Source organism: Oncorhynchus gorbuscha, linkage group LG07, assembly GCF_021184085.1.
Source record: "Oncorhynchus gorbuscha isolate QuinsamMale2020 ecotype Even-year linkage group LG07, OgorEven_v1.0, whole genome shotgun sequence".
Lineage (NCBI taxonomy): Eukaryota > Metazoa > Chordata > Actinopteri > Salmoniformes > Salmonidae > Oncorhynchus > Oncorhynchus gorbuscha.
The window spans coordinates 58,950,164-59,193,557 of record NC_060179.1 but is presented as its reverse complement, the minus strand read 5'-3'; the positions used below and the strand labels follow the sequence as shown (position 1 = coordinate 59,193,557).

At 44.6% G+C, this 243,394-nt stretch overlaps 4 protein-coding genes across 18 annotated transcripts in view; 3 read left to right on the top strand and 1 right to left on the bottom strand.

Annotated features, from left to right (window-relative positions):
• Positions 1–47,114, bottom strand: part of myocd (myocardin) — a 162,879-nt gene extending 115,765 nt beyond the window's left edge. For 5 of the 6 annotated variants that reach the window (XM_046356972.1, XM_046356969.1, XM_046356971.1 and 2 more), the window contains exons 1-2: positions 31,928–32,252; positions 21,250–21,660 (exon numbers count right to left, since the gene is read on the bottom strand). Coding sequence is in view for 5 of the 6 variants with exons in the window: in XM_046356969.1 (XP_046212925.1) it covers positions 21,250–21,292 (43 nt within the window). In the remaining variant the exon portion in view is untranslated. Of the gene's footprint in view, positions 1–21,249; positions 21,661–31,927; positions 32,253–46,984 lie in introns of those variants that run through there. The other variant, XM_046356970.1, reaches the window with a different exon arrangement.
• A 26,251-nt stretch (positions 47,115–73,365) lies between these two features.
• Positions 73,366–76,813, top strand: LOC124039289 (urokinase plasminogen activator surface receptor-like). Of its 9 annotated transcripts, XM_046355222.1 has the most exons (7): positions 73,366–73,429; positions 73,516–73,652; positions 73,886–73,962; positions 74,150–74,266; positions 74,371–74,585; positions 75,374–75,490; positions 75,577–76,813. In XM_046355222.1, exons 3-7 carry the CDS (start codon positions 73,914–73,916, stop codon positions 75,721–75,723), a joined length of 645 nt encoding a protein of 214 aa, XP_046211178.1. In that variant the 5' UTR covers positions 73,366–73,429; positions 73,516–73,652; positions 73,886–73,913; the 3' UTR covers positions 75,724–76,813. The 9 variants fall into 9 exon arrangements, with proteins under 9 accessions (XP_046211178.1, XP_046211185.1, XP_046211183.1 ...); XM_046355229.1 differs by having other exon boundaries at positions 73,402–73,652; positions 73,905–73,962; positions 74,153–74,266; XM_046355227.1 differs by having other exon boundaries at positions 73,402–73,652; positions 74,153–74,266.
• A 5,873-nt stretch (positions 76,814–82,686) lies between these two features.
• Positions 82,687–84,761, top strand: LOC124039288 (urokinase plasminogen activator surface receptor-like). Its single transcript, XM_046355221.1, has 5 exons — positions 82,687–82,797; positions 82,994–83,110; positions 83,302–83,457; positions 83,598–83,702; positions 83,842–84,761. The coding sequence occupies exons 1-5, from the start codon at positions 82,749–82,751 to the stop codon at positions 84,030–84,032; spliced, it is 618 nt and encodes a 205-aa protein (XP_046211177.1). The 5' UTR covers positions 82,687–82,748; the 3' UTR covers positions 84,033–84,761.
• A 1,842-nt stretch (positions 84,762–86,603) lies between these two features.
• On the top strand, positions 86,604–237,913 carry dnah9 (dynein, axonemal, heavy chain 9). Of its 2 annotated transcripts, XM_046356967.1 has the most exons (77): positions 86,604–87,004; positions 87,833–88,029; positions 89,859–90,017; positions 90,201–90,331; positions 90,567–90,778; positions 91,129–91,362; positions 92,002–92,169; positions 92,781–92,897; positions 92,964–93,114; positions 93,330–93,444; positions 93,560–93,628; positions 99,527–99,653; positions 99,852–100,107; positions 101,471–101,712; positions 103,006–103,141; positions 103,302–103,498; positions 103,928–104,190; positions 104,433–104,594; positions 105,117–105,339; positions 105,636–105,802; positions 106,576–106,719; positions 106,921–107,080; positions 107,320–107,608; positions 109,013–109,290; positions 109,703–109,833; positions 110,043–110,169; positions 110,523–110,675; positions 110,922–111,047; positions 111,252–111,491; positions 111,837–111,997; positions 113,760–113,916; positions 116,925–117,029; positions 120,528–120,685; positions 121,049–121,187; positions 122,849–123,136; positions 125,390–125,600; positions 125,714–125,841; positions 125,916–126,024; positions 126,227–126,374; positions 126,631–126,805; positions 128,079–128,252; positions 128,610–128,817; positions 129,482–129,647; positions 134,636–134,738; positions 134,912–135,151; positions 142,093–142,254; positions 143,624–143,820; positions 144,040–144,202; positions 144,467–144,590; positions 149,198–149,340; positions 150,135–150,296; positions 150,493–150,726; positions 153,320–153,322; positions 157,006–157,110; positions 157,321–157,476; positions 158,256–158,486; positions 158,835–159,029; positions 160,107–160,226; positions 160,974–161,162; positions 161,435–161,670; positions 162,034–162,156; positions 162,403–162,607; positions 170,080–170,244; positions 172,902–173,042; positions 174,511–174,681; positions 174,889–175,011; positions 182,607–182,800; positions 184,709–184,857; positions 199,093–199,220; positions 212,363–212,590; positions 216,076–216,267; positions 216,530–216,721; positions 218,702–218,872; positions 221,382–221,564; positions 222,995–223,248; positions 223,784–223,919; positions 237,233–237,913. In XM_046356967.1, the coding sequence occupies exons 1-77, from the start codon at positions 86,654–86,656 to the stop codon at positions 237,458–237,460; spliced, it is 13,398 nt and encodes a 4,465-aa protein (XP_046212923.1). In that variant the 5' UTR covers positions 86,604–86,653; the 3' UTR covers positions 237,461–237,913. The 2 variants fall into 2 exon arrangements, with proteins under 2 accessions (XP_046212923.1, XP_046212924.1); XM_046356968.1 differs by lacking the exon at positions 153,320–153,322.
• The last annotated feature ends 5,481 nt before the right edge of the window (positions 237,914–243,394 follow it).

Below are 243,394 nucleotides of genomic sequence, written 5' to 3'. Positions count from 1 at the left end.
TGGTTGGTGTTGGCGCCCAGTGAGGCAGCCACGGTGTTTGGTTACTGCTCGTGTGTTTACTGTATTTGTTAGTTAACTTGTAGAATGCGGCAAAACATTTCATCAATTTTGTACATTATATGATGTATGTAAACTTTGTGTAAATTCCTCTGTTTCTACATGTCTATTGCAAGCGGCACCATATCAGTAAGTCAAATTCTGAGTATTTGTAAATGTACTTGGTGATTCTGATCAACATTCTGCATCACTCGAATGTTTATTTTCTGATGAATTTTCTATTTTCTGACAAACACACACACACACTGAAAAATTCCCATGACATTGTCTATTGGGGTACAGAGATAAGTCAGACATCAGTTAGTAGGTGGTGGCCACCAATTTCACTGTAAATTCACGCAACACATCTTGAAAGGCTGTATCATATAATTTGACCACATCAGTGCATTTGTTATTCTAATAATCCATATAAGGTGCCGTAATTTGTTAAATTGGAGGCACGTGTGAAATACTATATAAGATACTGGAAAATCAAACGAGAGATGGCTGATCTTGCTCTGTTGAATGATTTGGCATGAGCTGCATTTTGCAGAGAACATGTTTTTAGAGACAGGTGGGACTGTTTTGCAGAAAGTAGATTGCCTCATCAGATATCGTTTTACAAAACCAATCGCGTAGGATTTAATACCTACTTTAGAAAGGCAAACACATGCTATTCCGGTACACATCCAAGTGCTATCCACCCTCTTGTTTTTGGCAACGGGTACTTTTCAGTGGGCATCTCACAGGCCTCGATGAGTCAATGTTTTAGATGTAATCATTAGCAAAGTGACCAGTAACATACAATTTCCATCACACAAAAGGTTGAAGTCTGTCGAGGTTTCTTTGGCATCAGGGTTCAAAATACGAATGGAGCAACAGACATCGCCATAAAAGGACCATCCCAAAACTAGTTCAACTATGTGAACAGAAAACGCTTCCATTCACTTAAAGTTGCAATATATAAGATTGCTCCACCATTTCCTGGTTGATAAAATTACACTGCTCAAAAAAATTAACGGAACACTAGAATAACACATCCTAGATCTGAATGAATGAAATTTTCTTATGGAATACTTTTTTCTTTACGTAGTTGAATGTGCTGACAACATAATCACACAAAAATGATCAATGCAAATCAAATTTATCAACCCATGGAGGTCTGGATTTGGAGTGACACTCAAAATTAATGTGGAAAACCACACTACAGGCTGATCCAACTTTGATGTAATGTCCTTAAAACAAGTCAAAATGAGGCTCAGTAGTGTGTGTGGCCTCCACGTGCCTGTATGACCTCCCTACAATGCCTGGGCATGCTCCTGATGAGGTGGCGGATGGTCTCCTGAGGGATCTCCTCCCGGCCTTGGACTAAAGCATCCGCCAACTCCTGGACAGTCTGTGGTGCAACGTGGCGTTGGTGGATGGAGCGAGACATGATGTCCCAGATGTGCTCAATTGGATTCAGGTCTGGGGAACGGGCAGGCCAGTCCATAGCATCAATGCCTTCCTCTTGCAGGAACTGCTGATACACTCCAGCCACATGAGGTCTAGCATTGTCTTGCATTAGGAGGAACCCAGGGCCAACCGCACCAGCATATGGTCTCACAAGGGGTCTGAGGATCTCATCTCGGTATCTAATGGCAGTCGAGCTACCTCCTGCGAGCTCATGGAGGGCTGTGCGGCCCCCCAAAGAAATGCCACCCCACACCATGACTGACCCACCGCCAAACTGGTCATGCTGGAGGATGTTGCAGGCAGCAGAACGTTCTCCATGGCGTCTCCAGACTCTGTCACGTCTGTCACATGTGCTCAGTGTGAACCTGCTTTCATCTGTGAAGAGCACAGGGCGCCAGTGATGAATTTGCCAATCTTGGTGTTCTCTGGCAAATGCCAAACGTCCTGCACGGTGTTGGGCTGTGAGCACAACCCCCACCTGTGGATGTCGGGCCCTCATATCACCCTCATGGAGTCTGTTTTTGACCGTTTGAGCAGACACATGCACATTTGTGGCCTGCTGGAGGTAATTCTGCAGGGCTCTGGCAGTGCTCCTCCTGCTCCTCCTTGCACAAAGGCGGAGGTAGCGGTCCTGCTGCTGGGTTGTTGCCCTCCTACGGCCTCCTCCACGTCTCCTGATGTACTAGCCTGTCTCCTGGTAGCGCCTCCATGCACTGGAAACTACGCACGCTGACAGACACAGCAAACCTTCTTGCCACAGCTCGCATTGATGTGCCATCCTGGATGAGCTGCACTACCTGAGCCACTTGTGTGGGTTGTAGACTCCGTCTCACGCTACCACTAGAGTGAAAGCACCAAGAGCGTCTGCTAAATGACTTAAATGTAATGTAAATGTAAAAGTGACCAAAACATCAGCCAGGAAGCTGAGAAGTGGTCTGTGGTCACCACCTGCAGAACCACTTCTTTATTGGGGTCTTGCTAATTGCCTATAATTTCCACCTGTTGTCTATTCCATTTGCACAACAGCATGTGAAATTTATTGTCAATCAGTGTTGCTTCCTAAGTGGACAGTTTGATTTCACAGAAGTGTGATTGACTTGGAGTTACATTGTGTTGTTTAAGTGTTCCCTTTATTTTTTTGAGCAGTGTATAATACTTCGCCTAATTTCAGGTTATGTGACAAAACAAGGACTCGGTGTGTAGAGATTTGATTCTGATGATTCTGTGCTTCCAAATTTGTAGCAACAGTTTGGGGAAGGACCTTTCCTGTTTCAGCATGACAATGGTCCATACAGAAATGGTTTGTCAAGATTGGTGCAGAAAAGATTGACTGGCCTGCACAGAGCCCTGAACTCAACCCAATCAACCCCACCTTTGGGATGAATTGGAAGGCCGACTGCGAGTCGGGCCTAATCACCCAACATCGGTGCCCAAAATCACTAATGCTCTTGTGGGTGAATGGAAGCAAGTCTCCTCAGCAATGTTGAAACATCTAGTAGAACACCTTCCCAGAGGAGTGGAGGCTGTTAAAGCAGCAATGGGGGGACCAACTCCATATTTATGGAATGAGATGTTCGACGAGCAGGTGTCGCGAGCACTGAGGCTAAGAACAATTGGTATTTATCCATGGTTTTCTACTACCAGTGTGTGTTTGACGCTCATAAGATTGTTTGATATATCACACTTTTCTATGCGTGCAAACATTTAAATTTCCGTTCCTAAGTATTATTTTAGAATAGTTTCTACGGAATATTGATAAATTGTTGGCCTGCTATCATCTGGTATAAACATACTATTTCCCATGTGATAAGAACTCCACTAAATAGTTCAGTGGGAAATTACGGCAAATTAGAGCAATGGCATTTTTCTCAACCATTCTGATGACAGCATGTATTTGGATAGGGAAACCTGCCAATGAAAACAGGGACAGCCTTGGACATTTACTATCTCATAACACTCAGTCTTACAGAATATTATACTGTTCAAATTAATGAGAGCGCAGGGACTGAACATCAGGCAATAACAAAACCTCCATTTGCATCTAATATTATAGCTAATAAACATCAGACAGATAGACTTCCCCCTGAAGATTACAGGAACTGAGAAAAGACATGAGATGAACTAGGTACTGAAAAGTGTCCATCTCAAGTGCTCCTTAAAATGGTCCTAAATTCATGGCATTATCCATATCCCCTCATCCATCTCACAGTCTTAGAAAAAAATGTGCTACCTACAACCTAAAAGGGTTATTCAGCTGTCTCTATAGGAGAACTGTTTGAGGAACCTTTTTTGTTCCAGGTAGAACCCTTTTGGTTTCAGGTAGAACCATTTTCGTTCCATAGAGGGATCTACATGGAACCCAAAAGAGTTCTACATGGAACCAAAAAGGGTTCTTCTATGGGGACATCCGCAGAACCCTTTTTGAACCATTTTTTCGAAACTCCTCTCACTGTCAACTGCGTTTATTTTCAGCAAACTTAACGTGTAAATATTTGTATGAACATAACAAGACTCAACAACTGGGACATAAACTGAACAAGTTCCACAGACATGTGACTAACAGAAATGGAATAATGTGTCCCTGAACAAAGGGGGGGTCAAAATCAAAAGTAACTGTCAGTATCTGGTGTGGCCACCAGCTGCATTAAGTACTGCAGTGCATCTCCTCCTCATGGACTGCACCAGATTTGCCCATTCTTTCTGTGAGCTGTTACCCCACTAATCCACCAAGGCACCTGCAAGTTCCCGGATATTTCTGGGGGGAATGGCCCTAGACCTCACTCTCCGATCCAAACGGTCCCAGACGTGCTCAATAGGATTGAGATCCGGACTCTTCGCTGGCCATGGCAGAACACTGATATTCCTGTCTTGCAGGAAATCACGTACAGAATTAGTAGTAAGGCTGGTGGAATTGTCATGCTTGAGGGTCATGTCAGGATGAGCCTGCAGGAAGGGTACCTTGTAAGTCGCTCTGGATAAGAGCGTCTGCTAAATGACTTAAATGTAAATGTAAATGTAAATGAGGCTGTCTTCCCTGTAACGCACAGCATTGAGATTAACTGCAATGACAACATACTAAGTCCGATGGCACACCGCCCCAGACCATGACGGACCCTCCAACTCCGGACCCATTACATCGAGTACAGGCCTCGGTGTAACGCTCAATCCTTCGACAATAAACTAGAATCCGACCCTCACCCCTGTTGCGACAAAAGCGCGACTCGTCAGTGAAGAACACTTTTTGTTTGTGCCCATAGGCGACACTGATGCCGGTGATGTCTGGTGAGGTCTACGGGCCTACAAGCCCTCAGTCCAGCCTCTCTCAGCCTATTGCTGAAAGTCTGAGCACTGATGGAGGGATTGTGCATTCCTGGTGTAACTTGGGCAGTTGTTGTTGCCATCCTGTACCTGTCCCGCAGGTGTGATGTTCGGATGTACCAATCCTGTGCAGGTGTTGTTACACGTGTTCTGCCACTGCGAGGACGATCAGCTCTCCATCCTGTCTCCCTGTAGCGCCGTCTTAGGCGTCACACAGTACGGACATTGCAATTTATTGCCCTGGCCACAACTGCAGTCCTCATGCCTCCTTGCAGCATGCCTAAGGCACGTTCACGCAGATGAGCAGGGACTCTGGGCATCTTTCATTTGGTGTTTTTCAGAGTCAGTAGAAAGGCCTCTTTAGTGTCCTATATTTTCATAACTCTGACCTTAATTGCCTACCGTCTGTAAGCTGTTAGTGTCTTAACGACCGTTCCACAGGTGCATGTTCATTCATTGTTTATGGTTCATTGAACAAGCATGGGAAACAGTGTTTAAACCCTTTACAATGAAAATCTGTGAAGTTATTTGGATTTTTGCAAATGATCTTTGAAAGACAGGGACGTTTCTTTTTTTTGCTGAGTTTATGAGTGCACTACCCATTCCTGGCAGCTTTCCTTTGGTCTTTTACAGGCTGCTTGTTCTGATATTTGCAAGTGTGTTGACCAGCCAGGGTGAGGTATTGTTACCCGCACAGGAATACTGTCAGGGAACCCATAAGCTCCTCTATTAAACATGATTACAGTAGGAACACTCTGTACCTAAACACACCAGACATGGGTTTCTAACAGAACACTAACTGGATCTATAGGTTATGTTCATTTTCCCCCTGCTGGTCTTTTTAGGTTCGTTCCCCTTTTTTCTCTCTCCCTTCCTCTCTCTCTTCTCTCTATCGTTCCGTTCCTGCTCCCAGCTGTTCCTATTCCCCTAATCAATCATTTAGTCTTCCCACACCTGTTCCCAATCCTTTTCCCTGATTAGAGTCCCTATTTCTCTCCTTGTTTTCCGTTCCTGCCCTGTCGGATCCTTGTCTATTGTTCACCGTGCTGTGTCTATGTATCGCCCTGTCGTGTCGTGTTTCCCTCAGATGCTGCGTGGTGAGCAGGTGTCTGAGTCTGCTACGTTCAAGTGCCTTCCCGAGGCAACCTGCAGTTCTTGATCAAGTCTCCAGTTTGTTCTCATCATTACGAGTAGAATTATGCCTTTTGATTGTAAAGTTACTTTACTGGATTAAAAACTCTGTTTTCGCCAAGTCGCTTTTGGGTCCTCATTCACCTGCATAACAGAAGGATCCGACCAAAGAATGGACCCAGCGACTACAGATGCTCGTAACACTGCCGTCGAGATCCAAGGAGCCATGCTCGGCAGACACGAGCAGGAATTGTCTGCTGCTCGCCATGCCGTGGAGAACCTGGCCGCTCAGGTTTCCGACCTCTCTGGACAGTTCCAGAGTCTTCGTCTCGTGCCACCTGTTACTTCCTGGCCTGCCGAGCCTCCGGAACCTAGGGTTAATAACCCACCTTGCTACTCCGGGCAGCCCACGGAGTGCCGCTCCTTTCTCACCCAGTGTGATATTGTGTTCTCTCTCCAACCCAACACATACTCTAGCGAGAGAGCTCGGGTTGCTTACGTCATTTCACTCCTTACTGGCTTCCTTCGTCTGCTACCGGGTTATCTCCGTTTCAGAGTAGTCTGGGTTACCAGCCTCCTCTGTTCTCATCCCAGCTTGCCGAGTCCAGCGTTCCCTCCGCTCAAGCGTTTGTCCAACGTTGTGAGCGCACCTGGAGGAGGGGGAGGTCTGCACTTTGCCGTTACAGGGCACAGACTGTGAGAGCCGCCAATAAACGCAGGATTAAGAGTCCTAGGTATTGTTGCGGCCAGAGAGTGTGGCTTTCCACTCGCAACCTTCCTCTTACGACAGCTTCTCGTAAGTTGACTCCGCGGTTCATTGGTCCGTTCCGTGTCTCCCAGGTCGCCAATCCTGTCGCTGTGCGACTGCTTCTTCCGCGACATCTTCGTCGCGTCCATCCTGTCTTCCATGTCTCCTGTGTCAAGCCCTTTCTTCGCACCCCCGTTCGTCTTCCCTCCCCCTCCCGTCCTTGTCGAGAGCGCACCTATTTACAAGGTACGTAGGATCATGGACATGCGTTCTCGGGGACGGGGTCACCAATACTTAGTGGATTGGGAGGGTTACGGTCCTGAGGAGAGGAGTTGGGTTCCGTCTCGGGACGTGCTGGACCGTTCACTTATTGATGATTTCCTCCGTTGCCGCCAGGATTCCTCCTCGAGTGCGCCAGGAGGCGCTCGGTGAGTGGGGGTACTGTCATGTTTTGTCTTAGATTGTCTTGTCATTTTGCTTTTCCCTCTGTTCATTTTCCCCTGCTGGTCTTTTTAGGTTCGTTCCCCTTTTTCTCTCTCCCTTCCTCTCTCTCTTCTCTCTATCGTTCCGTTCCTGCTCCCAGCTGTTCCTATTCCCCTAATCAATCATTTAGTCTTCCCACACCTGTTCCCGATCCTTTTCCCTGATTAGAGTCCCTATTTCTCTCCTTGTTTTCCGTTCCTGCCCTGTCGGATCCTTGTCTATTGTTCACCGTGCTGTGTCTATGTATCGCCCTGTCGTGTCGTGTTTCCCTCAGATGCTGCGTGGTGAGCAGGTGTCTGAGTCTGCTACGTTCAAGTGCCTTCCCGAGGCAACCTGCAGTTCTTGATCAAGTCTCCAGTCTGTTCTCGTCATTACGAGTAGAATTATGCCTTTTGATTGTAAAGTTACTTTACTGGATTAAAAACTCTGTTTTCGCCAAGTCGCTTTTGGGTCCTCATTCACCTGCATAACAACAACAACCTCTTCCTCAACAAGACAAAGGAGCTAGACTACAGGAAACAGAGGGCCGAGCATGCCCCCATTCACATCAACGGGCTCAAGTTCAAATTCCTCGGCGTACAAATCACTAGGCATCTATCATGGTCCAAACATACCAACACAGTCGTGAAAAGGGCACAACAATGCCTCATCCCTCTAAAGGCTGAAAATATTTGTCATGGTCCTCAACAAGTACTACAGCTGCACCATTGAGAGCATCTTGACTGGCTGCATCACCGCTTGGTATGGCAACTGCTCAGCATCCGAATGCAAGGCTCTACAGAGGGTAGTGAGTAAGGCCCAGTAACAGGCGGTGTCAGAGTAAAGCCCTAAAATTGTCAAAAGACTTCAGCCACCCGAGTCATAGACCATTCTCTCTGCTACCGCACGGCAAGTGGCAACGATACACCGAGTATGGAACCAACAGGAACCTGAACAGCTTCTACCCTCAAGCCATAAGACTGCTAAATAGTTAAGCAAATAGTTACCCGGACTATCTGCATTGACCGATTTTGCAGTAACTTTGACTCATCACATACGCTGCTGCTACTGTTAACTATCTGTCACTCTCTTCCTACGTATATGTACACATCTACCTGAATTACCTCATAGTCCTGCACCTCGACAAGGTACTGGTACCCCATGTACAGTGGGGCAAAAAAAGTATTTAGTCAACCACCAATTGTGCAAGTTCTCCCACTTAAAAAGATGAGAGAGGCCTGTAATTTTCATCATAGGTACACTTCAACTATGACAGACAAAATGAGGGAAAAAAATCACATTGTAGGATTTTTAATGAATTTATTTGCAAATTATGGTGGAAAATAAGTATTTGGTCAATGACAAAAGTTTATCTCAATACTTTGTTATATACCCTTTGTTGGCAATGACAGAGGTCAAACGTTTTCTGTAAGTCTTCACAAGGTTTTCACACACTGTTGCTGGTATTTTGGCCCATTCCTCCATGCAGATCTCCTCTAGAGCAGTGATGTTTTGGGGCTGTTGCTGGGCAACACGGACTTTCACCTCCCTCCAAAGATTTTCTATGGGGTTGAGATCTGGAGACTGGCTAGGCCACTCCAGGACCTTGAAATGCTTCTTACGAAGCCACTCCTTCGTTGCCCGTGCGGTGTGTTTGGGATCATTGTCATGCTGAAAGACCCAGCCACGTCTCATCTTCAATGCCGTTGCTGATGGAAGAAGATTTTCACTCAAAATCTCACGATACATGGCCCCATTCATTCTTTCCTTTACACGGATCAGTCGTCCTGGTCCCTTTGCAGAAAAACAGCCCCAAAGCATGATATTTCCACCCCCATGCTTCACAGTAGGTATGGTGTTCTTTGGATGCAACTCAGCATTCTTTGTCCTCCAAACACGACGAGTTGAGTTTTTACCAAAAAGTTATATTTTGGTTTCATCTGACCATATGACTGTCACGCCTTGTTCTTAGTATTTTGTGTTTTCGTTATTTATTTGGTCAGGCCAGGGTGTAACATGGGTTTATTTTGTTGTGTTTCATATTGGGGTTTTAGTAGGCATTGGGATTGCGGCTGAGTAGGGGTGTCTAGCATAGGCTTGGCTGCCTGAGGCGGTTCTCAATCAGAGTCAGGTGATTCTCGTTGTCTCTGATTGGGAACCATATTTAGGTAGCCTAGGTTTCACTGTGTGTTTTGTGGGTGATTGTTCCTGTCTCTGTGTTTGTTGTCACAAGATAGGCTGTATAGGTTTTCACGTTTCATTTGTTGTTTTGTTTATTTAGTTATTTCATGTGTCGTTCAATTTGATTAAAGAACATGAGTAACCACCACGCAGCATTTTGGTCCGACTCTCTTCCAACAGACGAACGCCGTTACAATGACATTCTCCCAATCTTCTTCTGGATCATCCAAATGCTCTTTAGCAAACTTCAGACGGGCCTGGACATGTACTGGCTTAAGCAGGGGGACACGTCTGTCACTGCAGAATTTGAGTCCCTGGCGGCGTAGTATGTTACTGATGGTTGGCTTTGTTACTTTGGTCCCAGCTCTCTGCAGGTCATTCACTAGGTTCCCCCGTGTGGTTCTGGGATTTTTGCTCACCGTTCCAGTGATCATTTTGACCCCACGGGGTGAGATCTTGCGTGGAGCCCCAGATCGAGGGAGATTATCAGTGGTCTTGTATGTCTTCTATTTCCTAATAATTGCTCCCACAGTTGATTCCTTCAAACCAAGCTACTTACCTATTGCAGATTCAGTCTTCCCAGCCTGGTGCAGGTCTACAATTTTGTTTCTGGTGTCCTTTGACAGCTCTTTGGTCTTGGCCATAGTGGAGTTTGGAGTGTGACTGTTTGAGGTTGTGGACAGGTGTCTTTTATACTGATAACAAGTTCAAACAGGTGCCATTAATACAGGTAACGAGTGGAGGACAGAGGAGCCTCTTAAAGTAGAAGTTACAGGTCTGTGAGAGCCAGAAATCTTGCTTGTTTTGTAGGTGACCAAATACTTATTTTCCACCATAATTTGCAAATAAATTAATTAATAATCCTACAATGTGATTTTCTGGACATCTTTTTCTCATTTTGTCTGTCATAGTTGAAGTGTACCTATGATGAGAATTACAGGCCTCTCTCATCTTTTTAAGTGGGAGAACTTGCACAATTGGTGGCTGACTAAATACTTTTTTGCCCCACTGCAAGTTACTTGTTTTTTAACTTTTCTGTTATTTCGCTTTTTTTTCTCTGCATTGTTGGGAATGGCCCGTTAAGTAAGCATCTCACTGTTACTCCCCACCTGTTGTTTACGAAGCATGTGACTAATAACGTTTGATTTGATCTCAGGGTAAACGGTGCGTCAAGCTGTAACACTTCACGGCTGCCAAGGAAATCCTTTCACCTACCACAAACAGGCTTCTGGGAATACTGTATGCAGAGCTCTACGCCCCTTACTGTAGAAACGTACAAGTAAACCCTGATCTGGTCAATTCAGTTTCTTTAACTTTTTCAAGAAAGGATTATGCACTTCCAACACTAAAAAGATGTAATTTCATTATCTTCCATTATCATTTTATCCAAATGACAGGCTGAGGTTCTTCCTCTAACTTCCCCACCACTGCACGGTTAAACGACTGCTCAATTACCAGCCTGAGCCTCGGCTGGAAGCGGCCAGCCATGACGCCGGCCACAATGGAACCAGGTAGCATTCAGCAGGAAACATCAGCTCAGCCAATTAGCCATGAGCTCATTTGTTGCCAAAACAGCCATTAATCCGAGTGGTCGGTGTTGGGATGGGGTACTAAAGCCCTCCAGGCTCCTACAGGGGTGAGATGGCTCAGAGGGAGAGAGGGAGGATGGTGTGAGAGAGAGAGAGAGAGAGAGAGAGAGAGAGAGAGAGAGAGAGAGAGAGAGAGAGAGAGAGAGAGAGAGAGAGAGAGAGAGAGAGAGAGAGAGAGAGAGAGAGAGAGAGAGAGAGAGAGAGAGAGAGAGGACAATTAAATCGATCTTGGTTCAACAACATTTGTTTTTTGCCTGAATCCTTGAGTCGGTCTTGAGATCGCCTGATCTGATCCAAGACAGGGATGATTCAGGTGTGAATGAAGGTTGTCTAGAAGAATGTCTGAAATGACAGTTTGAAGGTATTTTTTAAGAGCTGCTCCCCAAGACTTGGCATTGAAATCAGCTTCTCCAGTTTTTCGAGGGGATAAATGAAGGATTTTATCATTTTCTATCAGTTTTCACTCATAAAAATGACACAACCAGACAACCAACTTATTGTAGAGAACAACTATTGCTTTATAATATCTTTGTTATTACATTGTTTCCAAACAGTTGTTTTGATTTGATAGGTACACTGTGAGACTTGTTCTGTGGCCATATGACCCATTCCATCCCTCTCTCTGTCCTGAGCAGATGGAGCATGTTCACCTTTCCTGGCTGACAGGGGCCTGGACCATGTCGAACTCTCAATCCCCCCCCCCCGCAACTCCCCAACTCCTCTCTCTCTGTTTCTCTTGAAACTTCCACCACTCTCTCTCCCTCATCTACTTTCTCTTCACTCTCTCTCTTTTTGACTCTCCTCACTCTTTGTCTAAATCCATTTATATGAGGTGTTTTCATACCTGCAGATAACAGTATACAAGTGGATATCGATAATGTAAAACGTTTACTGTAAAAATGTGCAGTAACTTACTGACAGAAATTGGCCAGAAAGTTACTCTAATTTATTGTACAGTACAGCTACTGTAATCCATTTTTACTGTAATCAAATGTACAGAATATTAATGGAATTAAACATGCAGCGACATATTACCCAGTGCTCTTTGCAAGTTTACATTTTTATATTACATTTAGCAGGTGCTTTTGTCCTTAACAACTTAGTCTGTGCATTCAACCAAGGTTGACAGAAAACACATATCAGTCATAGCAAGTAAAACTTTTTGAAACCGTTACTTAAAATGTTGTTCTAGTTCAGGTCTTCAAAATATTTGTAATTACAACAAGATTATGATATATGTCTGACGGTCTCTGGATAGTGCCAATACAAGATATTCACGGTAACTCCATGCCAGAGCAATGAAACACAGTGCAATACAGTAAAAGTAACTATAAGCCGTAAGAATATTGTTTCTACAGTATTTTACTGTAATTACACGGGTTTAGAGCAAGCAGGTATCTGTAGATATTTGAAAATGACAGCATATTAAAAAATAATAGGTGTTTTATATCACTTGCACTTCTAGAGGCCTAAACAAAGGCTTCCAAACACACAATACCCCTCTGATCTGTCCCTATATACAGTTGTCGGACGTTTATATACACATTAGCCAAATACATTTAAACTCAGTTTTTCACAATTCCTGACATTTATTCCTCGTAAAGATTCCCTATCTTAGGTCAGTTAGGATCACCACCTTATTTTAAGAATGTGAAATGAAAGAATAATAGCAGAGAGAATGATTTATTTCAGCTTTTATTTCTTTCATCACACTCCCAGTGGGTCTGTTAGGGCTCTCGTTTGTGGAATGACCGGACCAATGTGCAGCGTGGTAGGCGTACATCAATCTTTTTATTGATGACAACAAAAACAAAATAACAATGACAAAAATAAAAGTGCACAGTTCTGTAAGGTAAAATAAACTATACAGAAAACAAGATCCCACAAAACCCAAAAGAAAATGACAACGTATACGATAGACAGCTGTCTCTGATTGGGAACCATACTCAGCCAAAAACACAAAGAAATAGAAAATCTTCCCACCCGAGTCACACCCTAACCTAACCAAACATGGAGAATAATAAGGATCTCTAAGGTCAGGGTGTGACAGGGTAAGAAGTTTACATACACTCAATTAGTATTTGGTAGCATTGGCTTAAAATAGTTTAACTTGGGTCAAACATTTTGGGTAGCATTCCACAAGCTTCACACAATAAGTTGGGTGAATTTTGGCCCATTCCTCCTGACACAGCTGGTGTGACTGAGTCAGGTTTGTAGGCCTCCTTGCTCGCAAACGCTTTTTCAGTTCTGCCCACACATTTTCTATGGGATTGAGGTCAGGGCTTTGTGATGGCCACTCCAATACCTTGACTTTGTTGTCCATAAGCCATTTTATCACAACTTTGGAAGTATGCTTGGGGTCATTGTCCATTTGGAAGACCCATTTGGAAGACCAAGCTTTAACTTCCTGACTGATGTTGTTGCTTCAATATATCCACATAATTTTCCCTGCCTCATGATGCCATCTCTTTTGTGAAGTGCACCAGTCCCTCCTGCTGCAAAGCACCCCCACAACATGATGCAGCCACCCCCATGCTTCACGGTTGGGATGGAGTTCCCTGGCTTGCAAGCCTCCCCCTTTTTCCTCCAAACATAACGATGGTCATTATGGCCAAACAGTTCTATTTTTGTTTCATCAGACCAGAGGACATTTCTCCATAAAGTACAATATTTGTCCCCATGTGCAGTTGCAACCCATAGTCAGGCTTTTTTTATGGCAGTTTTGGAGCAGTGGCTTCTTCCTTGCGGAGCTGCCTTTCAGGTTATGTCGATATAGGACTCGTTTTACTGTGGATATAGATACTTTTGTACCGGTTTCCTCCAGCATCTTCACAAGGTCCTTTGCTGTTGTCCTTTGCTGTTGTTCTGGGAATGATATGCACCAAAGTATGTTCATCTCTAGGAGACAATGCGTCTCCTTCCTGAGTGACGGCTGCATGGTTACATGGTGTTTATACTTGCATACTATTGTTTGTACAGATGAACGTGGTACCTTCAGGCATTTGGAAATTGCACCCAAGGACAAACAGGACTTGTGGAGGTCTACAGAAAAATATCTGAGGTCTTGGCTGATTTCTTTTGATTTTGATGTCAAGCAAAGAGGCACTGAGTTTGAAGGTAGGCCTTGAAATACATCCACAGGTACACCTCAATTGACTCAAAGTATGTCAATTAGCCTATCAGAAGCTTCTAAAGCCATTACATAATTTTCTGGAATTGTCCAAGCTGTTTAAAGGCACAGTCAACTTAGTGCATGTAAACTTCTGTCCCACTGAAATAATCTGTCTGTCAACAATTGTTGGAAAAATTACTTGTGTCATGCACAAAGTAGATATCCTAACTGACTTGCCAAAACTATAGTTTGTTAACAAGAAATTTGTGGAGTGGCTGAAAAATGAGTTTTAATGGCTCCAACCTAAGTGTATGTAAACTACTGACTTCAACTGTACAGTACCAGTCAAAAGTTTGGACACACTTACTCATTCAAGGGTTTTTAGTGAAGACATCAAAACTATTCAATAAAACATGTGTAATCCTGCAATAACCAAAAAAGTGTTAAACAAATCAAAATATATTTTATATTTGAGATCCTTTAAAGTAGCCACCCTTTGCCTTGATGACAAGTTTGCACACTCTTGGCATTCTCTCAACCAGCTTCATGAGGGTGCAATAAATATAGCCACTTAAAATATGTTAATGAGCCAGCGATTCTTTCTCCTCCCACAATATTTCACCAAAATGCGCCATAATTTACAATATGTTGCAGTAAATACAGTATATAACAAAACAGCAATATAGTACTTTACTGTTAAATTGTATTGAAAATAAAATCTGCAATTGCTAATAGGGAATATTTAATTACATATTACAGCATACCAAATTATATTTGATGTTTTTTCACTTGCACTTTAGACCTTAATAAAGGCGCCTAAACAGACAATGACTACAGGGCAAAACAGATCAAAGAACATGGCTAACCATTCAACCATTAAAGGTTTGAGACTTGCTGCCACTCTGATCTGTCAACCAATATAAATGTCATTGTTTGGGAATTGCTACCACATATCATTTAAATTGGTACAGCACTCTAACTAACTGATGCAACAAATATAGCTTCTTACAAGATATGCCTCAAAATATGTTAATGAATGAGAAATAACAATACCATGTGCCCAATAGTGTTCAAAGGGTTTTTGGAATGGTACTGTATTCTGAATTACAGTAAATTACTGGTAGCAATTGGCCAGTTTGTTACTGTAGAGCTGGGATCATCAACTAGATTCAGCCGCAGGCCAATTCTTTCTTGAGCGGATGGTTGGGGGTCCGGAACATAATTAAACGTCATTTGTAGATGTCAAATTGACCGCGAGATGCTTAAACAGATATAATATTTGACTAAAACGTAATAATGCTTACATTTGTATACAATCACGTCTCTTAATTATGCGTGGGAATACTTGTTAACAGATTTCCAACATTAAAATCTTTTGGAGCTGGTTTTGTGGGCCAAATTCAGTTGGGGAACCCTGTTGTAGAGTTTCAGGACAAGGTTTGTAGAATTCCTAAAATACAGTATCTTCACGTACTATGCGGGGGTATAGCATTCTCACTAGCAGGTGCAACAAATATAGCCTCTTATAAGGCGCACCTTAAAATAGGTTAATGAGACAGAGACTCTTTCCCCACCCACAACACTTTCCCATAATGCATCATAACATGCTGTAAAACACATTTACGGTATTTTCCTGTGCATTCTATGGCAATCTACTGTATTCAGTTTATACAGTATCATACTGTCGATTAATATAGCAAGTTACTGATGAAATTACAAAAACGGCTAACTCTATTATTTAAAAAAAGACAACTGGGAGACTTCAATCTATCTACAGCAGCACTGTCTGCCCCACGGCCGTTGTTATTGTAGTTTTGTTGACAAGCACAGGTGGGGTGCATCACGCATCCAGGTAAAAATGGTTTTGCTATGCTTCTGTTCTATAGCACGTGCAATGAAGCCAGAGGGGGGAAAAAACTGTGTTCGTTGTTTGCAGTAACTTCTTTGTTGTTGTAATAGCGCAAACGGACGCGGCAGTTTCACCATTAAGGATTCCAGCTTTAAGCTGCTGTAATCCATGGAAACCAGTGTTTTTAATTACATAACATGGGGAGCTTTGTTACGAGTTCTTGTAAGGGAGCTAAATTGACTTCTGAGCAGAAAAACTGCTTGCCATAAAACTGCCAAGCATTTGTCAAGCAAGCCTTTATTGATCTCTGTCAAGTAATTACACACTAACGCTGAAGTAAATAGCCAAGACACTAGTATTTCCTCCATGTAAACTGTTAGGAGGTTCAGCGCTGGAAGGAGTAAACATGGGAAGCCCCCCATTCTGACATTGGAAATTTGTTCACATTCACTAGGCCAGTTGTATTGTTTGTTTACATGGGGCTGGGGTGTCCAACAAACAGATGATCCCCTTTCACCACAACTCGTACAGACAGACCAGATAGACTGTTTGTTTACTTTTGTTGAGCGCAAGTCATTGGTGGGGAATGCAGGCTGTTTAGGGCGGGATGCCGTTGATGTTTTCTGTGTGCGGCTGGTACTTAGGCCCCATAGTACTTATGTTCTACACATGTTTGTACTTCCAGGGCCACTGTATGTAAACTCGGTACGAAAACCAATTTAGAAAACATGCAAGGTAAATAAGAAAATCGCAAAATGTTTATGCAAATGTGATCAGTAAACTAATGGTGCTTTGTGTCAACAAATATTGATTGAAAACATCTGTGTGATGTGTGAGCTCACTGCATTCTTACAGAGGGAGAATGTTGCATTACAACACTCGTCCAATCAGTCAGAATCCATAACCTACTGCCAACGTGGAGAAAAAATAAAACAGATTTATCAGTTAGATTACAACATATGCCAATTCTGTAGTAGTTCATTACAACAAGCATAATAATTTTAAAAAGTAGTTCTAAAATATCTATCAGAGAATGTTAGAGTAGGTTGTGCGGACAGTGTATGTCTTATCTTCACATAAACTAACTATCATATTTACAAGTCCGCTATAAACATGGAGTAATGTTGTTTTTAGAGCATTCTTTGATTAAAATATTTACAGCATATCTGATAGTGGTGATGTTGTCCATTTAACTGGGACCAGATGTTTAGGTACATTCCTCGGCCAATGATTTTAGAACACCCGGGCAGAACACTCACAACTCACACCTACAACTATGAGTGCGTCAGACTGAAAAGAAAACTACGTTCAACGGACAGTGCACATTAATCAACATTTCAGGTTCAACCTCAATGTAAACGTGCCGGAGTTAGCAACAAGGCTCATTTTCATCTGTAGATATCACATCCCTCTACTCAATCTTACATTGTGACATATTTTTAGACAAGAGCTATTTAATCATAACGCCAAGTATGCTTTTAGTCACCAGTTCAAATTGTCTGTTTAATTCTAAGGCATTAGAAAAGGCAAACATTAATTTTTATAAAGGAAACACTGTTTGATCAAAGAGATAAACCCATTTCAAATATTAATTCTTAAGGGGTGCCATAAACATTTAACAGCTTAATAGTACCTTGTTGCTAATGTCAGTTGTTCATAAGTGTAACACACAGGTAACTGGCAAAATAAAGGGAACACCAACATAAAGTGTGTTAGGGTGTTGAGCCACCACGAGCTGCCAGAGCTGCCAGAACCACTTCAATGCACCCTGGCATAGACTCTACAAGTGTCTGGAACTCTATTGGAGGGATGTGGCACCATTCTTCCAAGAGAAATTCCATCATTTGGTGTTTTGTTGATGTTGGTGTCACTCCAGAATCTCACATAAGCGTTCAAGTGAGTTGAGATCTGGTGTCTGACTGACAGACACACACACACATGCACACGCACACGCACACACACACACACACACACACACACACACACACACACACACACACACACACACACACACACACACACACACACACACACACACACACACACACACACACACACACGCACACGCACACGCACACGCACACGCACACACACATGCACACGCACGCACACCCTGTAAACGCCCAATGCTCATTTGACACCCCTCTTTCAACGTCACTGATATCTGTTCTTTTAGCCATGGTAGCCAAAAAATGGGCAACTGGACATTTTTATCATTTAGCGGAAACTCTTAAACATGACAATAAGCATGATGGGATGTTTTAATTGCTTAATTAACTCAAGGAACGACACCTGTGTGGAAGCATTTGCTTTCATTATACTTTGTATCCCTCATTTACTAAAATCTGTCTTTTATTTTGGGATTTACCTGTTGCATTTCACTTAAACACTTCTCTTGTGATTTGAAAGAGATATCAAGCATGAGTTTACTGTCCAATAATTGTCTGCAAGAGTAAAGGACAACATTCACCCAAAAGAGGAACTACCAAAACCATTAGCGCTTGGCTGAATGCACTTTCACAATAAGGCCACATTAAGGATGAAATCAAACAAATATTAAGAATCTCAATCTTCATACAGTTGAAGTTAGAAGTTTACATACACCTCAGCCAAATAGATTTAAACTCAGTTTTTCACAATTCCTAACATTTAATCCCAGTAAAAATTCCCTGTTTTAGGTCAGTTAGGATCACCACTTTATTTTAAGAATGTGACATGTCAGAATAATAGTAGAGAGAAGGATTTATTTCAGATTTGATTTCTTTCATCACATTCCCAGTGGGTCAGAAGTTTACATACACTCAATTAGTATTTGGTAGCATTGCCTTTAAATTGTTTAACTTGGGCCAAACTTTTGGGTAGCCTTCCACAAGCTTCCCACAATAAGTTGGGTGAATTTTGGCCCATTCCTCCTGACAGAGCTGGTGTAACTGAGTCAGGTTTGTAGGCCTCCTTGTTCGCACACGCTTTTTCAGTTCTGCCCACATATTTTCTATAGGACTGAGGTCAGGGCTTTGTGATGGCCACTCCAATACCTTGTCTTTGTTGACCTTAAGGCATTTTGCCACAACTTTGGAAGTATGCTTGGGGTCATTGTCCATTTGGAAGACCCATTTGCCACCAAGCTTTACCTTCCTGACTGATGTCTTGAGATGTTGCTTCAATATATCCACATAATTTTCCTGCCTCATGATGCCATCTCTTTTGTGAAGTCCACCAGTCCCTCCTGCAGGAAAGCACCCCCACAACATGATGCAGCCACCCCCGTGCTTCACGGTTGGGATGGTGTTCCCCGGCTTGCAAGCCTCCCCTTTTCCTCCAAACATAATGATGGTCATTATGACAAAACAGTTCTATTTTCTTTCATTAGACCAGAGGACATTTCTCCAAAGAGTACAATCGTTGTCCCCATGTGCAGTTGCAAACTGTAGTCTAGCTGTTTCGTGGATGTTTTCTGGCTTCTTCCTTGCTATTTGATCTTTCATGATATGTCGATATAGGATTCGTTTTACTGTGGATATAGATACTTTTGTATCGGTTTCCTCCAGCATCTTCACAAGGTCTTTTGATGTTGTTCTGGGATTGATTTGCACTTTTCACACCAAAGTAGGAGACAGAACGCGTCTCCTTCCTGAGAGGCATGACGGCTTCATGGTCCCCTGGTGCTTATACTTGTGTACTATTGTCTGTGCAGATTAATGTGGTACCATCCGGCGTTTGGAAATTGCTTCCAAGGATGAACCAGACTTGTGGAGGTCTACAATTTTTTTCTGATGTCTTGGCTGATTTCTTTTGATTTTCCCATGATGTCAAGCAAAGAGACACTGAGTTTGAAGGCAGGCCTTGAAATACATCCACAGGTACACCTCCAATTGACTCAGATGATGACAATTAGCCTATCAGAAGCGTCTAATGCCATGACATAATTTTCTGGAATTGTCCAAGCTGTTTAAAGGCACAGTCAACTTAGTGCATGTAAACTTCTGACCCACTGGAATTGTGATACAATGAATTATAAGTGAAATAATCTGTCTGTCAACAATTGTTGGAAAAATGACTTGTGTCATGCACAAAGTAGATGTCATAACTGACTTGCCAAAACTATAGTGTGTTAACAAGAAATTTGTGGAGTGGTTAAAAAATGAGTTTTAATGTACTGTGTATGTACTGTACACTTCCGACATCAACTGTATGTGCTTTACAAAACCAGGTGCATGATCTACTGTAGATGGCCCCATATATCTGGCTTTATGGCCCCTCTCCCTTTCCTGTCTTGTTCTAGGTCTTGATGATCAGTGGCTAGATCTCGATAAGGCCAATAAAGCTGTATTTATTGCCACAGTTTCTTTATCAGGTTTTTACTCCAGAGACCTTATCAGTGTTTGCCACTTTGTAGTTTAGTGGACGATTTTTACTGATGCTGAACATGAACTTATCAGCATTGGTGTCAAACAGCTTCGGTGAAACGTGACATCACATTGACATGAATGGCAGAATAATTCTAAATCAAGAGCCGACGAGGTCAATGTGCCATTGAGCAAGGCACTTAACCCTAATTATTCCTGTAAGTCGCTCTGGATAACAGCATCTACTAAATGACTATAATGTAATCATGTAAATACAGCTAAAGTCATTATGAAGCAAAATATCATGTCATCATGTCACACCTGACATTAGATCATATGTGCCGTGGCTGCTTGGGATTACTATAGTTCAGCCAGAGGTGGTTGATCCACTATCTAAGAAAAAAGTACACATAGACAAAGAGACTCACGGCACAAGTAGAAGCCTTTGATGTCTTCGAAAACCCAGTAGCAAATATTTAGTGCAGGTATCAATGAGTAGGTCAAGAAACCTGGAATTAACCAAGGGAAGGGTAAAATACTCTTAAGCATCTCAGTCCGAATGTGGATTACTTCTCATGAACTCAATCCCTTTAAGCCTTGTCACAAACCCGCCAAAGTCTTAACCAGATTCAGCTGCAACAATCCATAATGACAACTTAAACCATGTTGCGCACAGTAGCAGAATAAACGTATTAAAGTTTGTAAAGGTGTTGCTGAACTTGGCAGGAGCCTATATCTCCACTTCGGGGGCTTTTGAAGCTTATTTCCAATGTTTTATCCCCCCTATCAAAATACCACCTTTTCAATGAATGTCAATGTCCATATTAGGTACTAAACGTCTGCTGTAAATACTTTAATATTAAAAATGTTTATATGAAAAGTGTTAATTACATACCAAATAACTTTGCTGAACTTGCCTAGAGAATTATGAAAGACAAATACAGACACTAGACAATCTTCTTTGGTGTGTATTATGACTGGAAATAAACAGATCATAACCCTAAAACATAATTAAGACATACCTGTAACATTGCAGCAGTGTCTCGCTCTACCCGGGGTCTCCATCGGAGGACAGCAGGGGCAGGCTCACTGTGTATGGGTGTCTTACCGCCAGACCAGAGTCTGGCTTCAATAGTGTCTTTGATGCTTATTCCTCACTCTCTTTCTCAGATGATTGCAGTCTGTTATTTGTAAAGATATTTGAAGTTGAATTGAGTTTGAAAGCCAAAGGGCTGGTTCAGGCTGTAGTCTTCTGGTCGCTCTCTCTGTTTTAGCAAAGACTCCTGGAGTGCAGGGGCTCCATTCATGGGGAAGTCTCCCTCTGCCTGAGGTGTCCAGTGAGGTTTGTTCTGGACCGGAGCAATGGCAGTCTCGTTCACAACTCCTTAGTACAAGAGAGACTTGCACACTTCAGTTGACCTCAGAGGTGGTTGCTGCGAGAAGGAGAGTATAAATATTTGAAGCTCTTTGAAACAGACAGTGAATTGTTTCATTGTATCAGTTCCTGTCTTGATCTACACTCAGTAATACAATTGAGCTGTTTTATATGGCCACGGTACTGTCCTGCTACTGTAAATGTGCATAACATAGGCTAAGTGAACAAGTATACTAAGCAATTTACGTATTACTCTGGATAAGGGGAATACTCCTATGAGAGTTTATATCATGCTAATAAAAACACAAATATTCAACTGCACCCAGCCAACCTGACTAAAGTACTCTTAGGTGACAATATACCTAAGTTCCCTTTGCTACATGTTCTAGAGAAAGAGCAGTTCTATCATGTTGTAAATGTGCTGTATGTACTGCAGGTCCAGTATGTGCGCGTGAGATAGTGAATCAAATTGACAGTACCTCACACGATACAGATTAAAACTAAGCACAGATCACCAGTCAAAAACAGATGTTTTACATTTGGCCCTGCTTCTGCATAACTGAAATACACACTTCTGTATTAATCATAGTATTTAACCAATGATTACACCATGATTACACATCATATGACAAACATGATCACGGGAAAATGTATAGCTTAATCAATCGCCTTAACTTTGAAATCATAATTGGATACATGTGTCAATTATATCTATGATCTAATTGACCCGCACATTACACAAAATTGCTCGATTTTGATGTATGCTATGTTGTGTTAAACAAGTTGTGAACTCAAATATTCTATATATAATATTTGTATCATTCTACTAATTGAAGAATTATTAGTATTTTCATCTTGATCGGCAGACGTTATTTCTATGCTCCCCATGATATAACCTATTGCTAGCGAGTTAGCCACCCACAGTTGTGTGCATTGGATGGAGAGGAGGAAACATCAACACTTGAGGGTATTAAATGAATGAGTGTCAAAGATCTAATCGACACGTACATTACACAAAATTGCTAGTATGTGATGTACGCTACGTAGTGTTAAACAAGTTGTGAACTAAAATATTATATATATTTGATCATATTTGTATATATTGACCCTAAGCATGATGGGATGTTTTAATTGCTTAATTAACTCAGGAGTGACACCTCTGTGGAAGCACCTGCTTTCGATATCAAATCAAATTTTATTTGTCACATGTGAATACAACAGGTGTAGGAGCTTACAGTGAAATGCTTACTTACAAGCCCTTAACCAACAATGCAGTTTTAAGAAAATACCCCAAAAAGTAAGAGATAAAAGTAACAAATAATTAAAAAGCAGCAGTAAAATAACAATAGCGAGGCTATATACAGGGGGTACCGGTACAGAGTCAATGTGCGGGGGCACCGGTGTCAATGTAATATGTACATGTAGGTAGAGTTATTAAAGTGACTATGCACAGATAATAACAGAGAGTAGCAGCAGCGTAGAAGGGGGGGGGGGGCAATGCAAATAGTCTGGGTAGCCATTTGATTAGGTGTTCAGGAGTCTTATGGCTTGGGGGTAGAAGCTGTTTAGAAGCCTCTTGGACCTAGACTTGGCCCTCCGGTACCGCTTGCCATGCGGTAGCAGAGGGAACAGTTTATAACAAGGGTGACTGGAGTCCTTGACATGTAATATACTTTGTATCCCTTATTTACTCAAGTCTTTCCTTTATTTTGGCAGTTACCTGTAGCATTTCCTTAAAACACTTATCTTATTATTTGAAAGAGATATCAAGCCTGAGTTTACTGGACAACATTCACCCAAAAGAGGAACTACCAAAACCATTAGCGCTTGGCTGAACACACTTTCACAATGAGACCTCTAAAGTGATCGTAATCACACAAATATTAAGAATCTCAATCTTCATATGTGCTTTATAAAACCAGCTGCATGATCTACTGTAGATGGGTCCATCTACATGTATCTGGCTTTATGGCCTCCCTTTTCTGTGTTTTTCTGACAATATACCTACGTTCCCTTTAAATGTGCTACATGTTCTAGAACAGTTCTATCATGTTTTAAATGTGCTGTATGTACTGCAGGTCCAGTATGTGCACGTGAGATAGTGAATCAAATTGACAGTACCTCACACGATACAGATTAAAACTAAGCACAGATCACCAGTCAAAAACAGATGTTTTACATTTGGCCCTGCTCCTGCATAACTGAAATACACACTTCTGTGTTAATCATAGTATTTAACCAACAATTACAACGTGATTACACGTCATATGACAAACATTATCTCAGAAAAAATGGAATTAAAATGAATGAGAGTGTCTCTGACAGAAGCCAAAGACAGACAGTTATCAGAGGTTGATAAAAACGGGCCGGTGCTTCTTTCATTGGAGGCATGGTAACCAGAGGGAAAACAGGCTTCCTCAGGAAAATAGCAACTTTTTGACTGACCAATAGTAACAGCCAAAGCCCTGCCTAGTGACTATGGTCACTTAAATGGATACATGTAACTATTATCTACCAGGTAAGTTAGGCCTGTTGACAAATGAGTACATAGATGGGATGTAGAGTGAACATGCAAGGTGTGTTACTACTCATAGCAGGTCACTGTGTGCATAACTTTGCCTGCCAGTCACATTGCTGTTAAAACACACTTCTGTGCATTGTTCAGATCTTAGCTCATCGTCCACTAACAGAGACCTCCTGCAGGTTTGAATAAAATAGACTGCTACTGTCAGAGTCATTCTGGCAGGGTGGTTCTTGTTTAATAGTTTCTACCCAATAGTCAGCTATGTCTCCAATATGATGATAAACTGTGTGTGACAAGAAAGAGCCCTATGAAACATTAGTGAAGCACTCAGCCTAAGCCCCGAAGACTGAAATGGCATTCACTCCATTTAAATGATCTGTCTGCTAATAAAACTTCTGTGATGTGACTTCTCCTCCGTCCAAAGCTGCTTTTATCTGGGCCAGAGATAGGGAACATTGAAGTTAACAAAGCCATCTCCCGCTCCCAAATATATCCAATATAAAAACGACTCCAGGCCCTAATGGCTTACAGTACCTCTCAGTGATATTCAGCCTAAATCAAGCCTCTCTATGGCCTCTGCTGGATTTCAGAGGGGGAAACGTGAAGCGCAACAATATTGTTACTTCAACTGAGAGGAATTTGTGGGCACTAAATCAAAAACACAAACCCCAGGAGGGGGATTGGGCCACTGGAGACTGTCGAAATCAGACAGAGCAACAAACAAGCATGCACACAACACACAAACACCAACCTCTCCACTACAGCTCGGTTGTTACCGGCTGTCATCCGCGAAAGACAGAACCACCACTTGCCAGAGACCCGCCTCAATCTTTACACCCTGCTTTCTGTCTACATACAGAAGCCATGGACCATGGCTTTATCTGAAACACAACACATTGTCATGTCCGCTCATTTCCTCAATGTACCACAGGGCCTCTTCAGTTATCACCCTGGCCAATGCTCCTCTGGACCATTTCCCCCTTTCCTCATCGTCAATGGCAACTCCTGTCAAGTTACAGTAATGTGCATGAGCTGCTGTTGAATGGGACTGAATGGACTGAGTGTGTCCAAAAGGCAAGTTACTCTGACAGTCTGAACGTTATTTTGTGATCAGGGCCCATTGTTGTTATAGACTGAAACGTGTTTTGATACATAACAGCCCCATATCAAGGAATCATTGTCACAAGCTCCAACTAGTCAGCTTTTTAAGGCCTACTACGTCCTACGTCTCTTCATTGACAACATGTAATCCCAAAACTGGATCTGTATTTGATTACAGAACAATACCCAGAAGGCAGTTTGAACCAGGACACTTTGGAAGCAAAAACAAACAAAAACTGTGTCATTGTTCTAAATCGTGTTTTGCCCATAATAGTAAGTCAACTAATTCTTAAGCTATGAAAATATCTGAATGCGCAGCGTTAGTTCATATTGCATGGTGCAATCACTTTATTAATAGGCAAAAGCAGTTTGTTTGGATATCATATCCCCATGATAATTGAATCCAAATGTTTTGAAAGGAAAGTTTATCCAGGACATGACTGTTAGCTATATTACAGATGAATTGATTTGGTCTATTCAGAGTCAATAAACAGGGGATAAGGGGTGGGGGGGGGTGTTGGAAATGCCTATAAACACTGACCTTGGTCTCTGTGAACCTACAGAGGCAAGATATCCTATATATTTCTGACATCACAGTACTTTCGTGGATCATGAGTCAACAAAAGAAAAATGCATTATGTTCTCTATGGCTACAGAACTAGTAATTATTTCCCAAATAGGCATCTTCTCTCTCTGTGTGTGTGTGTGTGTGTGTGTGTGTGTGTGTGTGTGTGTGTGTGTGTGTGTGTGTGTGTGTGTGTGTGTGTGTGTGTGTGTGTGTGTGTGTGTGTGTGTGTGTGTGTGTGTGTGTGTGTGTGTGTGTGTGTGTGTGTGTGTGTGTGTGTGTGTGTGTGTGTGTGTGTTGGTTCTTCTATCCTTGTGGGGACCTAAAATCCACAAAAGATCCCCACAAGGATAGTACAACTAGGAAAATTCTCCCTCGTGGGGACATTTCCCATATCCCCATAAGGACAAAGGCTATTTTAAGCTTAAGAGTTAGTTTTAGGGTTAGGGTTACAATTAGTGTTCGGGTAAGGGATTAGTGGTTAAGGTTAGGAGTTAGCTTTAGGGTTTGGGTTAGGGTTATATGTTAACGTTTAGGGAAAATAGGATTTTGAATGGCAATGAATTAGGTCCGCATGAGGATAGTTTATGTGTCCGCGTGTGTGTACATTTGTAATTATCGTTAACATCTAACATATACAATTCACACATTGACAGACGAATAGATTACACATACTAGGCCTACATAACACAAATGCACAGTACGACACACAAACATGTATACAATTATACATAAACATACCTATACCATATACAGACTATAAAGTAGGCTTGTGCAAACAAATATACAGACAAAACAAACATCTAGACCTCTCAGTGTCCACTAGCTTCTAGCTCTGTCCTGGTCTGCATGTGGGGAATCATGCAGCTGCTTTTGATTATCAGTAACCGGATTCACTTGTTTTAATTTAACTCACTACTGTAGCCTTGTTCCATAACACACATCAGAAACATGATTATCCACCAGCTTTATGTCCAATTTCCTTTTCAGTAAGGGCCTAAAGGGGAGAGATGAAAGCCTTCACACCCATTTGCCTACTTTAATAACTCACTACTATAAACCATGCAAACCACACGCACTGCCATCTCATCTCTTTGCATACTGTATATGAAGAGACGTGACTTCAGTCCTCTGTTCGTATCATTTCCATGTGTTTGATGCCATTGCATTAGCTCCATTCCAGATATTATTATGAGCCACCCTCCCCTCAGCAGACTCCTGTTGTAACCTGACCTGGTTATTTCACCGTCAACTCAGCTAACAATCCAATGTACTCTCTCATATCATCTGTTCTCCATGGATACTTTCAAAGGCATTTTCTACCATAATATTATTACCTCACACTACAACAACACAGGTCAGGCCCTAGGGGAGAATTGAGCCAATGGGTTAGTTGGGCCACTTCTTGTTTCTAGGAAACCATACACAAAATGAATCACGTGACCAAATAAAATAAGTCCTCATTTCATGGAGTCTGTTAAGGAAGAAACAACATGGAAAAAGCAAGTTAGGTGCCCAAAAATTATTTTCACAAAGTAAAATTAATTTATTGTGTTATTGATTAAAACACACTGTTTTGCAATGAAGGTCTAGTTTCTGTACTCCTCTAAGTTCATTAAATTCTACACAAAACCTAGGAGGCTCTTGGTTCTCACCCCCTTCCATAGACTTACATAGTAATTATGACCACTTCCGGAGGATGTCCTCCAACCTATCAGAGCTCTTGCTGTCACGATCGCCGTCCTCGTGGAAATAACCGGACCAGGGTGCAGCGTTGTGAGCGTACATATTCCTTTATTATAAATGTCGCCAACAAAACAAGAAACAACAAAAACGAACGTGAAGCTTACTAGGGCTATACAGGCCACTAACAAAGACAACTACTCACAAAATACAAAAGGAAAAAAAGCTGCCTAAGTATGATTCCCAATCAGAGACAACGATAGACAGAAGTCCCTAATTGAGAACAATACCCGGCCAAAACATAGAAAAACAGAACAGAGTTTCCTACCCGAGTCACACCCTGACCAACCAAACATAGAGAATAAAAAGATCTCTATGGTCAGGGCGTGACATTTGCAGCATGAACTGACATGTTGTCCACCCAATCAAAGGATGACAGAATGAATCTAGTGCATAAAGCATACACTACAGATAGCTAGCACTGCAGTGCATACAATGTGGTGAGAAGTTTACTCAAAGAGAGAGAGAGAGAGACAATAGTTTAACAGTTTTGAACAAATTCATTTCTTTAAAAATGAAGGAGCAGATAGAGGGATTTTGTTGTATTTTTTTCACTTTCACTTACTTAGCTAGCAAATGCAGCTAGCTAGTTTAGCCTACTCAAACACCCGGCTCAAACAGAGAGGGATGCTATGTTAGCTAGCTGGCTTTGGCTTTCCAACACTGGTACTCTTCCAAGCCAAGGTAGGCTTTTGTTTTAATTAACTTACTGTTGACTTTGAAGTTAATATGGTGACAACAATGTAGGCTGTGTGCAGCAGTTAGCGTTCATGATATGAAGGTTTGGAATGGAAAAGTTTTTTCGTCTGGTCGGAGAAAGCTGATATCTTGTGCACAAGGAAGGGAAAAGGTGAAAGGAGGAGAGGGCATAGATGCGAGAAGGAATACAATGATCAAAGGGATCATGCTGTTTGTATGTGGCAGCTATGAATGTGAACTGTGTTTGCATGTGATCAGGGGTGTATTCATTCTGCCGATTCAGTAGAAAAACATTTCTTAAACGGAAGCAAACAGAACGAAACGGGGATAAACAAACCTGAATTTGTCTAATAGAAACTCTTGTTTGCAACTGTTGGACTAATGATTACACCCTAGATCAGCTAGATTAAGGAAAGAGTGTGCAAGGCAGTATTAAATGTGTCAATGCCCGTCAACAAAAAAAGTACACTTAAGTTGTAAGCTTTCCTCATGATGGGTATAGAGAAAATGAAAGTATCATGTACTAGCCTAAACCTATTGATGTTACATTGAGGTGGGTGAATTTAATATGAATGACAGTCATCCAATATGCTGTAATAGAAATAAAGCCATGCCCATAAAAAATGATAAATCTCCCTCATCTTAAATGGCATCGAGACCATCACTGTTTTATATATCAGTTGGAGTCTTCAATATGAGGTCCTAAACCTAGCATGAAAGTGTGCAGCTGTGTGGACTAATATAGTCCAAATGTTTGCTAAGGGTAAGTTGAGCCAATGGCAACCATACCAATTATATTTGATATTTTGACCGTTTTATGCATAATATAGTATTTTTGCAATGTATGTCATGCATATGAACTCAAGAGAGGGCTGGGCGATATGGTCAAAATATCAGTATTTTATTTTTCGAATAATAAAAGTTGTACATCTGCTTTATGAGTAAGTAATGTGTGATCCTAGTGGCAACACATACATTCTAAGTGGTTTCAATGGGTTTTTCTCCATTCTGATTGTTCTATACTGTTCAATTCAACATCAACCTAAAATAATTTCCTGCATTTCCATCAATGTCTTCATTTCCTGCACTCATTTGAGATCATTTCCACACTGCCACAATGAGGGCAAAAAAACTAGGGCTTATTTTTAATCAAATGTTGCAATTGTGATTTGACTTGCGATTTAGATCAAAACACTTGGGTGAGATTGTTGGAATCATGGAAATAGAATGTGTATTCTAATTCTATAGTGGACACTTTGTTGTTTGACAAGACAATGAATGTAAATGCCAGGGAGGAGTTATTGTGACAGGCTAGGAACGAAGTGTTTCCTAAGGGAGGAATAATCTTAGGCTACATTAAATGTTTCTTCATGTAGCCAACATATTCATGCATCACCTATTCCTCTTTGATTTAGAAGATACTGTTGCACTAACAACGTGCTGATTTAGGCCTACACCAGCACTGGTATCAGGCTGTTTTAGCTAGCTATGCTTGCACTAACACAGTACATTTATTAGCTAGCTTGCTAGCCAGCTAACTAGTGATTAGCATTAGCGGCTAATGCGATGTAGCTAAAACTTGATAAGAAAACACAAACCAGCTGTTTGCAATGTAAGAAAATAACTAATAGTGCAGTTATACACCACTTGTGGACTTATATGAAGAAGCAAAGTGGAAACATCGTTGTCATCGACATTGTTGCATGTGCTGAATTGAGCATGCAGACTGAAAGCATTGTCTCGTGGTCAAGCAACAACAAATGTGCTCCTTGAGTGACAGGTGGCAGGTCAAGATCTATGTGGGAAGCGGCGTGGAGCGAGAGAGAACGGAGAGGGATGGCTCAAGTACTGGTGTAAACTTAAAAAATTGACATTACACACAGAATATCACAACTATCAAACCAAACATTCAAATACTATTATAGAAGGTAAAGTAATAACCCAAAAACGGTGCACCAATACCAGTATATAGTCAAATATGGTATCCCGCCCAGCCCTAACTCAAGATAGTGCATTTTTATTGTTACAGGGCAGATATCATCATGCCCCGTGTATACAAACAAAACAAGCAGGGGTCTAGGCCCCTTTGAGGTTCTTCCAGCCAAGGAAGTGAGAGAAGGGAAGAAGTCCATTTGAGCAGAAGCAAGGGATGAACAAATTGACTGAATGACACTGACATTAACAAATAAGAAAATTAACATGTACCTGTGTGGAAGAGAGGCTATGATAGAGTAGCAGAGTAACGCAAGGTCTTTTCTGATGACAAGGAGTCGGAGCTTGATAAACATATCAGAAATCTAACGGAACAGTTTACAGAACATCTCACGGAACAGTAGCCTCAAATGCAGAGAACTTGCCTATGAATTGGCACATCGAAACAACATCCCTGTCCCAAACAACTGGTCAAGAAATGGAAGGGTAATTTTTTATTTAATTTAACCTTTATTTTACTAGGCAAGTCATTTAAGAACAAATTCTTATTTTCAATGACGGCCGAGGAACAGTAGGAACAGTGGGTTAACTGCCTGTTCAGGGGCAGAACGACAGATTTGTACCTTGTCAGCTCGGGAATTTGAACTTGCAACCTTCCGGTTACTAGTCCAACGCTCTAACCACTAGGCTACATCACTCCAGAATTCTCCATTAAGTGCTTAATTGGGTTGAGATCTGGTGACTGACTCTCTCTCTCACACACACACACACACACACACACACACACACACACACACACACACACACACACACACACACACACACACACACACACACACACACACACACACACACACACACACACACACACACACACACACACACACACACACACACACACACACTTTGAACCCCCTACGCTCTTTTGAGTCCCCTCTTTCAAAGTCACTGAGATCTGTTCTTCTAGCCATGGTAGCAAAAATAATGCACAACTGGGCATTTGTATACATGACCCTAAGCATGATGGGATGTTAAATGCCTAATTAACTCAGCAACCACACCTGTGTGGAAGCACCTGCTTTCTATATATGTTATATCCCTCAATTACTCAAGTGTTTCCGTTATTTTGGCAGTTACTTGTCCAGTATACCACACCCCCATTCCATGAATTAAACTTTGACCTACCAGCACCATCACAGAACACCTTCAACCACCCAAGGTGGCTCAATTTACACTGTCCCTTAACTCAAATTACCCTGTAAATGGTGCCTAGAGACCACTTTTTTTGGACAAGGTTTTCAAAACTGTCATGTTTACATGACTTCTGATTATTTCCAGGGATACACACCATCCTGAAATATATGTAGATATCTTTGTTAGAAAGAATACCATTTTTCCCTTAACCTAATGATGATGAAAGTAAAACAAAAAAGAGTAAGTGTCATCATCCCCCACTCTCCCCTCTCTATGGGTCAGACACACTAACATAAAAATCGAATAGTCCTGCGCATATGATTTGATGTATTTCTAAATTGATGCGTGACGTCAGAATTGCGCACCCTTTTACTGTCATATTTAATATTCTAAAAGTGAAATAAAACGTTACACTAATAACTGAAATCCTAAACTGGATCCCATTTCACTGATAATTTACTCCCAAAACACTGCTCATCACGCGCACAGATAGACGTTTGTTTCATTACGCATTCCATTGAATATTTATTATATAGCAGTAACTTTTGTATAAAAACAAAGAAATACCTGTGGGAACCTGATGGTAAGGGGGTACCTCTTTGTTGCATTCTAGTGGAGCTGTCGGGAGTGAAGCGACTAAGCGAGACTGCCATTTGCACTTAATTCAAAAGTCCATGAAGATGTTTCGAAGCAGTTCAACAGAGTGCTATTCTGAATCCTTGGGACGTCCCTACCCTAGAACCTTAACCCTTACCCTAAACATAACCTTAACCCTTACCTAACCGTAACCATTACCTTAACAATTTTAAATGTCAACTTCAATGGGAGGTATGGACGTCCCAAGGATCCCAAAAAGCACGAACAGATCAACTAAGCGGCGCTCGAAGCTCACGGAAACAGCTGTGCCAAATGTCCGAGTCACTCAATCTTCAGACAGCGTTGAAAATAGGTTTGTGGCGGTAGCCAGCAGGGCAATCGTGAGAAATAGAGACGTCATTACTCTGTTTGGTATGTAGGCTTGGGGAGTGACGTCTTCTCTTTTAACATTAGGATGACCAATATGTGATGGAATGCAAAGAAGAAAGTGATGTGATTTGAGAATTAGAAATACCAATGTGAAATCAAACCAATTACTTAAATAGATCTGGACTACAGGTGCTACATACAGTATGCATTACTTAAAGATGTTTGTCAAGACATTGCATGTGAAGTAGGCATAGGGTCTATAATGTATTTTTATTCCATTTGAAATATATTTTAATACGTGACATATATTTCTAGATGTATTTGTAATACATAGATTTGTATGGAAATATATTATTTGGCCATTTCTTTACATTTAACTTTTTCTTTGGTATGGGCCAAGTCAAAAATAAAGAATAAACGTCCATAATGACATGAAAAGGTATAGACTTATACATAGGCCTATTTAGTAAGGCTACATTACACATGATAAACATCACCAAATCAATATCTGGTTGAATCATTATTTAGGCATAAATAACACTTAGACTACAACATGTCCTACCCCCTGAAATTAGTTAATTAGCTTTACCTACAACCCATTATAAACCTTGTGCTCCTCAATTTACCTCTGTGTTTGCCTCTCAAACTCGGTCATGTTTAGACCAGATACAGATTTTGTCAAATTAACTTCAGAAGTAGAAAATGTTTGCAGTTTAGCTAACCCTAACCATTTTCCTAACCTAATAATCTTTACCTGCTACGTTAAATGATCCTAATATGCTGCGTAGGTTAAGTTCTCCGAACCTGCTATGAAAAGTCAAATCTGGCAAAAGCTATATTTCTTCTAGCCAAAACCCTCAAACTCTGACCAGGAGCTATTTACATTTCTTTAGCTTAACCTTGGTGTTTCTATTGTAGGCCTATAACATAATCACATTTTACCCCAGACATTGACTCGGTACTGGTGTAACAGTATAATTTTAAACCGTCCCCTCGCCCATACCCGGGTGCGAACCAGGGACCTTCTGCACACATCAACAACAGTCACCCACGAAGCATCGTTACCCATCACTCCACAAAAGCCGCGGCCCTTGCAGAGCAAGGGGAACTACTACTTCAAGGTCTCAGAGCAAGTGACGTAACCGATTGAAATGCTATTTAGCGCACACCGCTAACTAAGCTAGCCGTTTCACATCCGTTACACTGGTACCCCCTGTATATAGCCTCGTTATTATTATTTATGACATGTTTTACTTTAGTTTATTTAGTAAATAGTTTCATTACTCTATTTCTTGAACTGCGTTGTTGGTTAAGGGCTTGTAAGTAAGCAATCAACCAATCAAATGTACTTATAAAGCCTTTTACATCAGCTGATGTCACAAAGTCCTGTACAGAAACCCAGCCTAAAACCCCAAACAGCATGCAATGCAGGTGTAGAAGCACGGTGGCTAGGAAAAACTCCTGAGAAAGGCCGAAACGCATTGTTGTATTAGGCGCAAGTGACAAATACAATTTGATTTCATTTGATTTGTAACTTTTAATCCACAAAACAGAGTAGTGTCACACCCTGATCTGTTTCACCTGTCTTTGTGCTTGTCTCCACCCCCCTCTAGGTGTCGCCCATCTTCTCCATTATCCCACGTGTATTTATACCTGTGTTCTTTGTTTGTCTGTTGCCAGTTTGTCTTGTCAAGCCTACCTGCGTCGTTTTCAGTGTCTCTGTTTTCTAGCCTTCCTGGTTCCGACCTGTTCTGCCTGCCCTGACTCTGAGCCTGCCTGCCTGACCATTCAGCCTGCCCTGACCTCGAGCCTGCTTGCCCCTCTGTACCTTTTGGACTCTGATCTGGTTAAAGAACTTCTGCCTGTCCTCAACCTGCGTATTGCCTGCCCCTTATATTTTAATAAATATCTGTGACTCGAACCATCTGCATCTGGGTCTTGCCCTGTGCCGTTATAGTACGAACTGGCCATGACTGACCCAGCAGACTCAGATCGGTTCCGCAACGCTGACTCCCTGCAGGGAGCCACCATTGTAAAAAAAAATGGGGAGCTACTTTAGAGCCTTATGGAAGGTCTCCATATGCTGCCGGGATGCCATAACCAGGGTTTCAAGACATTACTAGAGCAATTCTGTGGACTATCTATAAGGCAGCATGCCACAACGGAGACCTCCCTGACACTCAGTAATTCCCCTGTCAGTGATGATTTTGTACAGTCTACCCTGGCTTCCCGAGAACCCGGGTTACCTCCTCCTGAGGGCTATGTTGGAGAGCCTGGGACTTGCCACCCGTTTCTTTCCCAGTACTCCCTCATCTTTGAGCTGCAGCCCTCTTCGTTCCCTTCCGACTGTTCGAGAATAACGTATCTTATAAAGCTTACATCTGGTAGGGCGGTCTCCTGGGCTATGAGGGTTTGGGAGCAACAATCCACCATTTGCCTTCGCTTGAAAGATGTCATGACGGAGGTATTCGATTCTCCGGCGTCCGGGAGAGAGGCAGCCGGGCAGCTAATTCGATTACGACAAGAACCCCGTAGTGTGGAAGACTATGCAGTAGACTTTTGCACGTTGGCCGGCGAGAGTGCCTGGAACCCGCAGTCTCTGTTTGATACCTTTCTTCATGGACTATCTGAGGAGATTAAAGATGCGCTTGCAGCTCAGGAGTTACCCCTGGACCTCGAATCCCTCATAACCTTAACAATAAGGATCAATGGATGTCTATAGGAGCGAAAGTCACCGGAGTCCCCTTGGGAATCATTGGGAACGAGCGACTCGTTTTCTACTGTGCCTAAGCAACAGGGCAGAGCTAGGTTGTCGTCTCAGGAATGATTGCAGAGGTTTAACTCCAACAGTTGCCTGTATTGTGGTGCTACAGTGCACAACAAATCCACCTGTCCGGTAAAAGACCAGACTCATCAGCTAGGTAAGAGTACTATAGTGGGCCATACTGGGAGTTTTCTAACTCCCATACCTTGTACTCTCTTCCATGTTATCCTGCTGTGTGGTGGCCGGTCTAAATCTCTCCGAGTGCTCATTGACTGGAGCTGGTGAGAGTTTTATGGGCGCTACTCTGGTATCGGAGCTGGGAATCTCCACACAACTCCTCTTCATTCCCATGGACACCAGAGCACTGGACGGACCCACCATAGGCAGGGTCACTAATAGTACAGTTCCCATTAAACTGCGTGTGTCGGGCAATCACAGTGAGTCCATACAGCTTCTTCTTGTTGAATCTCCCCATGTTCCTGTTTTGGGATTCTCATGGCTCCAGAGGAACAAGCCCATTATTGACTGGACCACTGCTTCTATCCTGGGTTGGAGCTTGTTCTGCCACTCACCTTCCCTTAAGGCGGGGCAGCCTGCCCCGGAACGTCCTACTACGGGCTCTGGTAAAGTTTCTGATTTATCTGCCGATCCTACAGTATACCAGGAACTCCTGGGGGTGCTCAACAAGGCTCGCACCACCTCCCTCTGCATCGTCCCTAAGATGGCTCCTGAAAAGGTGAGAGTGGTGGTGGATTGCCCCCAACTTACATCCAGAGTGCAGCTGCAACGTTTCGTGGGATTTCCTAACTTCTACCGCCGCTTCATTCGGGGCTACAGCACCCCGGGGGCTCTCCTCTCTGCACTCACTTCTCCCAAGGTGCTGTTCACATGGTCTCCAGCTGTTGACAGGATGCTTTTGGACCTCAAGCATCTGTTTACTACAGCTCCCATCCGAATCCGTCCCGTCAGTTAGTGGTTGAGGTTGAGGTTTCTTACATTGGAGTGGGGTCCGTCCTGTCCCAGCGGTCTGCCCAGAACCAAAAGCAGCATCCCTGTCCAATCAACTCAACCCCGCTGAGAGAAACTACAACGTAGGGAATTGTGAACTTCTGGCAGTCAAGATTGCGTTGGAGGAGTGGGGGCACTGGCTGGAAAGGGCGGAATATCCATTTCTGGTGTGGACCAATCATATGAATTTAGAATATCTCCGCACCGCCAAGCACCTTAATTCTAGGCAGGCCCGTTGGGTCCTGTTATTCACCAGGTTCAACTTTATCATCTCCTACTCCCAGGGTCCAAGAATGTGAAGCCGGATGCTCTCTCTCGCCTGTATAGTTCTGCTGCCACACTGTCTGACTCTGAGACCATCCTCCCTACCTCATGTCTGGCAGCTACAGTTGTCTGGGGTATCAAGAGCCTAGTCCGCAAGGCACAATGTTCCCAGCCCGGACCCTGCATTCTTCACCCTCATTGGGTCGTCGTCCAGCCTGTCCTCCAAGTTTCATGCCCAGTCCAACAGCCAGTCAGAGTGTGCCAGTCAAGACCTGGAGACTGCGCTTAGGTGCCTCGTCTCGACCAACCCCACCACCTGGAGCCGGCAAGTTGTGTGGGTGGAGTACACCCGGAACACTCTTCACTGCTCGGCCACTGGGCTCTCGCCCTTGAGTCCTCCATGGGTCATCAGACCCCGCTCTTCCCAGAGCAAGAAGAGGTCAGCATACCCTCGGCCCAGATGTTTGTCCGCCACTGTCAGCGTACCTGGAAGAGAGTTCGGTCTGCTCTTCCCAAGGCCACCTCCAGGTATTGTCGACAAGCGGACCGCCTCCGTACTCCGGCTCCCCGCTATCTTCTCGGGCAGAGGGTATGGCTGTTTACGTGGGACCTGCCCCTCTGGGTGGAGTCCCATAAACGTTCTCCCTGTTTTATTGGTCCTTTCCTCATCTTTAAAGTCCTTAGTCCCACTGCTGTTTGTCTTCTGTTGCCCCATACCCTTCGTATACATCCCACTTTCCATGTGCCCAGGATTAAGCTCTTCCCCTGCCAGCACCCCGGTCAAGCAGGTATGTGCCCAGGTAGGACGGCGAGTGTGTGTGTGTGGGGGGGGTCTGTTTCACCTGTCTTTGTGCTTATTTACACCCCCCTCCAAGTGTCGCCCATTATCCCCAATGTATTTATACCTGTGTTTTCTGTTTGTCTGTTGTCAAGCCTACCAGCGTGTTTCCATGTTGATGTTTTTCCTAGTCTCTGTTTTCTAGCCCTCCTGGTTACAACCTGTTCTGCCTGCCCTGACCTCGAGCCTGCCCGCCCCCCTGTACCTTTCGGAGTCTGACCTGGTGAACCTTTGCCTGTCCTCGACCTACCTATTGCCTGCCCCTTGTATTTAAATAAGTATCAGACTCAAACCATCTTCCTCCTGTGTGTGCATCTGGGCCTCGCCCTGTGCCGTTATAAGTAGGCAGAGGCTAGGCCTAACTAGACTAATTATTGTGGAATGTTCTGTTTTGTAAAGTTGAGCTGAGTGGGCTATTTATATAATCATAGAGTTTTATGGAAACTCATTATAGCAGGTCATGATCACACCTCTCTCTGAAGTATTTGGCCAACAGCAACTGATCTATGAAACATATTGAACTCATCCTTTTCCATATTCCCACTGCCCGCATCCGCAAGTCTCTCCAGAGGGTGGTGCGGTCTGCCAAACACATTACCAGGGGCAAACTACACGCCCTCCAGGACATCTACAGCACCCGATGTCACAGGAAGGCCAAAAAGATCATCAAGTACATCAACCAACCGAGCCACTGCCTGTTCACCCCGCTATCATCCAAAAGGCGAGGTCAGTACAGGTGCATCAAAGCTGGGACCGAGAGACTGAAATCAGCTTCTATCTCAAGGCCATAACACTGTTAAACAGCGATCACTAACACAGAGGCTGCTGGCTATAGGCATAGACTGGAAATCACTGGTCACTTTAAGGAATGGAACAATAGTCACATTAATCATGTTTACATATCTGGCATTACTCATCTCATATGTATATACTCTATACTATTCTACTGTATCTTTGTCTGTTCCGCTCATCCATATGTATATAGTCTTATTTCATACCTACTTAGATGTGTGTACTGGGTATATAGTGTGTAATTTGTTAGATATTACTTGTTAGATATTACTGCACTGTTGGAGCTAGAAGCACAAGCAATTCGCTACACCCAAAATAACCTCTGCTTATCACGTGTATATGACCCATACAATTTCATTTGTATGATTGTTGCAGTTTGCTTTCTTATTAATAACTGACCAGAGAGCAGTTTTGGCGTGTTGGGGAGAGCAATTCCCAAATGTATCCATGTTGGCAGTTAGAAAAAGTAGGATCACAGCCACCTCACCTTACAGTGTGTTTTTCCATGAATGATTACCTGATGAACTGGTAGTCATGTAAGCATGTCTGTGTGTGAATGATCTGGGGAGAGAGAGTTTCTGGACCTTCTTGTGCCAGAAGATAAAGCTTTGAAGCTCATAGTTTGCATGTGTGTTATTGGCTATCCTCAGTCTTGCATAGCATCACCACTATTACCTTGGTCGGTCTTGCGTGGCATTAAAAGGTTTGGACACACCCACTCATTCAAGGGTTTTTCTTTATTTTTACTATATTCTACATTGTATAATAATAGTGAAGACATCAAAACAATGAAATATTACATATGGAATCATTTAGTAACAAAAAAAGTGTTAAACAAATCTAAATATATTTTATATTTGAGATTCTTCAAATACCCACCCTTTGCCTTGATGACAGCTTTGCAAACTCTTGGCATTCTCTCAACCAGCTTTAGGAGGTAGTTTCCTGGAATGCATTTCAATTAACAGGTGTGCCTTCAGTTAATTTGTGGAATTTCTTTCCTCCTTAATGCTTTTGAGCCAATCAGTTGTGCTATGACAAGGTATGGGTGGTATACAGAAGATAGCCCTATTTGGTAAAAGACCAAGTGCATATTATGTCAAGAACAGCTCAAATAAGCAAAGAGAAATGACAGTCCATCATTACTTTAAGACATGAAGGTCACTCAATCTGGAAAATTTCAAGAACTTTGAAAGTTTATTCAAGTGCAGTCGCAAAACCCATCAAGCGCAATGAAGAAATTGGCTATCTTGAAGTCCGCCACAGGAAAGGGCCAGAGTTACCTCTACTGCAGAGGAAAAGTTCATTAAAGTTAATTGCATCTCAGATTGCAGCCCAAATAAATGCTTCACAGAGTTCAAGTACCAGACACATCTCAACATCAACTGGTCAGAGGAGACTGCGTGAATCAGGCCTTCATGGTTGAATTGCTGCAAAGAAACCACTACTAAAGGACACCAATAAGAAGAGACTTCCTTAGGGCAAGAAACACGAGCAATGGACATTAGACCTGCGGAAATCTGATGAGTCCAAATTTGAGATGTTCGGTTCCAAATGCTGTGTCTATGTGAGACGCGGAGTAGGTGAACAGATGATCTCCACACGTGTGATTCCCACCGTGAAGCATGGAGGATATGGTATGGGGGTGGTTTGCTGGTGACATTTATTTAGAATTGAAGGCACACTTAACCAGCATGGCTATCACAGTATTCTGCAGCGATACACCATCCCATCTGGTCTGCACTTAGTGGGACTATCATTTGTTTTTCAACCGGACAATGACCCAAAACACACCTCCAGGCTGTGTAAGGGCTATTTTTACCAAGAAGGCGAGTGATGAAATGCTGCACCAGATCAAATCAAATCAAATCAAATCAAATTTTATTTGTCACATACACATGGTTAGCAGATGTTAATGCGAGTGTAGCGAAATGCTTGTGCTTCTAGTTCCGACAATGCAGTGATAACCAACAAGTAATCTAACTAACAATTCCAAAACTACTGTCTTATACACAGTGTAAGGGGATAAGGAACATGTACATAAGGATATATGAATGAGTGATGGTACAGAGCAGCATACAGTAGATGGTATCGAGTACAGTATATACATATGAGATGAGTATGTAGACAAAGTAAACAAAGTGGCATAGTTAAAGTGGCTAGTGATACATGTGTTACATAAGGATGCAGTCGATGTTGTAGAGTACAGTATATACATATGTATATGAGATGAATAATGTAGGGTAAGTAACATTATATAAGGTAGCATTGTTTAAAGTGGCTAGTGATATATTTACATCATTTCCCATCAATTCCCATTATTAAAATGGCTGGAGTTGGGTCAGTGTCAATGACAGTGTGTTGGCAGCAGCCACTCAATGTTAGTGGTGGCTATTTAACAGTCTGATGGCCTTGAGATAGAAGCTGTTTTTCAGTCTCTCGGTCCCAGCTTTGATGCACCTGTACTGACCTCGCCTTCTGGATGATAGCGGGGTGAACAGGCAGTGGTTCGGTGGTTGATGTCCTTGATGATCTTTATGGCCTTCCTGTAACAACGGGTGGTGTAGGTGTCCTGGAGGGCAGGTAGTTTGCCCCCGGTGATGCGTTGTGCAGTCCTCACTACCCTCTGGAGAGCCTTACGGTTGAGGGCGGAGCAGTTGCCGTACCAGGCGGTGATACAGCCCGCCAGGATGCTCTCGATTGTGCATCTGTAGAAGTTTGTGAGTGCTTTTGGTGACAAGCCAAATTTCTTCAGCCTCCTGAGGTTGAATAGGCGCTGCTGCGCCTTCTTCACGACGCTGTCAGTGTGAGTGGACCAATTCAGTTTGTCTGTGATGTGTATGCCGAGGAACTTAAAACTAGCTACCCTCTCCACTACTGTTCCATCGATGTGGATAGGGGGTGTTCCCTCTGCTGTTTCCTGAAGTCCACAATCATCTCCTTAGTTTTGTTGACGTTGAGTGTGAGGTTATTTTCCTGATACCACACTCCAAGGGCCCTCACCTCCTCCCTGTAGGCCGTCTCGTCCGTTGTTGGTAATCAAGCCTACCACTGTTGTGTCGTCCGCAAACTTGATGATTGAGTTGGAGGCGTGCGTGGCCACGCAGTCGTGGGTGAACAGGGAGTACAGGAGAGGGCTCAGAACGCACCCTTGTGGGGCCCCGTGTTGAGGATCAGCGGGGAGGAGATGTTGTTGCCTACCCTCACCACCTGGGGGCGGCCCGTCAGGAAGTCCAGTACCCAGTTGCACAGGGCGGGGTCGAGACCCAGGGTCTCGAGCTTGATGACGAGCTTGGAGGGTACTATGGTGTTGAATGCCGAGCTGTAGTCGATGAACAGCATTCTCACATAGGTATTCCTCTTGTCCAGGTGGGTTAGGGCAGTGTGCAGTGTGGTTGAGATTGCATCGTCTGTGGACCTATTTGGGCGGTAAGCAAATTGGAGTGGGTCTAGGGTGTCAGGTAGGGTGGAGGTGATATGGTCCTTGACTAGTCTCTCAAAGCACTTCATGATGACGGAAGTGAGTGCTACGGGGCGGTAGTCGTTTAGCTCAGTTACCTTAGCTTTCTTGGGAACAGGAACAATGGTGGCCCTCTTGAAGCATGTGGGAACAGCAGACTGGTATAGGGATTGATTGAATATGTCCGTAAACACACCGGCCAGCTGGTCTGCGCATGCTCGGAGGGCGCGGCTGGGGATGCCGTCTGGGCCTGCAGCCTTGCGAGGGTTAACACGTTTAAATGTCTTAATCACCTCGGCTGCAGTGAAGGAGAGACTGCATGTTTCCGTTGCAGGCCGTGTCAGTGGCACTGTATTGTCCTCAAAGCGGGCAAAAAAGTTATTTAGTCTGCCTGGGAGCAAGACATCCTGGTCCGTGACTGGGCTGGATTTCATCTTGTAGTCCGTGATTGACTGTAGACCCTGCCACATGCCTCTTGTGTCTGAGCCATTGAATTGAGATTCCACTTTGTCTCTGTACTGACGCTTAGCTTGCTTAGCTGGCCTCCACAATCACCCGACCTCAACCCACATGAGATGGTTTGGGATGAGTTGGACCGCAGAGTGAAGGAAAAGCAGCCAACAAGTTGTCACGCCCTGATCTGTTTCACCAGTTCTTGTGAGGCTCTCCACCTCCTCTAGGTGTCACTTATTTTCCCCAGTGTCATTTATTTATCCCTGTGTTTCCTGTCTCTCTGTGCCAGTTCGTCTTGTATGTTTTCAAGTCAACCAGCGTGTTTTTCCCATGCTCCGGTTTTCTATTCTCTTTTTCTAGTCTTCCCGGTTTTGACCCTTGCCTGTTTTTTGTGGACTCCGTTCCAGCCTGCCTGACCCTTCTGCCTGCCCTGACATTGAGTCAGTCTGCCACTCTGTACCTCTTGGACTCAGAATCTGATTTTGACCTTTTGCCTTGTGCCTTACTCTTGCCTACTCCTTTTGGATATAAATCAACAACTAAGACTCTAACCATCTGCCTCCTTTGTCTGCATCTGGGTCTCGCCTTGTGCCATTATACAAGAGCTCAGCATATGGGGGAACTCCTTCAAGGACTGTTGGAAAAGCATTTCTCATGAAGCTGTTTGAGAGAATGCCAAGAGTGTGCAAAGCTGTCATCAAGGCAAAGAGTGGCTACTTTGAAGAATATAAAATATATTTGCTTAGCACATTTTGGTTACTACATGATTCCATAAGTGTTATTTCATAGTGTTGATGGCTTCACTATTATTTTACAATGTAGAAAATAGTAAAAATAAAGAAAACCCTTGTTCGAGTAGGTATGTCCAAATTTGACTGGTACTGTATACAAATGTTATGATCCGTTTGAGCAAATACAACCAATGTTCTGACTGATGCTGGTCCATCAAAGCTTTTTAACTCTAATCTTGCCTGAATGGACAACAGAAAACAGGTGTTACCAAACTAAACTTATTAACTGTAATTCTCATTTTAAGATAATCGCTGTAGAGAATTACCTGTGGGACCGATATAATATATCAAACCATCTGTTCAAACCAGAAACAGGTTGGTATGTAGTCTAAGTGATGGTAAGTGAGTTACCCTCTTGATTGAATCAGGTCAATGAATGAGCTAGTAGAATATCAATGCTTCACCGGTACTAGAGGGGAGTAGTATGGGCTGGCCTGGCGTCACTGCATACATCCCATGAGTCATAGGCTGGAGGGTTGAAGGCAGAAATAAGAGTTCAGAAAGACCTTATGATGTTATAATTTAACGTAGGGCATGCCACTTTTTATTTTATTTTTATAAATAACAGCAGAGCCAGACAGAAATAGAGGCTTCTATTTTAGTTCGCTGTGTTTCTGTTGGATGCTTTCGTCTGGGGTGTGCATGCGAGCAGGCGAGAGAGTGGAGAATGTGTTTTGTTTCTCATTCTTTTCCTTGAAAAAGGAAAGAAAGAAGAGAGGAGCGAGCAGCCGGAACCCTTCTAAATAATTTTCAATCTGTAGAAAACTACCCACAATTGTCGAAATGATTAAACGTTTAGCAAACGATTGGAGAGAAGCTCTCCTCCAACCAACAGTCCAGAGTAAAGAAATGCTCATTTTGGTGTGATTGGCAATTGGTTGTTTTTTGTAGGTCTTGGTTCCTTGCCCTTCTCTCTGTCATTCCAGATATGAGTATCTCTTCAATAACAGAGAGTAAATTGATTTAGTCTCATTTTCAAAGCTCCCCACAATCCCTCAGACTGTAACAGTGGGTTTGGAGTTACTTCTAAGCCCTACTCTCATAGTTTGTGTTACGTGATCGTGACAAAGGTCAGAAGTTATGTCGTTTTTCATAGTGAATCTTAATTATACACTCCAATAGCAGTTACAGTACAATGAATCACCATTATGTGAAGACATTATGATGTGAAGACATTAGTCGTTCCTCTCAAAGTGGACTGGTTCCCTCCTCTTTTTCTTTCTTTCTTTCTTTCTTTCTTTCTTTCTTTCTTTCTTTCTTTCTTTCTTTCTTTCTTTCTTTCTTTCTTTCTTTCTTTCTTTCTCTCTCTCTCTCTCTCTCTCTCTCTCTCTCTCTTCTCTCTCTCTCTCTCTCTCGCTCTATCGCTCTCTCTCTCTCTCTCTCTCTCTCTCTCTCTCTCTCTCTCTCTCTCTCTCTCTCTCTCTCTCTCTCTCTCTCTCTCTCTCTCTCTCTCTCTCTTTCTCTCTTTGTCTCTCTTTCTAAATCCCTCTCTGACTTTCTTTCTGTATTTCTCTCTCTCTCAAACTCTTTCTCTGGTTGAAGCTATATGGAGTCCAATTACACACACACACACACACACACACACACACACACACACACACACACACACACACACACACACACACACACACACACACACACACACACACACACACACACACACACACACACACACACACACACACACACACACACACACACACACACACACACACACACACACACAAATCACCCCAGAACAGTGTCTCACAGTGATATGTGATATGGGATCCCTCAGATCAACATATTTCCTTGTATTCAAATGTCTCTCTGGTTTTATGGAATACATAAGAGTCCAAACCTGTTCAGTAATAATAAATAATGATTTAATCTGCATTATGAGAAACCTCATCACCTGGTTCAAATATTACAACCTTGTGCCCCGGCCAGCAGACGTTCAGAGAAGTCCTGATGCCAAGTCAATGAAGAGCTCTTCCATGAGATGATTTGATGACAGAATTAGAGATTGACTTGAAAGGTTGAATATTTTATGTCTGGGTCCCAATGCCAAGAAGTTCTATTGCCTAACGGATGCAATCACTGTGTATCTGAGGCATGGTTAGAGGGATATACTGCCATGTTCAGATCAACTTCGCCTGTAGTGTAAAGCTCTAATGGCGTGGCAGTTTCAGCTCGTGTTTGCTTAGGAAAAAAGATTGATCATAATAACAACATTAGTAAATGATAAGTGACTCAACCGGAGTTGAGAGTAGAAACCAATAGGCACCTACAGTTCTGCCTGAACAGACTCCCATATGATGTAATGTTTCTCGGAGGCAATAGCGCAAGCACTAACACATGAAAGACGTTGGAAATTGGAAACAGATTTACAGATTTGACCTGACAAGTGTGTTTGTATGTATCCTGTTGGGTGTGTGTGTGTGTGTGTGTGTGTGTGTGTGTGTGTGTGTGTGTGTGTGTGTGTGTGTGTGTGTGTGTGTGTGTGTGTGTGTGTGTGTGTGTGTGTGTGTGTGTGTGTGTGTGTGTGTGTGTGTGTGTGTGTGTGTGTGTGTGTGTCTGTGACTGTGTGTGTGTGTGTGCATCCCTGTGTGTGCTCCAACTAGTCAGGTGGCCCTCCTGAATTACAATTCTGTTCTTGCCATCTGTGAAACACACACTAACACAGACAGGGCCAGGAAAGTCTTAATGCACAGACATGAGCCCCGAGGTGCATTCTGCCTGCCTGCCTGCCTCTGTCAGCCAGCCGAGCCACCAGCCAAGCTCTATAAGACTCAGATCTCTCTCAATCTGCAGCCACTGAAGTGAATTCTGCCCAGTTGTTTCTAATTAGGGCCCAGCTTCTGGGATCAGCCCAACAGATACCTTCGTTCTGAACAGACACTGTGGACCTCCTTCTATAAACAACCAAACCGTCTGCTTTCTGATCTGACTGGGCCTCATCAGACCCACACACACACACACACACACACACACACACACACACACACACACACACACACACACACACACACACACACACACACACACACACACACACACACACACACACACACACACACACACACACACACACACACACACACACACACACACACACACACACACACACACACACACACACACACACACACAGCTCGCCCCAGCCAAAATGTCTACAACGGCTTCGCCGCTCGCTACACTTTTGACTTATAATCTTATTTTGAATATTGGTTGACGTCACAGAGCAAGCATCCCTGAAGTTAACTGTGTGTGCCAGGATAAATCTAAACACAATGTCTCATAGCAAGATCCCTGAAACGCAACAATGTCAGAACTAGTGCTATCAAACCATCTTTCTGGAGCAGCTCTCAAGTGCTTCCATTTCGATATTTACTCAACATGCCTGTAGTCTGTCTCGCTCTCTCGCCTTCTCTCTTGCTCTCCTCTCCTTCTTTCTCACTCTCCTCTCCTGTGCACATTCTCTCTCCCTCTCCCTCTCTCTCTATCAGTTACTCAGTTGCTCCCCGAGTAAGTAAAAAAAAAAAACATTCCACACCTACCTGCAATATTCACAAACAGTTCCAAGCTATTTTCCCTATCCGTCTCTCTTTTTCTAAATCTGATAATCCGAGAGGGAGAATAATGTGATTCACCTTTGCATTATCACCCTAGCTTCTATGACGGCTATTATCATCTTCTTAGGTTACCCATCCAAAGCCTACAGTTATGAATCTTAATAGATCTGTCTTTGAAGCCTGTATCACACAGCATACTTTAGTGAAATATCTTCATCCTCTGTTGTCACACTTTGATTACTAAAGTAGGAGTGAATCGAGAAACTGTTACAAGCCCTTAATATTGAGCAAGTCAAGTAAAGGACAGCTAGGTTACGAGTCTTTCATCAATGACATGCGGTATTATTTCATGATGTTTATGTTATAAACTGGGTTATTTCTATGCCAGTACTAATAACCTTTAGAAGCTCTACCTGATTTGTGCAATAGATACATCCTTATCAACCAGGTGAAAAGAGGTTTAGCATTCTCTCCATACCAGGGCTGCCTGGAGTCAATCCCATCTCAATTCAGGAGAACTAAATGTACTGAAACTCTCATTCAAGAACTGAAAAAAAGTGGCATGTTGGATTGTTCAACTCAATCCATCAATTGATTTGAACAATATACTGAATTGAATTGTGTTTCATTTTCAATTCGTAAACGTAAATGTATTTAAATTCACGACTTGACAAATTGACCCACACCCTGCTCCCTAGAAGCAGGGCTAGAAGAAAAGACAGCACAATACTCACTCTGATCATTCAACAGAAGACCTGTTGCTGTAGAGAAGAGGAATCCGGATCCACCTTAGGGATGTCCTCACCCGACCTCCCCCAGGTTCAGATAGTACTGCAGAGACTGAGGTGTGAGTTCTCATTAAGTATTCTCCCCTCCCTGTCGCCTTGCTAGAGCCCAGATCTGGTACTAACTCTAAGTCTATTTCTAATCAGCACTGCGTTGTTTGCCGACCGTGTCCGGGTTGTTACCAGTCTAGGGTCTTATCACAGAGCTCTATTTGAGAGCGTGGTGAGGTCATCGGACAAAGAGTGATTTCTAGAAAATCATCTGAGACGATGGGTAATCAAGAGTTTCGGTGGTCACCTTGGTAACGATACAAGGCAGATGCGATACAACACAAAGACAAACTATTCAGATGTTCTGGATTTCATTCACACACAGTTATTGCTTAATCATCACTACTTTTTTCATACTCGGGTACAAATATCAAACACGTAAAAGAATCACGGATGTACTGTATACTGTGCTGAGCATTGATGAAAATTATAATTTCGGTTCAGACTGGGTCTCTCTGGGTCATATAATATTGACTACAGATGTAGGATCTTAATTTGATCAACCTGTTGCTGGACAACTTTACTGCAACTCAAGAAATATAACACTTGTAGTATATTTGAGGTTTAAATAGACTTCTGAAATGTGTCATTTTCACTTTGACATATTTCATTTGATTTTCCCTTACAAATAATGTATCAAACCCTACAAAAGACAATGAAATTAGTAGACAACAGTGTAAACTCTCCAGTGGGTGTGTAGCAAATTATTATTTAATAACTGCCAATAATGTAACAGCTGCTAATAATATAACAACGTTTGCCTTTATAATGTAATAAATTCTGAATGCATAACATAATACAGTTTTTGCGCATAATATAATAATTGGATTATTATTATCACACTATGTGTTGATTATTATTATTATTATTATTATTATTATTATTAGTCATTAGGCCAAACAGTTCTATAATAATAATAATAATATATGCCATTTAGCAGACGCTTTTATTCTATTTTTGTTTCATCAGACTAGAGAACATTTCTCCAACTAGTACAATCTTTGTCCCCATGTGCAGTTGCAAACCGTAGTCTGGCTTTTTTTTATGGCGGTTTGGAGCAGTGGCTTCTTCCTTGCTGAGCGGCCTTTCAGGTTATATCAATATTGGGCTTGTTTTACTGTGGATATAGATACTTTTGTACCTGTTTCCTCCAGCATCTTCACAAGGTCCTTTGCTGTTGATCTGGGATTGATTTGCACTTTTCGCACCACGTTCATCTCTAGGAGACAGAACACGTCTCCTTCCTGAGTAGTATGACGGCTGCGTGGCCCCATGGTGTTTATACTTGCGTACTATTGTTTGTACAGATTAACGTGGTACCTTCAGGTGTTTGGAAATTGCTCCCAAGGATGAACCAGACTACAGTTTATTTTCTGAGGTTGATTTCTTTTGATTTTCCCATGATGTCAAGCAAAGATGCACTGAGTCTGAAGGTAGGCCTTGAAATACATCCACAGGTACACCTCCAATTGACTCAAATTATGTCAATTAGCCTATCAGAAGCTTCTAAAGCATAACATAATTTTCTGGAATTTTCCAAGCTGTTTAAAGGCACAGTGAACTTTAGTGTATGTAAACTTCTGACCCACTGCAATTGTGAGTGAAATAATCTGTTTGTAAACAATTGTTGGGAAAATTACTTGTGTCATGCACAAAGTAGATGTCCTAACCGACTTGCCAAAACTATAGTTTGTTAACAATAAATTAGTGGAGTGGTTGAAAAACGAGTTTTAATGACTCCGACCTGAGTGTATGTGAACTTCCGACTTCAACCGTATATACTGTAACCCCTATTTTTGTTGGCACAAAACTACCTCCATACTTACATAAAATGTGTTAAAACTGGTACCATTAACCATGTACGGAGAATGCCATTGTGTTCGTGAGAGTCTCCTCTTTCTATAGAGTGATCATATTAGTTTGTTTGGACGCTACTGATGTTTTCGTGAGAAGACTGAGTTTTGGGACGTCTCATGGTCTGACAAGCACCGCTGTAGCTCTGCCACGTTTCACCGCAGATGCGGAAGGGTGACATTGGCGGATGCAGTGGAGTGCGACCCAGATGCAATGCAAAAAAACAGACATCTCTAGTTCTAAGTCTATGTAAATGCAGCTGATAGACCCAAGTGGACCCGATTGGACCCGAAAACTACTCTGCATAGACTATAGCATATTTATTTTAATCTAATAAGGTGAATATATTGACTTATAGAAGGCCTAGCCAACGTATAAATACCTATTCGTTAACCAGAAGAGCAACTTGGCTGAAACATTTTTTTAATCAGTTGAGATTTTTGTAGTAGATTTCAACAAAAAAAGCACGCACAAGCACGCACACACACACACACACACGCACACGCACACGCACACACACACACACACACACACACACACACACACACACACACACACACACACACACACACACACACACACACACACACACACACACACACACACACACACACACACACACACACACACACACACACACACACACACACACACAGCACACACACACGCACACACACGCACACACACACATGCACACACACACACAAGCACACACACACACAAGCACACACACACACACACAAGCACACATACACACACACACACACACACACACACACACACACACACACACACACACACACACACACACACACACACACACACACACACACACACACACACACACACACACACACACACACACACACACACACACACACACACACACACACACACACACACACACAGACTCACTGATTCACTGACTGACTAGGGTTATGGGTGTTTATTGGAGGGTCAATCGTGTAATTTGAAAGTCTTGATGTACTGCTTCAGGAATGTGGTTTGGTTTTTAGTAAGCTATTACTGAAGCATGACACTTGATATGCATAAAAAAAGAGAGTGAATATTGCTTTATTGGTTAAAGTTATTATACTATTTATGGAAAAACATATACCATCTTCATAATGTAATAATCAACAGATAATGTAATAATTATTGTGTTTGTGTTCAGCATATATATTACATTATTGGAAATGTATTTCATTATTAGCATTTATTACCTTGTAAATGCAAACATTATTACATTATTGGAAGATATTACATTATTGGCATTTTATTACATTATCAGTTGCTACAGGGTGGTTTATTTTTGACAGAGGCTGGTCTCTGGGAAAAGTGGAGCTGGTTAGAATGATGGCAAGTTGGCAGGCATTAGGAGCTCTGTGGGATACTCACAGGCTAGCTCATCTGATATGCTGTAGAGGAGAGGAGTAATATATTCAAGTCTGTCTGGTATACATAGGAAGCTAGAGCAGCTAGCTCAACACTAAAGCTTCAAAACAGTCTGGGGATCAGAGATGTAAAGTAACTAACTACAGCTACTATACTTACTGTAATTGAGTAGCTTTTACAACTATAACTTTATTTTTTATTTTTTGTCACTAATTTTTCTTCTACTTAAGTGTAACGGCGTTCTTCGTTTGTCGAAAGAGAGTCGGACCGAAATGCAGCGTGGTGGTTACTCATGTCTTTAATGAAGGAAAAAAGCGATACATGAAATAACTATACACATACGAAAACAACAAACGGAACGTGAAACCTAATTACAGGCTATCTGGTGAAACTACACAGAGACAGGAACAATCACCCACAAAATAAAAAGCGAAACCAGGCTACCTAAATACGGTTCCCAATCAGAGACAATGAGAATCACCAAATAATATAACGAAAACACAAAATACAATGACCAAGGCGTGACAGAACCCCCCCAAGGTGCGGACTCCCGGACGCACCTCAAAACCATAGGGAGGGTCCGGGTGGGCGTCTGTCCATGGTGGCGGTTCCGGCTAGGGACGTGGACCCCACTCCATTAATGTCCTAATTCCTCCCCTTCGCGTCCTGGGATAATCCACCCTCGCCACCGACCATGGCCTAATAGTCCTCACCCAGAACCCCACAGAACTGAGGAGCAGCTCGTGACTGAGGGACGGCTCGGGACTGAGGGGCAGCTCGGGACTGAGGGGCAGCTCGGGACTGAGGGGCAGCCCGGAACTGAGGGGCAGCCCGGAACTGAGGGGCAGCCCGGATCTGAGGGGAAGCCCAGTACTGAGAAGAAGCCCAGTACTGAGAGGAAGCCCAGTACTGAGAGGAAGCCCAGTACTGAGATGAAGCTCAGGCAGGTAGTAGGCTCCTGTAGATCCTGGCTGGCTGGCGGATCTGGAAGATTCAGGTTGACTAGCAGATCTGGAAGATTCTGGTTGACTGGCAGATCTGGAAGAGACTGGTTGACTGGCAGATCTGTAAGAGACTGGTTGACTGGCAGATCTGGAAGAGACTGGGTGACTGGCAGATCTGGAAGAATCTGGTTGACTGGCAGATCTAGAAGATCATGGCTGACTGGCGGATCTAGCTGCTCTATGCAGACTGACAGCTCCTTGCAGACTGACAGCTCTGACTGCTCCATGCAGGCTGGCCGCACCTTGCAGACTAGCAGCTCCTTGCAGACTGGCAGCTCTGGCTGCTTCATGCAGACTGACAGTTCTGGCTGCTTCATACAGACTGACAGCTCTGACTGCTCCATGCAGGCTGACAGCTCTGACTGCTCCATGCAGGCTGACAGCTCTGACTGCTCCATGCAGGCTGGCAGCACCTTGCAGACTGGCAGCTCCTTGCAGACTGGAGGATCCAGGCTGACTGGTGGATCTAACTGATCCTGACAGACTGGCGACGCTGGCAGACTGGCGGCGCTGGGCAGACTGGCGGCGCTGGGCAGACTGGCGGTGCTGGGCAGACTGGGAGCACTGGCGGCGCTGGGCAGACTGGCGGCACTGGCGGCGCTGGGCAGGCGGGAGACTCCGGCAGCGCAGTAGAGGAGAAAGGCTCTGGCTGCGCTAAACAGGCGGGAGACTCCAGCAGCGCAGGAGAGGAGAAAAGCGCTGGCTGCGCTGAACAGGCGAGGCGCACTGAAGGCCTGGTGCGTGGTGCTGGAACTGGTGGTACTGGATCGAGGACACACACAGGCAGCCTGGTGCGTGGAGCTGCTACCGGAGGACTGGAGTGTGGAGGTGGCACAGGATGGGCTAGACCGTGAAGGCGTACTGGAGATCTTGAGAGCAGTGTTGGCACAGGACGTGCAAAGCTAGGGATGTGCACAGGAGGCTTAGTGCGTGAGGCTGGCACATTTTTCACCAGCCAACTAACACGCACCTCAGGACGAGTATGGAGCGCTGACCCAGGTGCCATTAAATCCCAACACGATCCATCGGAGGAATATCGTATCTATAGCACCATACTAGCAACTCCCTCATTACTCTCTCCTCCACTTTCCCCATTAACTCCTTCACAGTCTCTGCTTCGCTCACCTCTAACACCTGCTCCGGTTCTGGTCTCCTCCTTGGCTCCTCACGATAAACAAGGAGAGTTGGCTCAGGTCTATCTCCTGACTCAGCCATACTCTCCCTGAGCCCCTTCCCCAATAAATTTTTGGGGCTGGTTCTCAGGCTTCCATTCGCTACGCCGTGCTGCTTCCTCATATCTGCGCCTCTCAGCTTTTTCCGCCTCTATTTCCTCCTTGGGGCGGCAATATACACCAGGCTGAGCCCAGGGTCCTTTTCCGTCCAGTTCTTCCTCCCATGTCCAATTCTCCAAGTGGTGCAGCCTCTCCCACTGCAACTGCTCTTCACGATTAACAGGGAGAGTTGGCTCAGGTCTGAAACCTGACTCAGCCACTCTCTCTCTGTGCCCTCCCCCAATAAATATTTGGGGGTTACTTTCGGTTTTCGCTCTGCGCCGACGTGTCTTTCTTTTTGACTCCATTCGCCTATAGCCCTCTTCGCATTGATCCAGCGAATCCCAGGCGGGCTCCTGCACTCTCTCTGGGTCGGCCGCCCACCTGTCTATTTCTTCCCACGTCGTATACTCCATGCCTTTGCTGTCCATAACGTCCTCTTTTTTCTGCTCCAGCTGTCGCTGCCTGTTAACACGCTGCTCGGTCCGAGTGTGGTGGGTGATTCTGTAGCGGCGTTCTTCGTTTGTCGAAAGAGAGTCGGACCGAAAGGCAGCGTGGTGGTTACTCATGTCTTTAATGAAGGAAAAAAGCGATACATGAAATAACTATACACATACGAAAACAACAAACGGAACATGAAACCTAATTACAGCCTATCTGGTGAAACTACACAGAGACAGGAACAATCACCCACAAAATAAAAAGCGAAACCAGGCTACTTAAATACGGTTCCCAATCAGAGACAACGAGAATCACCTGACTCTGATTGAGAACCGCCTCAGGCAGCTAAGCCTATACAACACCCCTAATCAGCCGCGATCCCAAATACTAAAAACCCCAATACGAACATACAATGTAACATAAACCCATGTCACACCCTGGCCTGACCAAATAATATAACGAAAACACAAAATACAATGACCAAGGCGTGACATTAAGTAAAATGTCATTGAAGTAACAGTACTTCTACTTGAGTAGGATATTTCAGTACTCTTTCCACCCCTGTTGAATGAGCGAAAGAGGGAATTTGTGAGTGAGTGAGTGAGGGAAAGATTATGAATAGGTGAGTGAGTGAATGTCAGCTGAATGTCACCCCTCTGTAAGTAACAGAGGGGTTAATGAGGGATTTTTTGGGTTATAGACATGTTTATCTGTAGAGTCTGAAGTACAGTATATTGGCATCTGGCAACTTTATTATTTAAAAAAAATCTAATGTTAATAGTATAAATTTCACAAATCGTTTAGTTTTGAAACTTTGTTTTTCTTTTTTTTTGCAACTCGTAAATGAATTTAGCTCCTACTGTACATTAATTTCCTCTCTTCCTTTCAATTTAATGCAAGGAAAAGAGTACCTTAGCAAAATTTGCTAACTATCCAGGTCAGTGTTTTTATTTTAAAAGTAACAAAACTTTTACTCACTTTTTAAATGAGCTACTTTTAACTTTTACTTGAGTAGCCATTTGACACCAGTAAATGTAATAAAAAATAGTATTAAAGTAACAGTACTTCTACTTGAGTAGGATATTTCAGTACTCTTTCCACCCCTGCTGAGGATGAACTGAGCTGAAGATTTTAAACTGCAATTGCAACGATTTAGGATCCACAACAAATTTATGCGACGTCTTGCTCCGACCAAGACGTTGTTGGTCGCATAATGTGAGCGGTTGAAAGACGTGTGATTATGGGTCTTGCGCTCAACCCAATTTACATTTTAGGCCTGAATTGGCAAACATTTTTGGTTGTATCTTGTGTAGTGTGGGGGATGCTAGGATTAGACTTTTGCAACTTGTCGGCTACATTGCATTGCTACAGCCACAGAGAAGAAAGCCACGGGTGCCACAACACATCGCTGGGCGGGGGGGTCTATAATGGTGAAGACATCAAAACTATGAAATAACACAAAAAAGTGTTAAGCAAATCAAAACTATTTTATATTTGAGATTCTTCAAATAGCCATCTTTTGCCTTGATGACAGCTTTGCACACTCTTGGCATTCTCTCAACCAGCTTCACCTGGAATGCTTTTCCAACAGTCTTGAAGGAGTTCCCACATATGCTGAGCACTTGTTGGCTGCTTTTCCTTCACTCTGCGGTCCGACTCATCCCAAACCATCTCAATTTGGTTCAGGTCGGGGGATTGTGGGGGCCAGGTCAACACACCATCACTCTCCTTCTTGGTAAAATAACCCTTACACAGCCTGGTGGTATGTTGTGTCATTATCCTGTTGAAAACCAAATGACAGTCCCACTAAGCCCAAACCAGACGGAATGGCGTATCGATGAGATGACCTGTATGCCTGACTGTTCCTCCTGCGTTCATAAATGATAGCTGGCTACACCGATGCCCTGAAGATCGAGGTGATGACAAAGGAGTTGTGTAAAGCCAAAGCAGGAACAGACTGGTATTCCAAGCTACCTCACGTCATTGCTCCACTCTAATGATTCAGCTGTTACGAAGACAAATGCGTGACTCAGTGGTTTTTCTACCTCAATTATAACCATGAACTATATTCTCATTTATGAAAAAAAGGTTCTAAAATGTAAAAATGCTCTCTTGAAATGTGTGGAGAAGTCGGCACCACCACTGATTGATGGAACTGTTACAGGGTCTACCTAACAATCTAACAATTGTCTAAATTTAGATCTGATTCCGTATTGCTGTTCTCCCCCCTGTCGGTCTATGTGGCCCAGGACCCAGTTATTACATCAGTTTTAGCTGTTTTGAGTGAGTGCGCTCAAGGACTGGGCTGAGAACACAATGTCATCCAACCGTAACAGAAACTGTTGGTATGTTGAACCTGACCCAGCATGGGGTGTAATGACAAAACAAGCACGATTATTCACTTCCAGATATATTATACTCTACCCAGTGCAAACTGAAAACATGCTCATATTAGTGCCTGTCTCTTCACACATGGTGGTATGGAAGGACTGAGAGCCCAGAGATCTGGGTTGCCTCAAAGCCCCATTTAAAGTCCTAAAATCTTTATTAACAAATGATTATGTACATTCCTATCACTCTGGATGAAAATCATTTTTTTGTGTACAGGTGGTATAGGTTGATTTCAGTAAAAAGATGAAAGCGTAAAATAATGGCATCCACTGACAAACTTCTTTACAAAGTCTTTGGCTTGCTAAATGATCCATGGGGAATTGTCACGTTCTGACCTTAGTTCTTTTGTTATGTCTTTGTTTTAGTATGGTCAGGACGTGAGTTGGGTGGGTAGTATATGTTCTTTTTTCTATGTTGTAGTTTTGTCTTTGGCCTGGTATGGTTCTCAATCAGAGGCAGGTGTCGTTAGTTGTCTCTGATTGAGAATCATACTTAGGTAGCCTTTTCCCACCTGTGTGGTGTGTTTTGCGTCACCGTTCAGGACTGTTCATTTTGTCGTTTTATTGTTTTTGTTCAGTGTTCAGTATTCTTATTAAAACAATATGGACACTTACCACGCTACGCATTGGTCCTCCTCTCCTTCTCACGGCGAATATCACTACAGGAATCAAATTGTCAAACGTTTGAAAGTACCGTACTTCAGAAACAATTTCCATCTAAACACATAGTTACATTTATCTGTAATCTGATATACTTGATTAAATAAGGCTTTCAACAGCAACCAGCGATGGTGGCCAAATGTCTGTTTTCTCCAAGCCTGGATGCTTAGGTGAAAGCCCTTAGATGTGCATTGATCATACATGTCTTGGTGGGCTACAAGTAGGTAAGCTGAACTATAGACAATTTGAGGAAAGGGAAAAGAGGTTATTGCAAAGCATGCTATTCAATATATTATTAGAACCATTCAGAGGGACTCTGTGGGTTTGGAACCCTGTAAGTATCACTTTCCTCCAACTGTGACTGGACCACACTGCCTCCCACAGACTACAGGCCCGGTAACTACATACAGATGCTAGGATGTTGCTTCACTGAGTGGTGATACCTATCAGAGGGCTAAGACTATTCTAGAAATATTGGCACAAACAGTTTAGAAGATGCCAGAGAAGTCCCGTTCATTCCATATCAGCATGATAGACATCAAAGAATTTGAAGGGGGACGAGCTAAATGATCTGTCCTCTTTGGTGCAGTCTTGTTTTCCTGTGTCTGTCTCCCATTGAAATGCAATTGAACTTGTTCCCCCCTTAAGGAACAAGGCAATGGATCCAAAATGCTGCCATGATAGTCGTTACTGAAGCTATATTAGGCCTGTATTGGATTACCCCGGTTCGAAACCACCTGACTCCCCCACAATGTGCATGTTTATAATGTGATGAAGGCACATAACAACTATCTTATGTCAGGGAGTAATGCATTCAAACTGTTCAATAGCAAATGCCTTTCATGCACACTGGATTTATGACTTGGTCGCACAGGCGGTTTATTTAATATATCAAAAGTGTGTATCAATGGTTTGGAAAGTGTTCACACGCCAAGCCAGGAAATTAGATTTATGAACTTCATAATCAACATCCTTTCAACGTCTCTCGTTGTTTAACATGTAAGCCGTTGGTTCTGCTACACGTTACTGTTGTCCCCCCCCACCCCCACAGTTCGTCAGTGCGGTGATTACCAGATTTCACACTGCAAATCGCATGTAGGAATACAACATTAACATTTTTGCTGACATCATATTTATATATTGAACATATTTTTGTTCTATAATGTGTGTATGTTAGCTTTATTAAGGTGCATTGGTTTGGGGAGGCAGATGAAAACAGATGGTTTAAGAGCAGAAGGGAATCATTTGAGAACTGTTGAACGATACATTTTATAACAAACAGTTTTTCATAACTTTTAAACTTTTGCCGCAACTAACTTTGAAAGCCTTGATGGAGTGAGTCTAAGGCCATAACTTAACAGGCGTGTGTATACATGTATTTAAAAGCTTATGACAAACAGTGACAAATAAAATGGACATTTTTCTCTCTGCTTTCTCCCGGGGTGTCTAAACATCATGTAGCCAGTGACTTTAATATGTCAAAGGGGTATGAAACATATCCTTTCCTAGCCAACATCAACACACCACTGTTGTTTCTAAACCTACTGGGACATCTCCACACAGTCGAGCTCGGTTGCACAGCTTACAGAAGAATCCATTTATGATTTGTCTTCAGTCCGCTACAAAGGTCTTCACTTCAGTAGTTTCATAGCTGTTGGACCATGGAAACAATGTGGCGGGAATAATGGATGTCTCTCGAACACGATCCAGGGTTATAGGAGTTGTAACGTAGCGAAGGCTTTTGACATTTGACATTGTGCTTGTTGGTGGAGTACGCATATAGAAGTTTACATTTTTTAAATTCACATTTGTCACACTTCTTTGAATAACGTGTCTATTTTCTCAGACTTTGATGATACAATTGTACGATTAAGAGGAATACAATGTATTAGTCATACTAACAATACATTAATATTAGACTAAAATGTATTCTCGGTCACTTAACATGTTTAAATGATATAACATAACTATTATCGAGCTATTTCTTCTCCATTTTAGATCATACAGACTTTATGACTGACTAAATATGTTTGATTGAGGGACTATTTGAGTCGATAGCCATAATGCGCATATACAGTACCTGCTGTATGTTAAAGGCCCAGTGTGGTCAAAATTCAGTTGATCTGTATTTTGTGTCATATTTGTACAACAGCTTATAAAACGAACATTGTAAAAGTGTGAACAAATGTGATCAGTGTTCTTTCCTGATAGTTGCTGGTTGAAAATACAATCGACACAGGAACTTCTAATCAGCAGGTTTTGCATAGCTGGAGTTATGGCCTGCCTAGTGACATCACCAGGCGATATGTTAATAGACCAATAACAATGGGCGTTCCAAACCTCTCTGCCAATAACCGCTAGTCTTCAGGTTACATATCCCTCCCCTTAGGCCCCTCTAATTATGTCCCTCACTCTGGGTGCTCCCAGACAGTCCTACAATGGTTCCTCCTTTAAAAGTTGCGATCTTGCTCTGCGGGACTTAGAGGTACCAAGCGTCACAGCTTCATTGCTCCAGACCACCACAAGGGGGAGTTAGAGCACTCGTTATGCATTTGGGTCCCACGGTTTTTATATGACCAATCATATCGAGTGGTTCCAATAACGCGAGCCACCCTTGCCTTGTGGAGTTCTTCAACAAAGATTGCTGACAAAACATTACGGTGGAACCAGATGTATGTTGTTATAACGTCATAACGAGTCAAGCAAAACATGTACAATTGAGAGCAATATGTTTGTTATTGTAGAGACAAAAGTTTGTGTATATTTTTTGGTCATAAAGTTAATTTACAAAAATCGCTATTTAGCAAGTTATCTGACTAGCTAACATTAGCCAGCTAGCTAGTGTCAGGAGAATGAATTTGTAATTTGTGTTGTTTAATGTTTTAGGGACTCCTGAGAAAACAAACAAATGAGGCTGTCGTCTTGGGAAAGAATGGATGTAAAGAATTGTCTTTAAAAGTTATGTCATACTGCGTCACACCCTGCGTGCTGCTGCAGCATTCTGTGACACGTCATTTAATTCTCAACCATTTCTTCTGTTACTGCAAGTTATTGCTAGTTTGACCACCAGAGGGCATCTTTGAGAAGCATTTGATAGTATTCTGTATTGGCATTACCAGAGAATTTAAAACCTTTTTTGAAATAACATAGTATATGGGATTGATTTTAGAATTCTTTCTTTGGAAATTTTTGTTTCTTTTTTAAGATTATATTGATGCCCCAGTGAATCAATCTAAGCAACGTAAAAATAAAAAAAATATCAAAAGCGAGAGATTTCTGTGAAACCATCGCATCCGCGTATGTCGGCCTTCAACGTCAGCGGTAGAAGGTAGCACGAGCTTCAACCATGGTTGTCAAACCACAAAGACGTCTGTAGCGTCCGAATGGTTTGGCCTACCAACTATTATGACCACTCAATGGAAAGATGAGACTCTCACAAACATGATGGTGTTCTCTTCAGACGAGCCCCATGCAACTCGTCTGCCAACTTCTGTCTGTAGTGTCCTGAACAGTTTGGGCTACAAATCAAATCAAATTTTAACTGTCACATGTTTTGTAAACAACAGGTGTAGACTAACAGTGAAATGGTTACATACGGGCCTTTCCTAACAATGCAGAATACAATAAAAAAATGTAATAATAATAATATATATTTTTAAATTGTAACACGAGGAATAAATACATAATGAGCAATGATAGCTTGGCTATATACATATGGTATCAGTACCTAGTCGTTGTGCAAGGGTAAAAGGAAATTGTGGTAGATATGTACATATAGGTACTGTAGGGGTAAAGTGACGAGGCAACAGGATAGCTCATAGACAGTAGCAGCAGTGTATGTGATGAGTGTGGAAATGTGTGTTTGTGGCAAATGTGTGCCTGTGTGTACATGTTATGTGAGTGAGTGTGTGTACAGTATGTGTTGAAATGTCAGTGTAAGCATGTGTGAGTGTGTGGGTAGAATCCAGTGTGTGTGTGCATACAGTCAAAAAGAGTCAATGCAGATTGCCCGAGTAGCTCTTTAGCAGTCTTATGACTTGGGGGTACAAGCTGTTCAGGAGCCTTTTGGTCCCAGACTTAGGGCTCCGATACCATTTGCCGTGCGGTAGCAGAGAGAACAGTGTATGACTTGGGTGGCTAGAGTCTTTGACCATTTTTAGAGCCTTCATCTGATATGGAGTTCCTGGATGGCAAGGAGTTCAACCCCACGCACTACCCTCTGTAGCGCCTTGCGGATGCTGAGCAGTTGCCATACCAAGCGGTGATGCAGCCAGTCAAGATGCTCTCAATGGTGCAGCTGTAGACCTTTTTGAGGATCTGAGGGCCCATCCCAACTCTTTTCACCCTCCTCAGGGGGAAGAGGCATTGTTGTGCCCTCTTCACGACTGTGTTGGTGTGTTTGGACCACGATAGGTCCTTAGCGATGTGGATACTTGAAGCTTTCGACCCATTCAACTACAGCCCCGTCGATGTGAATGGTGGCCCTCCATTTCCTGTGGTCCATAAGCTCCTTTGTATTGCCCACGTTAAGGGAGAGGTTGTTGTCCTGGCCTTCTCCCTATAGGCTGTCTCAGGAGGGGACAAAGTACGCATCCCCAAGGACCCCCGTGTTGAAGGTCAGCATAGCGGTTGTGATGTTGCCCACCCTCACCACCTGGGGGTAGCCCGTCAGGAAGTCCAGGATTCAGTTGCTTAGGGAGGTGTTCAGTCCCAGCGACCTTAGCGTAGTGATGAGCTTGGAGGGCACTATGGTGTTGAATGCTGAGCTGCAGTCAATGAACAGCATTCTCAGGTAGGCAGTGTGGAGTGCAATAAAGGTGGTGTCATCTGTGGATCTGTTTGGGTGGTATGCAAATTGGAGTGGGTCCAGGGTTTCTGCGATCATGGTGTTGATATGAGCCATGACCAGCCTTTTTGTGGAATTTCATTGCTAAAGAAGTGAGTGCTTCGGCATGGTAGTCATTTGGACAGGCTACCTTGGCTTTCTTGAGCACAGGGACAATGGTGGTCTGCTTGAAACATATAGGTATTACAGACTGGGTCAGTGAGAGTTTGTAAAGTGAAGCCACTTGCCAGCAGGTCACCGCATGCTCTGAGTACGCATCCTGGTAATTCGTCTGGCCCTACGTCCTTGTGAATGATAACATGTATAACAGTCTTACTTACATTACAAACGGAGAGCGTGATTTACATTTACATTTACATTTAAGTCATCTAGCAGACACTCTTATCCAGAGCGACTTACAAATTGGATCACACAGTTGTCCGGAACAGCTGGTGCTCTCACGCATGGTTCAGTGTTGCTTGCCTTGAAGCGAGTAAAAAGGCATTTAGCATCATTGGGTAGCTCTCAGCTGGGTTTCCCTTTGTAATCCGTGATAGTTTGCAAGCCATGCCACATCCGTTGATGTCACAACCGGTGTAGTAGGATTCAATCTTAGTCCTGTATTGACACTTTGCCTGTTTGTTGGTTTGTCGGAGGGCGTAAGGGGATTTCTTATAAGCATCCAAATTACTGTCCCGCTCCCTGAAAGCGGCAGCTCTAGCCTTTAGCTCAGTGCAGATGGCTTCTGGTTGGGATATGTATGCACTGTCACTGTGGGCACGTCGTCAGTAATGCACTTATTAATTAAGCCGGTGACTGATTTGTTAAACTCCATAATGCCATCGGATGAATCCCGAAACATATTCCAGTCTGTGCTACTGAAACAGTCCTGTGTTTTAGCATCCACTTCATCAGACAACTTCAGTATTGACCGCATCACTGGTACTTCCTATTTGAATTTTTGCTTGTAAGCACAAATGATGAGGACAGTAATGGACAGATTTGCCAAATGGAGGGCAAGGAAGAGCTTTATATGTGTCTCTGCGTGTGGAGTAAAAGTGATCTAGAATTTTTTCCCTCTAGTTGCTCAGGTGACATGCTGGTAAAAATAAGGCAAAACGGATTTCAGTTTTCCTGCATTAAAATCACCTGCCACTAGGAGTGCTTCCTTTGGATGAGTATTCTCATATTTGCTTATGGCCCTATACAGCTCATTGAGTGTGGTCTTAGTATGGTCATCATTTTGTGGTGCTAAATCCAGTAGACAGCTATATAGATGAAAACTCTCATGGTAAATAATATAGACGCTGCTGTTCTGTCCTGCCAATGCACAGAAAACCCAGCTTACTGTATATTATCCATGTCCTTGTTTAGACATGACTCTGAAAACAATAGTATATTACAGTTGTTAATGTCCCGTTGAGAAGATCGTCTCGAACGGAGCTCGTCCAGTCTGTTCTCCAGCGATTGCACTTTCGTCAACAGAACAGAGGGTAGGGGCAGTTCCGAATGTCAGGGATTAGGGCCTGGTCCGAAGTGAGTAGTATGTCCTGTGGCGAAAACTCATTGAAGTCTTCTACGTCAATCGGCTGAATTGGGACTTTAAACATAACAGACATGTTTGAATCTGACATGTCTTTAAAATTCCACACACACCCCACACATGTTTTCAGTGAGCAGTGCGAGAGAGAGAGAGAGAGAGAGAGAGAGAGAGAGAGAGAGAGAGAGAGAGAGAGAGAGAGAGAGAGAGAGAGAGAGAGATAGATAGATAGATAGATAGATAGATAGATAGATAGATAGATAGATAGATAGATAGATAGATAGATAGATAGATAGATAGATAGAGATGGAGAGAGATGGAGATTGGGAGAGAGGAAGATGGAGATGGAGAGAGGGGGACATGGAGAGAGAGGGAGATGGAGAGAGGGGGACATGGAGAGAGAGGGAGAGGGATATGGAGAGAGATAGAGATAGAGAGAGAAGGGGTGAAGGAAATGATCCATCACCCGAGATAAACTGTAAACAGCCTAATGACACGTGGCAATATAAAATGGAAAATTCAAATAAACACCAGTGGGCCTGTTTGGAGGCTGCCCTGGTACAATAGCCCAAACAATTGGGCATTTGAGTAATCATTACCAACCATAACTCAGAGCAGTGACCATGTTAAATAAACAGTACACTTCTGGAAGGCATATACAACTAGGCCCACATTTACTTTAGGCGGATTACAGGAATCTGTGTGGTATGGGACACTGGACAGCCCTGGGGTCCTTGGCATCCCTGAAATGTCATATCAGTATCTTATGAGTTTTAACCAAAGGAAGACCCACTACCGTTACAAAATAGGCAAGAGAAACTTACGGCTAGTTGAAGACCGTCTACTGCATGCTAACTTGGTCCAGCTCTGTACGTGCTTTAGCCAACTCTGACTACCATTATAGTGTAAGAATACACATACTGTATTTCATACACAATTTATACACACAAAAGTGGATACACACACCACGTTTGCATAGAACAGCACTCGTACTTCCCATACGAACACCGCTGCATAAGTATAAGTCTGTTTCACCTTAAATCTGGACTTTGTTGTAGGCTAACTTATGAGATGGTAAAAAGAGAGAACGCACCTCTCCCTCCCCCTTTCTCTCTCCTTTCTCTCCCTCTAACCCTCCCTTGCCTTTGCCTCCGCCTTTCAAGTCTGAAAGACTTTGTTATAGATCCAGAATTGATTTATAAAAGCGTAAACTGGTGTGTGTCCAGGAACATTCTCCACGCTGACCTCATGGGTGAATTCCTGAGCTCTAATTGACTCCTAATTGGGGCCTGATTACATGGCCATTAGACCGAGTTCAGCAGAAACAACATGGCCGACCCCTCGGCGGGCTTAACTCTAGCTCTCACTGCTGCCAATTACCTTTATACAGCCCAGGTAAGGTGTCATTGTGGGGCTAAAGCCCGCTGCTATCTCTAATGGTCAGTGGAGAGGAGGAATAACGGCACATACCGTACTGGAGTATGGATGGAGAACATGTTGAAAGGTGTTGGTTGCTTTTAGAGGACTCCAATAATATCTCAGTTTGATGTTGGCCATGTGTTGCTGTTGGGCGAGTTTTGTGTAATGTAGTGTTTTTGTGACTGGCTGAACTTGAAAGATTGGGAAGTCATACATTGAATTTAAGACTTAATTCACTTTTTAGTCAACTCATTACCTCAACTATGTGTTTCAGTCTTCAGTAGCTGAACAACATGACAGATTTTTGAAAGGTGTTCTGTAGTCCATGGCCCTGGTTGTCAAACGAACTCTAACCCTCCCTAACTGGTTCCTCTTTCATACTTCACAACATTTGAAATGAAAGCCATCACGGCCATCAGTGATTTTTCCCTAGGTTTGAGTTGTCGGCCACATGTCCATTCAAACAGCAGGTCAAAGCCAAGTCGTTGTCTGAAGATCATAGGCCTGTCTATTTAACAGCAGGGTCTAACACGCATAACAACTGGACTGGCCTCTATGAAGTTTCTGTGTACAACGTGTGAAAAAAGTTTCATATTGATGTTATTCTGCAGGTCCCCGGGCGGCCATTACTAACCCAATATTCTGTTGCAGAGTGAGAGAGCCTCCAGTCTGTTGCTCTTGGCCACTTACCAAAACATGAAAGCATGAAAATGATCCATCCAGTCATGGAGCCCCACAGCACCATCAGTGTTCCCTACTTACACAGACGTGTGTGTGTGTGTGTGTGTGTGTGTGTGTGTGTGTGTGTGTGTGTGTGTGTGTGTGTGTGTGTGTGTGTGTGTGTGTGTGTGTGTGTGTGTGTGTGTGTGTGTGTGTGTGTGTGTGTGTGTGTGTGTGTGTGTGTGTGTGTGTGGACATGGTTGAAACTAGCCCCCTCCCACACCCACCACCTCTACCATATTTCCCCAGAAAAGTGTAACAGGGCTATTTGCAGCTATTTGTAATGCCACATATTTGAATGACCACAAGGTCCAGCGTTTATAGCTGTGCGGAGAGCATAGATAAACAGTGTTGACTTCCTCTAGGCTTGTTATCAGCTTTCTCATACACTCACTGCCCTGCTCTGTAACCCTGCGGCTCTCAATGTGTCATATCCCACTGGAGCACTGGAGGATGGGGCCCAGAAATAGCCTGTGTGTGTGTGTGTGTGTGTGTGTGTGTGTGTGTGTGTGTGTGTGTGTGTGTGTGTGTGTGTGTGTGTGTGTGTGTGTGTGTGTGTGTGTGTGTGTGTGTGTGTGTGTGTGTGTGTGTGTGTGTGTGTGTGTGTGTGTGTGTGTGTGTGTGTGTGTGTGTGTGTGTGTGTGACAGCCATGGGAGAAGCCTTCACACTTCTCTGATGACATGTTGACCTTAGCATTGTTGTCAATAAAACTACGTTGAAACCTTAACTTCCAAATGGTGTATCAAAGATGGCTGCCAATCCACCCACCAGGGAATTTAGGCTTGAATGGGAATGTGATGAGGAATTGAGATGGTATGTGAGGGGAATAAGGTTTGGGTTGAGGGCTGGGTTTAGGAGTGTAAGGGAACAAGGCTTGGATGAGAGCTGGGATGAAGAGTTGAAATCAAGCTTGAGTTGACCCTGCACTGTGGGGTCTGTGTGGTCTGTGGGTTTGTGTTGCATGTATGCTTCACAGAAACAGATGTTTGTGCTGATGGAGAGTGGCATGTCTTCAGCAACGCTAGACTTTGCGTCATGTTGCTCGATTACACAACTTTGCCAAGAATGGCTTGGAACTATACAAATGTGAATCACTATTTCGCTCACATATGTGTGCACATTTTAGATGTGCCAGTGTAGCACAGCCAGTGAATTGAAGGAAAATTAATTCTAGCAGAAAATAAATCAAATGGAGAGAGAGAGAGGAGAGAAAGAGAGAGAGAGAGAGAGAGAGAGAGAGAGAGAGAGAGAGAGAGAGAGAGAGAGAGAGAGAGAGAGAGAGAGAGAGAGAGCGAGAGAGCGAGAAAGAGCAAAGAGCGAGAGAGAGAGGGAGAGAGAGAGAGAGAGAGAGAGAGAGAGAGAGAGAGAGAGAGAGAGAGAGAGAGAGAGAGAGAGAGAGAGAGGGAGAGAGAGAGAGCTAAAGTTCTCAGTGAGTTATACTTGAACCCCCTCCTATGGTTACTCATAGTACTGATTGGGCAGGAAACTGTCTCTGTGTGTACCACTTCTGTGTTCAGCCAACCATGGAAGAAGGAAAAAAATCATGCCAGAAACCTGTTGTGATGTGTATGTATGTTTGGTGATGTTGCTAACATTAAACATGACAGGCTTTTAGACAAATATTAAAGATGTAATTTACCTGTTGAGAAGCAGCAGACTGGGATGATTTATGTGAATATGGTCTCTACTGATTGATCTATTTAGAAACAAAAACCATTACACTATAAAAACACACTGTGGTTTCCTCAAAATGGTACCTGAATAAGGAAGCATGTCATGAGAAGGCTTGCCAGGTCACCTGATAAACAAACCTACATCCTTGGGGAAGGCCCTTTCCTGTTTCAGCATGACAATGCCCCCGTGCACAAAGCGAGCCAGGCCTAATCGCCCAACATCCGTGCCCTCACTAAATACTCTTGTGGATGAATGGAAGCAAGTCCCTGCAGCAATATTCCAACATCTAGTGGAAAGCGTTCCCAGAAGAGTGGAGGCTGTTATTGTCACGTTCTGACCATAGTTATTTTGTGTTTTCTTTGTTTTAGTGTTGGTTAGGACGTGAGCTGAGTGGGAATTCTATGTTTTGTGTTTCTATGTTGGGTTTGATGTTTGGCCTGATATGGTTCTCAATCAGAGGCAGGTGTTTGTCATTGTCTCTGATTGGGAACCATATTTAGGTAGCCTGTTTTGTGTTGGGTTTTGTGGATGGTTGTCTTCTGTCTATGCACCAGATAGGACTGTTTCGGGTTTCACATTTGTTGTTTTGTATTTTGTAGTGTTCTCATTTATCGTCTATATTAACCATGTTGAACACGGAAGAAAACCGTTATAGTAGCAAACGGGGGACCGAGTTCATATTAATGGCTTTGGAATGAGATGTTCAACGAGCAGGTCATGTAGTGTACAGTACAACTGTTTCCGCGGGGAACCAGGGCTATCGCTCAATGCAAGCCATTTAGATCTATGTTGTTTATCTGGTGTTATTCCAGGCTGATTACATGGACACTATAAACAGGGTCCAGAGTTTTCCTGATCAGGCCATGCGGTCAGGAAAACCTCAAGGACCTTTCACCCAAAAGTCACTGTGAAGTCTTCAAGGACTGCACACCGATGGCTGACAATGGTGTAGTCATGAATATAACAATAAATACACTGGAGATTATACTACTGATGAAGAACAGTGATATGACACACACAAAGGTTACACAAATGATCGACAGCACAAGCACATACACATCCAACTGATTGTAATCAAACACTGTGCATAAAGAAAAACAATGTGCTTGTCATTTGGTCGTTTTGTTTCTGTAGGTTTAATGAAAGATTGGTGTTACAGGATACTGTTATTGTTTTCTATAAACACAACATGTAAAGTGTTGGTCAAATGTTTCATAAACTGAAATAAAAGATCGTAGAAATGTTCCATTTGGACAAAAAGCGTATTTCTCAAAAATGCTTGGCACAAATTTGCCAAGATAATCCATCCACCTGACAGGTGTGGCCTATCAAGATGCTGATTAAACAGCATGATCATTACACAGATGCACCTTGTGCGGAGGACAATAAAAGGCCCCTCTAAAATGTGCAGTTTTGTCACAACACAATGCCACAGATCTCTCAAGTTTTGAGGGAGCGTGCAAATGGCATGCTGACTGCAGGAAAGTCCACCAAAGCGGTTGCCAGATAATTTAATGTTAATTTCTCGACCATAAGCCACCTCCAACGTCGTTTTAGAGAATTTGGCAGTGCGTCCAACCAGCCTCACAACCGACTACCATGTGTATGGCATCATGTGGGTGAGTGATATGCTGATATCAATGCTTTGAACAGAGATGGTGGCATGGTGGCACTCTGGCGCCGACAGAGATGGCCGCCTCGCTTCGCGTTCCTAGGAAACTATGCAGTTTTTTGTTTTTTTTTACATGTTATTTCTTACATTAGTACCCCAGGTCCTCTTAGGTTTCATTACATACAGTCGAGAAGAACTACTGAATATAAGATCAGCGTCAACTCACCATCAGTACGACCAAGAATATGTTTTTCGCGACGCGGATCCTGTGTTCTGCCTTACAAACAGGACAACTGAATGGATCCCATGCAGCGACCCCAAAAAAAACGACTCCGGAAAAGAGGGAAACGAGGTGGTTTTCTGGTCAGACTCCAGAGACGGGCACACCGTGCACCACTCCCTAGCATTCTTCTTGCCAATGTCCAGTCTCTTGACAACAAGGTTGATGAAATCCGAGCAAGGGTAGCATTCCAGAGGGACATCAGAGACTGTAACGTTATTTGCTTCACGGAAACATGGCTCACTGGAGAGACGCCATCCGAGGCGGTGCAGCCAACGGGTTTCTCCACGCATCGCGCCGACAGAAACAAACAACTTTCTGGTAAGAAGAGGGGCGGGGGCGTATGCTTTATGACTAATGAGACATGGTGTGATGAAAGAAACATACAGGAACTCAAATCCTTCTGTTCACCTGATTTAGAATTCCTCACAATCAAATTTAGACCGCATTATCTACCAAGAGAATTCTCTTCGATTATAATCATAGCCGTATATATCCCCCCCCCCCAAGCAGACACATCGATGGCTCTGAACAAACTTTATTTAACTCTTTGCAAACTGGAAACCATTTATTCGGAGGCTGCATTCATTGTAGCTGGGGATTTTAACAAGGCTAATCTGAAAACAAGACTCCCTAAATTTTATCAGCATATCGATTGCGCAACCAGGGGTGGAAAAACCTTGGATCATTGTTACTCTAACTTCCGCGACGCATATAAGGCCCTGCCCTGCCCCCCTTTCGGAAAAGCTGACCACGGCTCCATTTTGTTGATCCCTGCCTACAGACAGAAACTAAAACAACAGGCTCCCACGCTGAGGTCTGTCCAACGCTGGTCCGACCAAGCTGACTCCACACTCCAAGACTGCTTCCATCACGTGGACTGGGATATGTTTCGTATTGCGTCAGATAACAATATTGACGAATATGCTGATTCGGTGTGCGAGTTCATTAGAACGTGCGTTGAAGATGTCGTTCCCATAGCAACGATTAAAACATTCCCAAACCAGAAACCGTGGATTGATGGCAGCATTCGCGTGAAACTGAAAGCGCGAACCACTGCTTTTAATCAGGGCAAGGTGTCTGGTAACATGACCGAATACAAACAGTGCAGCTATTCCCTCCGCAAGGCTATCAAACAAGCTAAGCGTCAGTACAGAGACAAAGTAGAATCTCAATTCAACGGCTCAGACACAAGAGGCATGTGGCAGGGTCTACAGTCAATCACGGACTACAGGAAGAAATCCAGCCCAGTCACGGACCAGGATGTCTTGCTCCCAGGCAGACTAAATAACTTTTTTGCCCGCTTTGAGGACAATACAGTGCCACTGACACGGCCTGCAACGAAAACATACGGTCTCTCCTTCACTGCAGCCGAGGTGAGTAAGACATTTAAACGTGTTAACCCTCGCAAGGCTGCAGGCGCAGACGGCATCCCCAGCCGCGCCCTCAGAGCATGCGCAGACCAGCTGGTCGGTGTGTTTACGGACATATTCAATCAATCCCTATACCAGTCTGCTGTTCCCACATGCTTCAAGAGGGCCACCATTGTTCCTGAGCTAAGGTAACTGAGCTAAACGACTACCGCCCCGTAGCACTCACTTCCGTCATCATGAAGTGCTTTGAGAGACTAGTCAAGGACCATATCACCTCCACCCTACCGGACACCCTAGACCCTCTCCAATTTGCTTACCGCCCAAATAGGTCCACAGACGATGCAATCTCAACCACACTGCACACTGCCCTAACCCATCTGGACAAGAGGAATACCTATGTGAGAATGCTGTTCATCGACTACAGCTCGGCATTCAACACCATAGTACCCTCCAAGCTCGTCATCAAGCTCGAGACCCTGGGTCTCGACCCCGCCCTGTGCAACTGGGTACTGGACTTCCTGACGGGCCGCCACCAGGTGGTGAGGGTAGGCAACAACATCTCCTCCCTGCTGATCCTCAACACTGGGGCCTCACAAGGGTGCGTTCTGAGCCCTCTCCTGTACTCCCTGTTCACCAACGACTGCGTGGCCACGTATGCCTCCAACTCAATCATCAAGTTTCCGGACGACACAACAGTGGTAGGCTTGATTACCAACAACGACGAGACGGCCTACAGGGAGGAGGTGAGGGCCCTCGGAGTGTGGTGTCAGGAAAATAACCTCGCACTCAACGTCAACAAAACTAAGGAGATGATTGTGGACTTCAGGAAACAGCAGAGGGAACACCCCCCTATCCACATCGATCTCACACAAATCATCAAGGAACCCACCAGGTACAACCCTAACTCTGTAAGCAAGGGCACCCTCATAGACGTCATCCTGACCAACTGGCCCTCCAAATACACCTCCGCTGTCTTCAACCAGGATCTCAGCGACCACTGCCTCATTGCCTGTATCCGCTACGGTGCCGCAGTCAAACAACCACCCCTCATCACTGTCAAACGCTCCCTAAAACACTTCTGTGAGCAGGCCTTTCTAATCGACCTGGCCCGGGTATCCTGGAAGGACATTGACCTCATCCCGTCAGTTGAGGATGCCTGGTCATTCTTTAAGAGTAACTTCCTCACCATATTAGATTAGCATGCTCTGTTCAAAAAATGCAGAACTAAGAACAGATACAGCCCTTGGTTCACTCCAGACCTGACTGCCCTCGACCAGCACAAAAACATCCTGTGGCGGACTGCAATAGCATCGAACAGTCCCCGCGATATGCAACTGTTCAGGGAAGTCAGGAACCAATACACGTAGTCAGTCAGGAAAGCTAAAGCCAGCTTCTTCAGGCAGAAGTTTGCATCCTGTAGCTCCAACTCCAAAAAGTTCTGGGACACTGTGAAGTCCATGGAGAACAAGAGCACCACCTCCCAGCTGCCCACTGCACTGAGGCTAGGGAACACGGTCACCACCGACAAATCCATGATTATCGAAAACTTCAACAAGCATTTCTCAACGGCTGGCCATGCCTTCCGCCTGGCTACTCCTACCTCGGCCAACAGCTCCGGCCCCCCCGCAGCTCCTCACCCAAGCCCCTCCAGGTTCTCCTTCACCCAAATCCAGATAGCAGATGTTCTGAAAGAGCTGCAAAACCGGAACCCGTATAAATCAGCTGGGCTTGACAATCTGGACCCTCTATTTCTGAAACTATCCGCCGCCATTGTCGCAAACCCTATTACCAGCCTGTTCAACCTCTCTTTCATATCGGGGAGACCCCTCTTCAAAGGGGGAGACACCCTGGACCCAAACTGTTACAGACCTATATCCATTCTGCCCTGCCTATCTAAGGTCTTCGAAAGCCAAGTCAACAAACAGGTCACTGACCATCTCGAATCCCACCGTACCTTCTCCGCTATGCAATCTGGTTTCCGAGCCGGTCACGGGTGCACCTCAGCCACACTCAAGGTACTAAACGACATCCTAACCGCCATCGATAAAAGACAGTACTGTGCAGCCGTCTTCATCGACCTTGCCAAGGCTTTCGACTCTGTCAATCATCATATCGGATGACTGCCTTGCCTGGTTCACCAATTACTTTGCAGACAGAGTTCAGTGTGTCAAATCGGAGGGCATGTTGTCCGGTCCTCTGGCAGTCTCTATGGGGGTGCCACAGGGTTCAATTCTCGGGCCGACTCTTTTCTCTGTGTATATCAATGATGTTGCTCTTGCTGCGGGCGATTCCCTGATCCACCTCTACGCAGACGACACCATTCTATACACTTTCGGCCCGTCATAGAACACTGTGCTGTCTAACCTCCAATCGAGCTTCAATGCCATACAACACTCCTTCCGTGGCCTCCAACTGCTCTTAAACGCTAGTAAAACCAAATGCATGCTTTTCAACTGATCGCTGCCTGCACCCGCTTGCCCGACTAGCATCACCACACTGGATGGTTACGACCTTGAATATGTGGACACCTATAAGTACCTAGGTGTCTGGCTAGACTGCAAACTCTCCTTTCAGACCCATATCAAACATCTCCAATCGAAAATCAAATCAAGAGTCGGCTTTCTATTCCGCAACAAAGCCTCCTTCACTCACGCTGCCAAGCTTACCCTAGTAAAACTGACTATCCTACCGATCCTCGACTTCGGCGATGTCATCTACAAAATTGCTTCCAACACTCTTCTCAGCAAACTGGATGCAGTTTATCACAGTGCCATCCGTTTTGTCACTAAAGCACCTTATACTACCCACCACTGCGACTTGTATGCTCTAGTCGGCTGGCCCTCGTTACATATTCATCGCCAGACCCACTGGCTCCAGGTCATCTACAAGGCCATGCTAGGCAAAGCTCCGCCTTATCTCAGCTCACTGGTCACGATGGCAACACCCATCCGTAGCACGCGCTCCAGCAGGTGTATCTCATTGATCATCCCTAAAGCCAACACCTCATTCGGCCGCCTTTCGTTCCAGTACTCTGCTGCCTGTGACTGGAACAAATTGCAAAAATCGCTGAAGTTGGAGAGTTTTATCTCCCTCACCAACTTCAAACATCAGCGATCTGAGCAGCTAACCGATCGCTGCAGCTGTTGGCTAATCTATTGGTAAATAGCCCACCCATTTTCACCTACCTCATCCCCACAGTTTTTATTTATTTACTTGTCTGCTCTTTTGCACACCAATATCTCTACCTGTACATGATCATCTGATCAGTGTTAATCTGCAATATTGTAATTATTCGCCTACCTCCTCATGCCTTTTGCACACATTGTATATAGACTCCCCTTTTTTCTCTACTGTGTTACTGACTTGTTAATTGTTTACTCCATGTGTAACTCTGTGTTGTCTGTTCACACTGCTATGCTTTATCTTGGCCAGGTCGCAGTTGCAAATGAGAACCTGTTCTCAACTAGCCTACCTGGTTAAATAAAGGTGAAGTAAAAAAAAATATTTAAAAAATCAACTGAATGTGCTTTTCTTTAAAGACAACTTGTCGTCTATCCAAATTCTGAGATATTTATGAGCAGGGGCACGATCAATGTGGCCACCATCCAAGCTATAAGATGCCGAAACATTTGAGTCATTATGGTGCGCTCTCGAAAACAAATGAGGAAGCATGTTATGAGAGGGCTTGCCTGGTCGCACAAGTAACCTATCAGCACCCTTTAAAACTTTAAGTCACAATACTTGCCAACTATCTGATATGAGATTAAATGAAAAGATCATCAAATCTCATCAAATAGTTGAACACTGGCTTAATTACATGAGTTTTACTTGAAACTCAGGAATGGGAGTGCATTGCATAGGAAGATAGATGTAGGAATTGTACTGTATGTTCTTTATTTTATGATACATGTATTTTGACTTTGTAACCTTTACTGTGTATGACCTTTGAGTGTTGTTTAAAAACTGCTAGGAGGAGGGTGCAGAGATCGAGCTGCAAGATTTCATGCCCAAGGAAGTCACATTTCCTTTCTCTTGCTTGTTTAACAATAAGTGGACCTTTATCTCGAGAGGCCTGGAGTTTACATCAATGAGAGCAGTTTCACAAGGGTAAGCCTATAGTATTATAATGATTTGTAGTAGTTCGACTGATCAACAGCCTTTTGTCCAAATAAGGTTACAAAAATATATATATATTAACATGGACGTAGGGTCTAAGGACTGTAAGATAGATGGTAGAAAGTGAGTACATTTTTGTTTGAATTTCATACAGTACTCTGCGTGTTTGTCACTCACTTCTACTCGCAATTGAGTTCTTGAACAGAACCACTTCCATCTTCCAGTTATTTTTTTACTGCATAGCTATCCAAGATGAAGCTAATCCTGAAAATCTCCTTCACCTTCACACTGTTCTACACAGGTAACCTTTCAAATGGTGTTGTTTGGTTCCAATCTGTTATTGGAGCCAAAATGTCCATATGTTCACCTTATTTCCACATACGGTAGCAGTTGGTATACATGTTTAGTCTGTTAATTATTAGTTAGTGCGTTTGATCAATATTTAGATGTTTTGTGACTTTATTCCTGTGATCTGGTGTATTCTTCAGTAGCAGACACACTACAGTGCTACACTTGCGAGTCTGATGAGTGCAGCGAAGCAACGTTGGAGTTGTGTTCTAGGGGAGAGGTGTGTTCCACTAGGACAACAGTATTTGGTGATTTAGGTAAGTCTGGTTTGGAGTTGACTGTGTTCTTGTAATGAATGGTTGCAATAAATTCCAGGCTGATTACATAAATATGGTCCCGATCTCTCCCCCCCCCTGGACAGAAGAAACTCGGGAGCCCTTTCACTTTAAAGTCACTGTAAAGTCACTTTTACCCCCCCGTCAGGCACCAGAGTCTCTAAGGATTGCACCACGAGAGAGGAAACCTGTGTATTCATGGATGCAACAACAAGAACCTCAATCAGTGGTGGATACACACACACCTCCAACGCCGCGTACTGCTGCAGCACGGACGGCTGCAACAAGAATACTCTCCCAGGTAAGCTCATACATCGTTTCTCATTTCTTCAATTCTCTCAGAATCACACTGGTGACGTGGTTTCAGTATTTCATAGAAACACTACGGGCAACATTTTCTTAGTTTAACATTGTGCATAGTGAAAAACGTACCATGAACCTCATTATAACCTGGCAGCGTGATTTAATTGGATAATTTTCTTCAACAATGTGCATTATAAAGAGATCACTAAACTCACCTCCTTATAACACACATTGAAGAAAGAAAAGTGTTCAGCAAGATCACACTGTGAGTTTACAGTGTGGTTTATGGCTCTTTTGCATGAGGAAAACGTTTCCCCTATGTATTGTCAGTGCCTGATAAGTAGAGACTACTACTGATATAGGGCTGCAGGTAACCTAGGAGTGTTGGCAGGAAGTGGGCTGGCAACCGGAGGGTTGCTGGTATCAAATCCAAGCTCCACCACTGTGGCAGCCCCCCGCACCTCTCCAAAACATGTGTATTTTCACTATGTCTTTCGGAGGGGTTTGTTTATAAGTGGATGTCACATGTCGGTTGGACCACTCGATTTGACCAATAAAGTCATCTTATTTTAATAAAGGACAGAACAGTGACATGACATCTGAAGCATGTATAAGGCTACACATCTGAGAGACAACACAAGCACAGCCATTATGTCAAACACTCCAACCGATTGAAATCAAATAATTGATCAATCAAGTTCTTGATATTTAGTTTAAAATCTGTAGGTTTAATTAAGGACTTGTTTTACAGGATACTGACATTTGTATTTTTCACCTGTGGTACAGTGCTCAGTGACAAGCCCAATAAACTACAATGTTACACCTGCAAGACTAAAGGGGATCAAGTCTGCAACACAGTTGTACAATGTGTTGGAGTTGAAGACCACTGCTTCAAATATACAGGTAGTTCATTTTCAGTGGCATGAAATCCCTGGGAAAGTATTGAACATTTGCTTTCATGATTTTTGTTTTGTTTTTCATGTTGCCAGTGCCCGTTGGTGATGGAAGTAATGATGGACGACACCTGGGCTGTGCCTCTGCTGATGTATGCCGCTGGTCTGAGACATCCCCCTCTACGCCTAACTTCAACTGTTGTGAAGGGAGTCTCTGTAACAAAGCCACGGGGATTGGACTGAGTGCTCTCCCTCTTCTGCTGGGACTCCTCATCTCACTGGCCTAGTTAGTGGGAGGATTCATGGTAATCCCAACCGTTAAGAGTGATGTGTGTCCACAAGATCAGGAAATGTTGGAGATTAATTTGTTCGTAGAAATTAGGAAGGATGATGATTTGTATAAGGCTTTTAATTCAAATAAATAGTAAAAAGTAGGCCGTTTTAATATCTTTAATTTGGCACTCTACTCTGTAATGGGATATGATTTTAACATCACTGTATTTTATAAATGCTTATTATCACTATACCACTGCAGTGTATGTTACATAATGTATAGTACAAAGCTCAAGGTTGCACCCTTCCTCTCTCATAGGGCCCGATCAGGCCTTTCCTACGCACTTCTCAGTAGTTGGTATTCAGACTTACCTTATGAAGGTGCATAACGGGCCTTGCAGGTGTGGTTTCCTTGCGCACACTGAGTAAACAAATGTAATTCAGCTGCTGAAAACCCTCCCACTTGCTGGCCAATATATTTTCTCACAGAGTTTTCATTCAGTAGGTTTTTCAGTACATTTATCTTCAGCAATTCCGTTAAAACCATAACTTTTTGGGTGACTCGACCAAATTCACATAGACATGTGAGTTATAGATCTTTCATTCCCATTGAAAGCAAGTCTAAGAAGCAGTAGATCTGTTCTAGGTGTACTATTTCTATGCTTCCCGTTCTGAAGTTCCATTTTTGCATCATTTATTTTTGGTTTTGTATACCACTTTCATACAGCTGAATATGCAATATCTTTGGTTATGGAAAATATATTTCACAGTGGTTTAGATTGTACAATGATTATCTACACAATGACTGCTTGTTATGTCACATTAACTGAAATTCCGAGAACTATTTGATTTTTTGCAAACAGCAAATGGCGGAGTGATCTTTGCACAGGGTGTCTTTACGGTGTGCCTTTAAGTATAATTTTGTGGACAGACTAGAGTGTCACGCCTTGGTCTTAGTATTTTGTGTTTTCTTTAATTATTTGTTCAGGCCAGGGTGTGACACGGGGTTATTGTATTGTCGTATTGGGGATTTTGTAGGCATTGGGATTGTGGTTGATTAGGGGTGTGTCTAGTATAGGCTTGGCTGCCTGAGGCAGTTCTCAATCAGAGTCAGGTGATTCTTGTTGTCTCTGATGGGGAACCGTATTTAGGTAGCCTGGGTTTCACTTTGTATTTCATGGGTGATTGTTCCTGTCTCTGTGTAGTTTCACCAGATAGGCTGTAATTAGGTTTCATGTTCCGTTTTGTTGTTTTGTATTTGTATCAGTTATTTCATGTACCGCGATTCATTCATTAAAGACATGAGTAACCACCACGCTGCATTTCGGTCCGACTCTCTTTTGACAAACGAAGAACGCCGTTACATAGAGTACATTGAGAGATTGGGTTCAGAAAATAGGAATCAATGAGGGAAAACCATGTAAATATATGCATATTCATTACCATTTCAACACCAACTGGTAAATGTAAAAATACTCTGATCTTGTAGATTATGAATCATAACAAAACAGGTTTGGAGAGCCTTTATGCACAAAAGACACTGAATGTATAAAACATTAGGAACACCTGCTCTTTCCATGACATAGACTGACCAGGTGAATCCAGGGGAATGCTAGGATCCCTTATTGATGTCACCTGTTAAATCAATCCACTTCTATCAGTGTAGATGAAGGGGAAGAGACAGGTTACAGAAGGATTTTAAAAACTTGAGCCAATTGAGACATCGATTGCGTATGTTGTGTCATTCAGAGGGTGAATGGGAAGATAAAATATTTCAGTGCCTTTGAATGAGGTATGGTAGTAGGTGCCAGGAGCACTGATTTGAGTGTGTCATGAACTGCAACATTGCTGGATTTTTTTATGCTCAACAGTGTGTATTCTTATTTTATTGAATCTTCATTTAACTAGGCAAGTCAGTTTAGAACAAATTCTTATTTTCAATGACAGCCTAGGAACAGTGGGTTAACTGCCTTGTTCAGAGGCAGAACGACAATTTTTACCTTGTCAGCTAAGGGGATTTGATCTTTCAACCTTTCGGTTACAAGTCCAACACTCTAACCACTAGGCTACCTGCCACCCCTCACGGCCTACCCCGACCAAACCCTAACCCGAATGACGCTGGGCCATTGTGCACCGCCCTATGGGACTCCCAATCACAGCCGGTTGTGATACAGCCTGGAATCGAACCAAGGTCTGTAGTGATGCCTTTACGACTGAGATGCAGTGACTTAGACTGCTGCACCACTTGGGAGCCCAATAATGATCCACCACTCAAAGGACATCCAGGCAACTTGACACAACTGTGGGAAACATTGGAGTCAACATGGGCCAGCATCCTTATGGATTGCTTTCGACACCTTGTAGAATCCATGCCCAGACAAATTGAGACTGTTCTGAGGCCAAAGGGGGTGCAACTCAATATTAGGAAGGTGTTCCTATTGTTTTGTACACTCAGGGTATGTTGATGAATCAAAAATACAGTGGTTTGATTCATTTTGAAAATTGCCACATTCAAGTCTTTAACCCATGGTAATGTTGGAAGATTAGTGTATATGCAATGATAGTAGGGAGAATAGTGTACAATAGCAGGCTATTGACTCGTCTATTGCCTGCACTAACCATGGAACTGTGTGACAACACAAACTGTTATGGCTTGGTCTGCACTCGGCTCCATAGCGATTTAATTAGCCTACATGTCCTTTTGGTAACACTTTACTTGACACCCAGTGTCATAACACGGTCATAACCATGTCATAATATGTCATACCAGCTGACATTACGTGTCATAACCTGTCATAATATGGTTAGAACCCTGTCATGACACATATGTTTTGACTTGTTGTGACAAATTGCATTATTTTATGGCTGGTTAGGACACCTGCTTAAGAGTGTCAAAACCTATAAAACCTCCCACACAAGGCGAAACATTCCATGATACCGTAGCCTACGTGTCAACAGTGTGTTTATGTTATAGAACATTTTCTGAAATGTATCATATTAAATTATCATTGTAATTGCGTACACATTGATGTCAGACATGCACCTACCCCAATGCTCTGTTGCTGATGACTGGGATGAATGCAGGAGAAGATTTCAGGATCAGGATAAAGATGCCCTCTTTTTGACTGATGGCTGACTTAAGGGCATGTACGTGATAGGCCTATCGGGTGTATATGATTATGATAGTCATAATGCTTCATGGCAGTGTCATTAAGGGCATGTACGTGATAGGCCTATCGGGCGTATATGATTATGATAGTCATAATGCTTCATGGCAGTGTCATTAAGGGCATGTACGTGATAGGCCTATCGGGCGTATATGATTATGATAGTCATAATGCTTCATGGCAGTGTCATTAAGGGCATGTACGTGATAGGCCTATCGGGCGTATATGATTATGATAGTCATAATGCTTCATGGCAGTGTCATTAAGGGCATGTACGTGATAGGCCTATCGGGCGTATATGATTATGATAGTCATAATGCTTCATGGCAGTGTCATTAAGGGCATTTTCCACATGATTTAAAATATGATGAAAAAAAACGACTGTAAAGATTTTATTACAACAACAACAAAGGATTTTAGAAACAAACTTTCAAACGAAAGGAAACTGAACAAATGTGGGTTTTGACACGCTTATAACCAGCCACAAAATAACACACATCACAACAGGTGTAAACATATGGGTCATGAGAGTGTTATGACCATATTATGGCAGGTTATGACACGTTACATCAGCTGTTATGACATATTATGACATGGTTATGACTGTATCATAAGATGTTATGACTCTGGGTGTCAAGTATAGGGTTACATGTCTTTTTTTACATTATCAACTGTTACTAATGATCCTCAGCAACAACCACATGTCCGTGACGAGGTTTACAGAGGAAGCTAATGAAGGTAAACGAAACAATCCAATGAAATGAAATGATAACGTAGACTAACTGAAGGGAACCAACAGTAAATTGTCAGTTGAATATATGTGGTTATTAGGCCTACTGATGGTCGATACTGATAGTGGTATTTAAAATGATAGAAATAGGGAACATCGAAAGTCGGGGATAGCCTATAATTGCCCATCCTTGCAAGTTAAAAGGCCGTACAATTTAAATTCTGCATAATGGGTCCACATTTCATAAACTACTGTGGGATATGTTGATATGCTTCAGTTTGGTGCCATATGGCTGGTTTCAGCGATTATAAGGTCAAATACATCTATATCTAAAACACGTGTCATTTATATTTACAATTCCCTTATCCAAACTGATTACTCATTTAACTAGTTCTTATCAATAGCTCTTATCAAGTTGCAAATCACTGTGCATAGAGAAAGGTATTACTTCTTTCGGAGAAAAATTAAGTAGATGTTTTTTTCTCACTTGGAACCGGCAGGATCGCTACACCTTATTCATGGTTTCCTTGTGCATAAAAGTGGTGGAAATATTGGGAAATGAAGTCTATTCTCATGCTTAAGTTCAAGGTCAGAATACATACTGTATATAGAGACGTGCATACAAAGGGAATAGAGTTCCATTTACGCGCTTAACTCAGGTCGGAACTGGGACCATAGTGATGGGGGTAATCCACGGTATGTACATTTAATAACAATGTGGGATTACAAAATATGTGTTTATGTTTGTTTGACATTTTCTGTACGATTTCTACTTTTTAAAGTACTCTCGGAAGACTAGCCATTGGTGGGCTAAGAGAGGTCCTAATAATAAATAAACTATAAAAATAAAAAATTAAACGTGTTTTATTCGTACCTGAATGAGGGAGTGTGTCCTGAAAGGGCTTGACTCCACAGGTGTGTCTGTCTGGAGTCTGGAGCAGCGTCCTGGGCAAACTGTACACTGAGTCTACAAAACATTACAAACCCCTTCTCTTTCCGTGACATAGACTGACCAGGTGAATCCAGGGAAAGTTGTGCTCCTTTACTGATGTCACTTTGATGAAGAGGAGGAGACAGGTTTAAAGACAGGTTTAAAGGGAGGATTTTTAAGCATTGAGAAAATTGAGACATCGATTGTGTATGTGTGTCATTCAGCGGGTGGATGGGCAAGGCAAAATATTGAAGTGCTCTTGAACCGGGGTATGGTAGTAGTCACGTTCAACAGTTTTCCGTGTTTATCAAGAATGGTCCACCACCCAAAGGACATCCAGCCAACTTGACACAACTGTGGGAAGAATTGGAGTCAACATGGGCCGGCATCCCTGTAGAATGCTTTCGACACCTTGTAGAGTCCATATCCGATGAATTTAGGCTTTTCTGGGGGAAAAAAGGGGTGCAACTCAATATTAGGAAGGTGTTCCTAATGTTTTGTACACTTAGTACACTCAGTGTAGATCAAGTAATTGACCATTGTGAAAATAGACTCTATATGAATGATGAAAAAACATGATTTGTTCCAGTTTGACCTTACTGCGAGCATGATTTGTTCCAGTTTGACCTTACTGTGAGCATGATTTGTTCCAGTTTGACCTTACTGTGAGCATGATTTGTTCCAGTTCGATCTTACTGTGAGCAATGATTTGTTCCAGTTCAACCTTACTGTGAGCATGATTTGTTCCAGTTTGACCTTACTGTGTGCAATGATTTGTTCCAGTTTGACCTTACTGTGAGCATGATTTGCTCCAGTTCGACCTTACTGTGAGCATGATTTGCTCCAGTTTGACCTTACTGTGAGCATGATTTGTTCCAGTTCGACCTTACTGTGAGCATGATTTGTTCCAGTTTGACCTTACTGTGAGCAATGATTTGTTCCAGTTTGACCTTACTGTGAGCATGATTTGTTCCAGTTTGACCTTACTGTGAGCATGATTTGTTCCAGTTTGACCTTACTGTGAGCAATGATTTGTTCCAGTTTGACCTTACTGTGAGCATGATTTGTTCCAGTTTGACCTTACTGTGAGCATGATTTGTTCCAGTTCGATCTTACTGTGAGCATGATTTGCTCCAGTTTGACCTTACTGTGAGCATGATTTGTTCCAGTTTGACCTTACTGTGAGCATGATTTGTTCCAGTTTGACCTTACTGTGAGCATGATTTGTTCCAGTTTGACCTTACTTTGAGCATGATTTGTTCCAGTTTGACCTTACTGTGAGCATGATTTGTTCCAGTTTGACCTTACTGTGAGCATGATTTGTTCCAGTTTGACCTTACTGTGAGCATGATTTGTTCCAGTTTGACCTTAATGTGAGCATGATTTGTTCCAGTTTGACCTTACTGTGAGCATGATTTGTTCCAGTTTGACCTTACTTTGAGCATGATTTGCTCCAGTTTGACCTTACTGTGAGCATGATTTGTTCCAGTTTGACCTTACTTTGAGCATGATTTGTTCCAGTTTGACCTTACTGTGAGCATGATTTGTTCCAGTTCGATCTTACTGTGAGCATGATTTGCTCCAGTTTGACCTTACTGTGAGCATGATTTGTTCCAGTTCGACCTTACTGTGAGCATGATTTGTTCCAGTTTGACCTTACTGTGAGCAATGATTTGTTCCAGTTTGACCTTACTGTGAGCATGATTTGTTCCAGTTTGACCTTACTGTGAGCATGATTTGTTCCAGTTTGACCTTACTTTGAGCATGATTTGCTCCAGTTTGACCTTACTGTGAGCATGATTTGTTCCAGTTTGACCTTACTGTGAGCACATAAAGGAATGCAAAGGTGACATTCATACAAAAAGGACGCAGTGTCAGCAGCAAATGTGTTGAGCAAATGTTGTATATTTTGTTTGGCAGACCTTTGTGTCTGCTATGATAAACCAACCACTCTACAGCCCTTGGAAATATAGAGATAAATGTCACATTATAACAATACTGTACCTGATACATTTGGGGGATTTGGGAAATTAATGATTAACTTATGTGGATAAGAAACAGTTTGAATAGGCTGAACGATCAGTAAATGATGTGAAACGGTTGAAAGACAGCTGTATTTGTAAGGAGCTCAGTTCATTTGTACCTCATAGCGGTCTATCTATCCACGATGAAGCTCATCCTGACAATCTCCTGCGCCTTCACACTGTTCTACACAGGTAGCTGACTGAATCCAAGTAGATTGGTTCTTACATACACCTTATTTTGACATACAGCCGTTATGTTTAATTTGATGTATAATAACACGATGACGATCGCAATTGATGAGTTTAGTTAATTGTTTGTTTAACGATCGACCACTATTGATATATACATGTTTCTTTTTTTCATAATCTTGGATGCTTTGGTTTCTAGCTGACATGCTCAATTGCTACACCTGTGAGCCTGAGGATGAAAAATGTCGGACAAAAGTATTAAAGAACTGTGTGAAAGCAGTATGTTCCACCTTAACACGCATCGAATATCCTTCAGGTAAGTATGGAGTTGAGTCTGTTCTTGTAATAATGGGTTTTAATACATTTCAGACTCATTACACATTGAAGTATTTTTCCCCCAATATGTTTCTATTTTATATTTCAAATGTACAATTACACCATTGTTACAGTTTGCATTGTGAATGATTTTGAACCTCTCCTCTCCTCTCCTCTCTCCATCAAATTCAGATTCCATCAGAGTATCTAAGGGTTGTACGTATGTAGCCGAAACCTGTTATTTTATGGATAAAGTAACAGAACTGTCAATAAACAACGGATACAGACAAGCCTCCCAATCCTCGTTTTGCTGCAACACAACAGGCTGCAACATAGACACCCTCCCTGGTAAGAACACCCATCTTGTCAAATTTACAAGCTCTCAGCTCTGCATTGATGGTCTAGTTTGAGAAAAGCAACGCTTGATATTTATTAGTTTGCGTAGGTTGTTATTTAATGACATGGTTGTTAATCTGTGGTCCGGGCAGCTCTCAGTGACAAGCCCAATAAACTACGATGTCACACCTGGGTGAATGGTACTTATGAAGTTTTGCAATGCGTTGGAATTGAAGACCACTGCTTCAAATATAAACGTGAGTTCATTTTCACTGGCATGAAACCCCATGAGACGTGACACGTTTGAATTATTTTAATACTTCATTTCTAGAGTTCCAAAGAGACATTGACAACAGAGATGTTTTAGAGTCTTTCTTTTGTTTTGCATGTTGCCAGAGCTCACTACTGATGGGGGAAAAGTCACCATTTATGGAGGCTGTGCCTCCAGTGACTCATGCCTCTGGTCTGAGATGCCCAACCAGACGAACCTCAACTGCTGCAAGGGGAGTCTGTGTAACAAAGCCATGGGGATGAGTCTGAGTTCTCTCCCTCTTCTGCTGGGTCTCCTCCTCATCTCACTGGTCTAGTTAGTGGGAGGATTCATGGTAATCCCAACCGTTGGTGTGATATCCACAATAAATCAATGTGTCAATATTTTGGTACATCTAAGAAATTTGAAACATAAGTAACATTATTGTGTTTGAATGTTAATTTATTCGCAAAAGAAATGGAAATTGTAGAATTGTTTTAAAATCTGTAGTCACTCATGTCACTCTTTACTCTTTACTTGTACGTTACGTTACTGTATATTATAAACTGTCCTTAATGCTGATTGGCTGACAGCCGTGGTATGTCAGACCGTATACCACGTGTATGACAAAACATGTATTTTTACTGCTCTAATTACTTTGGTAACTTTGGTTACTTTGGTATATTATTAAGCAATAAGGCCCAAGGGGTTTGTGGTATATGACCAATATACCACGGATAAGGCCTGTAATCCAGGCACTCTGTGTTGCATCGTGATTAAGAACAGCCATTAGCCAATTTATATTGGCCATATACTATACCCCCTTGGGCCTTATTGCTTAATTATATAATGGCATAATATCACCACAAAACTATGCTACATACGGTACAGTGTAAAGATCAAGGTTGTTCCCTCTCTCTCATCAACTTCAATTGTACTCTCTTCCTAAACAAAGGTCTTACACACATCTGAAAGCAGGAAAGGAAAAGGAAATAGAGAGAAGGACCACCAAACATCTGATGCTAAACCAAAGAATGTTAACGAGGCCATAAATATATTTTTATACCTTTCTACTATAATAATAATAATATATGCCATTTAACAGATTTTATCCAAAGCGACTTACAGTCATATTCTACGTACTATGTTTGATACGATGCCATTATCGGGTGAACGTAGCAGGGTAAAGTGAGGTCTGATGGGGCAGAGTAAACAGATTTAGGAGATAGGTTTATTCTCAGGTATAGGATCATACCTATATTTTCACTTCTCTTAGTTTTTTCTGTACTGCTTTTCAGTTGAGGCTTGTAAACTAGCTGAGGGTTGTAACATGGCAGTGTGTACCCATTTATATCAACAGTTATTATCAATCAGTTATTATATGCTTAATGTGCTTTGGGACTAATAAAATAAAAGTAAATAATCCTATATGTGGATGCCTGTCATCTTTATTTGTTTATTTTGTGAAGATTAATAATCCCACAGTGGCTCAGACACAAAGGCATCTGTGGTAGTGTACATAACCATGCGAACAGATAGCCACCCGGCTAGCTGTTAACAACAGCCCTCTTGTATCAGTGACGAAGACCCTCTTTGATTGTGGAATGGAAAGCCGGACCCTGGGTTGGTCTGGTTGTTGCCTTTGGTCTGTCATGCTAATCTTCAAAGAGGGAGACAAACTGAGACTCCTTGGTCGATGGGTTCCGGGCACACACATACACTGGGTTCCCGGCACACAAACACATACACACACTCGCTCAGACACACTCACCCACACTTACGCAGACACACACACACACAGACACACAGACACTCTCTCTCCCTCCCCCTTTCTCTCCTATGGAGGTCTACGCTGTTTACTCAGAGTTCACTTATCCCTTTGAAAGTGGACAAAAGAGGACAAAGACAAATATTTTATATTATGCTGCTGATAATGCCTTTATTTCATCCCCACATCAGAACCCTGAATGATAATAAACACTTTCTGTTTTCCTTTGCCAGATTTGACATATGTATCATCATGATGTTAGGATTGCTGATATTTACTGTACGTGACAGAAAGATGGAAAAACACAAACTGTTCATTGGTGGTTGGATCTTTTTAATCAGGAACAGAGAAAGTACATCTCAGATACTGTATAATGAATGAAGTAGTAGTGCAATATTTAGTGTTTATGGCCAATGCTTTTATGTCCCATTTGCTTTTAGATTTATCAGTCTTTCAAGCTTCAAAATGTTATGTTCATACTATTTTCACAAGGAGATAGGATTGCTTGATGTGCTTTATACGTCAAAGTAAATAGAAACGTAAAACCTCAATAAAGTTCCCAAAAAAGGTCATGCTTTATTAGGGTCAGCTATTGGTTAGGACCAGCCCTTACCCTTAAATAGAGGTCACTGGAGTGGTTGGATGAGGTTGACTAGGGTAGCTGTTTGTACTGCACTGGTGCCACTTTGTGGCAGCTATTGGCAATTGCATGTTTCTGTATTTGGGATAAGATAAATGGTCCGTCTATGGCGTCTTGCTCAACATTATACGCAAAAATGTGGGATAGCCTAATAGAAGGCCTACGATTTGAGACTGAAATTATTTCCCTTGAAATGGTGTGGTGGTAGGCTACCCTGCATGTTTCCTTTTGCGCACAACGTTTTACAAAAGTGTATCACCTGTTGCAGTGCTTCTCATGTAGACTAAAGTTCATATTCTCCTCTGTCTTGAGAAGTCGGCACACAAACAGAAAGCGCGACTAGTTACCTAGTTAACCTATCTGGAAGAATGACATGGGTCAGAGCAAGGGGGTAGCTTTTGTTCCCCAAGCAACGGATGGTTCATTAATGCAAACACAGCGTTACTATGGAGGCCAGGACACAATCACTTTATACACAAACCCTCTCACGCCACCGGGTCACTGTGGCAGTGGGCTGAAAAGCCGAGGAGGATAGTAGAACAGGGCAAGAATGGAAGATTCTCCGGCGGAGGATAGGAGATTCGAATTCATAGAGAAATACGTGTTAAAAACTCTAAAACTGAAGCAAGACCGGTGGCAAAAATGTATTTCCACCGATGACAATAAGCAAGTTATTCAAGAGTTCTTGGACAAACCCGACCAAATGACACTGGTCGTGTCTCTGAATTCAGCTGGTCACTTGCTGCTCACTGTCGGGTTTCCAGCGACCGTTAAAAACAAGGGTGTTTACTTCGTCAAAAGAAGCAAAACAGCTCTAACCCCTGACTCGATGAAAAGTCATTTGGTATATGGAGACTTGTCCTACGCGCCGCTTGACCAGTTTTCTGCACTAGTGGAGGAGGTAAGAATTAAAGCAATGCTCACTGCGCAGGACAGCTCACCCATAACAGGTGTGTGTGTATGTTACAAACACTTGAACCAAAATCAACGACAATACTTTACCTCGGCATCTCATATTATTTTTAGGTAATGAAATGAGCAGTGGTGGAATAAGTACCCAATTATCATACTTGAGTAAAGGTAAAGATACCTTCATAGAACTTATCTCAAGTAAAAATGAAAGTCACCCAGAAAAATACTTACGTATGAAAGGTAAATGTAATTGCCAAAATATACTTATGTATCAAAAGTAAAAGTATAAATCATTTCAAATGGCTTATAATAATCAAATCGTACAGCACAATTAACTTGTTTTTTAAAAATGATTATTTACCAGCGGATAGCCAGGGCACACTACAACACTCAGACATAATTTACAAACGAATAATTTATGTTTAGTGAGTCCTCCAGGTCAGAGGCAGTAGGGATGACCAGGGATGTTCTCTGAGTGAACTGGACCATTTTCTTGTCCTACTAAGCATTCAGAATGTAACGAGTACTTGGGTAACGAGTACTTGGGTGTCAGGGAAAATGTATGGAGTAAAAATTACATTATTTTCTTTAGGAATGTAGTGAAGTAAAAGTAAAAGTAGTCCAACATATAAATAGTCAAGTAAAGTACAGATACCTAAAAAAACGACTTAAGTAGTACTTTAAAGTATTTTTACTGAAGTACTTTACACAACTGGAAATGAGTGAATAATAGCTATTATTATTATACATTATTTTGTAATACTCTTTACTGTGATAAAGTTGATGTTATACTTATTCTCCCCCTTATGCCTTTCAGGTTGTGGTCCCATTGCTGTCCAACGGCAGGAACCACAGTGAATGGCCTCAGGTGGTATCCCAGGACATTCAGCGCCATGTTCATTCCCTGAAGACCAATGTGTTTGTGGTGTCTGGCCAAGTGAAAGGCAAGACTCTGCTGCCTTTACCACCTGGGGCAGAGAGAGTAGAGCAGGCTGCCTTGGAGAGGGACAAGAGGTAACCTAAATGACCGGCTGTCTCATATTATAACAGGACATTACAACACAGTAGGGTTATGCATTATAACATGTAATAACATTAGTGTTCAAATACACTGCTCAAAAAAATAAAGAGAACACTTAAACAACACAATGTAACTCCATGTCAATCACACTTCTGTGAAATCAAACTGTCCACTTAGGAAGCAACACTGATTGACAATACATTTCACATGCTGTTGTGCAAATGGAATAGACAACAGGTGGAAATTATAGGCAATTAGCAAGACACCCCAATAAAGGAGTGGTTCTACCGGTGGTAACCACAGACCACTTCTCAGTCCCTATGCTTCCTGGTTGATGTTTTGGTCACTTTTGTATGCTGGCGGTGCTTTCACTCTAGTGGTAGTATGAGACGGAGTCTACAACCCACACAAGTGGCTCAGGTAGTGCAGCTCATCCAGGATGGCACATCAATGCGAGCTGTAGCAAGAAGGTTTGCTGTGTCTGTCAGCGTAGTGTCCAGAGCATGGAGGCGCTACCAGGAGACAGGCCAGTACATCGGGAGACGTGGAGGAGGCCGTAGGAGGGCAACAACCCAGCAGCAGGACCGCTACCTCCGCCTTTGTGCAAGGAGGAGCACTACCAGTGCCCTGCAAAATGACCTCCAGCAGGCCACAAATGTGCATGTGTCTACTCAAACGGTCAGAAACAGACTCCATGAGGGTGGTATGAGGGCCCGACGTCTACAGGTGGGGGTTGTGCTTACAGCCCAACACCGTGCAGGATGTTTGGCATTTGCCAGAGAACACCAAGATTGGCAAATTCGCCACTGGCGCCCTGTGCTCTTCACAGATGAAATCAGGTTCACACTGAGCATGTGATAGACGTGACAGTCTGGAGACGCCGTGGAGAACGTTCTGCTGCCTGCAACATCCTCCAGCATGACCGGTTTGGCGGTGGGTCAGTCATGGTGTGGGGTGGCATTTCTTTGGGGGGCCGCACAGCCCTCCATGTGCTCGCCAGAGGTAGCCTGACTGCTATTAGGTACCGAGATGAGATCCTCAGACCCCTTGTGAGACCATATGCTGGTGCGGTTGGCCTGGGTTCCTCCTAATGCAAGACAATGCTAGACCTCATGTGGCTGGAGTGTGTCAGCAGTTCCTGCAAGAGGAAGGCATTGATGCTATGGACTGGCCCGCCTGTTCCCCAGACCTGAATCCAATTGAGCACATCTGGGACATCATGTCTCGCTCCATCCACCAACGCCACATTGCACCACAGACTGTCCAGGAGTTGGCAGATGCTTTAGTCCAGGTCTGGGTGGAGATCCCTCAGGAGACCATCCGCCACCTCATCAGGAGCATGCCCAGGCATTATAGGGAGGTCATACAGGCACGTGGAGGCCACACACACTACTGAGCCTCATTTTGACTTGTTTTAAGGACATTACATCAAAGTTGGATCGGCCTGTAGTGTGGTTTTCCACTTTAATTTTGAGTGTGACTCCAAATCCAGATCTCCATGGGTTGATAAATTTGATTTCCATTGATAATTCTTGTGTGATTTTGTTGTCAGCACATTCAGCTATGTAAAGAAAAAAGTATTTAATAAGAATATTTCATTCATTCAGATCTAGGATGTGTTATTTTACTTTATTTTTTTGAGCAGTGTATGTAGGCGTGTTATAACATATAAACCTGTATTTCCCCAGACTTGATAGATATCAACATGTTTTATGATTCAGCTGGAGTCACCAGATCTTTAGGCTACCCTAGCCCTAACCAAGACCTAACCCCTAACCCCAGTCTCAAACCCCTATCTAACCCATGTTATCGCCACCTACAGGGGAGATGTAGTGGACAAGAGCATCATCCATGCCATTGAGTCAGTGGTGATAGAATGGAGCCACCAGATTCGTGGGGTCCTGAAGAAGGACTCATCTGAGCCTCTGCTGGAGGGAAAGAGTCCCACACCACACACTGAGATCAACTTCTGGAGGAGCAGGTCAGTACTGTAGTGGGCCTACACTATATGCCAGGGCCCTGCGTTGTGCTCAGTAGGCAGGAAACAGTAGCATGTTTTTTTTAAACAGTGACCCATATATAAAGAAATGTTTGTTTTTTCTCGATATGTATGCATATAAAAACGAATGCATATGGCACTACTCAAATTAACTTCTCTGTATAGATATGCAGACCTGGAGTGCATCCACTCTCAGTTCAAGTCCTCCAAGGTGACCAAGATGGCAGAGCTGCTGGATGCCATGGAGAGCAGCTACTACCCTGCCTTTAAAGACATGCTACAGGACGTTCTAGCAGGTAAACTAAAGCCCCATTTTAACACATTGGCGATAAAGTAAAACCGCACTGTGGGTTCAACTAATGTTAATGCTGTATCGGAGGTGTTCATTAGGTGCTACTAAAACTAAGACACCATGCAAGCTTTCTACTATCTTTGTGTCCGAAGGGACTGGGGACCCCGAATTGTCCTATTGTATTAGAATGTAGTGAACTTGTGTGTGTCTGATTCTGTATCTGCCTGTGTGTGCCCCAGCCCTAGAGGAAGCTAAGGACATTTGTACGTACCTTCGTCCGCTGCAGCGTCTCTTTGAGGACCTGGAGAATGTGGAGTTCCCTGAGGTCAAGGGTCAGATCGGTCCTCTGATGCACATTGTGTGTCTGGTGTGGTCCAACTCACGCTACTACAACACTCCAGCACGCCTTATCGTCCTGCTACAGGAGACATGCAATCTACTCATACAACAAGTACACAAATATACAGTCAATCATGTAATACTGGTGGTAGTAATAACTCTATGAAGTACTTTTCCTCCATTTTGCAGTAATGCGACATATTCTCCAGTTGCATTGAAAAACAATGTTTATTTTTGTTTTTAAATGACGTTCATGTTTTGATGTGTGCTTTACTTACACGACTTACGGGACTGTGACCATGACCACATTCATACAGTCTCATGAATATACATGAATGTTGTGGATTTGACTGCTAACTGCTGTTTTGATTGTTGTATATGTATAGGAAGGTGAATATATGTGTATCTATGGATATGGGTCTTCATTTGACCTCACAAACTCTGATTTGTCCTCCACCTCAGGCGCGGGTGTATCTGAGCCCAGAGGAGGTGCTAAAGGGAGACGTGTCTGAGAGCCTGCGGAAGGTCCAGACCTCACTGGACATCCTAAACACCTTCAGACTGACCTATGAGGAGAAGAGGGCCAGCCTGGGCCAGTACCAGAGGAAGGGCAGGGAAGTCCGACCGTGGGACTTCCACCCACTCATGGTCTTCTCTGGCCTCGACCGCTTCATGGACCGTGTCAAAACCATTGAGGTGAGGATCAATTCATTAAAAACAGGGTTGACTTTAAAAAATTAAAAAATATTTTAAAATTTCCTTTAGAAACATTTATGGAATATTGAAACACATTAACTTATTGAACACATCAAAGTAGTGAAAATACACCCTACAGACATCAATATTGTACAGATATCAGGATTCATATCTATTCAGTCCAAACACACACTAATAAGCCAAACATACTGTGTACTAGGGTTGGGCTGTATTAAGATTTTCATACCATCATACAGTTCCTGTACCATACCAGGATATACGGTATTACCGGCAGTGTACACAAGGGGCACTATTTCTTTCCAAACCCCCCAAAAATAGCAACGAAAAGTATTGATCCAAGCTAGCCACTTAACTAGCAAGTTAGCAAACCAAATGCATAGCTGGAGCCCTGAGCTGGAGATAATGTATTAATCACATATTAATTCCCCCCCCCCCCCCCCGGATTTTGAAAATCATACAGTCGTCATTTCAAAATACCCTGTTATACGGTATATACTGTATACTGCCCCAGCCTACTGTTTACCATAAACACCATAACCGCAGCCAATACACTACATTAAATGCTTGATGTTTAACAGGGTCTCCTCTGTGTTTGTCCCTCTCTGTCCCTGTCTGTAGGATGTCCTCCTGACAACAGTGGACCTGTTAAAGCTGGAGAAAGTGGAGTTTGGAGGCATCCGAGGCAGAGCTCTAAGCCAGCAGGTCCTGTGGCTCCACCAGGAGTTCCTGGACACATATAAAGTCCTCACTGAGAAGCCCTACGACTGCCTCGACGTCAACAATACGGTACAGCAGGGTTCCCCAACTGGCAGCCCGCGGACCGAACTACGGCGCATGGGTGATTTTATTTGGCCCCCAAAGTTTTCTGAGCAACAAAAAAAATAATACATATATAAAATATATATTATATATGTCTTTTTTTGTGAATTGTTGGACATAAAAGACTGTAAAAATACATTTGTTCCAATTGATTGTTCCAAAGTATTCCCACGCAGAGATATATGTGATTGTATACAAGTCTAAGCAAGGTTTGAAATGATTATGTTTTAGTCAAATATTATATCTGTTTGGGCTTCTTGCTGTCAATTTGCAAATGATGTGTTTTTATGTTCCGCCCCCCGACCATCCACTGAGGAAGAAATCGGCCCGTGGCTGAATCTAGTTAATGATCCCTGTGTTACTCTATAATGAAGAAGGAATATGGGAACAAGGGGCAGTTGTATGGACCCAGTTTAAGTTAATAATAATCTACTGTAACAGCAAATATGGTTAATATTGGCCAAACACATTTGAAGTGAAGCAATTTATTTGTGGGCTGTCTAAAAGCGCTGTCAAAAAGGGCTTGAAAGGGCTGTCTAACTATCTACCTGACTGTGTGTGTGTGTGTCTCCATGTAGGAGTTTGAGGCAGACGTGTGTGAGTTCAGATGTAAGGTGGAGGATACAGACCGTCGTCTGGGAGCAGTTTTCTGTCAGGCCTTCGATGATGCCTCTGGACTGGAGCACGCATTCAAGGTGAGGAGAGGCACACCACACACACACACACACACACACACTGATACCCTACTGTCCTCCCTGCAGGTGCTGGATATGTTTGGCAGCCTGTTAGAGCGCCCCCTCGTGGCAGCGGATGCTCTGGACAGATATCCTCTCCTTATCAGCCTGTTTGACAGAGAGCTAGACTGCTGCAAACTGCTCTTCAACAAACACACACACACACAGGAGGAACTAGGTAAAACGCCTTGCTTTTAACTCACGCCATTTTATATCATAATTTCATACCAAAGTAATACATGTAAAGAAATCATCAACACTCTTGCTATGATGAACGTTTGACCGTTTACTAGTTTGCCTGCCACTGTTATCACTGCTGCCACATGATACTGTTTCTCCAGAACCTTTACCTCTCTAGTTCGTTCTTCAATCTGTGCGTTTCTATCACTCCAGGTTATACTCCTGTGAATAGGAACATGCCAGCTGTAGCAGGAGGTATGAGGTGGGCTCAGCAACTACAGGAGAGAATCCAGACCCCGTTCTCCATGTTCAGATACATCACCCACCCGTGAGTCTCCTCTCACCCCGCATCGCTACTTTACCCCTTAGATTCTGCTGCTGGTGGTTGTACCAGTATTAGCTTAGCAGAAGTTCAGCCTTTGGGTGTGGTGGTTTCTTCTCAGGTGTCTGGAGTCTACAGCAGGAGAAAGAGCCGTACAGAAGTATGAGGAGATGATGCAGTTACTGGATAGGTATTTTAACTCAATTTTATCTCTGTAACCCCCCCCCCCCGAGATCTTTTCTGCTACCACTTTCTGAACAACTCTATTGAAATGCGTTTAAAAATAAAATCCTGTAAGCTTTATAGAAATGCAGCATTTCTTTCTAGTGTAAATCAGTGTAGTGGATTACGTGTATGGAAGGCACGGCCACAGCGGAATATAGCATGGAGACATGGAGCTCCAGTCGTGATTTAGGTTTCCATTGTGGCAGTGTGGTTCACGGAGCTCTCATAATCTCATATGCTCTGTCATCATACTAATACCCTGTGTACAATGGCACTACACAACACGTCCAACATAGGAACCTGCAAGACAAAGCATTCTATTGTGTTTCAATGATGTTCTCTCTCTGTGTGTGTGTGTGTGTGTGTGTGTGTGTGTGTGTGTGTGTGTGTGTGTGTGTGTGTGTGTGTGTGTGCGTGCGTGCGTGCGTGCGTGCGTGCGTGCGTGCGTGCGTGCGTGCGTGCGTGTGTGCGTATTATTGTTATTTTATTGTGTTGCTATTTTCTTTTTGTATCTATTTGTTAATTTCCTTACTTTTTAACGGCATTGTCGGGAAAGGGCTCGTAAGTACGCGTTTCACTGTAAAGTCAACACTTTTTGTATTCGCCGCATGTGACAAATACCATTTGATTTGATATACGCACGTACACACATAACCACTCACATTACCACTCACATAACCACTCACATTACCAATCACATAACCACTCACATTACCACTCACATAACCAATCACATAACCACTCACATTACCACTCACATAACCAATCACATTACCACTCACATAACCACTCACATTACCACTCACATATCCACTCACATTACCACTCACATTACATTACACTCACATAACCACTCACATTACCACTCACATAACCACTCACATTACCACTCACATAACCACTCACATAACCACTCACATTACCACTCACATAACCACTCACATTACCACTCACATAACCACTCACATTACCACTCACATAACCAATCACATTACCACTCACATAACCACTCACATTACCAATCACATAACCACTCACATTACCACTCACATAACCAATCACATTACCACTCACATAACCACTCACATTACCAATCACATAATCACTCACATTACCAATCACAAACCACTCACATTACCACTCACATAACCACTCACATTACCAATAACATAACCACTCACATTACCAATCACATAACCACTCACATTACCACTCACATAACCACCCACATTACCAATCACATAACCACTCACATTACCACTCACATAACCACTCACATTACCACTCACATAACCACTCACATTACCAATCACATAACCACTCACATTACCAATCACATAACCACTCATTACCACTCACATAACCACTCACATTACCACTCACATAACCACTCACATTACCACTCACATAACCACTCACATTACCACTCACATAACCACTCACATTACCAATCACATAACCACTCACATTACCACTCACATAACCACTCACATTACCAATCACATAACCACTCACATTACCAATCATCACATACCACCACATCACATTACCAATCACCACTCACATTACCACTAAACCACTCACATTACCAATCACATAACCACTCACATAACCAATCACATTACCACTCACATTACCAATCATAACCACTCACATTACCAATCACAACCACTAACCACTCACATTACCACTCATTACAATCACATAACCACTCACATTACCACTCACATAACCAATTACCACACATAACCACTCACATTACCAATCACATAACCACTAACCACATTACTAATCACATAACCACTAACATTACCAATCACATAACCACTCACATAACCAATCACATAACCACTCACATAACCACTCACATTACCAATCACATAACCACTCACATTACCAATCACATAACCACTCACATTACCACTCACATTACCAATCACATAACCACTCACATTACCAATCACATTTCCACTCACATAACCACTCACATTACCAATCACATAACCACTCACATTACCAATCACATAACCACTCACATTACTAATCATATAACCACTCACATTACCACTCACATTACCACTCACATAACCACACACATAGCCACTCACATTAACACTCACATTACCAATCACATAACCACTCACATTACCACTCACATAACCTACTCACATAACCATTCACATTACCAATCACATAACCACTCACATTACCACTCACATTACCACTCACATAACCACTCACATTACCAATCACATAACCACTCACATTACCACTCACATAACCACTCACATTACCACTCACATAACCACTCACATTACCAATCACATAACCACTCACATTACCACTCACATAACCACTCACATTACCAATCACATAACCACTCACATTACCAATCACATAACCACTCACATTACCACTCACATAACCACTCACATTACCACTCACATAACCACTCACATTACCAATCACATAACCACCCACATTACCACTCACATAACCACACGCATTACCACGCACATAACCACTCACATTACCAATCACATAACCACTCACATTACCACTCACATAACCACTCACATTACCAATCACATAACCACTCACATTACCACTCACATAACCACTCACATTACCACTCACATAACCACTCACATTGCCAATCACATAACCACTCACATTACCACTCACATAACCACTCACATTACCAATCACATAACCACTCACATTACCACTCACATAACCACTCACATTACCACTCACATTACCAATCACATAACCACTCACATTACCAATCACATAACCACTCACATTACCACTCACATAACCACTCACATTACCAATCACATAACCACTCACATTACCACTCGCATAACCACTCACATTACCACTCACATAACCACTCACATTACCAATCACATAACCACTCACATTACCACTCACATTACCAATCACATAACCACTCACATAACCACTCACATTACCAATCACATAACCACTCATATTACCAATCACATAACCACTCACATTACCACTCACATTACCAATCACATAACCACTCACATTACCAATCACATTTCCACTCACATAACCACTCACATTACCACTCACATAACCACTCACATTACCAATCACATAACCACTCACATTACCAATCACATAACCACTCATATTACCAATCACATAACCACTCACATTACCACTCACATTACCAATCACATAACCACTCACATAACCACACACATAACCACTCACATTACCACTCACATAACCACTCACATAACCACTCACATTACCACTCACATAACCACTCACATAACCACTCACATTACCTCTCACATAACCACTCACATAACCACTGACATTACCCATAACATAACCACTCACATTACCACTCACATTACCACTCACATAACCACACACATAACCACTCACATTACCACTCACATAACCACTCACATAACCACTCACATTCTGTTGCATCAAATGTACAATATCACCCGTTCCATTGTTGTCCCTGCACCCAATCTAAAATACCACGATGAACAACATGTGTCCCCTGCACCCTGCTCAATCCAGTCAGACTTTAGGGACCTTGTTATACAGTTGTAATCAGCAGTGCTGCTTACGTATTCCAATCAGCTATTAAAGGCATTCAAACACACACACACACACACACACACACACACACACACGCATGCACACACACGTGTACACACACACACCCACACACACACACACACACACACACACACAGGTCATTATGCTAACACTAAACACTGTGATTTATAGTTTTAGCCCAGGCGTTTGATTGCCTCAGCGTCTGCTGTGCCTAACTCGGGAGATGAACCATCAGCAGGAATCCAATAAGGACCTCAGTGCTCTGAAGCCCTCACCATAAACAGTATCTTTACAGATTGGTACAGCCGTCCAGGAGCATGACATATTGTCTGTTCACTGAAGTGAATGAATCCGTTTAGTCGTCCCCTACTGTATGTTCCTCCTCCTTTACTAGACTCCCTGTGTATGTGAGAGATTCAATAAATGAAATCAGCCACCCGAACCTGTTCACCCCGCTATGATCTACAAGGTGGAGACAGTACAGGTGCATCAAAGCCGGGACCGACAGACTGAGATACAGCTTTTTCCTCCAGGCCATCAGACTGTTAAACAGTCACCTCTAGCCTCATTCACTGTTCTCTCTACCCTGCACCTTAGAGACTGCTGTCCGATGTATATAGAGAACACTGGTCACTTTAATAGTGTTTACATACTTTTTTACTCACTTTATACTGTAGTCAAGTCATTGGACACTGGTCACTATAATACTGTTTACATACAAAACACACCATTATATGTCTAAATATATGCAGTACCAGTCAAAAGTTTGGACACACCTACTCATTCAGGGGTTTTTCTTTATTTTTTACTATGTTCTACATTGTAGAATAATAGTGAAGACATCAAAACTATGAAATAACACATATGTAATCATGTAGTAACCATAAAAGGCTTAAACAAATCAAAATATATTTTAGATTTTAGATTCTTCAAAGTATCCACCCTTTGCCTTGGTGACAGCTTTGCACACTCTTGTCATTCTCTCAACCAGCTTCATGAGGTAGTCACCTGGAATGCATTTTAATTAACAGGTGTGCCTTGTTAAAAGGTCATTTGTGGAATGGGTGGCTACTTTGAAGAATCTCAAATATAAAATAAATGTTGATTTGTTTAACACTTTTTTGGTAACTACATGTGTCATTTCATAGTTTTGATTTCTTCACTACTATTCTACAATGTAAATGTAGTTAAAAAATAGTTAAAAAATAAAGAAAAACTCTTGAATGAGTAGGTGTGTCCAAACATTTGACTGGTACTGTATATTTAAGCAATAAGGCCCGAGTAGGTGTGTTATATTGTCCATATACCACAAACCCCAGAGGTCCCTTATTGCTATTATAAACTGGGTACCAGCAGTAAAAATACATGTTTTGTCAAACCCATGGTATATGGTCTGATATACCACAGCTGTCAGCCAATCAGTATTCAGGGCTTGAACCACCCAGTTTTTAAATATATATATTCCGGTCTCTGACAATGCTCGTTCTGATATTTCTTTTTTTTTTCTGGATAATGTGTGTATTGTTTATTTTACTTTAAAAAAAAATGTTAGGTATTACTGTGCTGTTGGAGCTAAAAACACAAGCATTTCGCTGCACCTGCGATAACATCTGCAAATTCATGTACGTGACCAATACATTTAGATTTGATATGTCTGTGTTGTTCTCAAACCTCATTTTGGTTTAGTCGCTTTCGCTGCACGTTTCTGTTTGTTACTGAAGAGCATTCTTTTTTTTAATACAGTGGCTCATTAGAGAAACAAATGTCTGTTATTACAGTTCATTGAAATCTGCAGTAGCTTGTTTAGCATTAACAGTGTAATAGGAATGTGTTACTTGTTTTGTTAATTGATCAACTAACTTACTCTCTAAACCAGTGTTTCCCAACTCCGGTCCTCGAGTACTCCCAACAGTACACATTTTTTATTGTGGACAAGCACACCTGATTCTACTTGCCAACTAATCATCAAGCCCTTGACAAGTTGAATCAGGTGTTTTTGTCCAGGGCTACAATAAAATGTATGCTGTTTGGGGTAGTCGAGGACCGGAGTTGGGAAACACTCTCAACCAACTAATTCTCTAAACCAGTTTTCTGGTCTACTTGATAATTTGTTGCCTTCACCCAGTGTCCCAGGTCTAAATCAGTCCCTGATTAGATGAGGAACAATGAAAAAAAAGCAGTGGAACTGGTTTCGAGGTCCAGAGTTGAGTTAAACTAACTAGCTTTGATAACCAACCACCTCCCCCAGTTACTCCTGTCAGCTGTTTGATGTATGGACTGAGACGGTGGGAGAGAAGTCCCAGTACAATCTCAACCTCCCCCTCATCAGCCGAGACCCAGCTACCCGCCTCATCTCTGTCAATTTCAACCCACAGGTACTATAAACGTAACTCTGTCAGTTTCAACCCACAGGTACTGCTAGGGGGTAATGATCTGGTATTCAACATTACTGTAAATTACATTGTTGCTACAGTGAACTTGTTATTTTTCCTCTCCCCCTCCACCTCTCTCTCTTTCCCTTCCTCCTATCTCCTCCCCCTGAAACCCCACCTCGCCCCCCCCCCCCCCCCCAGTTGGTCTCAGTCCTGAGAGAGGTGAAGTACCTGAAGGCCAGGCAGACAGAGTCCATCCCGGACACTGCAGAGCAGGTGTACACTAGCAGGGGTCAGCTGTGGCAGTACATAGCCAACCTGGAGCTCACTGTGAGGCGATACAACAAGGTGGTGAGCACGGTTCTGGAGGTGGAGCACCCACTGGTACAGGGTCAGCTCAGAGACATCGACACGCATCTCAGAGAGGCAGAGGAGGACATCAACTGGAACAGCCAAGGTCAGAGGTCAAAACTACAGGGGGAAGTGGGGCATTACGGGTGCCCTAATGTTTCAACTTGGGCAAAAAACGTCCACAATTTCCTTCTCACTTGGGCTTGGCTACATTACTCTACTGTTCTACTGTAACTACTGTATATTCTCCTCACATGCAGATGACTAAGCCACAGTGCTTCAATCATTGATTGATACAGTGTGATTCAAACCGTGTTGTTTGGGAGAGTTGCCATGCTCTACCTACTGTAGGACCGACATCTCAACGTCAACAGTGAAGAGGCGACTCAGGGATGCTGGCCTTCTAGGCAGAGTTGCAATAAAATATTAAGATTGGCAAAAGAACACAGACACTAGACAGAGGAACTCTGCCTAGAAGGCCAGCATCCCAGAGTTGCCTCTTTACAGTTGATGTTAAGACTGGTGTTTTGCGGGTACTATTTAATAAAGCTGCCAGTTGAGGACTTGTGAGGCATCTGTTTCTCAGACTATACACTCTAATGTACTTGTCCTCATGCTCAGTTGTGCACCAGAGCCTCCCACTCCTCTTTCTATTCTGGTTAGAGCCAGTTTGCGCTGTTCTGTGAAGGGAGTAGTACCCAGCATTGTGCGAGATCTTCAGTTTCTTGCCAATTTCTCGACTGACGAGTTTCAGAAGAAAGTTATTTGTTTCTGGCTAGGAGAGATCTAGGAGAGATAAAAAAGACCTTATAGTTGAAGACTTTTTTGTCCCATTAAAGTACATTGCAATGACTTAGGAAGTGTTCACACTTTGGAGAGGTGTGTGGCCAGATGGAGACAAAAACAATATGTTACTTCTGGTGCTGCTTGCTGTGCTGGATGCACTTGGGATAGTTATGGAGAATAATTAAAGGGGACAAGGTGTTATACAGAGCCTGCTTTATGGTAGATGTATGTGGAGCCAGTTCCCTATCATTTCACTTTGAGGTTTTAGTAGAAGATGAAGGAGTTGGATAGCCTGGGTGCAAGTCTATTTAGCTAACTTTCCACTCCGTTTCATATGGTGAAGATTGTTTAGCATGGCAGGAGTGGAATGACAGCTAAACAGGCTGGTAACCAGACTAAGGGTTGGGTTGGCAGCACCGGATGCCTCAGTGCCCTGCTTAAGAATAGATCAGTGGAAACACTGTAACAACCTTGACCAGCTTTCCTTAGAGGGACATTACACTTCAACATTTGTCAGACGTTTTTTCAGGGATTGTGGTGAGTAGCTGGATCTACACAAGTTGTGGGACATGGTTTCATCTTCACTTTACTTTCAAGGTCTGAAAACTTTCTGACAGACATAGATTTGAAACTGTGATGGCCCTTTTAACGTGTGTCCATTTCCTCCCCCTGTTTGTGACCAGGTATCTGGGAGTACATCCAGGAAGTGCGTGAGTGTGTGTGTGACCTGGAGAAGAGGCTCCAGAGAACCAAGGACCACGTGGAGGAGATCCAGGGCTGTATGAGGGCCTTGGCCAGCCCCCTCTATGACCGAAGGGAGGGTAAGAGAGACACCCTTCTCAGCCTGGACGACCGGGCTGACAGGCTGGAGAGGTGTTACGCCCAAATACGCTCTTCCGGAGAGAAGATACACTTCCTGCTGAAGGTGACTATACCAAATAACATGAAGGTCATAAACACTTCTGGCTTTGCAGGGAACTTTATTGACCATATTAGGAGTTATGTGTTAGTCATCATTGCAAAAGTTGCGAATTTGGCAACTTTTGCAAATGTTTTGTTGTCTGAGTGAGGGAAATGCTGTGAATTAAGAGGACTCAATTTATGTTGAAAGATGAGACGTTGTGGATTATAATAAATACGGCTTTGACGTCAGACAAGCAATCCAAACCCCCGCGAGTCCAAATGTGCAACTCACATTTCCATATCATAAAACATGGCATATGCAGTGTCACCTTTTATGGTCATTGTGTTTGATGTACAGCTATAAGATGACATGGAGTCATACCCTGGGTTGTTCTGAACAGAGTGAGCCTACGTCTGCCCATTGTGAAGAAAGATCCCAGCGGAACACGCACATGTGTGCACCCTTGGCACCTTTCTCTGCTCACCAAAATTACCATCTGTTTCTCTGAATTGCCTTGTGAAAGCAGAACACTGTAAGATCGTATTTTATAACTTAACCAGTCATATTGGCAATAGAACAGGCTTTCAAATGATGCCCACCTGACCCAGATAGTGATATACAATGGTCCGTTTCTGCGTAAACAACAACAGGGATGCAGAGTTGTGTTCCTAACAAAACAACCACAAGTGTGCTTGCTGTAGTTTCTCATCGGCACAGCTAGGAGAGCACAAAAAAGCACTTTATAGTTGAAGACAATTTTCTTGACCCATAGAAGTGCATTGAAATTGCTTAGGAACTGTGCACAATATGGAGAGGTGTGTGTCCACTTGGAGACTTGCAGTCAGTCACCTCACGCAAACCCTTGTTATTTTGTTGTCTTATGTTGCACCTTCCCCACATCTTCCAGGAATATTCTCATCGTGTTACTGAATGTATCCAGATTATTTTCAGATGTTGTTATCTGTGAAAATACTGTGAAAAGTACAGTAAATGTAAAACACACAGAAAATCAAGTGTAATGTTTGGATTTAGTCTTGAGTCTGGTGAAATGTTTTTTTGTTCTCAACTTTGATCTAAAGATATTCCCATAAACTCCACTCTATTCCCTTTCAATTGGTACTATGATTATGCTTTACATACATATCTCTTATGTCAGAAACATTTCAATGTAACCGTATCCGTATAGGCCAATCCCCACGAATGTAAAGGGTTAAAAGGTGTGCATTATTCATTTCTTTATACAAATAAAAGGAGCATGTTCCGTGTACATGTTACTCTTTGATTTTGAGTGTGGGTGTCTTCGTTCTGTGACAGAGTAATCTGGAGTTGTTCAGAGCAGACCCAGGTTCTGAGGAGTGGAAAGCCTATGTGGAGCACATAGACGACATGGTCATAGACGGCTTCTTCAACGGCATCGAATGCTCCCTCAAGTTCTTCCTCGACAACACCGGTGAGCAATGATCCGTTCCACTTGAATGGTCAGTACATTTGTTTGTGTATCCACCTCAGGTGGGACTAACATGCTGGCGAGCCCTCCTGAGTGTAAGACGAGCACTTTGTACGAGACTCATACATTTTTCGTGAAACAGCGCCCTTCTTCCCTCCCTCAGACCAGCGTGCTGGTGTGGCCCCTCTGTTTGAGGCCCAGCTCGACCTGAGGGTTCCTGACATGGTGTTTAACCCTTCGCTGGAGTACGGAGTTGCCGATGGCTTCTATGACCTGGTGGAGAGCCTGGTCAATGACATCTACAGGACCTCTTCTCTGGTGGCACGCCTGGCCGCGCACAGCAGCGTCCCACACTACCAGGTACTACAACACTACCATGGTTGCAGAATGCAGATAACTTTCCTTCAAATTCTTCGGTTTTCCAGAAATCCCTGTTGGAAGGTTCCCGGAATCAGGATGACGTAACCAGGATTTCTGGAAAACCTGGGAATTTGGGGGGGAAGTTGTTATATATCAAGTTTGCTTGATTCTGTGAGATTCTGGCATTTTTTACCATGTTTATGTCTCTGCCTGCCGTATCAAGGAAGTTAGCGGTAGCTTCGCAAGCCAATGCTTACTATAGCATTAGCGCAATTACTGTTAGTCTACAGGTATGCACACAGAGTCATAAAATTGGTATGCACGAATCTCCCAGTATCCCTTTAACCCATCATCTAGAATGTGTATTGTATCTATAATCTGTCATCTATAAAATCATCTATAAAATAATTCTAATCTGCCGACTATCAGGCTGTTATGGAAGACATGGCTGATTTGGCGGACATGCGCCAGCTGCTGATGGAACGTGTGCAGGGCGTCATGGCGACGTGTTGTGAGTTCCGTAACTCTTTGGAGCGCTATGCATACCTGTACGTTGACGACAGGAAGGAGTTTATGCGCCAGTTCCTGCTGTACGGCCACGTGCTGACCAGTCAGGAGATAGAGGCTCATGCAGAGGATGGAGTCCCAGAGAACCCACCTACACTGGAGCAGTTTAGAGAGCAGGTGGATGGGTAAGGGAAATAAATAGTGCATTTTTGAGTGTGTGTGTGCAAGTGTGTATGTAATGATGACTCTGTGTGTGTGTGTGTGTGTGTGTGTGTGTGTGTGTGTGTGTGTGTGTGTGTGTGTGTGTGTGTGTGTGTGTGTGTGTGTGTGTGTGTGTGTGTGTGTGTGTGTGCGTGTGTGTGTGCGTGTGTGTGTGTGTGTGTGCGTGCGTGCGTGCGTGCGTGCGTGCGTGTGTGTGTGAACCCAGATACGAGCGTATCCATGAAGAGGTGCAGGGTCTGGAGCCAGTGTGTGTGTTCCAGGGGTGGATGAGGGTCGACGGACGGGCCTTTAAGAGTGCCCTGCTCAACATCGTCAGGAAGTGGAGTCTCATGTTCAAACAACACCTAATAGACCACGTCACAAACAGGTCGGCAGACAAAGTACCCTTCTACTTCATGTTGTCTCTCTTGTTTTTAAACGTTTAAACATTCTCTCTCTCTCTCTCTCTCTCTCTCTCTCTCTCTCTCTCTCTCTCTCTCTCTCTCTCTCTCTCTCTCTCTCTCTCTCTCTCTCTCTCTCTCTCTCTCTCTCTCTCTCTCTCTCTCTCTCTCTCTCTCTCTCTCTCTCTCTCTCTCTCTCTCTCTCTCTCCCTCTCTAGCCTGTTAGACCTGTTTTTAAACGTTTAAACATTCTCTCTCTCTCTCTCTCTCTCTCTCTCTCTCTCTCTCTCTCTCTCTCTCTCTCTCTCTCTCTCTCTCTCTCTCTCTCTCCTCTCTAGCCTGTTAGACCTGTTTTTAAACGTTTAAACATTCTCTCTCTCTCTCTCTCTCTCTCTCTCTCTCTCTCTCTCTCTCTCTCTCTCTCTCTCTCTCTCTCTCTCTCTCTCTCTCTCTCTCTCTCTCTCTCTCTCTCTCTCTCTCTCTCTCTCCCTCTCCCTCTCCCTCTCTAGCCTGTTAGACCTGGAGGAGTTTATCAGTCTAGCAGAGCAGGGGCTGGGTCACAGGGTGGAGCAGGGCGACTATGGTGGCCTGGTGGGGGTCATGGGTCACCTGCTGGCCGTGAAAGAGAGGCAGGGTGTGACGGACGCCATGTTTGAGCCGCTCCAACACACCATTACCCTGCTCAAGACATATGAACAGGAGCTGCCTGACGTGGTCTACAAACAGCTAGAGGTGACCCTTGTCCAAAGTCAATCGATCAATCTCCTACCTCTCTCCTTCCTCCTCCTCTCATTCCTTCTGTGCTTCCTTTTGGCACTCATCCCTCTGTTTTGTCCCACTCCCTCTTTGCTCCTTCTGGTGGTACTCCTCCTCCTCCCGGTACTCATCCCTCTCTTCCTCCTTTGTCTCTGTCCAGGAGCTATCAGAAAAATTACTAATGTCTCTGTCCCTCCTTCCTCCTTAACACACATTGTCCCCCTCTCCCTCCTTCCTCTGCCTTACACTCGTCTATTTCTCCCTCCCCCTAGGAGCTTCCAGAGAAGTGGACCAACGTGAAGAAGCAGGCGGTGGTGGTGAAACAGCAGGTGGCTCCTCTCCAGGCCAGCGAGGTGGCCGGACTACGCAGGAAGTGTGCCTCCTTCGACGTGGAGCAACACGCCTTCAGAGAGAGCTTCAGGAAGAATGGGCCCTTCAGGTGACGCGCGCTCCCACACACAGGCTGAATTACGTTGACGGAAAGTTGTCCTCTCCCTTGTGAACTCATTCAATCCTCAGTCCTAAACAGTCCCTTAGCTCCTACCCCAGGACATGTGTCCTATTTGATCTAAGAGGGCTGGATACTGTAGGTGTGAGCAATGTGGTTATGGCTCCACATCCCCAACCAGAGGGCTAGGTAAAAAACATTGCTTACACCCTTCTGCAAGCAAGACAGGCTTCTCTCCGTCATGGGCCACCATTGTTGTTCCCTCCTGTCACACCTCTACATCCACCAGTCTATAATTGTGCAGTGAACAGTTAACGACACAACGCTTACACATTAGGCAAGCATAATTGAATCTTTACATATGCTAATTACCCACACAGGTAGTGGTGCTCCATCATGCTGTCTAATTACTTAATTAATTATGTGCATAATTTTTCCTCTGTAGTGACATGCTTTTCTCATTAATGTCATGGATGTCCGGGTTGATAATTGACTATGTGCCTATGTGCCTATGGGCCTGGGTAGCCAACCTCCATTCAAACATGACTTGACAAAGTAGTCAGCTGAAAAGGTGACAGACTGGTGCTCAGGCTGGTGTGATGTAGGTATGTCAGTAAGACCCTTTACACGAGGGGCTTTCAAATCTATTTGCTCCCTGGTAGTTAATACATTTATAATGTCAGGTTAACTTTGTATCAATGTGAAACCATATCAGATGCTGAGAGAGTAACCTTGCTGTGTGGTTCCTCTGTGTGTTATTGTAGGTTTGACAGTGAGAACCCGTATGCCATGCTGAATGCATCCCACAAACAGATCCAGGAGAAGGAGGCTGTGATGGCTGGGCTGGTGGAGTCTGCCGGCCTGTTTGAGGTGACTGTCTCTGACTACAGACAACTACGACAGTGCAGGTGAGACAGGACCTTCCCCACAAGGTTTCTTCCTTCCAGAGAGTTTGTCCATCTACGATTCTCCCTTAGAAGATCCAGGCCGGGTTACTGTAAAGCACTCGGTGTCAAATGTTCTTTGTGAAAAGTACTATATTAACACAATTGTTTGATTGATGTACTGTCTGACTGACTGACTTATTGTTATATCCTGTGGTTCCCCAGGCGTGAGGTGGGGCTGCTGAAGGAGCTGTGGGACATGATAGCTGTAGTAGACAGTACTATGGTTACCTGGAGGACCACACCATGGAGAGACATCAACGTCGAGGACATGGAACTGGAGTGTAAACGCTTCAATAAAGACATCCGAGCATTGGATAAAGAGGTGAGAGGGAGAGATGAGGAGGTGGAGGAGAAGGAGGTGCAGAGTGGAGAAGAGGAGAGGGAGAGAAAGTGAGATATTACATTGGCCACATTCAAAAAGAAAAAACCCATTGTAAAAGAACATGTACATTTCCAAATACATTTCTCACACCTTGCCTCTCCCTTACTTTCTCTTGACACTCACCAGTGTTTTTGGTGGTTAATGCTGAATTGTATCATAAAAACCCTTCTTCCCCCTAGGTGCGATCGTGGGAGGCGTTCTCGGGTCTGGACAGCAGGGTAAAGAACCTCCTGACCTCCCTCAGGGCCGTAGCAGAGCTCCAGAACCCTGCCATACGGGCCAGACACTGGCACCAGCTAATGGCTGCCACCGGGGTGCGCTTCACCATGGACCAGGAGACAACACTGGCGGATCTGCTGCAGCTCAACCTGCACAACTTTGAGGAGGAGGTGAGGGGCATCGTGGACAAGGCTGTCAAAGAGATGGGAATGGAGAAGGTGCTCTCTGAACTCAACTCTACATGGACCGGTACAGTACAGAATATCCTTAAACTGAACTCAATTAGGACTTTTGTCAGATGCCTGTACTTTTCATGTTTAATCTGTGATTGGTTTGGTTGATTGACTGACTGATTGGTTTGGTTGATTGACTGACTGATTGTTTCGGGTTGATTGACTGACTGATTGGTTTTGTTGATTGATTGACTGACTGATTGGTTTGGTTGATTGACTGACTGATTGGTTTGGTTGATTGACTGACTGATTGTTTCGGGTTGATTGACTGACTGATTGGTTTTGTTGATTGATTGACTGACTGATTGGTTTGGTTGATTGACAGACTGATTGGTTTGGTTGATTGACTGACTGATTGTTTCGGGTTGATTGACTGACTGATTGGTTCGGGTTGATTGACTGACTGACTGATTGGTTCGGTTGATTGACTGACTGACTGATTGGTTCGGTTGATTGACTGACTGACTGACTGGTTTGGTTGATTGACTGACTGACTGATTGGTTCGGGTTGATTGACTGACTGATTGGTTTGGTTGATTGACTGACTTATTGGTTCGGGTTGATTGACTGACTGATTGTTTTGGTTGATTGACTGACTGATTGTTTCGGGTTGATTGACTGACTGATTGGTTCGGGTTGATTGACTGACTGATTGGCTTGGTTGATTGACTGACTGATTGGTTCGGTTGACTGACTGATTGGTTCGGTTGATTGACTGACTGACTGATTGGTTCGGTTGATTGACTGACTGATTGGTTCGGTTGATTGACTGACTGACTGATTGGTTCGGTTGATTGACTGACTGACTGATTGGTTTGGTTGATTGACTGACTGACTGATTGGTTCAGGTTGATTGACTGACTGACTGATTGGTTTGGTTGATTGACTGACTGATTGGTTTGGTTGATTGACTGACTTATTGGTTTGGTTGATTGACTGACTTATTGGTTTGGTTGACTGACTGACTGATTGGTTTGGTTGATTGACTGACTGATTGGTTTGGTTGATTGACTGACTGATTGGTTTGGTTGATTGACTGACTGATTGGTTTGGTTGATTGACTGACTGATTGGTTTGGTTGATTGACTGACTGATTGGTTTGGTTGATTGACTGACTGATTGGTCTGGTTGATTGACTGACTGACTGATTGGTTCGGTTGATTGACTGACTGACTGATTGGTTTGGTTGATTGACTGACTGACTGATTGGTTCAGGTTGATTGACTGACTGACTGATTGGTTTGGTTGATTGACTGACTGATTGGTTTGGTTGATTGACTAACTGATTGGTTTGGTTGATTGACTGACTGATTGGTTTGGTTGATTGACTGACTGATTGGTTTGGTTGATTGACTGACTGATTGGTTTGGTTGATTGACTGACTGATTGGTCTGGTTGATTGACTGACTGATTGCTCCAGGTATGCAGTTCCAGTACGAGCCTCACCACCGTACCCAGGTGCCCTTGCTGCGCTCAGACGAGGACCTGATTGAAACCCTGGAGGACAATCAGGTCCAGCTGCAGAACCTCATGTCCTCCAAGTACATCGCCCACTTCCTGGAGGAGGTGTCACTGTGGCAACGGAAGTTATCAGTGGCAGACGGAGTGATATCCATCTGGTTCGAGGTGCAGCGTACCTGGACCCATCTGGAGAGCATCTTCATTGGCTCTGAGGACATCCGCTCACAGCTGCCCGAGGTCAGACACACACACACACACACATGCACACACATCCTCACACATGCTCAAAGACACACACACACACACAAAAATGCACACACATGCTCAAAGACACACACACACAAATGCACACACACTCGCATGCACACATGCACTCCCATTTCACAAGTTTGTTTTTTTATCCTACATAAGGGCTCTGCCTGTACCACTTTCATGCATGTTAATTAATAAATCGCTCGTTGTCTAAACACCAGCCTACTTTTGTAAATCAGAATTACACATTTCCTTAATTACCTTGATGGCGATGCTGTTCCTCCGGTTCCAGTGGTAGTCTTAAAGCCAGATGTTTGTAGTTAATATCTCTCTGTGTGATTGTCCTCCTGGGAACTCCTATCCCCTGGCCGGGCTCCCACAATGCAACTCTCCCCAGGACTCCAAACGCTTTGAAGGGATTGATGCCGATTTCAAAGAGCTGGCGAACGCAGCCCATAAAACGCCCAACGTGGTGGAGGCCACCAATAAAGCAGGCCTGTTCAGCAAACTGGAGGACATTCAGAGCAGGTGGGGGAAGGAGAGGGAGTCTGTGGTGGTGTGATGGGATTCTCTGTCTCACGGTGCACTGAAATTTGTGTTCGAGGAAAAGAGAATGATTGTGTTATCGATAGAAAAAGGCAACACATACAAATGTAAGAACTGACCCATGGATGTATTTATACACTTGCACATATTCACACAATTCACTGATAATGGGTGTGTGTAACCTTGTGTAGACTGTCTCTGTGTGAGAAGGCCTTGGCTGAGTATCTGGACACCAAGCGTCTGGCCTTCCCCAGATTCTACTTCATCTCCTCTGCTGACATGCTGGACATACTGTCCAATGGAACCAACCCACTCCAGGTAGGAACCTATACCCATTAGGTGTATCCACAAAGCCTCTCAGATTAGGCGTGCTTATTTAGGATCAGTTTAGCCTTTTAGATCATATTGAATACAATTATATTGACAGATTGAGACCTGATCCTAGATCAGTTTTTTTGCTCATACCTGTAGGACTCTGAGTCTCCACAAGGGAGCAGTGTTGGTCATAGTTTGCCAGAGTCTTTACACCTCATCCTGGGTATAAAAAGTGCTAAATTATTCTCTTCAATATTGAAGGATAGTTGAACAATGACTTTTGTTGAAACCTGTCAATAACGCGTGGTCCTGACTTTTCCTGACATTAGTCCCTACTCTTCCCGCTCTGTCCCTAGGTCCAGCGACATCTATCCAAGCTGTTTGACAACACAGCCAAGATGCAGTTTGAGACTGACACGGAGGGGAATCCTACTAAGACAGCTCTGGGCATGTTCAGTAGGGAGGAGGAGTATGTCCCCTTTAATCAGCCCTGCGACTGCACCGGACAGGTAACACTATGGTGGGGGACAGGGTTTGAAAGATGTTATAGCATTTGTCAGATGTTCTCTGTCCAATCTGTGAAATCTCAAAGCCTGTAAATCACATGTATTAGTTCCCTATTAGACACCTTTCGTTTGAATGAAAAGCCAGTGGTGTTTATCCATGTTGTCTGATGCCCCTCGGTTCTAAAATGACAAACACATTCATAGAATGGCTGTGTAGTATGTCATCATTATCTGTGTGGTTGTCTTCAGGTGGAGATGTGGTTGAATCGGGTTCTGGAAACCATGCGGTCAACAGTGCGTCATGAGATGACAGAGGCAGTGATGGCGTATGAGGACAAACCCAGAGAGCAGTGGCTGTTTGACTACCCCGCTCAGGTACATTAGAATTAGAAGGTGTGTTAGAGCAGGGCTGTCACAAAAGCCTGCACACCAAATAGCTCTCCACGAGGAGGGTTGACCGCTCCTGCCATGACCTGTGTCTTTTTATCGATCTGTGTAGTGCTCTCAGCTCTGTAACTCGAACCTCTGTCTTCCTCTGACCTTTGACCTCTAACTTCTGATGTGTATATCACCCTCTAGGTGGCCCTGACGTGTACTCAGATCTGGTGGACGTCAGACGTGGGCATGGCCTTCTCCCGTCTGGAGGAGGGATATGAGAACGCCATGAAGGAATATAACAGGAAGCAGGTCGCCCAGCTCAATACACTAATCTCCATGCTGATTGGACAGCTGTCGCCGGGCGACCGCCAGAAGGTCATGACCATCTGCACCATAGACGTCCATGCGAGGGACGTGGTCGCTAAGATCATCGCTCAGAAGGTATCAGTTTCAGTTTGTTTTCAACCTTCTCAATTATGAAATTAACATAATGATAAAGGGTTTTGCAACTTTAACGAAGACAGAAAGTGTTTTGGATGTTTTTGTTTTACTTATTCCTGTTTTTCTTCTTCTTCCAATTCTCTCTCTCTCTCTCTCTCTCTCTCTCTCTCTCTCTCTCTCTCTCTCTCTCTCTCTCTCTCTCTCTCTCTCTCTCTCTCTCTCTCTCTCTCTCTCTCTCTCTCTCTCTCTCTCTCTCTCTCTCTCTCTCTCTCTCTCTCTCTCTCTCTCTCTCTCTCTCTCTCTCTCTCTCTCTCTCTCTCCATTCCCTGATTCCCCCATCGCCAGGTGGAGAACTCTCAGGCGTTCCTATGGTTGTCTCAGCTACGTCATCGCTGGGACGAGAAGGAGAGACACTGCTTCGCCAACATCTGTGACGCCCAGTTCCTCTATTCATACGAGTACCTGGGCAACACACCACGACTTGTCATAACCCCTCTGACTGACAGGTACACTGACCAATAAAAACAATGTTTTCATCTCACTCACAGGTAAGTACTACTATGGTAGTTTACTTTTTTGATAGACAAGTTAGGGCGAGCCTAATCTCTCGTGGACAGATTCTGAGCGAAAACCAAATAATCTGTCAGGGCGTGATGGAATTGGTAGGATAACGAGCAGCACTAGTTCTGGTGTTTGGATTTTCGTCACTGATTTATTGGATGTATCAGGATTGGGCGAAGGCAGTGCTTAAACTTTGACTGCTTTGCACATGTGGTGAAATTAGCCCTTAACTCGGCACATGGAATGGGGCGGAGCGGTTGTGGGTCAGGTCGGCTGTGGGCAGGGTGGCTACTTTGATGAATCTAAAATATGTTTTGATTTTGTTTAACACTTTTTTGGTTACTACATGATTCCATACGTGTTATTTCATAGTTTTGATGTCTTCACTATTATTCTACAATGTAGAAAATAGTCAAAATAAAAACTCTTGAATGAGTACAGTTGTGTCCAAACTTTTGACTGGTACTGTACATGTAAGAGATTAGCTAGCTGGCTAACATTATAGGTTTAGAGTCACGACTTGGGTTCATCATTTCTGTAAACACTTTTTATGCATGCTTATTTTTATTTTATCTTTATTTAACTAGGCAAGTCAGTTAAGAACAAATTCTTATTTTCAATGATTCTAAGGAATCATGTCAGTTCTATTCATGCCATTTCTATCTGCAACGTATTCTCTTGGATTAATAAAACAAATCATAAGGAACATGTTTTGTTGTTTAGCACCTTTCATACAAGCAATTGCAGTTTGAACCAGGTTCCTACATTATTGTGGGGAATTATCACAGATAAAGTCTGAATATAAAAAGTGGATTTATGACCTGTTTCTGTAGTCCTCTGGCAAACTGTGCTGTGGCTGTGGAACTGACCATTAGCCCATTCCCTTTGAAGCCAGAACAAAGCACCACAAAGACAATGGTGTTTGAAGGCTGAATCACTGATCAGCGGCCATGTGCTCGTAGAGGCAGCATATGGCCAGAGACTGTGCTCTATCTCGTTATCTCTGCCTGTCAAACTTTTGACCACTGACCCTCTGTCATTCAGCCATACTGGAGTCAGGCAAAGTTTGATATAAAGTTGTCATTCACTCACAAATGGCTACTGGCCAACTTAAACAGTTTGATTTCAGGTTTCAGATGTGTTTGGATTTCTATCACATAATTCTGGAAGCTGTGTTTTTAAGGATTGTGATGGCATCCCCCTGGTAGGAAAACAATGATGTAATCATACATACACAATACTTCTCAGTTAAAGTGTTTCAGCCCCTTCTGAGAACTGTGTTTAGGCATTCAGAACAAGCAGGTTTGTAGCCACCCAGACAGTTGATTGTGAGATATATGGCCATATTTCCAAAATGACTATTAAAAACGTTGGCAACAGTCTCTGGATGACACAAATTGGATCGTTTTGTCTTCCGGTAGCTTGCATATCTCTTTAACACACACTCTCTCTCTCTCACAATATATTATCTATTTACCCTCTGCTTGCTGAAACGATTACCACATTGATTTCAGAGGCGAAACAACGCATTTATATTGATGATGAATTTCAGATTTGATCGTCTCCATCAGTCCTCCTCAACACCTTAGTTTGCTATTGAAACATGCAGATTGTTGTTGCATTTCAATGCCTGCTTGTTATTTGACTTCAGTTAATCAGCCTATGAAGTGAAGTTGTTATTACTAAGAATGTGTGTGTGTTTCCCAGGTGCTACATCACTCTTACCCAGTCCCTCCACCTGACTATGAGTGGTGCTCCAGCAGGCCCAGCAGGCACTGGCAAGACAGAGACCACCAAGGATCTGGGCCGAGCCCTTGGCATCATGGTCTATGTATTCAACTGCTCCGAGCAGATGGACTACAAGGTGGGCTCCCACTCCTTCTGCAGACAGGCTATGAATCATCTAAGTCAGGGTTGGGCAACTTTTGATGGGGGTGGGGGACACAACAAAACAACTCATCATGAGGGCCCGCAGTTGCTCACGAGTCTGCGTACCCACATCGTACCTCCCACGTTGTGGGCAAAACATCTTAGTGGCCCCACTCTTGACAGCAGAGAACATTTAAAACACTTTTTTAGAATTAATTTTGTGCAATTCTACACATTTTGCCACGGAGTGTAGAGCAAATGTTGCCATTTAAAGTAAGTTTGCTGCAATTCTACACACAGTTTCCCATGAGGTGGTGAGGAAAACTGGCTGTCTTACAGCTAGTTTCCTGCAATTCTACACATCTTGCAATAGGGTGGAGAGAAATGTTTGCAGTTTAATACACTGCTCAAAAAAAAAAAAAACACATCCTAGATCTGAATGAATGAAATATTCTTATTAAATACTTTTTCTTTGCATAGTTGAATGTCCTGACAACAAAATCACACAAAAATGATCAATGGAAATCAAATTTATCAACCCTTGGAAGTCTGGATTTGGAGTCACACTCAAAATTAAAGTGGAAAACCACACTACAGGCTGATCCAACTTTGATGTAATGTCCTTAAAACAAGTCAAAATGAGGCTCAGTAGTGTGTGTGGCCTCCACGTGCCTGTATGACCTCCCTACAACGCCTGGGCATGCTCCTGATGAGGTGGGGGATGGTCTCCTGAGGGATCTCCTCCCAGACCTGGACTAAAGCATCCGCCAACTCCTGGACAGTCTGTGGTGCAACGTGGCATTGGTGGATGGAGCAAGACATGATGTCCCAGATGTGCTCAATTGGATTCAGGTCTGGGGAACGGGCGGGCCAGTCCATAGCATCAATGGCTTCCACTTGCAGGAACTGCTGACACACTCCAGCCACATGAGGTCTAGCATTGTCTTGCATTAGGAGGAACCTAGGGCCAACCGCACCAGCATATGGTCTCACAAGGGGTCTGAGGATCTCATCTCGGTACCTAATGGCAGTCAGGCTACCTCTGGCGAGCACATGGAGGGCTGTGCGGCCCCCCAAAGAAATGCCACCCCGCACCATGACTGACCCACCGTCAAACCGGTCATGCTGGAGGATGTTCTCCATGGCGTCTCCAGACTCTGTCACGTCTGTCACGTGCTCAGTGTGAACCTGCTTTCAATCGTGAAGAGCACAGGGCGCCAGTGGCAAATTTGCCAATCTTGGTGTTCTCTGGCAAATGCAAACGTCCTGCACGGTGTTGGGCTGTAAGCACAACCCCCACCTGTGGACGTCGGGCCCTCATACCACCCTCATGGAGTCTGTTTCTGACCGTTTGAGCAGACACATGCACATTTGTGGCCTGCTGGAGGTTATTTTGCAGGGCTCTGGCAGTGCTCCTCCTTGCACAAAGGCGGAGGTAGCGGTCCTTCTGCTGGGTTGTTGCCCTCCTATGGCCTCCTCCACATCTCCTGGTGTACTGACCTGTCTCCTGGTAGTACCTCCATGCTCTGGACACTACGCTGACAGACACAGCAAACCTTCTTGCCACAGCTCGCATTGATGTTCCATCCTGGATGAGCTGCACTAACTGAGCCACTTGTGTGGGTTGTAGACTCCGTCTCATGCTACCACTAGAGTGAAAGCACTGACAGCATTCAAAAGTGACCAAAACATCAGCCAGGAAGCATAGAAACTGAGAAGTGGTCTGTGGTTACCACCTGCAGAACCACTCCTTTATTGGGGGTGTCTTGCTAATTTCCTATAATTTCCACCTGTTGTCTATTCCATTTGCACAACAGCATGTAAAATGTATTGTCAATCAGTGTTGCTTCCTAAATGGACAGTTTGATTTCACAGAAGTGTGATTGACTTGGAGTTACATTGTGTTGTTTAAGTGTTCCCTTTATTTTTTTGAGCAGTGTATATCTGAGTGAGACTAAATTACAAAATCAATGGGTGCCCCCCGGATAATTCGATAACAAGTTTGGATAGCTGGCCACTGAACTAATTTAGCAATCTAAAAAAAGTTAACTGACACGGTCTAATTGACTGACTATCAGTGACTGACATAACAAGAGTAAAACATCTGATGCACAACCAAATTTCGAAATTGTACCTTGTGTAGTCTACTATTCTAATACGCAACTGTAAGTTGAGACCCAGACTGAGTTTCTTTGGGAGGGGGGGGGGGGGGGGGCAGGGGTGGATGGGAGGGGGGTTAATCCGTTGGCCTTCAAAAGGGGGTGCGGGCCGCCATTTACCCTGATCTAAGTCCTGCTTCTCCAACTCTACTCGGTGTGGATATCTGACACAGAGATGGAGGGGAGAGGAGGGTAAAGAGAGCTCCCTGTCGGTCTTCTCCTCTCTCTCCCTCTGTCCTTGAAGGAAGAACATAACAGTTCAACCTGATGGATGCTTTTATTTTGCTGTTAAGTGGTGTCAGACGCCCTTCTCAGTGTTCCTGCTTCAACACACACACACACACTGCATATAGAGTGGTCAATAGAGACGCAGGCACAATATCTTCATACAGCTTGTTGCTGCCTGCCTAGACAGGATAATTATTATTGCCCTTCTCACTCTACACACACACCACACTGTGTCAGAGAGAAGCGCTAATATGCACCAGGAGATACAGCGATGGTGTAAAGTCATACAACCAAGCGGCACACACAGTCAGGCTTGGTTAGTATCAGGGCTCTGCCCCATAATAGAGAGGAGAGACGTGGATCCTACCTCTCTCCTGTCTAGTGAATCTCAGGAGGCTGTTTCTGTGTCTGTGGAGAAAGCTGATGGTGTGAGTTGGCATTTAACCTTTTTCATATTGGAGTAGACAGACGGCAACAAAATGTCACCCGTTTAGGCAAGAAAGTTTAGGCCCTTGCTTTTGTGGTAAATCTCAAACGTCTGTCATTCTTACTTTCAATTTTACTCTGTATAGAACTCATCTCCCTCTCTCTTCTCTCTCTCTGACCCTTCCTGCAGTCGTGTGGCAACATCTATAAAGGCCTGGCCCAGACAGGAGCGTGGGGCTGCTTTGATGAATTTAACAGGATCTCTGTGGAGGTGCTGTCTGTGGTCGCTGTGCAGGTAAGCATGTCCCTGGGCTAATCATACAGTGCGCTCCAGAGGTATTGGCACAGTGACACTTTTTATTTAGTCTCTGTACTGTAAAGAAGAATATCATATGTTACTATTAAACACTTCTATTGCAGACAGTCCTGAATGAATCGTGAATAAGGATGAGCGAGAAGGTTAGATGCAAAAATATCATACCCCCATCCAAAATGCTAACCTCCCCTTTTCTTGTAATTGTGCGAGGTTAGCATGTCTTGGGGGTATGATATTTGTGTGACTATAATTCCCACTCATTATTCACGATTCATTCAGGACTATCCATAATCATAGTAGCATCCACATGAATGTAGATGTGTTTAGAAACATTTTACTCTTCCTTAAAAGTGACTCCTAAATTACACAATACATTATTTACCATTCATTTCTATTGGGCACAATACTTTTGGAACTCACTGTATACAGTACTAATAAGCAATGATTGCATTGAGTTAGCACAGTACCCATTCATATTTTGTCATCATTGTAATGTGTATTGTTGCAAAACTCATAACTAGCCTACGGATATTGTTGTACTCACTTTGTCTAGGTGTCCTAGGCCTAGTTACATGATCTGTAACCTAAATGAATGTATGCATTTATCTGACAAATCAGCATTTGAGGACGTGATGGATACATTCTTCCAGGGAGAGTAAACCTCTTAAAACCAACAAACCCCCAGTAGCATCACTGCAAACTGGGACACTCACCGACAATCACCTTAATTGGTAGCACCTGATGTGCTTATCATCCAGACTCAGCATTTGGACAAGGTTGCTGCTGCCCCCTGGGGGATGGAGTATGAAAGTGTATCCCAGATGGTGCGTTTGTCTATGTCCTTACCTTAACCCATATCATAACATTATGTGCAGTAGATGATGCGGATAGGGTTTCATCATCAGACTGGTAGTATAGCACAGCACAGCCAGTTTCTCTGCCCTCTCCTCGGCAGCTAGCTATGAAAGGAAACATTCTCAATAAGTCAGTGAGAGAGAGAACTTTGAAATTGTAAAGTGGCAGAACGGAGCAATAGCTGGGCGTTAGCAGGCGTATTGAATAATAAATCAAGCTTTGCTTGGAAAGGATGAAAGGAAGAAGACCTTGGATAAGACCGGGCAGAAAACAATCAAATGGTTCTGAAGGGCACTCTCCTACCCGCTCCAGTACCCTCTGTCACGCTCGTGAAAAAGGTCGGACCAAGGCGCAGCGTGTGTCAGGTTCCACATATTTTATTCGGGTGAAACTTCTACACCAAAAAAAAACCCAAGCACCACCACATAAGTGGTGCAACTTGCACACACAAACAATATCCCACAAAGCAGGTGGGGGAAAAGGGCTTCCTAAATATGATCCCCAATTAGAGGCAACGATTACCAGCTGCCTCTAATTGGGAACCATACAAAACCAGCAACATAGAAATACACATTCTAGAACACCCCCCACCTAAACCACTATAGAGAATCCAAGGGGTCTCAATGGTCAGGGCGTGACACTCTTCTCCTTCCTCTGCGCTTCACCCAGGTTGTGTTCATAACAGCACGCTACAGAAAACATTTTAAACTGTTTTTCAACGGAACAACAAAATGAGCGTTTCTCATTGGACAAGTCCTGGTAGTGCCTCCCACCCTCTTTCTCAGTCTGTTTTTCTTCTGTTCTTTGCTTAATGAATACGACCCACCCGTCTTCTCCATAAGCGAATGTCAGAGGAAGGTGTACGATAATCCATTCTGTTTAAGGGGAGAGCAGGCGCCATAACGTAGCTGCAGTTTGTTAGTGCGTTCGCAGGTGGCAGGATCAATTCTCCATTAGGTAAAGGGCAGAGAAACAGAAGGCAGCACAGACACAGCTGAATGGAGACAAATTAGCTAAAGTCAGCCCCTCTCTTATCCTCAACACAACTGTCTGTTGGTGAAATTGTCTGCAAAATACCAGACTGGATGATGAATAATGACTAATGGGTGTATAATTATGAGAGCGCTGTTTCATATGCACAGACTAAACACATCATTTTCTAACTAATCTATTTTACCACACCCTGTACAGTCGAGATCTTGGGTTCAGCCAAGGACACGGAAAAGTTAATCTCATTCTTACTGTACACATCCTAGACACACACACAGATTTTCCAGTCCTTGCTGTGAGATTTTATCCCACTCTTCCACCAAGGCACCTGCGAGTTCCCAGAGATTTCTGGGGGGAATGGCCCTAGCCCTCACCCTCCGATCCAATAGGTCGCAGACATGCTCAATGGGATTGAGATCCAGAGTCTTCGCTGCCCTTGGCAGAACACTGACATTCCTGTCTTGCAGGAAATCATGCACAGAACGAGCAGTATGGCTGGTGGCATTGTCATGCTGCAGGATCATGTCAGGATGAGCCTGCAGGAAGGGTACCACATGTGGGAGAAGGATGTCTTCCCTGTAACGCACAGCATTGAGATTGCCTGCAATGACAACAAGCTCAGTCCGATGATGCTGTGACACACCTCCACCTCCTAATCGATCCCGCTCCAGAATACAGGCCTCGGTGTAACGGTCATTCCTTCGACGATGAACGCGAATCAGATGATCACCCCTGGTGAGACAAAACCGTGACTCGTCAGTGAAGAGCACTATTTGCCAGTCCTGTCTGGTTCAGCGACGGTGGGTTTGTGCCCATAGGCGACGTTGTTTCCAGTGATGTCTGGTGAGGACCTGCCTTACAACAGGCCTACAGGCCCTCAGTCTAGCCTCTCTCAGCCTATTGCGGACAGTCTGAGCAATGATGGAGGGATTGTGCATTCCTGGTGTAACTCGGGCAGTTGCTGTTGTCATCCTGTACCTGTCCCGTAGGTGTGATAGTTGTTTGTACCGATCCTGTGCAGATGTTGTTACACGTGGTCTGCCACTGCGAGGACGATCAGCTGTCCGTCCTGTCTCCCTGTAGCGCTGTCTTAGGCATCTCACAGTATGGACATTGCAATTTATTGCCCTGGCTACATCTGTAGTCCTCATGCCTCCTTGCAGCATGCCTAAGGCATGTTCACGCAGATGAGCAGGGACCCCAGGCATCTTTCTTTTGGTGTTTTTCAGAGTCAGTAGAAAGGCCTCTTTAGTGTCCTAAGTTTTCATAACTCTGACCTTAATTGCCTACCATCTGTAAGCTGTTAGTGTTACATTACATTACATTTAAGTCATTTAGCAGACGCTCTTATCCAGAGCGACTTACAAATTGGTGCATTCACCTTATGACATCCAGTGGAACAGTCACTTTACCGTTCCACAGGTGCATGTTCATTAATTGTTTATGGTTCATTGAACAAGCATGGGAAACAGTGTTTAAACCCTTTACAATGTGAAGTTATTTGGATTTTTATGAATTATCTTTGAAAGACAGGGTCCTGAAAAAGGGACGTTTCTTTTTTTGCTGAGTTTAGTCCCTGACTGTCTTATATCTCTATATATCTCTGTATATCTATATATCGGTCCTGTCCAGGTGAAGAGCATCCAGGACGCCATCCGAGACAAGAAGCAGAGGTTTAACTTCATGGGCGAGGAGGTGAATCTTTTCCCCTCTGTAGGTATCTTCATCACCATGAACCCAGGCTACGCTGGCAGGACAGAACTACCTGAGAATCTCAAGGCCCTGTTTAGGTAACACATGGAACACGCACAAAAGTGTTTCCTTGTTTTTTAAATGCTGTAATGTCATTTTTTTAACAGTGAAATGATGAGTGAGACTGATGGAAAAACAAAGATGAGTTACCTCTTTCAAGGCATTCACCGTGGGATGTTTATGATAATGTTGACGGAAGAAAAGCTGACAAATGACAATGAATATATTCCAGTCCCACAGTTACATGTAGTACTCTTGGTGAACTAAATGTCCCCGACGGGATTTGTACCAGGATTGACTAGAAGCCACATGACTGTGTCAGCCCTCTGAACTAAATCTTACTCTCTATTTCTCCCTCCTTCCTTCTCTCTTTCCCTCTCTACCTCCCTCCCTCTCTGTAGGCCTTGTGCCATGGTAGTACCAGACTTTGAATTGATCTGTGAGATCATGTTGGTGGCTGAAGGTTTCCTCGATGCCAGAGTCCTGGCAAGGAAGTTCATCACCCTCTACACACTCTGCAAAGAGCTGCTTTCCAAACAGGTACAGTATGCTTCAGATCCCTGATCTTATGCACTAGCTCCATTATAGCCTGGTCCCTTGTCTGTTTGCGCTGGCTTGGCAACTCACATGGTCATTGTGGCAAGACAATGACCATACAGTAGGATTTGGCAAGACAGCACAAACAGATCTGGGACTAGGCTAGGCTCCATTATGTCCATATTGGTTATTACACAAAAATGGCTCGATATAGAGAAGAACTGAGTCATGACCGCAGTAAAATTCCATGTGACTGCTGAGTCATGGTAATCTCCTGTTATGCACTCTGGACATGCATTAGTAGTACGATCATCAGGTAACTAATGGCCTGGTACTCGGGGCTCTATTTAAGCAATAAGGCATGGGGGGTGTGGTATATGGCCAATATACCATGGCTAAAGGATGTTATTTTGCATGACGCAACGGGTACCTGGATACAGCCCTTAGCTATGGCATATTAGTCATATACCGCAAACCCCCGAGGTGCCTTATTGCTATTTTAAACTGGTTATCAATGTAATTGGAGCAGCACAAATACATGTTTTGTCATACCCGTGGTATACGGCTGTCAGCCAATCAGCATTCAGGAGTTAAACTGTCCAGAAAAAACCCACAAAATGGGAAAACACAAAACCCATAGACGTGCACACAAGTACACCAAACAGACGGTCACAATAATTAATCCCGCACAAGGAACCAGGCGGGCCGGCTGACTAATAAAGCCTTACGACTAACTACCTAACTCAAAACAGATGCACTCAATAAACACATAAGGAGGGGGAGGAAATAATCAGTGGCAGCTAGTAGGCCGGCGACGACGACCGCCGAGCGCCACCCGAACGGGAAGGGGAGTGTCGTTCGGTCGGAGTCGTGACACCACCCAGTTTATAAAATGAAATAACTTGCTTTGTGCAAACTTGTGTGTAAAAAGATATATGTATAGATTAACGTGTTAGAATATCTTGTTTGGGCCTCCCGAGAGGCGCAGCGGTCTAAGGCATCACTACAGACCCTGGTTCGTTCCCAGGCTGGGTCGCAACCGGCCGTGACTGGGAGACCCATGAGGGGATGCACAATTGGCCCAACGTCGTTTCGGGTTAGGGGACAGTCTGGCCGGCCTGGACGTCCTTGTTCCATTGCGCTCTAGCGACTCCTTGTGGCGGGCTGGGCGCATGCACACTGTATGGTGTTTCCTCCGACACATTGGTGCAGCTGGCTTCTGGGTTAAGCTAGCAGTGTGTCAAGAAGCAGTGCGGCTTGGCAGGGTCGTGTTTCGGAGGATTCATGGCTCTTGACCTTCACCTCTCCTGAGTCCGTACGAAAATTGCAGCAATGGGACAAGATTGTAACTACCAATTGTATATCACGAAAAAGGGGTAAAAAATTTCAAATATATTTAAAATATGTTTGACCATTTGTCCTTGTCTTACTTTCAAAATATGTTCAGCTGAAACCAGAAAAAAGGACACAATCATGTTTGGCATTTCAAAACAACAAAGACTATGCTTTGTCTGTCTAGCAAACAAGCACTTTCGGGAACTTTTGGTACATCCATTTCTATCCCTTCCATTACATTTCTATCCCTTCCATTACACATCTTTGTCATTCTTGGAAAAGGAAAATGTGCCTTAAATATTAATGTTCCGTCTCTCCCTGGTCTCCAGGACCACTATGACTGGGGGTTGAGGGCCATCAAGTCTGTCCTGGTGGTGGCTGGCTCCCTGAAGCGGGGTGACCCAGATCGGCCTGAGGACCAGGTCCTCATGCGGGCTCTGAGAGACTTCAACATCCCTAAGATCGTGACAGATGACATGCCAGTGTTCATGGGGCTTATCGGAGACCTGTTCCCTGCTCTGGACGTCCCCAGGAAGAGAGACCTGGAGTTTGAGAAGCATGTCAAGCAGTCTGTGCTGGACCTCAAATTACAGGCTGAGGATAACTTTGTACTGAAGGTGAGTTGACCAGGGTGGGCTGTTTCAGCCTTTAGAGAGTGTTGGTTAAAAGTTATGTTTTCATGTTGATGAATGACTTAATGAATGAAACAATTCATATATAACAAGTGACCCAGGCCTAGAATCATCAAAAAATACAGGAAAAGACACCGTTTTTTGACGGTAGATGATAGCCCTGTAAGAGCCCAGCCCATAATACTGTAATGTCCCTGACCTTCAATAACACTGCCAGGGAAAAGAAACCACACTTCAATCTTGGTAATTAACAATAAAACAACAAATTCAGCTTTTGCGTTCCTCTGCTACTAGTTCCCTTTTATCCAAAAGCCATGTACCTGGTGTTGCACTGTACTGTATCAGTGGTAAGTACACATTAGTGTCAGAGCAGTCTGGGTTGTGGATGAATCGGCCAAATATACCCAACCCAAACCCTCCGGTTATACTGTAATAACGTCCCAGGTGGAAAGGTCCACCGTCCTTATTCTAGCCATTATGCTGCGTTCACACACACACACACGCACACACATACAATGTCAGAGACAGAGGAAAGCGGAGCCAGGGGAAATGAGTGCAATCTGCAGCAGGTCAAAGCGATATGGTAGCAACGTAATGACACTCCATCACGCCGCTGTACCGCAAGAGCAGCTCTTAACCCTGCCACTGTCACAGACACCACACATGGATATAAACAGGGAGGGAACAGGCTGATGAGACAACGGCAGGTCAATAATGATCCATTTGTATCGTCTGAACCTTACACTCTCCGTCTCTGTTGGACACCCTATTCCCTGAAGCCATGTTAAACTATATTATAGTGCACGACTTTTGGCCACATTCTGTTGGTCAGTAAGATTAGAGTGAAAGGAGGAAGTCCAGAGGGGAATGGGTTTATTTGACTTTAGTGTTAGCCTCTCATAATGTTAGCCTGTTGTAGTGTTAGCCTGTCATAATGTTAGCCTGTTGTAGTGTTAGCCTCTCATAATGTTAGCCTGTTGTAGTGTTAGCCTCTCATAATGTTAGCCTGTTGTAGTGTTAGCCTGCCATAATGTTAGCCTGTTGTAGTGTTAGCCTCTCATAATGTTAGCCTGTTGTAGTGTTAGCCTGTCATAATGTTAGCCTGTTGTAGTGTTAGCCTCTCATAATGTTAGCCTGTTGTAGTGTTAGCCTCTCATAATGTTAGCCTGTTGTAGTGTTAGCCTCTCATAATGTTAGCCTGTTGTAGTGTTAGCCTGTCATAATGTTAGCCTGTTGTAGTGTTAGCCTGTCATAATGTTAGCCAGTTGTAGTGTTAGCCTGTCATAATGTTAGCCTGTTGTAGTGTTAGCCTGTCATAATGTTAGCCTGTTGTAGTGTTTGCCTCTCATAATGTTAGCCTGTTGTAGTGTTAGCCTCTCATAATGTTAGCCTGTTGTAGTGTTAGCCTCTCATAATTTTTGCCTGTTGTGGTGTTAGCCTCTCACAATGTAAGCCTGTTGTAGTGTTAGCCTCTCATAATTTTTGCCTGTTGTAGTGTTAGCCTCTCATAATATTAGCCTGTTGTAGTGTTAGCCTCTCATAATGTTAGCCTGTTGTGGTGTTAGCCTCTCATAATTTTAGCCTGTTGTAGTGTTAGCCTCTCACAATGTTAGCCTGTTGTACTGTTAGCCTCTCATAATGTTAGCCTGTTGTATTGTTAGCCGCTTGTAGCGCTAGCATTAGCACCTGTCAGCTGCCCACATCTCAAATCTAATATCAATGTGGGTCTTTCGGATGCTAACACTATGGTGAGGGTGAATAGCTTGAGTCAATTGCATTGATTGAGAATGCCATCAGTGAGTTTCACTGTGAAAGGAAATATGATTTTCTCTCGCACTCTCGCTCTCTCTCGTTTTCTTACCGTTACAGAGACTTTGATATTTGCCACAATGTACTTTAATCTGTTATTTTCTCATGTTCCTGTCACATCCACAATTCAAGTTGTTAATATTTTGTGCATCAAAGTGTTGCTGATATTAATGAGGTGAATTTGATACTTTACATAACAAAGATGAGGCCGTTTTAGAGGTAGTATAATTTGTTCTTTCCACACTGTTTGCTGTTTGCTTTATGCAGTAAATACTGCTCTTTCACAGAGCTGTAACGTGAGTGACACACTGTATGGTACTGATCTACTCTGCTGCATTGCAGTGTACCATACCATTCTGTATAGCAAAACCATACTATTTGTCTCTCCATTTCTCTCCCTGGCTCTCGCTCTCTCCTTCCTTCCCCCAGGTGGTACAGTTGGAAGAGTTGCTGGCGGTGCGCCACTCTGTGTTTGTGGTGGGTAATGCAGGCACAGGGAAGAGCCAGGTGATGAGGTCTCTCCAACGGACTTACCAGAACATGAAGCGGAGGCCCGTGTGGGCGGACCTCAACCCCAAAGCTGTGACCAATGATGAGCTGTTTGGCATCATCAACCCTGCAACCAGGGAGTGGAGGGATGGTGAGGGGAGGGCATGATGATGACGGTCGTGATGGTGATGGTGATGATGATTGTCATGATGGTGATGATGATATGACCAACATATAGACCTTTGATACATGTCTGTTTTCCAGGTCTGTTCTCTAACATCATGCGTGAGCTGGCTAACCTCAGCCACACTGGGCCTAAATGGATCGTACTGGATGGAGACATAGACCCCATGTGGATTGAGTCTCTCAACACTGTCATGGACGACAACAAGGTGTGTGTCTGTCTTCCTGTCTGTGTTTCTCTGTCCGTCTGTGTAATAACTCTCTGTACCTTTCCCTGTATTAGGTGTTAACCCTGGCGAGTAATGAACGTATCCCGCTCAACCCGACCATGAGATTGGTGTTTGAGATCAGCCACCTCCGGACTGCTACTCCTGCTACTGTATCTAGAGCTGGTATGCTAGTCATTCGCATCCTCCATCACCTCTCCTCCTCATGTCCTTATCCTATCCCTGTCCCCCTGCTCTCCTCTTCTTTTGTTGTTATCCTAGACCACATATTTCACAGTTAGATCACATTTGACATGTATTTGTACGTACTGTGTAGTTACCTGTTTACATGTGACTACAGAGTAACAAGCTCTGCTTGTCCCTCCAGGCATTCTGTATATCAACCCAGCAGATCTGGGCTGGAACCCACCTGTATCCAGTTGGATTGACAGGAGGGAAGTCCAATCGGAAAAGGCCAACCTGACAATCCTGTTTGACAAGTACCTCCCCTCATGTCTAGACACCCTCAGGTCCAGGTAACACATCAGCTGTCAGTATGGAATGGTTCATAGTGATCTAGATGGTTCCTCTGGACTGAGGGGAGAGAGACTGTAGACATGGAAGAGGGTGAGAGGGTGAGAGGGAGTAAGAAAGGTTAGAGAGAGAGAAGACAGAGAGGGCGAGTGACAGAGAACAATAGGCCTAAATAGTGTAAGACATAAAACAAATATATATACTGTATATTTATTTCACTGATAGTCTTACCCCTATGTCTGTAATGTGTGTGGTCAGGTTTAAGAAGATCATCCCAGTCCCGGAACAGAGTATGGTCCAGATGCTGTGCCATCTGTTGGAGTGTCTGTTAACCCCAGAACACACCCCTCCAGACTGCCCTAAGGAACTCTATGAACTCTACTTTGTCTTCGGTGCTGTCTGGGCCTTCGGAGGTGCCATGTTCCAGGACCAGGTAGGATGGTTGAATGATTCCTATGATTGTGGTTGGTCCTCTGTAGCTTAGTGGGGCTTGCAACACCAGGATAGTGGGTTAGATTCCTAGGACCACCCATACTTAAAATGTAAGTTGCTTTGGATAAAAGTGTCTCCTAAATTGCATGTATTATTATGAAGTATTTTTGTGAGACACATTCCTACGTAGTGGATAAGTGCCTTCCCTCAGAGTCAAAGAATAAAATAGATTGCTTCAGAAAAAGTGGTATACTTTTATCACGGGTGCAAACGCTTTAGTAAATCGTCATCTAATTCGCTCTCCAACTCCCCTCAAAGCTTCAGATGATGAGAATTGCTTCACATATATTTCAGTAAAGTATGGTGGCTTTCAATGCGAGGACTCCGTACTGTATTGCAGCTTCATCTTCAAAACTAAGTGTATTCCACTCACAGTCCTAAACACTATAGCCGGCTGAATTTTTAACCAGAGGCGAACAAAGTGACGAGCGGTTGCTAAGCAACTCAGACAGCTCCGTACAGTAACCATGTCCATCTACGTTATGGGATAAAACAGTCTCTCCTAGCATACCAATGTACTCCACTATATTTCCTTATCTACACTGCATTTATATGCTAAGTGGGTTTATTGACTGTAGAGCAGGGCCTGAACACAGTAGACAGCCTGGAGAGAGGGAAAGGAGAGAGGAGAGAGAGGAAATAACAGCTCAGGGATTTTTATTTTTTACTGATGGGTACCCACTGGCCACAGACGTCATTTCAACATCAAGTTCAACATCAACTCAACATTAAGGTTGAGTTGTTAGCTAATGTGAATTCAACGTGAAATCAACAAAAATTTAGGTTCAAATTTACATTGACTTTTTTTAAATTCCAATCGCTTTTCCACGTTGAATCATCGTCATCACATTGACTTTTCTTGTTGAAATGACATGGAAACAATGTTAACCAGTTTCCTCCAGTGGGTAGTTGTTCCACCAGTGGGTAGTTGGATAGGAGTGTCTGTTTCATTTGATTGTTTTTTAATGTAGACCGAAAGTGTGATCGCAACGCAATAAACCATGGCTTCCTCTCCCAGAAGTATCTCAAGACTATTGAGATTGACCCAATGTTTGTCTCTCCGTGTGTGTGTGTGTGTGTGTGTGTGTGTGTGTGTGTGTGTGTGTGTGTGTGTGTGTGTGTGTGTGTGTGTGTGTGTGTGTGTGTGTGTGTGTGTGTGTGTGTGTGTGTGTGTGTGTGTGTGTGTGTGTGTGTGTGTGTGTGTGTGTGTGTAGTTGGTGGACTACCGTGTGGAGTTCAGTAAGTGGTGGGTGACAGAGTTTAAGACCATCAAGTTCCCCTCCCAGGGGACCGTGTTTGACTACTACATTGACCCCGACACCAAGAAGTTTGAACCCTGGTCCAAGATGGTGCCCAGGTTCGAGATGGATGCTGATATTCCTCTACAGGTACGGTAAAGTCTTGTGTTACTGGTGTCACTTCATGTCACTTCTATGGTGACAATATACCATGCATTAGCTGCTTCAAAGCTGCTTCTATGTAGTCATCGACGGTCTACAGTAAAATATCTTCTCATTACATATTCTTTACAATTTATCAGATGCTCTTTTCTCCAGAGCAATTTACAATAAGTGAACATCAGTGGCGTAAATATTGCACAACATCCGGCTTGAAGGACCACAATAAGTAATGGTTTAGGTTGTAATTGGAGTTGAGTAATCTGATCCTAGATCTGTGGGGAAACACCAACCTGTAGAGTATCTACAGTCTATCTGAACTCTGTCCCCTATCTCCCCTCTCCCAAGGCATGTCTGGTCCACACCACAGAGACTATCCGCGTCCGTTACTTCATGGACCGCCTCTTGGAACGCCGCCGGCCCGTCATGCTGGTCGGGAATGCCGGTACTGGGAAGTCTGTTCTGGTCGGAGACAAACTGGGAACACTGGACCAGGAGAAATACATGATCAAAAACGTCCCCTTCAATTATTACACCACCTCTGCCATGCTACAGGGTATGCAATGGTCTGCTACTACTAGTGTACAACTGCAAATAAATATACTGTAGCCTAGCTGGTTCTCTCCATTCCCTCTTTCTACACTCATCCTCCATCCATCTTTCTACACTCATCCTCCATCCATCTTTCTACACTCATCCTCCATTCATCTTTCTACACTCATCCTCCATCCATCTTTCTACACTCATCCTCCATCCATCTTTCTACACTCATCCTCCATCCATCTTTCTACACTCATCCTCCATCCATCTTTCATCCTCCATCCATCTTTCTACATCCTCCATCCATCTTTCTACACTCATCCTCCATCCATCTTTCTACACTCATCCTCCATCCATCTTTCTACACTCATCCTCCATCCATCTTTCTACACTCATCCTCCATCCATCTTTCTACACTCATCCTCCATCCATCTTTCTACACTCATCCTCCATCCATCTTTCTACACTCATCCTCCATTCATCTTTCTACACTCATCCTCCATTCATCTTTCTACACTCATCCTCCATCCATCTCTTTCTGCACTCATCCTCCATCCATCTCTTTCTGCACTCATCCTCCATCCATCTCTTTCTGCACTCATCCTCCATTCATCTCTTTTTACATTCCCATTCCTCTCTCTTTCCACTCTCATCCTCTCCCTCTTCCCTCTCTCCTGCAGCGGTGTTGGAGAAGCCCCTGGAGAAGAAGGCAGGCCGTAACTATGGTCCTCCAGGCAGCAGGAGGCTGGTCTACTTCATAGACGATATGAACATGCCAGAAGTGGACGCCTACGGCACCGTGCAGCCACACACACTCATACGCCAACACCTGGACTACAACCACTGGTGAGAGGACGTGCACACACAGACCCTGCAGTCACACACACTCATACGCCAATGTAACAGTGCTCTTGCGTCTGTTCTTGCGTTGTGTACAACCATCGACACAGACTCCAACTTGTAGCACCAATCATGGAGATTTATTCTGATAGATACAGCACAAAATTGCACATAATGCAATGCACGGCTCACCATCCAACAATGCACTCACGCACTGTACAAAATATTTGAAACCCCCCCACTAGACACAGTAAGTTGCTAGCTAGTATTGGCGGGAATTCTTTACAACAAAATGCACAACAAATATGCACCGAAAACACTGCATCTTATGCGTGATGTTCTAATAATATTTACAAACAAATTGATTGAATTTTAATTTTTGCTGAACTGATGGTCTGCATCTGATGGTCAGTCTGAGGGGATGGAGAGTGCAGTGGTGAGGCTGCCTCTCACACGACTCACCATCCCTCTCTCCCTCCCTCCACTGAGAAAAGTAGACAGTCTTCAAGCTGATGGCGAAACTCAAGTCGCAGTGCATTGTTTCCGCCGCATGCACCAATTAATGTTGTTAATTTGATGTCCAGATAAAGTGAAATATTACTTGATATAAAAAAAAGAGTCAAGCCACTAATAATAACAACGCAGGTTTACGGAAACACTTTGCTGTAGTCATTCATTACAGCTGCAGTGCTGGTTGTAGCGTGAGTGGAAGTAGGGAAAACGTGCATTTTATGGCTTATTAAAGTTTTGAACAAAGTGTTGACATTGCTGAATAACTTAAACATGGATTTACTCATAAAAACAGCAGCGCTTTGCTGTATTCGTTGAATCTCTCACTAGTCATGCTTTTAAACGTTTTGAAATCTCAGTTTCAGCTTTGCTGTATTCGTTGAATCTCTCACTAGTCATGCTTTTAAACGTTTTGAAATCTCAGTTTCAGCTTTGCTGTATTCGTTGAATCTCTCACTAGTCATGCTTTTAAACGTTTTGAAATCTCAGTTTCAGCTTTGCTGTATTCGTTGAATCTCTCACTAGTCATGCTTTTAAACGTTTTGAAATCTCAGTTTCAGCTTTGCTGTATTCGTTGAATCTCTCACTAGTCATGCTTTTAAACGTTTTGAAATCTCAGTTTCAGCTTTGCTGTATTCGTTGAATCTCTCACTAGTCATGCTTTTAAACGTTTTGAAATCTCAGTTTCAGCTTTGCTGTGTGCTCAAGGCTTCTTTTTACAGTCTATGGCTCAAGGAGACTGCAGACGCTGTGATCTAAGCTATCTGATTTGCCAGCAGTAGGCCTATAGGTGCACTTGATTTGCTTTCTGGGTTCTACCTTCAGACACATGAAATGGTTTAAAATGGGAAACTTTGCCTTCCCGGCGCTAGGGCTTCTGAATCAAGTGCACCTACTGCCAACAGCATGAAACAAATAACAAACATAGGAACGCAAGGCTTTATCATAGTTTTTTGAACAGAAATGTTTGGTGAACGACTAGGAATGCTTTGGAGATCAACCAATTGATCAACCGGTTGGTGACCACTGCAGTAGATGTATACTTTTTGTCCTATGTATTGTTATCACAGATGACAGTGATGCGTTATGGAAAAGAACTATGTTCCACTTCATAATTTAAGAACCCTATAAATGTTGGACAATTACAGTAAAGGCACATTAATTCAGAGTTACTGTACCACAGCTCTTTTAAAGAGGGTACTGGCTGGCTAACCCTGCTATAGCAAACCTACTGCAGTGGGTTAGTCCAATAATTGATCTGTTATTCAGCTTACTACAGCAGAGCATGTCTTCAGTTTACTATTCAAAGGGACACTCACTGCAGTTGCTGTTACTAAAATATGCTACAACTTAAATGATGTCCGATGTGAGAGCTTGGGCATGTGATTTTCCTTAAAAGGATTGTGTAGTTGGGGCATCAGGCATAGTAAGCATATTGTAGACACAGCCGCAGTGTGTGTGTGTGTGTGTGTGTGTGTGTGTGTGTGTGTGTGTGTGTGTGTGTGTGTGTGTGTGTGTGTGTGTGTGTGTGTGTGTGTGTGTGTGTGTGTGTGTGTGTGTGTGTGTGTGTGTGTGTGTGTGTGTGTGTGTGTGTGTGTGTGTGTGTGTGTGTGTTTTACACACGGTCAGCCAGTAGAGTTATGGAGAGTATCTCAGGTATGAAATTGAGAGGGAAAAGGGTGTTACTAAACTATGCTGGCTTAAGGCAGAATTGAGGCGTGCATATTGACAGGAGCACATGAAGAGTGTGTTTCTGTATTTCATTGCAATGTGTATGTGCCTGTGCTTTTGTGTGCCTGTGGACGTGTTTAACTATACTTATGGGGACCAGATGTCCCCACAAAAATAGTAAACGAACAAGACATTGACATTTTGTTAGTCCCCATACGGTCAAATGCTATATTGAACAAAAATATAGACGCAACATGTAAAGTGTTTCTTGAGCTGAAATAAAAGATCGTAGAAATGTTTCATACACACAAAAAAACGTATTGTGTACAAATGTATTTACATTGCTGTTAGTGAGCATTTCTCATTTGCCAAGATAATCCATCCACCTGACAGGTGTGGAATATCAAGAAGCTGATTAAACAGTGTCACGTTCTTTAAGGATCGTAGACAGGTGCAGGAATGCGTAATAGGGGGTTTTATGACTCCACCCAAAATACTTGAACATGACATGGGGACGAAGCCCAAAACAAACAAGTATATAAAATACACACGGATGTAACCCAAACAAAAGAGTGAGGTTTAAACCTCTAAAGATTACACGGGGCGAGACCCGTAATAACACTACACAGGACGAGACCCGAAATAACAAGTGCACCAGCAGCGGGACGTAAACGGCCTTGGGGACGACCACAGGGGCACGGTGTGGGTCGGGCAGTGCGCCAACAGTGAAAATCACTGCGGTGGCGGTCGGCCTGTTCCTTGTGCCGACGCACGGCCCGCCAGTTCCTTGCGCCGACGCACGGCCTGCTGGTGACGAGTGTGCACAGCTTTCCAGGTCTCCTCAGCCCACCCAAACCACTCATCCACCGCAGGGGCCTCGGTCTGGCTCGAATGCCAAGGTGCCAAGGCCGGCTGATACCCCAACACACACTGGAAAGGAGTGAGGTTAGTGGAGGAGTTGCAGAGGGAATTCTGCACGTACTCAGCCCAAGGTAGAAAATCCGTCCACTCCCCCGGCCGGTCCAGACAGTAACACCTTAGGAAACTGCCCAGTTCTTGATTGACCCTCTCCACCTGCCCATGAGCTTGAGGATGGTACCTGGAGGTGAGACTGACCATAACCCCAAGGCATTCCATGAAAGCTTTCCATATGCGTGAGGTGAACTAAGGACAATGATCTGACACAATGTCCTCTGGGATCCCGTAGTGCCGGAAGACGTGTGTAAAAAGAGCCTCCACGGTTTGCATGGCCGACGGGAGCCCACACCGAGGAATGAGGCGACAAGCTTTGGAAAACCAGTCCACAACGACAAGATCAGTGGTGTTCCCCTGGGAGGGGGGAAGGTCGATGACAAAGTCCACCGAGAGGTGAGACCAGGGAACCGGCAGGGGAAGGAGCTTTCCATAAGGGAGGTGTCTGAGTGTCTTTGACTGAGCCCAGATGGAGCAGGAAGAGACGTCCTAGCCAAGGTGGGCCACCAGTACTTCTCAGACAGACAGGCGATGGTACGGCTTTTCCCAGGATGACCCGATACAGGCACCATGTGTGCCAGTTAAGGAGGCATTCCTGTACACCTGTGGGCATGTAGCCGCGGTTTTCTGGGCACTGTGCAGGTGCGGGTTCCGTGCGCAGGGCCTGCCGTATGTCACAGGTGTGGAATATCAAGAAGCTGATTAAACAGTATCACGTTCTTTAAGGATCATAGACAGGTGCAGGAATGCGTAATAGGGGGTTTTATGACTCCACCCAAAATACATGAACATGACACGGGGACGAAGTATATAAAATACACACGGATGTAACCCAAACAAAAGAGTGAGGTTTAAACCTCTAAAGGTTGGGATGTGCCAGCACGGGAGCAATGGTGAAGCGTGCCTTCAGTGTCTCCGCCTCTGCCATCCAACGAAGCCGCTGGGAACCTACTCTCAGCAGGGAGGTAAGAGGCGCGACCACCATGCTGAAGACCCGGAAGCCCCGGATGAACCTCCGGAAATAGTTGGCGAACCCCAGGAATCGCTGGACTGCTTTTACAGAGTTGGGGATGGGCCATGGTCTTGCTCCTCCATTTCCACTCCCTCCGTGGACGTGAGGTAGCACAAAAAGGACAACGACCGCTTCCCAGCACAGACCTAACTAAGGAGACATGCTGGGCGCGGTCAGCAGAATAGATCAAATTGTTGTCTATATAAACCACTACGCCCCAAAACACTTTGTCCTGGAAGACTGAAGGAGTATTAGACAGACCAAAAGGCATTCTGAGATACTTGTAATGGCCCGTAGTCATGGAAAAGGCCGTCGCCTGCATGAATGCGCACCAGATTGTAGGCGCTCCTCAAGTCCAGTTTTGTGAAGTACTGCGCCCTGTGCATTTGTTCGATGATGGTTGGGATAAGGGGTAAAGAGTAGCTGAGCTTTACGGTGCCTTTATCCAGAGATAATCAATGCAGGGGCGCCGTCCCCCATCTTTCTTTTTAACAAAAAATAAGCTTGAGGAGGCTGGTGACGTAGAGGGGTGGATAAAACCCTGCTGGAGGCTCTCCTGCCCAGTCATGTGAAATCAATAGATTAGGGATTCATTTCATTGACTGATTTTCTTTTATGAACTATAACTCAGTAAAATCATTGACATTTTTGTTCAGTATATTTCTTGGGGGTTTAGGGATAAGGTATAATTAGTGTTATGGTTAGAATTAGGTTTGGGGTTAGGAGTTAGGTTTAGGGTTTGGGGTTAGGTTAAGTTAGGGATTTTGAATGGTTATACATTGTGTCCCCCCACAAGGTTAGTTAAACAAGTGTGTGTGTGTGTGTCCAGGTATGACAGGAGTAAGCTGCTGCTGAAAGAGGTCCACAGTGTGCAATACGTGTCCTGCATGAACCCTACGGCAGGCAGCTTCACCATTAACCCACGACTACAGGTACACACACAGACACGCTTACAAACAAGCACAGACAAACACGCATGCACTCACACACATGCATGCATATCTGATGATGTTCCGTTGTCTCTATTGCAACGTTTCATTAGCATAATTATGAACCCCTATACATATACACATCATTTTTACATTTTCTCCGTTTCTCTTTGTAGCGTCACTTCTCAGTGTTTGCCTTGTCCTTCCCTGGAGCGGAGGCTCTTAGCACCATCTACAGTTCCATCCTCTCTCAGCACCTCAGGGGAGAGGGCTTCAGTGCTGCCCTGCAGAAGAGCTGTCCTGCCCTGATCCAGCTTGCTCTGGCCCTCCATCAGAGTCTCACCTCCACCTTCCTGCCCACCGCTGTCAAGTTCCACTACATCTTTAACCTCCGAGACCTCTCCAACATATTCCAGGTGATGAATGCAAATGAATGAATGGATTGACGGGTGCACACACACACACACACACATTTACAATTTACTATCCCTGGTGACATTTTTTACATTGATGCAAATGTTCAGTTACTGAAGCTGGTACTGTACACTCAAAACTAAGACCTAGGGCATTTTCTCCTTCATTCATGAATTGTTCCATTAAAACAGCACTAGTTAAATGATTTGGCATGTGCACTCAAAACCCATCTCTTTTACTTTTTTAATATATTGTATCAAAGTTTGGATTGGTAGAGTTTTATTGCACCCCAGGCGGTAAAAGTTTAAGTACTGTAACTAATTTCTCATCTAAATTATTATTGATTTAGTAAGGTGTGCCTAGTGTAGAGAAATAAGGCTGAAATTTGCAGAAAAAGAGAGAAGAATGGATTTGCTCTCAGGGGTGTTTGTAACGATTTAATGTATTTAAATGAATATTATATTATACTGTAACCTCTAAAGCTGTCATGAGAGAGAAGCTTATGCGCAATATTTTTCTGTCACGATCATCAGCGATTCCATGGGGGGGGGCAAAGACTCTCATTTAATACAAGCACCAATACATAATTAATACTCTAAGCCGTTCAAGCATAGTACTTTAGTTTTCCTAATTCCTTCCCTGAGACCTCCAAGCCTCGGAACTGTTTCGAGTCACACCCTTATCCTCTTCTAAAATGTGCATACAGAACGTCGGAATGTACAGTAAGTCATACTTCAAAAGAACAGGTTCTCAGTTATTCATCATTATTAGCCTTAAATCTAAGAGTTCAGGTTTAGCAATTATAATGAGTTGAGGTTGAGCTATTATAATTATTCTAACCTCACCTTTAACGACGAGGGACCATAGATTCAACACTAGAGAGTTTATTATCTATAATTACAGACCATGGACTCCAGCCCTGCTGACCCCTTTATGTTACCTTTTTAGACCTTAAATCAACGTTGACGACAGTACAGCATTGATTTCAATAGCAGTGGCCTGATGGGGGTAGAGCTCATTAAACTTAGCTTTTGAACTTCGAAGAGTCTCTGTGCGGTGCGTTTTGGTGAAGCCTGCATTCTAAAGGGTCTGTGTAGTGTCACTGGTGTCAAGCGGGTAGAGGGTGTGGGAGAAAGGTGGGAGAAAGAGAGAGAGCGAGAGCGCAGGATGAATCCTTGTTGTTTTTTCAGCTGGGGTAATAAGGAGAAAGTGAGATGGGGCTCAGACACAGCCCATAGTTCTCTTTTGAACTTGTCTCTCCATATGTCTTCACTATTCAGCTGCTAACTAGCTCCAGGGCCTGAGGATAGCTAGCTGCACAGGATTGAAGAGACACAGCCTGCTCACACACTCTAGTCCACATTCCACCGTGTCTGCTTGTCCTCACTGTTTTTAAGAATGGAAAGTTCTTTCATTTACAAATAAAGCTCCTGAAAAGTTTACAAATCATCTTAGTGTCTTCAGACATTGTCTGTGCCCCAAACTTGTTCTTTGAAATAGCTAGTCAGACGAAGTGAGGACTAGTAAGTATTTTGGCGCAATAGCCACGCAGGTCCTATTGTGTTGGTGCTTACCATTACGTCATAGTATTTCTTCTATCGCAATTTTGCTGTCCTCTTGTGTTCATTAAAGTTAGCGAAATGTGGATTATTTCTGAAGAGCTTTACCTAAGGAACATTAGTTTGGTGACTTTTAATGAAGCAGCAGTTAGTTTAGTTTCTTTGTAAACACTGGAACACTGGTACAATCAGCCCAAGGCGACTACTGCCTCATTATCATCAGCTCTAATGAGGGAAACCAAGCTGAGGAACCTAACGGGGGGAAAACACTTTGTTACAGCATTTCCAAGAGAAGTGTTCAGACAACATTCAAGGTAGTGTCTAAGCCTTTCTTCTCTTCAGCAGAAATCCTCATATTTTCCAATAGTTACACTCCTCAAGGTGGTTGTCACAAGGTTGTATTGATGTCACAAGAAGTGATCAGTTCTTATCTCCGGTATTCCTCTCTCCTCTTTCTGTCACTCTTTGGTTTTCCTCCGTCCCTTATTGATTGAACTACAACCACAAGGCTATCACTAAACACTTTTGTAGTGTTTGTCAAGTTTTCATAGTTACTTCACTGACAACAACTCAAAGCCAGAGATCCAGCTTAATATGATGACAGAAACACACCATCGTCCTATGGGGACATGTTGATGTTTGATAGTTAACTAGATGCCAGTAGCCAAATCCCTGCTAATAGGACAAGAAAAACACTCTATGTTCCTATAGGGATGTGTTGTGAGAGAACTGTATTCCACAGCACCAGACCGTCAGGAACGCTGTCTATCGTTTGTTTTTCTGCCGTACACGGCCAGCGGGCATAACAGGGATCTGTCTGGCGAACATCACCCTAAATGAGCTCTGGTAGAACAGAAGGAGAGTGGGAATGAGGGAAAGTGAGAACAAGGGAGAAGAAGAGCGATGGGTAGGAGAGGGGGAGGAGGGAAGGAGAAATGGAGAGAAGAGAGCAGGAGAGATGAGAGAAAGTTATGTCAGCATGGTTAGTAGAGAGAACTCCATCTACTGTATTATATTATACTTAGGGTTGCAAAGGGTCACAAACTTTCCAGGATATTTCCAGAATTTTTCCATGGGAGGTTAAGCCTGGCAATTTGGGGAATGTTGCTTAAATTCATCAAAAAAGTTAGCTTATAACAGTGAACCGTTTTTGTGGGATACACATAAGGCAATTCTAGGTCTTGGGGCATATTTTGGTTAAATTGCAACCCTCTGAATACACAGTGCATTCTTCCATCACATGTGCAAAGCACTCTTCCATCACATCATTCTCAAGAGCTGATTCTCAAGATCTTGCACACTACTGAGATGCTATTGAGCCAACACTACTACAATGTCTGAGCCAAGGACTACATGCTTTCTGGTAAGTTTTGATTGCAATACTGGGTGGGGTGAATAGATTTTATACGGCAGACATTATTTTTTGTTAACTAGTAAATAGTAACCTACAGCAAAGTGTGTTTAAATCATGTTAACAATTTCTGCTAGTTAGTTTTTGCTGCCATGTGGGTTTTAGCTTGCTTGAGCCTCCTAACTGAGGAGTGTTAATTCACCTGTTTCCGTACATTTAATTTTATAATGTTTATCTTACAAAAGAGTTTAATCTAACTTTTCTAACCTTTACAGGAAAATGCCACTAAAAAATCTGATGTGTGGAGACATTTCACTGCAGCTAATGTAGAAGGAAAAGCTGTGTACATTTACGAATACTATGCTAAATCATATGTGAAGAATTCAAGAAAGATGCAGAATCATCTGGCATAGTGCAAAAAGTTCCCTCAAGCTCACGACAAGCAACCTCTGACAAAAGACCCTCTACTTCTATTCGAGGTGAAAATGTTGAATCAGACACCTTATCGATGGCACCAGCTCATGGTCCTCCTGGAATCAGACACCTTATCGATAGCAACAGCTCATGGTCCTCCTGGAATCATACGTTTGACTCAATGGAGGAACGTAGTCAGATAAATGCTGATGAATGTCTTGCTCGAGCTGTGCATGCAACTGGTTCACCTCTGATGCTCACAGGCAATGCATATTGGAAGAGATTTCAGAATGTTCTTCTCCCAGCATACACCCCTCCAACCAGACATGCTTTATCTACTCATTTTCTGGATGCAGAGTTCAACAGAGTTCAAGTGAAGGTCAAGCAAATCATAGAGAAAGAAGACTGTATTGCAATCATCTCTCATGGGTGGGCGAATATTCGTGGGCAAGGAATAATTAACTACATAATCTCCACCCCTCAACCAGTATTCTACAAGAGCACAGACACAAGGGACAACAGACACACCGGTCTCTACATTGCAGATGAGCTGAAGGCAGTCATCAATGACCTTAGACCACAGATGCTGTGAAACATGAAGGCTGCTTGGTCTAAAGTGGAGGGGTCCTACCCATCACATCACACCCATTGGCTGTGCTACTCATGCATTGAATCTGCTCCTCAAGGGCATCATGGTACTGAAAACCATGGATACACTCTAAAAAGGAGCTGAGGAAATGGTTAGGTATGTGAAGGGTCTTCATATAGCAGCAATCTACCTCACCAAGCAAAGTGAGAAGAATAAGAGCACCACACTGAAGCTGCCCAGCAGCACTCGTTGGGGTGGTGTCGTCATCATGTTTGACAGTTTCCTGGAGTGGAAGGAGTCTCTTCAAGAAATGGCCATATCACATTCAGCCGTATGAACAGCCCCATCAAGAGGATCCTCCTGAATTATGTATTGTGGGAGAGAGTGGTAAGCAGCCTTGAAACCTGTTGCAGTAGCCATTGCGCGGATTGACGGAGACAATGCCATCCTGTGTGATGTTCAGACTCTGCTTGCAGATGTAAGAGAAGAAATCCGTACTGCCCTGCCCACTTCACTGTTGCGCCAAGCAGAGGAAACTGCAGCTCTGAAATACATCAAAAAGTGTGAAGACTTAAGCCTGAAGTCCCTACACGCCGCAGCATACATGTTGGACTCCAAGTATCCTGGCAAGAGCATCCTGTCTGGTGCAGATGCATATGGTGTCATCACTACTGTGTCTCGCCACCTTGGCCTGGATGAGTGCAAGGTTCATGTCAGTCTGGTGAAGTACACTTCCATGCAAGGGCTTTGGGATGGAGATGCAATATGGCAGTCGTGCCAACATACTGTATCTCATCAGCCACCTGTTGGAAGGGATTTTGTGGATCTGAGGCTCTTTCCCCTGTAGCCTCCATCATCCTCTAAATCCCACCAACATCAGCCAACATCAGCCACCTCAGTGCGCAACTGGTCCTTGTTTGGGAACACACACACCAAAGCATGCAACAAAATTGGTGGCCATCCGGGCAAATTTGAGGCTTTTTGAGCCTGACAACCTCAACAAGGTTGGAAAGTGACAGTGAAGATGAGGCCTCAGAGTCTGATGTTCAAGAGGTGGACATTGAGGAGGTCCAGGGCGAAGACATGGAAGCCTGAGAGGAAGACAACCAAAGCTTTAGTTTCTAGACTATCATTTTACAGATAATATGTTGAAAACGTTTTTGGGAGATGTAATGGATGGGTGGCAGGGTAGCCTAGTGGTTAGAGCGTTGGACTAGTAACCGGAAGGTTGCAAGTTCAAACCCCTGAGCTGACAAGGTACACATCTGTCATTCTGCCCCTGAACAGGCAGTTAACTCACTGTTCCTAGGCCATCATTGAAAATAAGAATTTGTTTTTAACTGACTTGCCTAGTTAAATAAAGGGCAAATGAAAAAAAAAAAAAAATGGGGATCATTCAATATTCCCTTGCTTTTGCTGTTCAGTGAAATCATCCCATGTGAAGAGTCAACTCATTTAAATAGTTTTTAAAAATGTATATTGTCAGGATTTAATCATTTGCAATTATGTCTGCTGATGGTAAATATATCCAATGCAAAAAACATCTACATTTAAATGCTATGAATATAAATGTACATATATTTCCGTTAATTCCTATATATTCCCGTTAATTCCCACGAAAGTTTCACCTCTGAATATTCCCCAATGTGCAACCTTAATTGTACTGTCAGTCTAACATAGAAAGCCCAGTCCGCTGAGCTGGGGATAGCTGTAGTAGTTAACCAGGGAGGAGGAGAGGTGTTGTTCGGAACCCAGAGCGACTGGTCGGCAGAGAGGAGTGGAAACAAGCCTCAGACGAAATCAAATCAAATTGTATTTGTCACATGCTTTGTAAACAACAGTTGTAGACTAGCAGTGAAATGCTTACTTACGGGCCCTTCCCAATAATGCCGAGAGAAAATAATATATATATATATATATATATATATATATATATATATATATAGAAAAAGTATAACACAAGGAATAAATACACATTCCTTGGCTATATACACGGGGTACCAAGTCGATGTGTAGGGGTACAAGGTAATTGAGGTTGACTTGTACATATGTAGGTAGGAAAAAAGTGACGAGGCAACAGGATAGATAATAAACAGTAACATCGGCGCATTTGATGAATCAAAAGAGTGCAAGAAGGGTAGTCCAGGTAGCTATTGGTTAACTATTTAACTAACTGTTTAGTTAAAGACTTGGTGCATCGGTAGCAGAGAGAACAATCAATGCTCTGACTCATACCCATCCCTCTCTTCTGTGGACAATGATAGAGGGGGAAGAGGGGTGGGGTGGGGAGGCTGCCAAAGAATGACTGAAGGAAAAGAAGAGGAAGATATTACACAGATACCTCCAACGCACTCCGTTACGACAGTCATCATCAGATCGGATTCAGTTGGCTGTAACACGCGAGGTGATGATGACGACGTTGATTTGCATACGTTCTGCTGCCTGGAGCACACAGCATCTGTTAGTTTGTGTTTTTTTCCCTCGGTGACGGGCCGCAGAAAGGGACAAACAGTGCCGGGGCTTCACCGGGCCTATTCCTCATGCTAGGACAGCTGCTGGGAGAGGAGATGGGATTACACTGAGACATGGATGAGTTCTAGTCTTTCCCTGTGGGACAATGTTAGTGTTTAGCTCATCCAGAGCAAAGCATATCATCTTAGATTAGTTAGACATTCATCTGTTGGAAGGTATTATTTGATTGATCTGAAGTTTGCCATGCAATTCATTTGGGAGCGTGTTGGAGATGCCAGGGTTTAGCTTGTGAAGAGAAAAGTATGATAAATGGTCTTACTTTTATGAAATATGTGTCTCTTAAATAAACAGTGATTGCTCAGAATATATACATGAAATCAAACCAAGAAGTCCCATTGATTTATTTTCTTACTTACATAAACTCCTGGTCTTACTTTCTCTCACTCCTTTTCTACCAGAATTTAGACCCAACAGTGATCGACTTACCCACATTTATCTTTCAGAATCTGATCCTTTTTATGGTATAACTTGACTTTATCTGCCTCCTGTCCTGACCAGGGTATTCTGTTCTGTACCTGTGAGTGTCTGAGGGGTCCTGTGGATCTGGTGAAGATCTACCTCCATGAGTCCAACCGTGTCTACAGAGACAAGATGGTGGAGGACAGAGACACACAGGCCTTTGATAAGCTGCAGGCAGACACTGTGAAAAAGTTCTATGAGGTAAGGAGAGAGTTTTACCAAGTTCCACCCAAAGAAATGGAGACACACACGCAGGCGAGCACGTGGACATACTCCCCTACACACACACACACACACAGGCACACACACGCAGGCGAGCACGTGGACGTACTCCCCTACACACACGCAGGCGAGCACGTGGGCGTACTCCCATACACACACGCACAGGCACCCACACGCAGGCACATACACGCAGGCACACACCCACAGGCACACAGACACGCAGGAACGCACATGGACGTACACCCACAGACAAAAGAACGGGCACACACATTTCACACACACATTTCACACACACACTTCACACACAGGCATGCAAACACACGCTGACTCACACACACACACACACACACACACACACACACACACACACACACACACACACACACACACACACACACACACACACACACACACACACACACACACACACACACACACACACACACACACACACACACACACACACACACACACACACACACTGTTGAGGAGAGAGTTTTACCAAGTTCAGCAGAGGAAGACGGAGCAAGAGGTGGAGGGGGGGAAATCATTAGACAGCCTGCTCAGAGTTGGAGGCCGGACATCAGTGACCAGCGCAGCGAGGAGAGGGAAGAGGAGGGGAATGGAGAGAATAGTAATCAGGAGACTGACTGTCAGGGCCTGGGCCACCAGCCCAGCAAATTGGAAAACATTTTAATGGTTTTCTGACCGCTGTGCCCTGACTCCCTACCCTCCTGACTTTATCACAAACACACTGTTCATGCTTACAGCCAGGGAACTGACACCTACACACACAGGGGAATACACGCAGACACACACACACACCCACAAGTTGATCACACACACACTTTTTTTGCAGCGAGGGAACACACACACACACACCACCAAAATATAAAGCTCCGGTTCCGGCATGTCAGCTCGGCGTTTTCAAGTGTTCTCTAATGAGAAAGAGACAGGAGAAAGGAGAACGTTATCACAGTTCCCCTCAGATGAGCTGCAGTCTTAGGGAATACACTGTAGGAATGTACATTTCCTCAAACAGAGGCCTGCGTTTAGAAACATCCCGCTATCATAAATATTTGAAGTGTTAAACATAACTAGTAAAAGTGAACACAGAGTAGCCTACTCCAGGAAATGTTTTGTTTGCTGAATGCTGAGTTCCTCCCTGTCCAGACTGATTCCATTTAACCGTTCCACTGTAGCTAACTGAGGCTCTGTCCTAAATGGCGTACTATTCCTGATATAGTGCACTGCTTTTGAACCAGAGCCCAGGCCCTGGTCAAAAGTAGTGCGCTAAATAGGGAATAAGGGGCCATTTGGGATGCATACAGAATGTGTCTCCCCTCAGGATATGGAGGAGATGCTGGAGCAGGCCAGGGAGATGAACATGTTCTGTCACTTCGCCTCGGGGTTGGGGGAGCCCCGGTACATGGCTGTCCAGTCCTGGAGCTCCCTCAACAAGACACTACTGGAGGTCCTGGACAGCTATAACGAAGTCAACGCTGTCCTCAACCTGGTTCTGTTTGAAGACGCTATGGCTCACATGTAGGAAGGAGAAACCTCTATTTGGCTTTTTAATGTACTTATTATAGGTCCCTCTTTTGCTATGTTACTAATAAAAAAGTAATGAACTGAGAAACACTTTTAATGACGTATCATCAGTAAATAATGGCGATTGCCTCTTAAAACCTCTGCTTTTGTCCCTCTCTCTATTTCCCGTCTATCCCTTTATTCCCCTCCTTCTCTCTCTCCCCCCTCCTGTAGTTGCCGTATCAACCGTATCCTGGAGTCTCCACGTGGTAACGCTCTTTTGGTCGGCGTAGGCGGCAGCGGCAAGCAGAGCCTCACTCGATTGGCTGCCTTCATCTCCAACCTGGAAGTGTTCCAAATTACCCTCAGGAAAGGCTACGGCATCCCTGACCTCAAGGTACACGCACGCACACACCCGCACCTGCATGCACTGACCGAGACCATTGCATATTGCATGACTTAAACTACAAATGTTCCCCATTCTGTTCTACTGGGAACTTATGTCTAGCAGCTGACCAGCTAAATGCTCCCTCCCTCTCTCTCTCTCTCCCTTCTCCACTCCCACCCTCCTTCCCTCCACACTTATCTCTCTCTCTCTCTCTCTCTCTCTCTCTCTCTCTCTCTCTCTCTCTCTCTCTCTCTCCTGTCATCCCCCCATCAGACTGACCTGGCATCCCTCTACATCAAAGCTGGCGTGAAGAATGTTGGCACGGTGCTGCTAATGACTGATGCCCAGGTGGCAGATGAGAAGTTCCTCGTTCTGGTCAACGATCTTTTGGCATCGGGTACGAATGGGACAGGAACATTGGGGAAGGGTGTTGACATTGGGGTTGGCTGGGACATTGGGGAAGGGGGTTGGCATTGGGGTTGGCTGGGACATTGGGGAAGGGGGTTGGCATTGGGGTTGGCTGGGACATTGGGGAAGGGGGTTGGCATTGGGGTTGGCTGGGACATTGGGGAGGGAGGTTGGCATTGGGGTTGGCTGGGACATTGGGAAAGAAGGCTATGTGTCACTCTGTTGGCATTAGGTAAGGCAGGGGAAGCCAGAGCCATATACAAAGAGCTCCAATATACTGTATCTGGCCTTGCCAATAGCTGCCCATGTAGATGAATGAGATGAGAATTCTCTATTTCACAAAGAAGAACAGCCAGTTAACATGGCTTTGTGTGAGTGTGCTGAAACACTGCTACTGCATCACTGTTAGAGGTGATGCCAAACGCAAATGTCCACCTCCGGATAGACAAACAAGTCAGTTCTAAACTACAATTCTATTCCATTATTCAGATGGATGAGGAGGAGACATGGAAGTAAAAACCTAAAGAAACAGGATTTCTTTCTCCTCTCTGTCTTCCTGTGAGTCTGAGTTGCAGTACTGTAATAGTAATGCTCAGAGCTTCACCGTAAATCAGTGATGTGAGTCATCCAGTCACTAGGACCCTGGCCTGTCACTACCTCCTGTTTACACCCCTTCAGTGTTAGAGGAAACAGTGCCACTGTTGGCCCCAGCACATTCTGTTATTGTTTTGTTGATAAAGCATCCAGCATGGTAAAAAAACATTTGCAGGACCTATTCTGCTCTTCTATCCCACATGAAGTGATGTGAAATTATACAAGTGGGAAAAACAGTGTTCGTTGTTTGAAGTAACTTCTTTGTTGTTGTAATATCGCAGATTTATCCTCATCTGAATGTTCTATTGTAGATGAGCACCCTATTGGTTTAGATCTGAATGTTCTGAGTATAGTGAGTATACACTACCATGCTGCAGCACCCTTTGAAAAATCACAATAACATTTTTTTGAAAGTAGTGCACTGGGCCTTTACTAGTCCTGTATTAATGGACCAATATAGCTGTCTTTAGCGTGGGCAAACAAATGTTTCCTTTGATTTGCCATTGCTGCTGTTTGTTGACCCCTTACCCATCTGTCTATCGCCTCCTTTGAATTTCATGCTGTCACAGTTACCAGCCCTTTCAAGCTTAACATCCTTATCATTTATCGCCCTCCAGGTCCCCTCGGAGAGTTCATCAATGAGCTTGATGCCTTGATAAGCTCCTTTCCTGAGGACGGCTCACCTCTCACAGTTCTGGGCGACTTTAACCTCCCCACGTCTACCTTTGACTCATTCCTCTCTGCCTCCTTCTTTCCACTCCTCTCCTCTTTTGACCTCACCCTCTCACCTTCCCCCCCTACTCACAAGGCAGGCAATACGCTCAACCTCATCTTTACTAGATGCTGTTCTTCCACTAACCTCATTGCATCTCCCCTCCAAGTCTCCGACCACTACCTTGTATCCTTTTCCCTCTCGCTCTCATCCAACACTTCCCACACTGCCCCTACTCGGATGGTATCGCGCCGTCCCAACCTTCGCTCTCTCTCCCCCGCTACTCTCTCCTCTTCCATCCTATCATCTCTTCCTCTGCTCAAACCTTCTCCAACCTATCTCCTGATTCTGCCTCCTCAACCCTCCTCTCCTCCCTTTCTGCATCCTTTGACTCTCTATGTCCCCTATCTTCCAGGCCGGCTCGGTCCTCCCCTCCCGCTCCGTGGCTTGACGACTCAATGCGAGCTCACAGAACAGGGCTCCGGAAGGCCGAGCGGAAATGGAGGAAAACTCGCCTCCCTGCGGACCTGGCATCCTTTCACTCCCTCCTCTCTACATTTTCCTCCTCTGTCTCTGCTGCTAAAGCCACTTTCTACCACTCTAAATTCCAAGCATCTGCCTCTAACCCTAGGAAGCTCTTTGCCACATTCTCCTCCCTCCTGAATCCTCCTCCCCCCTCCCTCTCTGCAGATGACTTCGTCAACCATTTTGAAAAGAAGATCGACGACATCCGATCCTCGTTTGCTAAGTCAAACAACACCGCTGGTTCTGCTCACACTGCCCTACCCTGTGCTCTGACCTCTTTCTCCCCTCTCTCTCCAGATGAAATCTCGCGTCTTGTGATGGCCGGCCGCCCAACAACCTGCCCGCTCGACCCTATCCCCTCCTCTCTTCTCCAGACCATTTCCGGAGACCTTCTCCCTTACCTCACCTCGCTCATCAACTTATCCCTGACCGCTGGCTACGTCCCTTCCGTCTTCAAGAGAGCGAGAGTTGCACCCCTTCTGAAAAAACCTACACTCGATCCCTCCGATGTCAACAACTACAGACCAGTATCCCTTCTTTCTTTTCTCTCCAAAACTCTTGAACGTGCCGTCCTTGGTCAGCTCTCCCGCTATCTCTCTCAGAATGACCTTCTTGATCCAAATCAGTCAGGTTTCAAGACTAGTCATTCAACTGAGACTGCTCTTCTCTGTATCACGGAGGCGCTCCGCACCGCTAAAGCTAACTCTCTCTCCTCTGCTCTCATCCTTCTAGACCTATCGGCTGCCTTCGATACTGTGAACCATCAGATCCTCCTCTCCACCCTCTCCGAGTTGGGCATCTCCGGCGCGGCCCACGCTTGATTGCGTCCTACCTGACAGGTCGCTCCTACCAGGTGGCGTGGCGAGAATCTGTCTCCTCACCACGCGCTCTCACCACTGGTGTCCCCCAGGGCTCTGTTCTAGGCCCTCTCCTATTCTCGCTATACACCAAGTCACTTGGCTCTGTCATAACCTCACATGGTCTCTCCTATCATTGCTATGCAGACGACACACAATTAATCTTCTCCTTTCCCCCTTCTGATGACCAGGTGGCGAATCGCATCTCTGCATGTCTGGCAGACATATCAGTGTGGATGACGGATCACCACCTCAAGCTGAACTTCGGCAAGACGGAGCTGCTCTTCCTCCCGGGGAAGGACTGCCCGTTCCATGATCTCGCCATCACGGTTGACAACTCCATTGTGTCCTCCTCCCAGAGCGCTAAGAACCTTGGCGTGATCCTGGACAACAAACTGTCGTTCTCAACTAACATCAAGGCGGTGGCCCGTTCCTGTAGGTTCATGCTCTACAACATCCGCAGAGTACGACCCTGCCTCACACAGGAAGCGGCGCAGGTCCTAATCCAGGCACTTGTCATCTCCCGTCTGGATTACTGCAACTCGCTGTTGGCTGGGCTCCCTGCCTGTGCCATTAAACCCCTACAACATATCCAGAACGCCGCAGCCCGTCTAGGGTTCAACCTTCCCAAGTTCTCTCACGTCACCCCGCTCCTCCGCTCTCTCCACTGGCTTCCAGTTGAAGCTCGCATCCGCTACAAGACCATGGTGCTTGCCTACGGAGCTGTGAGGGGAACGGCACCTCAGTACCTCCAGGCTCTGATCAGGCCCTACACCCAAATAAGGGCACTGCGTTCATCCACCTCTGGCCTGCTCGCCTCCCTACCACTGAGGAAGTACAGTTCCCGCTCAGCTCAGTCAAAACTGTTCGCTGCTCTGGCTCCCCAATGGTGGAACAAACTCCCTCACGACGCCAGGACAGCGGAGTCAATCACCACCTTCCGGAGACACCTGAAACCCCACCTCTTTAAGGAATACCTAGGATAGGATAAAGTAATCCTTCTCACCCCCCTTAAAATATTTAGATGCACTATTGTAAAGTGGTTGTTCCACTGGATGTCATAAGGTGAATGCACCAATTTGTAAGTCGCTCTGGATAAGAGCGTCTGCTAAATGACTTAAATGTAAATGTAAAATGTTCTATTGTAGATGAGCTCCCTATTGGTTTAGATCTGAATGTTCTATTGTAGATGAGCTCCCTATTGGTTTAGATCTGAATGTTCTATTGTAGATGAGCTCCCTATTGGTTTAGATCTGAATGTTCTATTGTAGATGAGCTCCCTATTGGTTTAGGCCTGAATGTTCTATTGTAGATGAGCTCCCTATTGGTTTAGATCTGAATGTTCTATTGTAGATGAGCTCCCTATTGGTTTAGGCCTGAATGTTCTATTGTAGAAGAGCTCCCTATTGGTTTAGACCTAAATGTTCTATTGTAGATGAGCTCCCTATTGGTTTAGGCCTGAATGTTCTATTGTAGAAGAGCTCCCTATTGGTTTAGGCCTGAATGTTCTATTGTAGATGAGCTCCCTATTGGTTTAGATCTGAATGTTCTATTGTAGATGAGCTCCCTATTGGTTTAGATCTGAATGTTCTATTGTAGATGAGCTCCCTATTGGTTTAGATCTGAATGTTCTAGTGTAGATGAGCTCCCTATTGGTTTAGACCTGAATGTTATATGATCGGTGAGATCCCCATTGGTTTAGATACTTCAACAACATATTGGAGTGTTCCAATATATGACCCTATATGTGGGATGCACAGGTAGCATCTATGGCACTTGCGCTTAGAAATGTACATTTCTACGTAGTAGTTAGTAATGGTCTGGAACAGAAACCTCCATACACAGTCGCCCCCCCAGGACTGTACGTTACCCACCATGTCTCTGTGTGATGTGAATGTTCTATCCCAGGTGAGATTCCTGACCTGTTCCCAGATGACGAGGTTGAGAACATCATCGGGAGCGTCAGGAACGAGGTGCGAGGACTTGGAATGATGGACACCCGGGAAAACTGCTGGAAGTTCTTCATCGATCGAGTCCGCAAGCAGCTCAAGGTGACAAACTGTCTTGCTCAGGGACATGGAGCGTTTCTTTGAATTTCATACCTCTCTCGGGGGTAAGAAGTTGAGAAACATGAATAATAATCATTCAAATGAAACTGGCCTAGAAGTGGTTGTAAACAGGTTCCTGTAACCAGCTCTGCCTTCCGAGTTGTTACCACTTCCGTTGTCAGACCATAGAGATTATACTATTCAGAGGTTCATGACATTTTTCAGATACATATTTTTTTTTAGTAAGGTCTAGTCTTATTATATTGCTGTGAGAGCTGTAGTTTGGGTATGAACTGTAGGCCAGCATTTCTCTCTGTGTGACTACAGTCCTGATGAGATCGTGCCACCACTATACCCTGTTGTCTGAGGGAAAGCGTCAGGCCAGGGGTTAGCAGTATTATTATTATGATGAGGTTTGGAGCAGAATAAATGAGGGTAGTAGAGTCCCATGGGTCGGTGTTTAGAGAGGCTGGATCACACACATATACACAAACACACACACACACAAATAGAAAGGTGGATACACATACACGCACATAAACACATACAGCTGTATTCCTCATCCCTGTGCTAGGTAGGTGGCTGTGTGTTTCTCCCCTGGGGGCAGTGGGCTGACGGTGTGTGTGTGTGTGTGTGTGTGTGTGTGTGTGTGTGTGTGTGTGTGTGTGTGTGTGTGTGTGTGTGTGTGTGTGTGTGTGTGTGTGTGTGTGTGTGTGTGTGTGTGTGTGTGTGTGTGTGTGTGTGTGTGTGTGTGTGTGTGTGTGTGTGTGTGTGTGTGTGTTTCTCTGTGTGTGTAGGTGGCCCTGTGCTTTTCTCCGGTGGGCAGTAAGTTGCGGGTGCGTAGCAGGAAGTTTCCAGCTGTGGTTAACTGTACAGCCATCGACTGGTTCCATGAGTGGCCACAGGAGGCGCTGGAGTCTGTCAGCCTCAAGTTCCTACAAGAGGTCGACAACATTGAGGTGAGATCTCTCCTTCTCTCTCTTTTTCTCTCACACTTTTCTTTCCCACTCTCTCTCTCATTCTCTCTCTCTCATTCTCTCTCTGTTTCTCTCTTTCTCTCACACACTTTTCTTTCTCTCTCATTCTCTCTCCCTCTCTTTCGTAATCATCATCCACAATAAAACCTCTAACACTCTACCTCTGTTGTCCTCCCAGCCGGAGCTGAAGGAGTCAGTGAGTAAGTTCATGGCCTACGTCCACGTCAGTGTGAACCACACCTCCAAGGAGTACCTGTCCAATGAGAGGCGCTATAACTACACCACTCCCAAGTCCTTCCTGGAGCAGATCAAGCTGTACCAAAGCCTGCTGGCCAATAAGAGCAGAGATCTCACCATGAAGATGGAACGCCTGGAGAACGGCCTACAGAAACTCAACAGCACCTCCGCTCAGGTCAGACCTTACCTTACTTTATTCTAACTTAACCTACTGTACCAGCCTCTTCCTCACCTTAACCACCTAGATGGAGAGGCTGGAGAATGGCCTGTAGAAACTCAACAGCTCCTCTGCTCTGGAGATTTTTAAGCCTTGAGACAATTGAGACATGGATTGTGCATATGTGCCATACAGAGGGTGAATTTGCAAGACAAAAGATTTAAATGCCTTTGAACAGGTTATGGTAATAGGTGCCAAGCACACCGGTTTGAGTGTGTCAAGAACTGCAATGCTGCTGGGTTTTTCAGCTCAACAGTTTCCCGTGTGTATCAAGAATAGCCCACCACCCGAAGGACATCCAGACAACTTGATACAACTGTGAGAGGTATTGGAGTCAGCATAGGCCAGCATCCCTGTGGAACGCTTTTGACACCTTGTAGAGTCATCAACAAATTGAGGCTTTCCTGAGGGCAAATGGGAGTGCAACTCAATATTAGGTTAGGTGTTCCTAATGTTTTGTACACTCAGTGTATGTTCCCTGATTCAACACTTGAAGGGACATGAACACATCAGCAAGTCCCACACGCAGGAAAGTCTAATTATAGTGTTGGTGACACACATACCCTCCAACGTTACTAGCATTAATGCATTACAATGTGTCACCAACCCCCTATAGGAATACCCAGCAGGTCACATACATACATTACAGCACATACTTACCCTGTAATTGTGTTGACTGTTCATTACAGTTACACCCCCTGACCCCTTTTACAACAGGCTTCATTAATGGTCGTTCTATATGTGTTCACGTCCCTATGACAAGCCTCTTGCAATAAATGTACTTGTTTTGTAACATCAACACTTAATTCAGAAAGTCAGAGGTCGGCTGTCTGGTAAACAACAATAAACAAGGTTGCAGGGGTTAAAACGAGGAGATGAGGCTGAAAATGACTCATCGGCTCCCCAGAGAACATATTAAAGGGATTCCTGTGGGCTGTATTCAGCTCCTCTGGTCTGGATTTTGGTCTGTTTTTGCGGCAGCCATCTTGGATGATGAGTGTTAATAGTGTTTTAATGAGAGGAGGGAGAGTGGGTTGGAGCTGAGATGCGCTGATACCACAGGATGTATCTGGGAGCGGATCAGGGGAGCTGAGTTCTTGCGCTGCACACACATGCACATACACGTGTGTGTGTGTGTGTGTGTGTGTGTGTGTGTGTGTGTGTGTGTGTGTGTGTGTGTGTGTGTGTGTGTGTGTGTGTGTGTGTGTGTGTGTGTGTGTGTGTGTGTGTGTGTGTGTGTGTGTGTGTGTGTGTGTGTGTGTGTGTGTGTGTGTGTGTGTGGCTCCTAGACTTGCCTCTATCAGTGTAGAGTTGCGTGGGCGAACAGTACTCTTATACTCTTTATAATGAACCTACACACACACACACACACACACACACACACACACACACACACACACACACACACACACACACACACACACACACACACACACACACACACACACACACACACACACACACACACACACACACACACACACCTCCTCCTCTTCTTTTGTCTCTCTGACACTAATCGCTGTGGGAGGCTAATGTCTCATCTCCAGTCGTGTAAATGTGAGGGTTCTAACCTCCAATCTACCCTCATCCACAGATCCCTGACAGGGAGCCAGATAAAGGAAAAATTGGAGGTTATATATAAAAATGATTTAAAAGCCCAATGCAGCCGTTTTTATATATCAATATCAAATACTTTCTAGGTAACAATTAAGTTGTAGATTGTATTTTCAACCAGCAACTGTCCAATTTTTTCACACTTTTACAGTGTTAGTGTCATTAGCTGTTGTAAAATATTATTGAAAACATAGGAAAAACTTAATTTCAACTGCACTGGGCCTTTAATGATTAAGGGAAATAGTTCTGCTTCTTCAACCACGTTTCTCTGTTCTGATAACATGATCTGATGAGTTCTAGTGTATCGGTCCCAGACTCCCAGTCTGATGAACTGGTTATGGTACTGTAGGGGAAAATACCTGCTCTCCTGTAAATTAGATCTTCAGAATTTCATCTTCCATAGAGGGAGGGTGGTAGGCAGTTATACGGATTTTAATTGATAAAGACAATGCACCCTGTCTAGAAGCTAGGGTATTATGTGTGGGTGTTAGATAGCCCCATACACAGTGGTACGTGTTTACATGTGTATAGAGAGCTGTCCAGATGTAGAGCGATTTCACTGTTTATCTCACAGCCACGTCTCATAACAATTAGCGATCTCTCTCTCGCAATCCATCTCTCTCTCACTCTCTCTCTCTCTCCCTCTCGCTCTCCATCCCTCTGTCTCGCTCTCTCTCTCTCCCTCTCGCTCTCCATCCCTCTGTCTCGCTCTCTTTCTCTCCCTCTCATTCCCTCCATCTCCCCCCTCCCACCCATCACTCTGATGGCTCATTCGGTGCTCGTCAGGTTCTGTCTGGATTGATTTCATCAGGACCCAACAGAGATATCTTCTACACAACACCCTCAGCACTCTCACGTCATGTTTAGTTCATTATCTCAAAGAACAACAAATATCACTCTGTTTTATTTCCCCTGTGCAACATTTTGATGAAGTCAGATGGTAATGTAGAAACATGCATGCATTCTGTGGAAATTGTGTGTGTTTCGGGTTTTCATTTGTGTGTGGTGTGTGTGGCATGAGTGTGTGTTTGTACCTGCATGCATGCATGTGTGTGTGTGTGTCTGATTAGAGTTCTAGTGCCTAACGCTATTAAATTATCCAGTAGCTACAGTTGAAGTCAGAGGTTTACATACACTTAGGTTGGAGTCATTAAAACTTGTTTTTCAACCACTCCACAAATTTCTTGTAAACAACGACTTAGTTTTGCCAAGTCGGTTAGGACATCTACTTTGTGCCTGACACAAGTCATTTTTCCAACAATTGTTTACAGACAGATTAGTTCACTTACAGACTCTCATGTCTGGTTCATCCTTGCGAGCAATTTCCAAACGCCTGAAGTTTGGTTTTTTAAAACATTTTTTTCTCCTTTATTTAACCAGGTAAGCTAGTTGAGATAAAGTTCTCATTTGCAACTGCGACTTGGCCAAGATAAAGCATAGCAGTTCGACACATACAGCAACACAGAGTTCCACATGGAATGAACAAAACATACAGTCAAAACAAAGGTACCGCATTCATCTGTACATACAATATAAACCCCAGGGGACCATGCAGCCGTCATACCGCTCAGGAAGAAGACGCGTTCTGTCTCCTAGAGATGAACATACTTTGGTGCGAAAAGTGCAAATCAATCCCAGAACAACAGCAAAGGACCTTGTGAAGATGCTGGAGGAAACCGGTATAAAAGTATCTATATCCACAGTAAAACGAGTCCTATATTGACATGACCTGAAAGGCCGTTCAACAAGGAAGAAGCCACTGCTCCAAAACCGCCATAAAAAAAAGCCAGACTACAGTTTGCAACTGCACATGGGGACAAAGATCGTACTCTATGGAGAAATGTTTGGAGGAAAAAGGGGAAGGTTTGCAAGGCGAAGAACACCATCTCAACCGTGAAGCACGGGGGTGGCAGCATCATGTTGTGGGGGTGCTTTGCTGCAGGAGGGACTGGAGCACTTAAAAAAATAGATGGCATCGTGAGGGAGGAAAATTATATGGATATATTGAAGCAACATCTCAAGACATCAGTCAGGAGGTTAAAGCTTGGTCACAAATGGGTCTTCCAAATGGACAATGACCCCAAGCATACTTCCAAAGTTGTGGCAAAAAGGCCAAGGGCAACAAAGTCAAGGTATTGGAGTGGCCATCACAAAGCCCTGACCTTAATGCCAGAGAAAATGTGTGGGCAGAACTGAAAAAGCGTGTGCGAGCAAGGAGGCCTTCAAACCTGACTCAGTTACACCAGCTCTGTCAGGAGGAATGGGCCACAATTCACCCAACTTATTGTGGGAAGCTTGTGGAAGGTATCCGTTTGACCCAAGTGAAACAATTCAAAGGCAATGCTACCGAATACTAATTGAGTGTATGTAAACTTCTGACCCACTGGGAATGTGATGAAAGAAATAAAAGCTAAAATAAATAATTCTCTCTGCTATTATTCTGACATGTCGCATTCTTAAAATAAAGTGGTGATCCTAAGTGACTAAATGATTAAGTGACTAAGGATTAAATGTCAGGAATTGTGAAAAACTGAGTTTAAATGTATTTGGCTAAAGTGTATATAAACTTCCGACTTCAACTGTATACACTACCGTTCAAACGTTTGGGGTCACTTAGAAATGTTCTTGATTTTGAAAGGAAAGCGCATTTTTTGTCCATTAAAATAACATCAAATTGATCAGAAATACAGTGTAGACATTGTTAATGTTGTAAATGACTATTGTAGCTGGAAACGGCAGATTTTTAATGGAATATCTACATAGGCATACAGAGGCCCATTATCAGCAACCACCACTCCGGTGTTCCAATGGCACGTTGTGTTAGCTAATCCAAGTTTATAATTTTAAAAGGCTAATTGGATCATTAGAAAACCCTTTTGCAATTATGTTAGCACAGCTGAAACTGTTGTCCTGATTAAAGAAGCAAGAAAACTGGCCTTCTTTAGGCCAGCAGCACGGCCAGGTGGACTGGGGACAGCAAGGAGTCATCAGGCCAGGTAGTCCTGAGGCATGGTCCTAGAGCTCAGATACCCTGTTAGAGAGAGAACGAAAGAAAGAAAGAAAGAAAAAAGAAAAGAAAAGAAAGAAAGAAAAGAAAGAAAGAAAGAAAGAAAGAAAGAAAGAAAGAGAGAATTAGAGAGAGATATTTAAGACAGGAGAAATACTCCAGATATAACAGACTGACCATAGCCCCCCAACACATAAACTACTGCAGCATAAATACTGGAGGCTGAGACAGGAGAGGTCGGGAGACACTATTGCCCCATCCGACGATACCCCCGGAGAGGGACAACCAGGTAGGATATAACCCCACCTACTTTGCCAAAGCACAGCCCCCACACCACTAGAGGGATATTTTCAACCACCAACTTACCATCCTGAGACAAGGCTGAGTATAGCCCACAAAGATCTCTGTCACGGCACAACTCAAGGGGGGGTGACAACCCGGACAGGAAGTTCACGTCAGTGACTCAACCCACTCAAGTGACGTACCCCTCCTAGGGACGGCATGGAAGAGCACCAGTAACTCAGCCCCTGTAATAGGGTTAGAGGCAGAGAATCCCAGTGGAGAGAGGGGAACGGGCCAGGCAGAGACAGCAAGGGTGGTTCGTTGCTCCAGTGCCTTTCCGTTCACCTTCACACTCCTGGGCCAGACTACACTCAATCATATGACCTACTGAAGAGATGAGTCTTTAATAAAGATAAAGGTTGAGACTGAGTCTGTGTCTGTGTCTCTCACATGGGTAGGCAGGACATTCCATAAAAATTGAGCTCTACAGGAGAAAGAAAGCTCTGCCTCCAGCTGTTTGCTTAGAAATTCTAGGGACAATTAGGAGGCCTGCGTCTTGTGACCATAGCTGTCACGACTCCGACCGGAGGACGCTTCCCTTCCCGTTCGGGTGGCGCTCGGCGGTCGTCGTCGCCGGCCTACTAGCTGCCACTGATTATTTCCTCCCCCTCCTTATGTGTTTATTGAGTGCACCTGTTTTGTGTTAGGTAGTTAGTCGTAAGGCTTTATTAGTCAGCCGGCCCGCCTGGTTCCTTGTGCGAGATTAATTATTGTGACCGTCTGTTTGGTGTACTTGTGTGCACGTCTATGGGTTTCGTGTTTTCCCATTTTTGTGGGAAAACAGGAAGCCAGTGTAGAGAGGCTGATCAATTTGATGTTATTTTAATGGACTTTTTTTCTTTCAAAAACAAAGTGACCCCAAACTTTTGAATGTTAGTGTACATGTTATCTCTCCATTTGTGTCCCCTTTTTGTCCATTTCTCTGCTTTGAGAAAATCATAGATTTTTTTTATGCAATAGATCAATATTATATGAATGATAGAATGATGTCTGTTCTGAGGGTCAGGTCTTAAAAATGTTTGGTCCTGTAAAAACACACATCAGAGATTCTATTTGTCGATAACAGATTAATTCTGTGTGTGTAATATATGTGTTGATTTCTGCTTATAACACGTTATCATCTTGACAAAAATGATCAGCAATACAGCCTTCCTGTCATCACAGATCTCATATAAGGCATGTGACACTCTGCTCTCCACCGGTCACTATTACAGGTAGAAGAATCAACCAAACCTCAACCATGACCTGCCCTCTCCTATTCTCTCCTGTGATAGGTGGACGACCTGAAGGCCAAGCTGGCCGCCCAGGAGGTGGAGCTCAAGCAGAAGAACGAAGATGCTGATAGGCTGATCCAGGTAGTCGGTGTGGAAACAGAGAAGGTGGGTGGCACTGTAAAACATTGTTGGTGGTGGGTGGGTCGAGTTCCCCTCATCCTTCCCTAAACAATGTATCGTAAAGTGCTTTTAGAATCTGGATAATTGCAATCCACATTTTCTAAAGCATTATTGTGAATCACTTTGAGACTTTGTGAGAAGCATTGCTGCGTACGACAATAATTCCCACGTCCTTTTTCTTTGATCTATGACCAGGTGTCTAAGGAGAAGACTGTGGCGGATGAGGAGGAAGAGAAGGTGGCGGCCATAGCGGTGGTGGTCACAGGGAAACAGAGAGACTGTGAGAAGGATCTGGCCAAGGCTGAACCAGCCCTCATAGCAGCACAGGAGGCTCTTAACACTCTCAATAAGGTACACACACAAACACACAAATACACTCACAGTTTGATACCTTATGGGTTTCATTTCCAGTATATCAGATTTGATATGGAATTATGTTGTTTTCCACAAAATAATGTGCTAAAATATTCACGGCTCAATGTCCAGCGGTTTCTTACTCTCTAGCCCTATAGCAGTTCTCTGTTGGTTTTATATGGGAGAGCTGTGGGATTCACTAAGCACCTGAGTGGTTTAAGGTGTTCTGTGTTCACCCAACCAGAACTGACATCTCTTTTCCGGCTAGGCTACCCGCTCTAAAGACTCCAATTAGTATTCCCTGTTGTTTTCTTCTTCTTCTTCCTTCTTCTTCTTCTCAAAGTCAGAAAACTGTTCCAATTTTTATAAACCTACTTTTTTTCTAGAATGCCCTGACTGAACTGCTGATTAAAGACTACTTTATTGAAAAGTGTATTTACTGTGATACAGTATGTGGTTGTCGCCCCTATCTTAAGATGAATGCACTAACTGTAAGTCACTCTGGAGAAGAGCATCTGCTAAATGACTAAAATATCATATAAATGTAACTGTAGTCCTTTGAATGAAATCCACTTTTTCATATGTTTTTATACATCCTTCCCTGGCACTGAATAACCTGGCAGAGTGGAAGTCCTTCAAGTGCATTCCAGTTTTTAATCTCTGTCATTGTCTCTATCCCTCCTTCTCATTTTTCATAAAAGCCTGGTCAAGCTGATGTCCTCCAAATGCACTTTCTCTTTCAATCCATTCTTTCTTCCCTCCATCTCTCCCTCCAGAACAACCTGACTGAGCTGAAGTCGTTTGGTTCTCCTGTGGTGGCTGTGACCAACGTGACCGCTGCAGTCATGGTTCTGATGGCACCGGGTGGTCGGGTTCCTAAGGACCGTAGTTGGAAGGCTGCCAAGGTGATGATGGCCAAAGTAGATGCTTTCCTGGACTCCCTGGTCCATTTCAACAAGCAGAACATCCCAGAGCCCTGCCTCAAGGCCATACAGCCCTATCTACAGGTAGAGTACAGTCTTACCTATTGGTAGAGCACAGTCATACAGCTTTACCTGCTGGTAGAGTACAGTCATACAGCTTTACCTGCTGGTAGAGTACAGTCATAGAGTCTTACCTATTGGTAAAGTACAGTCATACAGCTTTACCTGCTGGTAGAGTACAGTCATACAGCCTTACCTACTGGTACAGACTTTTGAGGAAGGTGAGAGTGTTGAATCTGTTAGAGTACCCAAGAACTCAACATGCAAGACCAGTTGTACTTACCAGCTTGCATAACCTCGGACATGATGTCAAGCAGCACATTTTCATTGAGCGTGTTAATCGTGTCCCTCCACCCCATGCCAACTCTGCAGGACCCAGAGTTCCAGCCCGAACTAGTGGCCTCTAAGTCCAACGCTGCGGCGGGCCTCTGCTCCTGGGTCCTAAACATCGTCAAGTTCTACCAGGTGTTCTGTGAGGTGGAGCCCAAGAGACAGGCTCTGAGCAAGGCCAACGCTGAGCTGGCTGCAGCCCAGGAAAAACTCACAGTCATCAAGACCAAGATCAACGTGCGTTAACCTAACACTGATCAGGATGAATCTGATTTAGAAACAGTTCTTAGTTCTTGGTTTTATAGTCCACTATATCATGGCATCAGAAGTCACATTGTGAAAATGTAATTCATCTAATTACCTAATAATAAATTGTATGTTTCTTTAAGGGAGTATAAAATACATTCTATTCAGAGGCTGTTATATCTCTCTCAAGATGACAATCCCAATAGCTGTATATAATAGCTGTGAGTCAACGGCCTATTGTGTATTTGACATTCAGACCCTCATCCTTAGCAGCGTCTATGCAGTCCCTCTTTATGAAGTCAGACCATGTAGCAGCCCTGCCGTAGCAGCCTCCTTGCTGTCTGCCAACGTCCAACCCTGAAGAGTTTCTAGTTTAGACTCTAATAAGTTCCAAATCCACTTTTTTCCGCCTGTCGTTTGTTCAACTGTCAGCCAAAGCATTTGTGCAGAAAATGGCTCCTGAGCCAGGGGGAATTAGCAATCCTCAGTAACATATAATATGAACCTGTGTGTCTCCACCAATTAATTGTGTTTGTCCTTGTAATAACTGACTCCGTATGCCTAATAAATCCTTTGTGAAGATTGATCACATTTCAGCAACTTTCAGAAAGCTGTGAAAGTTTTGTTTCATCCGGAGTAGCTTGTCGTCGGGTAACAAGTGTTTAGATCATTTGAAGTTTTATCTGTCAATTTACCAAGCAATCTCTCTCTCTCTCTCTGTCTCTCTCTCCGTCTCTCTCTCTGTCTCTCTCTCCGTCTCTCTCTCCGTCTCTCTCTCTGTCCCTCTCTCTGTCCCTCTCTGTGTCTCTCTCTGTGTCTCTCTCTCTCTGTCTCTCTCTTCGTCTCTCTCTTCGTCTCTCTCTCTGTCTCTCTGTCTCTCTCTCTGTCTGTCTGTGTGTGTGTGTGTGTGTGTGTGTGTGTGTGTGTGTGTGTGTGTGTGTGTGTGTGTGTGTGTGTGTGTGTGTGTGTGTGTGTGTGTGTGTGTGTGTGTGTGTGTGTGTGTGTGTGTGTGTGTGTGTGTGTGTGTGTGTGTGTGTGTGTGTGTGTGTGTGTGTGTGTGTGTGACAGCACCTTAATGAGAACCTGGCCAAGCTGACAGCCAAGTTTGAGAAAGCCACGGCCGACAAGCTCAAATGCCAGCAGGAGGCTGAGTCCACCGCTCGCACCATCTCTCTTGCCAACCGCCTGGTGAGTTGGCCAGACACACACACACTTACCTGGGGGCATACACATCGCCTGCTGATCAGTATTCAGTAAAGAGATGTGTTGTGTTGACAGTGTGAGAGTGGTAATCTCCACTTGATGAGAGACAGGCCAACAAAGGAATAGAAGGATCAGCATTTTCTAAAAGTGTCAAACAACATTGTAATCATTATTGCTAACTTAAGCTTATTATTTTCAAACCAGCTGTGTTCTATAATTTTATTACACTTCTATTCATTGATGTTATTGTAATTAAGACAGGCTACTGACGGTATACTTTTTTAATGAGTCTACTACTAGCAGGGTGCAGTGTGGGTAATCAATGTCACTCAGGGCATAATGCTAATTGTAGAGCCTTAACTTTGACTTTTGTGTTAATCATGCCTTGGTATCAATATGAGATTTGTATGAAAATTCTAGATTTTTTTTCATAATATTTTTTTTACTTAACAAGGCAAGTCCGTAAAGAAGAAATTCTTATTTACAATGACGGCCTACCCCTGCCAATCCCAGACAACACTGGGCCAATTTGGCACCACCCTATGGGACTCCCAATTACGTCCGGATGTGATGTACATCCTGGATTCGAACCAGGGACTGTAGTGACGCCTCTGGCACTGAGATGCAGTGCCTTAGACCACTGCACCACTTGAATTGTGATCTGGCCTGTCTCACTCCATGGTTATGTGTGGTGTTGTGTCCTGCCGCGTCACATTGTGTTGTGGTCTGTAGGTAGGTGGTCTGGCGTCGGAGAACGTGCGTTGGGCGGAGGCAGTGGAGAGTTTCAGACGTCAGGAGAGGACTCTGTGTGGGGACGTCCTCCTCATCACAGCGTTTGTCTCCTACCTGGGATACTTCACTAAGCGCTACCGACAGCAGCTCATGGACAACATCTGGAGACCATACCTCAGTCAGTTACAGGTGGGACAACACACACAGAGCCATATGCATACACACATAATAATCAACATTCCTGTTATCACATCATTGTAAAAGTGTTTGCCATTCATTTAATGAACGTCCTGATAAGCAGCTGATGAATAGAATCAGGACTGGACCAAAAGCCCCCCCCCCCCTCCCCATGAATCTCCAAGAGGATGTTGTCCAGTCCTGATCCATGCCATTTTGATGCCTGTGGCTTCTATGCTTGTTTACTAACCACCGTCCCCCATCCCACCTCCCCTCTCTCCCAGGTGCCCATCCCAGTGACCCCTGACCTGGACCCTCTGACCATGCTGATGGACGACGCTGACATCGCGGCGTGGCAGAACGAGGGCCTGCCGGCCGATAGGATGTCCACGGAAAACGCCACCATCCTCACTTCCTGCCAGCGCTGGCCCCTCATGGTGGACCCCCAGCTACAGGGCGTCAAGTGGATCAAAAACAAATACGGAGAGGATCTACGCGTCATCCGCATCGGACAGAGAGGGTGAGTCACAAGATGGCAGCTGTTCTGGAGAGAGTTTTTGAAGAGGGTATATAATGGGCTCTCCTTGACAATCTTAATAGAGACCATAATTGCCTCTTTTATTGGGCAGAGTGGGTGAGAAAGACTTTACTCAGAATCACTTCCTGGTTTAATGAATTGCTATAACGATGTAGATTAAACATTTTCTTCAATGAAATTTCCACATTATTACCCATCACCGATAGTGCAGAAGACGGATCAACAAGCATAGTACAAAAAGTCTTTAAAATATTGGGTAAAACTGATTAAGGCTTAAGCTCTTTCTAGTGACAGTAAAACTCCTATTCACGGGTCTGTGTTGACTTCTGGGCATGTGTCTCTCAGGTATCTGGACTCCATAGAGAGAGCTCTGTCTGCTGGTGATGTGGTTCTGATCGAGAACCTAGAGGATACGATAGACCCTGTTCTAGGGCCACTACTGGGGAGAGAAACCATCAAGAAGGGCAGGTGCGTGACTCTCTAAGTGATTTCCAAAGCATTTTCTGTCAAATCTGAAACCTGCTTTAAAATAAACCTGTCAGCCAGTTCCAGTAGGCTGAATCCTACCGACCTTGCACGGTCACTGTCAGAAATTGAAGCGAGAAGTTCATTGACACATTTGAAATGTGGATTTATCCTAATCCAGCACGACTTCAATCATCACACCTCCAACTACTCTCCTCTCCTCTCCTCTCTCCATCCACCTCTCCTCAGGTACATAAAGATAGGAGACAAGGAGTGTGAGTACAACCCCAGCTTTAGACTGATTCTCCACACTAAGCTGGCCAGCCCACACTACCAGCCCGAGCTCCAAGCCCAGTGTACCCTGATGAACTTTACCGTGACCAGGGATGGTCTGGAGGACCAGCTACTGGCTGCTGTGGTCAGCATGGAGAGGCCTGACCTGGAGGAACTCAAGGTGGGGCACAGTTAGCGTTTCGTCTATGATGATGGTTGTTAGCTAGGTTTCCACCCCCACCCCCCAAAAATGTTTTCAAGGGAATTATCAAATATTTGCATAGCAAATATATGCACGTTTTAACAGCGGAAGAGTGTTTCCTTCAAACTGACTGGATGGTTTTGTCACAAAAACTGTTGCGATAAACAGCGAACTTGCCCAATCTCGTCTTGGTGCATGCTGTCTAGACAACAGTTTGCTGATAACGTGGAGAGGGTAGGTTATATGATGTCATATGGATAAGAGCAAGATACATTTTATTTGATAATTGGCAGCCAATCACCGATCATCATGTCACCAGCATACAAATAATACCCTAGATATCTATTGGAAATTTGCATCAAGCTCATCACCGTCCGTTCATCACTTAACCACCATGTGAAATTCATAACTTATTTCATTTGCCTATTCACCTCTTCATGCTTTTCCACGACGTGGTGGGAGGACAACACAACCCATCATGGTGTGAATCCTTGTTTACTTCAATGTGACGGTTATTATATCAATATTGACAAGTAAAAGTGTTTCCACAGCAAATTTCCCGATCTATTTCACCACAAAAAAATCGATACATCTAGTGTATTTTGTATTGTCGACATTATACCAACAAATGTGCTGTTTCCATCAGGCCTGTCAGGAGTGTTTATATACGTCCGCATAACATGGTTGAATGGAAACATGGTTATTCTGTGGAGAACGTTCTGGCACTAAACGGCCACTGTGGCTAATATGGAGAGAATCAAAAGGGATCTGAGATAGGAATTCTAGTACCGCTTCTTTACGTGCTTGAAACTTCAGGCTTCCCTCTCATTCAACTGTTAATGTACACCACGTTGTGTTAGCTAATCCAAGTTTATAATTTTAAAAGGCTAATTGATCATTAGAAAACCCTTTTGCAATTATGTTAGCACTGAAACTGTTGTCCTGATTAAAGAAGCAATAAAACTGGCCTTCTTCAGACTAGTTGAGTACCTGGAGCATCAGCATTTGTGGGTTCGATTACAGGCTCAAAATGGCCAGAAACTCATCAGTCTATTCTTGTTCTGAGAAATTAAGGGATTGCCAAGAAACTGAAGATCTCGTCCAATGCTGTGTACTACTCCCTTCACAGAACAGTGCAAACTGGCTCTAACCAGAATAGAAAGAGGAGTTTGTTATGCAGGTGAATGAGGACCCAAAAGCGACTTGGCGAAAACAGATTCTTTAATCCAGTTTAAGGAAATAGCAATACTCCTAGACAAATCGGAGCGGTAAATAAAGTATAAAAAACAATTCCACTCGTAATCACGAGAACTGACTGGAGACTCGATAATAAACTGCAGGTTGCCTCGGGAAGGCACTTGACCGTAGCAGACTCAGACACCTGCTCACCACGCAGCATCTGAGGAAAACACGACACGACAGGGCGATACAAAGACACAGCACGGTGAACAATATACAAGGATCCGACAGGGCAGAAACGGAAAACAAGGGGAGAAATAGGGACTCTAATCAGGGGAAAAGATAGGGAACAGGTGTGGGAAGACTAAATGATTGATTAGGGGAATAGGAACAGCTGGGAGCAGGAACGGAACGATAGGGAGAAGAGAGAGAGAGAGGGAGAGAGAAAAAGGGGAACGAACCTAAAAAGACCAGCAGGGGGAAAACGAACAGATGGAAAAGCAAAATGACAAGACAATATAAGACAAAACATGACAGAGTTGGAGACCCCGGTGCACAACTGAGCAAGAGGACAAGTACATTAGAGTGTCTAGTTTGAGAAACAGAAGCATCACAAGTCCTCAACTGGCAGCTTCATTAAATAGTACCCACAAAACACCAGTCTCAACGTCAACAGTGAAGAGGCGACCTTGGCCTTCTAGGCAGAGTTATAAAGAAAAAGCCATAGCTCAGACTGGCCAATAAAAAGAAAAGATTAAGATGGGCAAAATAACATAGACACTGGACAGAGGAACTCTGCCTAGAAGTCCAGCATCCTGGAGTCGCCTCTTCACAATTGACGTTAAGACTGGTGTTTTGCGGGTACTATTTAATAAAGCTGCCAGTTGAGGACTTGTGAGGTGTCTGTTTCTCAAACTAGACACTAATGTACTTGTCCTCTTGCTCAGTTGTTGCTTCTTTAATCAGGACAACAGTTTCAGCTGTGCTAACATAATTGCCAAAGGGTTTTCTAATGATCAATTAGCCTTTTAAAATGATAAACTTGGATTAGCTAACACAACGTGCTATTGGAACACAGGAGTGATGGTTGCTGATAATGGGCCTCTGTACGCCTATGTAGATATTCCATTACAATTATTCCATAACAATGTCTACATTGTACCTCTGATCAATTTGATGTTATTTTAATGGACAACCAATGTGCTTTTCTTTCAAAAACAATGACATTTCTAAGCGACCCCAAACTTTTGAACGGTGGTGTGTGACGAGCTACATTACTGGAAGTGGGGAATCAACAGTGAAGATACTGTAGGAACATATGGTGTGACTCTCCCTCGGGTATCGAAACGAGCTCTAGACATTTACCAGTCAGACACTCAAACCAGTCCGGTTTCATTTAGTCTTTTCATCTTTCGTCTTCAGATACCATCTGAGAGTTAGACTGTCAAGAGTCGAGCAGGGTTTGATGTCTCTTCTCCTTAGGTGTAACTAACAACAGATTCATCAACACTGACTAGAGTTAGCGACTTTTTGCAGCCTCTCATCATTATCTCGCTCCTCTTCTTTTAACAAAGTTTTAACATCACAAGCGGCTGCGATAGAGCCCTCGGCGGCGAGCTCTTTGATTCCAAAAACAATCGTCAGACGCTTTGATTAGCGAGACGTTAACTGGAAGGGTGATAATTATTGGGCCCTGGGTCCATCACATAGAGAATATTGTGTGTGTGTGTGCGCACGTGTGTGTGCACGCTCACATACGTCTGTCTGCCCTCGTCAATTAACTAGCCTCATCAACTGCATCTTGATGAGCAACTACTCAGCATTGTAATAATAATGTCGCTAAACTAGCCTGTCGCTTCAGTAACACCTCCGCATTACATCTCAAATGACAACCTATGCCCTATGCAAGTAGTTCACTATTTCTGACCAGAGTCAATGGGATGTCACCTTGAACTGTGTACCAAAATAGCACCCTATTTTGTAGACAGCGCATTACATTTAAACTTCATCCTCTGGTTGAGAATACGGTGTCATTTGAGATGCTTGGCTTGCCTTCCAGTGTTGAAGGTAATGAGTGTGGAGGGGAGGGTTGTTATGTAGGGAGAGAGAATGGCCGACATGTGCAGTATCTGAATGCAGGTAACTGGAAGAATGGTCTTGATCAAAGCCCAGGAACTTAATGATGCCACATGCTCACAGCATCGACGATAACCAGGATCGGCTTTGTGTCCACGGCTGTTGGGTATGGATGTCCTGAAGCCTTTAGACAGGACAGTCACTGAAACACTGCTACTATCAGCATCCCTGTCCATCCCCCGCACTCAGTAATACACACACACATGCGCTCATACACACTCAAGCACCCATGCGCGCACACACACGCACACACTCTTGTCTTAATCTCCCTATCTCTATTCTCCACCCCCCCCCCACCACCACCACCACCACCACCGCATTAAACCAAATCAGAAAGCCCAACTTTACTCAGAAACACATTCGGCTGACGGCAGTGTTTTGGGAGAGATCAGGAACTCTGATAATTGTAAAACTCAGTCAGCGGGTCGGAGTAGTGCGGAGTGGAGATTTACTGTAGCAGTGATTCTATTTACCTCCAGTGGTTTTCATTCAGCTTGCTGCTTGTTGGCATTGGGCCTCTGTAGGGAGGGTTTAATCAGACCTGTAGGCATGCAGACACACACACAGAGAGAGATGGGCACACACAGAGAGATGGGCTCATACACACACGCCGATAGGCACACACACACAGACGGGCACACACACACAGGCGGGCACTTACAAACACACACAGAGATGGGCACACACACAGAGATGGGCACACACACACGGAGATGGGCACACACACAGAGATGGGCACACACACACAGAGATGGGCACACACACACAGATGGGCACACACACGGAGATGGGCACACACACAGAGATGGGCACACACACACAGAGATGGGCACACACACAGAGATGGGCACACACACACGGAGATGGGCACACACACACGGAGATGGGCACACACACACGGAGATGGGCACACACACACGGAGATGGGCACACACACAAACAGACGGCACACAAACAGACGTGCACTTACAAACACACACACAGATGGGCACACGCACACAGAGATGGGCACAGACACACACAGACGAGCACACACACAGACGTGCACTTACAAACACACACACAGATGGGCACACGCACACAGAGATGGGCACAGACACACACAGAGATGGGCACACACACACACACAGACGGGCACACACACCGACGGGCATTTACAAACACAAACACACTCACAGATGGGCACACGCACACAGAGATAGGCACAGACACACACACACACACACAGATGGGCACACACACACAGATGGGCACACACACACACAAACACAAACGCACACAAAACGGCAGTGTTATTTTAAGCCGCCTGTGTGTCCCCTCAGCAAAACGCAGCGGAGAAGTGAAATGTGATTTAATGAAGCTTGTTTAATTAGCATTTCATGGAGATGGGAGGAGAGGAAGAAGAAGATGAGGAAAAAGAGGGGAAGGAGAAGACGTGATGTGGAACTCTTATCTTTTTAATTAACGTTAAAAGTTAAGCGGGGTAAACGCGTGGCTAACTCCATGCACCTGCTATCCAAACAATTCCCAGTAGAATTTGTTTATTTGGTTATAACCTGTTCTGTGTTCCCCAGTAAACAACACGTTTCCTCTCTACTGACTGATAACAATCACAGTACTGATAGGAGCCTGTAAATAGAGCCTGCCTGTAGACCTGTTTATTGTCTCTGAATCACTTCATGCCATTATTCCTCTAATGAGTTTAGAGTTTAGCTACTGAGCGGAATAGGATAGTTTGGATACTGGATGCTGATTAGTTGATAGGCATTAGTTATTCATGATAATCCACGGGTAATAATATAATATATGCCATTTAGCAGACATTTTAGTCGTGCAAGCATACATTTTACATTCGGGTGGTCATGGGAATTCGAACCCACTACCCTGGCGTTATAAGCGCCATGCTCTACCAACTAAACCACAAAGGACCGTAATTTGTGATAACAGTTACATTTGAAATATTCCCGGTCCCATAGTTCAGCCAGGCAATTCATAAACTTTTATCTCCACTGGAATAAAGATGTTGCCAACATTAGATGTTTTATTCAGACAGCGGGGGTTTGTATAAACCTTGCTGCGCTTTGCCTTCACGTCGAGCCTAAGAACAGCCCTAAACTGTGTGTTACTCTCGATAATCCACGGGTTCTCTTGCCTTATTGCTTAATGAACTCATCCAAAGTCCAGTTAAGAAGTGTCAAATGTCAACACTCCATTTTTAGAGAGGGGGACACCCATAGAATCCCCCTAACAATTTGAATAACGGCCTCCCACTCGGGTGCAGTGTTTTTGTGTGTGTGTGTGTGTGCGTACATGACTGTGTGTCTGCAGCCTAGGAGAGTGGGAGAGAGGGAGAGAAAGAGAGGGAGAGAGATCTGTTTTCCATATTGCCTCACCAGGGCTGTTCACAGGCTCTCAGTAATCATCTGCCTGAAATGATAGATGTATTATCTCTTTTTAATCCCAATTAGGGATTTCTGCTATCTGGTTAATTGTTTGTTTTTCCCAGGCCGGGTAATTATGTGAACAATATGCAGACTGAGAACTAAACATTAATAACTGACTTGTTATTAAAAATTGGGGGGTGTTTTGATGTGGCGAGCTTTGCCCTCGTACAGTGGAAAGAGAGGGGAGACAGAAGAGAGAAGGTCAAGGTCGTGACGTGAACTCACAGGGCAAATTGCTTCACTTGAACCCCTCCTCCAATTATACATATACTTGTTTCTCCAATTATGTACCTCCAATTATATACAGTATGTCCTTGACACCATTCTTGTTACTGATTTGGAACACATTGTCATTGTTTTGGGACTAACTAGAATCAATCACCCAACCAGGTTACAGCTAAGAAGTAATCCGTACAAGAGCAGGAAGACTGTGTAGGAAAGTTTTTTGGGGGGATGAAACGGCAGGAGGCCAAGCAGAGCGAAGGACAACGAAACAAGGGTCCTGTCTATCTTTGAAAAGTGAAAGTTTCTTGGTACCCTGGCATTTTAAAACAAAGGGTGTTAAAACCAAAGCATTGAGGCTTTCTCAGAAGGCCAGGTTCACCTCCCCATATGGTGTGCGATGATTAATACCCCTTAATCCAGGCCATGTGCAGGCATTCAGGAGTGTGTGTGTGTGTGTGTGTGTGTGTGTGTGTGTGTGTGTGTGTGTGTGTGTGTGTGTGTGTGTGTGTGTGTGTGTGTGTGTGTGTGTGTGTGTGTGTGTGTGTGTGTGTGTGTGTGTGTGTGTGTGTGTGTGTGTGTGTGTGTGTGTGTGTGTGTGTGTGTGTGTGATCCGTCCAGCGCCTGTCCGTGTGTTTGTGTTTGTTTGGTTTACCATCAAAGCCTGTGGATCCGGCTGCAGCATCGACTCTCTCATCAGACGGCAGCAGGGTGGTGGAAGTCTGTTGGCCGCTGCTTGATGTCCTCAGCCTTGAGAGGAAGACATTCTAATCCACCCCAGAGCCTCCTCTTCATCTATCCAGATAGCCCATGCAGAGACCATTGATTGCTTCTGCCTTTGAGGCATCCTTCAGTATGCCTGCGCTGAATTAAGCCCCCACCATCACCTTTAATGCGTGTTTATCTACCACCAGCAGTAATTAGTGTCCCGAGTCAAGGATGGGCCACACGTAGTTCAACAGTGTTTCTAATCAAACATGACCATCGTCCAACCCTGAGCAACCCATCGCCCTTGGTGCCTTGTTTACCTCAAGGAACTTTCGAGGTTCGCCAAGGATAGAATAGAATAGACTAGAACTTTACTGTCCACCCTGAGAGTGACATTAGCATTTGGCTTCACCTCACAAGATAAAAGATAACCCCAGGTCAGCCGCTACGGAAGAGAGAGGATTTGTTTTAATGGCTGCCATTTACGCCTCTCTCTGTTCTCTGTCATTTTGTGTTTCAGTTCTTTATTTGTGTTTCTTTGGGATTTGTCCCTTAGCCAAACACCAATGAACCAGTTTTTCACCACTTCTAACCATTTAATTCGGCTTCGTTTTAGGTCAGTCAGGATTACCACATTTTAAGAAGTTTGTTAATCTTACCTTTTTGACACTTGTGTGTCTGTGTATTTTACTGCAATGTTTTATTTAATCTGTTTTAGTCCAATATTTATTTTCCATTTGTTTATTTCTGTCTGTACTGTAGTGGAACCTGACGAAGGAGCAGAATGGTTTTAAGATCACGTTGAAGATGCTGGAGGACAACCTGCTGTCCCGTCTCTCCTCCGCCTCAGGGAACTTCCTGGGAGACACAGAGCTGGTGGAGAACTTGGAGATCACCAAACGCACTGCCGCAGAGATAGAGGAGAAGGTTCTCTCTCTTTTATTATCTCTATTATCTCTGTCTGTTTCTGAGTCTCTGTCTCTCTCGCTTTCTCTCTTTCTAGATTTATTTCTCTCTTTCTCATCTCTGTGAAATAGCAGGAGAGGAGAAGATGGCTTTGGAGTTTAGGATGGTTTGAGTTAATATTGGAGAGGGTCTGGGTTGAAATATTTACGAGTATATAAGCCTGAGGTAGACTGCCATTAGGGTTTAGCTTGTGCCTAAACTGATTTGACGGAGAGGGGGAACCTATGCTCTCTGACATATACAGTTGAAGTCAGAAGTTTACATACACCTTAGCCAAACACATTTAAACTCAGTTTTTCACCATTTCTAACATTTAATCCAAGTAAAACTTCCCTGTTTTAGGTCAGTCAGGATCACCACTTTATTTTAAGAATGTTAAATGTCAGAATAATAATGATTTATTTCAGCTTTTATTTCTTTCATCACATTCCCAGTGGGTCAGAAGTTTACATACACTCAATTAGTATTTGGCAACATTGCATTTAAATTGTTTAACTTGGGTCAAACGTTTCGGGTAGCCTTTCACAAGCTTCCCACAATAAGTTGGGTGAATTTTGGCCCATTCCTCCTGACAGAGCTATTGTAACTGAATCAGGCTTGTAGGCCTCCTGGATCGCACACGCTTTTTCAGTTCTGCCCGCACATTTCTATAGGATTGAGGTCAGGGCTTTGTGAGGAGGAAGGGAGTGGCCTGATCATGTTGTCCTTAAACCATTTTGCCACAACTTTGGAAGTATGCCACTCCAATACCTTGACTTTGTTGTCCTTAAACCATTTTGCCACAACTTTGGAAGTATGCTTGGGGTCATTGTCCATTTGGAAGACACATTTGTGACCAAGCTTTAATTTCCTGACTGATGTCTTGAGATGTTGCTTCAATATATCCATATAATTTTCCCTCATAATTATACCTATTTTGTGAAGTGCACCATTCCATCCTGCAGCAAAGAACCCCCACAACATGATGCTGCAACCCCCGTGCTTCACGGTTGGGATGGTGTTCTTCAGCTTGCAAGCCTTCCCCTTTTTCCTCCAAACATAACGATGGTCATCATGGCCAAACAGTTGTTTTGTTTCATCAGACCAGAGAACATTTCTCCAAAAAGTACGATCTTTGTCCCCATGTGCAGTTGCAAACCGTAGTCTGGCTTTTTTATGGCAGTTTTGGAGCAGTGGCTTCTTCCTTGCTGAGTGGCCTTTCAGGTTATGTTGATATAGGACTCGTTTTACTGTGGATATAGATTCCTCCAGCATCTTCACAAGGTCCTTTGCTGTTGTTCCGGGTTTAATTTGCACTTTTCGCACCAAAGTACGTTCATCTCTAGGAGACGACGCGTCTCCTTCCTGAGCGGTATGAAGGCTGCGTTGCCCCATGGTGTATATACTTGCATACTATTGTTTGTACAGATGAACGTGGTACCTTCGGGTGTTTGGAAATTGCTCCCAAGGACGAACCAGACATATGCAGGTCTACACTTTTTTTTGAGGTCTTGGCTGATTTCTTTTGATTTTTGTCAAGCACAGATGCACTGAGTCTGAAGATAGGCCTTGAAATACATCCACAGGTACACCTCCAATTGACTCAAATGATGTCAATTAGCCTATCAGAAGCTTCTAAAGCCATGCCATCATTTTCTGGAATTTTCCAAGCTGTTTAAAGGCACAGTCAACTTAGTGTATGTAAACTTCTGACCCATTGGAATTGTGTGGAGTGGTTGAAAAATGAGTTTTAATGACTCCAACCTAAGTGTATTTAAACTTCCGACTTCAACTGTAGTATGCAAAGATACGACAAAGCTAGACGTCTGCTCTCAATGCTACTGTAAACCCCAAGCAAGCGGGGACGTCGTAGCTCTGCACCTTTTCGGAAAGATATTAGCAATGGTACTTTATGGACCTTTTACCGCAGTGGGCTAAATCAGGGTCAGAGAGAGTGTTTCTTGGTAGTCTTAAACAAATCTACTTTGAAACAAAGTATACACCAAAAAGAAGAACCTGCACCATGTCAGATAAAAAAAAAAAAATGACTTCTGAAAAATATGAATAACATTCCACCCAGGAGGCCACTAGAGTGTGATTGGGTCATTTGACTGCAGGAAAGGGTCATCTCCACATCTAGCTCTCCACCTCTAAAGACTACCCTACAGATGTTTTTGAATACACAGTATATTGAGATGCTGATGCAGAGCCTCCTGCTCACTGCTGACTGTACTCGCTTACTGTAGATCGAAGCGTTGGCACAGAGTCACAAATTGGGAAACTTGGCAAGTGAGCAGTAGAAAAGCTCTTCATTAGGCTCAAGGACACCGCGTAGAGACTGAGATGTGAGAGTGGGTTCCTTTACAAAGTGCCACTACTTTGTTAATACTGGCGCAGTATGTTCAGTGAATGTGTGGCAACATATTTTTCACCTTCTCTATAGGCATGTTGAATTGGATCATTAAATTGGAATGGCTGCTTTGTTCAGTGGGAGAGGATGTTATTGTACTCTCTGTTATAATATGCTATAATTTCCCTGGCTGGTGAATGAATCCTATGTGTGTTTTACGTGCCTGTGTGTGTATTTACGCATGTGTGTGTGTATGTGTGTATGTGTGTTTGCTGTGTGTGTATCGCAGGTTAAAGAAGCCAAGGTGACCGAGGCCAAAATCAACGAGGCGCGGGAGCACTATCGGCCTGCGGCAGCCCGAGCATCCTTATTGTACTTCATAATGAACGACCTCAATAAGATCCACCCAATGTACCAGTTCTCTCTCAAGGTACACCCACCTCTCCATTGACCTGACCTGTTATTGACACTCCCTAGTGAGCACACACACAGTTCACTATTCTCTCTTTCTCTCCGTACATTCTCTAATAACCCACCATGTTTCTCCCGGCCTCAGAGTTCCCCAGTGAGCTAAGTCTTTACCCACGCTGCTCTGTTTTCTGCCTTTTCCTCCATTAGTTTCCAGTGTTTTATGCTTTCTGCTCTTTGTGTTTGTCGCTTCCTAACGCTTTTATGCTTCGCCTAATGTCCCTGCTATTGTCACCCTCCAAAGCACTGAGGAGTCACGGGGTGAGATATGGTTTGCAATCACACTGCTCTCTGCAGGTAGCTAGCCACCCTGGGCCAACTGTAGAGAGTTTAAAGGCCCAGTGCAGTCAAAAATGTGATGTTCCAATATTTGATATATATTTTCACACTGTGAGTTTGGAATAATGCTGTGGCATTTTCAAAATGATGATGATGCCCTTTTAGTGTACGAGCTGTTTGAAAAGACCGCCTGAAATTTCAGTCTGTTTTGGTGGGATGATGTTTTGGCCTGCCTGGTGACATCAAAATGGGTTCGCCAATAAAGAAAAAGAGTTACAAACCTCTCTTCCAGTAACAGCACATGTTCAGTTTTCCCCTCCCACTCAAACCACTCCCAGCAAAATTCTTGCTTGAGAAATTGCTCTTTGCTAAGAAGCTTTCTTTTACCCTGTTTTCTCCCCAATTTCGTGGTATCCAATTGGTATTTACAGTCTTGTCTCATCACTGCAACTCCCGTATGGACTCGGGAGAGGCGAAGGTCGAGAGTTGTGCGTCCTCTGAAACACAACCCAATCAAGCCGCACTGCTTCTTGACACAATGCCCACTTAACCCGGAAGCCAGCCATGTCAGCATGCACTGCGCCCGGCCCACCACAGGAGTCGCTAGTGCGCGATAGGACAAGGACATCCCTGCCGGCCAAACCTTCCCCTAACCCGGACAACGCTGGGCCAAATTGTGCGCTGCCCCATGAGTCTCCCGGTCGCGGCCTGGACTCTAACCCAGAATCTCTAGTAGCACAGCTAGCACTGTGATGCCTTAGATCAATGCACCACTCGGGAGCCCCTCTTTTTGACAATTTTAATTGAAAACAATCACAGTAAGGTACTTAATTGTTACCCAGAAATGATTTGATATTGAGATAAAAACGGCTGCATTGGACCTTTCACCAGATGAAATGTCTCTGCTGTAGATAAAACGCACAGGGAAGACCCATATATTTTAAATGCAGTCAGTTGAACAATTGCCAGCCAGCTCATACTTTGGATATGTTTCAGGAAATAAATCATTTGGGTTCTAGAAGTGTGTCTGCTATCCATTGTGTTTTTATGCTCCAGACGTTCATTGTGGCGTTTCAGAATGTTCTATCCATAGTGTCTGTTATCCAATGCAGTACTGAGTCTGTTCTATCCATTGTGTTTCTATGCTACAGGCGTTTAGTGTAGTGTTCCAGAAAGCGGTACTGAAGGCCCAGGCAGACGAGGTGTTGAAACAGAGAGTGTCTAACCTGATAGACAGCATCACTGTCCAAGTGTTCCAGTATACCACCAGAGGCCTATTCGAGTGTGATAAACTCACATACATCGCACAGCTCGTCTTCCAGGTACACAGAAAGTCAGAGTTCAATGTTCAATAAAAGCTTCTTTTTTTTTGGTCAAATAGAAATGTTTTTACATGTCATTACACAGTGACGAATATTAGGTCACTGCCCTTTAAAACTTCGGAGGTCTCCTTTTCTGTCTTTAAAAAAGATCAATATAGGAATGAATGTTATTTTGACAGTATATGTTTTTCGTCATTGTGAACCCAGATCCTGTTGATGAATAAGGAGATCAACCCTACAGAGTTAGATTTCCTGCTGAGATATCCCGTCCAACCAGGAGTGACCTCTCCTGTCGACTTCCTGTCCAACCATTCCTGGGGCGGTATCAAGGTGAGGCAAACAGGAAGCGAAGATGTCAGACCTCCACAGTTGAGGTTGAAGACGGGTCTAACCACAGATCTAAGATCAGTTTACCCCACAAAAGCCAAATCTTCACCATCAGGGGACAACACGCTACTTTAAATCAGTGTCTAGGGATAAATTCATCCTACTACATACTTTAGAACAAACCATCCACTGACTATCCTTGTCATTTATGTATGACTGAACTCCCCTTTTCCCCTGTAGTTATTTTAGCACTTAGTCTGTTTCCACTCCATAACTCAGTACATCTGTGGAAGATAACAGAACATAATGGGTACAGTGAAGTCTACTTCCACTACAATAAAGCAACCATGGTCCTCCAGTACCCCCAACAGTACACATTTGTATTGGTACCCTGGACAAGCACACTTGATTCAACTTGTTAACTAATCATCAAGCCCTCGATCGAATCCGGTGTGTTTGTCCAGGGCTCCAACAAAAATTTGAACTGTTGGGGGTACTGGAGGACCGGAGTTGGGAAACTCCGCTCTTAGCGGTAAGAGCATTACCGCTAAAACATGTATGAAATAAAAAGGCATGCCATTCTTTTTATAAAAATGTTCATTTGAGAAGTTGCTGCCTCTCAAGTGTTCACTACTCTCACATATCTATTAGGTGAAATACCACATTGTGCCACCACAGCGGCAAGATTTGTGACCTGTTGCCACAAGAAAAGGGCAACCAGTGGTGCACAAACACCATTGTAAGAGGGGGAGTGTGAGAGAGAGGGAGAGAGATCTTTCCGGAAAGGTGGGGGGCTACGACGTCCCCACTTGCTCAGGGTAGCGTTGAGAGCAGATGTCTGGCTACTGTACTCCAGAGAGCATAGTTCCCCCTCCCATCAAATCAGTTGATGTACAAGCTAAACCCTAATGGCAGTGTACCTCAGGCTTTCATACTCATAAATATTTCAACCCGGACCCTCTCCACTATTAATGATCCTAAACTCCAAAACCATCTTCTCCTCTCCTGCTATTCCACAGAGATGTCGGTCTAGGTACGATTAATTTAATTCAGTCACTCTGGTTCTTATCGCGGTTAGGAACATAATCAGTTGGAGAGGATGAGATCCTGTGATAGTGCCTGGTGGCCGTGGCCCTCTTAGATGATATTAGAAGGATGGGATGGAGAGGAAGCCACAGGGGGCTGTAGTATTCTCTCCTGACCTGAGAATCTGCCAACCCAGATACTGGTAATTAACTAAGTGGAGGAGTTGGAGTGACTTCATCTTAGCTCATTAAGGGCCGTGGTGGGTATTTCCGGGGAAGGAGTTGTGATGTTCTTCGATAGGACCTTGACTTGATTGACAGAGACTGAGATGAGAGGACAGGTGTGTGTGTGTGTGTGTGTGTGTGTGTGTGTGTGTGTGTGTGTGTGTGTGTGTGTGTGTGTGTGTGTGTGTGTGTGTGTGTGTGTGTGTGTGTGTGTGTGTGTGTGTGTGTGTGTGTGTGTGTGTGTGTGTGTGTGTGTGTGTGTGTGTGTGTGTGTGTGTGTGTGTGTGTGTGTATGTGTCATTCAGAGTACTCTGTGAGGCCACTGTTTTTCAGTGATCCAAAGCTGAGATAAGAACAAATGCTGTCAGATAAAAGTCTAGAGTATGTGCCAGGTTTGTGCTGCCGAAGCATATTCCCCTTTTCTACCCGCTGTTATAAACAGCCTAATGTCTACTCAGCACTATGGTTTGAATAAATACAATTCATATTGGCGTAAAAGAAGATAAGCACTCTGTCTTATTATGAGACTTTTCCAACCCAAACTTCTCTCTTTTGTGGCACTTATATGAGGTAAACAATAAGAGCAAATAACAATTTGTTCATCCTTAGAAAGGTTTCATAGACGGTGGGAAAATACGGTGTATATGAATTAACCCCTGCCTATATTTACATACAGTATCTACCTCAATTACCACATGAACCCCTGCCTATATTTACATACAGTATCTACCTCAATTACCACATGAACCCCTGCCTATATGTACATACAGTATCTACCTCAATTACCACATTAACCCCTGCCTATATTTACATACAGTATCTACCTCAATTACCACATGAACCCCTGCCTATATGTACATACAGTATCTACCTCAATTACCACATGAACCCCTGCCTATATTTACATACAGTATCTACCTCAATTACCACATGAACCCCTGCCTATATGTACATACAGTATCTACCTCAATTACCACATTAACCCCTGCCTATATTTACATACAGTATCTACCTCAATTACCACATGAACCCCTGCCTATATGTACATACAGTATCTACCTCAATTACCACATTAACCCCTGCCTATATTTACATACAGTATCTACCTCAATTACCACATGAACCCCTGCCTATATTTACATACAGTGTCTACCTCAATTACCACATTAACCCCTGCCTATATTTACATACAGTATCTACCTCAATTACCACATGAACCCCTGCCTATATTTACATACAGTGTCTACCTCAATTACCACATGAACCCCTGCCTATATTTACATACAGTGTCTACCTCAATTACCACATTAACCCCTGCCTATATTTACATACAGTATCTACCTCAATTACCACATGAACCCCTGCCTATATTTACATACAGTATCTACCTCAATTACCACATGAACCCCTGCCTATATGTACATACAGTATCTACCTCAATTACCACATTAACCCCTGCCTATATTTACATACAGTATCTACCTCAATTACCACATTAACCCCTGCCTATATTTACATACAGTATCTACCTCAATTACCACATTAACCCCTGCCTATATGTACATACAGTATCTACCTCAATTACCACATGAACCCCTGCCTATATGTACATACAGTATCTACCTCAATTACCACATTAACCCCTGCCTATATGTACATACAGTATCTACCTCAATTACCACATGAACCCCTGCCTATATGTACATACAGTATCTACCTCAATTACCACATGAACCCCTGCCTATATTTACATACAGTATCTACCTCAATTACCACATGAACCCCTGCCTATATGTACATACAGTATCTACCTCAATTACCACATGAACCCCTGCCTATATGTACATACAGTATCTACCTCAATTACCACATGAACCCCTGCCTATATTTACATACAGTATCTACCTCAATTACCACATGAACCCCTGCCTATATTTACATACAGTATCTACCTCAATTACCACATTAACCCCTGCCTATATGTACATACAGTATCTACCTCAATTACCACGTATCCCTGCACATTTACATTTACATTACATTTAAGTCATTTAGCAGACGCTCTTATCCAGAGCGACTTACAAATTGGTGCATTCACCTTATGACATCCAGTGGGACAGTCACTTAACAATAGTGCATCTAAAACTTAGGGGGGTGGGGTGAGAGGGATTACTTAACCTATCCTAGGTATTCCTTAAAGAGGTGGGGTTTCAGGTGTCTCCGGAAGGTGGTGATTGACTCCGCTGTCCTGGCGTCGTGAGGGAGTTTGTTCCACCATTGGGGGGCCAGGGCAGCGAACAGTTTTGACTGGGCTGAGCGGGAGCTGTACTTCCTCAGTGGTAGGGAGGCGAGCAGGCCAGAGGTGGATGAACGCAGTGCCCTTGTTTGGGTGTAGGGCCTGATCAGAGCCTGGAGGTACTGAGGTGCCGTTCCCCTCACAGCTCCGTAGGCAAGCACCATGGTCTTGTAGCGGATGCGAGCTTCAACTGGAAGCCAGTGGAGAGAACGGAGGAGCGGGGTGACGTGAGAGAACTTGGGAAGGTTGAACACCAGACGGGCTGCGGCGTTCTGGATGAGTTGAAGGGGTTTAATGGCACAGGCAGGGAGCCCAGCCAACAGCGAGTTGCAGTAATCCAGACGGGAGATGACAAGTGCCTGGATTAGGACCTGCGCCGCTTCCTGTGTGAGGCAGGGTCGTACTCTGCGGATGTTGTAGAGCATGAACCTACAGGAACGGGCCACCGCCTTGATGTTAGTTGAGAACGACAGGGTGTTGTCCAGGATCACGCCAAGGTTCTTGGCGCTCTGGGAGGAGGACACAATGGAGTTGTCAACCGTGATGGCGAGATCATGGAACGGGCAGTCCTTCCCCGGGAGGAAGAGCAGCTCCGTCTTGCCGAGGTTCAGCTTGAGGTGGTGATCCGTCATCCACACTGATATGTCTGCCAGACATGCAGAGATGCGATTCGCCACCTGGTCATCAGAAGGGGAAAGGAGAAGATTAATTGTGTGTCGTCTGCATAGCAATGATAAGAGAGACCATGTGAGGTTATGACAGAGCCAAGTGACTTGGTGTATAGCGAGAATAGGAGAGGGCCAAGAACAGAGCCCTGGGGGACACCAGTGGTGAGAGCGCGTGGTGAGGAGACAGATTCTCGCCACGCCACCTGGTAGGAGCGACCTGTCAGGTAGGACGCAATCCAAGCGTGGGCCGCGCCGGAGATGCCCAACTCGGAGAGGGTGGAGAGGAGGATCTGATGGTTCACAGTATCGAAGGCAGCCGATAGATCTAGAAGGATGAGAGCAGAGGAGAGAGAGTTAGCTTTAGCAGTGCGGAGCGCCTCCGTGATACAGAGGAGAGCAGTCTCAGTTGAATGACTAGTCTTGAAACCTGACTGATTTGGATCAAGAAGGTCATTCAGAGAGAGATAGCGGGAGAGCTGGCCAAGGACGGCACGTTCAAGAGTTTTGGAGAGAAAAGAAAGAAGGGATACTGGTCTGTAATTGTTGACATCGGAGGGATCGAGTGTAGGTTTTTTCAGAAGGGGTGCAACTCTCGCTCTCTTGAAGACGGAAGGGACGTAGCCAACGGTCAGGGATGAGTTGATGAGCGAGGTGAGGTAAGGGAGAAGGTCTCCGGAAATGGTCTGGAGAAGAGAGGAGGGGATAGGGTCAAGGGGGCAGGTTGTTGGGCGGCCGGCCGTCACAAGACGCGAGATTTCATCTGGAGAGAGAGGGGAGAAAGAGGTCAGAGCACAGGGTAGGGCAGTGTGAGCAGAACCAGCGGTGTCGTTTGACTTAGCAAACGAGGATCGGATGTCGTCGACCTTCTTTTCAAAATGGTTGACGAAGTCATCTGCAGAGAGGGAGGAGGGGGGAGGGGGCGGAGGATTCAGGAGGGAGGAGAAGGTGGCAAAGAGCTTCCTAGGGTTAGAGGCAGATGCTTGGAATTTAGCGTGGTAGAAAGTGGCTTTAGCAGCAGAGACAGAGGAGGAAAATGTAGAGAGGAGGGAGTGAAAGGATGCCAGGTCCGCAGGGAGGCGAGTTTTCCTCCATTTCCGCTCGGCTGCCCGGAGCCCTGTTCTGTGAGCTCGCAATGAGTCATCGAGCCACGGAGCGGGAGGGGAGGACCGAGCCGGCCTGGAGGATAGGGGACATAGAGAGTCAAGGGATGCAGAGAGGGAGGAGAGGAGGGTTGAGGAGGCAGAATCAGGAGATAGGTGGGAGAAGGTTTGAGCGGAGGGAAGAGATGATAGGATGGAAGAGGAGAGAGTAGCGGGGGAGAGAGAGCGAAGGTTGGGACGGCGCGATACCATCCGAGTAGGGGCAGTGTGGGAGGTGTTGGATGAGAGCGAGAGGGAAAAGGATACAAGGCAGTGGTCGGAGACTTGGAGGGGAGTTGCAATGAGGTTAGTGGAAGAACAGCATCTAGTAAAGATGAGGTCGAGCGTATTGCCTGCCTTGTGAGTAGGGGGAAGGTGAGAGGGTGAGGTCAAAAGAGGAGAGGAGTGGAAAGAAGGAGGCAGAGAGGAAAGAGTCAAAGGTAGACGTGGGGAGGTTAAAGTCGCCCAGAACTGTGAGAGGTGAGCCGTCCTCAGGAAAGGAGCTTATCAAGGCATCAAGCTCATTGATGAACTCTCCGAGGGAACCTGGAGGGCGATAAATGATAAGGATGTTAAGCTTGAAAGGGCTAGTAACTGTGACAGCATGGAATTCAAAGGAGGCGATAGACAGATGGGTAAGAGGAGAAAGAGAGAATGACCACTTGGGAGAGATGAGGATCCCGGTGCCACCACCCCGCTGACCAGACGCTCTCGGGGTGTGCGAGAACACGTGGGCGGACGAAGAGAGAGCAGTAGGAGTAGCAGTGTTGTCTGTGGTGATCCATGTTTCCGTCAGTGCCAAGAAGTCGAGGGACTGGAGGGAGGCATAGGCTGAGATGAACTCTGCCTTGTTGACCGCAGATTGGCAGTTCCAGAGGCTACCGGAGACCTGGAACCCACGTGGGTCGTGCGCGCTGGGACCACCAGAGTAGGGTGGCCGCGGCCATGCGGTGAGGAGCGTTTGTATGGTCTGTGCAGAGAGGAGAGAACAGGGATAAACAGACACATAGTTGACAGGCTACAGAAGAGGCTACACTAATGCAAAGGAGATTGGAATGACAAGTGGACTACACGTCTCGAATGTTCAGAAAGTTAAGCTACGTAGCAAGAATCTTATTGACTAAAATGATTAAAATGATACAGTACTGCTGAAGTAGGCCAGCTGGCAGTGGGTGCGTTGTTGACACTACACTAATCAAGTCGTTCCGTTGAGTGTAATAGTTTCTGCAGTGTTGCTATTCGGGGGGCTAGCAGGCTAGCTAGCAGTGTTGTTTACGTTACGTTGCGTTAAAAGAACGACAATAGATGGCTAGCGAACCTAGAAAATCGCTCTAGACTACACAATTATCTTTGATACAAAGACGGCTATGTAGCTAGCTAAGTAGCTAGCTACGATCAAACAAATCACAATCGCGTTGGCTAGCTGTTGGCTAGCTAGCAGAGTTGGCTAGCTAGCAGAGTCACCTACGTTAAGGACGACAAATAGCTGGCTAGCTAACCTCGGTAAATTAAGATAATCACTCTAAGACTACACACTCTAAACCTAAACAACACAATTATCTTGGATACGATGATACGAAGACAGCAAAGACAGCTATGTAGCTAGCTAACACTAAACTAATCAAGTCGTTCAGTTGAGTGTGATAGTTTCTCCAGTGCAGCTAATCAGTGGACGTTAGCTAGCTGGCTAGTGAAGACTACGTTAGGACGGCGAAATACGATAATTACGCAATTATCTTTGATACAAAGACGGCTATGTAGCTAGCTGAGAAGAATTTGCTAAGATAAGACAAATCAAACCGTTGTGATATAATGAAATATAATGAAAAAGTTATACTACCCGTTGGAGCGACGTGCAGATGCGACCACTCGCTCCAACCGGAACCGGTTGGAGCGATATTGTTATGGTACTCCTTGAATATAGCTTTATTCCTGTGTGTTTTATTTCTCATGTGTTTTTATAATTTCTTTGTTAGTTAACTCTGTATCATTGGGGAAGAGCTTGTAAGTAAGCATTTCACTGTAATGTCTACACCTGTTGTGTTGGGCGCATGTGACAAATACAATTTTATTTTATTTTATGAGAACAAGAAAATGCATTCCAGTTTTGAATACATGGTTACTTTGGATGAGGGACTGTATCTATGAATTAATCTATATTCACCAGAGTTGTAGTTTCTGGCAAATGTTTAATGCATTTTTTTTGCGTCCGCTTTCCTCTTGTACATTCATCCCTCCATCCCAGTCTCTGTGTTCCATGGACGAGTTCCGTAACCTGGACCGGGACATGGAGGGTTCGGCCAAGCGTTGGAAGAAGTTTGTGGAGTCGGAGTGTCCTGAGAAGGAGAAGTTTCCTCAGGAGTGGAAGAATAAGAGTTCCCTACAGAGACTGTGTATGATGAGGGCCATGAGGCCTGACCGCATGACCTACGCTGTGAGGTGAAAGGTCAAATACCTTACCCTCTGACCTACTGTTAGAGGATATACAGTACACCTGTGGTTCTGTTTTGTTTGTGAGGATATCTTTTGAATTTCCCTGTCCCACCAATGAACAAACATAATATAATGTAAACAGCTGACATTCAACCCAGTGAGCTAACATTTAACCCAGTGGCCATTGCCCACAGCTACAGTATGTAATAGTTATTTCATAGAAAAGTAATAAATACTATGTTTGTATGAGTGCATTTTCAGCTTTTAAACTAACCACCATAAGCCATGAGCAGTGGCTCTGCATTCCGAATGTGTATTTTGTACAGATAACTACCAAAATAAAGGACACATTTGCTCAAGTGTTTCCTTTATTTGGGCAGTTATGTGTACAGTATTTAGACACACCTACTCATTCAAGGGTTTTTCCTTATTTTTACTATTTACTCAATTGTAGAATAATAGTGAAGACATCAAAACTATGAAATAACACATATGGACACATACAAAAAAGTGTTAAAGAAATCAAAATATATTTGAGATTCTTCAAAGTAGCCACCCTTTGCTTTTATGACAGCTTTGCACACTCTTTGCATTCTCTCAACCCGCTTCATGAGGTAGTCACCTGGAATGCATTTCAATTAAAAGGTGTGATTCGTTAAAAGTGAATTTCTTTCCTTCTTAATGCGTTTGAGCCAGTCAGTTGTGTTGTGACAAGGTAGGGGTGGTATACAGAAGATAGCCCTATTTGGTAAAAGACCAAGTCTATATTATGGCAAGAACAGCTCAAATAAGCAAAGACAAATGACAGTCCATCATTACTTTAAGACATGAAGGTCAGTCAATGCGGACAATTTCAAGAACTTTGAACGTTTCTTCAAGTGCAGTCGAAAAAACCATCAAGCGCAATAATTAAACTGGCTCTCATGAGGACCGCCACCGGAAAGGAAGACCCAGGGTTACCTCTGCTGCAGAGGATAAGTTAGTTATAGTTACCAGCCTCAGAAATTGCATCTAATAATCTAATAAATGCCTCACAGAATTCAGAAAGTAATAGACATATCTCAACATTGACTGGTTGAATTGCTGCAAAGAAAATACTACTAAAGGAAACCAATTAAAAGAAGACTTGCTTGGGCCAAGAAACACAAGCAATGGACATTAATCCGGTGGAAATCTGTTCTTTAGTCTGATTAGTCCAAAGTGGACATTTTTGGTTCCAACCTTTGTCTTTGTGAGATGCAAAGTAGGTGAACAGATCATCTCTGCATGTGTGGCTCCTCCGTGAAGCATGGTGGAGGAGGTGTGGTTGTGCTTTGCTGGTGACACTGTCTGTGATTTATTTAGAATTCAAGGCACACTTAACCAGCATAGCTACCACAGCATTCTGCAGCGATATGCCATCCCATCTGGTTTGCGCTTAGGCTGTATAAGGGATAGCACCTCCAGGCTGTATAAGGGATATTTAACCAAGAAGGAGAGTGATGGAATGCTGCATCAGATGACCTGGCCTCCACAATCACCCAACCTCAACCCAATTGAGATGGTTTGGGATGAGTTGGACCGCAGTGAAGGAAAACAAGCCAAAAAGTGCTCAGCATATGTTGGAACTCCTTCAAGACTGCTGGAAAAGCAATCCAGGTGAAGCTGGTTGAGAGAATGCAAAGAGTGTGAAAAGCTGTCATCAAGGCAAAAGGTGGTTACTTTGAAGAATCTAAAATATATTTTGATTGGTTTAACCCTTTTTTGGTTACTACATGATTCCATATGTGTTATTTCATAGTTTTGATGTCTTCACTATTATTTTACAATGTAGAAAATAGTTTAAAAAAGAAAGAAAGAAAAGCCCTTGAATGAATAGGTGTCCAAACCTTTGACGGGCACTGTTTTTATTGAACATATCATGTCTCCCCACAGAGATTTTGTGGAGGAGAAGCTGGGGAGTCAGTATGTGGTTGGCAGGTCGCTTGACTTTGCTGTGTCCTTTGAAGAGTCTGGTCCCGCCACACCCATGTTCTTCATCCTCTCTCCTGGAGTAGACCCACTGAAGGACGTGGAGAAACATGGTAATGGGGTCCCCTACACTGTTAACACCAATGTGCTGTCATTACTCAAAAATGTTGAGGAAACTCGTTGCACTTAATATCAAATCAAAATTGTATTTGTCACATGCGCCGAATACAACAAGTTCCATACACCTTACAGTGAAACGCTTACTTACGGGCCCCTAACCGACAATGCAGTTTCAGAAATATATCCGAGTACAGTTATTTAAAATGTTTTTTGTAGTCTGCTGTGACTTTGGGCTAATTCATATTTAAGATCATTTACTGATTAATTACTGGAATAATTCAGTGATTTGATTTGGTTATTCTCTCCAAATGAATCATTAACCGTTATAGTGTTAATACTATCAACAATATCATTTTACTACCGTCGAGCTCTGGAACCTCAAGAACCCGATGACTCGCAAAATACCTTTATGCCACAAATAGTTCATTCAATGTTTTATTTACTAGACCAAATAAGTTGGAACACGAGGTAGCTAAGAAAATACAATATCAAGGCAGGGTATAATGGGATTCAATTCAGTTATTGAGGTGAGAGTCACAGGGCTGTCCGTATAAACAAATTTCCGTATTCAACTCAGGCAAGTACAATAGTACATTCACAAGACTTTTGAGGATGATATGGTCTTATTAATTGAAAGAGAAAAAGTGATTGGGCTACGTCATTGGCATAGGCTTTCACAGCTGTGAAATTATAGAGAGCGTCTCCAACCACGAATAGACAATGGGCTAGGCTGCCAGTTAGCCTCCGATATGGACAATGCCAGGACAGTATTGAACATGGGCTTGTAAATTAGACCTGCCGTCTTGCAATTACTCAGTGACTTCCACTAAGTTTCACACACAACGCCACTTTATATAGATAATGTAACAGGGGAAATTACTTTTATGTCGTTGTTGCCTCTCAGTTGGGATTCTGTTATGATGGGATGAAAATGGGATTTGATGGTTGGCCAAGTCTCTCGCAACAGTAGTTGATGAGGCCAGTGGACTGAAAATAGCTCACAGCCAAAGGAGCGAGATCTCTCTCTCTCAGTTCTCAGCCCAGGAAAGTACATTATATTAGAGAACTTCCATATAGTGAATTCTTCCTTTGGTCCAGTCGGGATGGATTGCAAACACAGTCAGTTACTCTCCAAGGCAAACAGCGCTTTTGCAGGATCCCCTCTGGGATGATTGCTTCCGTCTAAGTATGATGGGAGAAGTTGATCAGAGTTTGGTTTCCAAGGAGATGGGATCACTCATGGTGTGGCCGCCCCTTGAAGAAACTTGATCTCCTCATCTGTTTGCAAATCCTGTAATTTATAGGGATACTCATAGGGCTCTAATGACCTGGCATCACGAGACCACCCCGTTGATTCTAGATATTGGGGCGGCAGGGTAACCTAGTGGCCTAGTGGTTAGAGTGTTGGACTAGTAACCGGAACGATTTCTTCATAAGTGTCCACAGCATGTTTCTACTGCACAAAACAGTTTAACAATCTCTAGGATGAAGTACGTAGCCTGTAGGTACCAAACAGGATATTGGTAAAATGCATCCGTTCTTTGGTTCAGAATAATACCTGTTACACCCATTTTAATGACATAGAAGAATCAGAAGAAAATTCTCACATTATGCTTCAAGTTATATCAACATGTATGAGTTTTTCAGTTTAATACATTGTTAAGGAAACGTGTTTAAATGTCCTTGCGCCATTTTCCCGTTGTCATAAAGAGTGAAAGTTAATCTCCTCCCTTGCTGTCAGGACCCGGTTGCGAACCCAGGTCTCCAGAGTGAGAAACAGTCACTTAAACAACTGAGCCACGAATAGTGGGCAGAACCCAGAAGATGAGGCAGACACAGCAGTACTTGAGACGGTGTATTTAATGAAGTAAAAAGTGAAAACATGTTACTCCACAACCTCAAAAGGAATTCCACAAGAACAAAGGTAATCCTCCAAGACAAAAAGGTAATGTTAAAAAGTGAAAACATGTTACTCCACAACCTCAAAAGGAATTCCACAAGAACAAAGGTAATCCTCCAAGACAAAAAGGTAATGTTACCTTTTTGTCTTGGAGGATTACCTTTGTTCTTGTGGAATTCCTTTTGAGGTTGTGGAGTAACATGTTTTCACTTTTTACTTCATTAAATACACCTTAGCACAAAAAGCCTCAAAAGATACTCAAAAACAAACAAACAAGAACAAAAAACAGAATTCCACAAGAGAGTCCACCGGGATCAACAAGAGTTCACAGAGTACTAGGGCTGGGTGCTAACATACAAACACAGAGCAAAGAACAGAGGAAAACAAAGGGTGTAAATACAATCAGGGGAAACGAGGCACAGGTGCAAATAATAATGGGGATCAAGGGAAAACAAAAGGTCAAAAGGCACAATGGGGGCATCTAGTGACCAAAAACCGGAACAACCCTGGCCAAATCCTGACAGAATCCCCCCCCCCAGGGAACGGCTCCTGACGTTCCTACCAGCTCTCTCAGGGTGGAGGGCCCTGAACTGACGAATGAGGTCAGGGTCCAGTATGTCTTTGGCAGGAACCCAGGAGCGCTCCTCTGGACCATAGCCTTCCCAGTCCACCAGATACTGCCAGGACCGCTGCACCCGGCGGGAATCCAGTATCCGATGGACGGTATAAGCCGGCTGGCCTCCAATGACACGAGGCGGAGGGGGAGGTCTGTCTGCCGGGACAAGGGGAGAAAAAACAACAGGTTTTAATAAGGAAATGTGAAACGTGGGATTAATCTTAAGGGATCTGGGTAAGTGTAGGCGATAAGAAACTGGGTTAACTCTCCTGGCAACCTTAAAGGGACCGATGTATTTTTGGGACAGCTTGCGAGACTCCACCCGTAGTGGTAAGTCTCTTGTAGAGAGCCAGATTCTCTGGCCGGGGCGCAGGGTAGGCCCGGGACGGCGACGTCTGTTGGCTTGTTGTTGGTACCTCTGTGAGGAACGCATAAGATTAAGACGGGTCTTCCTCCACATAAGCCGACAGCGTCTGACGAACTTCAAGGCTGAAGGCACTCTGACTTCTGCCTCCTGGTCCGGGAACAATGGAGGGGCATAGCCAAACTGACACTCGTGCGGGGACGTACCAGTGGAGGAGGAGCGCAAGGTGTTGTGTGCGTATTCGGCCCAAACAATGAAGGACGACCATGTGGACGGGTTGTTACGAGTCATACATCGGAGGGTGGTTTCCAGCTCTTGATTCATCCTCTCTGTTTGGCCGTTGGACTCCGGATGCTACCCTGAAGATAGACTGGCAGAAGCCCCCATGAGTTGGCAGAAGGCCTTCCAAAACCTAGAGGCGAACTGGGGACCTCTGTCAGAAACCATATCTTGAGGAATGCCGAAGACTCGGAACACATGATTAATTACCAACTCAGCCGTTTCCTTGGCAGAAGGTAACTTAGTCAGAGGGACGAACCTGGCCACCTTTGAAAACCTGTCGATAATGACTAGGATAGTAGTATTGCCATGGGATGGAGGAAGGCCAGTAATAAAGTCCAACGAGATATGGGACCAGGGTCTGTGGGGAACAGGTAAAGGGTGAAGGAGTCCTTGCGGGCGGAGGTGAGAAGATTTGCCCTGGCAGCACACGGGGCAGGCATTGACGAAAGTGGCAACGTCTTCTCTTATGGTAGGCCACCAGAACTTACGCTGGATGAACTCCAAGGTGCGACCTACGCCCGGGTGACAGGTGAGGCGAGAGGAGTGCCCCACAGAAGGACCTGAGTCCTCACTGCCTTGGGGACAAACAACCGATTGGCAGGACCTCCTTTCGGGTCCGGTTCAATAGCTTGAGCTCGTCTCACGGTATCCTCAACTTGCCACGAGATCGGAGCCACGATCTTAGCAGCAGGAAGGACAGGCATGTCAGTGTCATCTCGAATGGCAGGAGCGTAGACTCGGGACAGGGCATCCGGTTTGAGATTCTTCGACCCGGGCCGATAGGTGAGGATAAACTGGAATCGATTGAAGAAAAGAGACCATCTAGCTTGTCTAGAGTTCAACCGCTTCGCCTGCTGGATATACTCCAGATTTTTGTGGTCCGTAAGCACTTGAAACGGGTGAGAAGCCCCCTCGAGCCAGTGTCTCCATTCCTTCAATGCCATCTTAACCGCTAGGAGTTCACGATCCCCCACATCGTAGTTCCTCTCAGCCGGGGTAAGCCGGTGTGAGAAGAAAGCGCACGGATGAAGCTTCTTGTCTTCACCCCTCTGAGACAGGACAGCTCCAACACCAACCTCTGAGGCGTCTACCTCCACCACAAACGGTTCATACGTAGTCAGTAGTATCAGGATGGGAGCAGAGAGGGCGCGCTGCTTGAGTCCTTGGAAGGCCGTCTCAGCTTCTCTTCCCCACAAAAACCTTGCATTGCCACCCTTGGTTAAAGCTGAGAGAGGGGCTGCCACCAAGCTGAAGTTCTTGATGAACTTGCGGTAAAAGTTTGTGAAGCCCAGGAAACGCTGAACTTCCTTAACGGATTTGGGGGTGGGCCAATCCGCTACCGCCCCTACCTTCCTGGGGTCCATTTGGACTCGACCGGGTTCCACTACAAATCCCAGGAATTGTACTTGGGATGAATGGAATTCACATTTTTCTGGCTTAACGTACAGATGGCTGTCTAGGAGGTGTTTGAGTACTTGTCTGACATGCTTTGTGTGTTCTTGAAGAGAGCTCGAAAAGATGAGGATGTCATCCAAGTAAACGAACACAAATATGTTAAGCATATCCCTAAGCACATCGTTTATGAGCGCTTGGAACTCCGCTGGGGCCTTGGTCAGGCCGAAGGGCATCACCAAGTATTCATAGTGACCAGTAGGCGTGTTGAAAGCGGTCTTCCACTCGTCACCAGGTCTGATCCGCACAAGATGGTATGCGTTCCGCAGGTCAAGCTTAGTGAAAACAACTGCTTCCTGGAGCAGCTCAAAGGCTGTGGCCATAAGGGGTAGCGGGTAACGGTTACGGACGGTTATGGCATTGAGTCCCCGGTAGTCGATGCAAGGACGTAATCCACCGTCTTTCTTGGCCACAAAAAAACCCTGCTCCCGCCGGGGAGGTGGATGGACGCATGAGGCCTGCTTCCAGAGCGTCCTTGGTGTAGGTATCCATAGCAGCTCGTTCGGGTGGAGATAGGGAAAAGATCCGACCCCTGGGGGAGCAAGTGCCAGGAAACAGTTCGATGGGGCAATCATAAGGTCTATGGGGTGGTAGCATGGTGGCCCTCTGTTTGCTAAATACCAGTTTGAGGTCATGATAACACTCGGGAACTCGGGTCAGGTCGATGGATTCTAAAGACTCGGGAGTAGAACTCGGGGAATTCGGGAAAATACACGTAGCTTGGCACGTAGGACCCCACTGCTTGATAGTGCCCACAGACCAGTCGATGTGAGGGTTATGGCTGTGAAGCCAGGGGTATCCAAGGACGAGAGGGAACTCGGAACAGGAGATCAAATGAAAGTTCATCAATTCCTGGTGTTGTGAAACTGAAAGTCGCAAGGAGGTAGTGACATGAGTGACAAGTCCAGATCCCAAAGGGCTTCCATCCAATGTAGTAACCCTCATGGTGTCACTTAGAGGTTCAGAAGGAACGCCATTCTGCTTCGCCCAGACACCATCCATGAAGTTACCTGCGGCTCCAGAGTCTACCAAGGCTTGAAGGTGAAGCTTGTGGTTGTCCCAGGAAAGGGTGACTGCAATGAGTAGACGGGAGTTGGACGGATGGGAGGAGGATATGTTTCTCGTTACAGTTCCCCCCGGTCTGTACGGGACAGAGCGTTTCCCTGGAGCCCGGAACACGTGGAACGGAAATGGCCCGGTTTGCCGCAATATAGACAGCGTCGCTCCCTCATCCGGCGGTCTCTTTCAGCCTGGTAGATGCGTCCAATCTGCATGGGTTCCGGTGGAGCCAGCGAGGATAAAGGTGGGGACTTGGAGCTGGGACTGATAGGAGCTAGAGGTCTACGGTTGAGTTCTCTCTCTCAGACGCTGGTCAATGTGTGAGGCCAACTTGATCAGGGACTCGAGATTGTCTGGTGGTTCCCGAGTGGCCAGTTCATCTTGGATAGTGTCGGAAAGGCCTTTCAGAAAGCACACCGTGAGCGCCTCGTTGTTCCAGCCACTCGCTGCTGCCACCGTGCGGAACTGGATGGCATAGTCCGTCACGCTGCGCCGACCTTGGTGGAGAGTCAGGAGCTGTTTGGCTGAGTCAGGACCACTGCTTGGGCCTTGAAACACTCGTTTGAATTCCTCAGCAAAGGCAGAGTAGCTGGCACAGCAGGAACTATGGGCATCCCACACAGCAGTAGCCCAGGCCAGGGCTTTTTCCGACAGCAGGGTGATGATATATGCGATCTTAGACCGGTCGGTGGGGAACGACGAGGGTTGCAGCTCGAAGGAGAGAGAACATTGGGTGAGAAACCCTTTACAAGCACTTGGGTCACCTGAGAACCGTTGGGGAGGTGGAAGACGAGGTTCAGCCAGAGGGTTAACTGCCATGGGTACGTGAATCTGAGGTACTGGGACGGGAACTGTTGCCGGGGTAATTTGATCAGATATCTGCTTTATGGAAGTCAGCATCTCCGACAGAAGATGAGAATGTCTAGCCATTAAGGCCTCTTGCTGAACCAGGACGGCTTCGTGGCGTTGGACAGTCTCCTGGTGGTGGGACAGCATGGCAACAAGGTCCTGGGAACTGGCTGCCTCTGGGTTCATTTTTGGCTCTGTGTTTCTGTCAGGACCCGGTTACGAATCCGGGTCTCCGGAGTGAGAAACAGTCACTTAACCAACTGAGCCACGAATAGTCGGCAGAACCCAGAAGATGAGGCAGACACAGCAGTACTTGAGACGGTGTATTTAATGAAGTAAAAAGTGAAGTTCTTCAGGAAAACATGTTACTCCACAACCTCAAAAGGAATTCCACAAGAACAAAGGTAATCCTCCAAGACAAAAAGGTAAATCCACAAGGTGGAAGGTATAGCACAAAAAGCCTCAAAAATATACTCAAAACCAAACAAACAAGAACAAAAAACAGAATTCCACAAGAGAGTCCACCGGGATCAACAAGAGTTTACAGAGTACTAGGGCTGGGTGCTAACATACAAACACAGAGCAAAGAACAGAGGAAAACAAAGGGTTTAAATACAATCAGGGGAAACGAGGCACAGGTGCAAATAATAATGGGGATCAAGGGAAAACAAAAGGTCAAAAGGCACAATGGGGGCATCTAGTGACCAAAAACCGGAACAACCCTGGCCAAATCCTAACACTTGCAATACACATCTCTTGGCACTCTAAAGCCTGGATGGTTGTTTACCCAGTAACACATGCAGATCACAAGGCGGTCTGCTGACTTGCTGAAGGCGACTGTTTTCTGCCTTCTGACCCCCCTCAGGGCCACTCACATTGTAAAAGGAGAAGAGGGAGAGGAGTTTATTTGTCTTGTGATAGCTTGTAAGAGGGCGGCGCCGCCACAAACAGAACTGTAAACCCTGCCCTGGAATGTGGGACTTAGGCTCTCGTTACAACGACTCAAACATGTAGGGGGTCCAGATTTAAGTTGTATCAGCTTGAAATTTACTATGCCACGCCTCCAAAATAATTTTCCACTGTACCTTACCTTTTCGAGTGAATTGTAGAGTTACCACCCATGACTGTATTTGTTAGTAAAAGAGACATGGTTGTGGAATTCGTTCATTTTCAGTCCTGTGGCTTTCACCAAATGAGTTCCTAGGTGAATATTAACATTATAATTTAACTCTGTATGACATTACATTTCTCATTAAGGCCATATTATGAGGCTTAGCTTTACTCTAATACAGTGGCCAGAAACTCATGGTTTACAGGCCACATCAGCCCATCAGGCCATTTCCAGGAATCATCCAAACGGGATATCTGGAAAACATTGGGAAATTTACCGGAATTTTGCAACCCTACCTGCAAGTCACATTATGCTGGCTTGCAAAATTATGTGTAATTCCTATTGGAATCTAGCCAGAGTTAAGATATCCAACAGTTGGAATTTTTCATAATGACTGCCAGGGTTAGGAACAGTGTTGGGAGACTGCTAAGTGTCTTGCCGTGTCTGAATCCTGGCTTAGGAAGGCCAACAAAAATTTGGAGATTTCCATACCCAGCTATAACATTTTCCATCAAGATAGAACTGCCAAGGGGGAGGAGTTGCAGTCTACTGCAGAGATAGCCTGCAAAGTAATGTCATACTTTCCAGGTCCATACCCAAATAGTTCGAACTACTAATTTTAAAAATGACTCTCCAGAAATAAGTCTCTCACTGTTGCTGCCTGCTACCGACCCCCCTCAGCTCCCAGCTATGCTCTGGACACCATTTGTGAATTGATCACCCCCCATCTAGCTTCAGAGTTTGTTCTGTTAGGTGACCTAAACTGGGATATGCTTAACACCCCGGCAGTCCTAAAATCTAAGATAGATGCCCTCCTATCTCACACAAATCATCAAGGAACCCACCAGGTATAACCCTAAATCTGTAAACAAGGGCACCCTCATAGACATTATCCTGACCAACTGGCCCTCCAAATACACCTCCGCTGTCTTCAACCAGGATTGCAGCGATCACTGCCTCATTGCCTGTATCCGCTACAGGTCTGCAGTCAAACGACCACCCCTCATCACTGTCAAACGCTCCCTAAAACACTTCTGCGAGCAGACCTTTCTAATCGACCTGGCCCGGGTATCCTGGAAGGATATTGACCTCATCCCCTCAGTTGAGGATGCCTGGTCATTCTTTAAAAGTAACTTCCTCACCATCTTAGATCAGCATGCTCCTTTCAAAAATGCAGAACTAAGAACAGATATAGCCCTTGATTCACTCCAGACCTGACTGCCCTCGACCAGCACAAAAACATCCTGTGGCGGACTGCAATAGCATCGAATAGTCCCCGCAATATGCAACTGTTCAGGGAAGTCAGGAACCAATACACGCAGTCAGTCAGGAAAGCAAAGGCCAGCTTTTTCAAGCAGAACCCCCAAAAGTTATGGGACACTATAAAGTCCATGAAGAACAAGAGCACCTACTCCCAGCTGCCCACTGCACTGAGGCTAGGTAACACGGTCACCACCGATAAATCCATGATTATCAAACTTCAACAAGCATTTCTCAACGGCTGGCCATGCCTTCCTCCTGGCTACTCCAACCTTGGCCAACAGCCACCCCCCCCCCCGCAGCTACCCAAGCCTCTCCAGCTTCTCCTTTACCCAAATCCAGATAGCAGATGTTCTGAAAGAGCTGCAAAACCTGGACCCGTACAAATCAGCTGGGCTTGACAATCTGGACCCTCTATTTCTGAAACTATCCGCTGCCTTTGTCGCAACCCCTATTACCAGCCTGTTCAACCTCTCTTTCGACTCTGTCAATCACCATATTCTTATCGGCAGACTCAGTAGCCTCGGTTTTTCTAATGACTGCCTTGCCTGGTTCACCAACTACTTTGCAGACAGAGTTCAGTGTGTCAAATCGGAGGGCATGTTGTCCGGTCCTCTGGCAGTCTCTATGGGGTGGTAACTCTACAGGGTTCAATTCTCGGGCCGACTCTTTTCTCTTTTCTGTATATATCAATGATGTTGCTCTTGCTACTTTCTATTCCGCAACAAAGCCTCCTTCACTCACGCTGCCAAACATACCCTAGTAAAACTGACTATCCTACCGATCCTCGACTTTGGCAATGTCATCTACAAAATAGCTTCCAATACTCTAATCAGCAAACTGGATGCAGTTTATCACAGTGCCATCTGTTTTGTTACTAAAGCACCTTATTACCACCCACCACTGCGACCTGTATGCTCTAGTCGGCTGGCCCTCGCTACATATTCGTTGCCAGACCCACTGGCTCCAGGTCATCTACAAGTCCATGCTAGGTAAAGCGCCGCCTTATCTCAGTTCACTGGCCACGATGGCAACACCCACCCGTAGCACGCGCTCCAGCAGGTGTATCTCACTGATCATCCCTAAAGCCAACACCTAATTTGGCCGCCTTTCCTTCCAGTTCTCTCGCTGAAGTTGGTGACTTTTATCTCCCTCACCAACTTTAAACATCTGCTATCTGAGCAGCTAACCGATCGCCGCAGCTCTACATAGTCCACCAGTAAATAGCCCACCCAATTTACCTACCTCATCCCCATACTGTTTTTATTTATTTACTTTTCTGCTCTTTTGCACACCAGTATCTCTACCTGCACATGACCATCTGATCATTTATCACTCCAGTGTTAATCTGCAAAATTGTAATTATTCGCCTGCCTTTTGCACACAATGTATATAAACTCTTTTTTTCTTTTTTCTACTGTGTTATTGACTTGTTTATTGTTTACTCCATGTGTAACTCTGTGTTGTTGCCTGTTCACACTGCTATGCTTTTATCTTGGCCAGGTCGCAGTTGTAAATGAGAACTTGTTCTCAACTAGCATACCTGGTTAAATACAGGTGAAATAAAATAAATACAAATAAATAAGTAAGCAATTTCAAGTGGAACAAACATTTCAGTAACGGGTGCGAAAAATCTAACTAACTGATTGGATTAGTTTTGAAAAATGTATTTATCTTTTCTAGCATTAGGAAAGCATTAGGAAAGTTTTCAGTCCCCTTAACTTTTCCACATTTTCTACGCTACAGCCTTATTCTAAAATGGATTACATTTTTTCAAAAATCCTCATCGTTCTCCAAACAATACCACGTAATGACAACATGGAAACAGGTTTTTAGAAATTTTGGCAAAACAAATACAGAAATACCTTATTTACATATTCAGACCCTTTGCTATGAGTCTCGAAATTGAGCTCAGGTGCATCTTGTTTCCATTGATCATCCTTGTGATGTTTCTAGGACTTGTGGTAAATTCGATTGATTGGACATGATTTGGAAAGGCACACACGTGTCTATATAAAGGTCCCACAGTTGACAGTGCATGTCAGAGCAAAACCCATGCCATGAGGTCGAAGGAATTGTCCGTAGACCTCTGAGACCGGATTGTGAAGAGGCACAGATCTGGGCAAGGGTATCAAAAAAGATTCTGCAGCATTGAAGGTCCCCAAGAACACAGTGTCCTCAATCATTCTTAAATGGAAGAAGTTTGGAACCACCAAGACTCCTAGAGATGGCCTCCAGGCCAAACTGAGCAAATGGGAAGGAAGGGCCTTGGTTAGGGAGGTGACCAAAAACCCGATGGTCATTCTGAAAGAGCTCCAGAGATCCTCTGTGGAGATGGGAGAACCTTCCAGAAGGACAACCATCTCTGCAACACTCCACCAATCAGGCCTTTATGGTAGAGTTGCCGGACGGAAGCCACTACTCAGTCATTTTGGATTTTAGATTTTGCCAAGAGGCACCTAGAGGACTTTCAGACCATGAGAAACAAGATGATCTGTTCTGATGAAACCAACTCTTTGGCCTGAATACCAAGCGTCACATCTAGAGGAAACCTGGCACCATCCCTACGGTGAAGCTTGGTGGTGGCAGCATCATGCTGTGGGGATGTTTTTCAAAGGCAGGGCCTGGGAGACTAGTCAGGATCGAAGGAAAGATGAACAGAGCAAAGTACAGAGAGATCCTTGATGAAAACCTGTTCCAGAGCGCTCAGGACCACAGACTGGGGCGAAGCTTCAACTTCCAACAGGACAACGACCTTAAGCACACAGCCAAGACAATGCAGGAGTGGCTTAGGGACAAGTCTCTGAATGTCCTTGAGTGGCCCAGCCCGAGCCCGGACTTGAACCCAATCAAACATCTCTGGAGAGACCTGAAAATAGCTTGCAGAGACGCTCCCCATTCAACCTGATAGAGCTTGAGAAGATCTGCAGAGAAGAATGTGAGAAACTCCTCAAATACAGGTGTGCCAAGCTTGTAGGGCTATACCCAAGAAGACTCGAGGCTGTAATCGCTGCCAAAGGTGCTTCAACAAAGTACTGAGTAAAGGGTCCGAATACTTATGTAGATGTGCCATTTCAGTTTTTACATTTTTTTTTAAATTTGCAAAACTGTTCAAAAAACTGTTTTTGATTTGTCATTATGGGATTTTCGTGTGGATTGATGAGGGGGAAAAATGATTTAAGCCATTTTAGAATAAGGCTGTAACATAACAGGGCCATAATGGGGCCTAAGGCACTGCCTCTAAGGCACTGCCTCACAAACCTATAGGCGTCAATACAGATCCGGGTTCGATCCCGGGCCGCGACCGGGAGACCCATGAGGCGGAGCGCAATTGTGTTGTCTGTGTTAGGGGAGGGTTTGGCTGACCAGGATTTCCTTGTTCCATCACGTTCTAGTGACTTCTGTGGTGGGACGGGCGCATGCACACTGACACGGTCGCCAGTTGGACGTGTTTCCCCCGGCACATTGGTGTGGCTGGCTTCCGGATTAAGCGAGCAGTGTCAAGAAGCAGCTTGGCAGGGTCGTGTTTTGGAGGACGCATGGCTCTTGACCTTTTCCTCTCGCGAGTCTGTACGGGAGTTGCAGCGATGGGACAAGACTCTAACTACCAATTGGCTATCGCGAAATTGGGGAGAAAAAGGGGTGAAAGAAAGAACCATGCCCGTCCCACCACAGAAGTCACAGGTTCTTCAGCAGTGTTTGATATTTTTTTTCTCTTTTTTCCCCTCCCCAATTTCATGGTATCCAATTGTTTTTAGTAGCTACTATCTTGTTTCATTGCTGCAAGTCATCGCTACAAGACAAAGGTTGAAAGTCATGCGTCCTCCGATACACAACACAACCAAGCCGCACTGCTTCTTAACACAGCGCGCATCCAACACGGAAGCCAGCCGCACCAATGTGTCAGAGGAAACACCGTGCACCTGGCAACCTTGGTTAGCACGCACTGCGCCTGGCCCGCCACTATTTGGTCTTATGAAAGATTCAAATGCGATTCAAATGGAAATGCGACTGACAGGGTTATATTGAACAACGTGTGAATAAAATTATTGGGCTGCTGAGGCTGGATTGTAGATAACATGTTTTGTAAATTTGTTTCTCCGTACCTTGGAAACACAGTAACCTAGTTTGATGTTTGAGTGAATAGTCTCCAAGTCTTTTTTATGTTCTGGCGTGAAATCAGCTATCCTCTCATCATGTTATATGAGATCATTCTCCCAATAAAGCTCAGATAATTGGTCAGACACACTCGTTCAAATGCACACACACACACACACACACACACACACACACACACACACACACACACACACACACACACACACACACACACACACACACACACACACACACACACACACACACACACACACACACACACACACACACACACACACACACACACACACACACACACACACACACACACACACACACACACGTATAATTGATGGCCACACCCTTCTGTGCGCACGCGTGTGTGTGTTTGCATGCATGTGTATGACTAATTATCCAAGCCCTCCCTGTATGCGTGACCAATCACATCAAAGCTAAAGCAGCTAACCAATCAGATAGGCCTGGTGTAGAGTGTGAAGAGAGGGCCAAAGGCAACACAGATCACACAGAATGAAGAACCTTGAATCTATACACTTTACTTTAGGAAAATAATGTGGCTCTTCGCTAAATTTCAGATGGCCAATTTTTCTTAGGCAATAGTGAATCTACACTGATTTACAAAATATTAAGAACACCTTCCTAATATTGAATATTTGCCCTCAGAACAGACTCAATTTGTCTGGGCATGGACAGTACAATGTGTCAAAAGCGTTACACAGGGATTCTGGCACATGTTGACTCAAATGCTTCCAACAGTTGTCAAGTTGGCTTGATGTACTTTGAGTGGTGGACCATTCATGAAAAACCCAGCAGCGTTGCAGTTCTTGACACACTCAAACCGGTGCGCCTGGCACCTACTACCATACCCTATTAAAATGCACTTAAATATTTTGCCTTGCCCATTCAGCCTCTGAATGGCACACATACACAATCAATGTCTCAAATTTGTCAAGGTTTAAAAATCCATCTTTAACCTGTCTCCCCTTCATCTGCACTGATTTGAAGTGGATTTAACAAGTGACACCAATGGGGATAAAATCTATCAACTGAATTCACCTGGTCAGAACAGGTGTTCCTAATGTTCTATGCACTCAGAGTATAAATGAATCGCACTTTATAAAAAAGAGATTACTACTTTATTATTAAACTGTCGATCATTTCAATTTTCCCAAAACTGCGGTGGATTATATGAATCATTACTGTGTGATCTTTCTTTCAGGCAGGAAGCTGGGCTATACGTTTGACAGCGGTAACTTCCACAATGTGTCTCTGGGCCAGGGACAGGAGGTGGTGGCTGAACAGGCTCTGGATCTGGCAGCTAATGAGGGACACTGGGTTATACTGCAGGTATTCAGATACACACACACACTCAGAGGTACACACAGGCGCATGCATACATGCGCACACACACACACTCACACACACACACACACACACACACACACACACACACACACACACACACACACACACACACACACACACACACACACACACACACACACACACACACACACACACACACACACACACACACACACACACACACACACACACACACACACACACACACATAGCCGACTGCCTAAACCAGCCGTTGCTAAGACAACACTGAGCTAATATACAGCTGGGATTCCAGAACAGGCCATGTCATGAAATGTCATTTTACTTTTGTGTAATTAAAAAAATCTATTCTTTCCCGTGTTTAAGGTCATATTGTTTCTCTAATCCATTGTGCTTTGCACATATTGTTGGCTTTTTGCTCTCCTTTGTGGTTCAACTGCATATGAAATAGTATAATTTCCTGGAGAGAGAGAGAGGCCCGGTATTATTCAGTACAGTATCTGGTTCCTCAGTGTGTGTTCTCATATCTGGAGGGCAAGGCCAGTCAGCGTTTGCATTTTAAGCCAGCTCGTTTGTTGAATCCTAATGGGGAGTATCGACAGATATGAACGCCGGCACAGGGCACAGAGACAACTCTTGGAGAGAGAATGTGTGTGTGTGTGAGGGGGGGGGTCTCCTTTATTCACAGTGCTGGTAAAGCAGAGAATTTCTTGCTATCCCTTTCTTTCTCCTCTCTTTCTTCAGCTCTCTCTCACCCAGTCATCACAGAAACAAGCAGCATCACTTTTTCAATCCATCTCTCCTTCTGTCTCTGTCTGTGTCTCTCTCTCTCCCAGCCACACACACAGCCAGCATCACAGAGACAAGCAGCGATTGAATTACCTTTGCATAAGACTCCTGATCGATACAACTTTAAAAAAACTTGTCCCCGTGGCAACCAACCTCACCGCCCACTCACTCTATCATCCTCTGTCTGTCTGTCTGTCTGTCTGTCTGTCTGTCTGTCTGTCTGTCTGTCTGTCTGTCTGTCTGTCTGTCTGTCTGTCTGTCTGTCTGTCTGTCTGTCTGTCTGTCTGTCTGTCTGTCTGTCTGTCTGTCTGTCTGTCTGTCTGTCTGTCTGTCTGTCTGTCTGTCTGTCTGTCTGTCTGTCTGTCTGTCTGTCTGTCTGTCTGTCTGAATATAAGATCAGCGTCAACTCACCATCAGTACGACCAAGAATATGTTTTCCGCGACGCGGATCCTGTGTTCTGCCTTACAAACAGGACAACGGAATGGATCGCATGCAGCGACCCAAGGAAACGACTCCGAAAAAGAGGGAAACGCGGCGGTGTTCTGGTCAGACTCCGAAAAAGGGCACATCGCGCACCACTTCCCAGTATTCTTCTTGCCAATGTCCAGTCTCTCGACAACAAGGTTGATGAAATCCGAGCAAGGGTGGCATTCCAGAGGGACATCAGAGACTGCAACGTTCTTTGCTTTACGGAGACATGGCTTACTGGGAAAACGCTATCCAGGGCGGTGCAGCCAACGGGTTTCTCCACGCATCGCGCCGACAGAAACAAACATCTCTCTGGTAAGAAGAGTGGCGGGGGCGTATGCCTCATGACTAACGGGACATGGTGTGATGAAGGAAACATACAGGAACTCAAATCCTTCTGTTCACCTGATTTAGAATTCCTCACAATCAAATGTAGACCGCATTATCTTCCAAGAGAATTCTCTTCGATTATAATCACAGCCGTATATATCCCCCCCAAGCAGACACATCGATGGCTCTGAACGAACTTTATTTAACTCTTTGCAAACTGGAAAACATTTATCCGGAGGCTGCATTCATTGTAGCTGGGGATTTTAACAAAGCCAATCTGAAAACAAGACTCCCTAAATTTTATCAGCATATCGATTGCGCAACCAGGGGTGGTAAAACCTTGGATCATTGTTACTCTAACTTCCGCGACGCATATAAGGCCCTGCCCCGCCCCCTTTCGGAAAAGCTGACCACGACTCCATTTTGCTGATCCCTGCCTACAGGCAGAAATTAAAACAAGAGGCTCCCACGCTGAGGTCTGTCCAACGCTGGTCAGACCAAGCTGACTCCACACTCCAAGACTGCTTCCATCACGTGGACTGGGACATGTTTCGTATTGCGTCAGATGGGAATATTGACGAATACGCTGATTCGGTGTGCGAGTTCATTAGAACGTGCGTCGAAGATGTCGTTCCCATAGCAACGATAAAAACATTCCCTAACCAGAAACCGTGGATTGATGGCAGCATTCGCGTGAAACTGAAAGCGCGAACCACTGCTTTTAATCAGGGCAAGGTGTCTGGCAACATGACTGAATACAAACAGTACAGCTATTCCCTCCGTAAGGCTATTAAACAAGCTAAGCGTCAGTACAGAGACAAAGTGGAATCTCAATTCAATGGCTCAGACACAAGAGGCATGTGGCAGGGTCTACAGTCAATCACGGACTACAAGATGAAATCCAGCCCAGTCACGGACCAGGATGTCTTGCTCCCAGGCAGACTAAATAACTTTTTTGCCCGCTTTGAGGACAATACAGTGCCACTGACATGGCCTGCAACGGAAACATGCGGTCTCTCCTTCACTGCAGCCGAGGTGAGTAAGACATTTAAACGTGTTAACCCTCGCAAGGCTGCAGGCCCAGACGGCATCCCCAGCCGCGCCCTCAGAGCATGCGCAGACCAGCTGGCCGGTGTGTTTACGGACATATTCAATCAATCCCTATACCAGTCTGCTGTTCCCACATGCTTCAAGAGGGCCACCATTGTTCCTGTTCCCAAGAAAGCTAAGGTAACTGAGCTAAACGACTACCGCCCCGTAGCACTCACTTCCGTCATCATGAAGTGCTTTGAGAGACTAGTCAAGGACCATATCACCTCCACCCTACCTGACACCCTAGACCCACTCCAATTTGCTTACCGCCCAAATAGGTCCACAGACGATGCAATCTCAACCACACTGCACACTGCCCTAACCCACCTGGACAAGAGGAATACCTATGTGAGAATGCTGTTCATCGACTACAGCTCGGCATTCAACACCATAGTACCCTCCAAGCTCGTCATCAAGCTCGAGACCCTGGGTCTCGACCCCGCCCTGTGCAACTGGGTACTGGACTTCCTGACGGGCCGCCCCCAGGTGGTGAGGGTAGGCAACAACATCTCCTCCCCGCTGATCCTCAACACGGGGGCCCCACAAGGGTGCGTTCTGAGCCCTCTCCTGTACTCCCTGTTCACCCACGACTGCGTGGCCACGCACGCCTCCAACTCAATCATCAAGTTTGCGGACGACACAACAGTGGTAGGCTTGATTACCAACAACGACGAGACGGCCTACAGGGAGGAGGTGAGGGCCCTCGGAGTGTGGTGTCAGGAAAATAACCTCACACTCAACGTCAACAAAACTAAGGAGATGATTGTGGACTTCAGGAAACAGCAGAGGGAACACCCCCCTATCCACATCGATGGAACAGTAGTGGAGAGGGTAGCTAGTTTTAAGTTCCTCGGCATACACATCACAGACAAACTGAATTGGTCCACTCACACTGACAGTGTCGTGAAGAAGGCGCAGCAGCGCCTATTCAACCTGAGGAGGCTGAAGAAATTCGGCTTGTCACCAAAAGCACTCACAAACTTCTACAGATGCACAATCGAGAGCATCCTGGCAGGCTGTATCACCGCCTGGTACGGCAACTGCTCCGCCCTCAACCGTAAGGCTCTCCAGAGGGTAGTGAGGACTGCACAACGCATCACCGGGGGCAAACTACCTGCCCTCCAGGACACCTACACCACCCGTTGTTACAGGAAGGCCATAAAGATCATCAAGGACATCAACCACCCGAACCACTGCCTGTTCACCCCGCTATCATCCAGAAGGCGAGGTCAGTACAGGTGCATCAAAGCTGGGACCGAGAGACTGAAAAACAGCTTCTATCTCAAGGCCATCAGACTGTTAAACAGCCACCACTAACACTGAGTGGCTGCTGCCAACACACTGTCATTGACACTGACCCAACTCCAGCCATTTTAATAATGGGAATTGATGGGAAATGATGTAAATATATCACTAGCCACTTTAAACAATGCTACCTTATATAATGTTACTTACCCTACATTATTCATCTCATATGCATATGTATATACTGTACTCTACATCATCGACTGCATCCTTATGTAACACATGTATCACTAGCCACTTTAACTATGCCACTTTGTTTACTTTGTCTACACACTCATCTCATATGTATATACTGTACTCGATACCATCTACTGTATGCTGCTCTGTACCATCACTCATTCATATATCCTTATGTACATGTTCCTTATCCCCTTACACTGTGTATAAGACAGTAGTTTTGGAATTGTTAGTTAGATTACTTGTTGGTTATCACTGCATTGTCGGAACTAGAAGCACAAGCATTTCGCTACACTCGCATTAACATCTGCTAACCATGTGTATGTGACAAATAAAATTTGATTTGATTTGTCTGTCTGTCTGTCTGTCTGTCTGTCTGTCTGTCTGTCTGTCTGTCTGTCTGTCTGTCTGTCTGTCTGTCTGTCTGTACCACCCTCATAGAAGGAGGGAGAAAGAATGGAGGGAGGTCTGTCTCTTTTCTATTTCAATCCCTCTTCTCATCCTCTGCCACTGTCTCCTGCTCTTTTCACACCCTGCCTCACATTTTCCAAAATGTCTCCTCTTCTGCCTTACATTCCTCCCATCTTTCTAACCTCAGTCATCCCATCCCACTCTCGTATCCAGGCCTTGATCCCACAACAAACACACACACACACACCTTTTACCTCCCTCTCATCATCACCCACTGGTCCCTCCATCCCAGCATCAGATCAGTAGCAGGCTGCAAAGCTGGGTTAATGGCAGGTTCTACTTCACTGCAGGTAAATTACTCTGGCCCCTGTTCTCCTCTCTCTCCTATGTTTCTGACGGGAGCATTATCCCTATACCACTGCACACCGGGCCCTGTCCTATCCTTACTCTTCACAGCCCAACCAGGACCACCCAAAGACACTTTGAGAGATGCAGAAACCCACCTAGAGAGAGAGGGAGAAAAGAGAAAAGGCAATCAATCTGGCAGATTGGAGCTGAATAGGCTATATCCCCCAGACCTAGGAATATATTTGAGCTGAAGAGCCCATATCCCCAGCAGTGGGATTCTATTGAGTGGACCTAAAATACCCAGGTCCCCCAGGCACTTACTCCTAAAGGCACAGGGACGCTCACAGTCTAGCAAAATAGATGGAAAGGAAATAGGGCGAGACGCTTTAGAGAAAAAGTTAGTTTCTCTCCCTCTTTTTCATCTTTCTTCACTTCACTCTGTAAGGTGCATGATAGCTTGGGTATTTGGGTAGTGTTGTAAAGTTTAATGCAGACCACTTTTTCTTCTTGTGAGTTTTCAGTGAGAGAATGATGTGAACGAGAGTTGAATTAATCAGAGTCGTCACTGTAAGGATCCTATTGCCATAGGCTACATGCCATTTTAAATCCTCATTTCATTCAGCCATACTTCTTCTTAGTCTTTCATTATTGTTATATCATATTTGCCTTGGCGCCCTAGCAGCAGCCTAAGCAGAAAGCTCCTGTAAATTATGAAATATTTTTGTAATTAATAGATTTTCTTTATCTACAAATCTTTTTAAGAAGTAAAAAATAATATAGCTAATTAATTAAATCCTCTACAAAGTCAAGACTGAAGTTGGCAAGTAATTTGTTTGTTTGGTAAACTAGCTAACGTTAGCTTGCTAGCTGTTTTGATTTGAATGCCAGCCAGTGTCATGCAGGTGAAAGAGGACCCAAAAGCGACTTAACAGAAACAGAGTTTATTAAAGTCCAAAACGGAATAACAGAAATCCTCTAGACTTGTAGAGGGGAAACAACTGGAGAAGCGGCCACAGACTGCAGGTCGCTTCGGGTAGGCGCAGGCCGTAGTCGACTGAGACACCTGCTCACACGCAGCATCTGATGAAGGCACAAAACACGACAGGACAGGGTGATACACAATCACGGCAAAAACACGACAGGACAGGGCGAAACGCAATCACAGCATGGTGAATCCAATACAAGGAACCGACGGGACAGGAACGGAACACAAAGGAATAAATAGGGACTCTAATCAGGGGAAAGGATCGGGAACAGGTGTGGGAAGACTAAATGATGATTAGGGGAATAGGAACAGCTGGGAGCAGGAACGGAACGATAGAGAGAAGAGAGAGCGAGAGAGTGAGAGAGGGAGGGGGAGAGAGAGGGCTAGAAGGAGGGAAAGAACCAAATAAGACCAGCAGAGGGAAACGAATAGCATGGGAAGCACAGGGACAAGACAAGATAATAAATGACAAACATGACAGTACCCCCCCACTCACCGAGCGCCTCCTGGCGCTCTCGAGGAGGAACACTGGCGGCAACGGAGGAAATCATAGATCAAACGGTCCAGCACGTCCCGAGAAAGAACCCAACTCCTCTCCTCAGGACCGTAACGAAAAACGATAAAAAGGGAAACTAGGGTACTACTCTAAAAAAAAATGAGAACTAGGGACAGACTGAGACACAGCAAGGGCAGGGACAAGAACAGGAGAGATGCGATGGCAGGGAACAGACTGAGACCCAGCAAGACCAGGAGCAGAAGCAGAAAAAAATTACCAGACTTCTTCTGCGCGCAGTCTGAACACGCAGCCACGAAACGGCGCGTGTCACGCTCCTGAGTCGGCCACCAAAAGCGCTGGCGAATAGACGCAAGAGTGCCTCGAACACCGGGATGACCAGCTAACTTGGCAGAGTGAGCCCACTGAAGAACAGCCAGACGAGTGGAAACAGGAACGAAAAGGAGGTTACTAGGACAAGCGCGCGGCGACGCAGTGTGCGTGAGTGCTTGCTTAACCTGTCTTTCAATTCCCCAGACTGTCAACCCGACAACACGCCCATAAGGAAGAATCCCCTCGAGATCAGTAGAAGCCACAGAAGAACTAAACAGACGGGATAAGGCATCAGGCTTGGTGTTCTTGCTACCCGGACGGTAAGAAATCACAAACTCGAAACGAGCGAAAAACAACGCCCAACGAGCTTGACGGGCATTAAGTCGTTTGGCAGAACGGATGTACTCAAGGTTCTTATGGTCTGTCCAAACGACAAAAGGAACGGTCGCCCCCTCCAACCACTGTCGCCATTCGCCTAGGGCTAAGCGGATGGCGAGCAGTTCACGGTTACCCACATCATAGTTGCGCTCAGATGGCGACAGGCGATGAGAAAAATAAGCGCAAGGATGAACCTTATCGTCAGACTGGAAGCGCTGGGATAGAATGGCTCCCACGCCTACCTCTGAAGCGTCAACCTCGACAATAAATTGTCTAGTGACGTCAGGAGTAACGAGGATAGGAGCGGACGTAAAACGTTCTTTTAGAAGATCAAAAGCTCCCTGGGCGGAACCGGACCACTTAAAACACGTCTTGACAGAAGTAAGAGCTGTGAGAGGGGCAGCAACTTGACCGAAATTACGAATGAAACGCCGATAGAAATTAGCGAAACCTAAAAAGCGCTGCAACTCGACACGTGACCTTGGAACGGGCCAATCACTGACAGCTTGGACCTTAGCGGAATCCATCTGAATGCCTTCAGCGGAAATAACGGAACCGAGAAAAGTAACGGAGGAGACATGAAAAGAGCACTTCTCAGCCTTTACGTAGAGACAATTCTCTAAAAGGCGCTGTAGAACACGTCGAACGTGCTGAACATGAATCTCGAGTGACGGAGAAAAAATCAGGATATCGTCAAGATAGACAAAAACAAAAATGTTCAGCATGTCTCTCAGAACATCATTAACTAATGCCTGAAAAACAGCTGGCGCATTGGCGAGACCGAACGGCAGAACCCGGTACTCAAAATGCCCTAACGGAGTGTTAAACGCCGTTTTCCACTCGTCCCCCTCTCTGATGCGCACGAGATGGTAAGCGTTACGAAGGTCCAACTTAGTAAAGCACCTGGCTCCCTGCAGAATCTCGAAGGCTGATGACATAAGGGGAAGCGGATAACGATTCTTAACCGTTATGTCATTCAGCCCTCGATAATCCACGCAGGGGCGCAGAGTACCGTCCTTCTTCTTAACAAAAAAGAACCCCGCCCCGGCCGGAGAAGAAGAAGGCACTATGGTACCGGCGTCAAGAGACACAGACAAATAATCCTCGAGAGCCTTACGTTCGGGAGCCGACAGAGAGTATAGTCTACCTCGAGGAGGCGTGGTCCCTGGAAGGAGATCAATACTACAATCATACGACCGGTGAGGAGGAAGGGAGTTGGCTCGGGACCGACTGAAGACCGTGCGCAGATCATGATATTCCTCCGGCACTCCTGTCAAATCGCCAGGTTCCTCCTGAGAAGTAGGGAGAGAAGAAACGGGAGGGATGGCAGACATTAAACACTTCACATGACAAGAAACGTTCCAGGATAGGATAGAATTACTAGACCAATTAATAGAAGGATTATGACATACTAGCCAGGGATGACCCAAAACAACAGGTGTAAACGGTGAACGGAAAATCAAAAAGAAATAGTCTCACTGTGGTTACCAGATACTGTGAGAGTTAAAGGTAGTGTCTCAAATTTGATACTGGGAAGATGACTACCATCTAAGGCAAACATGGGCGTAGGCTTGTCTAACGGTCTGAAAGGAATGTTATGTTTCCGAACCCATGCTTCGTCCATGAAACAACCCTCAGCCCCAGAGTCAATCAAGGCACTGCATGTAGCACCCGAACCGGTCCAGCGTAGATGGACCGACATAGTAGTACAAGATCTAGATGAAGAGGACTGAGTAGTAGCGCTCACCAGTAGCCCTCCGCTTACTGATGGGCTCTGGCCTCTTACTGGACATGAATTAACAAAATGTCCAGCAACTCCGCAATAGAGGCACAGGCGGTTGGTGATCCTCCGTTCCCTCTCCTTATTCGAGATGCGAATCCCTCCCAGCTGCATGGGCTCAGTCTCAAAGCCAGAGGAGGGAGATGGTTGCGATGCGGAGCAGGGAAACACCGTTGATGCGAGCTCTCTTCCACGAGCCCGGTGACGAAGATCTACCCGTCGTTCTATGCGGATGGCGAGAGCAATCAAAGAGTCCACATCTGAAGGAACCTCCCGGGAGAGAATCTCATCCTTAACCACTGCGTGGAGTCCCTCCAGAAAACGAGCGAGCAGCGCCGGCTCGTTCCACTCACTAGAGGCAGCAAGAGTGCGAAACTCAATGGAATAATCCGTTATGGACCGTTCACCTTGGCATAAGGAAGCCAGGGCCCTAGAAGCCTCCCCACCAAAAACTGAACGGTCAAAAACCCGAATCATCTCCTCTTTAAAGTTCTGGAACTTGTTAGAGCAATCAGCCCTTGCCTCCCAGATAGCTGTGCCCCATTCTCGAGCCCGGCCAGTAAGGAGTGAAATGACGTAAGCAACCCGAGCTCTCTCTAGAGTATGTGTTGGGTTGGAGAGAGAACACAATCTCACACTGCGTGAGAAAGGAGCGGCACTCAGTGGGCTGCCCGGAGTAGCAAGGTGGGTTATTAACCCTAGGTTCTGGAGGCTCGGCAGGCCAGGAAGTAACAGGTGGCACGAGACGTAGACTCTGGAACTGTCCAGAGAGGTCGGAAACCTGAGCGGCCAGGTTCTCCACGGCATGGCGAGCAGCGGACAATTCCTGCTCGTGTCTGCCGAGCATGGCTCCTTGGATCTCGACGGCAGTGTAACGAGCGTCTGAAGTCGCTGGGTCCATTCCTTGGTCGGTTCCTTCTGTCATGCAGGTGAAAGAGGACCCAAAAGCGACTTAACAGAAACAGAGTTTATTAAAGTCCAAAACGGAATAACAGAAATCCTCTAGACTTGTAGAGGGGAAACAACTGGAGAAGCGGCCACAGACTGCAGGTCGCTTCGGGTAGGCGCAGGCCGTAGTCGACTGAGACACCTGCTCACACGCAGCATCTGATGAAGGCACAAAACACGACAGGACAGGGTGATACACAATCACGGCAAAAACACGACAGGACAGGGCGAAACGCAATCACAGCATGGTGAATCCAATACAAGGAACCGACGGGACAGGAACGGAACACAAAGGAATAAATAGGGACTCTAATCAGGGGAAAGGATCGGGAACAGGTGTGGGAAGACTAAATGATGATTAGGGGAATAGGAACAGCTGGGAGCAGGAACGGAACGATAGAGAGAAGAGAGAGCGAGAGAGTGAGAGAGGGAGGGGGAGAGAGAGGGCTAGAAGGAGGGAAAGAACCAAATAAGACCAGCAGAGGGAAACGAATAGCATGGGAAGCACAGGGACAAGACAAGATAATAAATGACAAACATGACAGCCAGTGTCCGGAGGTTGAGGATGGAGACAAGCCGAAAGCAAGAGGTGGGCAGCGATGAGGATCGTAGTGAGGACAAAGTTACAAGGCTGTTCTTTAATTATTATTGAAATGTGGTGTGTTTCTGGCGCCACATGACTGCCGTAGCAACATCCAAGTGGATGCTCAATTTTGTTTGTAGTGAAGGACTAGCTAGCTAGCAATCTACTACGGAGTACTTGTCTTTTTTGTGTGTGCTTTGAAGCGCTTTGAGATTCTTTGAAAAGCGCTATATAAATTAACATAATAATAATAATATTTTTTTCATCTACAAAACTATTCCGGTGCTGAATATAGTGTGGATGTTTCTTCTGCATAATAGCTATATTCTCAAACTCTACAGTCTGTTTGGTTATCCTTAATGCCTATTCTGTCATTCTGCCCAAGTCTCTGCTACAGAGACATTGTTATAAAGACATAGTCAGAGGCCAGCTGTGGAGATGCCCTTAGGGCAGAGGGCCTTGATGTGAGCAGAGGAAGCCGTGGAGAGAGTGAGGACTGAGTGTGTGAGCAGAGGAAGACGTGGAGAAAGTGAGGACTGAGTGTGAGAGCAGAGGAAGACGTGGAGAGAGTGAGGACTGAGTGTGAGAGCAGAGGAAGACGTGGAGAGAGTGAGGACTGGGTGTGTGAGCAGAGGAAGACGTGGAGAGAGTGAGGACTGAGTGTGTGAGCAGAGGAAGACGTGGAGAGTGTGAGGACAGTGTGTGAGCAGAGGAAGACGTGGAGAGAGTGAGGACTGGGTGTGTGAGCAGAGGAAGACGTGGAGAGTGTGAGGACAGTGTGTGAGCAGAGGAAGATGTGGAGAGAGTGAGGACTGAGTGTGTGAGCAGAGGAAGACGTGGAGAGTGTGAGGACAGTGTGTGAGCAGAGGAAGATGTGGAGAGAGTGAGGACTGAGTGTATGAGCAGAGGAAGACGTGGAGAGAGTGAGGACTGAGTGTGTGAGCAGAGGAAGACGTGGAGAGTGTGAGGACAGTGTGTGAGCAGAGGAAGATGTGGAGAGTGAGGACTGAGTGTATGAGCAGAGGAAGACGTGGAGAGAGTGAGACTGAGTGTGTGAGCAGAGGAAGACGTGGAGAGAGTGAGGACTGAGTGTGTGAGCAGAGGAAGACGTGGAGAGAGTGAGGACTGAGTGTGTGAGCAGAGGAAGACGTGGAGAGAGTGAGGACTGAGTGTGTGAGCAGAGGAAGACGTGGAGAGAGTGAGGACTGAGTGTGTGAGCAGAGGAAGACGTGGAGAGAGTGAGGACTGGGTGTGTGAGCAGAGGAAGACGTGGAGAGTGTGAGGACAGTGTGTGAGCAGAGGAAGATGTGGAGAGAGTGAGGACTGAGTGTGTGAGCAGAGGAAGACGTGGAGAGTGTGAGGACAGTGTGTGAGCAGAGGAAGATGTGGAGAGAGTGAGGACTGAGTGTATGAGCAGAGGAAGACGTGGAGAGAGTGAGGACTGAGTGTGTGAGCAGAGGAAGACGTGGAGAGTGTGAGGACAGTGTGTGAGCAGAGGAAGATGTGGAGAGTGAGGACTGAGTGTATGAGCAGAGGAAGACGTGGAGAGAGTGAGGACTGAGTGTGTGAGCAGAGGAAGACGTGGAGAGAGTGAGGACTGAGTGTGTGAGCAGAGGAAGACGTGGAGAGAGTGAGGACTGAGTGTGTGAGCAGAGGAAGACGTGGAGAGAGTGAGGACTGAGTGTGTGAGCAGAGGAAGACGTGGAGAGAGTGAGGACTGAGTGTGTGAGCAGAGGAAGACGTGGAGAGACAGCCGGGTGGGCCTTGGTGTTGCCACAGGCCATGTTCACTATTGACATCATGTCATAGCAAAAAACAAAATTAGTCAGCGATGGTGACAACATCATTATAAGAACTGGAGGGTTGGAGGTACTTAACAGAGAACAAAGAAAATATCTCGAAGGTATTTTTCTTTCTCCTCTCTCTCTCCCTCTCTCTGAGCCTGGGTGGTTTCATTAAGGTGACAGGCTCTAAGGGAGGCCTCAGTCTGTCTGTCTGTCTGTTTAGGCTCTTTATTACACACTCGTTAGTCAGACGCCAACAGGAGAGCTTGTTCTTCAAGGCAATGAAAAAGCACTTCAATTTAAAGTTTTAATTTGTGTCTCGTTCAATATGCTGTAAGTTTACAGGCTCCTAACTTGGATCTATCTCAATATTACCCCCTCAGCTTCGGGCTATGTATTCTTCTCACTAAACACACAAGGAAACGTCTTCTCGTTCTCTTTCGCTTTTATTTATTTGTTTTGTCATCTAAAATTTGAGGTGATGTTGCTCCAGAGGATCTCCTGTCATTTGGAAAGAGGGTTAACTTGAACAATCAGAGGGATGATTAAATTTAGAGTGCCGTAGGAGATGAGGAGAAGGCAAAGCGGCTTATGAATTAATGACTGCAGTTATTAGTGGTGTAATTAGATTTGGGTAACACGCGGGCGGGCAGCGCTCTGGGCGGTGATGTGAGGGGCTTGGCTCATCACCATGAGGACTTCCTCTCTCAGGGTTAGGAGTTAGGACACACGGAATGGAAAATTGATCTCAGACAAGTTTATGTAGTGCTATCGCAATGTTATCCCTATACAGGGTGGAAATGTACATGCTGAGGGGAATAGAAAAAGCTACAAATGCACAGTCACACCTGCAACAAAACGTGTTGTGTATGTAAATGTGGACTTGTTTGAGGCATGCTGGCTGTATTTATTGATGTTACTGTAATATTTCTCCCTATAGAACATTCACCTGGTGGCGAGGTGGCTGGGTTCTCTAGAGAAGCATCTGGAGCAGCATGGAGAGAACAGTCACCAGGACTTCAGAGTCTTCATCAGCGCTGAGCCTTCAGGGACCCCAGAGGGCCACATCATACCACAGGGCATCCTGGAGAACTCCATCAAAATCACCAATGAACCACCCACTGGCATAAACGCCAACCTGCACAAGGCCCTGGACAACTTCAACCAGGTAACACACAAATAGGCATACAATGTATGATTTCTCTTTCTCTCTCTCCCTCTCTTCATTTTCATTTTCCCATAAAAGAAGCAGTCCAGACGTCCCATGTTTACGTGCCAGTTTTTCTGTGGTGTTGTCATCAAGTTGCCGATTTGGTGTGCATTAGCAGCTCAACAGATTGAGTTTTTTTTTTTTTATTTCACCTTTATTTAACCAGGTAGGCTAGATGAGAACAGGACCTGGCCAAGATAAAGCATAGCAGTGTGAACAGACAACACAGAGTCACACATGGAGTAAACAATTAACAAGTCAATAACACAGTAGAAAGAAAAGAGAGTCTATATACATTGTGTGCAAAAGGCATGAGGTAGGCGAATAATTACAATTTTGCAGATTAACACTGGAGTGATAAATGATCAGATGGTCATGTACAGGTAGAGATATTGGTGTGCAAAAGAGCAGGAAAGTAAATAAATATAAACAGTATGGGGATGAGGTAGGTAAAATTGTGTGGGCTATTTACCGATAGACTATGTACAGCTGCAGCGATCGGTTAGCTGCTCAGATCGCAGATGTTTGAAGTTGGTGAGGGAGATAAAAGTCTCCAACTTCAGCGATTTTTGCAATTCGTTCCAGTCACAGGCAGCAGAGAACTGGAACGAAAGGCGGCCAAATGAGGTGTTGGCTTTAGGGATGATCAGTGAGATACACCTGCTGGAGCGCGTGCTACGGGTGGGTGTTGCCATCGTGACCAGTGAACTGAGATAAGGCGGAGCTTTACCTAGCATGGACTTGTAGATGACCTGGAGCCAGTGGGTCTGGTGACGAATATTTTGCTAGGGCCAGCCGACGAGAGCATTCAGGTCGCAGTGGTGGGTGGTATAAGGTGCTTTAGTAACAAAACAGATGGCACTGTGATAAACTGCATCCAGTTTGCTGAGTAGAGTATTGGAAGCTATTTTGTAGATGACATCGCCGAAGTCGAGGATCGGTAAGATAGTCAGTTTTACTAGGTTAAGTTTGGCGGCGTGAGTGAAGGAGGCTTTGTTGCGGAATAGAAAGCCGACTCTAGATTTTATTTTAGTTTGGAGATGTTTGATATGAGTCTGGAAGGAGAGTTTACAGTCTAGCCAGACACCTAGGTACTTATAGATGTCCACATATTCTCGGTCGGAACCATCCAGGGTGGTGATGCTAGTCGGGCGTGCGGGTGCAGGCAGCGAAGCATGCATTTGGTTTTACTAGCGTTTAAGAGCAGTTGGAGGCCACGGAAGGAGTGTTGTATGGCATTGAAGCTCGTTTGGAGGTTAGATAGCACAGTGTCCAAGGACGGGCCGGAAGTATACAGAATGGTGTCGTCTGCGTAGAGGTGGATCAGAGATTCGCCCGCAGCAAGAGCAACATCATTGATATATACAGAGAAAAGAGTCGGCCCGAGAATTGAACCCTGTGGCACCCCCATAGAGACTGCCAGAGGACCGGACAGCATGCCCTCCGATTTGACACACTGAACTCTGTCTGCAAAGTAGTTGGTGAACCAGGTAAGGCAGTCATCAGAAAAACCGTGGCTACAGAGTCTTCCGATAAGAATATGGTGATTGACAGAGTCGAAAGCTTTGGCAAGGTCGATGAAGACGGCTGCACAGTACCGTCTTTTATCGATGGCGGTTATGATATCATTTAGTACCTTAAGCGTGGCTGAGGTGCACCCGTGACCGGCTCGGAAACCAGATAGCACAGCGGAGAAGGTACGGTGGGATTCGAGATGGTCAGTGACCTGCTTGTTGACTTGGCTTTCGAAGACCTTAGATAGGCAGGGCAGGATGGATATAGGTCTGTAACAGTGTTACCTCTGTCAGTGACCTTCGAGTCGACTCTGACCTGTGGAGGACACAGTCATCCACTGCAGTAGAAGCATGGCTCTCTATGGGGAAGAGGAAGATTTGGATGGGATGTTCGGATGTTTATCGACAAGCCATCTTTCTGTGATCGAAATACAGTATGACATAATTATGTGTGTGTATGCCTTCATGCATATGCATTTATGCTCGTTAGAATTACACCTCTACCTCATCAGTGCACTTCTATCTACAGTAAAACAGCTGTTAGACAGAAATGTAGCGTCTTATCAACAAGTTATCAATGCTTCTCCATCTGTAACCTACCATAACCTGCTGGGGTTCTGCCTCCATACCAATAATGCAATGCTTAGCTTCCACCCAACATGCCATTTTAAAGTGCTGATGCCTATCTCTCTGGTAGTGCATGTTTGTGTGGTAGCTAACACACACACACACACACACACACACACACACACACACACACACACACACACACACACACACACACACACACACACACACACACACACACACACACACACACACACACACACACACACACACACACACACACACACACACACACACACACAGGTCCCCTAAGGTACTGTAGAGAGCTGGGAGGGACAATATTCCAATCATGTACTGTACAGGGTGAAAGCTAATCAATGGTTTGTCTCTATACAGCCAGAACCCTTAGTAACCCACAGTAAGCCAGAGAGATGACAGTGTATTTCTTCCTTCCTGACCTTTTCAACCAGCAGATACAAAAAGCTTTAGTGTCCATTCTCATCCCCTGGCTGTGTGTGTGACGGCCAGCAGAGGACAGGAGACATTAAAGGCCTCTGGAATGACAAGGATAGGATTTTTTTTGATGTAGTTACACAGTTCTCAAAGGGCTGGAAGACACGTCATTATAGATGTATGATCAGGTCTTGGTTTATGCTTCTTATTTGCTGGTAGAGAATGTAATCAAGTGTGTGTGTCCTCTAACAGTGTATGGATAGGGAGGCAATGCTTCACTCTCAGCTGTGAGCAGCCAGAGAGGCACTGTGTGCAGAATATTAACTAACTTTCCGTGTGTGTGTTTGTGGCGTGTGTGTGCTTGTTTGTGTGTGCGTGTGCGCGCTTGTGCATACGTTCTAGGAGTCAGCTCCCTTGGGCTCGACAGGGGAAAAGCCAGAGGGCCTTCACCACAGTACTCAACCTGACACAGGCAGGAATATAAAAAGAGCATTTAAACCCACTGTTTTCATAGAGGTTATTGGCATACTTATTTCACCGTCCCTCCCCTAAGGCCTCGTGCCATCTTACATTCATTCCCCTTATCTGGGTATAATGAGCCAACGGGATGAGATCGCCTGACAAGTAGTAACAATTAAAAAATAATCTCATCCTGATGTTTATTTCCATTCTTTGTCTTCTTTCTGTCCCGCGGAGCCCCTTCGTTGCTGGGGACTTCGGCACAGAGACACCTCACAGAGAATCAGCCACAGCTTCTGACTTTCAACACAACGCTTTTGTATTGGAAATTCTTCAAAAATGCTACCCGTACTTTTCTGAGGCAGACAGTGAAACGGTGAACTTGGTTGACATTCGTCAGGAAGAGTTTTGAATGTTTGTTTAGTTGTCTGGGCCTTTGTTTTCTTCTAGGACACTTTGGAGATGTGTGCCAGGGAGAATGAGTTTAAGAGCATCCTGTTTGCGCTGTGCTACTTCCATGCGGTGGTGGCTGAAAGGAGGAAGTTTGGACCTCAGGGCTGGAACAGATCTTACCCCTTCAACACAGGAGACCTCACCATCTCCATCAATGTACTCTACAACTACCTGGAGGCTAACTCGAAAGTAACTAGTCCACACACATGCTGTATCTTATGTGCCACAATAGTAATAAAGACAACCATGTTCCATGACAGTAACACCCTTTTCACACTATTGTGCCGACCCTAAACCAAATGATGGATATTTTATTTGGCAACTATGATGGATGTGTAAACCAGGCCAACTTAGTAGAACTTGGTTTTGCTCAGCTCGATTCGGTTCTATAGTGTGAAAAGCATTTAAGATTCTAAGGTGCATTATAACTCATTTTATCTCTCCGCCCCAGGTGCCATATGATGACCTGCGATACCTGTTTGGAGAGATCATGTATGGAGGTCACATCACTGATGACTGGGACAGACGACTCTGTAGGACCTACCTGGAGGAGTTCATCAAACCTGAGATGATGGAGGGAGAGCTGTACCTGGCTCCCAGCTTCCCCTTGCCTGGGAACATGGACTACAACACCTACCACCAGGTCAGTAAAGAACCACATCTACCATCAGACCCCCCGATTCTCCCTGCCTGGGAACATGGACTACAACACCTACCACCAGGTCAGTAAAGAACCACATCTACCATCAGACCCCCCGATTCTCCCTGCCTGGGAACATGGACTACAACAGCTCTCAGGTTACCTAATGATCTTACCTCACATGGCTTAAAGCTGCAATATGTCACTCGTTGTATTTTTTCAATGTTCAAAAGCTCCAATAAGTGGGTAGTGGTCATCCAATGTGATGCAACAGTAAGGCTATTGCGCGTCTAGCCTGCCTGAGAACCGCTGTATTCATTGGTTTTCGTTTCCCCGGGTCGGGTCAGATTTTCCATCAAGATTTTGTGTGCACAAGTGACATGATTTCCATCAGTGAGGAGGACAGCTCAGGGATATTCTAACGGGTAGCGTTATAGCTAGCTAGTTGAGCCCATGGCCAATGCTTGGCTAGCGGAGCTAACTAGCTTACAGACATGGCAGACGCATAAGTAAGTCATGTCAATTATTAAATAGCAACCTTGAGAATGTGGGGGGGGGGGAGTTGGTTCCTTATCTATAACTTATCTATAACTATATTGTATACTTGGTTGTTGTGTCAATTGCGGAAGTAAAAAAATATCATCCATCATTTATTAGATAGCAACCTTGACAGTCTAAGGTCTAAGTCTGTTGTGTCAATTCAAATCTACTTGTTTTCCCCATTTTCGGCGTGCTGATATTTCTCTCCAACTCTGGAATCTGTTCTGTTTGCTTCTCTGTTATGACAGCAGGAACTTTGCTTCACCACAGCCCTCTTTTAAAGAAAAAAAATGACAACTGCCAAGATTTATATCAGTAACACTCTCTTGCTAAAATGTCTGCCAGCCCTCGCAGCCTGTCCACATTCCTCCCACCAGCTCCCCAGGGAGAGGTTGTATTTAATTATCCCCAGCCCGGGTGTTGTTCGCTGGGCATGTCTAGGCTGACAGAGACACCTGGCATGGAGGTCTGGAGCGTTTTACACTTGGCCAGCAAACAGATAGAGAGGGAGCTGAGTGGCTGAGACTTAGCTGGAGCGCCTGGAACTGGAAAGGCCTGGTGGTCCCTGGGGGTCTGTTAGGCCATGTCCACTCCCTCATCCATCTGTACTGCCCATTGTACAGGAGAGAGATGGGGATGGAGGAGGGGAAAGGGAAGGAGGGCAGGCTATGGGATTATTTGAGATACTTCTCAAAGAGGTTTTGAGATGTTTTCAGAACATTTAGGGACCAGGACAGAGAGGAGCTTTGACTGGGATAAGCCGGTTGAGTGGGGGGGTTGGAGGAGAGAGAGAGAGAAAACCAATACGAAGTAGTGATGAGAGACATGGATGGGTAGCAGGGGGATTCGTAGACTACAGCATCTGGTGAAGATAAGGACAAGCACATTGACTGCCTTGTGAGTGGTAGGGGACTGAGAAAGTGTGAAGTCAAAGAGGAAAATAGTGGAAAGAAAGAGGTGGAAAGAAATGAATCGAAGGAAGGCGTTGGGAGGTTGAAATCTCAGAGTACGATTTTCGGTGACCATTGTCAGGAAGTGAACTTATCACGGCATCGATCTTATTAAGGAACTCTCCAAGGGCACCTGGTGGGCCATAGATGGCAATAATGTTAAGCTTGAGTGGACAAGTGACAGTGACAGCATGGAATTCAAATGAGGATATGGATCGGTGTGAAAGGGGAAACCTTTCAAAATCTCCAGGAGAAATGAGTTGCCCTTTGCCACCACAATGGCCAGATGTTCTAGAACTATAACATGTCTCATTCTTTCCTTTGCTTTAACAGAGCTTGGCAAAGTATATACTATATCTGGCATCCACCATATTTTCTTAACCCGTTTTTTTTTTAGATCAGTGCAGATGAAGGACGGGAATTCACTGTAGAATATTGAAATGCAAACTCCCACTAATTTGGTGTTCTAACGTGTAATTCCCTCTTCCTCCAGTACATAGATGACACACTTCCTGCAGAGTCACCCTACCTGTACGGCCTCCACCCCAACGCTGAGATCGGCTTCCTAACGCAGACGTCTGAGAAGTTGTTCCGGACTGTGCTGGAGATGCAGCCCAGAGACGGAGGGGCCGGGGAGGGCAGTGGGACCACCAGAGATGAGAAGGTAGGGATGGACTAACTGTATGGAGGAGGAGAAATGCGACTGGTAAAACCAGTCTCCTGGACACAGGCTAACAGCCTACACACATTGAGGTTCTCCATTGAGCATGGTTTTGGAGTCCAGGCTTCATCTGTGGCCCAGAAACCGGCCCATAGAGTGTAGAGGAAGTTGGGCCAATGTTAGAGCGATTGCTGCCTCTGAGATTCAGTTCTGTGAACTGATTCATATTTTGAAAGTGTCAAACCTGAACCATACTGATTGTAAGGTAAAGAACAAGGTAGTCTTTGGTCCAAGGCTCCATCAGGTCATAGATCTATAACACCCATCTGGCACTGACAGGAGTGACATAATACAGCACACATCACCTCTACCCCCTGACAACCTATATGGGTTACCTTAACTACACTCTCCCAAGGTCTGGACAATCTTATTCCCTTGTTCCCAATCCCCATATGCCTTACCTTAACTACACTCTCCCAAGGTCTGGACAATCTTATTCCCTTGTTCCCAATCCCCATATGCCTTACCTTAACTACACTCTCCCAAGGTCTGGACAATCTTATTCCCTTGTTCCCAATCCCCATATGCCTTACCTTAACTACACTCTCCCAAGGTCTGGACAATCTTATTCCCTTGTTCCCAATCCCCATATGCCTTACCTTAACTACACTCTCCCAAGGTCTGGACAATCTTATTCCCTTGTTCCCAATCCCCATATGCCTTACCTTAACTACACTCTCCAGGTCTGGACAATCTTATTCCCTTGTTCCCAATCCCCATATGCCTTACCTTAACTACACTCTCCCAAGGTCTGGACAATCTTATTCCCTTGTTCCCAATCCCCATATGCCTTACCTTAAATACACTCTCCCAAGGTCTGGACAATCTTATTCCCTTGTTCCCAATCCCCATATGCGTTACCTTAAATACACTCTCCCAAGGTCTGGACAATCTTATTCCCTTGTTCCCAATCCCCATATGCCTTACCTTAAATACACTCTCCCAAGGTCTGGACAATCTTATTCCCTTGTTCCCAATCCCCATATGCCTTACCTTAAATACACTCTCCCAATGTCTGGAAAATCTTATTCCCTTGTTCCCAATCCCCATATGCCTTACCTTAAATACACTCTCCCAAGGTCTGGACAATCTTATTCCCTTGTTCCCAATCCCCATATGCCTTACCTTAAATACACTCTCCCAAGGTCTGGACAATCTTATTCCCTTGTTCCCAATCCCCATATGCCTTACCTTAAATACACTCCCATGTGTTACCTCAGAAAAGCTAGTCCAATGTCTGAAACAAATATGATCAAAGTGAATGAGCTCAATCCCCCCCTTACAATCTAAAGCACTCAGAAAAGTGTTATACTTAAGCAATAAGGCCAGAGGGGGTGTGGTATGTGGCCAATATACCACGGCTAAGGACTGTTCTTACACACGACGCAAAGCAGAGTGCCTGGACACAGCCCTTAGCCGTGGTATGTTGGCCATATACCACAAATCCTGAGCTGCCTTATTGCTATTATAAACTGGTTACCAACGTAATTAGAGCAGTAAAAATAAATATTTTGTCATACCCGTGGTATACGGTCTGATATATCACGGCTGTCAGCCAATCAGTATTCAAGGCTCCAACCACCCAGTTTATAAATTCCAATACATTATGACCTCACTTTTCTAATATGCAAGCTAGCTTCCTGTTTAATGGGTGTTTGATAGATGTAGAGCAGTGACTTCTCCTTGTGTCCCTACACTATCTCACGCTTTAGTGCTGTCTGACTTTTCATGATATAGAAGTGTGTGTGTGCACATACATGTGGGTGCGTGTTTGTACGTGTGTGTGTGTGTTTGCCTGGGTGTATTATGACGGCTGACCTTTACAACTGAGAGACAGAGATAGTTATGTCTTAACAGATGACAACCAACCCTAGCGAACGATGTCCGTTTGAGCGCTTCCTGTTTGATATGCAGGCTGCCGCGGAGCTGAAGAAGACAGCTTCAATATTTGAGTGGAGAATCTATAATTATGATGACCTCCAATCCTTTGTTCAATGTTTAATCCGTGGATTGATCTGTAGTGCTGGAAAATGTGGACACAGATATAAGCGTTCATCACTTACCCAACGGAAATATGAGACGAGGATTGATTCTCTGGGGATTTGACTTTTATTAAAGACAAACGGCTGCTGTTGTTGCAAATAATTCTCATGAATATTTATAATTTTTTTTTCTTCCATAATTTTCTTCTCAAGGAGTCATTAGTGCTTGGAATTCTTATCATGTTTACTCAACGGATGTAATCTTTTTTTGATTCCGTACTTTTCAGTAACAAAATGTGACACCGGCACTGAGAAATCCTTGACAATGAACACAATCTATCGTTCCGTCATTAATACCGTCTTCACAATACATACAAATACAAATTCAAGGTTAATATTTACCCCCTCTTTTGTGACTGTCTTATCACACACACCACACACACATACACACACACACACCTTTACCCCAGGTACGGTCTGTGTTGGAGGAGATAATGGAGAAGTTACCAGAGGAGTTTAACATGGTAGAGCTGCTGGGGAAAGCTGAGGAGAGGACACCCTACCAGGTGGTGGCGCTGCAGGAGTGTGAAAGGATGAACACACTCACCCAGGAGATAAGGCGATCCCTACGCGAACTCAACCTTGGACTAAAGGTGAGTCAATCAATCAATCATTCTATCAAAGTCAGCCAATCACAAACAGTCTTCTTTGTCTACTTCTTCTACTCACTCCCCCACAGTTACTTTGAGTTAACTTTGCTTTGAAGTTCAGATAATTACTTGTTTTGGGGTAAACAATGCCAGTGTCCACCGGTGGTGGGTGGCTGGCCACTTCTAAGAAAAAGAAACAATGGCATTGGAGTCAACTTCCCCTTTTAGGATTGAAAAATATATAATTTTATAATTGGGGTAATGAGTCACGCTCTGTTGGTTAAGCCTGTATACAGTAGCTGTAGCAGTCTGGTCTGCTCTGATTTTATTCCTGCATAACTTTGTGTCACTAGTATTCCTCTGAAACGCAGGCTGTCTTCTTAAGTAGTGGTGAATCAGCCCTCTGGCCCCTAGTGTGTGTACATGTGCACGTGTGCGTGTGCGTGTGCGTTTCGTCTTGAATGTTAGTCATAGTGAGGATTTGAGAAACAATGACCTTAAACACTGGAGAGAATATATTTTTTTAAATACATAAAAGTAAAATGACATTTCATGACATGGCCTGTTCTGGAATCCCAGCTGTATATTAGCTCAGTGTTGTCTTAGCAACTGCTGGTTTAGGGTTAAGGCAGGTGGCTATGTGCGTGTGTGTGAGTGCCTTTTCTAAGGAGTTATGAGCTTCGATGCCTCAACACATTGCCTCTGGTAAATGGCCTCAGTGAGTTAAAAGCTACGTACTTTATTTTACCAGTCAAATGTACTCATATTTCGACTTTACTGTGCAAATAAATTGGAACTATCAGAATCTCAGCCTTGGCTGGAAGCATTTGGGGGGTGCGAGGGGGTGTCCTGACTTGTTGAGGGATCTGAGTGATTTGGGAGAGAGTTAAAAGGGTGACTGGTTCAGGGTTAACGCTCTGCAGTAGATGAGATACGTCTGGGAACTCTTTATCGCCTCAGTAAAGAAGGGTTATGACGGCGAGACATGAATACATTCATCAGCTAGCTACGGTACCATTCGGTGGAGGACACACTGTGTGTCATAGCCATTTAACTTGTTAGCCTCCATCCATATAATTATTCTGTTTTCTCTTTGGATAGAAATTGAAGAAAGTGAGTGACTGCTTTAGTTTATGCATGCTTCACCAGCTATGGGTTGCTGTTGCTAGTGGTTACAGGGTGGTATTGCTCAATGACACACAGGATTTAAATTTTAGTGTGAAAAAGACAACTCCAATAACTGTGAGATTTCTCCTCAGTGTTCTTGCAGAAATCCACAGGAAAAAGTACATTATTAATTAAAACGTTGTTTGAATACAAAATGTGCCTTACTAATAAAACATTTGACACAAACTCATTCCATAATTGACTGCCAATAAAGGTTCTCTGAATCTCATTCCCATCGCTTTTTCTGATTGGTTCCTCCCTCTCAGGGAGAGCTGACTATGACCAGTGACATGGAGAGTCTCCAGACGGCCATCTTCCTGGACCTGGTCCCAGAGTCGTGGACCAGACGGGCCTACCCGTCTATGTGTGGCCTGGTCCTGTGGTTCACTGACCTGCTGGGGAGGATCAAGGAGCTGGAGGCCTGGGCCACTGACTTCATCTTGCCCTCAGCCGTCTGGCTGGCCGGCTTCTTCAACCCTCAATCCTTTCTGACAGCCATCATGCAGGCTATGGCTCGCAGGTAGGTTGGCATGATAATCGATATTACAGAAATATAGCCTGAAAAAGTGGATTCAATGATACTTGTGCTAACGCAGGCTCGGCACGATCACACATATTATCAGATAATGGAAACAAAACTGTTATTCGCTTTAAAATAATGTGAGAAGTACAGTTTTTCTAATTTCAAAACAGTTTCCTCTGTGAGAATAGAATTCACCTTGTACCTAGAATTCCCACTGTCAATTATCACGATAAAAGCTGTTCTCACGATACTACTTTTTAAAAATATATATTTTTTAAATCACCTTTATTTAACCAGGTAGGCAAGTTGAGAACAAGTTCTCATTTACAATTGCGACCTGGCCAAGATAAAGCAAAGCAGTTCGACACATACAACGAGACAGAGTTACACATGGAGTAAAACAAACATGCAGGCAATAATACAGTAGAAACAAGTCTATATACAATGTGAGCAAATGAGGTGAGATAAGGGAGGTAAAGGCAGGTGATTGTGATACAACATTCCATGATGTTCCCATGATTCCTCCTGTCAGGAATGAGTGGCCTCTGGACAGGATGTGTCTGCAGTGTGACGTCACCAAGAAGAACAGAGAGGACTTCAGCACTCCTCCCAGGGAGGGGGCCTACGTACACGGACTGTACATGGAGGGAGCTCGCTGGGACACTCAGGTACAGAGAGGGGTTATATAGGGGACATATAGATGACACAAAGGTGACATAGCTAGTGAGACTTGGGTATGTATGTCAGAGGGGGCCTACGGACATGGACTGTACGTGGAAGGAGCTTGCTGGGACACACAGGTGGGGATGTCACCTCATTGAGGAGTCGTGTGGCTGCCGTTATCAGTGACTTAAGAGTGACATAGTCGTGTTGTGTGTGTGTGTACATAGGTTTCCCACCTTACATTTACATTACATTTAAGTCATTTAGCAGACGCTCTTCTTCAGAGCGACTTACAAATTGGTGCATTCACCTTATGACAGCCAGTGGAACAGCCACTTTACAATAGTGCATCTAAATATTTTAAGGGGGGGGGGTGTGAGAAGGATTACTTTATCCTATCCTAGGTATTCCTTAAAGAGGTGGGGTTTCAGGTGTCTCCGGAAGGTGGTGATTGACTCCGCTGTCCTGGCGTCGTGAGGGAGTTTATTCCACCATTGGGTGGCCAGAGCAGCAAACAGTTTTGACTGGGCTGAGCGGGAACTGTACTTCCTCAGTGGTAGGGAGGTGAGCAGGCCAGAGGTGGATGAACGCAGTGCCCTTGTTTGGGTGTAGGGCCTGATCAGAGCCTGGAGGTACTGAGGTGCCGTTCCCCTCACAGCTCTGTAGGCAAGCACCATGGTCTTGTAGCGGATGCGAGCTTCAACTGGAAGCCAGTGGAGAGAGCGGAGGAGCGGGGTGCCGTGAGAGAACTTGGGAAGGTTGAACACCAGACGGGCTGCGGCGTTCTGGATGAGTTGTAGGGGTTTAATGGCACAGGCAGGGAGCCCAGCCAACAGCGAGTTGCAGTAATCCAGACGGGAGATGACAAGTGCCTGGATTAGGACCTGCGCCGCTTCCTGTGTGAGGCAGGGTCGTACTCTGCGGATGTTGTAGAGCATGAACCTACAGGAATGGGCCACCGCCTTGATGTTAGTTGAGAACGACAGGGTGTTGTCCAGGATCACGCCAAGGTTCTTTGCGCTCTGGGAGGAGGACACAATGGAGTTGTCAACCGTGATGGCGAGATCATGGAACGGGCAGTCCTTCCCCGGGAGTAAGAGCAGCTCCGTCTTGCCGAGGTTCAGCTTGAGGTGGTGATCCGTCATCCACACTGATATGTCTGCCAGACATGCAGAGATGCGATTCGCCACCTGGTCATCAGAAGGGGGAAAGGAGAAGATTAATTGTGTGTCGTCTGCATAGCAATGATAGGAGAGACCATGTGAGGTTATGACAGAGCCAAGTGACTTGGTGTATAGCGAGAATAGGAGAGGGCCTAGAACAGAGCCCTGGGGGACACCAGTGGTGAGAGCGTGTGGTGAGGAGACAGATTCTCGCCACGCCACCTGGTAGGAGCGACCTGTCAGGTAGGACGCAATCCAAGCGTGGGCCGCGCCGGAGATGCCCAACTCGGAGAGGGTGGAGAGGAGGATCTGATGGTTCACAGTATCGAAGGCAGCCGATAGGTCTAGAAGGATGAGAGCAGAGGAGAGAGAGTTAGCTTTAGCAGTGCGGAGCGCCTCCATGATACAGAGAAGAGCAGTCTCAGTTGAATGACTAGTCTTGAAACCTGACTGATTTGGATCAAGAAGGTCATTCTGAGAGAGATAGCGGGAGAGCTGGCCAAGGACGGCACGTTCAAGAGTTTTGGTGAGAAAAGAAAGAAGGGATACTGGTCTGTAGTTGTTGACATCGGAGGGATCGAGTGTAGGTTTTTTCAGAAGGGGTGCAACTCTCGCGTGAAGAGGCTTACAGTGCATACATGGTTAGAGAGGGTAAAGTAGTTATTGAATTAAAGTTTATCTCAAGGTTACTTCAGTTACTAGTGTAGTATGGAATACTGTGTGCGTTAGTGTGCCAGTCAGGCTTGCTTTTTATTATATATATGCATCCAGCTCTCCTGCAGGGTCCCAGTGGACCTGTTAATTAGTGAATGTGTCGAGTATGCACTGGCACACTTTAATCACCCTTATGAGTGGCACTGCTGTGTTCTCTCTTTATTAAAAGCTGGAGACAGACAGACAGGGAGAGGTATAGGCAGACAGTCAGACTGAGAGACGAGCAGCGAGGGAGACAGGCGGGCAGTCCGGGAGGGAGGAAGGCAGGCAACGATGGAGACAGTCAGTGTCCTCTCCCGTCCTCTCTCCCTCTCCGCTCCGCTCCTCTCCTCTCTCCTCCTAACTTCTGTCTTGCACTCATATTGGCTCCTCTCATCTCCACTCCTCCTCTCAGCCCTGGGCCAGCACTATGCCCGTGTAGTGTCAGGGTGTAACGGAGTGTGAACGGGAGTGTGAGCAGCATCCCTCCATCTGGAGCCCGGCTCTGGCGCTGCAGCTGTACAAGTCAAAGATTTATGATAAACCAGCTCATCTGTATGAATGAGCCAAGCTACTTATTCAGGGGATGCGGACATCAAAGGCGAGGGAATACACAGTAGCACTCTGTGTATATAATACAGATCTAGAGATGATAGTGGGGGGATGGGAAGGGTGTGTGTTTGGTACTGTAGCTTATTTGCTTTGTCATTTTTTTGTTGGGGGGGTTGCAGGTACAATATTCAATTTACACAGTTTATACCACACGTACCTGTAGGCTGCCACTCAAAAGTAAAGAAAAAATACAGAGAAATTATCAGATTGATCACACATGATTTAGTAATAATACAATTGGTATGTAAAGAAAAGAGAAACAAAAAGAGTTGGGCCTACACCCCCATCCCATTCCCCACAGCCCAACATGTCTCCGTCCAACCCTCCCCCCCCTCACTTTCCACTCTTTCCCACCCTGCCTGGCAACACAGGTTGGTTGTCTGTCTCCACCACTTATCCCCTAAGCCCCCACCCGCCCCCACCACTTATCCCCTAAGCCCCAACCCTCACCCTGCCACTTATCCCCTAAGCCCCAACCCTCACCCCACCACTTATCCCCTAAGCCCCAACCCTCACCCCACCACTTATGCCCTAAGCCCCAACCCTCACCCTGCCACTTATGCCCTAAGCCCTAACCCTCACCCTGCCACTTATCCCCTAAGCCACAACCCTCACCCTGCCACTTATCCCCTAAGCCCCAACCCTCACCCGCCACTTATCCCCTGAGCCCCCACCCGCCCCCGCCACTTATCCCCTAAGCCCCACCCCACCACTTATCCCCTAAGCCCCCATCTGACCCCCCCACCACCACTGATCCCCTAAACCCCCACCTGCCCCCACCACTTAGCCCCTAAGCCCCCACCAGCCCCCCGCCACTTATCCCCTAATCCCCCCCACCCCTCACTACTTATCCCCTAAGCCCCCACCAGCCCCCCGCCACTTATCCCCTAAGCCCCCATCTGACCCCCACCCCACCACTGATCCCCTAAACCCCCACCTGCCCCCACCACTTAGCCCATAAGCCCCCACCAGCCCCCGCCACTTATCCCCTAATCCCCCCCACCCCTCACTACTTATCCCCTAAGCCCCCACCAGCCCCCGCCACTTATCCCCTAAGCCCCACCCCACCACTTATCCCCTAAGCCCCCATCTGACCCCCACCCCAAAACTTATCCCCTAAACCCCCACCTGCCCCCCACCACTTAGCCCCTAAGCCCCAACCCGCAGCCCGCCACTTATCCCCTAATCCCCCCCCCCACCCCACCCCTCACTACTTATCCCATAAACCCACACATCAGGGTTAACACTGAAGAGAAAAAAAGATAGAATCAGGATTTTTCTTTGCTGGTCTCTGGGTAGATAAATCTAGCTAGCTAAGTCAGCCATTGGTTAGGCTATCAGTAGCTAGATAAAGGCATCTGCCATTCAACCGTATACGGGCAACATTTTGGAGTGACAGTGGAATCAACCAATCACATTTGGTGGGACCGTTTTTGGCTGGGAGCGTTTTTACAAAAACGTATGGAAACTTCTGCCTTCTTGAAGGCTAACAGGTCACTGCACAATAGCGAGCAATAGTTTTCCCACGGTCTAGCTAGCTGGCTTTGTTGTTGGTTAGTTTGCAGTGGCTGCAGCAGGTGTCAGCCATCTCTCTTTGTTGCATTTAAAGTGGAACTGACAGCATTTCAGCAACATCAGGGGGGTTGTCAAGTGACTACTGAGATATGGTCATTTTCACATTTTCATAAATGATTAGAATGTTTGGGAATTACATATACTAAGGCATTTATGGTCCTTCTGTAGCTCAGTTGGTAGAGCATGGCGCTTGTAACGCCAGGGTAGTGGGTTTGATCCCCGGGACCACCCATACGTAGAATGTATGCACACATGATTGTAAGTCGCTTTGGATAAAAGTGTCTGCTAAATGGCATATATATTTGTGAAAATCTGATAGCAAAATAGAGTGGGAAAGCAGCCTTGTGTTTGGACAATAATAGACACTGCAGTAAATAAAAACAGCTGTCTTGTCCAGGACCGGTCGACACAGACCCATGCGCTATAGCCAGTCAGATCTACAGTAGGCCTTTATGCAAACAAGCCATTTGCCACACGGCCCTGCCATCATTCACTTTGAACTGGATTGTGTGTTTACAGGCAGTTGCAACAGCACGACTTTAGATCTTTAGAACTCATTCGCCAAAACTAACAAAATACACCCGAATAGATTTCTGCAAATATGTAAACACCTTGGGGGTCCTCTTACATTTGGTCAAACAACCATGAAAAGGTAGTCTCTCTCTCCCTCAGTTATGCACATCATGAACAACAAGATCAACAACTAATTCTAGCCAGAGCAAGATGAGCTCAAATCTAATGTAGGAACATTAGATAAACCCTCTCAAACTTTTTCATCTATTTGACTGTCAAAATTGCAATAATAAACCATGGGGAATTGTAGCCTCCTCGTCCTTATGCAGCTTGCCTGCCAATGCATGCTCGTCCCAACCAAGGACCCAAGCTCACTGGCTAAAGTTGGCTAGCTTGCTACTTCCAGACACAACTGAGAGAACCCTCACTCTGACCCTTTTACTCGCCATAGCAGAGCTGGTTAGGCTGTTTACATGTTATCTAGAGCGTTTTTTTACTATAACTTTTTTTTGTCTACGTTTACTGACACCAGTCATATTCAGCAGGTGTTGCGTGTTTCTAAATTCATCAGTTGTTCTGCACTCTGGCACACTCATATGAGAGTGCTCTGAAATCGGAGTAGATAGCCAGAGTGAATTTGCGAACTCAAGAAAGATGCTAACTGGATAACTGTTGATAAAGTTATTGGTAGCTGTGTATAGCCACCAAAAACGATACGAGAGGAAACATTTTGTTACTCACCGAATCCTTCAATGACATGACATCCTCCTAGCAATCTAGCTAATGTTAGGCTCTGTGTTTTTAGCTTGCTACATAAATAGGTACGCTAGCCAATTAGCCATGTTATGACTGACTTGTGATCATTGCCCTTGCTTGTTTGATTGTATTGACATTCCCAGCCTTAGTTACATTCGTCAATTTTTGTCCAGAATATTGAGTCGTTCAAACTGAAACAGTGAATCCCAAATGGAGGCAGCAAACTATGTACCAGGCCAGCTGGGATTTACAACCTGATAGCAAATATTTTTGGGACTACCAATAAATGTATTGGGGAATTATATTAATGCATTGAACTGCATCCTTCTATTCTGCCAACAATGCCTTAGTGTACGTTGTGGAACGTTGAGTCCAATATAACCTATTTTTAAAACCTCTTATGGAGTTGATTTTGTAGCATAAACAGTAAATTAGATATTTTTGACTGATATTATGATTGTCTGTTTGTTTCATATCTGGAAAGGAGTTAAAACTCTGTCAGTTCCAGTTTAAACATTAGGTGACTGGATACTTTGTGTGTCAAACGTGAAATGTTTTTTTTTTTGCAATGGGAAGTAATCGTTGTACATTTTGATTGGGAAATGATTAATGGTTGTGTTTTTCTATTCTTATGATTGGGACCTACTGGCGTATCATGTCCAGGTGAATGGACTGCTTATTCTTTAACATCATGCTGTGTGTGAATGCTGTCTTTCCGTTGGCCCTATGCAGTGGTATAGTGGTTCCTGGAGAAGGGGGTATACTCAAATGTTGCCAAAAAGTTCCCAAATGGCCCGCCAGGCGAAGGAAAGGCACCCTGGGTGAAAAGTCCCATGTTTTCCTGTTATTTTAATGAATTCCCCTATAGATTTTTCAGATATTCACTCTCAATCACTTTTTTAATAGAATATTGTATTTAAGTCCACAACAATGCTTAAACCACATCATTCTGACAGGCCACCAGTGGGTGGGCCTCTGTCCTGCCAGGCCCATCCATGTCTACGCCCCTGATGCAAACAGGGCATGATGACAATTGCACATCACAAATAGCCTACTAAACAACACTTCAGACTCAACTTTTTCAGTACCTGGTTTGCATACCCATCGTTGTCTTAGTTAGCATTTACTGGTAGATATCATAAGTTGAAATGTCTTTCCTACCCTACCGGCTACCGATGTCATTCTTCTGTGAGCTGCTCCATGCCAAAACCAGCTGAGAGCTGCACACTCTTGCTGCCTGCGGATGATGTTCCTCTGAAACGAGGCTATGTGTGCGGCGCGCAGGTGAATATATTTCACGTGCTTTGTGTTTGTGTAAGCCGCTGATTGTGTAGGTATGATTTCTCTATTGTAGTAAGTAATTTGTAAGTAGTATACCTCCACTACACTACTTTGATACGCATCAATAGGGATTAAGAAGTGATTATACGCAATGCCCACTGAATAAAAGTGTGTATACAGTTTATACCTACAAATAGCCTCCACTACACCACTAGCCCTTGTTTTTTTAAACAAAAAGTGCTCTCCTACATGAGTATACTAGTATTACGGTTGCTGTCCTTTCAGAATCATGAACCTGGTACACACTGAAGGCCTATAGGTTCACCACTGTACTAACCTGTCACACGCTGAAGACCTATAGGTTCACCACTATACTAACCTGTCACACACTGAAGACCTATAGGTTCACACACTGAAGGCCTATAGGTTCACCACTATACTAACCTGTCACACACTGAAGACCTATAGGTTCACCACTATACTAACCTGTCACACACTGAAGACCTATAGGTTCACCACTATACTAACCTGTCACATACTGAAGGTCTATAGGTTCACATACTGAAGGTCTATAGGTTCACCACTGTACTAACCTGTCACACACTGAAGGCCTATAGGTTCACACACTGAAGACCTATAGGTTCACCACTGTACTAACCTGTCACACACTGAAGGCCTATAGGTTAACCACTGTACTAACCTGTCACACGCTGAAGACCTATAGGTTCACCACTGTACTAACCTGTCACACGCTGAAGGCCTATAGGTTCACCACTATACTAACCTGTCACACGCTGAAGACCTATAGGTTCACCACTGTACTAACCTGTCACATACTGAAGGTCCTATAGGTTCACCACTGTACTAACCTGTCACACACTGAAGACCTATAGGTTTACCACTGTACTAACCTGTCACACACTGAAGGCCTATAGGTTAACCACTGTACTAACCTGTCACACGCTGAAGACCTATAGGTTCACCACTGTACTAACCTGTCACACACTGAAGACCTATAGGTTCACCACTGTACTAACCTGTCACACACTGAAGGCCTATAGGTTCACACACTGAAGACCTATAGGTTCACCACTGTACTAACCTGTCACACACTGAAGGCCTATAGGTTCACCACTGTACTAACCTGTCACACACTGAAGACATATAGGTTCACCACTGTACTAACCTGTCACACGCTGAAGACCTATAGGTTCACCACTGTACTAACCTGTCACACACTGAAGACATATAGGTTCACCACTGTACTAACCTGTCACACGCTGAAGGCCTATAGGTTCACCACTGTACTAACCTGTCACACACTGAAGGCCTATAGGTTCACCACTATACTAACCTGTCACACGCTGAAGACCTATAAGTTCACCACTATACTAACCTGTCACACGCTGAAGACCTATAGGTTCACCACTGTACTAACCTGTCACACGCTGAAGACCTATAGGTTCACCACTGTACTAACCTGTCACACGCTGAAGGCCTATAGGTTCACCACTGTACTAACCTGTCACACACTGAAGGCCTATAGGTTCACCACTATACTAACCTGTCACACGCTGAAGACCTATAGGTTCACCACTATACTAACCTGTCACACGCTGAAGACCTATAGGTTCACCACTGTACTAACCTGTCACATACTGAAGGTCCTATAGGTTCACCACTGTACTAACCTGTCACACACTGAAGACCTATAGGTTCACTGTACTAACCTGTCACATACTGAAGGCCTATAGGTTCACCACTGTACTAACCTGTCAAGACCTATAGGTTCACCACTGTACTAACCTGTCACATACTGAAGGTCCTATAGGTTCACCACTGTACTAACCTGTCACACACTGAAGACCTATAGGTTTACCACTGTACTAACCTGTCACATACTGAAGGCCTATAGGTTCACCACTGTACTAACCTGTCACACACTGAAGGCCTATAGGTTCACCACTGTACTAACCTGTCACACACTGAAGGTCCTATAGGTTCACCACTGTACTAACCTGTCACACGCTGAAGGCCTATAGGTTCACCACTGTACTAACCTGTCACACACTGAAGGCCTATAGGTTTACCACTGTACTAACCTGTCACACACTGAAGACCTATAGGTTTACCACTGTACTAACCTGTCACATACTGAAGGCCTATAGGTTCACCACTGTACTAACCTGTCACACACTGAAGGTCCTATAGGTTCACCACTGTACTAACCTGTCACACACTGAAGGCCTATAGGTTCACCACTGTACTAACCTTTCACATACTGAAGGCCTATAGGTTCACCACTATACTAACCTGTCACACACTGAAGACCTATAGGTTCACCACTGTACTAACCTGTCACACACTGAAGGCCTATAGGTTCACCACTGTACTAACCTGTCACACACTGAAGGCCTATAGGTTCACCACTGTACTAACCTGTCACACACTGAAGACCTATAGGTTCACCACTGTACTAACCTGTCACACACTGAAGGTCCTATAGGTTCACCACTGTACTAACCTGTCACACGCTGAAGGCCTATAGGTTCACCACTGTACTAACCTGTCACACGCTGAAGACCTATAGGTTCACCACTGTACTAACCTGTCACACGCTGAAGACCTATAGGTTCACCACTATACTAACCTGTCACACGCTGAAGACCTATAGGTTCACCACTGTACTAACCTGTCACATACTGAAGGTCCTATAGGTTCACCACTGTACTAACCTGTCACACACTGAAGACCTATAGGTTTACCACTGTACTAACCTGTCACATACTGAAGGCCTATAGGTTCACCACTGTACTAACCTGTCACATACTGAAGGCCTATAGGTTCACCACTGTACTAACCTGTCACACACTGAAGGTCCTATAGGTTCACCACTGTACTAACCTGTCACACACTGAAGGTCCTATAGGTTCACCACTGTACTAACCTGTCACATACTGAAGGCCTATAGGTTCACCACTGTACTAACCTGTCACACACTGAAGGTCCTATAGGTTCACCACTGTACTAACCTGTCACATACTGAAGGTCCTATAGGTTCACCACTGTACTAACCTGTCACATACTGAAGGCCTATAGGTTCACCACTGTACTAACCTGTCACACACTGAAGGTCCTATAGGTTCACCACTGTACTAACCTGTCACATACTGAAGGCCTATAGGTTCACCACTGTACTAACCTGTCACACACTGAAGGTCCTATAGGTTCACCACTGTACTAACCTGTCACATACTGAAGGTCCTATAGGTTCACCACTGTACTAACCTGTCACACACTGAAGGCCTATAGGTTCACCACTGTACTAACCTGTCACATACTGAAGGTCCTATAGGTTCACCACTGTACTAACCTGTCACACACTGAAGGCCTATAGGTTCACCACTGTACTAACCTGTCACACACTGAAGACCTATAGGTTTACCACTGTACTAACCTGTCACATACTGAAGGCCTATAGGTTCACCACTGTACTAACCTGTCACACACTGAAGGTCCTATAACCTGTCACATACTGTTCACCACTGTACTAACCTGTACTAACCTGTCACATACTGAAGGCCTATAGGTTCACCACTATACTAACCTGTCACACACTGAAGACCTATAGGTTCACCACTGTACTAACCTGTCACACACTGAAGGCCTATAGGTTCACACACTGAAGGCCTATAGGTTCACCACTGTACTAACCTGTCACACACTGAAGGCCTATAGGTTCACCACTGTACTAACCTGTCACACACTGAAGACCTATAGGTTCACCACTGTACTAACCTGTCACACACTGAAGGTCCTATAGGTTCACCACTGTACTAACCTGTCACACACTGAAGGTCCTATAGGTTCACACACTGAAGGCCTATAGGTTCACACACTGAAGGTCCTATAGGTTCACACACTGAAGGCCTATTGGTTCACACACTGAAGGCCTATTGGTTCACACACTGAAGGCCTATTGGTTCACACACTGAAGGCCTATTGGTTCACACACTGAAGGCCTATTGGTTCACACACTGAAGACCTATAGTTTCACACACTGAAGGTCCTATAGTTTCACACACTGAAGACCTATAGGTTCACACACTGAAGACCTATAGTTTCACACACTGAAGGTCCTATAGGTTCACACACTGAAGGCCTATAGGTTCACACACTGAATGTCCTATTGGTTCACACACTGAAGGCCTATTGGTTCACACACTGAAGACCTATAGTTTCACACACTGAAGACCTATAGGTTCACCACTGCACAAACATGACTATAATAGATATAAAGGTTGTATTCATGTTTCAAGAAAGGAGTGTATATATTTGACTAAATGGAACCTGATAATGAGTTTTTTACTTCGCTGGTCTCTGCTGATCTCGGGGAGAAATTATGAGTCCTCACTGTCCGAGATCGAGTCAAGACCTAGTACAAATGTATTCGATACAGAGACAAGACCGATACACTCAATATGTGGTCTCGAGACCGTATTACTACAACACTGGAAAATAGGTTTATATATTTTGTTTGTATGTACAGCACATGGCCAAAAGTATGTGGACACCCTTTCAAATTAGTGTATTCAGCTATTTCAGCCACACCCATTGCTGACCAGTGTATACAATTGAGCACACCGCCATGTAATCTCCATAGACAAACATTGGCAGTAGAATGGCTCGTAGTGAAGAGCTCAGTCACTTTTAACGTGGCACCGTCATAGGACACCACCTTTCCAACAAGTCAGTTTGTAATATTTCTGCCCTGCTAAAGCTGCCCCGGTTAACTGTAAGTGCTGTTATTGTGAAGTGGAAATGTCTAGGAGCAACAGCGGCTCAGCCGCTAAGTAGTAGGCCACACAAGCTCACAGAAGGGAACCGCCGAGTGCTGAAGCGCATAGCGCATAAAAATTGTCTGTCCTCGGGTGCAACACCCACTACCGAGTCCCAAACTGCCTCTGGAAGCAATGTCAGCACAAGAACTGCTCGCCCGGAGCTTCATGAAATGGGTTTCCATGGCCGAGCAGCCACACACAAGCCTAAGATCCCCATACGCAATGCCAAGTGTCGACTGGAGTGGTTTAAAGCTCTTCGCCATTGGACCCTGGAGCAGTGGAAACGTTCTCTGGAGTAATGAATCAGGAGGAATAATGGTCTGGGCTGTTTTTCATGGTTCGGGCCCCTTAGTTCCAGTGAAGGGAAATCTTAACCATGCAGCATACAATGACATTCTAGACGATTCTGTGCTTCCAACTTTGTGGCAACAGTTTGGGGAAGGTCCTTTCCTGTTTCAGCAGGACAATGCTCTGTGTACAAAGCGAGGTCCATACATACATTTTTTAGGGGGATTGGTGTGGAAGAACTTGACTGCCCTGCACACAGCCCTGACCTCAACAACATCAAACACCTTTGGGATGAATTGGAACGCCGACTGCGAGCCAGGCCTAATCGGCTAACATCAGTGCCCAACCTCACTAATACTCTAGTGGCTGAATGGAAGCAAGTCCCCGCAGCAATTTTCCAACATCTAGTGGAAAACCTTCCCATAAAAGTGGAGGCTGGGAGGGGGGTCCAACTCCATATTAATGCCCATGATTTTGGAAGGAGGTGTACGACGAGCAGGTGTACACATACTTTTGGCCATGTAGTTTAAGTGTTGGGCTTTATAGATTGTTTATATGTATGTGTTGGGCTTTACAATCATGCACCTGAGCTCAATTTCGAGTCTGAATACTTATGTAAATAAGGTATTTCTGTTTTTTATTTTTAATACATTTGCAAACATTTTTTAAAACCTGTTTTTGCTTTGTCATTTGTCATTGTGTGTAGATTGCTAAAAATGCCAAGGTCATATTTGTCCATATTCTGTTCCAGTTAAAGCGTTGTTCAGATTCACTTAGATCTGTGGAAGTACAGTAGCTTATTAATAAGATACACTATAGCCAGTTTTGTCTTTGCAACAAATAAATATCTATTCTCTCCTAATGGTGACGGTTGCTGTTATCTTTTTATATTTCCATCAACCCAATACACCTTCAAGAAGATGATTGTCATGAATTTCAATGAGATGGGGCGGTGTCTTTTACGACCCTCATTATTCCTATTTACCTAAATACACATAAAGCTATTAATGTTTAAAAGAATGCAAAAAAAAATGTACCGACTGCTGATGCAATTAGGGCTGTAATTCAGACGAACGTCATAAAGTGGCTTCGTCTCTTCGTCCTCCAAGCTTCTCCTCCAAAGTCATTAGGATTTACATTTGTTTCCTGGAGTCAGCTAGCTTCATGGTGGAACTTCTGTCTCCTGGACACTAAGTGGAGAGAGGATTAATTAGTGAGATGGACCGCTCTGTTTCCTGTTTGAGCGTGTTTGGAAAGTCTGCTCTGAAAGGCAGGAGAAGACAGGATAACTTCAGACTTATAGTGACTTTCACACACTGTTCAAGGGTACCCCAAATATTGAGCCCCTAAATTGTCCCTCTGCCAACTCAGTTAGATTAATTTAATTACATTTGCTGTATTGTTTAAGAATGATTTAATTCAGTTTGACCAAATACAACCTTCAGGAAATAAAATTGCTTTAGTTATATGGTAATACTTAATTTTCACATTATTCCTGTTGTTTGTCTTAAGGGCACCTACACTGAAGAAAAGTGTATAGTTGAGATACTTTTTTCTCAAAGACCATGTCATTGTCCTCTCTCCCTCTCCCACCAGGCTGGTATGATGGTGGATGCCCGTCTGAAGGAACTGACCCCCACCATGCCCGTCATCTTCATCAGAGCTATCCCTGTGGACAAGCAGGAGGTGCGTAACGTCTACCAGTGTCCTGTCTACAAGACCAGACAGAGAGGACCCACCTATGTATGGACCTTCAACCTCAAGACCAAAGAGAACCCTTCCAAGTGGACCCTAGCTGGGGTGGCCCTGCTACTGCAGATCTAAATGCAAGTTGTATCTTGTTTTTGTAGATCCAAAGTTCTAAACATACTGTGACGTTTCGGTCAGAGACCTTCATCAGACATAATCTTGCCAGCCAACTTCAGAATGGAGTCGCTTTGACTGACCTTTTTCTTTGCACAGAGACATGAACCTAGCTAACTGTACAGCACACTTATCAGACCGTCTTTTAATAGTTGTTACTAGTTGAGTTCTAGATTGATCTCACTTGTCGAAAGGAGGAAATGTTCCTGTCAAAATGAGGAACGAAGTGAGAAGGTTCAAAAGAAAGATTTATTATGTCTTAAAGAGAAGAGAAACCCTACACCAAATAGATAGGTTTGTCCTGTAATACTTAAAATCAGTATAATCTAAAAATAATCTACTCTGGAGATCTCAAATAGTAGTTTCTTCTTTTTTTAAACACCAATTTTGTAGAATAAAGACTTTTATACTGAACCATCCAAGAGTGCAGTCAGGTGATTTGCGTTTCACTGCGTTGCTCCTTTCCCCTCCATTCTCTCTCATATACAGTCATTCTCTCTAACTTTCTCAAAGCATTCTTCTCCACCAACCACCTCCTTCCTAAATAACCTTCCCAGCTGTAAAGCTCATTCTGCAGTCTCACATATACTGTATACCCATCCATTGCACCCAGACATGTGCAGACTGCACACATACACACGCACTCACACGGACACCTTAAAAGGATCACGAGGAGGGATTCATTTTATCGTGGTGGTGTATAAGTTATGATGCCTCAGCTATCTCTATTTCGCTCTCTTTCTCTCTCATCAGCTCCGTCTCCCTGGTGTCTCCTATATCCAGTTATTGGAGGGCCTTAACAAAGCACCATGAGACAGAGAGGCATGAGGAGGAGGGATGGAAAGAGGGAGGAAAATGAAGAAAGCAATAATGCAATGGGAGGCAATCTATGTAGAACTTGCAAATTACACCTTCAGGTAGTGTTATGAAAATAGATTGTGCCTTTGCCTATGTGGCGCATACCGGTATACACAGTACAGATGATGCATGGGACTCAGGAGAAATTATTACCCTCTTATAAGCTTAGAAGAAATAATTCAAAGTGCTTTTGAAGTGCTGCGTTTTTGTTGACTCTTTCTATTCTATGAGCTCTTTGGACCAAAGAGAAAGTTAGCACGTATCTGCCTTCAAACAATACTGTTGTGTCTCGTGGGTTTCATAACCACACCTTTATAAAAATGCAATAATGTTGAGACGGGAGACAGGAATCAGTTCAACCATTTATCGGGAACGTGCTAGGTCTAGAACACATACAACACCATCATGCTTTGCGGCACACCCCCAATACACCACACCTTTTCCCCTTCGACTTAAATTGTAACCATTGTGAACAACAGTCCTGAAAAGTTTACCTTGAGCCCCCAGGTGAAAACAGAGTGTAACAGTTCTGGACGATTCACGACTGGTGTTTCTGTCAATGTAGCTTTACTCAGCAGTAACTGATCTACGTGCCTTTTCCAGATGACATCCTCTGCAGTCTCGACAGTGTAGGACACAGGACCAGTCTGAGCAATAACTGTAGCAGGAACCCACTTTGTTCCGCTGAGGTAGTTCCTCGCTAAGAGTTTCTCCAGGATTAAAAGCTTGGTCCTTTGCTTGCAGTTCATGATGTTTGACTTGGCTCTCCTGTTGATATTGCATTGTCTCCTTTGCTTTCGGAGGTTTGTGTAGGTGGACGCTTGTGCGTTGCTCTCTTCATGAGTAGCTATACAGACAAACCCTTGGTTGTTTGTGTGAGGTGTGTTCCTGTAGGATAGCAGGAAGCTGTTTGAGCATTGGTGCAATGTTCCTTCCTAAGACGCTTTTAAGGCCTGTTTCATGGTCTGTACGAATGAACCTCTCCACCAGCCCGTTGGTTGATGGATGTGACGGGTGGATCTGATGTGCTATATGCCTTTCACCTGTAGGAACGTGGCCAATACTTGGGACAGCTGCAGTCCGTTGTTGCTAACAAGTTGGAGTGGAAATCCAAACCTACTAAACACTTCTCCAAGCTTCTCGATGGTCTTCTCAGCAGTAGTAGACCTCATGATGGCAACCTCTGGCCACTACCTATCAGTATCCACAACCACAAGAAACATTCTGTCTTCGAATGGATCTGCGAAGTCTACATTTATGCATTGCCACACCTCTAGCCAATCCCAGTGATGAAGAGGTAGAACCTTCTGCGAACCTTCTGACATGAGGAATATGCTTTCTCCTCAATGCTTCCATCCAATGCAGACCACCAGAAGTAGCTTTGTGCGATTTCCTTAATGTGAACCATTGCACAATGACCTGAGTGTAACTGTTTCCTCTGGTTTCCTTTGTGAAGGCCCACAGCAGGCAACCGGACTGTACTGACATCTGCATTGCAGTGTAGTTCTGACTTGCGGAACCTGATGTCGTAGTTGTTGTGGTGGACATACTATGCTGTTTTTAGATAAAGAATTGTCCATTTTTATATGCAAGTGTTTTTTTGCTGATGCAGGCTGGTCTTGTGTGACTTAGTCATAAGTCACACCCGAATGCAGTATGTGACATCCCGTTTGTACTATCTGCAGGAACTCATCTGTGTGGAAACTTGCAGGAAGGAACACACAATGGTGGCAACGTCAGCTATCGTAATCTGCACAGACAAGCTAAACGCCTTTTATACACTATTTTCCCCACCCCTGTTTGCATACATCTGCTAACTGCCATAGGTTTGACTTGACTTGACTTGTCTATAAAAGCTGAGAGCCAACTCTGTTTGTTGGGCTTTTAACGCTGCACCATTGAGTGATTGTTAACCACTCCATTTTTGCAAATCTCATAAAGTTATTTGAAGAATCTCTCTTCTGGTTAGTGTGTGCTGACAACAACAAAGCCTTGCAGCAAGTGATGGAATCCCAGTATGCGGTGCAAAGATGCTTGTCTGCGGACAATGATCTGTAAGAAAGGTGAACTTCACGTTCAGTACGCTTAACGTTCTACTGATTAGTTCATCTGCCTTTTATTATTATTAAACTCACCTTCTGCACCTGCACCCTGACTCCCAGCGTATACAAAGCAAAACATGCATCTCATATCATGGAAATAGCCGTTCTATCATTCAGCCTACAGTATCAGCCAATGCGTGATGTTCAATGTAGGCCTACATTCCATGAGACTTTTGAAAAAAACATGCCAGGCTTAATATTAACCTGTTTTTCCACTTGTCCTTCAGACAAGGAAGTGACTGAAAATGTGTTGTTTGATGCAACAAAAAAAAAAACAGTTCACAAAATAACATTTATTATTCCCATACCATTATTACAGAGAATCAGACAAATTTTGCTACTCTCTGCCTATTGGCTACTTGGCTTATTCAAGACCATCTCAAAATACAAAACTGCCCCTTTAAGACATGAAAAAACCTCTTAACCTGACTCTCTTTTCAAAGATGGTTAGAAATTCACACATCTTGTAGAAAACAACCACCTTGATTACTCTCCCTTTATTTAGCCCTCAGTAGCCTCAGTCATTATTTGTTTTGGTACGTTAGATTGAAAGTGGCTAATATAGCATTGTTTTGATCACAATTCCAACGGTAGAGTGAAAAATGGATAGTTTTAACTAATCTTGTGCTTCTCTGCCGGGCTGATATTTCTTGTACGCAGCAGTCCGAGGGGAGCTGTGTGCCCGAGCACGCGCTCAGCTTAGAGGAAACATTGGTTCCATATATAACCCTCTGACATGGGACACAACTGCTCCTACACCATATGGATTAGAATCACAAGCTAGTTGGCTGGGCAATGCAGCTTTGAATTTTGTCAGTGCGGCAGATTTCAGTCGTGTTTCCTTGGTTTTCACGAATGATTCTTAGCATTGTTCTGTCCATTTCCATGTTTTGTCCTGACAAAGAAACTGATGCAGTGGCTTCAGCTTCATTGCTGAGCTTGGGATAAAGCATCGGTAGCAATTCAGCAACTCCAGGAGGATATATGCTGATGTTGTCTTGGACATTCTAACGTTCTGAGGAGCTGGGATCTCCAAGATAGACTTGTCATTGGACGGAGCCTTGTGGAGGCCCGTAGCTGCGATGACGGGTATGAGGCATTCAACCAATGATTGGAAGAATGCACATTTGTCCTGACAAACTCGCAGCCTGTAGTCCTTCAATCTCTGTAAGGTCACATTCAAGTTCTCTAGATGGTCCTCTTCGTCCTTTCCAGTAACACGGATGTCATCCAGGTAGCATTATGCTCCTGGCAATCCACTCAAGATCGGGTCCATTGTCCTCTGGAACAGAGGTGGCGCACTTGTGATTCCAAATGGTAGACGACAGTACTTGAAGAGCCCGGTGTGTGTCACGATGGTCAGCAGCGCCTTTAGCTTTTCATCTACTCGATTTTGAGGAACTTTTGACTCCCAGCTATGCCCTTGAAAAGGTTGTCAATGTGTGGTAGCGGATACTGCTCAGCGGACAACACAGGGTTAACTGTGACTTTAAAGTCTCCACATATCCTGATTCCCTCCTTAAGGACTGATACAATGGGTGTTGCATATTCACTCATGCTGACTGGCTCCAGTACTTTGTTCTTGACTAACGCGCCCTCGACTTTTGGTCTGATAGCTATGGGTTGTGCTTTCAGAAACTTTGGGATCTTGTCTGGCTTAATGCTAAGCTTCACTGTAATGTCTTTCATGCAACCCAGCTCTCCATTAAAGACTCCACCATGTTTTTCTAAGACGGCGGGTAAGATATGTGTCTCCATGTATTATTGTAGTCACTAATGGCCAGTCCAGTGTGATTGTCTCCACCCACGAATGTCCCGGTAGGGATGGATAGTCTCCTTTCACGAAGTATAATGGCAGCTTTTCAGTTTGTCAGTTTAATTGACCGGTGACCTCAGTGATGCCTCTCACGGCAACAGATTCACTTGCGTAAGTCTGGTTGAAGTGGAAGGTGTTTGAGTTGAGTTGATTTTATTTTTACAGGGACAGTGCACATTAATCGACGTTTCAGTAAAAGTGTCGGTTTTAGCCAACCGGCTAATTTTCAACTGCAGTCCCTGGGCAGGTTATTAAAAACAATTACAATATAGACAATAGCAACATAGGACAAGAAAGACAAAGCATACAGACAGAGCAACATAGAACAACCAAGACATAGCATACAGACAGAGCAACATAGAACAAAAAGCAGCAAGACAAGCAAGTTTCAGGGTCTTTTTGTAGACTGGGTCTGACACGAGATACAGCTGCTCCCGTGTCAATCTCCATTCACACTGGTTGCCTCTCTAGCAACTGAGAGACATGGTAGCCGTGCGGTCCCCCAGCAACAGTCAGTACATTCAGTGACTTCCTCGTCTGATGAGTAACTCACCTCGCTGTTCTCTTGTTCAACAGTGTGAACATGTCCCTTTTTCCTTCGTTGGAATGTCTTTCTTGTTTTCAGTCTTTAATGTTTTCTGTGAGCTCCTTTTGTTTCTGCAGGCTCGCTTGATGTGGCCCGTTTTTACCACAGGCCCAGCAATCCATGTCCTTATACCAGCATGTAGATGCCTAATGTCCCGCCGTGCCACAGCGGAAGCGTGTGCCTTGATTTCCCCGCCTCAGATTTTCAGTTGCTACTCTGTGCCCTCGTCCTGATGAACTCGACTGCCGGGCTTCGTGAAGCAGCTACTTGACATCATGAAGTGCAGCATAATAACGTTCGGTACCGCATGATTTATATAGCTTCTGAAATGGTACAGGAGGGATGGGTTTTCGGCAATAGCGAGTTACAACCCATGAGTCTTTAAAGGCCAAAAACGGCATGGCCATTCATATTTCATTATTTAGGGAGAGCTTCTGGCATGGAAGTGTGGGGCGAGAATGTTAGAATTTTGGGGTTGGTTGGGAAAGATTCTTATCAAAAGGGGCTCCTGCTCAGAATGGCAAAGAAGGTAG

Excerpts from the sequence above, each read along its gene's own strand:
- dnah9 (XM_046356967.1), top strand. The coding sequence starts at position 86,654 with ATGGAAGATTCTCCGGCGGAGGATAGGAGATTCGAATTCATAGAGAAA. Across the intron at positions 103,142-103,301 it reads GTTCTTCCTCGACAACACCG|ACCAGCGTGCTGGTGTGGCC; the intron begins GTGAGCAATGAT and ends TCCCTCCCTCAG. Across the intron at positions 110,676-110,921 it reads CCTGCGACTGCACCGGACAG|GTGGAGATGTGGTTGAATCG; the intron begins GTAACACTATGG and ends GGTTGTCTTCAG.
- LOC124039288 (XM_046355221.1), top strand. The coding sequence starts at position 82,749 with ATGAAGCTCATCCTGACAATCTCCTGCGCCTTCACACTGTTCTACACA. Across the intron at positions 82,798-82,993 it reads CTTCACACTGTTCTACACAG|CTGACATGCTCAATTGCTAC; the intron begins GTAGCTGACTGA and ends TTTGGTTTCTAG. Across the intron at positions 83,703-83,841 it reads CCACTGCTTCAAATATAAAC|AGCTCACTACTGATGGGGGA; the intron begins GTGAGTTCATTT and ends GCATGTTGCCAG.
- LOC124039289 (XM_046355222.1), top strand. The coding sequence starts at position 73,914 with ATGAAGCTAATCCTGAAAATCTCCTTCACCTTCACACTGTTCTACACA. Across the intron at positions 73,963-74,149 it reads CTTCACACTGTTCTACACAG|TAGCAGACACACTACAGTGC; the intron begins GTAACCTTTCAA and ends TGTATTCTTCAG. Across the intron at positions 75,491-75,576 it reads CCACTGCTTCAAATATACAG|TGCCCGTTGGTGATGGAAGT; the intron begins GTAGTTCATTTT and ends TCATGTTGCCAG.